This window comes from Thermobia domestica, chromosome 1, assembly GCF_964235325.1.
Source record: "Thermobia domestica chromosome 1, izTheDome1.hap1.1, whole genome shotgun sequence".
Classification (NCBI taxonomy): domain Eukaryota; kingdom Metazoa; phylum Arthropoda; class Insecta; order Zygentoma; family Lepismatidae; genus Thermobia; species Thermobia domestica.
The window spans coordinates 64,233,594-64,521,951 of NC_137454.1; the positions used below are offsets into that span (position 1 = coordinate 64,233,594).

General features: G+C 35.7%; 4 protein-coding genes and 1 long non-coding RNA gene across 6 annotated transcripts in view; 2 read left to right on the forward strand and 3 right to left on the reverse strand.

The window, feature by feature from the left end:
• The first annotated feature begins 287 nt into the window (after positions 1 to 287).
• Positions 288 to 161,092, forward strand: LOC145685563 (uncharacterized). Its single transcript, XM_081757958.1, has 8 exons — positions 288 to 520; positions 109,259 to 109,328; positions 136,004 to 136,146; positions 141,571 to 141,754; positions 144,700 to 145,009; positions 148,635 to 148,810; positions 155,766 to 155,879; positions 158,554 to 161,092. The coding sequence occupies exons 2-8, from the start codon at positions 109,259 to 109,261 to the stop codon at positions 158,796 to 158,798; spliced, it is 1,242 nt and encodes a 413-aa protein (XP_081614084.1). The 5' UTR covers positions 288 to 520; the 3' UTR covers positions 158,799 to 161,092.
• On the reverse strand, positions 55,202 to 76,671 carry LOC145666084 (uncharacterized). The gene is made up of 3 exons (XR_014127687.1): positions 76,601 to 76,671; positions 69,918 to 70,023; positions 55,202 to 55,608 (listed from the first exon to the last, which is right to left on the reverse strand). It is a non-coding gene; the product is annotated as an uncharacterized LOC145666084 (long non-coding RNA).
• Positions 161,093 to 163,427: 2,335 nt separating the features above from the next.
• On the reverse strand, positions 163,428 to 200,995 carry Tango6 (transport and golgi organization 6). The gene is made up of 10 exons (XM_081757965.1): positions 200,826 to 200,995; positions 192,412 to 192,547; positions 189,703 to 189,988; positions 187,136 to 187,495; positions 185,853 to 186,074; positions 181,508 to 182,995; positions 176,682 to 176,889; positions 171,670 to 171,821; positions 166,592 to 166,705; positions 163,428 to 165,181 (listed from the first exon to the last, which is right to left on the reverse strand). Exons 1-10 carry the CDS (start codon positions 200,887 to 200,889, stop codon positions 164,993 to 164,995), a joined length of 3,219 nt encoding a protein of 1,072 aa, XP_081614091.1. The 5' UTR covers positions 200,890 to 200,995; the 3' UTR covers positions 163,428 to 164,992.
• A 242-nt stretch (positions 200,996 to 201,237) lies between these two features.
• PIG-T (phosphatidylinositol glycan anchor biosynthesis class T) lies at positions 201,238 to 238,329 on the forward strand. Its single transcript, XM_081757968.1, has 10 exons — positions 201,238 to 201,480; positions 207,464 to 207,641; positions 211,985 to 212,225; positions 215,232 to 215,318; positions 220,085 to 220,282; positions 223,006 to 223,204; positions 224,617 to 224,769; positions 229,312 to 229,558; positions 233,470 to 233,631; positions 236,624 to 238,329. Exons 1-10 carry the CDS (start codon positions 201,303 to 201,305, stop codon positions 236,739 to 236,741), a joined length of 1,761 nt encoding a protein of 586 aa, XP_081614094.1. The 5' UTR covers positions 201,238 to 201,302; the 3' UTR covers positions 236,742 to 238,329.
• A 6,211-nt stretch (positions 238,330 to 244,540) lies between these two features.
• Positions 244,541 to 288,358, reverse strand: part of LOC145685586 (CD109 antigen-like) — a 203,408-nt gene continuing 159,590 nt past the window's right edge. For both annotated transcript variants that reach the window (XM_081757975.1, XM_081757979.1), the window contains exons 19-28: positions 265,910 to 266,028; positions 264,325 to 264,464; positions 262,962 to 263,181; positions 260,634 to 260,811; positions 257,138 to 257,340; positions 253,952 to 254,107; positions 252,065 to 252,240; positions 249,576 to 249,738; positions 247,185 to 247,287; positions 244,541 to 245,582 (exon numbers count right to left, since the gene is read on the reverse strand). In XM_081757975.1, coding sequence (XP_081614101.1) covers positions 245,374 to 245,582; positions 247,185 to 247,287; positions 249,576 to 249,738; positions 252,065 to 252,240; positions 253,952 to 254,107; positions 257,138 to 257,340; positions 260,634 to 260,811; positions 262,962 to 263,181; positions 264,325 to 264,464; positions 265,910 to 266,028 — 1,667 coding nt within the window. In that variant the 3' untranslated portion in view covers positions 244,541 to 245,373. The remainder of the gene's footprint in view (positions 245,583 to 247,184; positions 247,288 to 249,575; positions 249,739 to 252,064; positions 252,241 to 253,951; positions 254,108 to 257,137; positions 257,341 to 260,633; positions 260,812 to 262,961; positions 263,182 to 264,324; positions 264,465 to 265,909; positions 266,029 to 288,358) is intronic.

The window sequence follows — 288,358 nt, forward strand, 5'->3', positions numbered from 1 at the left end:
GGCAGATTTGGTAATTGGCAGATTTGTCAATTGGCAGATTTGTCCATTGGCAGATTTGTCCATTGGCTGATTTGTCCATTTTCACAATTGGCACATTTGGTCATTTTCGCGTTTGGCGCATTTGGTAATTGGCAGATTTGTCCGGGTCCCATCTGGGTGTACAATTTATTTTAAACACGACTGTACGAACAACTGCTGCTGAAGACGATTGTAATATCACAAAGCACTGGCAACCTTTATTTGTCACTCTGGTGTTCTACCTGTTGTGTGTATGTGAGAGCCGCTCATTTGTACAGTTGCCGCACAGCATTGGTCGGTGACGGACTGTAGCGCTCAAATTGTTTTTTTGTGTTTTTGTACAAAGAGGTTGGTGACTGGCGGGACGGCTGCTAATCCCGTTTAGAACAAGCGAGCGAAAGACTGAGGCAGTGAGTGAGTGTTCTTTGGATAGACTAAATGGTTCACGCAAGTTGCTTGCGACCTTTGAATTGACGTGGGAAGCGCGAGGTACGAGCACCTGGTAAGTAAACAAATGTTAGATATTATTACAGATAACAATATTTACAACTTTATAAATACCTCAATAAATATATAAAACTGTATAATTATTACGTTTAAAAAATAGTGGCAATGATTGATGGAGATAAACATTATAGTAAAGGAATAATTAAAACAAGTAGGTATATTAATTTTTAAATAAGTTTTCTGAAAAGAAAATTAAAAAAGTGATAGTGTCTGATGAAGCCAAGTGGGTAGTTGGCGAAACTTTTACACGTTAATAAGTATTGCGTATTGTTATGCTCAGCGAATAGTGTAAATCAAATTATATATTTAAAAAAGTATCGAATTCTTATTTTCCAACTATCCTCTATTCTAATCAAGTTTCAAAGCAAACTTAATCCATACAAGGAAATAAAATATCTGTGGAAGATATTACTTTTTTTTTTTTTTTTTTAGCGGGAGCAGAGATATTATTATTTAGGTATTTTCATCAAATAAAATTCTATTAAAAAACTTTGATCCCATGAACCTGAAGTTGTTTGACAGTAGACAGAGGTTTCGGAACAAAAATAATTTTATACTTAAATTAAACACTTAATTTTTAGCTCATAAGTAATCGAAAGTTAACATGTTCACTTTTGGGGTTTGTGATCCTGAATTCGATTCCTGGTAGAATCAATGGTGTTATTCAGACTGTTCGCACGAACCGATTGTTAAAATTGCTCCCTCACTCTAGATCCAGAACTTAAGAAAGAAATGAATTCACTAGTATTATTTAAAGAAAAAAAATAAATATTCAGAACGTTAGCGTATGCTATATGACTTAATCATAGTTAACATTAATAGAATTATTGGAATAAATAACAATAATACCAAAATCATATAGTAATAATATTAACACTAATCATCTTACTATATTGCTCATAGAACCGGTTGTTCAGTGATTTGAATGACAGCATTGGGTAGAATCCAGTCTTTGGTCGTTATTCTGTACATGTTGTTGCATGTAGAAGGAAAGAAACGAACAAAAGAAAATAATTTATTATTATTCAAGATAGACCCTGTATTTTTAAATAATCATTAACACATTTGTCTTGCTATGCGTAGTCCTGAGTTCAATATTCGTCATGTCTCTAGTTATATCGTACTTGAGGAATCCGTTTCATAAAGGACTTGTTTTAGATCATTTATAGACGTAGTCAACGTTATCACTTAGTTCAGAATTTACTAGATCCTTCACTTCGTATGTGGTTTGAGGGCAGCAGGTAATTACCCTCCTGAGTTTGGTATCAAAAGATTACGGTCTTGGTCAAAAATTTTAGGAATGATCCAAAAATGCATCAAAAGTTGGGGCCAATAATTAGTTTTTGGATCAGGGGCCCCCAAATTTTTTAATGGCCCCTAAATCGAGTTTTTTTTTTTTTTTTTTTGAACAGAATAAGCACGTCATACTGAGTTAAGTGATAGTGTGGGTTTGACTTCTCCAGATATAAGGCGTGCAAGAAAATTTTTGATCGAAATATATTGGATCTTTCGATGCATTTTTGGATCAAAAACCACAAAATTTTTAAACAGCTCTTAAATCGAGTTTTCGTATTTTTTTTACAGAATAAGCCCATCACACTGTGTTAAGTGGTAGTTTGAGTTTGGCTATACTATATGTAGTTTTCCAGATAAAGGTCTACAAGAATATTTTGCCTGAAATATATTGAATCTTTTGAACGAAAAACGTGGAACTCTTATGTCGGTGGAGCGTCTTACCCTCTTCCCCGGAAAATCTGAAATTATACCACTGTCAGAGAGCTATCATATACATCTCGAAACGTTCTTGATAGATGTCTCGAACAGTTATGCCCATAGGCGCCGACTACGTGGGTGCTCCAGGGTTCATGCACAAATTGGAGATATTTAATGGATGATGAGCGAGCACCCGTTGAATTTCTGCGTTGGAATTAACTTCCAAATTACACTTTCATGCAGTGAATAATAAAAAGAATCTATAGTGCATGTAATTTCAAGTTAATTTTAGATAGGAATGCATATGTATTGAATAATTATTTATCAATATCTATTTTAGACACTTCAGGTTTACGGCATATCGAGAATCGAGCGATGTAACATTACAATGATGATAAAATAATCCATGTGTGTAATTTTATATAATTATTTCTTTAAAGAACTTGGCATTTGATGTTGATAATTTATGTTTTAAAACATGTAAAATGTTTTACACAAAAGTTACAAGCCAGTTGAATCATTTTCTGTTTTCACTCAGATTATCTTAAAACGTTGTAAAAGTTTGACTGTAATCATTATTATTTTAATAAGTTGCCATTTTCTTATTTTGGCCAATATTGCTAAACGCGTTTAAAATTCACAAACAAAATCTTAATATTTAGGAATTTTGTTCAATATAAAGCTTAGGAAATCGTGATATATATATATATATATATATATATATATATATATTCTTTTCAAGATAAAATATTTTCACAGTTCATTTTATTTCAGCAGCTCTTGATCATCTTTCTCGCCCCTTAGGAAGAATTTTAGAACAATTGGTCTATTGAATCTAGTAATAATAATAATAATAATAATAATAATAATAATAATAATAATAATAATAATAATAATAATAATAATAATAATAATAATAATAATAATATTTGGCATTAGTGCAGACGCCTGAGCACCGATTGAGAAACTTAAAAGTCAGCGCCTATGGTTATACCAATGTGTGATCGTCAATTAAGTCACTTAAATAAGTTGTCAAGAGATTGAGAAGAGTCAAACTTAGCACATCAGCGTTTGGACCACCTGGATGCTAAGTGGTATACCTCCAAAACTGAAATGTTAAAGGAATGAACTTTGAACTTTAAAATATCATGTAAATCGCATGAACTTAACGTTATTTATTATTAACATTAGAAAAGAAGCTTCATATTCTAACTGTGTTTTTGGTTGCAATCATAAAACAAATATGAAATTTTCAAGACAGATTAAACTTCAGAGTTCTCTCTTGAAAAACTTCCATTTTAAGTAAATAATCCAAGTGGTTAATGCCAATGTTGGGGCATCATAATTAGAATCTAATTCAAAATTAACTAGAAACTAGTTAGTGCAAAATACTGATTAAATATTGAATGAAAAACGTGATTAAAAATGAGAATAATTGCTTCAACAGGTCGTACGTATCTTATTTGATTTTTTTTCTTTTAATATTTAAAACTAAAAGCATTAAAACTTCCAACTTCCGAAACGAATATAATTCTGCAAGCACTGACTCAATATTTACCTTATAAAATATTACTAAATTCATTGAAAATTATTTAAAATTAAGCGGACAATAATGAAAAATAATATTCAAAAGTGTACATTAGCAAAATATTTTTTTAAAATTTTATTTGAATACTGTTTTTTTTTTTTTTTTATCATTAAGAGAAGAAACTACACTAATATGGTTAAATTTTGTTTCATATTGCCTTGGATATGCTATGCAAATAGTTAAGTTACTTTAGATCTGCATCATAATTTACATATCCTAACTGTATATATATTGATGCATAAAATTCAAACAATAAGAAACATACTGACATCTTAGGTTCCATTTTGCAGGAAATATAATTTTAACCTAATCCAAAACGCAGAAAAATGATGATAGGCTTACATTGTTGAATCTTTTTATACAAAGAATTATGTTCCCATATTGTGTTATTTTTACAATAATAAATCGGGGCCCCGGATTCGATTGCAGATGGGAAAGCATTGAACGCATTACGATGGTTTGGATTCCACCTTAAACTGTAGAATCACGCCTTAAATAGCCTCGACGCTGAAAGAGACACTAAACCTAATACAACCAACCAATCTATTAATAATATGAGCTGTTAGAACCGTTTCATCCTAGACGGAAATAGTGGCATCGAAGGATCCTATCTTTCCATTTCTAAAAGATAATACATGGTCTTTAAGAAAAAATGATGGGGATTCGTAGGCCTCCTGTACAGGAGTGATTGCACTTGGGTGGGGTGGTTGAATGATGCATTGCTTTGTTTAACAACTCAATAGTTTATTTCATTTCAAAAAGAAATGCAGTTCTACTAGAATCCAATATTGTATTACGAAAAACATGTTAAAGTGCGTTTGCATGTCAATATGTCTCTGTGTTCCATTCACACATTCTGCATCACTCCTCTCGAGCAGCCCCACGAAACCACACCATTTTTTCTCTAAGATTCTGTATTGTGCAATTGATACTAGCGAAATTAATTTTGATGTAACAAATATAAAGGAAGTTCTCTTGTCACAGTGTCTTCCAAAATAAGTTTTGGTTACACCACTGGCTCTTACCACTGAAGACTGGGAAGTATATTTGTGAAGAGACCAGCCAAGGCGTGTAGCTATATTCGGTGTTCTAAAAAAAATGGCGCCCACGGACCACAGAGCACTATTCTACAGGCCAAAATAAAGCAAAAATGTTATATGTTGGTATGCCCTCCGGGGCCTCCTTCCGTCACTATGAGGAATCAAAATTTTACAATGTGGTAACGTCGCAGATTAACTTGGAACAATTAGCATTGCTCTTCGAATACATCAAGCAGTTAAATCGATTGTTACACTAATAAATAATGCTAGTGTCAATCTATATCGACTTTAGCTGTCTTTTGAAACGAACTGAAATGAATTGATGTAACTATTTGGTAGATTGATAAATCTGCTCTATGGTTCTTTATTTGCGATGTTCCTACATAGAGCAAATCATGTCTCCAAACGAAGACCCGAAAGGTATACAAATATATATATATATATATATATATATATATATATATATATATATATATATATATATATCGCTTTATTTTGACTTGTAGAATAGTGCTCTGTGGGCGCCATTTTTAGAGCACCCGGTATGTAAACAAACCATCCCAACATTTGTTTTTTGAGACAGGAAGACTAAACTACGACTAAGAATGATCAGCCACGAGATTCAAATACAGAAACTAATCATGCTAACTTTCCACGTGTGCCAGGTTTATAATTTTATATATGTTTCTTTTGGGGAGAAATAAGTTTGCTTCAAGTTCTGTATAAACTACAGACAGTGCATGATGTAGAGATAAACCAAGATTAAATTTCGGTGGTAACTAGGAAAACTCTAGCTTACCTATTTAGATAAGAATCTTGAAATCTATAGAGAACAGTGCACGAAATTTCAGGTCTTAATCCAGTAGCCAGACAAGAGACTTGGGCTGCCATTTCTTTTAAGGCAAACGAACTAAAATTCAAATGCTGATCACCAAACTAAACAATTTGTTAAATTCACTCCCAGGCATAAGAATATATTCCAATATAATAGCTTTCAATCCGGCACGGAACAATTGTTCGATATACAGTGGAGTCTCGTTAATTCGAACTTGGATAATTCGAAATATTGGATAATTCGAACAGAAGCCAATTCCCCTTGAAAACTGTATTGAAAACAATAGTAAAAAATCGTGGATAATTCGAACTTTTGAACCTATGTTTTGGATAATTCGAAGTAAATATAGTTGAAAAATTTTAATGTTGGACAGATGTAAACAGAGAAATACAGTTTTAACGTGTTTTCAGTTATCCAGATGCAGCCATAGGGAAGAGTAATACAAAAGATAAATAGAAAATCTATGTAATGATAAAGATGAAGGTGAGTTGGGGAAGAAGTAAAGATAGAGAACGTGTGCCAATCTCATCTTGTTTCAGAATTGGTTGAAAATTTAAGATGAATTATTGATAAAGTCAACCAAATGTTATTAATATTGTATTACACACAATACGTGAAATTCAAGGTTGATTGACCGTACAAAAACAATCAAATTTAAGCAAATGAGGTTTACGACTTCTTAAAAGTGAGAACAGAATATTCAAATTGTTACTGGTATTTAATTGTTCGGGCTATTCAATGTATGTTGTAGTGTTGTACGTAAATATATTTTCCATTGTACACGTAGTTTGAATTATGTGTAGTCAATGTGGTTTGTTAGTTTGCGGTATTCGATCACACAAATAATAAGCTGCTTTAAAGGTAAAGTCTATATCATATGAATATGTTTTTGATGCACAGTGCTTTGGTTTGTTTGTTGTTATGTATGTGAAAATGAATGTTGTTGGATAATTCGAAGTTTTTTCGTGTCCCCTTGGACTTCGAATTAAAAAGAGTCCACTGTACTTCCTTATATTCGAGACGGGGACATATAGCCTCGTTGCTGACGTCCCCATTAATCCCCCTATTCATACTCATGCACTTCCTTATAAAGCTTGAAAAAAAAGCTAAATATTTTGACAATACAAGGAAACATCAGCACAGAGTGGCGTCAACATTTTAAACATACAATTATGATTTTTATGTATTTGATGTTATAGTGCTATACGAAATTAAACAAAGACAGAACTGATTTGATTCTTTTACGACCTGTATTGGATCTTTGTAGCGTTGAATGTAGTTTGAACTGTTTTGTGAACTTGGAGTAACGTAGCAAACTCACTTGTGTCAAAAAGGCATAGCAGGAAGAAAGTAAAAATTACATTTTTCAGGTTCATTCTTTTAAAATTCTTCGATTTACATATGTTTATAGCCTTTTATATTTCAATATATTTCTTCAGTGTTATATATATGAGACATGAAATTCAGTTTAACATTAAATTCAAACCTCACAGGCTCCCGAAGTCGGGAATCGAGTATCGACCACTCGAATCAAAAGCGAGAACGGTAACCATATACCCACGAAGGAGCCACAATTTTAATTTTTATGTTTGTATCATAGTCACAGTTTTCTTTTCTCAATATTTTTCGCTTACCTCTTTCTTCTTCGTATGTTTCATTACATTCTTCCGTTTCTTCTTTCAAATACTGGTTCCATTAAAATATGGCAGTGCCAAAAAGAAAAATAATGTCTTCCGTTTTTAACAGTAAGATTGCTGTGTCTTCGAACGGCAGAGGTTGTGAATAACGTTGAAGATAGTCTGGAGCGAATACCTTGACCTCCCTCATAAGAGCTAAACAAAACACCCATCTCATCAGTGGAATCTAACAGTGCTCACTGCAATTACAGCTCGAATAACTGCTCTATAATGACACGTAAGTGTTCCCCGCATCCTGATCTTTCTTCTGGAAAATTATATACACCCTGCTGTTAATAATATGGAAAACATAATCAACACGCGGATAAATAAATGACTCGGATTTAACAACATATAGTTTCAACAGTAGCAATTTCCAAACTGTGTGTCGCGACACACTGTTATTGTCACGCAGCATCATGGATTAGTTACGAAATTTTAGAATTAAAAAAAAAAAGTTTTATACCTCTCAGAAGGCCTATATGTCTACACCTTGAACGACACACTTAATTTTTACCGTAATTTTTTAAAAGTTAAAATCAATTTTCAAAGTGACTGCGCCAGTGTACATCTGCAATTTCAGCAACAATACTCACTTCTATATACAGGGTGTTTCAAAACAACACCGACAACGTTTGGGAGGTGATTCCTGACACCAAGATAAGAGACAAAAAGTATAGACCAACCTGGGTGCACAAATGCTTCCTTTCGGAGTTATAGGCTGCCGAAAACATGAAAAAAATGAACTTTAAAGGTCCATAACTTCCAAACTATGGGACCTACCGTAGTCAGGTCAAGACCACTTAGAAACTAGTATGTGTCCTATCCAAATATCACTACAATTCACTGTTTTAAGTCCCAAATTCATTATTATCAATCACAAAGTGTCCTTTTCAGCACCGAGGCTACGTGGAGCAAGTTGAGATCCGAACCACATAAGTTTCACCGAGAATTTAACTCAGATTTCCCGTAACTAAGGTTCGAGTGAGCTCATCGAACAAGAAGATTCATCACACATCCAGAAGGAAAGGGTGGGAAGGATAACTCGGAAGTCCATCAAGACTTTAGGAGGATTTGAGGGACAATGTTAAACCACACAACAGTGAAAATCTTGTAGAAAAGTTTATATCGTACAATTGATTTATACTTGCATTCTTTGTCAGCTACGAGGTTATAGAGGCCGAAACCTAGGCTACAGTTTAAATTGAAATTTCAACCACTGTATAGGATATATATAGGACGAGACCTACAGTTTAAATTGTTATCTGAACCATTGTATAGTGATAATCTGTAGAATAAAAGCTACAGATTAAACTGGGATCTGAACCACTGTATAACGTGGATATACAGGACGAGACCTACAATTTAAAGTGAAAACTAGCTCTGCCTCTGTACAGCGAGATATGTAGAATAAGATCTACAGTTTAAAGTGGAATATGAACCCGAAAATAAATAGGACGAGACTACAGTTTAAATTGGAATCTGAACCATTGTATAGCAGTGATATGTAGAATAATACAATTTAAAGTAGAATCTGAACCACAGTTTAACGTGGATATACAGGACGAGACACGGTTTAAAGTGCAATTTGACCCACTATAGTGAGTTCGATGCTTTCCCACCCAGGCTTGAACACGGAATCTTGTGCATCATAGGCACATGCACTAGGCATTAGACCAATGTGGACGATCATAAAAACAAGAAGTGTGAAAAAAATGAAACGAAATCTTCGAAATTAACGCCCACGATTATGCCTCATAGGCTAAGGAAGACGATGATTAAAGCAAGTGAATGATGATGGAAGATTTGGTGGAATGATAAACTGGGAGGAAACGGGAGTACCCCGAGAAAACCCACGAGCACGATGTTGTAACAAGAAGTTTGAATTAAGACTATATCTTAGACAGTGTGTGCGTGGGGAAGGGAATGGGGAGAATATTGGGGATCAGAACCACTATCTAAATTTTAAAAGTTGCTTTTTGGGAGAGGCGTCCTTTGGGAGCTATTCCCCCTTAATTTAAGATATACATATAGTATATTTTAAACATTTGTGTACTAGTATCCGAGTAAAAACGTAAAACTTATTTCAAGGAAGAACTTTCCCTCTCCCCACAAGGAAAATCTGAAATGACACTGTTGAGGGGGAAATGAACCACCCACTGATTTTTCAGATGTTTTCTACGTAAGATACAGGTCCGACGCCGTTGCAAGAAAAAAAATGTTACCATCACTAAAATTCGCCTGCATGTTTGTAAAATGTGGTAAATGGAAGGAGGAGAAAGAAAGAAGTATATCTTCATTTTTGCGCCTACCTCGCACTTCCATGAATTCAGTCCTGAAGAAAAGTTATAGTTTTAAAAAGTGGCTTTCTAAATGCTCTAAGAATATTCAAAAATTTCTAACTTTAAATGTTGCTCACTGATCAAGTATTTTCGTTACAATTCGTGCATAAAGTTATTCTAATCCTTTCAGTATTTTAAATAATAAAAAAAAGAAACAAAAATAAAGTATGCATTTCGTTTTTTGACTTGTGTCATGTCCAATGACAAGATTAGATTCGTTCCATCCTTGAGCCAAGCTCATCAAGTCTGATTAATCTTAATGAAAGATTATTTACATAGCGGAAATTTTAAGAACTTTTTTTTTTCCTTCTTAAAAAGTAAAACGCGACAAATAATATGCCACCCATATGCATGCATACATTCGTTTCGCTCTTTTGGCAAAGTTATTGCAATGAATACATTTTTCCCTCTTGGCACTAGTGAATGTATGTATATCTTGACATTTCCTACCAGAATAAGGACGTCAATTGTTTATACCGTTAACAATTACAAAAGTGAGAAGTTCGTGTGCTCTACGAGAGTGGATGGACGAAGAAAACACAGCATTAGCCTAATGCGATGAGTCTTTGTAATTATCAACCTTGGCTAGCAGTTGATGGAATCTCCTTGTTTGTTGAAGTTTTTTCTTCATTTTTTTTCAAAAGCTCTATCTTTTTCAAAAGATCTGGCCTTATTTACTGTTGTTTCCAAAACCAAAGGAAAAAATAAACATGGGCGTAACTGAAATACAAATTAGTGTAGATACCGTATTTTTCCTCATTGTTTTAGAACATAGGAGAAAAACTATCTTGAATATGGAGCCTAGTTTGTTTTGTTTTTTTAAAGTGGAAAATATAAATTTCTGTTAATATTTATTATTTTGGGAGTCCAGTTTTTTTTTTTTTACAGTAGTGTGTAATTTTATTTTACTTTTTCTTTGTTAAATAATCCAATAATCGTAAAAATGCATTGTTATCTCAATGAAAAACAGTTCAGCTCTGGTGCAAGGACTCCTAGCTATAATTGTGGTGCGATCCAGATTTCTCGTTTTTTTAAAAAGAAAAAAAAAACTACCCAAATATGGAAAACAGAAAAATTGATAAAACGAAAAATATAGAATATTATCGAAATATTGCAATATCGAAAAATATTTATATATTGATCTGTAATATTTTTAATGTCGCTATTTCGATATTTGAAACTATCGATCGTTCAATATATCGCAAAACCCTGGCCACTATACCATACCAAGTGAGTTTATGGTGGACGCAATATCAGCGGTGAACTTTTGTCCAGCAACATATGCCAAAAAGTGTGAAGCAATTAGAATGAAGTTGTATTTGATAAAATGAAAATAGAAAGATTTTGTCAAGATTACCAATCATCCGGTTTGCAATACCAATATTTCTGATTCCTTGAAGTGTTCATTCTGATATATTTTTGTGTCTTGTGTTTTTCATATGTTTCGTAGGACTGTGAAAAGAAGTATTAGAAAATTCAAAATCTTCCAGTTGTGTCTGTCATTTTCTGTTGAACTTAATTCTATGTACGTTGTCAAAAACCGTTTTCAAATTCACAAATTTTATTCCAAAGTTATTGGTAAAATGAAATTTAATCCTGTATTCAAACTGATAAATTCATTCGAAAGTTATTGGTAAAAGAAACTGTAGCACAAAACCTGTGTTCAAATTGATCAATTTATTTAAAAACTAGCTTCGATTACCCGCTTTGTTGGGTTAAAATGAAAATTTAAATGCACAACTCCGTTCTCGTGTGTTTGGTACCCGTGAAATATGCTGTTTTCGTTTTTAGTGGCATCAATTTAAACGGAATCGGAAGTGTCACTGCCCATCTCAGCAACCCCTAACACTATTGATTCGAAACTAATGTCGGTTATTTTTTACCAGTTTTATTTATTTCCTTTCCCCCCAATTCACGGGGCTGAATTTGGTTGTAAACGGGATCTGAAGTGTCATTGTCTATCTCAGCGATCCCGAAAACCATAGATTCGACACCGATATATTTTTATTTTCGATCATTTTTATATTATTTATTTTTTCTATATACCCCTCCGCTAAGTTCTACAGGCTAGAACCGCATCTACGTCAAATATTTGGTCGAGATTGGTCGGACGGTTCAAGAGATTAAGAGTCACTTTCAAACATAGCCACTTTCAGTTTTATAATAGAGATTATTGGAAGACGAGTACTGTCGACTGTATAATACATAGAGAAAATAATAGAGACTGTAAGTTTGCGCCATTATAATATTGAGTTTGTTACTATCATAATATTACTACTACTACAACTAATACTGCGTAACATTAACATTGATAATAATAGTACTAAATTCCACGAAGGGCTGTGACCGTTGATGCTGTATATTCAATTGGATAAATCTTGGTCAACAATTTACTGAGAACTCCATTGTCTCATGGTGATGGATCGAGTACAAATTATTTTTTCTACATCTCCATCGTGAATCGAATCCGGGATAATTGCACCAAAGGCACCAACGCTAACAAATCAGCTAGATGCGGCATTTTTATTAGTAATTTACTGATCCACTTCGGATAAATTTTAGGGGGCGCGGTGGCTCAGTGGTAGAGCGTTCACCTCCGGTGCTTGGGGTCCCTGGTTTCGATCCCAGCTCGCGCCGTGTGGACTTTGTGGTGGACAAACACCGTGCTCGTGGATTTTCTCCCGTTTACTCCCACTTTCTTCATTCCACCACTTCACTCATTTCTCATAATCACCGTCTCGTTTAACCTAACCGGCATAACCCTGGGACGTAAAATTCAAAGATTTCATTTCATTTCATTTCGGATAATTTTTTTAAAAAAATTGCTTATTTTCATGAGGTAAATGTTGGGATGGTATATTCAGGACTTAGACCCTGACCAACTTCCTTCTAAAACATATCCTTCCCTTTTTCTGTTATTTCCCAGTGTAAATTGGAATTAAGACTGTATAAAGAATACTGTGTGAATAGTAGCTACACTAGATTGTTTTGGCTTCTATTTATAACAGGGTGTCTATCGGTCACGAAAGTCATGAAAAAGTCACGAAATCAGAAAACGGTCATGAAAGTCAAGAAAAAGTCACGAAATTTAGCTTTTGGGTTATGATTTTTTTTATCTGTATAGACTGGAAAATTTTGTTCTATAAAACGTCAAAATTTAACACCAAAAATGTCCATGGTCTGCTTTAGACGGTACCAAATCACAAGCAAAGCACGCTTCTATCGCATGCATGAAACTTTGGCCCAAATCGCTCCTGAGAATGTTACTAAATTTTGTGGTTTGGGAAAGAAAAGGTCACGAAATTTCATTTTGGAATTTTAGTATAAGAAATATTTGTTATATAGAAATCAGTTTGAATTAAGACTTTAAAGATGCTTAAGTACATTAGTAAAAATCAAATTGGTATATAGACTGCTTGGAGTAGATTTAGATTTGATATAGATATACATTTATGATGCATGGCGCGTTTCCTGTAAATTCTTGTGACATACTTCTCCGGACATACCTCCCAATACGTACAACCTGCTTTTACACTTACATATTCATTGATTCTGACCTCTCCTCTTCTTCACAACTTATGAGCATGCCCTTGATGAAAACATACACTTTTAGTGCAAATGTTTTAGTCATTAACTAGCTGAAACTGTGCTGTCTGGTGTACAACGCATGATTCTAATATGAGTATGAATCTCTTTCCCACTTCCTTACCTCTTTCCCACATGTCTTTTTCCGACACAAGTGAAGAACGAACGGAAGGACTCAAAAAAAGGAGTGAATTGCTATAAACCAACTTTTCCCAATAGGTAATCAACGGCGTTATGTACAGTCAGCAACACAAGTTCTTTCCGTTTGATGAAATTAGTTTCGTAAAATGGAAGGACAATTTGATTACAGTTTTCAGTAAATTAAAAAGAATGTAATTTTCTGTACGTTCCAGCCTTAAAACTCACTGAAACTGTGTGCGTTCCACCGTTATTCCCAAAATAAATGTTATCAAACAAAAAGAACTTTTGTCGCTGACTGTACATCTCATAATTTTTAAAAGATATAAATAATGCTGTGGACTATCTGTATATACAGTATTTAGTATATGTTGTATACTTACAACATAAATGAAGGATTGTAATTTAATAGTTGTTAACATTGTTGCCTACTTCTGAACTACTGCTAACACTATACTACATAGACATCAAAATTAAAAGTTGTGGGGTCTGCACTTTCCCTTAAAAATATAAATGGTATCGTTTACAGTTTTGAAGTAATTGGGAACCATTGCTATAAACAAATATACACGTGCATAAACATAACATTTTAATACATACGAGGCCTGTCTAAAAAGTATCCGACCTTAATTTTTTCCACGCAAAGTAGTGATTCTCAGGCGGCTCCACCGTGCACGGTGGAAGGAGAAACCTTAATGCGCATGCTTGAATTTTTTCACCGCGTTCGCATGTGCCAGTCGTGAGCTGGTGGTCGCGAAGTGAGGTGCTGTTGGTAGTGTTCGTCGGATTTAGTGTTTCTCGCAAGATGACTGAACGAATTGAGCAAAGATACTGCATCAAATTCTGTCAAAGGCTGGGTGATTCTCAAAGCCAAATAATTCGTAAGATTCAGCAGGTGTTTGGAGAAGATGCGATGGGTGTAACACAAATTAAACAATGGTTCATCCGATTCAAAGATGGCCGCACATCAGTCGAGAGTGAGCAGCGTAGCGGCAGGCCTCAAACTGCTCGGAATGCAGCTGTTGTAGAGCGGGTGCGAAATTTGGTGATGGCAGATCGCCGTTTGACAGTGCGGGAGATTGCAGAAGATGTTGGAATGAGTAAAGATTCTGCACATGCAATTTTGCGTGACGATTTGAACATGAAACGAGTGGCTGCTAAATTTGTACCCAAGTTGTTGTCTCAGGAACAAAAAGACACCCGTTTTGACGTTGCACAGGACCTTCTGGACACCACCAACACTGATCCTGGGTATCTGAATTCCGTGATAACTGGAGATGAGTCATGGGTGTACGGGTACGACCCAGAAACAAAACAACAATCGTCTCAATGGAAGCATCCCGATTCTCCAAGGCCGAAGAAAGCGCGGCAGGTGCGAAGCAAAATCAAGGTGTTGCTGACTGTTTTCTTCGATGCCCGTGGAATTGTGCATCACGAGTACGCACCGGAAGGACAAACAGTGACAAAGGAGTACTATCAAGATGTTCTCAGGCGACTCCGTGACGCAGTCCGGCGCAAAAGACCAGACATGTGGACAGCGAAGAACTGGCACGTCCATCATGACAACACCCCAGCACATTCATCCCAATTGATCCACACGTTCTTAGCCAAACATGGAATTACAGCCTTTCGCCAACCTCCCTACTCTCCAGACCTGGCTCCTTGTGACTTCTGGTTGTTTCCAAAATTGAAGACGCCTCTGAAGGGATCCCGTTTTGAGAGTAGAGAAGACATAATGCGGAACACGACGACGGAGCTGAACAACATTCCAAAAGAAGACTTCCAGCGGTGTTTCCAGCAGTGGAAGGATCGGTGGGCTAAGTGTGTGGAAGCACAAGGGGCCTACTTTGAAGAGGATTAGGGTCCCAAATCTGTCAGGTATTCGCAACTATTTTTCTGGCCAAAGGTCGGATACTTTTTAGACAGCCCTCGTAGATGTTGCGATGAGTTTCTGGTAAACTTGGGGAAGTTATAAATGATGTCAAATGGAAATATTTTATTCTTATAAATCCATATCTGAGTATGCCTCATTGCGGCTCTACAGGCCTTTGAAGGTGCCAGTATGCAATAGATTCTGCCATCCACATTAAAGCACAGCGCCTGCAATGTCTATCAACCCGCAGTATGAAGCTCTTCTACTGGTTGCCTAACACAAGGATATCAACCCTCATAACGTCCTAGCGACCGTTTAAATCTGGTGCAATATGTTATTGAATTGTGTTAAAATTGCCTCAGATTAGAGTTAAGTAAAGTGAATTAGTCATACTAATTCTTTTATCATTTTTGCCTAATTTGAAAGTAAAATAAACCTGCGTTTCGTAAATAATAGTCAACAATCCTAGGAGATTTAGTTTCTGTAAATTGAAATAAGACAATTGTTATATATTGCGTTAGTTGATTGAAAAACCAACTGATTTTAATCGGCTTAGATATGTTGGATTTAGATATGTTGCAGCCTTAGGCAATTCTTAGCCTGCCCCCCCCCACTTCCTGTTTTCTCTTTCTCACTCCAAATGATACATATTTCAAATTTATGCAGCTAACATTGCTTACCTTTAAATACAGTAGGAAGTCGAAAATCCGAACTAATTGGGAACACAAGTAGTTCGGATTTTGAAATTGTTCGGATATTCGAAAATGACAAAGAAAATGCCATTTAGGCTTAAATATGATGTAGGCCTACGGTATGTTATTTTATCGATCCAGTGGTTATACAGTACATACAGTAATTACAATACCGTACTTAAGGCTACTTAAATTTAAAGTTTCTGAAGAACTTGCTCGTACACTAAATTGCACTGTTCTTGTAACTCACTAATTGTAGAGTTTTTCTGTAATATCTCCAAAACAAATAAAAATATTCGAAAAGCAGAAACGTAGTGAACTAGACAATACGATTTTGCATGTGATACCGTTATCACATTTCACCTATCTGCTTTTGGTATGCCGCTATTTACAGAACCCGTAAAAAATGCTAAATCTATCTACAGTTACAAATCGAAAGCAGATAGATGAGTTGTGATAACGGTATCACATGTAAAATCGTATTGTCTAGTCCACTACGTTTCTGCTTTTCGAATATTTGTATTTGTTTTGGAGATATTACAGAAAAACTCTAAAATTAGCAGCGGCGTAGCATAAGGGAACACCGGTATGCCCGGCATCCCCTGTTAATAAGAAAAAGTACATATTTCATTATATATAAATTGTTTACTTTTTATTATCACAAGTATTTGCACTGCAATGTTCTGAATGCCCTCTCTCGCCTTACTTTGATAAGCGGAACCTACGCATGCGCGTCATTCAGCTGCACATTTTCTGTCTTTCCTCCTGTCGTATGCTATGTTCCTTGGGCTTCCAGGCCTACTGCAAGCATCGGGGTTTTCGTCTGCTTTCTGTCGAATGCGCATGCCCAACTACTTACTTTCTCACTCCTCCTCACCCCTTGCAACTCTACATTTTGCTTTAGATATAAGCTGGCATATTCTCAAGTATTTCCAACTCCATATGTTTTGAACTAAGCTATAGTTTCCGTACGAGCGCTAACGTCAAGGAAATAGAACAAAACAGAAATGGCTACTTCAATGCCTCTTTGAAGCATGTCGGTTATGTAAATAATAATATAAAAATAGTTATGCTTTAATCGTAATTAAATGCATCGTAATTAAAGGCAAACTATTAATCTTCATCATAAATAAATAGTATGCCCAGCGGCGTAGCCAAAAACTCTTTGAGGGAGCTCACACCAGCATAAATATAAAGCATTCTGCAGAATCACTGTCACCGATCTGGTAGGTCATGAGAACCAGCACTCCCCACTTCTCGCAAAGATTGCTTGGGCCCTTCAATCTCTGGATATCTGGCAATGAAATAGACACACAGGAACAGACTCCCTGAGTTGTTTTAAGTGTTTTCTATTTGCATCTTCAAATGATATGCGTATACACTTAGGCCATATTCACGGACGGGCGTCTGAGTTCCGGACCCAAGATGACAAATTTCTAGGGCCGATATATCTTTAAAAAAATAAATAAAAAAGAACGAGATTGAAGTATGGTATGCGGAGAAAGAAGCTGCCCACGAGAAAGAAAGAGAATTATACTGGAAACAATGTTCATAAAACAGTGGGGCGGAATTTTCTCGTCACAACGGTAGTGGTAAGAAGGGGCTGAGAAAATTGCATATTGGCTTCTAACGTAATCCTCGCAATTAGTTCTGTATGCTCCACTAGGCCACCAAAGAGGGTGGCCTGCCCTCCCTAAATATTTTATAATCCTATATTTCCCCTTGTAATAGCTATACATTACTGATTTCAGTACTATTGTATCACACAAGTGACTAACTTTGGCATTCCCATTTCGGAATACTACGCTACGCTACTGAAAATTAGCGGTAGTTTAATTTCGCTGTAGCGAAGACCCTTAACTTGTATAGGCCTAAGGGAAAATAAAAATAAAAATATGTATGACAAACAATTACATATGAATGCGCTTTTGTGAAAACACTGATTTCACACAAAGAAAATTAAATTAGTGTACTGTCACTAGCTTCTAGGGACCGCGTTCGGATTTTTGACGTTCGGATTATCGACGTCCTACTTTAACTAAAACAAAACAATTCATTAAAATTCTCAATCTTCTTACTGAGAATTGAAACAGCAAGAAATTATCACAATAATATTGTTCTTCTGTAATATTCTTCTATTTATAATGAAAACGCTGTAACAGCAAGAAATCTTGAACGTAGTATTTTAAAACAAGAAACAAGCAAATCGTTATAACTTAGATATTGATAAATCGACATTAAAAAAAAAATCTTACCAGTAAACAGTTGAAGCTAGGAGCATTAAAACAAATAAATAAATAAAATAAAATTTGTCTTCGTATTAATAAATAAATTTTGAAGCAAGGAGAATAGCTGTTTGGGGACACTTATGCTATTTAAATAACCTGCAGTCATATTTTTCTGTCCCAAAAACGAAAATGCATTTGAGTAGTTTTTTTTCTTAATTTAGTCAATAATAATAATAATAATAATAATAATAATAATAATAATAATAATAATAATAATAATAATAATAATAATAATAGTAATAATAATAATAATAATAATAATAATAATAATAACACGAAAATGATTGAAACATTGGGAGGTTCAGTGCCCTAATCGAGATTATTGCGTTGGCTCAAAAAGTTCCGGCATCTATGTGTGTTGTTGTTTGCGTGATTTTGTCAAAAATAAGTTGGAATTCTTGAAACCTAGCAACCAACAAAAGCAAATAACCTGATAGCACCTTAATTATTTTAAGAGGAATAAGAATACTCATGAACAAGCGCCATCAATAATCTCTTGTGCTGTAAAATTTGCAAAATGACTCTTATGAGAGATGCTTCCCATGAAATCTTCGTGTATATCTATCAGCAGAAAAACTCCTGTTCCTAATACAAAATACGAGTCGTTAAAAATTCATCTCACTCAAGAAACAAACTCACGATAATTTGAAGAATGGTAATGTGAGAACCATCCAAACATCCACAAATGTCACTTTATATGAAGCGAAGCATTGCAAACGAGTAGTTTTATGTTTCCAGTGGTCTTCTTGGAAAGTGAAAAGACCTATTGTCCTTGAAAAATGGAAGGATTTGTGTGTACGTATTTCTTTCTTCATGCTTGACAAAATATTCATGAACTGCTGTGTGTGTGTGTGTGTGTAGTATTATGTTTTCCTCTGTCTAGTACCAAATCCGCATGCGTCTGGCAACCCTGCACTACTTGTTTTCACACGGTGTTTCCCGACAGGTGAAACAAGACTTGACTGGGAGCGAGTGAAGTTCTAGGCGGGGGCGGAAGTTGGTCTGGTCACGCTGTTTTCTTTTAACATCCGGTAGGTAGAGCGACAACTTTGTATATATGTATATGTGTTTAAAAAAAGCCAAATAATCTCGGAAAATCATCGAAACGAGTAAGTGTTTTGCAATACACGCTCTTATTAACATATTCCTGATTGGTTGACTTCAGGCTTTTTAAAAAAAGCACACGTTTCCATTTAATGTTCTGATATAATAATAATAATAATAATAATAATAATAATAATAATAATAATAATAATAATAATAATAATAATAATAATAATAATAATAATAATATGTTTATTTAATGATTGTTGGAGGCATTAGCTGAATGGGAGAGCGCTCACCTCTTGTGCGGAAGGTTTCTGGTTCGATCCCATGATAGGCTATGATAGCTTTTTATGGAAACATCATGTGTTTCTTCGATGATCTAGTTTTCATAAATACTTGTATTCTTTTAATCATTCACTTTCAAGTCTACAAAGCATAACCATGAGCGCTAAATTGATGGTCCCATATTATTATATTATTATTATTGTAACTTTGTTGTTATATGTCAACTTAGATTTACTTCTAGGTGTATTTTGAAATAATTATGCGTACTGCACAGGCGCTGTTGCTGGCGGAGCCGAGGGAGCCCATATCCCTCCGAAGTTTGTGTTAAAACCTGTGTTGATATTTTGTTAGACTATATATGATAATGAGAAATCCTCCCTATCTATAACTTATACAGAAATCGGGGTCGCTCGTATATAGTCGTTTGGAAAAGTTGAATTTCCTATCATAATTCTTTTGTGAATCATTTCTGAACGAATTTATCAATGGAAGTAAACTGTTTGGGTCTTAAATAACCTCTTTCTTTAACTTTCAGGACATTATATGTATAAATTCTATAATACATTAGCAACTGGCCCAACGTGTTACTATCAGTGTTTATTAAAAAAAAAATGTTCCCGGGGCACACTTAGTATTCGGAAGGGCCATGCTGGAACTACTCTATTTATTCTTATATTATAGACGTATTATTTTGGTCTTCTCCGGGGCACTCTCAGTGCTCCGGGAGGCAGTGCCCCCCCCCCAAAAAAAAAACATGTCTGGAATAAACACTGGCTACTGTGGGCATTATTTTGCGTTTTTCATTTTATACTATTAATATACTAGTAGTCGTCTGAACTCAGGATCTCGCAAGAACTTCAAACGTCTCGTATGGATATATTAAGGAAACACCCCCAGATCTTCTTCGATTATAGGCGAAACATGTCAAGACGCTGAAACATGGGCTTAATTATTTTGGATTCAAACTTAAAAACACTAAATTTTAGATAGATAGAATAAAACTACAACCCCCATCCCTTTTCTGTTCTAGGACAAATATATATATATATATATATATATATATATATATATATATATATATATATATATATATATATATATATATATATATATATAAACATTAAACACATATTTAATTATTTTAAATGAAGGGTCCAAACAGAGAATTTCATGTATCTAACCTTTAAGGATATAAGGCCGTGAAAAAAAATGGCAACACACACATTATTTCGAACACAAGGGTTCATGTAGTGGTGGTATGATACATATAGCCAGTGGCGTATTTACGATTTTGTTTCGGTGGAGCTTTGCTAACTTTCGGGGGGGGGGGGGGCTTTGCCTGAAAATGTGAAAATTCAGCAAGATATTTCATATACTTCACTATAGTAAGTAAGATTTCGGGGGGGGGCTTAAGCCCGGAAGCCCTCCCTAAATACGCCACTGCATATAGCCATAAAGAAAGCCACACATACGCCATTCAAAAGTGCATATTTCAGCAATTTCAATTGTGCTCAAAAGATTGCTCACGGGGTATAGTTTCTAGACATCCACCCACCAAAATACCCAGAAAGTTGAGATCAAAGTAGCCAAAAGTAAGTCTTGACAGTTGTGAACACGGAATGCATCGGTATAAAGTCAGAAGTATTATTTGCAGCCAGCTTCTAGGTTCCTCGTGTGCGGAATAACGCATGCTGTGGGACAGCCCTAGCTCCGAAACTATGCCTCCACATGTCTTCCTGAACTTGTTTCTTTCTTATTTTGATGTTGAGAAATCAACTCTTAAAGTCTGTCGATGTAGTTCGTTAACATCCTATCATGTATATTTCAAGTGTGCAGGGAACAATTTTTGACATACTATGCGATATTACTGGTTAACAGCGTTGCCAACCCAACATAAAATAAATTACATATTTTTAAAATGGAACGTCATTAAGTTACCATAAATTTCAAATAAACATATCAAACGGAAACTCACGACATCAGATATGTTATTCGGCGTTACAAATTAAGGACGCTATAGTATGACAAACATGAAAATTTTGGAAGCTTCTACAGCGCAGTAATAACTCAAGACAGCGCAGTAATAACTCAAGAGAGGCGGACGGTTCAATGCATATCCAAAGCATTTTACTATCCAATAGTATGGTCGTGATATGAAGGATTTCGAATGAATACGAACAGACTTACAAGGAATTAAAACTTTGACTTATTTTTTTCAAATGCCTTTACTAATTACACAGAAGCTAGTATGCACTTTGTCTAAATATCCATGTTTCATAACCTTTGAAATCTTGTGAAACTTTGATATTTATCTAGATTCGATTTTATTTTTAGTTGAGTCCATTTCAGCAGCGACAGTATATGAGATGTGGACCCACAGCTTAACGTGGAATCCGACCGGGAATCGAACCGGGATCTTCCACGCCAAAGGCGCGTAACGCTAACCGCTTATCCACGAGGGAGCTCTATATTTATACATAGTGAATACTAGCTCCTGTGTAATTCCTTAAACTGCTTACGAGCGGTCTCATAATTTTCAAGCCAGAACGTTTTATAACCTGATGTTTTACAGTTTTGGCGGTTCATAACTGAAAGCATGCGTTTTCTGACCAATGTTTATTAAAGTTTGTCTTTTTTTATTTGGTATAAAGAATTACCTCTTAAATTTGTAACATGGAAAAAATGGAATATTTTATTTTAAGGTTCCACGATTCTGCCCTTTGGGCTAAGAGAGACGATGATTAAAGCAAGTGAATGGTGATGGAAGAATTGGTGGAATGAGAAAGTGGGAGAAAAAGGGAACGCCCCTGGAAACCCACCGACACGATGTTGTACACCACAGACCTACTTGACTGGGATCGAAGCAGGAACTCCACGCACCGGATGTAAGCGCTTTACCACTGAGCCACCGTCCCTCCCCTTGTATGTATATATAAATTGAAGAGCTCAAGTCCAAATGAGCCTAAGTCAAAAAAAGTAAGTTTTTCAGGAGACGAATATTTTGTGTGTGTTTCTATCATTCTATTTCTGTGAAAGAAAAGTAATCTACATAAAACAAACTTGTAATTGCCTACTTTTCGAACAATAACTGTGAAATAATCATCTATAGCAAAAGTTTTATAAGTGTTTTTAGGCATGAGTCAGAAAATAACTTCAGAGAATACCGCTGACTAAGGACATTTTGGAAAACAACGTTGTTTTCTTTTGCCTACAATTAATTTGACTTATGGAGTTTTTGCATGAAACCCTGTTCAATATACGGAGATGCTGAAATAGAACTTAATAGAAGCAATATTTCAAAATTGACAAAAATTGACTTAGGCTCTTTTGTAATCCGCCTCTATTGTTAAAATGCAGTTTATTTGAAAGAAAAGTCAAGAATAGGTTAAAACAAATAAATCATATAAATGCCATACAAATCCATAGGCTCAAACAACAAAATATAACGCAAGCGTTGAACACCCTTTAGGAAGGAACTGCAGAGAACTTTTGTTGTAGACTTTACCCCTTAAGTAGAACACGCTACCGTTGGATCTCCTCTCTAAAGTCTCTTATGATGCTTGGCGCACGTCTCGTAGAAACCAAGACTGCCATTTCATTTCATTAAGTAACAACCGAAAATTATCGTGTGCTCTTTCTGACTCATTCTATCGTTCGGCTTTATTCACAGATACATTACTGTCTCGTGCAAGGAGTGTACGGTAAATGTTGGTAGGAGTTAACGGTGCGCTTTTGTTGCAGTGACATGACTCTTCACATGATACAAGGGGAATGGAGAAAAAAAAAAAAAAAAGTATCAGAAAAATGATGCTGAACAAATAAGATGAATTGCTCTTTGAAAAATTTTTCAACGGCTTATCTTGTCTCAGACGCAAATTGCACTTTATTGGTCCATAACGTTTAAATTGAATGGCCTGATTTGTGTTCTTCTTCTTTCTTTTTTCTCAAACATTACTAGGCAAAAGTTAGAATTGAAGGCAGCTAAAAAACTGTTTATAATGGTAATTCTGTGACTTAAAAATTAACAAAGATCTTTACTATTACAATAACAGTTGGTACTTGATTCGATTATTATTATTATTATTATTATTATTATTATTATTATTATTATTATTATTATTACTATTATTATTATTATTATTATTATTATTATTATTATTATTATTATCTCTGCTTAGCTGACAAATAAACTGCAAGGAATTATTTCTGCTTAGCTGACTTTTAGCTACATTGTGTTTTATATTAGTACCCTTCTTTTTATTGTTTTCTTTCTTATTATTTATTTTTTAGTAGTATTATTATTCCATCGCATACTCTGATACCAAGTGCTGTATTTTTGCCAAAAGCTGTTCGCGGCACTAAAATAAAGATTATTATTATTATTATTATTATTATTATTATTATTATTATTATTATTATTATTATTATTATTATTATTATTATTATTATTATTATTATTATCTCTTCACATTTTTAGTAAAGTGTAACAGTTTCTTCGTGAATGAAAACGGTGAGAATAAATTTATCTTTCTGAAATTAAAAATTAAAAATGATTTTTAGTTTCCATGGTATTTCTAGATATGAAAATCGCCTCTATAATAATCAGCGACATATTTTATCAGCTGAAAATGTGTAACTTCTCTGAAATTTTCTTACATATACTTCATTAGCTTGAAATTCTGAATTTAACTTAAATTTATTGAGTAAATTCATCTTTTGCCAACGATAAATTAACGCTGTGAATATTTAATATTGTCACTCAATATTCTTGTATAGAAAAAGAATATGAAAGTATTTCAGTATTTATCGAGTGGCTCATGAGTAGGTGTCTTGTTTCAAAATTTTATCATTGTTCTTACCTCATATAGGTAAGATTTCCTGAAGCAAGTTAGAAGTAGAGAAAAATATGTGAAAATTACCTCATAAAAATAGTTCAAAATTTTCCCCATTTTTCAAAAAAAAAAAAAAAAAAAAATGGTATGGTACCTGTAAATTCGAGCCGCCGTTAGGCGTCATAGTCTCGCCCCTTTGTGCATATAATTACTCATGCTAGCCACCTAATTCTGTGATAATTTCGGGGTCGTCGTCGTCAAGGGACTTACGTATCATCATAATCATATGTATCCTGCCACTATTGGCATATTACTTGCTGCAACTGAGAAGCTTCCATGCTCCACGATTTTCTGCTAACCTCTTCGTCTTCACATACTATTTCTCTGTTTTGATATCGTCCATCAATTGTAGCCTTCTTTGCCCCCGCCCCCTCCCTTTTTTCCTGCCACCATACTGTCTAACGCGTTCCTCATGATACAGTTCCTTCTCAGCCATGTCCCAACCAGTTTCTTTTTCTCATTTCAATTAAATCTAAAATTGTTCTTTCCTCCCCGACTATTTCTAACACTCATTCGTTTTCTGTTCGACAAAGCTAATCTCCATTCTTTTTCACACCTACATTTCTAAAGCTTCCAGTCTTTTTTCATCACTTTTGCGTAATATTCATGTTTCTGCCCCATACAGTGGTGCAGCATAAATTTAATTATATTATGGTAGTTGAAAATTGCCTTAAGATACACAAATTGGTATTTAATAAAAATTAAAAATCGAATCATACTAACCATCACTATAGTAATGACTGAATGTATTCTGCCTATTAAAAATATTTATTAGAACTATTTAAAATATTTTATTTTATTAGAACTAGTGTTTCAAAGGCATCTGAATGCCTTTATCGTCAATGTTGTACTAATTTAGAGAACATTTTAGAATTTTGTTAGATTGATGCAGTTTTACTTTTCAATGTGTAATAATCAAATACCTGTATTGTAAGAAAAAAACTTGCAATTTAATTGTAATGTACAATTTTAACCGCTTTTAGATTATTATTATTTCTTTTTTTTATCCTTCTTTATTGCTGGATCAAAAGATCTAATGTATTTCAATAAAAAATTTTCTTATAAGCCTTGTATCTGGAAAACTACATATAGAGTAGCCAAATCCAAATTATCATTTAACTCCGTATGATGTGCTTATTCCGTAGAAAATATGAAAACTCGATTTAGGGGCCATTCAAAAATTTTGTGGCCCCTAATCCAATTGACCCAAAAGATCCAATATATTTCAATCAAACATTTTCATGTAGGCCTTATATCTGGAGAACTACAAACCCAAACTATCACTTAACTCAATATGATGTGCTTATTCCGTAGAAAAAAAACTAAAACTTGATTTAGAGGCCGTTCTAAAATTTTGTGGTCCCTGGTTCAAAAACTAATTATTGGTCAAGATCGCAATCTTTTGATCCATTTTCTGGGGATCAATCCTAAAATTCTTGTAATTCTAATGTAACAAAATTATGTCAAAAACAATTATACAAATGACCTTTGAATTAGAACAATTCTGATAATAAAGGCAATCAAATTCCTTTGAAAGTGTCTAATAAAACAAAATAAAATAAAACATGGATGAAATATCAAGTCTTATTTATTAGAGTTTTCTTTTTAAATAGAGAGCCACGTATCCTTCAATCGTACCTGGTATGGAATACAATGATTCATTTGTTACAAATGAGCAGTAAGTTTCTTTTGAGGGGGGATTTTAGTTTAGTACCCCGTTCAGCAGCGACGCTATATGAGACGTAAACCTACAGCCTAACGTGGGATTCAAACCACATGAGCTGACACCGGGAAACGAACCCGAGTCCCCCATGACAAAGTGGCGTACCTATCCACATAGCCACGAAGGAACTCAAGTTTCTTTACCAATACATTCAATTAATATAAATAATGATATTATTATTATTATTATTATTATTATTATTATTATTATTATTATTATTATTATTATTATTATTATTATTAATTACGAAACAAGAGTATAAAAAAACTAGGAGAATCTGTGAATCTAACCGGTCTGACGTGTCATTTCTTATTGAGATGTTATGAAAGAACGGAAACAACATAATACAACTCCCCAGGAGACTCCAGGCGCCATTGTGTCGTAATGAAAACAGGATACTAATGTAAAGACAGATAGATAGGTCCATAGGAAAGAAGAAATATAAACGTATGTATGGAACAGCATCATATGCACAAGAACGTAAAAGAAGAAAGAGAGAGAGAAAAAAAGCATATGCTTCCTCTGTTTTTGTTTTCCCCCCTCCCTATCCTCCATCGGAAAGCGTGGCAATGCCACTGACCCTTTCATTTGTTGCTTTATGGCCGACGACGGATGACTACAACCACACAAAGTAGTCAGGGAAAGTACGAAAAAAAAAGTCCCCAGGTAATGATTAAAGTCAGTCATTAAGACTGATACAAAAAATATTCTTGTGGTTAAGACAGTAACAGCGTTAAGAAAAACTGGTTGCGAGCAGGTTTCCAAACATATTGGTAAGTTAACAAGATAAATTAAAAAAAAAAAAAAAGTTCACAAAATAACATAATTAGAATGACTGTAAAACAAAGATGCCTAATCTGTTGTTTGTTCCACTTAAAATAAAGATGAGGCCGGTTCACGCTTCTGTCTGTGAAATCAAAACTTAATTCTAGTTCCCTTCAGATATGCGGGCCTGGCTCAACCCGGCTCAAACAATGATTAAGCGCTCTCTTCTGTGAGCGTGAATTCTATAAATGGGTACCGAGCCAGATCTCGAACCCGAACAAGCTGGAACTCCAATGAGAAAGTGCGAGCTCCTTTAAGAATAGCGAGCCAGAGCTCTTAGCGAGTACGAGCTTAATCAAGTTAGTGACCACGAAATCGATGTAGTGCGAGCTCTATTGAGAATATCGATCGCTAGCGTGTTTGAGCCTGAGATATTTAGAACCTCATTGAGATTAGTAAGTGGATTGTCGTTGAGGATAGTGAGCCTGAGCCCGAGGGAACCCTGTTTACAAAATGGTCATTTTTATATAGTTTCTTTGTGTGGTCTTTTTCGTGCTGTTCTGATAGTATGAGTGATTCTTTTGGTGTTTCCCTTACAGTTGGCTGATATTTTTGGTGCTTTCCTGAATGTATGACTGATATTTTTGGTGCTTCCCTGACAGTATAACTGATACTTTTGGTGCTTCCCTGACAGTATAACTGATACTTTTGGTGCTTCCTTGATAGTATGGATGATATTTTTAATGTTTCCCTGACAGTATGACAGATGTTTTTTGTATTTTTCTTACAGTTGACTGATATTTTCGTACTTTTCTGATAGTATGGCTGATACTTTTGGTGTTTCCCTGCCAATATGTTTGATAGTTTTTATGTTCCCTTATAGTTGGCTGATATTTTTGGTGCTTCACTGACGATATGGCTGATATTTTTGGTGCTTCCCTGATAGTATGGCTAATACTTTTGGTGCTTCCTTGATAGTATGGATGATATTTTTAATGTTTCCCTGACAGTATGACAGATATTTTTGGTATTTTTCTTATAGTTGACTGATATTTTCGTACTTTCCTGATAGTATGGCTGATATTTTTGGTGTTTCTCTGCCAATATGTTTGATACTTTTTATGTTCCCTTATAGTTGGCTGATATTTTTGGTGCTTCACTGACGATATGGCTGATTTGGTGCTTCCCTGATAGTATGGGTAATACTTTTGGTGTTCCCTTACAGTTGGCTGCTTTTTTCTTTTTTCTTTCTTTTTTGTGCTTCCCTGATAGCATGGGCGTTACTTTGATGTTTTCCTTACAATTGACAGATATTTATGGTGCTTTCATGACTGTATGGCTGACATTTTTGGTGCTTCTCTCACAGTAAGACTGATAGATACATTTGGTGCTGCCTTGATAGTATGGATGACTGATATTTTTAGTATTTCTATTATAGTTGGCTGATATTTTTGGTGCTTTCTTGACAGTGTGACTGATACTTTTGGTTTTTCCCATATAGTTAGATGTTTTTTTTTTTTGTGCATCCTTGAAATATTGTTGATATTTTTGGTGTTTCCCTTACAATTGGCTGATATTTTTTTGTGATTCCCTTACAGTATGACTGGTATTTATTTTTGCTTCCCCATGGCTATGGCTGATACTTTGGTAGTCTATGACTGATACTTTGGTGTTTCCCTGACAGTATGACTGGTATTCTTTGTGCTTCCCTGTAGATATGACTGATACTTTTTGTATTCCCGTACAAGTGGATGATATTTTTAATGCTTCTTGATGGTATGAAGTGGTTTTCTTGGTAATTTCGCACTACATTTTTTTTTTCTATCAACTTGACCGTGAACTTCCGTCTCCAAGTAATATCGATCAATTTCTATCGAAATTGGCATGAAACATTTTTTTTTAAAATCATCTGCTTAGGTAGTGTGATGAACTTAGTTGTAATTGGCCAAGGCCAGTGGCTAATTTGGCTGGAGGAAAATCGGAGGAAAATTCTTCTCATAGTCACAGATGATCTACTTAGGTAACCTTACAAATTTGGTTGATTCCTTTTGAAGTCATATACCAAATTTTGTACTGGCTAAAAATAATAAATGACGTGATTTTTTTATTATCATAAAAGGCTTGGCCCAAATTATCAAGGCTTGGCCAAGTCATTAATTTTCTTAGGTGGACTCCAATAAAGTTCTGTAGAACATTACGACCATCCGTCAAAACCCCAACAAGGAATAGTATATACAAAAGTTAATCCATTAATGTGATCCTAACTCTACTATCACATTAATATAAGATGTACTATCTTGTGATGTATTTTAATACGTGTAGGACTGGACTCCTTCAAAAATAATAGACGAAGAATAGGAACGTAGTTATCCAATTTTTCTTACTCAAAAAGAAAATAATTTTATTGCTTTAACACACATTAACAGTCGTATTAGTCGAATTTAACCCACGCTAGCCTGGGGCCTCGTAAACCAAATATGACTCACAAATATCTTTACCATAAGAGTCGTGTAAGAAGCGGCTGGTCCCCAGAAATAGCTCTTTTTTCTTTCTTTTTTTTTCTAGTGTGGCATAATTCAGTCATTCGTTTGTTTTATTTGAGATTAATAACTTTTCAGTAGCGAAGGCTATATTAGGTATTACTCTAGAACTTAATGAGGGGTCCGAATCGCATAGACACCCTGCGAGAATTGAAACAGGATCTCCCGCGCCAAACGGTAGAACGAAACATTTGACCAGAGGGGAGTTTGATTTCACCCATGTCTGAAATAAAATTGTGGATATGTCACTGAAGATAGGTGACCTAATTATGTATCTAGTTCTTATTTTGCTTTTCAAAATCGCAAAACACTAAGGCATAAACTTTTGTAGGAAGTAAAAATATAACAAGATCTGTTAGAAAAGAAAATATTTTTGTACGTTACTATTAAGGTATAAAAACAAATCCAGGAAAACACAAGCTTTATCATCCATTTTATGATATTAAGTATTGCAACAGCCCACACTACAATCCATTTGTTGTTGCTGCGTGGGTGAAAACAAAATGGTGTCGTTTTTTTATTGAAAGGTCACGTTGCTTTTGTGATGAGGTACGAATGGAAGGGAATAGGATGTAATCGGATCAAAAGATGAAAGAGTGAAGAGGGTGGGGGAGTGTAGAATATCGAAACACGTGACTTACAGTTTCCGGAGAAAGTAAATCACAAACGCATATTCTCCACCTATCCACGTTTTATTTGTTTAGAGACAAAAAAAAAAAAAAGTCTTTCTTTTTCATATGTGGTTATTGAATGATAAAGCTACGTAGAATAGTGCTTGCATCCACAAGTTTTGTGTTTTTATCTATATTTTTACATATAAAACACATGGAATTGTTTTTAAGTGGGCAGAAGCACAGCTTATATCTAATACAAAGAGTTTTTGATCTAGAATCGAACCAGGAACATTTACACCAGAGGCAGCGTTTTAACACTGATGCACGTGGCCCTTATATATATGGTTTACGTCGAAGAGGGTACCTGTAATAATTATCCTATGGATGATGAGCACTCTTGGGCAGTTCGTAGATTTTGTAAGTCAATTTTTTTAAACGACACAAAATTTCCCATCCTTTAGAAGATAAGTTTTCCATACAGGGTGGCCCAAAAGTAGGTATACACCCCTGCATTGATCAAGTATAACAGTCTAGTTTATGGGTTTATTTGCTACGGCTATTCCGAGCTTAAGACGTAAGTAAAAACACATTAAGAACAAATAATAAAAAAACAAAGTCTAGCTGGTGGTTAACAATAAGAAATGATATAAAATGCAATGAGCTGATCAGTATGGTACTGTATACCTACTTTTGGGCCACCCTGTAGTTTGTAAATGGTTCTACACTTATGATAATAATTTTCTTTTTCTTTATCTCCGTTTTTTTTTCGTGTTTATATGGAGTCGGCGTTTGCGTCTTTAGTTCTTTTCTTCCATTTTCTTCTACCCTGAGTATTCTCTATTTCCCCATCCCTTTCCCTCAAACAGGGCCGCCCACAGGGGGGATGTATGGCGCAAGCTGCGCCATTGAGAAAAATTTTTTTTGGGGGGGGGGATTTTACTCTAATGTCGAATAAGTAATTTTGCTGTCGTCAGAATAACATTGGAACACGGTGCGATTTTTTTTTTTAAATCTCGAGAATGAATCCCCCTACCCCCTGCTTAGAAACTCTATGAATGAAGTACCGCGCAAGTAGCTATATGAAAGGATGGCGCCAAGTTCTGGTGAACAACAGTTACAAACACTCAAGGAATCACTTTCAAATTTAGATTTGAAACTTGCCTATGTTGTCTGTTGAAAATTATAAATTAGTTTGACATAATTGTGAGCTAATGGTAACCATACAGACAACAGCCAAGTTTCAAATCTAAATTTGAAAGTGATTCCTTGAGTGTTTGTAACTGTTGTCCACCAGAACTCGGCGCCTATTTTTGTGATTTCAATTCTTTTTAAGGCCACTCGTACTTGGCTCTTTTACAGGAATGCTTTTGTTGGATATCACTTCTTTTTGTAGGCTAATTTCGAGGACAACATTTTCTTTTGGTATCAAACTCAAGAACTTGTAACCTGCGTCTTACTTTTCATGTACAAGGGAATTATATCAATATTTTGTAAAGAAAAAAATAATATTACCAATTGTAAAAAAAAGAATATCTGTGCCATACACAGTGTGTAAAAGTTTTTATACCCTTCAATATCCTTATAGAACATATTTAGTATTGTACACTACCAAGACTACTAATAAAAGTAATGCCATTTTTATAATTACTACTGCCCCTACTACTACTACAAGCATTCTATAATACTATTACAGGAAATAAAAACAACAACAAAAATAACATTACTAGTACTATAAAAACTACTGCTACACTGGACAATTGTTTTTAGAGGACTTGAGTTTTGAGGAGGGAAGAGATTATTAGTTTTGGGGGGGAGTGCGCTATCAGCTTTGGGGGGATGGGCACCCCTGCCCTCAAATATTCTTGTATCTTGTCCTTCAATCTCATCTTGGGTTTTCCCCTCTTCCTTCTTCCTGGTACTTCCAACATTTTAATTCTTTTTTCAACATAGTCGTGATTTCTTCGTTCTATATGTCCTAGCCAACTCAGCCTCGGCTCTTACATTTTCTTTCTTTATTATATACTTCCTCGAAATTCCACATATTCATCTAAACCTTCTTATCTCCGCCAATTCCATCTTCTTTTCGCGGCCGTTGTGATTGTCCAGGTTTAACTGCTACGCCCTTTTAACCTGCAACTTACTTTCTTGTCACACAACACCCGACTTATCCTTCTACAGTTTAACCAACCACACTGTATTCTGTGTTAAGTTTCTGTATATAATCTTCCATCATTATCGAGGTACAATCCAAGATACTTAAATTTGAGGTGAGTATTAGCTTCTCTCTGTGTAGCCGTAAGAAGCTCTTGAATTTTTTGTTGAGTACTATGTATTGTTTTTGTTCTATTCATCCTTATGTCTCTCTCTTTCAACACCTTTCTCCATTATTCCAATTTCTTCTCTGTCCTATCTTTCAATGTTTTGCAAATAGCGACATCCTCCGCGAAACAGCCTACTCCATGGTGTCCTACTTTCCACTTCCCTCACTGGCATATCCATTACCAAATTGAACTATTATAGCAGTAGTTTACATTAGCTCAGCGTTTCCTAATCTTTCTGATGCCGCGGACCCCTTGTAGCAACTGTTAGTTTTACTCTCATGAAATAAAAAATGACAATATATATGTGGTTCGGGTCTATGCCCGGCAGGAGCCCACGTGGATCGGGTCCCACGTTAAACTGTAGGTACACGTCTCATATAGCCACGCTGCTGAAAAGGGGCGCTAAACTAAACAATCAAATTAAATCAATCTTATCTATGATATAAATAATCGATTTAACATAAAGGACACAATGGTTGAGTGGTGCTGGTTGAAAGGTTTTAGGGAGGGAAATCCTGATATTTCGTTGAGGTGGCTAGAACCAACATCGTTGGAACAAGCCAAAGGATTCCCCAGAGACGCCATTCAACTTTTTTTTTTGTGTGTGTATACTCCAAACCTTTTGTAGATAATAATATGCCATCTACAAGTTTGTGGAACATTGATAAATCTGCTGACAACAGTTTATAAACCACCGAAAATTTTCGCCGCCAAGGGGAAAACAGGGTGTCTATCGGTCACGAATGTCACAAAAATAAGTCACGAAATCAGAAAACGGTCATGGAAGTCATGAAAAAGTCACGAAATTTAGTTTTTGGGTCACGATTTTTTTTAACTGTACAAATGTAAGTACAGATTGAAAAAAAAATTGTTCTATAAAACGTCGAGGTTCAATACCAAAAATATCTATCGTAGGCTTTAGACGCTACCAAATCGCAAGCAAAGTACGTTTCTATCGCATGGATGAAAATTCGGCCTAATTCGCACTCAAATTCGCTCTTGAAAATATTAGGAAATTTTATGATTTGGTAAAGAAAAGGTCACGGAAAAGTCACGAAATTTCACTTTGGAATTTTAGTAGACACCCTGGAAAAGCAAGTAGGATCGCTAACACGCAGAACGGGGACAAAGTATAACTATTCCTTCCGTTCTTAGTTTTCCACGTAAAACTGGAATAATAAGTTGATTAATAGTGTTTCTCCAAGGACTTTGAGATTTATAGAACAAAATGAAATGAAATGAAATCTTTCAGTTTAACGTTCCATTATTATGTCCATTAGGTTAAGGGAAACGGATAATGTAGGCAAATGAATGATAATGGAAGAATTTGTGAAATATGAATGTGGGAGGAAACGGAAGTACCTGGGAAAATCTACGAATACGATGTTGTCCACAACAAACTTACTTGTTAAGAGAATCAAACCAGTGAACCTACGCACCAGAGATAAGCGCTCTACCACGGAGGTGGCCCCGCGTAGCGTAATCGCCAACGCTCTCGTCTTTGGTGCGAGCGGTCTCGGGTTCGTTCCAGATGGATGAGGACATTCATATAGTCTTTGAAAATAAACGTAAATTCGTATACGTAAATAAACAGTACGGACGCACTTAACTCGCTCATTCTCGGTTTTTTTTATTTATGAAATACGAACAAAATCAGCAGAGCCGCTTTTGAGAAAATTGTTCAAAATGAATTTAAAGCCATCAAAAAAACTTTCCCTTCTGGATTTTTTCAGAAAAAATAGTTGCGTTTAGGGCAGATTTAGGGGGGGGGTGCACCGGAGCACATGCACTTCACTGTAAATATACACTATCTAAAATGAGACCCTAGCAGTGAAAAAGCAACATTTTCCGAAACTTTCTGCTGTCACGTGTCCGTTTGAGGCTTAAAAGAAAGCTTAGTTTTGCAAAAGCAATAATTTAAGTCGATTTTCTGAAGGTTGAAGGAAAAGGATTCACTGAACAAAGTAATATTCCTCATTCACACCACAGATGCCTAAAGGCATTTGAAAACTTAACAATTTAAATCAAATGTAGTGGTAGTTATTAGTGCACCCACCTTCAAGAAATCCTGAATCCGGCCATGGTTATGCTATATTATAAGGTTGTTAAAGAAATACTGATTTATGAAATGTAAACAAAATCGTTAGCGCCGTTTTCGAGAAATTCGAACTTTTTCTGGTTTTCATATTCCAGTAAAGTGCCTTTTCATTTTTTTTTTTTTTTTTTTTTTAATATTGAAAGAAAATTCGACACTCACCCTTCTTGGAGAATCTTATAAACATCTTAATGGCCTATCCGGTATGCCATAAGCACCAGACTGTGACCAAAAGTCACATTGCGTGCTAAATCGAGTCTGGAGATTCCAAACCAAGATGTGAGTTATTTCAAGCACGTAATCTCCACGTGGAGCACCCTGGGTAATTCGAAGAAGATACATATACTTTATCATTAATATTGATTTTACTCAAACAACTTGACTTTTGACAATGTTCTATCCATATTTACTCTAGGTGCTATACATCATTTCTAAGCTCTTCACTATGTCTTCGCAATAAGCTTTCTATTAGCCACCTCCTTATTACAGTTTTTGAGACACGTGGACGACTTCATTTTTTCACTGATTTTCCATCGACCTCAAGGTTTCGTGATTTTTTTTTTTTTTTTTTTTTACTATGTTCCATCCATTTTAGGACAATATCTTATTTGAATGTAAAATCTGCATAGTCTCTTCCACATTTGAGCCGAATTTCAGCCATCTCCCTGTTTTGGTTTTTGAGATAAGTAGAGGAATGATTTACTTTTCGTTGATTTTACATTAATTGACATTAATGTTAATGTTTAGTGTTGTTTTTGAGTATGTTCCATCCATTTTGGGACGATTTGCTTTTCGAATATAGAATCTGCATTGTCTCTTCGACATTTAAGCTGAATTTCAGCCATCTCCTCGAAAGTTTGTTTACATCATTGAAACCGCATAGGCCTTTTAAAACTTCATTCGAGTACTTTGAACAGTATGGTATCTAGAAATAACTTTTTTTTTTTTTTTTTGGCATGTAGGAATAATGAAAGAATAAATCCGTTTAAATCTCGGTTTTGTTTTTCTAAATAAGTTTACAAGCTGTGTGATATTTAGGTTTAACAATGGGTACAAAAGGGTGTAAACTGCTGCCATAGCCCTCTAGATTTAACGAGCATTCATAGTAATGTGTTTATAAAACAAAGACCTTAAACACATAAAGTCCATCCTTACCTCTCCATTTTAAATGGTTTCATTCCAAAAATAACATAGCAACTCAATAAAAAAATATACTATAATAAACAATGACAATCCATTCATTCTAAGGATTGGGAATACACAAAAGATATCGATAAACATGAATTTTGGTGAGTGTGATATGGGTGTAGGTAATAAGGTTTGTGATATACACTTAAACGTCTTAACCTAGCCAACTAACAATATATGGACTTTTTCAAATGTTTAACAAGAATTTTAGGAATGATCCAAAAAAATGGATCAAAAAATTGCGATCTTAGCCCAAAGCAAAAGAACCAAAAGTTTGAAATCTTGGCCAAGAATTAATTTTTAGATCAGAGGCCACAACATTTTTGAACGGTCCCTAAATTGAGTTTTCGTATTTTCTACGAAATAAGCACATCATACTGAGTTAAGTAATAGTTTGCGTTTGGCTACATTATATGTAGGTCTCCAGATATAAGGCGTACAAGAAAATCTTTGATTGAAATGTATTGGATATTTTGATCCAAAATCTTTAATAGACATATTTGTACTCAGCATATATTTGGTTTCGAAGCCCACTGGCGTAGCCAGGATATTTTTCTAAGGGGTTATGGTACCTTACTTCTGACAATTGAAAGAACTTTGAAGTTTCATTCAGCCTATATCCGACGATATTCTGGGGGGAACCAATAGTGCTCTAGGAATGCCTAGCCACCCCTAGTCTCTTCTAGTTACATCTACGATTAATAAGGCATCTACCTTCTGTCAGCCGGACAGCTCGGGTTCGGTAACGTTTCTTGGCGCTGGAAAGAGATGTTGAACCAACCAATGAAAAGGCTCTAACTCTTTAATACTTTTAAGTCAGAAGCATTCATTTCACTGAACAGGATATATATTTCTGCAGATTTACGCTGGTGCTACTAGATGACAATATAAACTATGTCCTCTGAGCTGCGCAAATATTTTTACGCTTGTCATGAGGACACAGTTTATACTGTCATCTAGTAGTACCAACTTAAATCTGCAGAGATATGGGGGTGGGCCATATTAGGAACCCGGGTCATAATCGGTACAAGTACTATGTATATGTATATAATATACCCTGTTCAGTGAAATGAATGCTTCTGACTTAAGAGTATATATAAATGAAATAAACGACGCTAGTGGTCGTATTTGCTTCTCCTCACACCTGTCTTCAATAGTTAATGATGATGGTAGTGATGTAACCAGAAAATGAGGTAAGAGATAAATCTTTAAACCAGGAAAGAAGATATAAATGTTAATTTGTGTTAAGATGCAAAGTAATGATCAACACCAACCATCACTGTCCATATTAACACAAACAATGAAACAGAAAAATAAAAGAATGAAAAGTGCAATTCATTGCAAATAGCCCTAACTTTCACTTCCATCTCCCTTCAAGCGATAGATAGTTTTGGTAGCTCCACTGTATAGTTGGAGGATTTCGTGACTCCTCGACCTGGATCGCTTTCCATGGCTGGGGAGACACGAGAGTGATTCCGTGATTATGGTGACGGCAGACTGCACACATATATACAAACATTTATATGTACACCCACCTAAACACACACACACCCATGCCTTTCTTACACACAGTATACAAGTAGATACATACACCTTTTCTTTTGTAGCGGCAGTTGCTTCCCTCATCCCTCCCTTTGTTTGACTTCGTGCACATCCTTACATCACAGACGTGCAAAAAAAAAAAAAAAAAAAAAAAAAAACTGAGGTAGTTAGTTCCTTCTTGTCTGTGGTTTTGAGAGTAATCACAGGGAGTTTTTGAGGTCGAAGGGAAAGGGAAGACCTCTTCACCTTTTGCAACAAGTTTACGATGCCTTCTTTTTTCTTGTGGGAAGGAAATCGCAGAATGAATTCAAAAGAGAATGCATCTAACGATACATCCTCAATTATTGGATTCAGGCCTCTCAAGAAAGAAAGAAAGACAAATGTCAACGCTTTAAACTACATTCTAATAATATCTTCTGGAATTATAAAGACCTTATTTTATAGTGTTTCAATTCCAGGTTCTGTCTTCCTTTTTCTATGTGTGTAGGTGGATTTTCACTACATTTTCCAAATTTCCATTTCCTTATATATTCTGTTGAAACAAATCATTAATCGTATCTTTCATAATCTTTCAGTCATTAACAAAGCTTAGTATTACAAAAAAAAAAAAAAAAAGTAAAATGTACGAGGTTTAGTCAAAAATCCATAATGTAGCTATAACTATTCTTTCATATTGACCTCTGTCCTCGTTTATTTTATTGTTATGTCGTTGTGGTGATGCTATGGAAGTTTGATCTTAATTCCTCCATTTGTCTTCCTTTTGTTGCAGATTGATCATGGGCACTCCATTAGAAGTTTGCACCATAAAGGAACAACGAGCAGTGATCTAGTTTTTGTGGTCGAAAGGTGTATCAGGGGCCGCTATCCATCAAAGACTTTCAGCACAACACGGAAACAGTGTCTTGTCGCAACGGAGTGTCTACGAATGGATTGAAAAAATCAAAAATTGTCGTACAAGTCTTATGCCCATCTATGGCTCCTTCCTCGCGCGTAACACTTGTGCGACAATTTTTGATTTTTTCAATCCATTCGTAGACACTCCGTTGCGACAAGACACTGTTTCCGTGTTGTGCTGAAAGTCTTTGATGGATAGCGGCCCCTGATACACCTTTCGACCACAAAAACTAGATCACTGCTCGTTGTTCCTTTATACTGCAAACTTCTAATGGAGTGCCCATGATCAATCTGCATCAAAAGGAAGACAAATGGAAGAATTAGGATCAAACTTTCCTAGCATGACCACAACAGCATAACAATACAATAAATTAGGATAAAACTAAGTATGAACAATGTAATAAAAGTTGCGGATTTTTTTATTTACTCTCTTATCAATACTGTTTTAATAAATTGTATTAGTCCGCTTAAAGTTTTTTCCCTTTTTTTTCTTTGGTCCGCTCCTTCCGAGAAAAATTGCCCATCATTGTTAGAACCATTGATGTGAATCTACGAGTAAAAATCGATAGTCTACGTTTGCACGTAGATAACATGTAGACGATATAAACAACGTAAACTGCGTAATCTATGTAGACAACACGTAGTAATTTTGATATGACCCTTAATAATACATAATACATACAGTGTCTTAATAATACATCGTTTTAATGGTAGAAACTGAGATAGGAAATTCTTTCTATCTAAAAGTGAAGTGAAAGAGATTCCTTGTAATGTTAAGTGTCAGGTCGACCAGATGTCTGCACCATACAATATGGTACTGTAGAGTGTTACTTTTTATTATCCAACAAAAGTATTAGAAATAACAAATCCTCTGTAGCAAACTGTCATGTGATTGCTAATACTTGTAGAAAGTGTTAATAATGCGTGATAATACTTGATTTTTTAGTTATAATAGAAAATCTTTCGTTACTTTTGAAAATATCAATTCAAAATACATCTCTTTTGAATAATAAAATTGCTGTAATTACATTTTCTTTGCACATGTCCGAGTAGGAAAATATTTGTCCACGAGCTTTCACGTCGAGAATGATCTGAAACAAAGAGATGCGTGTCTCCATTATTATTCAGTTATGTCATAAAATGTTATATGGAAAATCAAAGCTAAGCTGAATAATAGCTTGTGCTGAGTAAATGTGATAGGGGTTGATATGAGGACAATAGAAAAAAATGCAGAGGTTAGAGTAAACGCCTGTATGGACATGGGTTTAGAAGTGAATGCAGAGAGAACTAAATACATGGAAATTCGCCAAGACCAAAATGCTGTAAATTATGGGTATGTTATATCAAATAATATTTTTGACAAAGTGGCTACTTTCAAATATCTAGGATTAACATTAACAAACCAAAACCATATCCACAAAGAAATTAAATGTAGACGGAAAGCAGGCAATTCCTGTTATTATTCAATCCATTTTTTTTTTTTTTTTCGCGAATCGTATCGACGAGTTTGAAGCTTAAAAGTATATAAAACGACAATTATGCCTATTGTACTGTACGGTTACGAAGCATGGTCGCTTACTTTGAGGGAAAGACACAGGCTGAAAATATTTGAGAACAAAACCCTAAGGGGAATATTCGGATCCAAGAGGGACGGGAACGGGGAATAGTGAAACTTCATAAAGAGGAACTGCATAGTTTATGTCGTTTACCAAACCAAACATTGTTAGGATCATAAAGTCTAAGAGGCTCAGGTGGGCAGGGCACGTAGCCAGAATGAAAGAAAGTACAAACACTTTCAAAATTTTAACTGGAAACCCAATCAGAAAAAGAGACAACATTGAGATTTATCCTCCAGAAGTAGAAATACAAAGTAGAAACTGAATCGAGTTGACTAAGCTCTTCTGAATGTGACATTCAACTTCCAGGTTCCATACAGGGGCGTCATTTCAGACTTCGCTTGAGGGGGGCAAGAGCACCACCGACATAGACTTTCACGTTTTGTACTAGTGTATTAGTAGACAATCTATTAAAGTATATGTAATCCGCAAACTCTTAAGGGGGGGCAATTGCCCCCTCCTGCCCTCCCTAAATGACGCCCCTGGTTCCATAGCACATAGAGCTAGTTAGCTAGTTAGTTTTCCACTCACTTTCTAATGTTCTATAATTTTTACAAGAGTTCCTGTCACTTTCTTACGACTTAAAAAATTTTCAGAAACATTACTGATTTTCTAACTTAAAAACAAGTTAAGAAAGAACCCCTACTCACTCTCTAACTTTTTAAAAAGGAACATTCTGGTTCAGATTTGAAAGTTTACTGTAGTTTTAAGCTGTGAAAATAAATTTTAATTGTACTTCTTGTATTAAGATCTAATTGGGGGTTCACTCGAGCAGATGGTTCTACCAAATAGAAAATTTACAGGTAAAATACGATGTGAAACATTTTTCGTGACGGAATGAGAGTGTGAATATAAGTTACTATTATCAGTGCACAGCATATTGAAATGATTTTTAAGTGATACTGAAAGTATTGCACGCTGACACATCTGCTTCCTACGGACACAATTCCTTGCTGAGCTCGGGTCCCCACTGCTGCACTCCTGTCCTGACTCGGTTAGATAGCATCCGTACTTTTTAGTGGCCACCTAGTACAAGTTGGTTCGTGTCCACACTGTATTTCTACCGAACCCTTCTGAAGTCAATTTGCAAATAGTAATGGAGCTCCTCATTTAGTGCATGCTCTCCTGAAAGAAATACAAAGCTCTAATCTATCCTGAAAAGTAAGAAATGTGTCAAAATTTGGGAGAACCATCTGCTTGAGTAATGCCTCTAATTGTATGAAAAGTGTTACCGTACCAGACGCTTGAAACTTAATTACTGAATCTATGTGGTTGGTCAGAGTCAATGGTCACATTGTACAGGAAATACATTTACGAGCGAAAGTAAACAATCAACGGAAGCTTCTTTGATTAAGTTCAACGATTAATATTTATTGATTTGTTAAAAGATCTAAATTGGATAATTCCATTCAAAACGTTCCATTTCATTATATACTTTCTCCAGTATTGATGATGAAAGAGAAGCTATTAGATTTGTACACTTGAATGAATTCGTTGATTGAATGATGACATTGAATTGTTGAAGGTTATTCTAATACAATTTCTCTGTTGCCGTTTATACATTTTATAGACAGGTGTAGTGAAATTAACCAATTATCTAGCAGAATGCAATTTTAATTCTAAGAAATTGAATCAACGTGAGTGGTATATTTTTAACTTTTTTCTCTGATAATCAGTGTTTTACAGATTTTATATTAATAATTAGGAAATGCCATATATCAGAATGCTTGAAATATTAACAAATACGTTTTTTATCTCTTCGTCTGCGTTCGAACAACTCTCAATTTATTCGAGATATAGTGAATAAGTTAACCTCTTCATGGATATGGCATCAAATGATGCCACATATTATCGGGAAAATAATCCGATTTTTTTTTTTTCAAGAAGAAGAGTGCGAACTGAAGGTAAGTAAAAACAAGTGCTTCAGAATATTATTTTTACTTATCTTCAGTTCACACTCTTCTTCGTGAAAAATATTCGGATTATTTTCCCGATAAATATGTGGCATCATTTGATACCCTATCTATGAAGAGGTTAAATAAGGTCTGTACGGAATGTAATGTCTGTAAGTCTATAAGTATGAAAAAAAAACATTTATTTACATAATAATAATAATAATAATAATAATAATAATAATACCTATACAACCATTAACATTCTTCAAAATACTGTTCTCTGCATCGATACGTCTTTGTCAGTGGGATATCCAATCTGTGAAGACATCATGAAAGGCCTGTTCAGAAAGTGCATTTCACAAGCTGCTTTCACATCGTCAATTGATCTGTAAAGATGTCCTTTCAGAGGATCCGTTCAAACGAGGAAAAAAAGAAGTCTTCGGGACCCACATTAAAACTGAAGGGTAGCTGGGGCAGCGTTGCCACGTTAGGTTTGGCCACGTAGTTGCATCGCAACTTGTACAAGAAACGGAACAAGTTTACGAAATCGAGCGTCCTTCGCTTCCGAGAACTCGGAGCAACTGAGCAAGTTGACTTACACCACCATCGATCTTGCCGGATAGAGCGCACTGCAACATTCAATCGCTTCACAATAAAATGTGCGACAATACTTTTCGGACAGACCTTGTATGTACTCTTCGTCCATATGTTTTTTAAGGCTTTAAATTGGTTGGTCAGAATGGGGTCCAGCGTCCCTTTCAGCAGCGGGGCTATATGGAATGTGGACCTACAATTTAAGATGAAATCTGAACTATTGTAATGCTCACCCAAGGCTGATCCACTAAAAAGTTAACCTGGGACTAGTAAGGTATGTCGATATATACCCAATGTGGATAAATTTAAGAAAAGGGTATTTACGCTTTCTCTTTTATCCATCCAAAAATTGGATATATTACGAACATTTAATATTTATGAACTTTTAGGATTGTTAGTCATATCTATGGTTTCTTCTAGATTGTTTTTTTTTAATGAAATAATCTATTTATCTCTATATGTAAAAGAAGTTTTGACTGACTGATCAACGCCTAAGCCAAACCACTTAAGCTAGAAACTGGAAGTGTGGGAGGGCGTAAATTTATAACACAAAGTAGCACTAAGTAAGGATTTTTGGAAATTCGACGGGGGGAAGGGGGACAAAATGGATGTAGCAATTAATATAGTAAAATGTCAACATCTCTGAATCTCTGGAGGGTAGAGACATAAAATTTGATATATGGAGTACTCATTTAAAATAATTAAGCATGTTTAAGAGTTTTTAAATAGTTCTCCTAGAAGGGAAGAGAAAGGCGGGAAGAAGAAGGATGAGGTTTGCAGCCATAGCTCAAAATCCTTTAAGATTAGAGACAAATATATGAAACTTGGTATGTACCATACGTTCACACCAAAATACTTTCATAAACTAAAGACAGGCCAGTTTCTATAAATAAAAGAAGAAATCTTGAGAGTGTGTGCTTGACTGACTGGTCAACGGTCAGGCCATACTCTATAATCAACTGGACTGTAGGATAAGCAAACTGATCTGAAAGAACTCCAATATTACATACCATCAGCAAACTATTTTCTAGTAATAAAGTAGGCCTGCTCATCAGAACACAGTTTATTCATATTAACTCCTTATTGTAAATTGTTAATTATGGCACCCTAGTTGTTGATAAATATTTTCCGGCTAGGCAGTTCAGACACATTACTTTTAAATTTTCCGGCTAGGCAGTACAGACACATTACAGACACTACTACCATCATCCTCAGCTCTTAAGAAAAAAGTATTCTTTCAAATCTTCGAACGGTAAAATATTTTCGTTCTCCATCTTTATAAAAACAATACCAATCAAAGTAAAGTAGACTACCGGCATCATTGCACTCATAGTTCACTCACTGAATGTCTTGATTTGGAGCTGTCAAAATCTACGACAAAATCTTCCAGGTGCTTGCAATCAGTACACGTGATTTCCCTAAGGCTGTCCTAATCTTCAAAAAACAGCAAGTTGCACTACGAACTTATCTGTTTCTCTGTGTGTCTGTGACTGTCGGTCACTGACATACGTAGTTCATGCTCGATTGTTTCATTCCGAGAAATTCACTTAAACATTTGATTCCGAAAAAAAAAATACATATATTGTAGTTACTCATCCGAAATGTAACGCGCAAAAAGTAACGCAAACCAGGTACGTTACTTAAAAATATGTAACGCGTTACCGTTACAGTTACTTTGGAAAAAATGTAACGCGTTACTAGGAAACGTTACTTAAAAAGTAACGCGTTACAAGTAACGCGTTACTTGCGTTACGTTACTTCCCAACATTGAAAATAGGTATTTAGATTTTTCATTTAAAATAATTAAAGACGTGTTTCAAAATTTTTAAAAAATATTTATCCTACAAGGAAAAAAGGACGGAAGAATAAGAGGTGAAGATTGCAGTTGTTAAAAATAAGATGGTCATATTTCCAATCCATTAAGATAGAGATGTGAGGCATATGAAACTTGGTGCGTAAACTCCTTATTCAAAACAAATGGACATATGTCATAGTGTTTCCCGAAATACCACTTTTTTCTTTTCTTTTTTACGAGGAAGAGGGGTAATTTCTATGTTTCGTTCTCAAATATATAAAAATGACTTCGAGATTGTCAGTATCATACTCGGAAAAAAAAAGAAGGGATGAACCATTTGAAATAAGTTTTTGAACACAGTCAGCACTTGAGTCAACATGTGTTTTTATCATTTCACTTTGATTCAAATGCGTATTCTAAGGGGAAAAAAAGGGTTCAAGTTTTTCGCAAGGAATAATGCCATAGATGAATTCTTGCGTGCGAAGAACGGGAGCAGAGACTGAAATATGAGGTCCGAGACCGTAGGCCGAGCAATAACTCCACTGACACACTCAGTGATTTACTCAATAACGCATAACTCCACTGACTCATTCACTGATTCACTGAATAAAGCAATAACTCCACTGACTCGCTGATTCACTCAATAAAGCAATAACTCCACTGACTCACTCACTGTTTCAATGAATTAAGCAATAACTCCACCGACTCACTCAACAGATTTCTAACACTGTTAACGTCGAGCCTTGAATTATTTTTATATAAATTTAATCCATGCGTTCTATACTGTAGATAAGACAGAATTTTGCGACTCAAAAGGGAGAAAGGAAGACTTGATTTTTCAAATCTTTTTTCATTCACTAGATCTGCGAAACTATTAGGCGCAAAATCTTGAAATTTTGTATAAATATTCTTCTTGGGTCGTAGGCTGTAGATAAGATGAGATTATGCGAAATGCGCCCATTAAGGAAATGGGAAGACGAATGTTTTCTTTTCTTTTAAAATATTCACCAGATCTTCGAAACTGTTACGTTTAGAACCCTGAATATTCTCCTTGTGTCCTATGCTGAAGATAAGATTGGATTTTGACAAAATGTAATCTCTGAAGAGGGAGGGAGTAACTATATTCATTTATGTATTTTTGCATTCACCAAATCTCCGAAGAATTAGTCCCAGAAGCGACAGTCCTATTAGCGACAGGAACTGTTATCTGTCCTACGAGCGACCGATTCATTTACATTGAGACGATGGAAAATGATATTATTCCATCTCGTAAAATATGTTTGCCTCTGGCGTTATTAGCGCCCGAACAATCTTGGTATGAAATATGTACGTGCCAGTGATACTGTTCGTCAAATATATTTTTCCTCTACTGTGAGTGCAAATAAAACTTATTTTAATTTTGAGTTAGATTTGGCATAAAACGTATCAAACAACTTAACGAGACAACAGGGATATTTCCATGAAAAGTACCGGTATATTCCTATGTAATTTTTGAAAATCCAGTTGTAATATCCCCTTTCTTCAAAAGCTCTGTTTTCTGTACTTAATTTGATTCAAATCTAATTACTTACTAAGCACAGTAATATATTTTATTTTGAAAAATTTAAACGTGTAACAGTTTCGCCAACTATCTACTTTTTAGACTTCATAAGACTATGAATAAAATGAAAAAAATGCCAATGATAAAAGACAGCTTTTGAGATCCCTTACGTCTGATTGGCTATTCTCAACCAATTCCACCCATTACAATGCAGTTCACTCTAAACAATCTAAAAGGTAGGCCTAAACAAACTCTTTAAACTACCTTCACCCCCTATTGTAAGCTACTAAAACGTAAACTATTTGCTTAATTTGCCTTCCTCCCTGTTTGGACTTATGCATACAAGCTTGTCGTGTAGCAATCTGAAATAATCCCTTATAACTAGATGAACTGTTAAGTACTGCGAGAGATTTGTAACTTGTGTAATAATTTCTTCGAATATACCATGTTTTTAGATTTATTTGATATACTCAAATGGTGAACACCTTTTTTCTATGGGCACCCGATGGGAAGGCAGTGGTCACCCCCCTGGCTCACAAAAAAATGTATACGTAATAAAGCAAACCACGTATATTAAATACCAGATATACCAGACGTGATACAGCAACCATGGAGATGCCCCTCCCTAGAAAATTTTCTTCCGGCGCTCCTACCTCCTGATTTCTTTCTTATGCCATAAACATATTCAATCTAAACTTATGCTCCGTATCATTTTAACATGAATTTTTAAATTATATTAGAATCATAGACAAAGGCTCTAAATATTTAGTTAGTTTTCCCTTGATAGAGTCAATGTATTCATAGAAATTAATTCAAAAATATAATATTAGGAAAAACTTATAAAAGATTGTTAATGTAATGAAAGCATTCTTACGTATTAAATTCAGGTAGAGCGAAATTTTTCATAGCACATTTTGTTAGGTTCTAAATCACATTAGCATAAAACAAGTTAAAGAAGAGAGAACCTTTTCTTCCATTATGAACGAATCGGTGACTCATAGGTAGTTAACGGATCGAATCGGTCGCTCATAGGACAGTTAACAGTTCCTGTCGCTAATAGGACTATCGCAAGTGGGAAGACACCGTTCCATCTCCGAAAGTGTTAGTCGTAGGATCTTGAAATTTTGTGTAAATATTCCCCTGGGGTCCTAAGCCGAAGATTAAGAGTTGATTTTGCGAATGCGAACCCTAACGGGGTGAGATTTGGGTGTTTTTAATACTCAGCGGATCTCCGAAACATTAGGCGTAGAAAGTTAAAATTTTGTTTAATATTCTCCTTGTGTCCTAGGTTGTGGGTACAGCGAAATGCGAAATTCGACCTTTAAGGGGGAAAATTTTTAGTATTCAATAGATCTCCAAAACTACTAGGTGTTGAATCTTGAAATACAGTTTATTTTATAAATATTCATATGTTTGCATATTTCGTGCAATGCTTTTAATAATTTTAGTGCATCTGACAACAACGCTTTTATAAAATGCACGAAAAAGTAGAAAATATTTTTTGAAGGAGTAATATAAAAAATGAAATTAACACTAAAAGGATTGAACTCTTTTCCTAAGGTCGAGAGCTAAGAAACGCCCCTTAAACATTATATCGCGCCCAATGCTTTTAGTTTTAACCTTATTTCTTCATTTACTCCAACAAAAACATTTTCTCCTTTCTAGTGTATTTTATAGAAGCATTGTTTTTAATAATTTTAGTGCATCTAAAAACAACGCTTTTATAAAATGCACGAAGAAGCAGAATATATATATATATATATATATATATATATATATATATATATATATATATATATATAGGAGTAATATAAAGAAATGAAATTAAGACTAATAGGATTGGACACTCTTCCTAAGGTTGAGGGCTAAGAAACACCACCTAAACACTATATCGCGCCCAGTGCTTTTAGTTTTAATCTCATTTCTTAATTTACTCCACCAAAAACATTTGTAAAAGCATTATTTTTAAAAGTTTTTCTTAAGATAAAAGCTTTTTTATAGTTATTTATTTATTACATCTATTATTACAGTCTTCGTCTAAACTCTTTTCTTGTAATTTGTTACACATTTAAAAACTTGCATCAACCACTTTGACTTCGAACGTTTTGTTTTGAATCCACTTTAAAATGGATAATGAAGTAATTAAGGTTGTTAATATTCTTTTGAAAATAATTCTCTTTTATACTCTTCGTTAAAGACTATTTCCTCTTTCCCTCCAGACTCGTTCCCACTCTATTTCTTCATTGATTCTTTTTGTGTGTTGACTAAAATTTTGTTGTTCTTTTATTTTTAACGATTCTTTTTTTCTTTTTTAAAAATAAATGTTCTTGAGTAATTAATTGTAAATGCTTCATTAAGCAAGCAAGTTCTTTACACACACACACACACACACACACACACAAGACTTCTCTCTTTTTTTCATTTTTTGGTGAAACATAATTACTGTAAGTTCTTTATGAAGTAACTTTCGTAGCTTAGGTTTTCATCTGCTCTTGCAAAAATTGCCAGCAATACCACAAAGGAATCCTTGTAGAAGCAAATGAAAACGCAAACAGTAGTTTCAATGTAGCTTTAGTATTAGAGATAATATAAATTATGGATGCGTTAAAATATTAAATAATACTTTCGACAAAGTGAATACTTTCACATCTTATCTAGGATCAATATTAACAGACCAAAATAATATTCACGAAGAAATTAAATGTCGACTGAAAGCAGGGAATTCGTGTTATTATTTAGTTCAAAATCTTTTGTCGTCGCGAATTCTGTCGAGGAATTTGAAGATTAGTCATCCCTATTGTGCGGTGTGGTTGCGAAACATGATCGCTTACTCTGAGGGAAGAACATAGTCTGAAAGTGAAAGTATTTGAGAACAGGATCCTGAGACGAATATTCGAACTCAAATTAACGCGAATAGGGAATGGCGGAAAATTCATAATAAGGAATTGTATAATTTATAGCTACTGTTTACCGAACATTGTTAGGGTCATCAAATGCAGGAGGCTCAGGTGGGCAGGTCATGTAGCTAGAATGGAAGGGAGTAGGAACGCTTTCGCAGTTTTAACTGGAAGTCCAGTCGGAAAATAACCATTAGGAAGGCCTTCCAATATTAAGATGGATCTCGCAGAAATAGGAATACAATAGAAACTGGATCCAGTTGGTTAAGGACAGAAGGCAATGGAGAACTTTTGTAAACGCGCCATTGAAACTCCGGGTTCCATAGGCCATATAGTTAGTTATTAGAGGCAATATAGTCTTTGAGTTGGCAATATTTTAGTCCCTGTTTGTTAGTTTGTTTGTTTGCTTATTTCAGTCATTGTTGAAACACAGTCTACGTACTTTAGGCATGACTAAGATTTAATCCTAATGGAAGCAAAATCAAATCTTCCTTAAGGGCTTCAACTGAATTATACTTACATGGTAACCGCACAAGATGTCAATGAGGTCTTAAAGATCCAATTAGCTCGTTAGATAGCCCTTTGATTGTTATATTCCCAAAACTACACTTTCCATCGGCGCGTTTTCGAGAAAATCGATTTTAAAGTTTGACGAAGAATTGATATACGGAACACAGAAAAATGTCGGATCAAAGGATTATGCAGAAAACTATACCTGGTAAATGCAATGATGTACATATAGAAGCGGAGCGGTCCCACACAACAGGAATCCCGCCAAAATGTGGGGGGAACCTCAAATGAGAAATGGGTTCCAGAAAAACGAAAGAAAAACAGATTATAAAAAATCACTGAGGAAAAAAATTGTTTGTGGCGCACCCTGTAGTTTTTGGACTTAACGTACAGCAGACGCATAACTGAAAAAGCATGTTTTATAATACTTTCTGTATAAGTGTTCCATCTATACGTACTTTCCGTACGAAACAATATAGGCGGTAAGGATCTCACATACAAATGGACGTATATAACGTATAGCTGACGAAGGTAACATATATATATATATATATATATATATATATATATATATATATATATATATATATATATATAGATATATATATATATAGATATAGATATAGATATAGATATAGATATAGATATAGATATAGATATATAGATATATATGTTACCTTCGTCAGCTATACGTTATATACGTCCATTTGTATGTGAGATCCTTACCGCCTATATTGTTTCGTACGGAAAGTACGTATAGATGGAACACTTATACAGAAAGTATTATATATATATATATATATATATATATATATATATATATATATATATATATATATATATATATGTAATATAAGGAAAACTGTTAGATATCATACATCCTGCAACGGCATGATGCAGCTAATATATAAAGGCAGTGCCTATGTATAGCATACGGATAACGTATGCTTCGTACTGATTTCTGTAACAAGCAAGAGAACTCCGTATATTTGTACAATATACCGCTGTCCGAAGAACGGATTTTTCTTAGTGTAGTGGTCCTGAAATAGCGACAATGTATGAAAAATAGCCCCAATAGACGAACAAAAACGATTCCCGAAGGCAGCGCAAAATCATTCTTGAGGCAGAAAGAGGGATCGATCATGTTACCGAGACATGAGGTTTATGCTGCAACATTACTACATATACAGTGTGCAACAAAAGAAATATGCCACTTTGTTCTTGATAACTGTACTGCAAAACCTAATATGATGAGCAGTATTTACTCACGTTGAATTCACAGAACATATCTTGGTAATCCTGAGATAAGAATTAACATTTTTTGCACTCAATATTTAATATTAACACCTATCAAAATATTTCTACTGAAATACATTTTTTTTATTGACGTGTTTCATTCACTGTCTTCTTGAATTCATTTCGTTTCTAGTTAATTCATTCCTAGTGTGAAGTATCTGTGTAGTAATAGTGACGTGACTGTGAAATAACTGTGAACTATTAATTTAATTTGTTAAATTCTATTTTATTATTTTTACGATTATCTTCAACAGTATCATGAACTCTTTAAAATTCTACGGAATAAAAACTTTTTATTAATGTTGTACATTTCCAGACAGTTTGTACAGTATAATCATGTATTTGTTAATTCTCGCTTTTGAAATTATTAATAAACGCGACGGGACTAGTTTCCTTCTTGCCTTTCCGCGTTCTTTTCCGCCTAACTTGACATTTCCTTGTTTAGTGAACAAAATCACGGAGGACACATCGACAGGGGGTATTTGCCACAAGGTCTAGGAAAGTGCAGGATCGTCGTAAAAGGCACAACACTCCATTGGAAATCATCCAACTCCATGTCTTAGGAGTACCATTCTGTCGGTTCATCACCACCGCAAATTCAATAGAGTCCAATATCTGACTAGTAGAATAAAGGTGTAGGAAAACATCATTGGAAACTCATCAAGACGAGAGAACTCGGTAGTCCAGCAAAATTAAAATCCAGTTGTTGGCTGACTCCAGTACATCCAGGCTCCAGAAAAAAAAGAAAAACATTCATCATCCAGATGACCAAAACAACACCAGTCTCGTTAAAATATCAGGCTAGTGCTCATCCTTTCTTTCTTGGTCATAACCTATCTCTCTCTCTCACCTTTTCCCCAACTAGTCATTTTCAATATTAAAGCATTCGAATTTTATTTAAGTTCAACCATAATTTTGCAGTTAAGTACCGTGTTGTACATCAGTTTCATCCCCAAATGTTACGTTTATTCAATGAATATTTTAGAAATTATTCTGAGCTATAACTGATGGTACAGCACCGGCACACTAGGGATACCTCCATTTCGTTTTTTAGACTTCCAAACTATGTTATGCATAAGTCTTATAGGTGGTTATGTCCGTCTGCCTGTCTGTTGAGAAGTGTCGGAGCAAAAACGGAAAAAAAATCAAGATTTTTTAAAAATCGATTCATCGTTCCAATCTTGTAGGTTAACCCTCCATTCAGACTGAAAGTGATTGAAAGTAACAATTTCCGGTTTCAACAAATAGCGACAATTTAAAAAAAAAAAAAAAAAATTAGTCGATTCAGCATCTTAAGAAAAACCTATTTGAGCTGGATATCCTATCCTAACTATATATAAAACTACTTGAACTGACATAAAATAAAGGGGTACTTTCGGTTGATGTGGAAAGTTGAAATTTTGCATGATTGTAGCTTCTCGGGATTAACCGACAGGAAAATTGCCATAAGTGAATATTTTTAATTTTTAGGTCTGAGAGGGGAGGGGGGATGAAACTCCCCATGTTATTTAAATGGGCTTTTTTGACCTATAATCTCATGTTTCAAGTAGGAATACTTGTTATTGTAATAAAATGTTGAAATTCGGTATGCTTGTACGTTTGCTACAGGATTATTTAACAAAATCACTAAAAAATAAAAATTTCCAACTTTAGAGTGGTTTTATGGAGAACTGAAAAATCTTCCTCATGTTATTTATATGGGACACCTTCTACATAAAAAAATTATTGGACACTTCCTGTAGGGCTGCAATGATAAAATTTGACATGATTGTAGCTTCTCGGGACAGGAAAATTTCCAAAAGTGAATAATTTTAGTTTTTAAGGGGTCTAAAGGGGGATAAAGGAATTCCGATGGTATTTAGAAAAAAGGGAATTTTCTTGTGACACAAAATTTTATCTTTTAGATAGTTGAAATAGGAAAAGAAACTTGAAATTCCGTAGAATTGTGGGTTTAAGAGGTATGAGGGCGTAGGCGGAGCCCCCAGCTAGCCATAAGCTAGTCTGTAATAAAACCAAAAGTGGTAAAATTTACTACTATTTCTCGTTTCAATGTTGATCTCCAGGGAGGAAAAATGCCATGAGATAGCAAGAAAGGGTTTTTTGGAATCAATTCAGCGTTCCAAGAATGGATTCCATCTTCACCATTCACCCTCTACTCAAACCAAAAGTAGTAGAAATTAACCCAATTCCAGTTTTAACGTCGATGGACATATTCCAGAAAGGTCATATGGATAGCGAGAAGCAATTTTCTGCAATCGATTAAGTGTCCCAAGCAGGGGCGGATCCAGGACCGACTTCTAGGGGGGGGGGTGTCATACTGCTACTTTTAAGGGCTCCAAACTTTAGGATGAGTTTTATTTATATATATAAAATAAGAACGTTTCCTCTTCGGGGAGGGGGGGCGATCGCCCCTTCCTGGATCCGCCCCTGGTACCAAGAGTATAATTCATCTTCACCCTATTCTCTCTACTAAAACTGGAAGCGGTAAAAATTTACTGCTACTTCCGATTTCAAACATTAATTTTTGACAGAACAAAAACGGAACGAGAAGCAATTTCTTTTGAAAATGATTCATCGTCCCTAAGATAGGTCATCATGCCATCTTTCTTTAATCCTCTATTCAAACTGAAAGTGATAGAAAACAACTATTTCCGGTTATAACGTTGATCGTCATAAAGCGAAAACAGTAATAGATAGCGAGAAGTATTTTCTCGATATGGGTTCAGTATTCAGTACCGCAAGAATATGTTCTGTCACCAACTTCATTGCTCTAGGAGAGACGGAATTCTAGAAACCTACTACCACCACCGGTTTGAATATCAACCCTTGCACTACCCTACTTTGTGTCCACCACAATATATTTTTTTTATAATTATTCTTCTAATAGTTTTTTTTTAATTGTAAAAAAAAGTTATTCCTCAACATGTCTGGCTAAAGCGTATATCTTACGGTGGTGCAAATTGAATGTTACTCCGTCTCATAAATTTGCTATTTTAAGTTGGTGGGGACAAAGTACTCCCCTCCCCGTTGGTAGGAGATGACATTTAGAAGTGTCACTCCTAGATGGCAGTATAATAAATATCTAACGGTATACCGTCTTTTCTGAATTTGGCGGTTAGTCTTTTCCCTTGTACTATTCAGGGCCGGATTTAGCATTTTGGCGCCCCTAGGCCCAATATTTTTTTCCGCCCCCCTAATCTGGTTACTTTCCTAAAAACCTTTATTAAAAAATTATATCAGGCCTATATGTTAATTGCTTAAACATCACTCCACGATGCAATTTTATCATTGCAATTTTTTTGAGGAATTTACTTGGTTCTGGTCCTAACAAAATACCGTTAATGTATTAACAAAAGATTGGTGAATAACTTTGGTTTTGTTCAATTTAGACATTTGGGCAAATAAATATCAATGTTGTAACGAAGTTGATGCATAATGTTGAAAAATAGTTTAACTTTACCAACAATTATTTGTTCCAATGAACTGCAAAATCTGAATGCTTTATTAGCCTGATTTTTTAAAAATCAATTAAAAAATATATGTTATGGCTATTTATTTTTATTTCTAGGTATTTTTTAAAGATTTTTTCTCTCGACCGTGCGCCCCCTGGGAGCTCGCGCCCATAGGCCCGGGCCTATTGGGAAATCCGTCCCTGGTACTATTCACTTCAGTCACTGTAGATTTTTGTGAGAGTTTCTGATTTGTTTCTTTTGCGAGATATATTTAATTTTAACAGGTGAGTATAAAATGACCTTCCCGTGGTAGTCTATATTACAATATATATATATAGTTCGAGGGTTGATCTTCAAATATCAAAACTGGTAAAAGAGTTAACAAGAAGTAGCTTTATGATATAGCTAAAGCGTTTCAAGAATAAATTCCATCTCTTGCAACTAGAAGTTACGTCGTGTTTCAGTATTGAGTTTGCATAATTTGGAAGTTTACTGTGGTAGCACAATAGACCATATGTGAAACACAACTCTTTATATATATATATATATATATATATATATATATATATATATATATATATATATATATATATATAAAAGAGAACGCACAAATCCTTTGTTCCCTCATCACGCTAATACGGCTGAACCAATTTCTTTCATTTTTGGGGGGTTATTAGGATTTGGACCCTAGATGGTTTTTATCATATCACTTTAATTTTCAATTACCAGTGTCTTGAGATAATTGACCATTCAAGTGTCCATAACGTACAAATCCTTTGTTAGTTCATCATAGGTAAAAATAAACGTATTTATATGCAACCCGCATGACCGTGTCACTCGGCGGGTTAACATAAATGACAGGCGATATAATGTTAACATTTACTGCAATCTACTATGGTTTTTATCATATCACTTGAAAGCGAAAAAGTAAAAATTATCTAATTAACAAGGTTTATTGCGTTCCGGGGTGACCCCAGCGAAGCGGGGTGAACGCTGCTAGTCTTATATATAAAAGAGAACGTACAAATCCTTTGTTCCCTCATCACGCTAATACGGCTGAACCAATTTCTTTCATTTTTGGGGGGTTATTAGGATTTGGACCCTAGATGGTTTTTATCATATCACTTTAATTTTTAATTACCAGTGTCTTGAGATAATTGACCATTCAAGTGTCCATAACGTACAAATCCTTTGTTAGTTCATCATAGGTAAAAATAAACGTATTTATATGCAACCCGCATGACCGTGTCACTCGGCGGGTTAACATAAATGACAGGCGATATAATGTTAACATTAGTGCAATCTATTATGGTTTTTATCATATCACTTGAAAGCGAAAAAGTAAAAATTATCTAAGTAACAAAGTTTATTGCGTTCCGGGGTGACCGCAGCGAAGCGGGGCGGGTTAACATAAATGACAGGCGATATAATGTTAACATTTACTGCAATCTTCTATGGTTTTTATCATATCACTTGAAAGCGAAAAAGTAAAAATTATCTAAGTAACAAAGTTTATTGCGTTCCGGGGTGACCGCAGCGAAGCGGGGTGAACGCTGCTAGTATATATATATATATATAATACATTTTGATAATAAAATTACATTCTTATTTGTAAATTTACACCATCTCATCAGTAAATTTGCTTTAATTTTCGTAACTTAATTTACGTTAGGTCAGTTTTCACTAGAAAGTAGTTGACAAAACCATGTTAGTAGTCGGTTACGTAATTATATATGTTGATGTATACCAAAAGATGTGGGTACAAAGTAATTAAATTATGTTTCTGTGGGCTTTATCTGTTTGTTCTTCTTCCTGTAAACAAAAGAAAAAAGTGAGAGATTACGTAAATGTAATTGACAGAAAATAAGTAAATTATTACTTTAAAAGTATTGATTAAAATGTTAAGTATTAAATCCTTTAGATTTAAGTGAAAAGCAGTTATGTACGTTTCTAAGCCATATATCATCTCTATCTACTTTGTTCATAAAATGATTGTCCATTAAAAAAAAAAAAAAAAACTGTACGAATACTTTTTCGAGTCACTATAGGTTTTTCCAATATCGGACCGAATTACGTAGTTGTCAATTTTTCTGGCGTTTTTTTCCTCTTCGAATCGCAACACTCACTTCAACAATCATACACAACAATAAAACAAAACCACAAATGGACAATATTTACTGACTTTTACCCCTCATACTCTGGCAATTCTATAACGTAATGCTGAAAACCAGTCAAATCTCCTTCTCAATTATCCCTTCACCCAATAACACAATTTAAACAACAGTGGTGACTCTATCAATACAAATACAGTAACTCCCCCATATGCAAGACGTAGTCGGACCGACCGCGAACCGCGGCAGCCTGCCGTCGAATATTTGGCGGGCCGATGGCGGCTTAATGCGGCGGTACCGTTACAAAATTACACAAATAAAGCAATTTTTTCACCATGACGGTACTAAGGCGGCATCCGCCGTTACTCCTCGTCTGAACCGCTAGTACTGGCTTGGAACCACAAATACCACCATTAACCCGCCATATGGACTCTTTTCTGCCGTCTTTAATCCTCTACTCTCAATTTTGCCAACAATGTATTGCATTGGTATTTATAGCCTGAAAGTTCTATACCAATACATGGCTAAAACAAAAATATAATTACCGCTTTAGCGTACTTGTATGTTAGTTTAACACCAAAAATATGGCCCTCCGAGCATATCAGAAATAGCTAGTCAATGTCAGAATTTTTAATTGAATTTTATTGTTTGCAACGAGCAAAGCTTTACGCAGTATATTTGACCTTTCTGCCAAGTAACGAATAACGTAACATATTCTGCTGTAATCGGTCACGAGTTCTTACCATCATTCGGGCGGTCATTCGTTGAAAAGTCTCTATAACACCGCCTGGCGGAAAAACGACAACTGCTGTCTAACTTTACAATGACGGCAGCCGCTTCGGTGGCTTTCCGCTTTGAACCGAAAGCGGACCGATACTGGCAGTCATTTTTCCTTTACTTCGGCGGCTATCCGCCAAAAGGCAACGGCGGATCGATGATAGTTGGCGGCACTTTGCACACGGGGCATCAAATATGGAGAATAGTAGATCTACTCCTTCCTAGAAAATGGTGCAAAGTAGTTATAATTATTCGATTTATGTAAAACCAAAACAAATAACATTGTCACGTGTACATCACACAAAGGAGTTTGGTTATATTAAAAGTAACTGAATGATATTCAATTGCATAATGTTTAGGTTCAGTTGGGTTGCATATAATACAAGGGGACCGTTTTATATAAAATACGAGGGTGGATCGAAAAATAAGGCTCCTATGGCATAAAAAATGAATTAATGAAGGTATAACAGCAAAAGGTATTACACATCATAGTCTAAACTGCCCGCTACAGAAAACTACCGTTCATCTTGGTCTCCATGATTTTGAACACATTTGCATCGTCGTCGAACCCAAGCATCAAAACCCTTTTGGAAACCCTCAGGGGTTTGCTTCTTGACTCTGATTTTAAAGTTGTTTTAACTTCATCCAAGTCATTGAATCTGAAAACACGTAGGTTTTCTTTCATGGGTCCAAACAGGTAAAAGTCAGAAGAGCTGTACAGTAGCTCAGACATTACTAACCAACACATTTTTGCAATCGCCTGAACTGTGAAAAATGACGTGTGTGGATGTGCATTCTCGTGATGGAGCTTGATGGAAAGAACTGGTCTTTTCTTTCTTACTGTCTCCTTAAATTTCCTAAGTGTGGTTACATAGCTTTCAGTGTCAATTATTGCACGATGGTTCAGAAAATCAACAAGAATAACACCCTAAGTGTCCCAAAACACTGTTGCCACAAACTTCTAAGTTGATCCGAAAGCCTTGAATTTTTTGGGACGTGGAGAACCATTGTGGCGCCATTCCTTGGATTGCACTTTACTCTTTGATTCATACAGGTACATCTAGGTCTCATTTCCAGTGACCAATTATTGAAGAAGTCTTTATTGTCATGTTCAGACGCATCCAGTTCTTGACAAATTTCCACTCGCCTCCTCCGGTTCTCAACAATCAATTGCCACTTAGTACAATCTTCGTGATATCCCAAGTCAGCAGCTCTTCTTTGAACAGACCCATACAAAACGTTTAATGCATCAGCAATATTCTGAACTGAATGCGCCGGTTGTGCCCTCAAATGAATTCATCAGCACGTTCTCGATTTGCATCTGTGAGTGATGTTGTCGGCCGGCCGCTTCTCGGTATATCCGCAATTTTTGTTTCTCCGTTTCGGAACTTCTTCACCTAACGTCACACATTGCTGCTATTCATTACAGCTTTCACACAGCTGCTATTCATTACAGCTTTTGAGCTCCTTCGTGGCTAAGCGGTTAGCGTACGCACCTTTGGTGTGGGAGACCCAGGTTCGATTCCCAACAGTAGCTCATGTGGTTCGGATTCCACGTTAATCAGTAGGTCCTGTCTCATATAGCCTAGCTGTTAAAAGGGACGTTAAACTCAAAATCAACTCAACTCAACGAAAAGAGATTTTTATCGATAAAGCAGTTCTTGAGATTTTTTTGTCTCCCTGACGAAGGGAGAAGGTAAATATACGAGGGCGAGTCAAAAATTATCTACACTTTTCATTCTACAGTTTATTTACATGAAGCTAGGGTTATACTATGCACATCATTTTTCTACCTAATCTCTCTCCTTATCAATGCACTTGGCCCAACGGTCAACGAGCTTACGTATTCCTTCCAAATAAAAGGTTTTCGGTTGGTCGTGAAGCCACTTTTGCACCGCGTTTTGCACGTCTGAATCTGAGGCAATTCGGCGACCACGCAAAGCATCCTTGAGTGGACCAAACAAGTGAAAGTCAGATGGAGATAGGTCGATAGTAATTCGCCTATTCGTCAGAACCATCTCTCGAGCTTGCTGAATGTTGTCATCTGTAGTGGAAGTTGATGGCCGTCCTCAGGGGTGTAGCCAGCAGGTTTCTGTAGGAGGGGCCCATCGTTTTTGAGGGGGGCCCAGCTACAATGTACAAAGCCAAAAAAATGTGTTGCTGCTAGTGCTTTTGAGGCCTGAAAGAAAGGAAAATTTTGGTTTCCTTTTGGAAAACTAAAAGCACTATTTTAGCTTATTATTATTATTATTATTATTATTATTATTATTATTATTATTATTATTATTATTATTATTATTATTATTATCCATAAATTATATTCAAGATAGTTTTTATTATGCTTAATCAAGAACTACTGCCCGGGACCAAACGCTATACTTTTGTGCATAACTATAAAGGTAACCAAGAAAGTTCTGTCCCTTTTCGTGGAGGTCTGTGTTCAATTGGACCTCACACTGTGAGTTGAATGCGAGTGGAGATAAGGCGAACGTCAGTTGTTGGTGTGGGTATATCCAACAAACTACTTGGTTGTGGCAATTCAGATACACCGTGAACTTGCGTAAAGACAGAGGGAATATGTGACATCCACAGAGCGTCATAAGAGCATGTATGCTGAATGAGTTCAATTGGAGGTCAAACGCTTCTGTAGCGGGACAGAAGATATGCCAGGCCTTTGGTGAGGGTGTCATGACGACGCGGACAGTGCAGCGATGGTTTAACAATTTTAAGGACGACGACGAAACACCCGAAAACACCACGTGCCAGAAGACTAACAAATGTACAAAGAGGAACTGGGACTACAATTCAGTGTGTGGAGAAACCATTCGGCAGCACCTCCATCAACTTGGGAAGCACTGCAAGTTGGATCGATGGGTCTCACATGTTTTGACTCCGGGCCAGAAGGCAACGCGGCAGTCGGCTGTGTTTATTTACTGTTTCGGAGCCATTTCTGGACAGGGCATTGACATGTGATAAAACGTGGTCCTATATGAAGCTCCACGGCGCCGTCATCATTGGTTAGCATCCCATGAACCGATTTCAAAACAGCCGAAACCAGCACTGTACCAGAAGAAGGTCCTTCTGTGTGTTTGGTGCATCGTGCATCGGGAATTGCTACCAGCTGGTGAGAGTATCAATGCAACTGTGTAGTGTCAGCAGTTGAGCTGTGTTCAAGAAAAACTCAAAACTCTGAAGCCATCACTTCTGAATTGCAAATGGGTCCTCGTTTACGGGACAACGATAAGTCCCACGTGACTAGGGTGACTCAGGACACCATTCTCCGCCTTGGATGGAAAACAATATTGCAGCCACTATATTCCCCAGGTATTGCACCGTCCGATTATCACCTGTTCCATTCTTTGGACAATCACCTTAGAGGACGCCAGTTCAAATACCTAGTAAAAGTCCAAAATGCACCTGATACCTTCTTCGTTTCACGGCCCACCAAGTTCTACCGCGATGGATTCCATGGCCTTCCAGAACGTTTTCAGAAGGTCGTCGATGCTGATGGGGACTATTTTTGATCTTCCAGGTTAGGTGACATATCGATGTTCGAAGGTGGTGGGTGAAAAAGCAACAAAACTTTTCTTGGTTACCTTTATATTATAAATTTAAGACCTTGTATACAGAACCTATCTACACAAGATTGACTTTCTTTGGAATTTCACTTAATTTCTTTACGGTTTCCTGACAAAAATATTTATTTATTATTCGTGACTAAAAAAAAAAAAAAAAAAAAAAAAATATTTTATTACACTGAGTAGAAATAAAAGAGAGAGCGAATGAAATCCAAATTGAATAAAAACATTGTTTCTCACCAAATTTTCCATCCTCTATGTCTTTTAAAACACTTGTTAAAGCATATAAAAATATACTGTACTTACAAATCAGTTTTACAAAACCTTTGTTTTATGACTGTATTTGTAGTACCCGGTAAAAAATTTGTCTTCAAACTGTCAAATATAAATCGCATTAAATTGTGTAACCTGCTGTCACAAAAAAGTATCCTATTTTTCTATCGGTATAAGGAAGAGAGACTATGCTATTTTTGATCGGTATAGAAAAACAATATTTCCCCATACTATTTTACCGTAAATTATTAATTGTCAATAAACTTTGTTACTTTTAAATGAATGAAGCGAGATAATTTTACTATGTTTTAAAAGTTGGTTATTTGGGGGGGGGCAGGAAACCATTTGGGGGGGTCTGGCCCCGATGCCCCCCCCCCTTGGCTACACCCCTGGCCGTCCTGCTCCCTCTTCAGGCATTACACTTGTTCGACCACTTTTAAACTTCTCGAGCCACAAAAACTGTTTTACGTTTTAGTGCACTTCTCCCATATTGCAATGATAGTCTGCGTTGAATGTCTGACCCTTTGACATCCTTCGACTAGAGGAATCAGATCACTGCTCGTTGTTCCTCTTTGGTGCAAACTTCTAATGGAGCAGCCATGATATACCTGAAACAGAAGGAATAAAAATGGAGGAATTAAGATCACACTTTCACAAAATTACCACAACAGTATAACAATAAAATATGCGAGGACACAAGACAAAGTGCGTAATTTAAGAAAAGTTATGACAAAAGTATAGATAATTTTTGACTCGCCCTCGTATAAAGGAGTTTTGATAAATTATATTCCTATAAAAATTAAATAAAAAAAGAAGGCTCTTTAAAGCACCTTTAACTTGAATACATATTTAAAAAATAATTACTATCTCCTAACAAATATGTTGTCGATATTTTTAACACTCTATGTCTTAATTAAATGACAAAGAAATAATCAACTGGAAAATGTTTTAAACATATTTCTGTATTCCAATTTTAAAAAAAGAAAAGCATTAAATCTCAATTACAATGTAACACAGGAAGTACAAATTAAGATCTCGCATGAATAACCATTCATGGTTTTCTTCTTCTGTTTTTGTTTTTAAAGTACAAGCATATACACTTTTTTTAAAATTTATAATTAACACTTCTTTTGTGTTAAAAATAAGCAGTTACAAAAATTGTTCTCACTTTTGCTGTCTTACAATTAAGTAGTCGTTGCAGTTAATTACTTTTACTTTTTTTTAGAAAAAAAAAGAATTCTTTTATCTTTGTAGTTTTTTTTTCATAAAACACAGGATATAACCAATTAGAAGAAAAAGGCACAAAATGCATTAGAGAACTATTGCAGAAAGAAATAAGGAAAGTGAATTGTATAATGATACTAATATTGGGAACTGGTTAGTGTCCAATCAATGAAATGAGCTGGAAAATATCTACATGTTTAGTAACATTATTAAAGAGAGTTTTACAATGTAATTGAATAAATGGATATTCAGAAGTAAAAGTAAAAGATAAGTAGATATTTACTCTATTTTCAGAATTTGAGAGGAGAAAATACTATTTTTATTATTTTCAGTGATCATAAGAATAAAAAACTATATTGCGATCGTAAGAATATCAAAATTGATATTTCGTAGCGAAAGAAATATTAATTGGATGTCCGTTCGTCTGCCCATATTTACATAAGTCTTCAGACCACATCAATACCAAAATCTCAACGTAACGTTTTTAAATGAGATTTCTAATGTGTTTCTTTTTCTTTCTTTAGTATTTTCCATCTATGCAAAAACAAAATAAATTTACAGGCGACCAAAAATTGAAAAAAAATTTATTCGCTCGTGAATGGCTCTATAGATTTTTCTCACATTTCATAAAGTAGTACCAGGTATTCAGAAAGTCTAGTTTTTTTTTTCTTTCTTCAAAATGAGTATATTTTTATACAGAACTCATACGTAAGTGGTAACAACACCTCTCAATACAACTGTGCAGTCTGGATGGGTACCCAGTAACTCACGGAAGACTAAAAAACTTAAGCCCTCCAAGGCTACTAAACGTAAGGTTGCCAAACGTTCCGTTTAGACGGGACATTCCAGTTTATTGGGACTCGTGTCCCGCCAGCTTGCATTTTGTTCCGGTTTTTAGTCGTGGCAATCTTTTGAGCCTCTTTTGTGTGTGTCTTACCCTCATTGCAATGCATTAAATATTATTTTTGGTATTATATACCTTTACATTAATAGCTACACATATGATCTTAATTTGTCGTATGTTGGAATGTTGGTAGAACGCGATACGTTACGATGTTTATAATCTTTGGATCTAAGATGTGTTACTTTCTGGACTATCATTCCTGATTCACTCAACAGGAATGAAACAATAATGGCTCTTGCTGGTTAGGTACTTTCTACCGATGCTACCAAAGTGTCCCGTTTTTTGAAGATATCTCACAGTGTACCGGTATAACATGTTACAATGGCAGAAATGTGATAAATCATAATCTAAAGGAACACAAATAACGAAAAATACAAATGATAATGATATAGTATAGTGATACAGCGGCGTACGCAAGTGGAATTCGGGATTTTAAACCATATAAAGATAAGTATTAATATATAAACACCTGAAAGTATATGAACTCAGGAGATTAAACCCCACGAAGAACTTCTGCGTACGCTCTGATTGGAACGAGCATCAAATACGTATATGCTACATAACTACACTTGACAAGCCTATATACTATGCTTGATTGCACATAAAATTCAATTAACTTTTGTAGAAGATAATTAACAGAGCACGTAGAAGAAAAAATAAAGTTAAAATCAGAGAGTAGGAAATTAATAATATATAAAACAAAGCTTATAGTCTGAACAGACTGTTTGGCGTGTTGGATTGTATTCCGTTAGTCGGTGGGATTTTGTTGAGATGCGAAGAAGTGCAAAAGATAGCGGAGTTTTGCGCAAGCACACCAGACCAAACCAATACGGCAAACAGTAACAACGGTACATGCTGTTAAATGTCGCTGAAATGCTATCTCTATACAATCTCAGGAAACCAAGAATCTTATCGTTTCCCTGAAGCATAATAATCATAACAATAAACATTAATAATGTTGTTGTTGTTGTTTTGTTGTTAAAGTAAATCAAATGTGAAAAAGATGAAGAGATTATATCAGGCTTATCTATCTTTAAAAAAAAGTACAAAAATCTTTTGAATAGAAATGGAGAATTATTATTTTTCTTTAAAAAGACAGAATTATTTCTCTAGAGATCTTTTGTAAATAATATAGATTATGAGATGAAATTGGTCGTGTCAGTTCAATATTTTTGTGATGTAATGGTCCTTGCATCATTTGAGACCAATGATGCGCTTCACTATGAGATACCAAAATTGCCAAAAGAAAGAATAAAAAAGAAAACAATGTTTTTATACTTTGACTGAAAGGCAGTAAATCTTCTGGACGCAAGGAGGCGATATAATTCATGTTCTTTATATCACGGTGGTAAAATTATTGACAATTACGTGTCAAAATTAAGGAGGCAACGAGTTCCATTATAATAGGTGGAGGTGATTGTAGTTAATTAGCTCATTTTATGACCACACAAGAATTCTAACGAAATTACGAGGGTGATTCAGGAAGTAATGCCTCCAAGGTGATACCTTTATTTTTGTTTGACAGCATCGATACAGGTATCAGTGGAAAGCTTGCAATGTCAGCTACAAATGGTGGCATCATTTTTTTAACATAGTCCCCGTTATGGCTAACACATTTACATCAACGAGAAACAAGGGTTTTCATGCCGTCGGTGGAGAACAGTGTTGTCAGATTCAGAATAACAAATTTTCCGCCAAAGTCCTGAAATTACCCGATCCTATGCAAAATTTCCCGTCAAGAAAGAATATTAATCATTAATTATTATTTATTTAATTATTATTATATCAATAATTTCAAATTAAAGTCAAATAACTATGAACAATCAATCAGAAGCACTTCTTTTCCTGCGATAAGAGAAATCTATTATAGGGCCATTCTGCAATTTTCTATGTGTAATTTATTTGGTGTTAAGAGAAATATAATTTGTGTGTGTGTGTGTGTGGTACTTCCAAGCATTATATCCTCCCTTTCTTCCTCTTACTCCACCCTAACATTCCATGAATGGCTGGCCATAACAAACATAGTAAGCAAATTGCCACAAACCTCCCTTCTTTCTTGTCGCAGAAAATAGATATTGGTGCGATTAACAGTCAGATCTATATGATACTGTTTATAAACTTCTCTTACTATTCTGGTTCCTTTGACCTTCAAAGACGCTTTCAATCCATGTATTATTCCATGTACAAAGAGATGAAGATAAGGAGTGAGAAAGAGACGACATGAAAAGGAAAAAAAAATCTAACAAAATTTTCCCATTTCAACTAGAATTTTCCGCATTCCCGTCAATTCTAAGAATTTCCCGTTTTCCGGGAAATTTCCCGCCATCTGACAACACTGATGAAGAATTGTGGTGGCTGCTGGCGACACCATTGCCAAACTGTTGCTTCCACCTCTGCGTCACAGCTGTAGCGTTGGTCCTTAAGAGTCTTCATCCCGGCGAAATTAAAATACCGCTAATTTTACAGTAATTATGTGATATCTTCAAATAGATAAAAGATAATTGAAATGTGGAACAAGAGCGCCCTAGACAATATTATTTTGCGTGAGATACCGTTATCACGACTCACTTATCTGCTTTCGATTTCCAGCCATTTCGAAAATCGGCATTTATTTTCGCGTTTCTAAACAGCTGAAAACGGAAAGCTACTAGGTGATTTGTGATAACGGTACCTCACGCAAAATAATGTTATCTAGGGCGCTCTTGTTCCATATTTCAATTATCTTTTATCTATTTGAAGATATCACATAATTACTGTAAAATTAGCGGTATTTTAATTTCGCCGGGATGAAGACTCTTAAGATGATCCTTAAGTTTGGGGAGAAGCCAAAAGTTGCAGGGCGCAAGATCTGGACTATAGGCAGGATGAGGCAGAATGATGCAGAATGTCAACAACACTTTGCCAGCAGATGGGACAACTTTGAATCTTTTTAGCGGAGGAGAGAAAGTGTGGTGGTACTTCATCAACTGACGCTTCGTTTCCAGATCGTAGTGGTGTATCCAAGACTCGTTACCGGCGATGAATATTCCTTTGCGCACAACCTTCCGCACTCAAAAAATTCAATGACAGTTCCCTGTTTCAACCGGACGTCGCCACTGGATGATATAGATTGCTCAATTACTCTGGAACGAGAAGAGATAGGAAGGTGAAACAAGTGACATTTTATAGCTTAAACATCAGTGCATTAATTATGTACAGTTCAGAATGTTTGAAGCACAATTGGCCAAGTAGTGGGCTTAGAGGCATTACTTTCAGAATCACCCTCGTATTGTTACGTAAATTATTGTGTTTATATACTGTGAAATTAAATGGAATAAGTCTATGAAATTTCTTTACGCTTTGCGTTAAAATGCGTTAGTACGATGATTGCAAATGATACTGAACTTTTCGAATGTTCCTCCTGTACTAAAATATAAAGGTAATTTACTGAATAATGAAAATCAAATACATAAAAAAAAGTAGTTCAAACTATTGCATTTATACTTTATAAATAAATATTTCATTGACAACCCTAAAATGTTGCATTATTCGTTTTCTCACATTTCAGAGCAGGTAATTCACCGATGTTTTTTTTCTCATAAATTTCTCGAAAAAATTGGTGTAAAGATTTTTTTTAAATATATATTTTATGAATAAATGTTTCATTATTTACCCTAGGATATGGCATTATCCTTCTTTCGGAAGAAAACAGAAAAAATTTTCCTACTGATACGGTGAATTTTCCTCGGATAAAGTTTTTCCGGAAAAACTATGCTCATATTTCATACATAAATATTTTAGTTAATAACTGCTGCTTGACCTGATTTCAACTCAAAAAATGGGCTCGAGCAAGTTTAACCCGTACGTTGGCTCATACTTTATTATTATTATTATTATTTTAGCAGTATAAACAGATATAAAAGGAATATACATACATAAGGTTGCCTACAAGATAAGACTTGACAGTGTGTCATTTCGAGAAAGTATATGGGGAGACGGTGGCTCAGTGGTAGAGTGCTTACCTCTGGTTCTATCCCCAGCTAGGTAAATTTATGGTAGACAACATTCTGTCCGTGGGTTTTCTCGCGGTACTCTCGTTTCCTCCTACTTTCTCATCCTACCAATTCTTCCATCATCATTCACTTGCCTTAATCTTCCGTCTCCCTTAGACTAAAGGGCATAATCGTGGGACGTTAAACCGAAAGATTTAATTTAATTTTTCAAGAAGGTATCGTGAATGTTAATCTGATTTTGGGAAGCATACGAGTATCCGTTTCTATTGGAGGATCCCTGTCTCTTCTTGTCTCGTCTCGTAGGGAACCCAGTATTAAGGTTAGTGTAAAGGGACAAGTTTTGCCGATAGATGTCACTACAGTCTTCCTATCTCTCCCATGTATTTTTTACCTTTCACGAAAATTTACAATTTCTTTTATAAATTTCAACCTAGAGACTTCAAATTTTTAGAGAAGGAACTTCACAACCTATTAAAGGAAACAATCCGTGCCGATTTTTTATTTAGAATTTTCTTCATTGTTGAAACAGTTTCATTGTTAAAGATTTGGATATCCATTTAAACAATCAAGCCATTCCAACAATGAGGAAAATTCTAAATAAAAAATCGGCACGGGTTATTGCCTTCGATAGATTATGAAGTTCCTTTACTAAAAATTTGAAGTCTGCAAGTTGAAATTTGTAAGAGAAATCGTGAATTTTCGTGAAAGACAAAAAATACATGGGAGAGATACGAAGACTGTAGTGCCATCTATCGGCAAAATTTGTCTCTTTAAACCAACCTTAAGTCCAAAAACTGTTGGTACCGTATTTCTTTTTCTTTTTTTTAAATGAATTACAATTCTGAAAGCAAAGTTTAGGATGCTAACATAATTTGAAAGCAGTGTACTTCTGTACGTCTGCATTCTGAGATATAAAACAAGTAGCGGTGTCACGTATACGCCACATGAGGTGTTTGGGTTATATAGCGTGCTATTTTCTCAATTAACATTGAAACCGGAAGCGATAGATTTCGACGACTTCCTGTTTTTAGTAGAGACATTAAAGTGGACATGGAATAGGTTATTAGGGTGTTACATTGATTGCAGAAAACCACCTCCCATTGTCTCTCTCTCCGTTTCTGCTCTCTGTAGATCAATGTTGAAACCGGAAATTGTAGTGGATTTCTGTTACTTCCGGTTTAAATAGAGAAGGATGAAAATAAAATGTATTCTTGAGACTTTTAATCGATTGCTGGAAATTGCTTCTCGCTATCTATTACCGTTTTTGTTCTATACTGATCAACGTTAAAGCCGGAAATGGTTGATTTCTACCACTTCCGTTTTGAATATCACCTCCATCAACAAACTCGATTTCCAACTTTTTGAGGCTATACACTGTAAATCAAAAAGGTGTAACTTTACACCAAAAAGGTGGCAGCATTTAGGTTCCACCTCAAGGTGTAAGTGAAGGGTGTAAAGTTTCCACCGGCTGATTTGTTACACCCCAAAGGTGTACAGTATCGAGTTCGCACAACTACACCCACGAGGTGTAAGGTTGCACCCAAAAGTGTTAACTAACACTTGTAAGGTGCTACCTAACACTTTATAAGTGTAACGAACCTGCAAATTTTGCCGCCAAACTATCACCCCTTGGGTGTAAACAAACACCTTTGAGGAGTAACTTCACTGCCTTCACTTACACCCTTAGGTGGAACCTAAATGCTGCCACCTTTGAGGTGTAATTGACAAGTTGGAAGGTGTAACTGAAAAGAAAGGTGTAACATTACACCTTAGGGTGAAACAATTTTTCTTGTTTCACTCTAGTTACACCTTAGGGTGGAAAATTAGGGTTAGGGTGTAACCTTTGAGTTACACCTTAGGGTGTAAATGCTTCCACGCGAAAGGTGTAATGGAATATGCTCCCACCGAAGGTGTAAGAAATCACCTTTCAGGTGCACCCCTTCGTACAGGTGAATGCTGGTTGCATAACGTTATCTGCAATGTATTGTGTTGATCTGTATATTGCTTTACATGCAGTGCACATGATAAGGCGTGGAGGCCTGTAGTCTCTAAAAATTGGGTTCAATTGGCAGATTTAATCAAGAGTAGCATACATGAAAGGTTATGCAACTTTTCAGGTGTACCTACTGACTACATCATTTCTCATGATGGGCTGTTCTCACTTTGTCTTTATTAGTTGGTGTGTTTTTCCTCAAACACGAAGAATAAAACAAAATTTGAAGCATTAGTCCATCATGCGAAATCATGTAGTCATCTGGTACACATGAGAAGTTGCATGACCTTTCACGTATACTACTCTTGATTAAAGCTGCCAGTTGCACCCAATTTTTAGAGACTACGGGCCTCCACGTTTTATAATGTGCACTGCATGTAAAGCAATATACAAATCAACACAATACACTGCAGGTAACGTTATGCAAATAGCACATACCTGCGGGAAGGGGAAGCACCTGAAAGGTGATATCTTACACCTTCGGTGGGAGCATATTCCATTACACTTTGACAAAGTCTTCATTAGAAGTGAAAATACATACAATGAACGTACATCATTTACTATTCTACAAGTTGTACACTTTTAACTAAATCAAGAAAAAATTTTGTTATACATAAAGTTATTTCGTTTATTTCACTTAACTAAACATTACATTTACATACATGGAATACAAACTATAGAAGAAATATATTAGTAACCTACAAGGAAATATGACAGGATTCCCACTTTTGTGGCGACCGAAAATTTTCTGCCTTTTCCTTGTCACAATTTACAAGTTTTCAGGTGTATACAGGGTGTTAGATTAATACGTATACAAAAAATGAATGTTAGATACTGGATGTGAAAACAAGCAAAAATAAATAAATAAATAAATAAATAAATAAATAAATAAATAAATAAATAAATAAAAATAAATAATAATAATAATAATAATAAAAAACTGTTCTTGAACTTTGAACAAAATCTACGTTTCAGAGATATATGCTTATAAAAGGGTGGGAAATGAATTTCAGAGGCCTATATTTCAAATATTATCCAACGTAGAAGGAAGTGCAGCTTAACAAATCACTTACGAAATCATAAATGTTTTATTTTAAAAATGCGTTTGGAAACTGTGCGATGCGTGCGCAAGGGATTCCCCAGAGCTATGATGAACCAATGAAATTTACTGTTGGTTCGTCAAACTCTTTCCTTGGGCACGTACTGCACAATTTCGAAACATCCTTTCTTAAACAGAACAGGTTCAAATTCAGGTAAAATAGTACTTACATTGCAAACAAATTGCCGAAGCTATCGAGAAATTCTTTGAACTTTATAAATATAGACGGTGCAAACAAAACGGAAAACAAAATGGCGGTCATGGCGAGGCCCCTTCCTAAAAAAAAGAACAGATATATATGCCTTCTTAAGTAATTTAATAAGCCATACTTTCTACGTTGGATAAATAGTACTTCAAATAAATAGTACTACTTTTCCGTGACCTTCCTGACATTTGGTAGAAAAGTCCCTGACTTTCATGACAAGTGTTGGATGACGATACATAAATAAGGAATAAATAACGGTGAATATTTATATATGAGAACATTTAGAGACAAACAGTAATCAATTGCTCATACTTACATTCCACTTACCACCCATATAAATCTGACAAGTAAACCTTACGTTTGGGTGAATCGAGTTGCTGACTGAGACATATTCGAGCAAGTAGTACTAAATGTGGGCAGTATTTCAGTGAAGTTGTAGGTGCGAAGCTCCAGGGGTTTAGGAGATACAGTTGCCAGAACATCATATGGAAGTACAGAATAGTCTTCATACAGTTGGAGGTAAAAGCCCTGTAAGACCCCTTGTAACGACAAAAGGTGAATAACTAATATATGGGTACATATTAGGACTAGAGGGAAGTCATATAGTAAGGGTATACCTGACGGCGGCCATCTTGAAATCCGCCATTTTGAATTAAGGTTAAGTTTTTAAAATAGGAATAGGATCATGCGATACATGATTTAACGCGCAAATTTAATCAGAAGAACAATGGTGACGTTAATTTTGATTTACGCGCAATTGGTAAAAAGTTACAGGGAAATTAAATATTGTTGAAGCATATGTATTAGTCCTTTACCCCACCTTGTAAATTTTGTGTTAATGATAATAATTAAATAAAAAGCAGGTGGATACATATTAGGTCTATGGTAAGAGTTGCCTTGATGGCGGCCATGTTCAAATCCGCCATTTTGAATCAGACAAAAGTTTTTAAAAAACGTATAACAGTGACACCTTATAATAGCAAATTTTACCATAAATCCACCGGTATAACCATTTCTGCTTTATCATTAACCAGCACAAAATTAAATGTGAATAGGGTAATGCAATAGATGACTTCGGGCTAGAAGTTAATCAGAAATACAATTGTGGTGTAACAAATGCTGGTTAACGATAAAGCAAAAATGGTTATACCGTTGGATTTATGGTAAAATTTGCTATTAACAAGATGTCACTGTTATGCGTTTTGTTAAAAACTTTTGTCTGATTCAAAATGGCGGATTTGAACATGGCCACCATCAAGGCAACTCTTACCATAGGTCTAATATTTATCCACCTGCTTTTTATTTAATTATCATCATTAACACTAAATTTACAAAGTGGGGTAAAGGACTAATACATATGCTGCAACAATATTTAATTCCCCTGTAACTTTTTACCAATTGCGCGTAAATCAAAATTAACGTCACCATTGTTCTTCTGATTAAATTTGCGCGTTAAATCATGTATCACATGACCCTATTCCTATTTTAAAAACTTAACCTTAATTCAAAATGGTGGATTTCAAGATGGCCGCCGTCAGGTATACCCTTACTATATGACTTCCCTCTAGTCCTAATATGTACCCATATATTAGTTATTCACCTTTTGTCGTTACAAGGGGTCTTACAGGGCTTTTACCTCCAACTGTATGAAGACTATTCTGTACTTCCATATGATGTTCTGGTAGCTGTATCTCCTAAACCCCTGGAGCTTCGCACCTACAACTTCACTGAAATACTGCCCACATTTAGTACTACTTGCTCATATGTGTCTCAGTAAGCAACTCGATTCACCCAAACGTAAGGTTTACTTGTGAGTAACGTTCCATACTGTGATCATTAATGGTTGTTAAGCTGAAATTGGCGTAGCTACAATTAGTTAGGAAAAATATGTTTTATAAAATTTCCCTGACTTTCCCTGATTTCAAGTCATGTTTCCTGACTTCCCTGGCCACTAGAAACCCTGCATAAATATTAACTTATGGAGGTTTTTAACATTTTTATTATCTCTGACAATTTTAGAGATTTAGCATTTGTCGTTTAATTTACTATACAGGTTTAAATATATGCTGGAAAATGTTTGCTGAACCAGCTTAATACAGTAAAATTTTCCAGCATGTCTGTCGGCTTTGAAACCTGTTGCTGCATCGAGCACATTCAGCAAAACCCAGCAAGCTTCCATAATAATTCCAGCTTGAATTCTTGACGAAACCAGCAAGGTATTTTAACCTGGTATAGCTTCTATTTTTCCCCGAGGTTACGGAAAGCCGACACGGCTTCTTTTATTTCCAAAGAAAGCCTTACACCGCTGCAAATAGTTTGTTCAACCACCGCAATCAAAAGTGATTCCCTTATTTATTTGATGAACTAAATAAAAAAGATACTAAAAACTGAAACAGAGCTGCGGCCTTCGAGATTCGAAATATGCACCCCGTGGCCCCGTAGTCCTGAGAAGTTAGCCATCACAGGTTTAAACTCTTTTTAAGTAGTTTATATCAAAAACTAGGGCAACAAATAGTTAAACTTCAGGCTCACATTTCTCTATATCTGAAAGTCAATCCATCTACGTTGATTGTATCTAATTTTCGAATTTTAGTCAGAATATTCCGGATTCGAAACCCGGTGGGCTACAAAATTTCTAAGGTGAAAACCGGGATCAGATGGTATTTAAGCAGTAAGTTCCCTTTCCCCAACCCGCGGTCAAATAAGGGTGTTAAGCCTAAACGAACCAATCGATATCAAACTATATATATCTGCTTGCCTAAATTCTTATTATTTCAGAGAGAAGCCAAAGCTAAATGTGCTTAAATATACAGGGTGGGCATGAAGTCCGCTGGCATCCCGTAAAAGAGTTGTCAAAACGAGAATATACGCATTTCTTCATTTCTATACCGTAAAACGTATCGAGGTAACAAACTTTGCTCCAGAGTTTCGCGGATTGTCCCAGGCAAGGTTCAACTATAGAATTTTCAAATGACAAGAGGAGCCATCGTTTACAAGGTATTGTTAAAAGAAAGAAGATGGAACAATTCCCGGAATCTAAAATCAAAATTAATGCAATGTTAGAGAATTTGAGGAAAAGCTGCGAAGACTACAGGATGAAAGAAAAAGCTACGGCGAAGGTAACTGCGGCTATTTTAAAATCAGAGGGAAAATCTCAGAAAAACTAACTTGTTTCCAGTATCTAAATACCGCCTCGAGTCTCTACACTAATCCCGTAGCCAACTGGTGGAAGATCAAAATCTCAACACAGTTTTCGGTAAAGTCTATGGCCAATCCTCTAAATGCGAAACAGTGAAACGGATAGAAAAACAGAAACAAAGTGTATCATCATTAAAAAGGAAAATACAACATATGGAGGTAAGAAGTTTTGCCCCAGCGTCCCCCGTAGGTTTCGAAGCCATTTCAGATTTCTTGGAGTAGCCATATATTTTTTGAATTAAAACAGTGGTGATAGTTCTACCTAACTCCATTTTGCATAGAAATGAAATCTTTCAGTTTTACGTACCACGCTTATACCGGTTAGGCTAAAGGAGACGGTGATTATGAGAAATGAATGAAGTGGTGGAGTGAAGAAAGTGGGAGGAAACGGCACAACTCCGAGAAAACCCACGAGCACGGTTTTTGTCCACCACAAAGTATACAAGGCGCGACCTGGGATCGAACCAGGGACTCCAAGTACCGGAAGTGAACGCATTACCACTGAGCCACCGCGAACTCATCTATTTTGCATAAAGGATAACGTTGAGACTCGATTCTAATTTCTTCATTCTATTAGAGTATTTCAATAATAAAACCGCTTGCATAAGTTTTTTAAAGTATCAAGCTTGAGAAGAACTAAGTTTGTCTTCCACTCTTACCTCAGTGCTCAAAGATACCGGTGATGAAACAATTTGCCAAAAATCACGCGGACTCTTCTTACATCAATTCATGAAGAAGATGAGTGCCAATATTAGGTACCTAAATTTAAGATTAACAAAAAAAAAAAAAAAAAGCCGCCCAACCTTTTACAACCATACGAAGCACAGTTTAATACTTAGACTTGAAAAAAAAATACATCTGGTTGATGACGATTGCCTTTGTCTTTGAATTTCATATGTGGATAACAATACAGGGCTTTTCAGGTAGAGAAGGGAGAGGGTCAGATTTTATTAAAGACGATCGTACGTCTGATGTTTGAACTATAGCCAAATTGTGCTTATGGGTTACACTCAGTCCTCTGAAGTCAATCGACAAATTAATACGTATTACAGACACAAAGATAACATTAGGTTCCCAAGTTTAAAAATTATATTGTATGTTAAAACAATAAAATTAATTTTTTCCATTTGAGACACAGAATCTGAAAGAAATTGTAAATTTATTATGTGTTCAAGCAACTACACTTACCCTTACATTATCCACACTCTGATGTTTTATCAATACTTTTATTCCATATTTACCAAAATGCTGGATTTCAATAATAATCCTAAAAAAGAAGTACTATAATCAAGTTTCACTAGTCAATCCCGAAAGACAAGCTATCCAATCCCATAGCCTTTTTTAAAAAATAAAGGAAAATTTCTTCTTCACTTCCTTTTCCCCCAAAGAATTCACATTCATAGAAAAAATGAAATGAAATGAAAATTCGTTAGTTTAACTTCCCATGCTTATGCTCTTTATGATGGAGAAGGCAGATGTTTAGCAGGTAAAGGATTCTAAGATTAAGTTTTGGTTCTCACTTGGAATTCAACCCAGAACCACGTACAGCAAAGGTACATGCGCTAGCCGATAGACCAACGGCGAGGACTTCCACAGTTCTCGAGTGGAAACGTATCTGAATTCTTCCCTGGCTAAAACAAGAGAAAACAGTTTGTTAACCGATAAATGTATACTTAAAACAAACTCAAGCATAGTGAGCCTTAAATTGATTTAAACTTACAGTTACAAGATATTGTGTAAGTCTCTAAGTTATGCAACACTAAAGCAATCTTTTAGTCATTGATATCGTCACTGCTGTGCTTTACGGGTTGCTCCTGTTTTATAATAAACTCGAATAAAACCAATTTTTTTTTTTTTTTTTTACCCAATCTGCTTTAGATAGTGGTGTAGTTTTGGCGCACCACATTTTGAAAGATTTACAGGTAAAATTTAATACTTTGTATGAAAAGATATATTTATAAGGAACATATTTCTGCAGGCGACAAAATTTTATGCAAGGTAATACAGCTGTATTTTAGGTTTACAAATGTAGGGGTACTAGTGTACGATCATTACAAGGGTCTTAAGGTGGATAAAATAAGTGAGTGCATATGAGAGATTACTCCATTAAATGTTATTTTCCACTGGCGGTGTATTCTGCACAATGTACAGAAGCAGTATTTTATGTTTGCAAGTGGATCGTTACTAGTATGAAACCATAATAATTGCTATTGAAATTCATGTATTTGCCAAAATCCATTTCTTTCTCACTATCTTCGCTTATGCGTATACACACCAGCACTGACGCGCCTGCTCCCTTCGTACACACCCGCGCAGGCACACCAGCTTTGCCCTACTCTGACTCGGTTACATAGCATTCGTGCTTTTTAGTGACCACCTATCACAGGTTGGTTTATGCTTTTGCACTGTAGTTCTTGTGCCATAGATCCGGAAACTGTATTTATGAGCAAATCGAAAAAGAATTGTAATCTTTCAACAATTATTTCTGGTGGCCTCCTTGAACTTTATCTGCGCAAATTGAGATATTTTCATGTCGCCCAGCACAAATCTTTTAGGAAACAATATGAAGGAAATTGGTGAAAGAATTATAATTTTTCAACAATTATTTCGATTGGTGCGTAAACCCGCAAGGTGCTTAATACATGGTAGTATCTCACTTACGTAAGTTTTACGTTGTTCTTAAATTGGTAATTTCCATGCATATGTCATCATACACAATAGTTCTGCATTACTACAGGAATGATGAACCATTCCTCCATTTAATAACAACTATATAATTTATGGCGATCTTTATTAAACGCAAACAGATACATGTAGGCCTAAACTGCAACCTTTAAAAATAGTTAGATACACTGCAGAGTGAAACTCTTCCCTCCCGGTATTTGGTTTCGTCACCACTGTTTTTATCGACGCAAAAATTCACAGAAAATAATAGAAAAAATACGCATTTCTTGCTATACACTAACATACAAGTAGGTTGCCGAGCGAGCATTAGCGAGTGAAGGCGGGTTAGAGCCCCGCAGGATACGTTGTTTTCTGTCTTTATTACAACTCAGTGGGAAGGGGGACCTGTGTTCTAGAACCTTGCCTACTAAACTTGCTACCTGAAATAATAAGCCTACCTGTGGCAATGTTCTACCCAGTGTTACGGATATGTTATTTGGCAGTAATGCCAAGCGAAGTCATGTATGAAAGATGTTGGTTTAACAGCAATATAGAACCATCCCATTGTAGTCGATGTGCTCGAGGTTCAAAGTTGTAGCAGAGAAAAGTGCATCTCGTGTTCCAAGCTTTGCAAATTAAATATAACAACGTCTATTCCAGCTTTGAATGCACCATGCAAGAGTTGTTTCAATATAACGTTCTTAAACATTTTTTAATTGGTTACAATCTTAAATAATAAAAATATTAATTACAATGGTACTAACATTATGAAATGCTATACTTCACCTGTAATGTTTTTCTTTCCAAAAGCGCGTATGATACACGCAAAAAAATATGTAATTCAAGTCAGTTTCCGGCACTACGTGAATCAACCTGTCATACTATTTTTTTTTACACCGCACTGTATTATTTACACTTGTCGTATATTTCGTTTGAAGACCAACGTTAAAAATATTTATATTTGAAAAGAATACTATATTTGCATACCTGACTATAATATATACTTACCAGAGTAATAAAACGACTAATGTGAACTTCCTGATTGAGCAGTTTACACCTCTGCGTAATCGTTTACACCCTAGCCTACTAAATTTACACCCTTTTCAAAGGGTGTAAAGTAAAACCTTCCGCTTGCCTTACACCTGTATGTGGAACTTTAACACCGAAAGGGTGTATACGTGACACCTAAGGGAGTTTTATTCACAAAAACACCTCATAGGTGCTACATCACACCTAAAAAGGGTACTTTGGGGTGTTTCATTACACCATAGGATTTACAGTGTACGAGGTTCATTCGATTTATAACAACTCCATTTTTTCTCAGAACTGATAAAACATGTTGTTTATTTTAAAATACGCGACCACTCGTTATCAATACGTGACAGAGACGGCAACACCGTCCCGTACACCACACAGAATTTTAGCGTCAGCAGTGAGAGTGATGACTGTTTTTGATACGATACTCGTCGTTTTCTCAATTTGTGTGATGTGAAACCGCTTGAAATTCATTTCCAGTTGAATGAGGCATGAGGTGATGGTGTTATGAATGTGTGTAATATGCGTTCGTGGGTGCAACAGTTCAAAGAAGGCAGAACGTCGTGTGACAACAAACTAATCTCCTCACACAAACAGGTCTGACGACATGATCGAACAAGTGTAAAAAGTTGTTTTGGATGATCGCCGAATGAGTGTGGAATACATCACCTCCAAAGTTGGCATTTTCGTGGGATCTGTGGACACTGTCGTCAGACCGGCTTGTGCGAGGACGACATTGTCTTGGTTTGTTATCACACGACGTTCTGCCTTCTTTGAACTGTCGCACCAACGAACGCATATTAGACACATTCATAACACGATCACCTCATGTCTCACTCAACTGGAGATGTATTTAAAGCGGTGTCACTCCACTCAAGTGGAGAAAAGGAATGATTACCCGCTGTTCTTGTAATGAAAACGTTGCCATTTTACGAGTATGGTAAGTATGAAAAACTCTCATTACTTTTATCGCTGCTGCTAGAGTACTGTGTGCCGTACGGTGTTGCCGTCTCTGTTACGCATTGACAACGAGTACTCGCGTATTTTAAAGTAAACTGCACGTTTCTATTTATTACCAGTCCTGAGAAAAAATGCTGGTGTTGTAACCGTCCGAGTTCGTGTCGCTGACTTGACTGCCATTTATTTGTAACCGATTGGAGTTCGAGTCACTATTCGGGCAGACATTTATTTGTAACCACTCCGTGTAATCTGGTCGCTGTCCGTGGCTCGTGGTACTACCAATAAGTATCTTCCTGATACTTTAACTTACCTGGACAGGACGATGAAGGACCTCTCCAAGAAAAGGTTACAAACTGTTTCCAAATCGCTCGTCGGTCTCAATAATGAGATGAGCATTAGGCGCCGAGAGGTTCTGGTGTCTCGTCTCGAAAACCTCACGGACGATCAGACGGTCATCCAGACCATAACGCACACAAACATCACTCATACAAACAACGAAAACACACTGGATTAAATAACACTATACTTATTTATTAGAACACTATTGTATAAAAAAAATAGCGAAGAGGAATGGACACAACACTGAACACTAAATATATATATAATAATTTTCGTCGCTGAAATCACACTTTGCCCTTTTCAGGCAATATAGCCCTTTATATATATATGATTATATTTCAGATATCACTACAAATGCTTCTCTCACACCATTGACACACTTGGGGGATTAGCACTGGGGAAAAGTTGTCTGGATCGTCCCACGATGAATCCAATTGCTGTGCCGACGATCCCGCGGCGTAAAGATGAATCTTCAGCAATTAAACAAGAAATTCTCCAAAGTAGAATGCTGATGTTGGAGGGCGCGTGTATAACTTACATGTACGCACAAGGTCTGCGGACCTGGGACTTCACTAGTTGGGGCTATCCGTAATAAAATGTCCTTCACCGGCTAAATAGCTTGTGCCCCTTAACAAAAATCAAACTTGAAGCTCGACGCGAGATGCGTGCTTACGGCTTCCAGACCTGGAGTCAAACTCCCTGAGCACCAAAGCTCAAGGTACGGGTTGCAATGATCAACTGAAAGTGTTGGCAGTTCATTTCAAAAATCACTCAGTTAACTCACCTGTACGCACATACAAACAGAATACGGAAAAGAATTTATGTTAATTTTAGTCAACTGCCTATAATGCACTAGACACGGCGATAACACCGGCGTGAGAAAGTACAGATAACGAACTGCAAAAACTGTGAGGCTGGTGCCACTTTGGCCACTGGGACATCTGTTCTGGTCTGGTCTGCTCTAATCTATTGCAATGTTTCATAAGCGATTAAAGAAAACACTTAATTCAGTTCCAAATAACTGCAGAATATATACTGTGCATATAATAAGTCAGGGAGAAACACTGAAATGGTTAGTCATTCGCTGAAATGTTCTCACCAAAAGCAACGTTTTAAATATATATATGAAAAAACGATGAAAGACTTCTTTGTCCAATTGTATGGGAAAGAAGCAATTCCCACCGAAGAAAGAACTTATATGCGTTGCAGAATAAAGTATAAATCGAAAATAATGATCACTGTCTTTACGAAATATACAGAGTGTCCACAAAAATACTTCTATAACCTGGTAGCGGGTTATAGTGTTATAAATTGAATGCACCTCGTACATCCTGCGGAAAATTTATGATGATCCATTAAGTAGTACGGACATACAGGGTAAATAAACGAGTCTATAAAGAAGTTTTGATAAACCATATTCCTTAAAAAGTGGTACTCTAAAGGAGTCAGGTCCATGTTAATATTTTCCATGTATTGGTGCTTTTTTTAAAAAAGTGCTCGGAGAAGGCTGCAGAGCCTTAACTTCTCCACGTAAAATAAGTCATAAATAAATAAAAAATATATTTCAATCAAATATTTTCTTGTGGGCCTTATATCTACAGAAATACATACAGTGTAGCAAAACCCCTTAACTCAGTATGATGTGCTTATTACAGTAGTAAGAAAATACGAAAACTCGATTTAGGGGTCGTTCAAAAATTTTGTGAGTCAAAAACTAATTATTGGCCAAGATCGCAGTCTTTTGATTATTTTTGGCTTTCCTAAGATTCTTGTTTATGTAGTGTATATAAGATCACTGCTTTCAAAACATTAAGAAAAATAATTGTAATTTTTCCTTCACAGCTAAATAACCTGTGTTACTCTCTAAAATAATATAGAACTCTTCTTGCTTCTTGAAACACCAGACATGTTCTGAGGAGAAAAAAATAAAAGCAACTTTGCTAGTAACTAAAGAGAATAAAAAGAAAAATCAAAAGTTAAAATACAGTAACACACAATACAATGGTCTGTTATTTTTGCCGATAGTGGTGTGGTGAGACGTGCTGAGGAAACGCAATTGTGGTCTAATCGGTCAGTTACGATGAATGTGTAGGATGAAGTTGAAATAAAATTCGCCCACCTCGGAAACCAGTGGTGTCATTTACTGTTCGACAAGTTTCTTTCTACCAATTGCGACAGGAGTATTTTACGAAAAAAAAGAAAGAAAAGAAAAAGAAGAATCTCAGACGGGAGTACACCGTTAACTTGTCGTCATTCGAAGAGAAGATATTTTTTCTCTCATTACTTTTTAATTTATATATTAAAAAAAAAGATTCTTCCCGCGGAAATTCTCACGACGGAACTAGACTGAATAGACAAAAACGTTCCTTTGCGGCTAAACTTTCTTTGACTTTAACAGTTATCATCATCGTATCACAATATCATTTCTTGAAAGCTGAATGTTTCAATCTTCTAATTATACAGGTTTTTTTCCGCAAAGTAGTAGGACTGATTAAAAAAGAAGTTATTCACAATTTTGACAAATCTAACTTAATAGATTTCAAAATATGCCCCTTCTGCATCAACACAGTGTTTCCAGTGATTCTACCAATCACTGAAAGCTCCCGGGAACACAGAAACTGGAATGCTCTTCAGCTCCGTCGTCACGGCCTCTTGAAAGGCCTGGATCGAGCTCTGGTGCTGTCTTTTTATGACTCTTTTCAGTCGGGGGAAGAGGAGGAAGTCTGCAGGAGAGACATCTGGGCTGTAGGGTGGCTGGGGAAGCTGTGTAATGCTATGTTTGGTCAGGAAGTCCATGACAGCAAAGGCTCAGTGCATTGTCGTGATGAAACTTCTATGTTCAGTTATTGTTGGACGGACATGGGCGTCTCGTTTTCTGAGTCTTTCAAGTACTTCCACGTAGAATACTGCATTCACAGTCTGACCAGGCGGTATAAACTCCCTGTGAACCATTCGTTTGTAGTAAACAAAAAAAATATATATATCAACATCAATTTCATTTTTGACTTGCCCAATTTGTGCCACTCAAAAACATTTGATCGACCCATGGCATCACTCCTATAAACAATCTTGATCATGTCATGGGTCTCACTCGCAGTTTTACCCAGTTTGACGCAAAACTGCACCGCGTAACGCTGCTCTAACAAGTGATTCATTGTGAAGATGACAAGGCACTTTCGTGAACGCATGAAGACGACTGGCCAGTGGCCATTGGTGCGCTGGTAACTAAGACCCACCACCACCCAACCAGCACAGTAACATCCCCCTCCTTCACCACATTTTGGCGGGGGAAAATAAGTCCTACTACTTCCCGTACAAACCCTGTATCTTATTACTTACATTTTGTTGATTTAAAATACTGTAGTTTGGAATAATTTAACATCTTATGTAAACTACAGAAAATGAAAGCAAATTAATGGACAAAGTGGTGAAAATGATATTTAAGTAGTACGCGCCTTTGGCGTGGGAGACCCGGATTCGATTCCCGGCGGGAGCTCATGTGGTTCGGATTCCACGTTAATCAGTAGGTCCACGTCTCATATAGCCTCGCTTCTGAACGGGACGTAAAAAACTCAAAATCAATCAATCAATCAATATTTAAGTACTAAACTTTTATTAATTTATCTGACATGTTTACAGAGAATAATATAATTTAAATTCTGATTAAAAAAATAATTTTTAATGATGGAATCTTTATACTGTTAAAAACTTGTTTTTGGGCTTTCAAAACAATGCTAAGCAGAAATGTGGAATATCTTATGGAACAGCTATGGTCGTCTGTCAGTCGACAGGTATCAGAGCAGAAACGGTAACATATAGAAAAAAAATGTTTTATTTTTATATGGATTCAATCAGGTGTGCACCCAGAAATTTTTGTTGGGAGTGGTCTAAGCTTTGGAAGATGGGGTCCAATACTACAATCCGCTATGTCTATGTAGGATTGAATGGGCATTATTCTGCACCCGAAAAGACGATAAGTGATTGTAAAATACTTCCACCAATATTTTCAGGGAAAAAACGATAGAACTAGATTGTTTCTCTAAGAGAAAGAGTACAGATGAAGTGTAAGAGCAAATTTTCATGCTACATCAATTATTTCCCCGTTAAATGAGCATAGGTTTATTGAGAAAGTGTACAAATGTATATTGAGTTACAAAGTTTTGGGTGAAGTGTCCGGTACTAAAATGAACAGGTGTGACCTGAGGGCTAATCCCTACCGAAGATCAACCTCTACAAAAAATTATGAGATGGATTATAAGACGAATGATGAACAGACGAGTTATAAGAATGAAAGTAACACGAAGCAGAATTTCATACGCATTGAGAAATAAAATGATTGATGGTATATATAAACTACATTTACTGAATCGCTGATCTGTACATAACTGAAATGCTCTTACACACCACAGGAAGACACTAAACAGAACTGAATCGGAGAAAAACTCATTGAAACCGAAACAGCTATATATATATATATATATATATATATATATATATATATATATATATATATATATATATATATATATATATATATATATATATATATATATATATATATATATATATATATAAAAAAGTCTGTACAAATGTATGTGTTTTTTGAACTTACTCTTAGAGAGAGAGAGGAAATGATAGTACATCCTTAACATACACGCCTGAAAATACACTATTTCTCCCTTTCTCTCCCTTGATTGCAAATAATATGATGAGTACGCAGTGCTCCCAAGTAAGGACGTATACATAACCTCTCAGGAAAATATCCTACTTAGCAGGGATGTAAGGGTGGAAATGAAATGAAATCTTTACGTCCCACGGTTATGCCAACTAGTATAAAGGACACGGTGATGATGAGAAATGAATGAAATGGTGTATCGAAGAGGAACGGGGGAACCTCGAGAAAACCCAAGTACATGATGTTCACGGTGTTTGCCACCACAAAGCTCACTTGGCAAGAGCTGGGATCGAACCAAGGACTCCATGCAGTAGAGGTGAACGCTCTGCCACTGTGGTACCGCGGCCCCATACGTAGGGGTGGGTTCTAGGGTTTCGGACCCCCTGAAATCCTAACTTTTCTGTAAATTTAGTCTAATTTTAGGGGTAATTTTACAAATTTTAATACTCTATAATTTATCATATTGAATTTGGCTCCCCCACGAAATAAATTTTTACTTATATTTCTGCTACAATAACATCAATATAGTCTACTATGACGGATCTTAATTGAATGTATTTGATGAATGTAAGTTCTTTCAACACCTTATACATGGACCACATGGGTTTTAATCACGCAGCAAGTCTTAGATAATTGAAACCAGTGTTGAAAATCGTACCTTGACTACCTAATTTATTATCTAACTGGAATTACTCCATTGAACGTTGCTGAATAAAGTGTCACAATTATGATCGTAATCTCTCATATATTTTTACAGCAATGTAAGATTAAATTTTCCGCACATTTATTATTCTGTGTTGCGTAATAAATTTTATTTCTCACAAATAAGGAAAGACAATGCAGTACTCTTCCGTACCTGACTTCAAACAAAAAAGCCACTTTTCTTCTGTCAACGATCATTTTAGACTATCTTTCTTCCTTTCTTGAATGCGTTGTTTTTTATGTATCGGTGAATTACTTCACACGATTTTTACGCGCAGCTCCAAGCATTTGTTTTTGTAAAGCGTTATTATATTTCTGTTACGGTAAAGGAAAGGAAAATGCTGAGGTAGTGAAAACATGGGAACTCTTTTAAGGTTATGTCACATTATTTCAAATCTGTTTACTCTCCCTTTTTCTTCTTTCTTGTGACGCCACTTTTATTTATTTATTTTTTTAATTCTTTCCGTCCGGTTTTTATCCAAGATGGAACCTTTCTAAGAAAACATATTCAGTCCTTTCACCTTCATTACCTGGAATTTTGGGACACTGGATAATGACCAGGTTGCATTGCAAAATCGTAAGTGTTAAAAATTTTCTTTTTAAGCTAGTATATATATATATATATATATATACGTGTGTGTGTCTGTGTGTGTGTTGGTGTGTATGTTCTTCCGTCCTCTTCCTGAACATGTAGCTCTGGCGGGGGTAGTACGGTGGATTAGTGGTAGTGCATGGGGTCCCTGATTCGATCCCCGTCTGAATAAGTTTGTGGTGGACATCATGCCCGTGGTTTTCTCGAGGTACCCCGTCTCCTACTACAATCTCATTCTTCCATCATCATTCACTCGCTGTAATCATCCGTCTCCCTTAGCCTAAAGGGCATAATCGTGAGGCGTTAAGTCTTCACTACCGCGAAATTAAACTACCGCAAATTTTAGTTTTTTTTTTTCTGTAATATCTTCAAAACAAATAAAAATATTCGAAAAGCAGAAACGTAGTGAACTAGAGAATACGATTTTGCAAGTGATACCGTTGTCACAACTCATCTATCTGCTTTTGATTTGCAACTGTAGATAGATTTAGCATGTTTTGTGGGTTCTGTAAATAGCGGTATACCAAAAGCAGATAGATGAATTGTGGTAAAAATATCACATGCAAAATCGTACTGTCTAGTTCACTACGTTTCTGCTTTTCGAATATTTTTTATTTGTTTTGAATAATATTACAGAAAAACTCTAAAATTAGCGGCAGTTTAATTTCGCTGTAGTGGTGAAGGCCCTTAAATGGAAAAATTTCATTTCCACTTGCAGCTCTGAACAGAAGACATGTCGGTACGATTTTAAATTAAGAAGCTAAGGAAACAAATCATTATACCATTTCAGAGAGCTGCATATAAAACATTAATATGCTATCATCAGCGTTTTCTTCAGTTTTATGTCCATATTTGCGATCATATATTTTATACCGTTTACCAAATATTCTTAGGGTGATCAAGTCTAGGAGACTAATATGCGCAAGTCATGTAGCAAGAATGGCAGAAAGTAGAAACACTTTTAAAGTTTTGACTGGAAATTCAATCGGAAAACGACCATTAGGAAGACCTAGGCGCAAATGGGAGGACAATATTAAGATGGATCTCGCAGATATAGGAATACAAAGTACAAAATGGATCCTGTTGACTAAAGACAGAAGTCAATAGGAAGCTTTTGTAAACACGGCATTGAACCTCCAAATTCCATAGGTCATAAAGTTAGTTAGTTAGTTAGTTAGTTATTTCCGATCCAAGGCTGTTGTTTTTCTGCTAACACCTTCTTCATCTGAGTTATTCCGTATTTTACGTCTTTTGTGCACTTATTATCGTTTGTTGTGTTAGATAATAGAACTTCTGCATATCTTCCAACATATAGTCTCGTATTTTATTGTTTGTTTCCTTACGCATCTCATAAATTTTGTTTCGCTCTTGTGTATTCTTTGTATACACATTTCTCATTTTGCATGTACTGTATACCAAGCACGTAGCATTTTTATGTAACAAACTTTAAATAAAAATGGTAAAAAAGAAAAAAACCGCTCCGTACTTGACCGTATGGAAAATCCACGTTCCAAACGATAAATGCTAGAAGTATTTCATACCAAGCACTTCGACAATGGTTAGGAGATGGTTGCGAAGACTTAACACTTTTGTGTAAGATTATGTTTAGCCTTCCTTTTAGCGTAAACATGTATATTCATAGATACTGTTTAGTTACTTGTGCAGTACAGCACAGTTGATATTACTTGTTGTAAATGAATATTAAGAAACCAGATTTCGTGCTAATAGTTTAAGTTCACTGAAAGTTCTGTAACTGAAAGGATAACTAGATAATGAAAAAAAAACTTGGCGTGAGTGCAGTGTAAAAATATAATTGAAGCGAGTTTCTTCCTTCGACACTATAACTTCCGTAAAAAGTAGTTCATATTCATTAAACATAGACATACCTATATGCATTAAAGTTTCAAATTACATCTGATACTTGTGGTTGAAACAAATCAAGTACAAAAATGTAAAAAGATGGTGATTGTGTATATGCGATAACAAAATAATTTTTCATGGTAATTTTTGTATTAAATTTCTGATTTGCATGAAAATAGTGTGTTTTCCTTGAAGCTAAAAAATCGTTCCTTCCCTGCTTAGGGTTAAAATTGGTCAAGGATAACTTAAAAGGAGAAATTTGCCCTTGTTTCTACTTAATTTAATTATTTTTCACACTTATAAACGGTTGAATACCTCCGCCATGTTTCTTTTTAATCCCATTGATTTATAAGGTGAACAGTTTTTCTGTTTGTCTTCATTTTTTTTTAAATGAGTGGCCCCGCGTCACGTAGTCGTTAACGTTCTCGCCTTCGGTGTGAGCTGTCCCGAGTTCGATTCCCGGTGGGGTCACTCAGTCGAAAAGTGTAAAACGCTTTTTCAGGCCAACCACCCTGAATGGGGTTTTCCTGGGTTTTCCTCATTCACACCAGGCAAATGCCGGGGTGGTACTTAATTTATAGGTCCCAGGCCGCTTCCTTCCTTCCCTAATCCTTTCTTCTTTTCCTTTCCCCGAATTGTGTGCTCACCGAGGAACGTCATCCCTCAAAACGTGAAGGACTAAATGGCCTTAGATGCTGAAAGTCTAAAAATCTAAATCCCAAATCATTTTTTAAATGATTTTTTTTTTAATGATTTCATGTTACTGTTGTCTTTTTTAAATTATTTAAACATACCGTCCTTTCTGAAAATAAAATTTTGTCATGAATTTTAACACCTGATAATCAAATACAGTAAATATATATACATTATAATGCAAATGCATTTTGAACAAGCAAGGAACATTTTAACTGGACTTGGAGAGATCAGCATTTAAATGGTACGTTTATAAAGTTTTTTTTTTTTTTTTAAATTCTTTGAGCAAGGTTCGTTGTGTCTTTTCGTGCTATTTGGTAGAATTTGTTTAGTTTCTGTGTGAGTTTCCTCAGGTTCCTTTTCAGGACCTTTAGATTTGTTTCGTATGTTGTATGTTGTTTGGCCAATTCCTTTCAACTGTGAAATCTCGGAAATCACAGGCTCTAAGAAAAGTGCTGTTTTCGTGTAGATTTGCGAGTTCTCGTTACTTTTTTTTAAAGAAACATGACGTCATTTTTTAATTCAACGTTTTACAAGTAGTTTTGAGCCCATAAGATTAACTTGGTCGCTAGGTAGAGGTCTGCACGGGCCGGAATTTTTAGCCCGGGCCCGGCCCGTGAATTTATAATGTGAGGCCCGACTCGAGTCCGAAATATGTTTTAGCATTTAGGCCCGAGCTCGTGTGATAATCAAATGAGCCCGAAATAAGCCCGAATTACAGAAACGTTATAATTAACGCAAAATTGTTTTTTTTTTTATTTACAGCAATTAGAAATTTAATTTTGCAGTTCTGCTTTAAAAGTTCTCCAGAAAGAACGATCCAATAAATATCGTTGTACAAAATATTTACGAAGTTAGGCCCGAGAAATATGGTTGTATATTTAAAAGTTTACGGTCCGAGCCCGGCCCGCGCCCGAAGTGATGTATGCTTTGTAGGCCCGAGTCCGTGCAGACCTCTATCGCTAGGGCGTTGCCAAGATTGATATCCTTGTGTTAGGCAACCCGTAGAAGAGCTCCGTACGGCGTGTTGATGGGCATTGCAGGCGCTGTGTTTTAATGTGGATAGCAAAAGTATTGCATAGTGGCAACTTGAAAGCCCTGTAGGCCACAATGAGACGTAAATCTTTCAGTTTAATGTCCCATGATTATGACTGTGAGGCCAAGGGAAACGGCTGATAAAGCTAAGTGAATGATGATGGAAGAATTGGTGGAATAAAAATGTGGGAAGAAGCGAGACTAGCCCGAGAAAACCCATGGGGACGATGTTGTGCAGCACAGACTTATTTGCGCGGGGATCGAACCAGGCGCCGTCGCACCAGATGTGATCTGCTCTGCGAGTGATCCACCGTGCCCCCGCAATGAGACGTATTCGGATATGCATTTATAAGAACAAAATAATAACAAACTGTCTTTGGAGGGTGGCCATAGACTCTACAATGACGTTTTTGCTGACAGTTTGACCGGCCGCCATTTTGCACAGGGTAATTTTAGAGAGTTGGAACTTGTTCGTCTTCTTTCATTTCCCAAGAAGTTTCGAACGATATACTACTTGACCCCCTTACCTTTTGTAATTTTTGAGTTGAATACCGCCTGGGACTCTGCGGGTGGCCCTGGGACAACAATGTTTGCTTTAATACATTGTACTTTTATAATGATCAAAAACGTGTTTTCCAGTTTTGGCATCTGTCTCATCGTTTGCGATTTCAAGGGGTGGAAATGGATTTTCTGGACACCCTGTATATTCATATAACTCGCACAGTATATGCACTCGGAAAATTTTTATTACAGTTTTGTAATAGGCGTCATTAGTACTTTCGATTGGTATATAAACCATCTTCCACTTCGATATATAATCTCCCTCTCTTCCCTTGTTAGTTGTATCTTGATTAGCATGGCGAAGCCTGCTACATTTTACTTTCGTTCCCATGGTATGCTGCTATATTTTTACGTGACAAGACGAGACAAAACGAGACAAACGAGACGAGACGAGACGGGACAGAACCTCTCGAGACGAGACACGAGACGGGACGAGCACATTTTTTCGAGACGAGACACGAGACGGGACGAGCACATTTTTTCGAGACGAGACACGGGATGAGACATGCTTTGCATGAGACGAGACGAGACAGCCTGAAGTCTCGTCTCGTCTCGTCTCGTGGCAACACTAGTTGTCTGTTTTCTTCAAACACCTAAGAAGGATGTATTCAAGATTTCCTTATTACAGAGAAGAGTGCTGGCTATCATGGTTCACGGTTTTGAGAACTCTCTGGAACCTGAATGAACAAAATTCGTCATTTCTGGAAATCAAAGAACAAAACACCACCTTACTGTCGAAATCTCTGTGGTTACACGATCTTTCTTTTATGGTTAATATTACGAAAAATTTGTCAAATTTGAATTTGAAACTTCAAGCCAAAATATGTATGTATTACAAACATGAATGATGAGGTAAAAACGTTTGAAATCAAATTGCTGTTCTAAGAGAAACAGCAAAAAAAAAAAAAAGCCAATTTTTGCTGATTACAAAACAAGTACAAAGGAGCCTGTATTGTTCAGCACGTACGCCGAGAAGTTTCAGCATTTGAAGACTGATTTCGAAGGAGGTTTTGCGATCTATTGAAGATGAGTTCTCCCTCTTTTCTGACTCCTTTTTAACCGACATTGAAAAACTATCAAGCCAATTACAGATGATTTGTATATAAAATCAGTGCAACTCAACTCTAAAACAAAAATCAAGTAAAATGTGTACCCCAAATTTTACAAATATTTGCCTCGCGGTTTCTAGAAACACAAATTTGCATCGTACGGGATTCTCATATTCGGTAGTATATGTATCAGTGTGAACATTTTTTTTTTTAACTTATGAAAAGAAAGCAGTCTTCAGCGAGATTCAGGTTTGACATTCATCTGATCTCTGTTCTGAAAGTTGCTAATGTAAACAGTATGTTTTTAGACATCCAAAGAGTGGTTACAGGAAAAAGATGTCAGATGTTAGGAAAGATACAATAGGCATATATCTACTACACAAGTTTCCTGATGTTCCTTCTATGTTTAAAGAACTACATTATAGGTAATATTTTGTTGTTTTCTTACTTTTTAAAAGCATCATTAAGTATTATTTTTTGTGGCCCTCATGTACATTGATTGATTATTTGACTTACTTGAAATTATACTGAATTTGACATGCCTGACCTAGATAATGATTCTAAGAATCGTAATCATTCTATCTAGGAATTATCAGCCTCGCGTCAAAACCAGAATCAAATATTAGCTCATCCAAAATGTTTGCTATTTATTCTTCATTCATTTTTATTAATTCGTATATTATTACAGAAAAAAGAAGTAAAACTATTTTAACACGAAAATATTCAGCGGAACATTTATGTTCACCACCAAAGTTCCACAAAACAATACAACTGACAACACCTTTCAGCTTATAAGATGCTCACAAATTCGTTCTTTTATCAAACATTTTTTTTAAGAAGTTTATTTACTAGGTGCGATCCTGAATAAATTTTCCACAGAGGTGACAACTGACAACCATCCGCGGAAGATTTCTGTGAAATGCATCCGTACCACTCCGAGCTAGACTCAGACTTCGTCCAGTTGCATTAAAAAGGATCCTGAGTCCTCTCGGGCTTGAATTGAATTGAATTGAATTGAATTGAATTTCTCTTTATTTCAGCGGGCGAGGTTCAGCCGGAGGCTGCTCTGCCACCTAACCATTGTCATAATTACAAAGAAAAGAAAGGAAAAAAAATAAAGACACAAATAAGATACAAGATACAAATAACAACATAAAATGATACATTCAATAATACTAATGATAAATAAAACACTCAGTAAATGTAAATGAAAAAAAAACTAAAAAAAAAAAACTATCGATCGAAAGTATTAAAAACATGTTCTAGCTTGTAAAATAGCATTTAAAGAAAGAAATACATCTCAAAGTTTCAGAGACAGACTGAAGTGAAATTTTCACTGGAACTATTAAAAATACTAATAGTAATATTAATAATAATCCTTATTATAATGTAAGAACGTCTCAGTCTGTGTTTAACGCTAATACCAAGTACTTCACAATCGCCCTAATATGTTTCTACCTGCGCTCTCTGCATACATAATATGAATAGATGGCGCTAGTGTGCAGACAATTTGTAGATTTTATTGCAAATGAGAAACTATGTTATTTCAATTTAATTATTTCAAAATAGAGCAAAGCAGTATTTGAACTTACAGTGTTCTGTGACACGAACGCTTGTGGGAAACAGCAACTATTACTACTACTATTAGTACTACTACTACTACTACTACTACTACTACTAATAATAATAATAATAATAATAATAATAATAATAATAATAATAATAATAATAATAGGATGAAGAATAAGGAGAAGAAGAAGAACAAGAAGAAGGAGAAGAAGAAGAAAAAAAGGAATTAACTCAGTTTATATATAAATGCACAATTTTGACATTTTCCTCGTGCAACTTAGGAAAGCCACTGTTAATTTTTATATTGCATCTTTTTAATTGTTATTTTGAATCCATAAAGGAAAATTACGCATATGTAACCTCGAGCGATTCTTAACAGTGTGTTCATTTTTGTCGAACATCCTTATGTCGAACATCTTTAAAAACAAACATACAAAGAAATAAACAATCATACGTTATGAAATTATATTTATATTTCGCATTCAAGATCAAGAACTTTGGTACACGTAACATCATCAGTAGATATTACATGAAACATTGTTTTCTCGGGTGACAATATATTGGTGAGAATTTTTGTTAAGTCGTTTAGGTTCATCATCCTTGCAAGACAATTTACAATAACCATTACCTCCTAAGCGTGAACCATTAACTTTCTTCTCATTTTACCTAGAAGATGAATGTAACTTTATAAAAGAAGTTGTAGAAGAAAATTGAGGAACTAAAGTTTTAAGAAAAAAGCACTTCCTATTTCTATAGCAGAGTTTGTCGGCATTACTCGTACAAATAACCAAGATGTGGGAAACCTCGGCTCCAGACAGTTATTTTGTAGCGTTATAATAGTTGTATAATCTACCTTCTACCTCTCTATCCGGAAATATAATATTACCTAACATAGTGTACACACGTGGTGAATGTATAACGACTTATCAAAAAGATAGTCGTAAACCTGGTTCGTTTGCTGAGATAAAAATCCGAAGTGGTAGTAATTCTTTGACATTAAAAATATTAACTTCGATCTTTAAATACCATTAATCTCACCTTTTTAATAAAACTGACAACGTCTATAAACGATGTTAAACTGGTTTATTATTTGATATAATTTATAGTATCCTTTTCTTAAAACTGTTAAGTACACAAATTCACTGACTAGGTAACCATAAAACATGTCCATATCAACAACTATCCCATAATAATCACTTACATATATTAAAAACATTCTTCTTTTGTTAATAAGAAATGAACATTCTACTAAGTATAGTGCATATGTATGAGTACTTTTTGCCCAAGGTACAGGTAAATATTACACAAACCAAAGTATTTTGTTATATAAAAATGTCGCTCGACAAAGGGACTGAATATAAAAGTCATGAGTAGGCTTGGCTTTTATCTTCAAGAACCACTGGTCCGTTAACATTAGTGTTTTTACATTGTATATGTCCATCATATTTTGATCGCACCTTGTATATCTATTCATTACATTTCACATATACATATATATAAATACATTCATAACAAATCTTTCATTTCATCAATATTTATCTTTAATTACATTAATTATATTTATTTCATTATTATCCATTATATTATTAATATATCTTCTTATTAAAATATCGTCGCTTATTTAATTAGTCGTCGCAAGGTGCGATTTCAAAAAATGTAAAGGACAAACGTGGGTTACAAATAATGTTAATCTTTGCGGGCGCATTAAATAACAAACAAGTTAGATGTTGCATTTAAAGGTATACATCGTAGCACTAAGATGTTATAATAAAGAAGAATATCATTCAAGGTAGTCGTTGAATAATTGATTTTATAGAATGGATCTTCTTTTTAACATAATCTTGGACAATTAAATTTTCAACACAAATCAATCTAATATAAATAATCTTTGCTTTTAATTAATTATAAATCGAATTATAATTCCTCATATTAACAAGAAAGAATAAAAATCATTTGAAAATTAATTTTCCAGTCTACCTAAAACTCTATTTAAGCATTTCAAGTATTTTTAAGAATCGTTTTCATTATTGATATTAACACATAAACTTTAAAATGAAAATTTACAAGAATCTACAACTAACATGAATTTAACCTAATTTCATTGACGGTAATCATGTTACATTCGTACTTGCATATGAATCTAATAAAGTGCATTGTACCGCACAATCATGATTAGGTTCTACATTATGTTGTACATATCTTTCATCATGATTCTGATTTTGGTATGAAGTCCCATCTCTTGATCTCCAATTACGTCTATCCACGTAGTTCGCTGTATTTCTGGAATTTCGCTCAGTACTTCGATTATTTTTATATCTATTGCGGTTGCGTGATCTGACATCATAATTACCATGATTAGTTAGGTTAGGCGGATTCCCTATATAACCTTGTCTATTCTGATCATTTTGATTGCTAGAGTATACTCGGCTTAGGTTAGGTTCCGTAGTATTCACACTTCGGATATTTAAATTCCGAACAGGCACCAAATGATCTGAATTATTCTTATTTTTACCTATTCCTGATTGTGGATTCATGGCATGGTATTGAGTTTCGTAGCATTGGACAAGCATCAATAAATGGCTGAAACTCATACACTGTGTGGAAAATAAGATCTGTTGCAATTTAAATGGAAGCAAATTTCGAATCGATGCTATTATTCTCGATTCCGATTGCAAAGGATTAACGACCTTTAATTCGTTGTAGACATTTACAACAAATTCTACAAGAGATTTGTGCAATCGAGGATTGAAGTGTTGATTTCTAAGGGTGGCATCTCTATTTGCCAGCAAAAAGTCATTTTCATAATTTGCGATCAATGCCGCTTTGAATTCCTCATATGTACTAATGTGATCACGTATTGCTTTAAACCATAAGGAACAAGGTGGGAGTAATACATGGGGTATTAATTTCATATATTGTGATCGTTCGATACACATTATATTGCATTCGTCTTGGAATTTCTCTAAGAAAGAAGTAGCATTCTCATTACACTTACCACTGAATTTGCTCATAGCTCGGATTTCACTCATCTTAACACTTAATTTTACCTTCTTTTTCTCATTCCTTGTTCTTGTTGAGTGATAGTTCCTATCCGTGACGTGCTGTGTCGTGACACCATCTATGTTTCGCTCATCAGTGCTTTTCGGACAACTTTCTTCTAGTATAATATCTTCATCAGACCCCGGCGAAGGCGAGTTCATCTCTGGTGAGTGGGGCAACTCAAAGCGATCACTACCCAAGTTATTACGGTAAATGTTGTCTTTAGCTTGTAACGTTCTAATCTCTTCCTGAATAGTAGCTAACAACTGTGTATTTACACGTATGTTATTAGAGTTGTTGCTGACCTGGATCTTTTGCTGTTTAATGGAAGATTCTATTACTTCTAAATCTTTTTTTACAGCACAGATTTCTTGATTTTGGTGATCATGCTTTTCCTGACAATCATCGGATATCTTTTTTAACTTTTCCTCGAACTGTGAGGATATGTCGTTCACCACCTGGACAATTGTTTGTTTCGTTTCATCTGATTTCTGTTCTATCCGTTCTATCCGTCTACTTAATTCTTCATATTGCTTGTTAGCTTCGTCAAACTTCAGTTCTATCTTCTGTTCCATGGTCTTGTTAGATTCGTTGAACTTCTGTTCCATGGTCTGCTTTAATTCTTCATTTTGTTTGTTAGCTTCGTTGAACTTCTGTTCCATGGTCTGCTTTAATTCTTCATTTTGTTTGTTTATCTCGGTAGACATCTGCATTAATTGTCGCTGTAAAGCTAACAAGATATCTTCCGATGTCAATCCTGGTGTTACACTAGTCTCATCGCTGTCACTAGTATTGATTCCTGCTGCATTGTTTCGTTGACCATTTTTCTTATGATTACTTTACCACTTCGCAATATGGTTAAGTTCGTATTCATTAAATGTAGTATAAAAGTAAATTCAATCTTACTCTTCTTCGGGAACTGAATTTACAAAGTCCCGGGTTTCGGCAAACCAAATTTTTTATAACGACTTATCAAAAAGATAGTCGTAAACCTGGTTCGTTTGCTGAGATAAAAATCCGAAGTGGTAGTAATTCTTTGACATTAAAAATATTAACTTCGATCTTTAAATACCATTAATCTCACCTTTTTAATAAAACTGACAACGTCTATAAACGATGTTAAACTGGTTTATTATTTGATATAATTTATAGTATCCTTTTCTTAAAACTGTTAAGTACACAAATTCACTGACTAGGTAACCATAAAACATGTCCATATCAACAACTATCCCATAATAATCACTTACATATATTAAAAACATTCTTCTTTTGTTAATAAGAAATGAACATTCTACTAAGTATAGTGCATATGTATGAGTACTTTTTGCCCAAGGTACAGGTAAATATTACACAAACCAAAGTATTTTGTTATAAATGCTTATAAACAACGTAAACAGACACACACATTTATCTAACATAAGGAATATTGTGTTATATACTCCTTTGTTTGTTTTTAATTGATAGCAACTTTAGAAATATACCAATATTTCACTATGAAAAATTTAACTGTCTTAGTGGTATGAAGTTTGATGATTTTCAGTCATGTCGTTAAATATATCACTGTATTATATTTACGAGGGCTAGTCAAAAAGTATTATTATTTACGAGGACTAGTCAAAAAGTATTATTATTTACGAGGGCTAGTCAAAAAGTATTATTATTTACGAGGGCTAGTCAAAAAGTTCCCGGAATGCTGTTGTAATTTTGGCATTAGTGATGCGATCACAATGAATCTTGTAGAGTACAGTCCTTAAGGTTGCTTAATTATGAAATTGACAAGTGTAAACAGGTCATAACAGGCAGTGTACGAGTAGTGTAGCTGGACGGAGAAGTGTGTAGTGAGTGATCAGTCGGTGCAATTTCACAGATCGAGCAACGCGCAAACAGCAAGTTCATGTGCAAATTGGTGAAAATCTGATTCAGAGAGTTTGATAGCCTTAAAAACAGATAGATGTTTGGCTTTTTCCAAAGCTAAAAATAGGTCTTTTCCGTTTCGCCAACGTAGAAGAGATTAAAATTACCGCGACAACTGAACTTCGGAAGATACCAAAAGAGGCTTTTCGTCGGTTGTTTCCACCAATAACAGGAGCGGTAGAATAAGTGTGTGTGTGTTCCGAAGTGCCTATTTTGAAGGCAATTAGGTAAATATGTACTTACGTATATTATGGGAATAAAGAGCTGCAACAGAATTCAGGGAACTTTCTGACTGCTCCTCGTATTTCTATTATAAGTTTTAGTTGTTTTTTCTTTATAGATATAGGCTGTCGAGTAGCCGGATAATGTTTGTGGTCGTGGGTTTGATTCTCGATGGTTTAGGTCCCATGCTAAACTATAGACTAAGCGTTTCTTAAAATTTCACCGTCCTTTTTCAGTATCGATGCTAGATCTGCAGTTTAAAGCGGAATCCGAACCTCCGCAATGCGTTTAGTCCTCTCCCAATTGGAATCGAACCCGGAAATCTGTACACTAAAAGAGCGCACTTGTGACTAGACCAGGCACCAAGGCTAGGTCTGCCTTTTATTAATATATACCGTCAATGTTGAAAAGGAGTCTTAAATAAATCCACATTCAATCAATAAACATGCTTCAAAATTAAAACGACAAGCCTCACTTGACTCCTACAGATAATTAATAGGAAATATTAAATTAGATTAATAATGAAGTATGGTAATGTTGAAAATGGTCCAAAGGCTAGAAGAGTTTTGGTGTAAAAACATCGCACATGAAGTTCCAACCCTTACAAACTATGTGTATTTTGTGCTTTAGCAGTGTAGATATTAATTAAAGAAAGAAATTAAATGTCGACTAAAAGCAGGGATTTCATGTTATTAGTCAGTTCAAAATATCTTGTCGTCGCGAATACTGTCGAGGAATTTAAAGCTTAAAATATATAAAACGATAATCATGCCTGTTTATCTGTATGATTGCGAAACATGATCGTTTACTCTGAGGGAAGAACATAGATTGAAAGTATTTGAGAACAAGATCCTGAGACGAATATTCGGACCCAAGAGGAACGGGAATGGGGAATGGCAGAAACTTCATAACGAGGAACTACATAATTTATATGGTTTACCCAACATTGTTAGGGTCGTCAAGTCTAGGAGGCTCAGGTGGGCGGGTCATGTAGCTAGAATGGAAGAGAGTAGAAACGCTTTCAAAGTCTTGACTGGAAGACCAATCGGAAAATGACCATTAGGAAGACCTAGGCGCAGATGGGAGTACAATATTAAGATGGATCTCGCAGAGATAGAAATACAAAGTAAAAGCTGGATCCAATTGGATAAGGATAGAAGTCAGTGGAGAGCTTTTGTGAACGCGGCATTGAACCTCTGGGTTCCATAAGCCATATAGTTAGTTAGTTAGTTAGTTAGCAGTGTAAATATTTAAATCGCTCTTTTGACAAGTTTATTATTTTGAGTTGTGGCACTTTTCTATTAACGGAGCGGTGAATGAGATTTTCGTGAGTACAAGAAGCCTTTATTGATGAAGGAGGAGACTTTTATCTGGGTTTTAATTTTTGATACTAACGTTAACGAGGTTTTAACTGCTTCTAGTGAAAGATTATAGGACTGGTATGATATTGTGGTTAAACGTGAAAACAAAACCCGTAAGAAATCATTCCCTTATATGCAATATGAAGTCCTGGTGGACAGACAATTTCTACTTTCGAACGAAATTAAAATGATAGTGGCTTCCAATTGATTTCTGATATCTAGGTCACCTTTAACAGTCTTTCATCTCAAGAACGTTTTTGTGTGTTAAGATTGGAAAATTTAAAGTAGAGAAGGTTCACTCTAACTCATTAATTAATTATGAATTTAATGAAGTTTTAAAAATCCTTAGAGTTTTGAAATATTTTAATTCTAGTGTCACTAACTATTATATAATAAAAAGCTAATGCAGCATTTCTTAAGTGTGTTATTTGTTCGTTACCTCCTCTTTATACACAACCTATGGATGTGTTTTTCTTTATCATGAACATCGTGAGATTCCCCCTTTTTTTATGTTTCGGTGTGGAATCCGAGATATTCTGGGATTTCTTTTAGTCTCAAAAAGAACAAAAGAATACAGAAAATGTTAACCTTTCCTGAGTATGTGTATTTTAGAGTAGTCCATGAAGTCATGAGATGAAATACATACGTATTAATTGACAGATTACACGTTTCAAATGACATTTTTTCTCAAGCTCTAATTCGTGCCGCAGATGTTAGCATTCTTCAGTGTACTACAAAAGAAAAGCCAACAGCGATTGTTACCCATTCCGTTTTAAGAAAATAGAATCACTCACGTATTTTCTTAAAAGTCTTCCTCCCGGCGAAATTAAAATACTGCTAATTTTACAGTAATTATGTGATATCTTCAAATAGATAAAATATAATCGAAATGTGGAACAAGAGCGTCCTAGACAATATTATTTTACATGAGAAACCGTTATCACGACTCACTTATATGCTTTCGATTTCGAGCCATTTTGAAAATCGGCATTTATTTTCGCGTTTCTAAACAGCTGAAAACGAAAAGCCACTAGGTGAGTTGTGATAACGGTAGCTCACGCAAAATAATATTGTCTAGGGCACTCTTGTTCCATATTTCAATTATCTTTTATCTATTTGAAGATATCACATAATTACTGTAAAATTAGCGGTATTTTAATTTCGTTGGGATGAAGACTCTTGATATAGTTTGCTCATACTATATGAGTGCAGAGGAAAATCAAAATGAAATCTTTCAGTTTAACACCTCACGATTATGTCCTTTAGGCTAAGGGAGACGATGATTAAGGTAAGTGAATGAATGAAAGAATTGGTGGAATGAGAAAATGGGAGCACCCCCGAGAAAACCCACGGACACGGTGTTGTCCACCATAAACTTACTTGGCCAGCAATCGAACCAGGAACCCCATGCACCAGAGGTAAGTGCTCTACCACTGAGCCACCATGTCCCTCCATGAGTACACAAGAATTTACAACGTCAGTTGAATGGTGAAATAAGAAAAAGAATGTAAAATATTCTGAATTTTTATTTAAGATCATCCTACCTATAATAATAATTGAAATATTTCATAATAGTTCTTCTGTGATGTAGCATCACAATTTTTAAATTAAAGATTGAGTTGATTCTGCTTTTTTACTAGTCCCCGTATACCAATGGCCCGCAAAATATGGTGGTTCCAATACATCTTACACGTATCTAAGAGAACCCATGTAACAAAATATACGTATGTAGGATGTTTTCGTGTCTATATATTGACAACTTGTAGAGGTGAACTACCTGGTTTATCTTAACTTTGCTTTAATAATTCCAAATAGAAATAACACACAGCCTCTGAGCAAAGGACAATGTTTTTATTGAAATATCGATGTCTAACAGGTCGCCTACTAACTAAAACGTTTGCTTTATCGGACACATTATAATCTGAGATACAGATTATAATGAGTCTAAAGAATCCAAAGATTTAGTTGGTTGGCAAAACTGTTACCCACCGATAGTTTAATAAAAACATTGTGCTGTGCTCACACGGTGTGTATTATTTCTATTCTAGAAATAACACAGGTTATTATTATTTTAAATATTACCTGTGTTCAGAAACGTACAGCCTTGTCCAAAAAATCTCGGCCACCCACCCTCTAAAAGGTTATATTTTGGTAACCATACGCAGGTTTTGGCTCTAAATACAGATCTCAATTGGCCAAAGAAGATCTATATTTGTTTAATTTCAACTCGGAGAAAGAGTACTTGGCTTTTAAAATGGAGGTGAGTGGCCATTAAAAAAAAAAAAAAAAAAAAAAAAAAAACAAGACTATATATTTAACCTAGCAGCATATTTGGTAGGTTCTACATAGACTAATGGTCGGCATCGTTGGGAATTTGTATTACAAAAATCAGATTGAAAAATATGTTGGCCCAACATAGTCTAAATCGTATATTGACCAACCAACAATTCGCCACAATTTATCCAACAGTTCCGACTTCACACATGCAGTCGCAATGTTACTTCTCTCGTAGGAGTTACGTTGCCAATTGACTTGGTTGGCAAGTGGTCGGTAAAGCAATCAATTACAACGTAGGGCCAACGTTGATGGTGGCTAGCCTGCCATCTTCGACTGTTGGGCTTGCTGTCTGTTCTGATTTGTTTGTTTCCCAGACGAAAGAGCATTTATGGTCTACCAGACAGACGGACATACATTTTATCTCTCTCGTGCGGACACATACACACAGACAGACAGGGCTGATTTGTTTGTTTCCCAGACTAACAGACACTTTTTTGTCTCCCAGAGGGACACACACACAGACACACCCCCACACACACATACACACACACACACACGGATAAACAGGATAGAATTGTTTGTTCCCCACACCAACGGACACTGTTTTGTTTCCCAGACAGACGGACACACATTTTGTCTACCGGACGGAGACACACAGACAGACAGGCAGATTCCTTTGTTTCCCAGATGAACGGACACTTGTCTCCTAGACGAACGGACAAATACACACACGAACAGACAGGGTAAATATATAAAGGAGTTTGGTAAACCAAATACCTTTAAAATGAGAAGTAGTGTGCTGAGTACATGGAAAGCACGCAAAAGCTGGCAGATTGGCCATTGCATTTGATAAAGTGCAAAATCAGATTTGTTTTTCTTAAGTATGGTTTACCAAGAAGATAATAATAAAACCGTCCTCAAGTTTACTCACTTGATACCAAGTTTGTTATTATATAGTGTGATTAAATTACCTTCCACAATTCGTATTCCCATAGGAATTTAAAAAGTAAAAGAAAAAGAAAGAAAAAAATCCAGAAGCATCTAACTTTCAACCAAGAAATATCATGCGAGTTTACGGAAGCTGGAAGGCTATGTAACTGAACCTGTAATCATTTTCTCACCCTATATCTGTGCAGCTATTGTTAATGAGAATGGGCATTATTGCACTGCATGGATAGACTGCAACTTGACTCGTTCACAGCATACTAGCCAGTTATTCACTCCAAACACAACTCGTGCCGTAATATTTTCTTCTTTAATTTTAAATTCGTGGAAATCAACTAGGAAAAGCAAGCATGGTTTTCTTTTTTAACAATTTTATTTATTTGCTTCCGTACTAAATGAGTTTATAATGTAAAGTGCAACACCCGCATGACGTTAATCTTTGTGTACCGTATATATATATCGGTTTTTACTGTGGGATGTACGCAGTTCTTTAGTGTTTGTGTGGGTGTGGGTACATACTGCAGTGTAGTTTCTTTCTGCATGTCAATAAAGAGAGAAATTATTCCGTTTACAGTTCATACGGGTATCGTTTAAAGATAAAAATAAAACTGGTTTTCTGTGCCATTATTTTAATATTTAGTGAATAATAATAATAATAATAATAATAATAATAATAATAATAATAATAATAATAATAATAATAATAATAATAATAATAATAATAATAATAATAATAATAATAAACTCTTATTTGATTACAGTAGACAGAGCGAAAGTATTTGGAATGAGGCAAATGCTACTCTAATGCTGCGTTTCTCAAACTGTGGTCGTTCTAGATTTAACAGTAGTCCAAAAAGAAAAAGAAAAAGAAAAAAAAATATAAAATTCAAGTGAATTGCTTCTTACATACTTTAGTTAAAAATCTCAAACGTATTATGTAAGTTATACAATTAAGTAAGGTAAAAAATTATACAAATTCCAATTAGTTGCCCAAGAAAAGAGAAGCACTTCAAATCTGAGACGAGACGAAAAGCATAAGACTTGTCGTCCTGTTGGCAGCACTAGTTTGCCCAAGTCTTAGTTCTCAAACTGTTTTATGGTTAAATGGTCCATAGTCTAGAAACTATAAATAGATAAAGTGATTTTAAAGTGGACGTTTTAACGTGGGACGATACGTAAATCATTACACAATTTACTGCAAAAATGAATATGGTTTGAATATTCTTATGTCACACCCTTAGTGGACTTCTTGTAACGCGGATGGATTCTGATAAACTTCTAGATGAGATTACGGGGGAGGGGGAATGGCGTAAATTTTGTACAAAATGAAACGAGACGGTAAACCTTTCCGAGAATCGAGGCAGAAATGTATTCTTCGAGAAGCGACACAAGACGATACTTGACAAAATTTAGAACGCTTCATTGGAAACACTAATTCCAATATGTTACGTAGATGTATTACTATAGAATGTTCTTAAATAGTCTTCAGCTATTAAAATACAAACTGTTATGTAGTGTATTATCTTGTATGATTGCAAATATAAAATTAAGATAATTTTATTTAATACTAATTTTTTTAAGCGGTGGCTCAGTGGTAGAGCGTTCACCTCTGGTGTGTGGAATCCTTGGTTAGATCCCAGCTCGCGTCAAGTGGGGGTTCTCTGAGGATTCTCCCTTTTCCTCCCACTTTCTTCATTTCACCATTCCCTTCATTTCTTATCGTCACCATCTCATTTAGCCTACACGACATAACCCTGGGACGAAAACTGAAATATTTCATTTCATTTTGACCAAACGTACCATGAAGATAGAGTTTGTCGTAGAACATTCTTATTAATAAATGTGGCCGGTGCTTCAAGAAAGTTCCAGAAACGCTGCTCTAATGTTTTGGGGTAATGCAAAAATCCTAAAAGCAAAATACGAGCTTAACAAGAAACGAAGTTATAGTTTTCACACGAACAAAATTAACTTATTCCATAACGATGCAGACCAGTGGATAGTATTGTTCAAGGGAAAAACAGGTCGGTCTTCCTTGTGAGCCCTGGTTACAATTTGTGATTATGACAAAGATTTGATTCATTGACAGTTTGCGCATGGCCGCTAATGACCTTTTAAAAGTATTACTGTTGATGAAAACGGTCGGTTTAATTTGTAATTCTACTATAGTTTGAAACCAATATTCAGCTTATATGATTTTGTAATATATTGATTCATTATCTTAATATTTACATATATCTTTAACGAACTTGAAGATTGATTATATTGCAGAAGTAGCTTCGGCAGCGAAACGTATCTTCCACCAATTACTCTCTTCTTTAAGACCAACTTGATACTCATATAAGTTCTTTATGTGTGACTCACATATTCTTTATGGTTCATTAGGGGGCACAGGGGCTCAGTGGTAGCGCATTTACTTCTGTGCGTGCGGTCCCTGGCTCGGTCCCCGGCCAAGTAAGTATGTGAACAACATCATATTTGTGTGTTTTCTTAAGAGTGCTCATGTTTCCTCCCAAATTCTCATCCCACCAATTTTTCCATCATCATTCACTTGACATCGTCTCCTTTAGCCAAGGATGTTATAAAATAGAGGATCTGCCCATATGTATCTTCATCCTATGAACTCAATGAAGCCAAAAAAACAGCCGAGCATCGTCTGAACCGACACGTCTGATTGGCCACTCTCGTTTCCGCCATGATTGTTGGCTCCAAACATTACGATCTTAGTGGCGCGGAGTGGGCAGAGTAGGTGTGGCGAAGCTGTGACGTATGGCTTCACGATTTTGTTTTATGGGCAGATCCTCTATTTTATAACATCCTTGCCTTTAGCCTAGCGGGTATAAACGTGAGACGTTAAAGTGAAAGATTTGATTTAAGTTTTCGTTTATGGTTCATCTTTCTTTTTCAAGGAGCTACCTAACATTATATTCTTCCTGTGCACATTTTCTACTTTAAAAATGAGGTCCATTTATTATTATTATTATTATTATTATTATTATTATTATTATTATTATTATTATTATTATTATTATTATTATTATTATTATTATTATTATTATTATTATTATTACTAGGAATGCAATGTATATACCCGATTGCAATGAAATGAGCTGAGCGAGCTTAAACTACGTAATCAGGAAGCGTTTTTCGGTGATTATTCCTCGATGGTACATCGGATTTTTGATTTCGACCTATGTTGTCACTCAGCACGACATACTCTATCAGCGTGCTAAGTTTGGTTGAGATCGGCCAAACGGTCTAGGAGGAAGCGTTTTTCGGTGATTATTCCTCGATGGTACATCGGATTTTTTATTTCGACCTATGTTGTCACTCAGCACGACATACTCTATCAGCGTGCTAAGTTTGGTTGAGATCGGCCAAACGGTCTAGGAGGAAGCGTTTTTCGGTGATTATTCCTCGATGGTACATCGGATTTTTGATTTCGACCTATGTTGTCACTCAGCACGACATACTCTATCAGCGTGCTAAGTTTGGTTGAGATCGGCCAAACGGTCTAGGAGGAAGCGTTTTTCGGTGATTATTCCTCGATGGTACATCGGATTTTTTATTTCGACCTATGTTGTCACTCAGCACGACATACTCTATCAGCGTGCTAAGTTTGGTTGAGATCGGCCAAACGGTCTAGGAGGAAGCGTTTTTCGGTGATTATTCCTCGATGGTACATCGGATTTTTGATTTCGACCTATGTTGTCACTCAGCACGACATACTCTATCAGCGTGCTAAGTTTGGTTGAGATCGGCCAAACGGTCTAGGAGGAGTTCGCGGACAACCAAACGGCTAACCCGAGTATAAGAGCTTCGCTTCGCTCAGCTCAATTATTATTATTATTATTATTATTATTATTATTATTATTATTATTATTATTATTATTATTATTATTATTATTATTATTATTATTATTATTAGACGACTCAATTATACCCTCTATATTCAGTCAAAACATTTTGAAATTTATATACGTACAATTACTGTCACATTTAGTTTATTTAGAAAATGAAATGAAATCTTTGATTATGCCTGTTAGGCAAAGGAAGATGATGATTAAAGCAAGTGAATGATGATGGATGAATTGGTGAAATGAGGAAGTGGGAGGAAACGGGAGTACCTCGATAAAACCCACGAGCACGATGTCATAAATTTACTTGGTCGAGAATCGGACCAAGCACCCTACGTACCAGAGGTAAGCACTCTACCACTGAGCCATCTGATTTGTTTAGAGGATTGTCTGAATATAACTAATTAGTAGCAACTATCCATCATTAGACCCAACTAACTGGTTAGTGCATCTCTTAACCTTGAGTAAAGTAAATATTTAGTTGCTAACTAGTGTGAATCAAATTAGTTAGTTCTATTTGCAGAATTTCAATTGTTTAACTAGGAAAGGAGAAGTAATTTTACTCCTCAAGAGTACATCGTATGTTTATTGTGTTTATTGTTAGTTTATAGATTTAGGTCTTTATTTTATAATTTTACAAGTAATATGTACGTCACTGTTAGGGAAAAATCTGGTAGTTAATAGTGTATATATTTTTCATTTATAACATATAAATAAATAAATAATCTATTTTAGCAGAATAAAATCTATCAATTGAATCAATCTATACCAGTAGAATAAAAACTATCAACTAAACCAAATAATCTATTCCAATAGAATAGAAATTATCAACTGAATCAATTATTCTATTCCAGTGGAATACCTAGCAAAAACTATCAACTGAAACAAATTCTATTCCTGCAGAATAAAATTATCAATTGGACCAAATAATTTATTCCAGTAAAATAAAAACTATCAACTGAATCAAATATTCTATTCAAGTAGAATAAAAACTGTCAACTGAATCAAATAATTTATTCCAGCAGAATAACAGCTATCAACTGAATCAAGTAATCTAGTCCAGTAGAATAAAAATTATCAACTGAATCAAATAATCTTTCCAACAGATTAAAAATTATCGATATAATTTTAGCACCATATATATATATATATATATATATATATATATATATATATATATATATATATATATATATATATATATATATATATATATATATATATATATATATATATATATTCTTTTCTCGAAAGCCATGCATACCATATGTTCGAGATTAATTTGTTTCAACAGAAATTAAAAGTTAAAGAGTTAATGATAATAATTTTGCTTTTATCTCGTTAACCATCCGTAAATTGTCATCTTACTAGCGTCATAATGAAGATGTTAATGAGAATATGCGTCAGTATCAGTTTCACTTTAATAGGTGAACATGTTTTTTTTTTTACAGAATCAATTTTCTGGTTTACAAAAATATAATTTGTTTTCCTCGAAAACCACATATGAGATTTTGGGATAGACATGGCCTCCAGTTTATATTATATTCACCTAATTCGTAACAAATGACTAAACAGCCCTAATCTTTGTTTGTAGTGAGATATCAAAATGCATAATGCCTGTACAATATTCTTATTTCTTGTAGGATCTGTTGATTGTAAATTGTCTGTTCGTTCTGTTCTCTGTGTCCCTTCTATCATTGTCCACCCATCATTGTTGATCTCTGGTGTCATGACCTCGGCTCTTCCTCATCTCGTCATGTGCCGTTACTCCTCACCCCCTTCCTGTGTGTTCTCAATACTGATAAAGAGTTTGCCTTTTTTTAAAAAAAAAAAAAGTTTAAATTACAGGATTTGCTGAAAAATCATTCTTCTCGAAGGTTTCAAGGTTTTTGATTATATTCTGCATCTTTTTTTTTTTCTATTCTTTACCCTTAGTCTGTGACCTCTGGATTCGCAGTTGTAGCCATTCAGCTTTTCTTTTCTTTTTTCTTTTTCAACTCACGACGAAAATTGCAGTTCCATAAACCGAAAATTATGATAGAATCTGGGTTACATGGATTTTTAACTGTTGTCAGTACTGACATTTAATTTCTATTTATTTTTAATTTTAAAAAAATCTGATAAAAAATCTTTTGATAACCTTTATGCCGTAGAAATATTTGAAATCTAATTAATCATATTATCGTTCTCTACTTTAAAATGTTTTAAATTTGATTTTGCTGCTGGCAGCGGCGCACCTATACAAAGGTTCCACCGGGTGCGCGAAGGGACCCTTTCCTAAAAGACTTCGTTACTTGATATACATTTGTACGCATTCTAAATAAAACTATAGCCCTTAGCAGACATATGATAACTTACCGACAGAAATACTGGACAGCTGATGAAATACCAATCAGTTGGCAACCATTCACATTTGTATTATTTATTTTCTTATAAAAAGAATGTGGTTCTATCATTTTAGTAAGAATGTAGGTGTCTATTATTATTTTTGGATCAAAAGATCCAATATATCTCAATCAAAATTTTTCTTGTACGCCTTATATCTATAGAACTACATACAGTGTAGCCAAACCCAAACTATCACTTAAATCAGTATGATATTCTTATTCCGTAAAAAGATACGAAAACTCGATTTAGGGGCCTTTCAAAAATTTTGTGGCTCCTGGTCCAAAAATTAGTTATTGGCCAAGATCGCAATCTTTTGATCCATTTTTTATCATTCCTAAAATTATTGTTTATTCATCTTAATTATTTATTTAGTCTTATTTTAAGTCTTAATAATTATTACCTGACTAGGATAGCAGTGTTGAATTTGGATACTTGCGCTGGGCTTGCGTTTACCTCAGTTACTGGCCGAAAGCACTGAGACAAAGGAGCAGAGAGTGTCACAGCTGTAATATATCCAACGATTCTTCAAAGTTGTAGTTTAGATGTTATAAGTAGCCTAATAAAGAATACCGTAAATGATAATATACCGTATATTATTATTATTGAATGTAGTAATGGTTCAGCATTCCTACAGTAATGGAGACTATTGTGGATAGTAATATATGCATGAAAATTACCAATGCAAAAACAACATAGCATAACAGAATTCAGTGAGCTTATACGTTAATTAAGTAGATTGTACTAAAGATATTTGATTTCATTATAAAGCAAGAGCAACCTGTAAAAGACACAAATAACAATTCAAGATTAATTTGGGGTTGGTAGTTTAGAACAGAGATTTTCAACTTGTGTGTCTCGAGAGTTTTTTTTTTTTTTTTTTTTTAATAAATTTTAAATGAATAAATAACTTGTAATAAAACGATACTAAACATTCTTATTAATTTTCGTTCAGTGCATTAGCTGAGTGATCGACATGTTGAGTTCTCCAATTTTGTGCGAGTAATATTCAATAATATCTCTAGATGTCTCTGTTCTTAACGTTGTAAGAATACTAAATTCAGACCGTATGAGGAGGAATATTCAAAAATATTTTTCGCGTGCTGTATCGATAAAGGATATCTGTCCTACACTGGGTGTCGTACAGGAGCACACCTACCTGGGTTCCACGGGTTCGAACCATCTCAAAAATTCGTAAATTTTTAAACTATATACGGTGTATATATATTCAAGCCTCCTCCAATCTTTTGACCTTGGATCCCCCTAACAATTTTTCTTTATTGGGGCGCCTGGGTCTTGTAAACAGTAAACTTATGAACAGTAAACAATAGACGTAGTGTCTTACAGAATTGTATCCCCTTCCCAAACTTCGGACCCCTTTCAACAAAAATTTATGGGTGCTCACCTGGCTGCAGATAGACCTGGTAAGAATTAGCCCGTTCGTAATCTGTCTTCGTTGACGTCAATCGTGGCAGAGATTCGTGAGCTAAGCTATACTTGTGCCCACAATGGATGAGAAACACGACGCAAATTGCATCGTTGAAATATTAGGAATAGATAGTTGATTAATTGATTGACGTTTAATGAGAATATTAGCGGCGTGACCATTGGTTCTCCGATGACATTAGCAGCCTAATGGCCGACACGTGCTCGTCATAATTAAAATAAAGTAAAAATAAGACTTCTGCACAAGTGTAAATCGGAAATGAGTTCGGCAGAATAATATAATTTAAGAAACGTAATTATAACTGAGGTAAAAATAAAGAATAAGTAACAAAATTGAAAACAAAACAAGGAATCAAAAATAACAATAAAAGTAAAACATAGCAGGTATTTTTTTTAAAAAAAACTCAGAAGGTGTTAACTATTTCAATCGCACAAATACGGTTCCTGAAAATAGGTTTGGTTAGTCCTAAACGTTCTCTAAAGTCTGATAACTGTGGATATTCTATGCGTTGAACGATATAGTCTCAGTTGGTGATAGTCTTCAGAATAAGGAAGTTTCAGGACGTCAAAAATTAGTTAAAGTGTGTGCATCAGGAAACAGTTATAAATTAAATGTAAAAATTTGTAGCAATAACAAAATGTTTTAATATTAACTTCGTATGCGGAGTCTTTCTGCTGGGGTCAGAATCATTGAGTATATGTGAATGTAGATTTTTACGGAATTGGAAGTTGGGGATGTTGTGCACTATGCAAAGATTGGCACTCCTGGACTTAGGTTGGTTTTATGAGCCCTTTCATTTCATTCATTTGCTTAAAACAGAGCATATATTAAACGTAGTGAAACGATGTACGCAGTATATTCTTTATGTTATCTGCAATCAATATTATGATATATCAACTAAAGTATATGCAATTATACTTTTATTTTCAGATGCTCACTATGCAAGGAGTGGTCCTATGGATCGCGGCCTGTCACTTGGTAGTAGTTGTGGCGCTCTCTGGTAAGAATCTATTTATCTATTAATTAGCTTCTATTTGCAAGATTTACAGTATGGAACTGTTGTAGAACAGACCACCCTTTTTTTAATAATAATTATTATTATAAGCAATGATAACTTCATAGTGTAGATCGGGAGGAAATCCCTCTACCCTAGATGACGAAATCCCTCCCTGATTTCCTCTTCAATTCGCCTAATTCCCACATCGCGTAACAATTCATCAGCTATCAAGTGGTAGAGACTTGTCTTTGCATTCGGGAGATCGTGGGTTCGATTCTCGCTGCCGACCATCCTGACGGGTTTGCCTTAGTCCCAGACAAATGCCGGTATGGTACCTACTAAATAGACCCTGGCCGATACCTTCCCAAATCCTTCCCATTGTTATTGTTGTTAAATATCCAGTGTGAAATGGCCTCTGAGCTGTATCTGGTGATTGTTAAATAAAGTCACAGCCGCCATTTTAGGTTAAATGCGAATTCGCACTTGACCTGATCAAAAAGCAAATACCCTTCATGTACAAAATCTGACAACGTTTCTATACTTATGCATAAGTGATAAGTGATATAAGCCTACATAAAGAAGGCCTTGTTGGCAAAAACAATGCTTAACTATTACACATTAAATTCAAATAACTATAATTTGTACTGTTTCAAATACACAAGAAATCATATACATTAAAAACATCACTACAAACATATTAACAACTTGCCACATTGAACAACTAAGTCGTATCTCAACATGAATGCACGTGTAATTAAATACTATAAGCATCTATCAAACACTAATAGTCCTTCAGCAGCACCCTTTGTCAAGAACATATTAGAGGCATTACAATCTTATGAAAGAAGAAAGGGACTTGTTTTTCGTGTTAAAAAAAAAAAAAAAAAATCTTTGTAATGCATTTACTTCTACGCACTGAACACCTCTTAATCAGATATGTGCACATATTATGACGCAGTATCTGTACACGAAAACAAGTAAATTTCTTCGTTTCACGACCGCTTTTAATACGTTAATCCTGTCATTCAGCCTTTCCTACTTCCGTTTCTGCTGTACATCACGATTTCCAACCTCCAATATCTTTATCGTCTTGTCATTTTCTGCCTGCTCCGTCTGCATTTGCTGAGTAAACGTGAATATGTTGAATTTATGTCTGGAGAAACTCTTGTTCCATTTGGAATACCAGCCTTCTACTTTTCTTTGGTGTCCTCTCTTCGTTACTATCAATGTGAATGTGTTTGGCAAGGGTGAGACGCCCAGCCAGAGTGATACCCAAGTATTTGGCAATTTTTAAAAATATTTTACGTCCCACGATTATGCTCTGAGGTTAAGGAAGGCGATGATGATGATCGATAATGAACAAAATAGTAAGGAGAAGAAAGTGGTAGGGAACGGGACAACACGGAGGAAACCATGGACACGGTGTTTGTCTGCCATAAGTCTCACTTGGGCGAGCTGGAATAAAATCAGGGACCCCAAGTTAGTGCTCTATCACTGAGACACTGTGTCATCGCTGATATTGTTCGTATAAGCTTCATATGTATAGATAAGAGAGTGGAAAATTCACAAGATTGGTCAGCGTATTGATATTGGCTAATGACAGCCTACCGTAATTTACATTTTAGAAGGTAAACAGATGGTTGCTGATGATTGGCTAGTGATCGTTACTGACCAATCCTCGTGACTGATAACTAATTGCGAACACAGCTGATTCCTTATTCATTTATTTCAGCGACTATACACACGATGTAGTCTTCTCCACTTATTTCCTTCTTCATTCTTTCGCACTGGCGTCGCATCGTCTGCAAGCTAGTAAACTGATCACTCAGTAGGCTAATAGCAAAAAAAGTCTGCCCTATCACAGGAAGGCAGCTGATTTTATCGTTGAAGTACTCATATTAGTTTGTTCAATTAACCCTTTAACTGGCACTTTTTTTTTTTTTAAATGAAAATGCGTATCCTCAGGTGGCAGACGTAGTACTACGTTGTAGCCACAAGACTTGGAAGTCAAGTCATACTGTCCGAATTGTCATTACCATCATCACTATGTTCACCTTCTGAACAATTTTCTGACGTCTCTGGCTCACTTTCATAATATGTATTGAACCAATCATGCATATAGTCATCTGAACCGTCATCTTCAAGCGGTCTACGCATTGTCTCTTCGTCATACGCCTTTTCTTTCTTCTTTCTGCTTGTGGACACCATTCTTACTTTGTAGAGCTATAAAACAATGATGTGTGTTTCACACAAACAACAACAGCAAACAAGGATAAACAAAATGAATTACGAAGACGTCCCCGCCTCATTAAGACTTTTTCTACCGTTTTGAAACGCAGTTTCTGCTTCTTACATTACAGCAGAAGCTATGTTCTTACGAGCAGTAATGTGCCATCTGTTATTCCAAGAGCCAATGTCGTTTGCACATTATGGGCATTCAGAACCATCTATTGATTTGTTTCTGATTTAAATGTAAGAAGAAAACTTTCTAAGAGAGACATTCGTCATTGCCACTGAACATTATTGACTTTTTAGTCAAAAATAGTACTACGTCGTAGCCATTTCCACCGCACATATGTCATGACGTAGTGCCAGGGGCTTATCCAGGGAGGGGGCAATCGCCCCCCCCCCAGAAGAGGAAACTTTCTTATTTTATATATATTGTAAAACTTTGTGTAATTTCGTCTCATATAAGGAAGAGGTAGAGCAGTTAATAAAAAGAGTGTCCGGAATCGACTCCCACTACCAGTTTTTATTATAAAAATCCACTATAAGAGTATTTGTACAAAAATACTATACAATTTGTTCTCTACTTTAAAGGGTAAGTAAAAGGTAGTCTTTGACCGTAAGGTCGCAGACAGGATCTCCAACAGAGCCCCGAAGCAGGCAAAGTGGAGTGGAATTAGGTTCCCAAAGCTCCGAAGCAAGCAGAGGGTAGGTTAGATGGCCAACAGAGCCCCGAAGCAGGCAAAGTGGCTGAGGTTTGGATTCCCAGACAGAGCCCCGAAGCAGGCAAAGCCAGGAGAAAGGATAGGCGTAGTCCCGTAGCAGACTAGAGGCCCTGGGATAGGTTACTCCTAAAGTCCCGAAGCAGACAGTAGGAGGGTCACCAGAAAAACTGGTACTGAGCTGGATTCTTCTGCCCAATTTATAGCGTCCCTTGGGTGGCGGTGGCGCTTCTGCTTCGATTTCGTCTTCTGCTCCGTAGGAGGGGCTAAACGTCGTCTGCAGGTGATAGCAGGTCCCTCTGGTGGAAGATCCTCTTGCCGAACCATGCGGTGTTGTTTGTAAGCATTGAAGCGTGGAACTGCTTGTTTACGACATCACATAGGATATTATACCCCCCTGGCTTGTTTAAAAATAAGCCGAAGGGTTATTTTTGTTTATGTGATAGTTGGCAACACTGAGGAATCACACACACAAAAGAAATCACTGAACACTAAACACTTGTGGCACTGAAATAAATGAAAATCACTTTTCGGAGCAGTAATGTGGTAGCGGAATATAGAGCACTAAACAGGTGGTCCCTATATACAGGCAGGATCCGTACATGGTACATGATACTTCATTTCCCTCGAGATAGGGCTGTTTTTGGCTTGGCGTCAATAAATATAAACTAATTCACTTATAGTAAGTGGGGTTGGAGTCTGTGTTAGCTGTTGCTCCTTAGTTGTATTATTGGTATTAAATGTTTCCAATGGAATAGGAGATGAAATTTCTATGTGGTTCGTTCTAGATTTGTTTGGTAACGAGCGAAGACGACGATATAATATGTATAAAATAATAAGTTAGAATTATTAAAAAAGCTGCTATTGACACTGAGATATAAAGATAATTTATATTGGAAAGTTCTGATTCGAACGGCGTGATTTCTTGGTCACCCTGTATAATGTGTAAAAGTTTCTAAAATATTTGCACTAAAGATATGTATTTCAATAAAATAATCCAATTTTAAATGACAATAGTAATAATGGCAATGACAATAGTAATAATGGTCCTGAATTCCTGATCATCCTGTATAATTAGAAGTGGTCATAACTTTTGGAACATCCTGTACAATATTTATGTTGCATAATGTCGGTGACAATATGTAGTTCACAGAAGAAAAGAAAAAATATCGATGAAAATGTAGAATTATGTTGGCTGTCCTTGTAAAAGATCAATTGCCTTTTAAATGCGGAAATGCAGATTTCAGCACTTTTTTTTTCTTTTTTCATTCAGTTGCAGAATAATGATTCAGCTTTTTATAAAACAAAGAGGAAATGAATGTTTGTGTCGTTATGAAAAGTCTTTTTATCTGTTGAAGTCGTCTTTGTATTTCTTTCTTCCTAGTGTGAGTACTGCACTTTTTTTTTCTTCGTGTAGAGAATAAAAAGAACTTATTTATCCTGTTCTATGTCTTGTAATTCTTGATAAAATGGCTTGATTCGGTCTATTGAGATTTCTTGTATTTTCTTCCGAAAAGAATTTGGAAATTCTATCTTATAAAGGTTAGGATTCAGTCTATCCAGGATTTGAACGGGTCCAACATAGGAAGCTGAAAAACTTTCCGGCACTCCTATTTGCCGATTAGGAAAGTAGACTAGTACTTTTTGTCCCTTTTCAAATTGAGTTTGTCGGTGTCTGCTATCGAAATACTTTTCCTGCTTATTATAGCTAGCGATCAAGTTATTCTGTACACTCTCACGTATTTTATTCAAATGTTCTTTGTTGACACATAATGTTGGAGTTGACGCTAACGCAATATCAGAGATGGTCTTAGGTTCATATCCATACATGAGGAAAAAAGCAGAATATTTAGTTCCGGCTTGCACAAATGTATTAATAGCGAATGTAATATATGGTATCAGCTTCGGCCAAAGATTTTGGTTTTCTTGCACGAAAAATTTAAGTGCATTCTGTATTGTCTTGTGGAATGTTTCCACTACGCCTAGGTTTTTATGGTCGTATGCGGGGCAAAATTTAAATTCAAAGTTATAGCATTTTGCCAAATTTTGCAGCCTCTTAGCGTTATGTACTGAATGTCTATCCAGGTATAAATATGAAAAAGGTCCAAATTTGAGTATGATGTCATATATGAGAAATTGTTCAATTTCTTCCGCTGTTATGTTGTCCACAACCTTGGTCACACAATATCTTGTGGACATTTCTATGGCCACTAATATGTGTTTAAACTGTCCATTTCCCACTGTTATTTTTCCAATAGAATCATATTGCCAAGCTGTTGCGATCGCCTTAGGTGGGTGATGGAGTAATTGACCCGCTGGTTTAACTGGTAATTTCTTGAGTTTCTGACAGGAAATGCATGTTTTAATTCTGTTGGCAATGTACGCTTTCATATTAGGAAAGTAGTATTTCCTAAGCGCCGAATGATATGTTTTGGTATATCCAAAGTGTGGTGCCATGGGGTTATTATGTAAGGCATCAAACCACTTACTTAATAAAGATTTCGGCACACAAAGTAGATATAACAATCCTAATTAGGGATGCTTCTGTGTTCTGTATAATATCCCGTCCTTTAGAGAAAAATATTTTGCGGCTCGAAAAGTAGACAACTTATTAGGTTCCTTATTTTCCAAAACAGTGATGATGTCAGAGAATGAAGGATCTTTCCTTTGTTCTTCTCCTAAATTTGGTAGGATTATAGGTTGTTCAATTTGGAGAGTAGTGTCTAAAGAATGGGATGCAAATACTTTAGCATCTTCCGTGTCCGAGAAATTGTCAATTTCTTGTTTTTCTCCCTGTTTAATCTCCTGTTTATCTTCTAAACGACTAAAGATGTCCGCTGGGTGTAATTGACTTTTAATGTGTTGTATTTCGAAATTATAGTCTGCTAAGAATATTCGGTAGCGACTAAATTTCCCAACTTTGTCCGCTTGTGTTGTGAGAGATGTCAAGCATTTGGCGTCTATAAATAATTTAAATCTTCTATTTAGTAGGAAGTATCTAAATTTTCTCAAAACATAAATTAAGGCGTACAGCTCTTTTTGCCAAGTGGATGCTTTCCTTTCACTTGGTGTAAAACGTCTACTAGCATAGGCAACAACACGTTCTTGTTTCGTTTTTTGGTTATAACATGCTAATAAGCCTCCTGCGGAGATAGAGGAAGCGTCGGTATACACACGTATTTCCAATGAGGGATCGAAGTGAAACAAAGATGGCGCGTGTATGATGTCAGTCTTAAGTTTCTCAAATAATTCGTCATGCTGAGAGGTCCATTTAAATTTTGAATTTTTGTCTAAAAGGCACTGAAATGGTTCTATTTTTTCTGAGAAATTTTTGATATGTGCTCTTAAATAAGAACATAATCCTAAAAAGCTTTTCAAAGTTCTTTTAGTAGTTGGTTTCTTAAAATTTCGAATCTTGTTAGCGATTTTAGGTGAAATCTTGATTTCTTTCCCACTAACTGTGAAGCCTAAAACGTCCAATTCTGTGTATAGTAAGTGGGTCTTCTTTGGACTGGCACGAAAATCATGCTTTCTTAATCTTTTAAAAAGTAATTCTAAATCCGATAACTGTTGTTTCCAATTTTTACTTCCTATGACCAAATCATCAGCAAAGGCAGTTATACGGGGTGGTAGGCCCTCTAAAAGCATGCGTACAGCTATACTGAGTCCGGCGGCGGAACTGGAGTGACCCATGGTACACCTCTGGAATTTATATGCCTTTCTAGTATGGTTGACCTCAAAAGTCATGTATTTTTGGCTTTTGGGATGCAACAATAGCTGGAAATAGGAGGATTTTATGTCGATTGTGGATATAGAGTTTTTTCCTCTTAAAACGTGTAGAATATCCTCCGTATTTTGAAATGGTATACTTAGGTAATGTGAGAACCTATTACAAGCCTGGAGGTTCAAGACTAACCTGAATTCCGAAGTCCCTGGCTTCTTCACAATGAGCAATGGCGATGAAAACGAACTATCGCTAGTTTCCTTGATAATATTAGCGTCTAAGAGTTGCTTAATTTGTAAGTCAATTTGAGGTCTGACTGCTAATGGAACCGGAGGAGATCTTTGATGGAAGGATGCTCCTTTGTCTATCCGTATTTTATGTATATAACCTCGGAAATATCCTATGTCTGTTGGTGTGTAGGAAAAAACATCTCTATATTTAAAGAGTAAATCTTGTACGGCTTTCTTTTTTTCTTCTGATAAATCCGGGTTTATGTCAAACAAATTAATATCAAAAAATGATTTTGTTTCTTCTAATCGATCCTGAATTTCTTTGTCTGATCTGTAAAAAGTTTCGTCATCATGGCCATTATCTTGACAATTACCCTGTAAATCTACTTCTTGAAGATTCTCTTCTACGTAAGCAATTGGGGTGCTCTTTACTAACGTTACCGGTCTACTAGTAGGATTTGATATCAATAAAGTCAAATTATTCTTAGGTACCTTAGTAGGTAACGTTTGTAGTCCGTATTTGTCCAGCAAATTTTCTAATGAAGAGATGAAAAAATATTTATTATTCTTTTGCCGATTCTTGAGACTAATTGGTAAAAAGAAATGTGTCCTGGCTGGTATGGTAACCTTTCGAGTTGTAAAAACATCAGCCGACTTGTGCTGTTTTATTGTATGCATAGCGTTAGCAGATAATTTTTCCTGGGTATCAATTTCAATTGGATACTGCGGAGGCCGTGGTTTCTTGTATACTGACAACATGTTATTCTTTAAGTCAATTTTGGTCTGTAATCGATTTAGAATGTCTTCACCGAATAAAGGCAAAAAATCTCCATGCTCTAAAATTCTGAAATAATGAGAAAATGTTGTTGAGCCAATTCTAAATGTAATCAAAGCTATATAGCGTAAATTTACGACAGAATTCTCAATTCCTCGTAGATTAGTGCTAAAACGAATCAATTTTGTATTTGGTGGAAGCCAATTTTTAGGCCAAAGACTCAATGAACTGCCAGTGTCTATGATTACAGGATACTTTTCTTTATTAATTGTTACATTAATTAATAATTTATGTTCCTGATTTAACATTTTAATGTTCTCCCTTCTATCTGATAACGGAGCTACTGCATAAAGTGATGTATTTGCCAATTTTTGTTGTTCACTTATTTCCTGTTTCTCGGCCCTCAGAACATGTTCTTGAGAGGGTTTGTCCTGGGGCCCTCTTAGGCGTTTCCCTGCTGATTATTCTTATAACATGTACTGGAAGAATGACCTTTTTTATAGCACGTACCGCATACTGTAACTGTTTCCGGCCTAGGATTACTATTATTATTTTTAGAATTGTTCTTATTTCCATTTCTCTACCGATTTTGATTTCCATTATTTGTATTTTTCGACCTATAATTGTTACGTCCACCTCTCCTAAATTGTGAGTTCTTAATGGCATTTTGAGCTACAAGAAGAGATAGTTCAGCCATTTGATTTGCTAATTTAGTGAAATCTAATGAATTACTTGCACTGGAATTACTAGATGTGCTAGGCGCGGGGGGTTCGGGAGGGGGATTCGGATTAGCAACTTGGGGGGAAGGATTTGGAATTATCTGATTTTGTGATGCACCCTGTAGCTGTGGTGCTGAAGGTGTAGGAAAAACTGAAGCTGGTTGCTGGTATTGATTCCAACTAGGTGTTGGGTTACATATTGGATAGGTCAGTTGTTGTTGATGCACAGGGAAGGAAGCGCCAGCGACTGCTGATGAATGTAAACTGCTGACTGGTGAACTCTGATCGCAGAGTGAATAGAATGCCTGTTGTAATTCCACGTAATCTCGTTTCTTCATTAGGTCATTTGCTTTCTCGAGGTTGTGTAAATGCGTTTGTAAGGCGTGAACAGTTGTAAATGTTTCTAACGCTATCTTTTGCAAAAAAGTTTTCTTTAAACCTAAGGATAAATAATTTATTTTCTGCTCCTCGGTGGCCTGAGGCAGAACTTGTCTAATGACCCTTAATTTTCTGAGAAAATAAGCATCTACTGGCTCGTTTTCACCTTGTTGGACTTGAAAAATTTCAAATTCCGCTCGATATGCCGGTAATCTTGGTCTACTCAGTGCAACTAATTTGTCTTTTAATTGTTCATAATTAAGCGCGTCTAACTGATTCTGGGCCTTTAACTGTAGGACTAAGTCAAGTGCTACGTCTTGTAAGTACATAGGTAATAGTTCTTTCTTTTTCTGATCATTCCATGAATGCAACAATGCAAGATGGTCAAAAAGCATAAAAAATCTATCGGGGTCCTCCGTAACGTGTCCCGAATACTTAGTGAGGTGTGGTATATTAAAAGAAGGGCACGAATTCTGCTCCATGTTAAAATTGTTTTCTGGGAGTGTTTTTACCAGTTCTAGTTTGAGGCATAAACAAAATTCACTTCACTAAAAGCACTAACACTTAAAAATTCACATACCTTCCAAAGAAAAAAAAATGTCCACTTCCGATTAATAAAAATACTGTCCGGTAGGGGAGTATTCAGAGTTTATTCTGAGTCGGTCAAGCCTCTACCATGTAAAACTTTGTGTAATTTCGTCTCATATAAGGAAGAGGTAGAGCAGTTAATAAAAAGAGTGTCCGGAATCGACTCCCACTACCAGTTTTTATTATAAAAATCCACTATAAGAGTATTTGTACAAAAATACTATACAATTTGTTCTCTACTTTAAAGGGTAAGTAAAAGGTAGTCTTTGATCGTAAGGTCGCAGACAGGATCTCCAACAGAGCCCCGAAGCAGGCAAAGTGGAGTGGAATTAGGTTCCCAAAGCTCCGAAGCAAGCAGAGGGTAGGTTAGATGGCCAACAGAGCCCCGAAGCAGGCAAAGTGGCTGAGGTTTGGATTCCCAGACAGAGCCCCGAAGCAGGCAAAGCCAGGAGAAAGGATAGGCGTAGTCCCGTAGCAGACTAGAGGCCCTGGGATAGGTTACTCCTAAAGTCCCGAAGCAGACAGTAGGAGGGTCACCAGAAAAACTGGTACTGAGCTGGATTCTTCTGCCCAATTTATAGCGTCCCTTGGGTGGCGGTGGCGCTTCTGCTTCGATTTCGTCTTCTGCTCCGTAGGAGGGGCTAAACGTCGTCTGCAGGTGATAGCAGGTCCCTCTGGTGGAAGATCCTCTTGCCGAACCATGCGGTGTTGTTTGTAAGCATTGAAGCGTGGAACTGCTTGTTTACGACATCACATAGGATATTACAATATAAATAAAGCCCATCCCAAAGTTTTGTGCCCTTAAAAGTAGCAGTATGACAACCCACCGCCCCCCCCAGAAGTCTGTCCTGAATCCGCCCCTGCGTAGTACTACGTCATAACCAGTTAAAGGGTTAATAACATAAACTGTTAACAATTGTAGATGTGAATGAAGTCTTGTAATGCTAAAGAAGAAAATCGAAGACGTAAATTTCATGATCTTTTCAACTTCGGTCTTGGGCGATTCTTCTGCCTCATATTCAGAAAAGTGTAATTTACAGGTAATAATGCAGTTAATCAATAAATGTAACAAAATATAATGTTAAAATTTGGAGAACATTTAACATCGCAGAACGTAAAAAAGTACTTTCAAATAAAAAGTGCTAGAAATTTTGAACATACGTACTATTTTTAGCTCAGAAATGTCTCTACTATGTTATAACGTCTTAAGATAGAGCTGCAATTTGAAATTTTACTGCTGGTTTCAAACACTGCTAGATCCTCTATAGGCTATGTAAGGGGTATTTCCTTCTTGATAAGATCTTTAGGTGAACTGGGAATTAGGTCAAATGAGAAATCAGATTACACTAAAAATAGCGGATATGATTTTTATGTGCGAATGGCAGCTGATAAAATGTTAGGCGAAATGGAGATTATAGGCAAAGTGGGAAGACATGCCTCTGGGTCATACCTCCAATCGTTCGCAACGTTTGTTACCAGTATTTTCGTAGTATTTGTTACTTTCATCCCCCGTGTGTTGAAGGTCCGTCCTGGGCGGATCTGAAATCATCACTGATTCTAAGGGTGTAAAAATGTGTAAATTATGAAAGATAGGGGTCGCTTAATTTGCAGTCGTACTTTCCTATCAAATATTATGTACTGCTTAATGAATGCTTATTCCTGCCTAGAGAGGGATGAACAAAGGTAGAAAATATCAATTGTTTTCGTAATAACCAGTGGCGACGATAACGACCCCACAGATCCCGCGATGTGGGGAAATTTTCGAACTGTAGAGGAGCTCCTCCGTGGCTAAGTGCCTTTGACGTTGGAGACCCGGGTTCGATTCCCGGCGAGAGCTCATGTGGTTCGGATTCCACGTTAATCAGTAGGTTCTGTCTCATATAGCCTCGCTGCCGAAAGGGAAGGTAAACTCAAAAATAAATCAATCGAACTGTAAAGGCTTCCTCAAGTTATAAAGTCGGTTTGCATCGGGTCTAATTTTAATTCTGTTGAAAGGAAAAGGTGTTTTGTTGATCGTGCGATTGATTAGCAGTTTAGCAGCCGTTTTCAGTACGCACCATTGCTATATGAGACGTGAAACTATAATTTAACATGGAATCTCAACCACATGAGCTCTTACTGGGAATTGTACTCGGGTCTCCGACGCCCAATGGCACATATATATTAACCATTTAGCCACAAGGAAGTTGAGATTACTTGTATTAATATTGCGTTCAGCAGGGATTGTTGATTATATATTTTTCTTGTGGAGATTAACCCTTGTACGTCCCTCGATTTTTGCATACATCTAAGTTCCTCTGGGTCAAAATGGACCCATTCATTTTTTTATATTTCAATTTGTAGTTTACACTACATTTGTACATGCAATAGCGTTGTGACTGGTTTGTGTCAAATATAACAAAAGATGGGTCAAATCTAGACAAGCGTCACTGGTGGGGGGATGTCCTCGACTCCCTATATATATTTTTTAATACATGATATATTTTCCTGTCGTCCTCAAATATTTAGAAATAATTATGCAATTGTTTTATTATTCGCCAAAATTGAACATGCCAGAGATGCCCTTGCATCTATAACACTAAAACATCACACACACACACACACACACACACACACACACATATATATATATATATATATATATATATATATATATATATATATATATATATATATATATACAGTATGTCACATTCTTATTCGTACACATCTTAATTTTCAAGAAAACCACTATGTATGAAACATAGTGGTAGTACAATTGACAGCAGATTGCTGGAGGGGTGAGGTAGGACCATGATACACATACCCAGTGCAGAAAGGGGTCAAAACAAAGACACCATAGAAAGGCAGAAAAGAAAAACATGTGAGAACTCCCGAATTTACGCCACATTGTTATTCGTACACTTGGACACAGGTTTACATTTTGTAGGCTAAAAAGGAAAGAAAACAGCAATAGAACACGAGCATTGCTAGTGTGACGTACACAAGAAGGACATATCAACTGCTGGTGTTAAGCATGGTGTTCAGAGTAAGATAAACCTTTCAAAAATGGGGAAGAATAAAGAGCTCGGAGAGAAAGTCAAAGAGACAATCATAAAGCTAACATTAAGGGGGGTGGTCCTTAAGAAAAATAAGACAATTAGTAGGTAAAAGGCACAAAACAGTTCAATATGTAGTAAATAATTTTAAGTATAGTGGTTCAACGAGAAATAAACCAAGAAATTCGAAAAAGAAAAAGTTAAGTGAGAAGGACGAAAGAATGATTGTGAGACAAGTGAAAGCAAATCCCCGACTAAGTGCTCCAAAAGTCCAAAATATAATAAAATGTGCTACAGGTAAGAAAGTAAGCACTGAGACGATTCGTCGAGTGCTACACAAATACGGCTAGCACGGTCGAATACCCCGAAAGGGGCCATTCATAAGTCGTAAGAATCGTAAGTTACGACTTCAGTTTGCTAAAGAACATGTTAACAAGAGCCAGGAATTTTGGAACAATGTCTTATGGTCAGATGAGACAAATTAATCTCTTTGGGTCTGATGGGGTCCACAGGATGTGGCGAAAACCCAATTCGGACAACAATGTTGTAAATACCATACCCACCGTAAAACATGGAGGTGGTTCTATTATGCTTTGGGGGTGCATGTCGGCAAAAGGGGTTGGTAAAATTCAATTTATTGATGGTATAATGGACAAGGTTATGTACCTCGATGTTCTTCGGAATAATGTTAAGCAAATTGCAGAAAAATTGGGCATGCTACCAACTTATATGTTCCAACATGATCACGATCCCAAACATACAGCAAGTATAAATAGGGACTGGTTAATTTGGAATGTACCCAAACAATTGCACGCTCCTCCCCAATCCGCTGACCGTAACCCTATAGAATATGTATGAGCTTATCTGAAACCTAGGGTTCACAGTAAAAACGTTTCGTCGAAAGAAGATTTAAAACGGGTGGTGACAGAAGAATGGGGCAAAATTAGTCCTGCCACATGTACTACTCTTGTCAATTCTACGCAGCGGCGATGTAATGGAGTTACTAAAGCCAAAGGCTACGCTACAAATTATTAGTTATTTTGTTTTTTCATAAAATTATTTCCTACATTCAGTGTTTATATCTAACTGTACGAATAACAATGTGGCGAAATATTGCACATCTTAATTTAGTTACGCACGTATTTTACATTATATTGATTTGTACATTGTTTCTTTGTATCTGTAATAACAAACAATGTTTCAGAAGTATTTATGTTCAAGCAGAAATACATTTCCTTCATTTGTTTATGCGTATCGCTCTATTTATTTACGATCACCATGTGTACGAATACGAATGTGACATACTGTATATATATATATATATATATATATATATATACGTTTTGACTTACAATGTTCTGCTGCAAGGAGGTTTTATTTAGGTTACTTTTGGTTAGGTTAGGTCGTGCATTCCTGTTAACTTTTATTGAAAACCTCTGAGAACAAAGTCCACGTAAGTCATTGTTTTCTTTTATGCTACTTGAAACATGTGAACACCCATTTTACTGCATTTGACATTGCTCACAAATCTGATTGGAATGTCTTTTACAGATAAATTTGTTTCACAAACTGTATTTGATCGTACTTTTGTTGTATGTTCCCTTTCACTTCTTTTCCTCGGAACATCAGGGCTACTTGTCGTTTGATGAACACGCTCCTCTTGTGTCTCTCCACGGAGCGATCTACGATTTCTTGGGTTGCACTTGTTCTTATGCACATTTTTGTTTTTTGATGTAGTTTTCAGTTGAGTTGATTTTAGTTTAGCGTCCCTTTCAGCAGCGAGGCTATACGAGACATGGACCTACTGATTAACGTGGAATTCGAACCACATGAGCTCCCGCCAGGAATCGAACCCGGGTGTCCCACGAGGGACGTAAGAAGGTTAATGGAAGTTAGAGGAAACCTTAGTTTTAGAAATTATTATAACTGTCATACTAATAACTTAAATATATTCTATTTTAACTAAAAATGACAACACTATTTATAGTACTAAAACCTGTCAGTCTATGCATAAAGCTAATTCCTAAATAGTGCACAATGAAGCTAGTAGGTGTCGCTAACTGCACTACTTGTCAACCTGATATTAATAGATGTTCCTAACGTTCAGGCAATTCTCATAATTGAAATTATTGTGACGCTTTAATCGCAACTTCTGTATTGTTTTAAATCAATTATAATTAAATTGATTATAATTATATTTTTAAATAATCATTTGTAAATGAATAATGCTGACACGGAACATGAACGTGCTTTATTGTTTATTTATTAGATGACTCAAACATATTTTTACACGATTTGTTATTCTTTTCTCAATATGTTTGGCCAATTGACATGATCAGCGGGAATTATAGAGACTTTGAACGTCACACTCACAATCAAATGATTCATTTAGCAATCACTAACATTGTAGTAAAGAAAAATATTCGTGTGAAATTGTCAAGAATCATGATTACGTTTCAACACGAATTGAAAAATAAAGTTGTATCATTGTCTACTTCTGAATTGGAAGCATCATTTGTTTTATTATCTATAGGCTACTTTCATTTGTTGTTTGGGCAGTGGGAGCTTTTTCAGAAAGACAGGTTCATGGTCGTGTGACTCTTACAATCCTTGATCCCTCCTCTTCCCTGAAAGTGTTGTCATCATCTTATTCCATCTACAACAGTAAAGGAATAAAAGAAACCAAATGGCCAAGGTTAGTTCGTGATTTGCAGTGAGGAAAAAGATCGTAAATTAACAATACTTTGTGTTAATTTGAACATGGCCTCAATGACAAGTGTTAATTTTTTCAACTTTATTCCAAAGTTGGAATTATTCCCCAAGCACTGTAAAACATGTTTTTAGATGACACGTAATATATTTAAGATAAATTTTATTTATACTTTTTTTTTATTACAATAGGCTGTCTATGCACTTCTTATGTGATCAAGTGAGAAAGTTGATTTGAGTTGATTTTGAGTTTAACGTCCCTTTCAGCAGTGAGGCTATATGGGGCGGGATCTACTGATTAACTTGGAACCCGAACGACATGAGGTCCCGTCAGGAATCGAACCCGGGTCGCCAAAGGCGCGTACACTAACAGCTTAACCACGAAGGAGCTTTATCAAATGTGAAAGAAATGTATAAATCCTTTAAGTAGACGAATTGTATAGACATTAAAAAGAATGAATATCCATGTGCGTGGGTTTTCTAGGGTTTCTTCCGTTTCTTCTCTCTTTTTTCGTTCATTATCATTACTAACATCCCCCTTAGCCTCGGAGCATAAGTGTTGGACATTAAACTAAACAATAGATACAGCCCATATTATTAAAGTATAGGCTGTTGAAAGAACCAGCTTTTCTATAATTTATTCACAGGCTTGTCTCGTCAATTTGCAGGGGCTGGAGCGAAAGTGAATTATATAGCCTTTGATGTAGACTAGAATTCCATTTCCATATGTCTACCAAAATAGTTTATTTTCCGTCAATTTCGACTTTTTCACATATACCATTAAATATTCAAAACAAGAGGAAAGTAATAATAATAATGTAACCATCGATTTCATGATACCCAGGCTATACTATACGATACAATACTTGCTAATTATTATCCCCGCATTCACATGCGTAAACCCATTGACGCCCATCGATTTATTGAACATATAATACCCACATTTTAGGATCTAAACGTGTACAAATTCATGTCTGCTACACAATAATTTTACAACAAAGTTCCGCCGAGCTAGAGGTTAATTCGGTTATCCGTCACAGAGTTATGGAATAGAATAGAATAAAATTTATTACAGTTAGTGAGCAATCTTTATAAACAATTTAGGGAGAGGACGAGCTTCTGCTGTTTGTGGTTCTCCCTTTCAGATTTTTTTTTACGTATTATAAAATGGCGGGTAAATGCTTAATACGTGTAACTAACACAAAATTACATGAAGCTATAAATACTTAATAAGTTAATAATAATAATAATAATAATAATAATAATAATAATAATAATAATAATAATAATAATAATAATAATAATATACTAACATGCTAGTGTATCTAATTTCAAATAATGTTTCAGCTTGTTTTTCCTAATTTGTTAAGTTTGTAGTGCTTTAATACTTAGTGGTAGGACGTTCCAGGCCTTATTTTATTGGTACATGATTCTTTTGATATAATTTAATCGTGATCTTCGTTTTTCAAGTTCTTCGTTTGTCTTCGCGCGCGTGCTGAGTATTTTATTTCAACAAATTGTGGTGAAAATATAACTGCATCTTTCTTGAGGATTCTATACGTTAGTCAGTTTATTCTATAAAGTTTATCCAATTTTAGTATGTTCAGTTCGTTATCTTTATTGTAGCCATTTTTGCCTTTCACAATGATGGTACAGCACATCATTTCTAAATATTTTGAATCTCAAGAATAAATTAGAGATAGTAAACTTGTTACTTTTCCTGAAGAGCCTAAATATTTTCTGTTGTGGCGAGGTGCCTGGATCTACCGTGCCAGTCAAGGATGTTATAAAATAGAGGATCTACCCTTACAACAAAATCTTGAAACCATACGTCACAGTTTCGCCACCGCTACTCTGCCCACTCCGCCGAATAAGATCGCAATGTTTTGAACCAACAATCATGGTGGAAACGAAAGTAGCCACTCAGATGATGGCAGAAACGAGAGTAGCCAATCAGACGTGCCGATGTTCGTATGTTTTTTGGCTTCATTGATTTGATAGGATGAAGATACATATGGGCAGATCCTCTATTTTATAACATCCTTAGTCCGACTTGCCTCAAACAGAGGATGGTCCTATTTGTTCAACCTGAAAGAGTTATTTGTTTGAGCTAAACACATTACAATACCAATAATAAGCTTTTCAACGTGATAAACACAATTTGTATCTCAATCAAAATATATCACATGGGTTATGCCATGTAGGGGAGGCCTGTCTATAACGTCCACCCTGTATAAAAAAGACCATCCCCATTTCTACGGCAAGCCTAAGCTGCTATTTAGTGGAAAACGCCTGGATCACGTATATAACATCAGTCAAGAGTAACTGTTGATCGTGAGACTTTCTGTTTGCTGTCTTCGCACAACAGTGAAATATTTTGTTTCATCGCACATTTCTGTTAAGTAATTGTTACTTTGATTTATTTAAGCACTAAGCACAGGAAACAAACAATTAATTTCTCTTGCATGCACACTATGACAATTTATGAGTAAGAAGGAAAACCTTCCACATCGCTCAATGAGTGTAGTCAAATCTAAATCACAGCGTTTGTAGACTATATGCAAATATTTCAGAACGGCCTTGTGTGGACGTTTTGTCCATGCAAATAATCGATGTTCTTGTTTCATGAATTGAAGTATCATTTATTACAAGATAACGAAATAATCGGTTTACAAAATGCATGACTCCACGGAATTTTTTCTACTTGCGAGGGGTGTTCCCCTGGGACACTCTGTGGAATCTCACCGTCGGGGACACTAATTTGATATTAAAAGTGTCGAATTCCTGGTTATACGGGTCAAAGCCTACAAGTTCCTGTTTGGAACTAAAAATCTACTGTATGTGCTAATTTAAGCCGTATTTGGCATACAGTGGGTATCCTAATGAAAAGAAACGAAATATTTTAAGTTTTAGGTCTCGTGATATGAAATGTAGAGAAAAGAAGACGACTGATCAATGAACTTGAGTGATTGTGAAAGATTTGGTGAAATGAGAATTTGAAAGAAAGTGAGAGAACCTTGAGGAAACTCATACAGACGATGTTATCCATCTCTAACAATTACAGTCAGTTCAAAAGCTCTTTGCACCAAAGCTAAAAGAAAGAAATCCTAAACGGAAGAAGCAAGAATTTGAAGAACAAACAACTCTTAGAAAACTTCAAGGATAGAAATCTATCAAAAAAGGAGCTCTTTACTAAAGAGGAAGTGAATAAGAAGAAATATTTTGGAACGAAGAAACGTACAGAAAGATGCAAGTCAAGTGAAGAAAGTGAGATATGTGATTGCAATCATGCCAAATGCATATATATATATATATATATATATATATATATATATATATATATATATATATATATATATATATATATATATATATTGCGAAACATGTCTTCGATCAGCTGAAGGAGAAGATTGGGTTCAATGTGACACATACCAGTAATGGGCTTACGAAGCTTGCGCTTAGTTGGATCCAAATGCTGCCGATGATTTATATTTGTGATTTGTGTTTTGAGTGAGAGCTATAAAGGAATCCTTATTCTTTAGACGATTTAGATATTTTTATAATTAAAATGGTTTCTTTGCTTTACTTTTTTTTATATTTTTCTCGTTCAATGTACTTCTGTTCATCATTCTTGTTATTTTTAATTTCGGGAACGATATAAAGAGTTTTTTTTTTTGTTTGTTTGTTTTAGTGCATCATGACAGGCATGGCTTAGATTTTTATTTTATTTTTGTAGTCAGAAAAAGTAGGCTAGATAAGTTTTTTTTCTTGTTTAGTTTAATTCGTGTGATATTAAAAAATGTTTTCCAAAAATGTAATGATATAGTTTAGAAGTAATTATCCAAATATGCTACGTTTTGCTTGTAATAAATATTACTGAACATGTGTTCCGAATATTTTACAAATGTAGAAAAAATCTCTGAAAATGTGCCCGTTTTATCTATGTTACCTGTCTAAAACGGTCATTTGAACTATTTTCGTTAAATCTTTTATTTCTACATGCGTAATATTACCCTCTTCGCTGCGTAAAAATAAGAAAAATTAGTAATATGTTCCGTTAGTCACGTCACTTTTTAGTATTACTGAAGTGCTTTCTGATATCGATCATTTTTATATATCTTTCCCCTTCCTCAAAGTGCGGGACTGAATTTGGATTTAAACGGCCTTGAAAGCGTCACTGTTCATCTCAGCGACCCCGAAAACTATGGATTCGGTACTGATATAGGTCATTTTCAGTATTTTTTGTATCTTCTTCTCCCCCTCCACAAAGTTGCATCGCCAAAGTGAACCTTATTTATGTGACTTTGATCAAGATCGGGCTGATGGTTTAAGAGTTATTACGTCACAAACGTAGTCATTTTCATTTTTATATATAGAACTAGATAGATTACCACAGCAAGCAGAAGGTTTTAGTGTTTGAACTTACCATGTTATTGGCGAAATACTTTAAAGTGGCCGTTATACAAAGGTCTCTTCTATAAATATAGTGTTATAGGTATAATATTGGTATTAAATTATTAAATTTCTTTGTTCCGGGGAATATCGGAAGGCATAATTAACATCTATAGAAGTAATTGTATCCACTAACAACCATTTAACGAAGCATAAAATAACACGTCTTTCCGAGAAATACTGTTTATTACAAAGCGTTAATTCTGGTGAGGCACTGAGTGCGTAAAATGGTGCAGCGGTTGTTTTCAGCCGGTTTCCCACCTTCTTCACGAAGTTGAGCCTTCTTGTTTATTTTTTTGAGTTTGTAGTAAACGACGCAGAACAAATTCTTAGCTGTATTTTCAAGGTCTAAACATCAAAATATGTTGTTATCCGGTGATCCAGTGAATGAACACGGTTTTTGTGTTTTGATATAGCCTAAGTTGAAATAAATCTCTTATGCAGAAGGAAAGTATCTTAAGCATTTAATAAGCTTGAAATTCAAGGTAAATTATTTGTTTATTTATTTAATTGAACATCACAGGTCCCCTTTCTCAGGTCATTACAGCTCTCCTTAATTGCAGTGTCCAGTATCTTTTTATCTGCTATAACTGTTTATCATCGCTTGTAAAAGCCATTCCTACACTTACATCAGTATAAAAAGTGTAAAAGCATGTCTATGACATTATATATATAATTAATTTTACCTGTTATAAACAGTGTTCCTTAATTGAGGTAACTTTCCCTAATCTAGAGGAATTTCGTAACAATATTTAGCAAATAGGGGAAAAGGAAATTTTGGGGGCAAAATGCTACAATCCAGGGAAATAGACGCATTGAGTTACATATTGAATTTTATACTCCTCATTTTCTTTCTACCAGGCCTTTGACTCAGTTTTCTGTGGCTCTCAATTTACCTCGAGAGACTTGGAGGACATTACAGAAGTTAGAGAAGAAATATTTACAGAGCTTCGAAATGTAGTGTTGGAGAAAGATGGAGAAGATAACATGGACAGAGAGAGCAACAAACGAAAAACGGATAGGAGAGAAGTGGACACTTCTAGCCACCATCCTTCGTAGAGAGGCCAATTGGATTAGACACATCTTGCGAAGAAATTGTCTTCTTCACACCGCTATAGAAGGAAAGATAGAAGGGAAGCGAGGAATAGGAAGAAGAAGAACACAACCGATTGAAAGATAGGAGAAAATATTGGAAGTTAAAAGAGGAAGCTGAAGATCGACAAAAGTGGAAGAAACATTTCCAGGCCCAAATCTTAAAAAAAAAAAAAAAAAAAAAATCCTAATTAGTCCCAGGACCTGGAGAAAGGCAGAATACTTAATAATAATAATAATAATAATAATATGAGTACCTGACGCCCGGGAGTTTTCGAGCCTGAACAAGAAGAATATTAACAGAAATTCATTATGTTTTGTTACTTTGAAACTTCTACTGTTTCTTTCCAATAACCTCAAACGAAATGGTGTTCTAAGCATATGAACATAAGTTTATTTATATTCTTTCTCTCGTCAGCTCTGAGATGAGTGTTTAGTATATTGTAGTACACTTGCAAAAGATTATATCACGGAAGTATTGCGTTTTGTATGTTCAGAAGTCCAAAAGGGGGAAGAAAATAATTCAAACGTTTCAAGAGTTCAGCTCTTTGTTAAGTTTCGTCCGTGTAGATTGATTTTCCTTATATTACTTCACTTACTGGAACAGAAGATTGTGTTTATTACTCGTCATGACATATTACAAACATTCATTATGAGAAAACACGGTGGATCAATAGTGAAGCGGTGGATCACGTCTAGTGCGAGGAGTCCCTTGTTCGAACCCAGGCCAGATAAGTTTGTGGTGAACAACATTGTGTCGGTGGGTTTTCTCAGGCTTCTGACATTTCTCTACATGACCATTCCATCGATTCTTTTGTGATCATTTGAATTCCCTCGTGGCTAAGCGATTAGCGTACGCGCCTTTGGCGTGAAGATCCGGGTTTGATTACCGGCGGAGCTCATGTATTTCGTATCCCACGTTAAGCTGTAGGTTCACGTCTCATATAGCCTCGCTGCTGAAAGGGACACTAAACTTTAAAAAAAATCAAATCTTCTATAATCATTCACTGTTATTAATCGTCCGTCTTCCTTTGCTTATATTGCATATTCGTGGAACATAAAAGTAGAAATTTCATTTTATTTTATTCAGTAATTAGCCAATTGTAACTAGTTTGTTATCATTACTGTGTTACCATATTTGTTTATTTGTTGGTTTAAATGTTAAAATTTCAGACATTTCCATAACATTGGGTCGGACATTTGCATAACATAACATACACATACACAAGGTGAAAAGTGAATTTTCACTCTTTTTCTCACCATAACACGTATCAAAATTCACTGTAAAGTGACTTTTTTGAACGCACTGTATTAATGCTCAGATCTACATGTGGTAACGAGCTTTGTCCTATTTTGAAGTAGCCTTATTGAACTAAAACAATGCAGTTTCTAAGTTACTATTAAATCTTCACAAAACCGTATAGTTTTAAATATGCACATTGCCAGCACGCTTGCACCAGCTATTTTGGTGCTATATAGGTAACTCAGGTTTTTTGATATTAGATAGGTAGCTCAGGTAGCGACACCTACTAGTACTACTGTTAACCATTAGCAATACTCACAGACTGAGATGTTTCCTTATTATAATAAGGATTATCGTTTCTACTATATGCTATAAAAATAAGCATGATGTACTTGTATCATTCAGACAAATCAACTCTTAAAGCTAAGAATTTTCAAAGAACTTCATTTTGACAGCAGTTAATGGAAACAAAGAAAACTTCTTACATAAAGAGGACAACAAAACACTCATTTTTTAAAAACGAATTTGAAAAGTCATTGAATAACAAGAAATTCCTTTTTGTAATAAGTTGTTTCCTCAGAGGAAATAATTCTTTTTTTTTTTTTTTTTTTTTTTTTTTTTTTTTTTTTTTTTTTGGGCTTTGTTCCGATGTTTAAAATACTTCCGTAAAACTTCCAGAAGCGTGTTTTTGAAGCTTCCATTATACGACACGCAACTTACAAAAGTTAACATGCCAATTGCACAGTTCTGTGAGTACTTGATGACGACATTTTTGGTCAGTCCATCATAACTATCTTCTGTACTTGCATGAAGAACGTGGATCTTTAAATTACATATTCCACCTGCATTTGCCTACGGAGAGACATTCAGCTTTTAAGTGAACAAAAATAGAGTAATGAAGGAAAGAGGAACATTAAAGGAAGCATTGACCGTCTTCAGGAAGAAGATCAGTTTTTATATTTTACGGGAAAAGACAAAAGAAAAATTGAAAGCAAGAGCACATCTGGAAAACAATGTTATTCTTTCTTGCTCTTCACTCCCAGACTGACAGTTTTTTAAAAATAATAATAACAATAATAAAAATAAAAAATAAATAAATCAGGAGCGTTATTTCAGATTTTGCTTGGGGGGGCAAGACCCCTTGATATAAGTAAAATTTCGCATTTTTCACTGACTTACTACTATTCTATTGATAAAATTTATATAAATCTCAAACTCAAGGGGGGGAGCACTTGCCCTTCCCTGCCCCCCTAAATGACGCCCCTGAGCTAAATTACCATAAACTTATCAATCCTTTCCTTTCTTTAGGATGTAGACTATTATATGCTATATGCATAAGTGAATACATACTCTTGGAAACTGTGATTCCTTTAAAAAAAATATTTGTGGGTTCGTAATAATGTTGTCTTACACAACAAACTTTGTGTACATATTGAAAACTCTTTTATTAGTATTTTCAGAACAATTGGATTTTAACGTAACTTCATAGCAGTAGTCATTATTAATTATGTATATACAAGGGGATCTCATTCAGATTTTTTGGATATAAGCTAGAGTTGTCGAATTACGTCATACATCTTTCGTGGTACCAAACGTTAGTCTTTTATTTATTTATTTATGTATTCAAAATCCAACATAGAATGTAAAAGTAAAGAAACTCATACTTCCGTCATTTTGTTCTTTGCTTTCAATCTAGGTTTGAGTGATACCAAAGGCACAATTAGCATATTGAATGCCAATGAAAATTTTAGAGAACCCATATTTCAAAAAGGGTTTGCTTGCTTTAAATAGGTCCATTTTGACGCTCTTAACTTGCTTAGATCAGAAAGGTAATCTGAAATCGATGAAATATGTTTGGCCATTTTAAAAACACGAGGTTTAAAAAGGATATTTGTAAATTTTCATTAGAAAGCTGCTACTCGTACTGTATTTATTTCAGATTCAAGGTTCGTACGTCATTGTTTTTAGAATAAATCAGGCTTCAGGAGAAACTTTTAAAAATATACCATCATTGTCCAATTTGTTTTTCTTTAAATGGGCATCCATATTAAGGTCCGAGGCGTCTGAAAGAAAGCCAGAAAATGCTGAAGTCCCAGATATTATATTCCTCGCAAGTGCATCAAAGCAATATAGATACTGTTGGTAGGTATGAAGATTAAAAAAAAAAAAAAAAAAAAAAAAAAAGGAGTTTCCAAACTAAATAGAACAAGTTTTGCAGGTAACATAAATTGCAAAAAGAAAGAATATGTGCCTATTTTTATTATGTAAACGGTAGCATTTTAGACTCTCCTCGCTGCTCTAGTAGCTAGCGCGCGCGACTGTGGTTAACATGATTCCAGGTTCGATTCCCAGTCGGAGAACATTGAAATTTGAATGCATTCCAGTGGTTCGGGTTCTATCTTAAACTGTAGGTTCATGTCTCATAATAGTTTGGGTGCTGAAAAAGTACGTTAACTTCGATAAAGAACAACAACCTTATATTTTAGATCAATAGAAAACGGAAAAGCATTTACAATAAAATATCAGTTAAATGACAACACCTGGTGATGTATCACCCACTGATACAAGGATTTTAAAAATGTTAAGACTCCGACGTCCTAAAATAACTCGTGAACTTGTAATGGAGGCAGACAAGCGCAATTTTGCGTGGAGTGAAGAAAGAAAGAAAAGTAATGGGTGCATGGATGTCGCAAACTTAATGTGACAAAAAGAATATGCAGTTGGTCATTAGTTTTGCGTTTCTTCCCTCCAGACATCACCGTAACAGTAATAAATCACATTATCGTCACATCATCACAGAGAATAAGTAATCGTATCTACGTTAATATTCAGGAAAGAAAAGAATCTTTGAGCCATAAAAAGTGAGCATAAACGCAACACAAATTTCCAAAGCGCGGAAATAGGTTTTGTGCCGTCGCCGCGGATCATCTAATGCAGTCGTTCCCGTGGACGTTGCGAATGGTTGGCGTCGCTTTGACATCATTCATTTCTAAGCAAGGAACACTTGCCGAAAGTGCCCAGACTTGTCCGCTTATAACATCCAATTTTCGTCTTCTGGATAAATAAATGAATAAATAAAGCTCCCTTATGGCATCTTGGTTTTCGTATAGGTCTTTGGTGCAGGAGACCTGAGTTCGATTCTCGATGGCTCACGTGGTTCGGATTCCACATTAAGCTGTAGGTCCACGTCTCATATAGCCCCGATGGTGAAACTGACGCTAAAATTTCAAACAAACCAACTTGTAAATAAGGTAAAAGACTAGTATTATATTTAATTCTACAATCAGAAACCTTTATCCAAAAGATCTGTATGTGCATACAATACAGTTCACATAACCACACAGAAAATATTTAGGATAAACTTGTGGAGAGCGCAGAGGCCAAGATTTAAAGCACCATTCTTCCAATAATGCGCTGTCGGAAGAGAGTCCGAGATACAGGCGATTTTACTTAAGATTTTCGCAATCTCCCTTACTTCCACCAGACAAATTCCGGAATGGTATATACTAAGTGATTGGTCGTTATCTTATCTTTTTTTTCCCATGAGTCCATGGCTGCCAGTTACCCTCTCACTGCATGAAGTAATCGCTATTTTCAAAACATGAATCATATTACAAAGACAGAGTCCGAAACATCAGTTATACCTTGTCAACAATGATTGGTAGAGCGCTGACTCTTCACACCTGAGGGATAGGGATTCGAATTCCATTTCTGGCCTTGCCGCTCAGCGTTTTCCAAATAGCAATGCCAAATGTCATAGCGGCCGAATCGTAGGTATCAAGGTGTTGAGCTTCATTGAGTACAACACGAGATCTCGGGTGCTATGCATTGCAGTCAACATCACCAGTGGCCGTTATATCGGAGAAGTTCTGGAAGCCGAGGTCATACTCTTCTGGAGACAACTCCGGATGCCATATTCCAGCAGGGCAATACCCAATCACATGAAATCCGAGATATGCAAGTCTTCATTCAGAAACGACGGATACTCTGCTTTCCTAACCTGCACGATCACATGATGTTGCTAATCAAACATGTATAGAATATGGTTTTTCGACTACTTGTTCGTCCTGCATTTTCAGCATACAGTGGTGATATCTTGTGGGCTTGCATACAGAGAACGTGGCAGGTAATTGCTTAGGAACACATCCAACATCCGTTTGATTGAATACGACAGTGTATGAGGCTGCGATTACATCACTTGGAAGCTTCAATGAGTGCTATACAACGCTTTATCAAGATTAGAGATGTGCAGTTCTAAAATTGTGGTAATTTCTATATAGGTCTAGTCATATCACAAACTTATGATACAAATTTCATTCTACTCACAAGTTTTGTGTGTATGTGTGTGTGTGTGTGTGTTGCAGTTTTCACAAACAGCAATGTGTTTTCTTTGATAATTTACTTGAAGTAATCTGTCACGAAAGACTTAATTTAATTTGGATTTCCCCTGTAGCTTAGTGGCTAGAACGCTTGCTTTCAGTGGGTGCTTGCATGTTCGGTCAGCGCCTCAAATATATACCGATCAGATATTCCGTTCCCTGTTTAAGTCCAGCTTCATGATTTCAGGGTTGCGTACAATAAAATAACACTATCAATAAGTTTCCCATTTTCATATAATAATATTAGTTTGCTATGTCCTTAAACAATAAATTAATTTAGGCAATTTCACAATTACTTTCGTAACAGTGCTTTTACTGTCTATTGTTGCGCGTTATTCTCTCTTTTCTTTTCCACTAAATTATTTAGATAGCTAATGATTCAATAAATTGTGTTTTTCCACAGAGGTACGTAATCTCACAGGAACAACAGACTTCCGTTTCATCACTTTGAGGTGGGAGTATGATCTGCTAGCTCCTGATCTCTATGGGTTTGAAGTAACGTATTGTGAACTCCAAGCATGGGGCCCTCATCGTTGTAGAATAAAGGTAAGATTACGTCTACTTGATACTAAAGTAAGTTTCTTAAAAATTAAAAAAAAAAAAAAAATCTTAGAGGCGTACTTCACGCCAAAATAATTTTGTCTTATGTAGACTCTTTCCAGCCTTAGAACAAAGTAGACGTAAACAAAGCGAAATGTATTACTCCGTGGCTCACACGTGCTTCGGCAGCGAGAGACGTGAACAACAAGATCGTCTGCTTACTTACTGTCGTCGCATAATTTCCACAGTGTTAAGGCTACGGTTGGTTGGTAAATAATTAACGCACTGACACTATATTGGAAATATGTATTTTCTTAAATCCTTACATAAACGAGTTTACCGCTGTTCCTGTGTCCTCTTTTGTGTTTTATAACACAAGACGAAAATGGATTATTGTCACATATCGTCGCTATGAAACTCTGCATTCTGCTATAATTTAAATGAGTGGGGTAGGAGCGCGAACGCATACGCATGCGCAGTAAATACTATATGTCCAAATACGCGTGAGATTGAAATAAAGCTATGTCTGTTGTTAAATATTATATGCGTTTAGTATCACAAAATGCAGGATAAATTCAGTTATATTTATTTGAAATTATTATTTTAGTAAGGATTATGTTATGGTAGGATACTAGTACAGTGAGTCCAATAACCAATCACTGGTCATCAACTCACTAGTAGTCAGGTGGGTTTGTTTACATCTACTTTTTTCTAAGGCTGGAAAGAGAATAGTCATATTGCAGAAGAAGGCTTTTTGGAAGAAGTAAAGAGTATTGGGAAAAGGGAGCAATAAAGAATTACGCAAAAAGATATAAAATATTTCATGTTGAGTATTGTAATCAGTGTATGAGGCACAAACATGGTCGTTATGAAAGCGCGATAAAAGCAGCTAGAATCATTCAAAATGTTGGTATGCAGATTGAGTGAAGAAAACTACTTGTATGATCTGTATGGAAGGAAGCACTAATGGTAGCAAGGGTTCACGAGAGAAGTACAATATCAGGAATAGATTTAAAAAAAAAAAAAAGAAGAAGAAAAGAAATTGTCGTTTGAAATGTGGGGAAAAAATTAGAGATGTCGTAAAGAATGTAGCGGAAGGTAAAACAGGAAGGGTAGAAAATTTCAATTGATTGACGAAATTAAAAAGAGTAGTCTTTACTTCAAATCAGAAGGATTAGCTGACAACTGTAGCACGTGGAAGCTTTTGAATTTGCGGCAAGTGTCCTGCAATGTTAAGTACCGTCGATGAAATGTACTTGGATGTTTTGGTGTAGATGATTTTACGTGACACTGTCGAAAACCTACTGCGAAGCTATGTCGCCCTTGAAACGATATGAACCATTTTTTACCGCACGACTACGATGTATTTCCTCCTACACCCATTTTAATCGTGTTGAGCGCACAATACCAACACAGAGCTGAATAGCACCACCTTTCTGCCCACTTCCTGTCTTCTCTTGCCCGCCAGCCTCAAGGAGGTAGGTAGAAAGCACTAATTTCCGTAACGTCATAGTATGATTGTCTTGTACGTAAGGGTACGCGTTAAAAAAAAAAAAAAAAAAAAACTATTCTCTGAGGCAGTCTAAAGCGAGAAAGAGTCAAGCGAGAACAAGTGAACAGAAGGTAACATCAACCATCGTAACTTATGCTATGTTGCTAAATCTTTATGGATACCAATGAGTGTTGCATTACAATAGCTAAAAAAATTGTTCGATCGCTCCTCATTCCTGTACAGGAATAAGTATCCATATTTTTTTTTATTAATTATTGTTTTTTTTTGTGCTAATTGGAAGGGCATGTGACTTTGTGACTATATTACAGAGCCCCTCGTGTAGCATTGTTATTCCGACACGTATTATAGCTATATAGTTGTTCCGGCCCATCCTTTAGCCTGCTTATACTATAGGTTAAAATGGAACTTATAAACTATATCTATATATATATAGTATATATATAGATACTATATATATATAGTATATATATATAGTATATATATAGTATATAACTTTTTATAACTCATAAAAAGGCTTTTTTCTTAGTTTGCTCAACCACCACCTCACTCTCCATATCATGTTTATGCAACTAATCATGGATTACATAAGACAAGTTATAGTGCAGGTAGCGACATCTATCAGCGTGACTATGTTTGTTATTAATATTAGCCTGATCCTTAGATTGAGACATTTATCATTTATTATTAGAATAAATCAGGGCGCGAAAGCTTCAGTTGCCATTGATGACCAAATATTTTAGTTTGGGGATAGGCACTTAGCTTTCACTTCATTTCCAAAGTGCCAAATAGCGACTAAACTCTGATTTGAATAGTAGATTCAGAGCTATACTTTCATTTTAGCTTTACTATTCATACTATAGCTATCGAAATAACTCACAAAGTCAATATTGAGAAAAATTGGACATATGACATTTGTGCTCTCAAGATTCGGTCCGCCTTATGCAGAGTCGTTTTGACGTAAGATTGGCGTCACACTAAAAATCTGACTACTGCAGGAAACTTATGCTAGTCAAACTCTTTAGTATGGCACTAATCACGCGTCAAAACGACTCTGCATAAGGCCCGGTATGTTAATTTTAAATCATTGTGACTCATTTCTATCCCTATGCATTTGGGGGTAAGGTTTAGTAGGTATAAATATGAATCGCAACTGTATACGACCTAAAGGCATGGCAAGAATTATTAGCATAACTTCCGAGTAAACCGTAATTCCAAAACTTAATAAAGGCATGGAGAGCTTTTTTTTTTATTATTATTTTTCGGGAGGGATAGACGTTTTACAGATGATCAATAGACTGAAATAGTGTGACATCACATCGTTTCGGTGCCATGGTGATAGCCATTTTATTTTCTAAACAACAAATTGCCTAAAGAACAAAACACATAAATGCAAAGCGAAACCAGAGATGAACTATTTTTGAATTGCAAACATTAGAGTGAATGAAGTATTTATGTTTCTTTTTAAACATTTCTAATCAATGAAACTAAAACACAAAGAGAAAACAAATGTACTCATCTTGTTCATAATCAGATATTAACCTTAAATAATTCTGGGAAATTTTTGATTCATTAATATAGGTATCACAACATTGCGTACGAGAACATAATTAATGTTTAACAGTTGTTTAGAATATATGGGTGAATCTTTTATAATTGGATATTTTCTTATTGTACTGTTTCTAAATGCTTAAAAAAGAAAAGTTGATAGGGAATAAAAGAAAATATTTGACCAATATCCACTGATAGTCCGGATTGAAAATTTCCAAAGGCTTGTTTTTCCCATTTATTTTGTAATATTGCAGATACTAATATTGTGTACAAGTGGACATAAGAAAAGTAAATGTGCCAGTAGAATTAATATTGCTCTGAAAGATTTTTTCCTTTTAAAAATCGTATATTTTTACAGTTTTCCTTGTGCCGACAGTTTGTCAATTTGCACGTTAGAGAGTTTATATTGTGTATAATTGCTTCTTAAGGTGGATTACATGATAATAACTTTTACATTAATTATTTGATTTCTACCTTATCACTTAGAGATGTGGCGCTTTTAGAAATAAGTTCCTTAGTTATTAGTCTTTCTTTATGAATTTTCTTGATTTTATTCGTAGTTTCCATAAACGCATTTACATATTCTAAATCTATACTCTTTCCCACCAACTTTATTAGTCGTTAAAACATTTTATAATTGTAACTAAATTTACAACCGTTGTCCTTGTTTGTACTAAACTTTAAAGTACACCATTCCCTTCACGCGTTTGCATAGAAAAAAAACATGGCGATCACCATGGTAACGGAAAGGAGCTGACGTCATCACTATTTAAGTCTATTCTCAGTACTGCATGTCAGATAACAATCTATACCGAACTCCATCGTGACTGTATGATTAGCGCACACACCTTCGACACAAGACACCTGGTTTCGATTCCCGTTGGGAGATCATGTGGTTCGAATCCCACGTTAAGCTGCAGGTCCACGTCTCATATAGCTTAACTGCTGAAAGAGACGCTAAACGCAAAAAAATCGAACAACATTAACCCTTTCACAGAGGAAGTCGACTTTTGTCGACAGAACCAAATTTCCTCAACATGCGAATGTCGACTACAGTCGACGTGTTAAAATTTGTTTGTCCGTATCTTGGCTTTGTCGAGAGTAGTCGCCAAAGTTGTACCGTTCATTTTTGTTTGTGTTCTATTATTTTCGATAAACAATAGAAATCACACAGAAAACCTTTGGCGACTACAATCGACAAAACCAAGATACAGACAAATTTTAACACGTCGACTATAATCGACATTCGCAGGTTAGGGAAATTTTTTTCCGTCGCCTTCCACAGTGAAAGGGTTAAACGCAGAAAAATGTTGATCAATAATAATATCTATATGGAAGCCTATATGTAAAGACTATGAACATAATTTTATATTCGTGATACTGTCCTCGTATTTAATTTATCAGTATATACAAATACGTAATGAGCCCAAAGATAACAAATTGTTATTTTTGAAAATTTTGTTGGTATATGCTAGTTTAATTCTTTTTAATTAATTTTAATAATTATTTTTTAAGGTAGTTTAAAGTATTAAAAAACCCTTCCCTAAGCTAAACTCTCACTTTAAAAATGTGAATAACTTAAAGACAATGATTTTTTAATTTATTTGATTTTCAGTTTAGCTTTCCTTTCAGCAGCGAGGCTATATGAGACGTGAACTACAGCTTAAAGTGGAATCCGAACCATATGAGTCCCGCCGGTTAAAGACAATAAATGATTTTAAAAATTGTAGAAATGAGTCAGATAATAGCTATAAAACGCTATTACATGGACTAACAATTGTTTTCAAGACTCTACGTGTTGTGTATAAACTGGCTTCCCAATAATTAACGCGTCATAAACAAAGCATCCAAATTTCTGGCCCAAAATGAAAAGTTTGAAAAAGGTTATTATTAGTTTATTATATAACATTTTGTAGATATTACCTGGCTCCATTTCTACATTTTCGATGTTCATTAGTGTCTTCAAATTATTCACTAAATTTCAAAAAAGTATTGCTGAGCTTAGCTGGAGAGCCTTAACCAATTATTGTTTTTTTTTAACCTTAATTTTAATTTTAATTCTTTAACTACTTTAACTAATTTTCTGAAGCCAAAGTTCATGAATCATATTGCTCCCAAGATTGGCATACATGTTTACTATTTTTCAATATGATTGTAAATGCCAGTTCATTTTTTAAAGTGTTATTATTTTTGTAATTAAAAAGGAGTATTCATTGTTTGGATGTATAATATTTCTGAGCTAGACAAGCACAATTTAAATTTCCATATTACGAATATTGTCAGTGTCAGGTCAGAATTCCTTGCTGAGTATGTTCAAAGTGTCTTATCAGTATTTAAATGTTTTTTTTTTTTTTTCATTTCCTCCTCAGTCTATAGATGATTCTTCCGGAAATGAATTGGTATCGCCAACGTCCAGAGAGCGAGTCTATTCAGTCATTATTAGTGGACTGCGGATGTCCTCCAATTACACAATAGAAGTGCAACCAATAGCGGCAAAGAAACATCAAACTCATGTTGGACTTGGTCAAAAAATAATTCTCCAAACGAGAGGCTGTGAGTATATTGTTTTAATTTAATTATTTTCACATACTGTATAATTAAATGGAAAATCTATACAATATATATTATTTTGATGGAACTAAAAGGAAAAACTTTTCGAGCGATTTGTATTTCCAATAAATTAATGCAGCGATTCTCAATCTCATGAGGTGTGTCGCGAAATTTTTAGAATTTTTAAAATAAAATGTGCTGTACTCGAGGTCTATACAGGCCCGTACCCAGGAAGGTCTAGGGGAGCCGGGACCCCCTAAATTTTTACTGACCCCCTCTAAAATTTTCACAGTAGGCTTGCAAATGAACTATAATATGGGATGAACTATAATATTTTTGGATCGGGCCCCCCTAACTTTCACTGGACCCTCCCTACATTTTCGAGCTGGCTACGGGCCTGGGTCTATATAGACTGTATACAACATTTTATTTTTACCGTTCAAGCCTTCAATATTAAGTTAATTTTGAAATCTGTCAAAACCAAGAACTGTAGGCTCTACACTGCCTAAGCTAAATGTGTGTGCAGATGTAGCCGTTGAGTAAAGTGTATCTCAGTCACATATTATATGGGGTTTAATATCTACAAAAACGTATTTAACAAAACTAAAGCCTTCAGAAAAGTTATAAGGTAAATAAAATTTTAGTCTTACTAGAGAAGGTCGCGAGGTGTTATTCTGACTTCATATTGATACTATGCTTAATCGACTCGTTTTTACATATGAAACAATTTCGCAAACGGAGAAATCCTCGATCGGAAACGTGTTCGAATTACGAGCGTCCAAAGTTCAAAACTGAACAGATTTTGCAAAAGTTTGAAGTATCTTTATATATATATATATATATAGATAGATAGATAGATAGATAGATAGATACACGCTTCATTTTTGGTATCTGGGGGTTTTCTTGAGTGCCCATCACAGTAATGAGATCAAAACGTACGCATTTTGCAAGATAAGGACACTTATTATTGAGGAGGCGAAGGGTAATGGTGTTTTACAACTTGCAAATTGCCTTCTGTTTGGCACACAAGGTCGATAGGTTGACAAAATGTATTTGCCACCCCTATTCGACTGTATTGTCATTCAAATGGCAAATTCCTGTGTGGCCACCTTCAAATTGAACAATCACATTTGTCTCCGAAATGCTTGGCCGCGGAACTAACGTAAACGAGACTCCAAACCCAGTCGGCCTCTGTGAAAGACTGTGTTTTAATATCTCATCGCTAGCAATTTTTTTAAAAGATAATTTGTCAACGGATTTTAAAGTTGATTGTTGGAAAATAGTGACCGAAGTTCAGGGAATATTTTACGATAATCGGCGATAAATGTGGCCAAACAACAAACAATTGGCTAACGACAATGTATGCAAATATCGGTTTTCTCCAGATAAAAGCTACCTTTTTTCACAGCTTTGAGCACACATTCCCACTAATCATTTTCTTTTTTAATTTTTCGGCCTATTTTGTCGCTGAATATCTTCAAATATTTCCTGGAATTTGACCAATATTTTTCCATAATCGAACATGGCAAGCGACGATGTATTGCAACACCATCTTTCGCAATGCATAAGCCTAACCCGATAGGGTTCGCAGTACCGCTCAGGATAATTCCGCGGCCGACTGCTCTGGCGTTGCGATCAGTTTGAAGCGCCAATCCCGCGCGATTGACCACAAATGAAATGCCGGTGGTGTAAACTGATATTCGTATTCATTGTCAATGCCAGCCTGTGGTGGATAATTTATTTGGATTAATTTCATTTTAACAATAAACTGATTTTTGTTTTCCACATATGATATTATGTTGTGCGTCCTAGTGCATAATTTTTGTTGGACAGCTGATCTGGCCAAAACAACACATTGATGACAAAGACTTTTAAGAAAAGATTGGTCTCACTTCTATCTATAGAAGGGAAAGAACATCACAATATAGATTATCACAGGATTAATTCTGAATACCATGTCGTTCTTCATTGTATTTCGCAGGCTTGGCAAAGGATTTCGGAGACAATATATATCACTGTTCTATTTGAAGGTGGTCACACAGGAAAGTGATATTTGAATGATTATACAGTCGAATAAGGGTAGCAAATAAATTTTATTAGCTTATTGATGCTGTGTGCCAAACAGGAGGCAATTTGCAAGTTGTAAGACGCCATTACCCTTCACTCCCTCTCCAATAAGTGCCCTTATCTTGCAAATTGCGCGTGTTTTTACTTCACCATTATGTTGGGTACCCAAGAAAACCCCTCGATACTAAAAGCGACACGTCTATCTCAAAAAGTGGTAACTTCAAACTATTCTCAAAATCTGTTCAATTTTGAACTTTGAACACCCGCAATTCAAACACTTCCGATCGAGAATTTCTCCGTTTGCGTAATAGTTTCATAACTAAAAACGAGTCGATTGAGCATAGTATCGATATGAAGTCAGAGTAACACCTCGCGACCTTCCCTAGTTAGTCTTTTTTTTTAACATTATAAACTAAATACCATTTACAACTGATTTTATAAAAAGAACGAAGTTCTCAATCTAATCCGGTTATGTTCTGGGTATGATCAAGCATAACTTTGACATGGGTCCAAAGATTTTTATTTTATTTATTTATTTATTTGCTTGATAGAGTATACTCTTGGTGGTCCCATATAAATTTCTTTAGGATCTGAGAGTAATCTCTGGAACTAGACTATGAAACACCTCAATGGATGCTGGATTAACTATGACAAGGTAACATGCTAATAGGCAATCATATATTCTTTAGCGTGACTAGGGTTGCATAAGAACACGAGATTTGTAGTATAAAGTTTCGGAACACTTTCATATAACATTATACTTGCTCTGTTTCATGTAACATTTTAAACGAGTGGGTTACGTGTATGAAACCTTAAGATTTTTTAAAATAAAAGTTTTATAATTATTGTTCATTTCAATTAATTTAAAATCTCTTTTGTAGTTTCTGCGAAAGCAACCCTATGCTTACCACACGCAAGCGAAATTGAAGTGGAGACGGGCCCTAATTTTGGAGGACGGATAGCTGTTGAATATGGCGAGGAAGAGAGATGTGCTGTTGATGGCGATCCAAACAGTCCTCGATCTATTTACACACTTCGGATCAATCATCGTCTGTGTGGCAGTCATGTCAACGAGACAACAGTAGCCACTTTTGTATTGGTTCAAGAAAATCTTCCAATTCTCACTCACAGTACTCGACGGTTCCTGGTTCTTTGTTCATACCACCCAGAAACGTTAACAGTTAGAGCAGGGTACGTACTAAATATGCATTTTTGGCTTGTAAGATGTAAGAATTAGCAACTTCAATAATGTATAACTTTATTATTATCATAAAAAAATTACCAAAGGGTATTCTTTATGTTTCTTTGTATTTTTTAAAAAATCGTTTGGTTTATTACTTTCCCTCATTTCTACTTGTAAATGTTTCATTGTGTATGCATTTCATTTATGTCATCAGATTTATTTTAGATTATACAAAGAGATCCTTATTCTTAGCGCAGTTTTGATTTTTAAACGTCAGTGATAGTTCGGGTAGAACTGAACCAGAAAACGGTATTTTTAAAAATGTAGCTGAACTGTAGTTTCTTTACAAAAATAACTAGAGATTTGTCAGTTACGGAAGAAGTGTGTCCATCATGGATTTTAGAAAACCGTTGTTAGTAAGTATTTGTACACTGTAATACTAATTAGAATATTGTGTTTGTGTGTGCGTCTATGAAAATTTTTACTTAGTCTGAACCCAGACTTTAATGGTTTATAACTTAGGAAACCAAAGATCTGCACAGGAAAATACTTCGCATGCCTTCTACACAAAGCAAAGTCAATCTCCAAGATAAGTTTTTTTCAAAATGAAATGAAATATTTCAATTTTGATCTCATGGTTATGCCGTGTAGGAGGCGATGATGGTGGAAAATGAATGAAATGGCGGAATGATGTAAATGAAAGGAAACGGGAAAATTCCGAGAAAACCCATTAACACTTGATTCCTCACCACAAGGCGCGAACTGGGATCGAGCCAGGGACCCTACGCACCAAAGGTGAGCACTCTACCACTGAGCCACCGCTCTCCCCTCCTACGTTTTGGTCAAGATTGATGAGTTGTGTAGAGGACATATGATATACTATCCTAATGATTAACTTTTTAAAGAGAAAAAAATCAAACGAAGGCCGAAAACAAAGAACGTATTGTACAAAACGTTGCAATACAAACTTATACATACTCAACATGCCTTTTAAATTATCTATTAAGTTAATTTACGTCAAATTTGACATTTTAGGGGTAATTTCTTATACAATTTTATCAAAATTTCTAGCAACATTTTAAGAAATCAGTTAACTATAAGGAAGTTTTTCCATTGCGGAAAAACTTTCTTTCATTTATTTTTTAAGCAAATCTTTACATTGCATTTATGACATTGTTAATTAGCCGTTTTATTATTTATTTTCTTGCTAGCTGCAAGCACACGTCGTTATCAGGTCTTAATTCAAAACATCACTTAAAAGAGAGGAAAATAATATTTTTACTCCATTCCCCTGTATTTATCATGGGGTGTTATGTAATCCCTTACAACAATGGTGTAATGGGGTTGTATATACACAAGGAGTTCATAGACACTGTGAGAAACGTGCATAGTTTTTGTATCCATTTTCATCCCCAAATCCGATTCCCCGAGCCGAAAATCGAAAATGGGCTTTGTACAGAATTAGATCTATTTCTGTATATATATATAATATATGTGTATGTGTGTGTGTGTGTGTGTGTAAGTATGTATCCCTTAAATTAAGGTTTAATAACAGGTTTATTATTATTTTCGAAAGTTCGACTAACATAAGTCCAACTTCTAGCTTTGATGATACATTCGTAAATCAAAGGCCTCAATGGCATAATATTTTATATGCTTATTATACTCGTCAAGACTTACCAACATGCCAAATCTGGATGAAAATAAAATTAATAGAATCATCATCTGATATATATATTGATTTCTACCGTTTTGCAGAAAATTTGGATTGTTTTATTGTATCAATTTAAAATAAGCTTCGGTTTATTTTAAAAATTTACTGTTAACCATTACAATTCTAAACGAATCAATTATTGTTTCAAAAGTATTATAACAGACTGTAATAAATATTATTTGAAACTTAAAATTTTTGATGCATGAAATTTCACTACTTTTTATTATTTATTTATTTAAACTAATGTATTCTAAATGAAGGTTACAGATGGTCGTGAAACTTTTAGTTTAAAGTCACATAGTTATATCATTTAGGCTAACGAAGACGGATAAGTAATAAAAGTGATAAGTGCAGTTTTTTTTTTGTTTTCCCACTGGGAATCGAACCCAGGGCCACATGCATCCAAGGCACACACGCTAGCCACTAGACCAGCGGTAAGAACATAAAAATGTTTAGGAAGGAAAATTAGTAGTGTTCTATAGTTGAACTCAAATCCATAATAGCAATAAGAAGAAAATTTCTCTGGCATTATTATTAGACCAAGAAATCTCTCTACACAAATTTTTGAATGAAAAACTTCAAAACGGGACTTGGCCTTAATCAGGTGAAATTGTTTTTCTCTTCAACATGTACCATCTTTGAATCACAACAATATAAAATATGGAAAAATGTCATCAAATTAATGATGTTTGTTACAATTGAAGCGCTTAGATGATGAAGGTGTTATGTTACATTTTTTTTTTTTGAAACGTTGCTTTCTGGCGGTTCATGCACATATTATATGTTAGTCATGCTACGTAACACATCATTTAGTGAATCCTCGTCTCAGTGCAGGGATTTAGAAACAATCAAGGTGGGTATGTTAGCAGACAAAGTTGTGAAAGTCAATTTTACAGAAATGTACAATTTGTTACATACCACCTTTATTCTCTAATCACTTCAATTCTTAAGTGTCCTAGTTTCCAAACAGTTTAAGATCAAAGCTGCACTAAGATATATGGGACACTGTGTTGGGCCAACCAGTTGAATAAAAAAAAAAAATAATTGAGTTCTCTTATCATTCAATGTATGGAACAAATATGAAAAATTTATGTATGGGTCTGTATATCTCTCTGTTTCACGAAAACTTTCGTGTATAATGTATATATCGGCCAAGAATAAGAGCGTAAATTGAACCCCACATGGAAGTTGGTCCATAGTGAAATGTTGATCAAATTCATTTATTGCCTTGAAACGTGGCATATGTGTTCTATGGGGCTGAAATGTGGAACATTTATACATAAGAAAATAATAATAGTAATAATAAAATATTAAATGAGTTTAGAGTTTTGCAAAATGAAATAGAGTGGCTCCGCGTAGCGTAGTCGCTAATGCTCTCGCCTTCTGTGCGAGCGGTCCCGGGTTCTTTCCCCGGATAGTGTGCTTTCCCCGGATAGTGTGCTCACCGAGGGACGTCATCCCTCATACGTGACGGACTAAATGATCATAGATGCCAGAAATCTCAAATCCTATATCCTAAAATAAAGTAAAATATGTAGGAAAGAAAATATTTAATTCAGAATGCTGCTGAACGTCTAAAGAAAAAATTCCTTTACTCACGTCTGCTGTGTATAATACCATAGTACAGGTCTTACTATGTAGTACAGGGCAATGAAATACAAACACACAGACATCTATGGATCCTCTCCGAAGTGAAAAAGAATCAAGAAAATAATAAGCCCATACTTTGTTGATCATGGTTTTTCTGAATAATTTCTACGTTTTGTAGACGATTTTTCAGCTTTCGCAGTGGATATATTTCAAACACTCATATTTAATGAATCAACTCCATGATAAGAAACATACAATCAATTTTCAGACAACTATTATTTCATCATTTAAAATATGTAGTTTTATTTAAAAGTTCTTCGTTTTTTCAGGATAAATCTTCCATCTGATCCAAAAGATTTACCTGACAACCATGTGGACAGGTTACGACCGGAAGTTATATCTTATGACACAGATCAAGAGAGTACGGCAAACGATGTTCAAGTGTCCAGACTTCTTCAGAATCAGCCTCAGTTAATTGATTCACGATTAACTGAACACTTCAAAGGTAAATTTAAAAATACAAAGTATATATTTTATTCTGTAAAACATGTAGTATCTCTTTTGCACTGTAAATAGCAGAAGAAATACCATCTAGCGCAATGCAACAAAACTCAAATCTAAATTACGATTTTTGCCCTAAAATTAGATAACATAACAAAATAATTTTGAACGTAACTATAGTTAATTGATAAAATATTTAAGTTACTAGTTATTCTATTATTCCGTTAATTAATTTGTCAAACAAATAAGGTTCTAACACACTTTTTGACCTTGCAGTTGTAAGGTTGGTTTAGTTCATTTCGGGACAAGTTTCGCCTATTCAAGATTCGCCTAATATCTTCCAGCTATGCAGATGTCAATCAAAGCGATGATACAGGGTTAATTTTCTTATTAGGCGAAAGTTGAACTTTTTTTAAAAAACTTGGTTTAGCTCGCATACGTTGGTAGTCCTGCACCTCATTACTAGTTAACATTTTCTCGTGAAACTATTTTCGCGCTCTTATTAAATAGTCCAGTATGTAGGGGAAAATTTTGACAAACCCAGCTTAATAAAACTTGCAGAATAGTTTCTTTTCATCATCAAGTATAGTAATATTCTAAAAGGAAGTTCCGAACACCCCTCTTCAGATTCATCCAATATGGCTGCAATATCCAGTTTAGCCGCCACCGTCTATAGAACAATCATGTTTCACTTAATTACGTACCTTAGGTTCAGCTCTACGGTCTTGGAACTTATAACAAAATATTTTGTAAATAAAATTTCCTTTGTTTGATATATAATTCATCTCTGTAGGTCAGGTAGATATAAAGTTACAACTGATAGAGTAAGCTTGTGTCGCTTAATCTTATACCTAAGTTTCTTTCAAGCGTATTTTTCTGATTTCCTTATTTTTTATTACGTATAATATTTATATAAGTAAAAATAAAGAAACTATGCCAACATGCCATAATTACAATTGATATATACAAAATATGGTAAATTTCAAAATAATGGGGTATTATATGGAAATTTATGTAAACTTATTTAGGAAAATAGTCCGTAGAAAAACGTTATTTAACCCATCCCTGACACGGTGCACTGCTGGAACATAAACGATACATTTGGATTTAAACAGGTCTACTGCTGCTTCAGATGAAAAAAGTCGTTGAAATAATGAGTTTTAAGGAAAGCGTTTATATTTTAGTAATTTAAGTTTCATATAATAAATTCTGCTTCTTTCAGAACAGGAAAGGTACCCATTACACTGAGAAACTATAAAGAAAAAGAAAGAAATAGGTGCGAAAGATTCATAAAAAATAACATAATTCGAGGGTAGTTCAACACAAAGATAACGCTCACATGTCACTTTCATTCTGTTGCTTTATGATTCCCAAAATGTGATTTCCCTACAATTAATGCACATGTCTAAGTAAAAGAATCTCGAACATGAACACTTGGACTTAGTAAGTGAGAGTTTTACATTTGCAATACAACACTTCAGAAAATAATTTGGTGCTGGCATGTCAAAACAAGTAATTGGGTAGCATTCTTCATTTTCTCCTCCGATTCCCAATTAATTGCTGGAATATCTTGCTCCAGCCAAGTTTGCTCCTGATGGTACACCTACAATACTTGTCGCCTGTTCGTACTTGTTCTTTCGGGTAAAACTGAGAGATGAATAACTGGTGTGAAGTATGTTTTCTGCATGTGAAATATCGACAGAAAGCCAGTGCGTTACCATCATGCAATGTATAAAAGTGTAATTGGAAATGTTATACCACTTTTACTGGTTCTTCAGGATTTATTGTATATTTGTTGAATATACTGACAACCTGTTGCAATTGAGTGTCTATTTCTAACAAGTTTTCTTTTTCTCGAACAGAGACAAAGTCGTGTCATTTCCTGAAAATTCATGTAAAAATAATAGCACATCATCCATGTTTCATGTATTCCATGTATTTAAACATTTTGTCTGGTTGATGAAATCTGAATTCTTTACGAAACAGTTTGAAAAAATTCAGAAAAATACGCTTGAAAGAAACAGATACAAGATTAACTGACACAAACCTACTCTATGAATGGACACAAGCGTACAATAACAGTAGAAACAGGGCGGCTAATCGAGCGGAAGGATGCCATTCCAAAATAAAAGCGGGGAATCCACATTTGAAAATCTACAGATTTATAGATCTTTTGAAACAGGAGCAAGCAGAAAATGAAATAACAATGTATCAACTCCAGATGGGACACGTCAAGGTAAGCAAAATTGTGCCGCCTTAATCGACGTATTGGGGAACCAAAAAGAAGGCTTGAATCACGAGAAATAGACATAATGCAATACGTTGATGCAGTGTCTTACTGCGTTTCATTTACTTGTGACTAGTGATTCTTGGTGCTTTGTTTATTTTATGATTTATGCACTCTCATAGGATTTCTTTCACTTCATTTTATGTTTTCTGTAAAACATTTTGTAACTTCATGTAACATTATCACAGCTCGATGTCAAGCGTATACTATCTATTTATATACCGTAATTGTGCTTATACTGTTTTAATATGTATTTTATATATATATATATATATATATATATATATATATATATATATATATATATATATATATATATATATATATATATATATATATATATATATATAAGGCTATTCAAAAAGAAAGAACAGATTTCAAACATCTATTTCTTCCAAACTACAAAAGATAGAAACATGATTCGAACGTTACTTGATTAAGAAAAGTTTACAATTTATTGTTAGTAATTATGGTGTGCATTCAATATGAGCACCATGTGTTACACGGCAAATGTCAAAACGGTGGCTCATTTCTTGCCATACACGAATCAGCTGGTCTCTAGTTATCGAATTCACAGCTTCAACAATTCGATGTCGTAGACCTTCAAGAGAGTCAGGCATAGAAGGGACAAAAACACGGTCTTTTACGTAACCCCATAGATAAAAATCACACGGAGTGAGATCTGGAGATCTGGGAGGCCACCGGCGCTAAAATTGATCTTCTGCTCCTTCTCTTCCGTTCCAACGTCCTGGAATGGTGTCATTCAAGTAACGTTGAACGTGGTTAGAGAAATGAGGCGGGTCACCATCTTGCATGAAGATGAAGTCATCTGAATCATCTTCAAGTTGGGGAAATAACCAGTTTTGAAGCATGTCAAGATAGGTTAATCCTGTCACAGTTTTCTCCATGAAGAAGAAAGGCCCATAAACTTCGGTTACAGATATCGCACAGAAGACGTTCATCTTTGGTGAATCTCTTTCATGTTGAATACCTGCTGCAGGATTTTTACTTGCCCAAATTCTAACGTTATGGCGATTAACTTTACCAGAAAGATGAAAAGTGGATTCATCGGAAAAAATTAATCGTTGAGCAAAATTGTCTTCTTCCATATCACCTAACATGCTAATGCAAAATTCGTGTCTTTTGTTGTGGTCGTCAGGATGCAATGCTTGCAATAACTGCAGTTTATATGGCTTCATATGCAGACGATGTTTTAGAACTCGTCATACCGTTGGTTGAGGAATGTTAAATTCTTTGCTTGCTCGTGATGTGGATTTCTTTGGGCTCCTTTCGTAAAGTGTACCAATACGCTCGACATTCTCGTTCGATGTGCGTGGACGTTCCGTGCTTTTTCCTTTGCAGATGCAAACATCTTCTACGAATTTCCGATGCCACTCGTAAATTTGCTTATGATTCGGCGATTGTTTATTAAATTGACGGCGAAATGCTCGCTGAAATGTAACAATGGACTCAAGTTTTGCCAATTGTAGCACACAAAAAGACTTCTCCTGTGGTGACGCCGCTATTTCACTACAGACAACAACAAACAACAGCGCCAATGCGGCCGTGATTGGAACTTCTATCCGGGCTGTTTAAATTGTAAACTTTTCTTAATCAAGTAACGTTCGAATCATGTTTCTATCTTTTGAAGTTTGGAAGAAATAAATGTTTAAAATCTGTTCTTATATATAAACGAAACATATATCTGTTCTTATATATATATATATAAGCGATATATATATATAAACTACAAATTTTTGTGTCATTTTTTGCCAGCACTACCAACTTAATATCGCATTAGGCAAATCTTGAAAGGCGAATCTTGATTTTAAGATTCGCCTACCTTTCTCTTGAATTAATATCTAGGTTGTTAGGCGAATCTTGAATAGGCAAAAATTGAAGTCACCTGTTGAAACGCAAAGAACACTCAATGTTTTACAATTTTTTCTTACCTCTCTGTCGTTGATCCCATTCAGTGGAAGCTTTCGACGTTGATATGTGTCTTCTTCAGGTGCGACGTGAAAGTGAGGGAAAACAGTATTTTATTAAATGGAATTTTAAATGTACTGCCCGCTCCCGAATCCACTCTATCAGTTTTGAATATTCTTTTACTATTGAAAAGTATGTTTTATACTGGATGATAAAAGACTATATATTACTTGTATAACGCTTGAATTCCTGAGAACTGAGTTTTCACATACAGTACCTTGCTGCACATATAATTGTTGTTTAGACAGCCGGGAGAAATCGGTGGATTAATCGAGAAGCAGAATGGTACTACGTGAATGCTTATGAAATATGTTAGGTCTCGTTCCAATTTATGTAATTATATTACTGTTGTTCTCAATATTGCAACTTTTGTATGTAGAGCTCCCTCGTGGCTAAGCGGTTAGCGTACTTGCCTTTGGCGTGGGAGACCCGGGTTCGATTCCCGGCGGGAGCTCATGTGGTTCGGATTCCACGTTAATCAGTAGGTCCACGTCTCATATAGCCTCGCTGCTGAAAGGGACGCTAAACTAAAAATCAACTTAACTCAACTTTTGTATGTCGAAATGTTGATTGAATCATCTTAATTAAAAAGTCATTTTTTTTTTCTTATTAATATTTCTTAAAAATGCGTTTGTTGAAGTGAAGTTGTTTAATTGGTGTAACATTCAAACACTTATGTCTCTTGACTAATTTTATTAGCAAAATAAAATAATACGGACAGGTAAAAATATTTCTGACGAGAGAACATTACAGGTACCATGGATTGCTTTGAAATAATAATATACCAAGCTTACTTATATTTATACTATATTTTCCGAAATTCTTTAGATTTATTCATGTTTATTAATATTCATTCTAATATACAAGTAACTACAGTGAAGCACAATCAATAAAGACAAAATAATGGGTGGTACAGGATTGCTAATTTACTTTAAAATGCATGAGAAAGCGATTCAAGTTTCGGAAAAGGATTTACCAAATTCTTTCAAATTTAAATATCCGTTTTTGAGATTCATAGTTCTGCAGAGCAATTGCGCATGTTCTAAACAAGGAACATTATTGTTAGAAAGATAAAAGGAAGTAAAGTAATTTCTTAAAATTTTCTGTTTACCTCTCTGGGATTTATTTCCGTTTACATAAAGCTTTCAACAACTATCGTCTTGAGTAGGATGTGAAAATGACAGAAAAGAACATCTTATTTAAGAACTATTTAGACTACGTAATTAAATATAATTAACATTAATCTGTACGGATCTTCCCATTCTACCTGAAGATAAGATTAAATTAAAAAAAAAAAAATACACCACAAAGTGCTGAGAGTTAGTAGGTTGAACAGAAAGACACCATACAGATTACTGCAAATATACTCAACTAACGTAGTTAAAAAATGTTCTTTCAATAAAATGCCCTTTTCTGTTACCTTCACATTTTACCGAAGATGACAGTTGTGAACGTTGAAACCTTTCAGCGAATGAAGAAGAAAAAAAAAGTAAGCAGAAAATTTCAAGAAAGTACTTTACTTTCTTTTATCTTTCTAACAATAATGTTCGTTGTTCAGAACACGTTGAGAATTCCAGTTGAAAAAAGATATAAAGTTTTTATTTTTCTGGTAATGAAAGAACAAGAGCATTTAAGTAACTATCTTAGTGTATTAATTCCAATGTAAATTTTAATCAAATCTGTCATTGTTCTTTTAAATGCTTTGAATTACCCTTTACTTTATGTTATAGCAACATATAAATATGAATATTTATGTGGATTGAGTTAAAAATAAAGTTAAAAATACCGTAATACTACGAGTATGTACATAGTTAGATATTTCTTCAAGCAGGTAGTTAACTGAAGGATAGTTGAGTGAACAGATATAATTAATTGCAAGTGTTTGTGTACTAAAACCCATTTAATTGAAATGTAGTACTAATTCTGCAAGGCACTCTTTAACATATGATCAAGAGACAAGAGTAAAGTTCTGGAATCAAAACCGAATTATAACTGAAATGAAATCTTTAAGTTGTACGTCCCACGATTATGCCGGCTAACCTAAAGGAAACGGTGATGATGAGAAATAAATGAAATGGTGGAATAAAGAAAGTGGAAGGAAACTGGAGAACCTCAAGAAAACCAAGTACACGGTGTTTGTCTACAACAAAGTTAACTTGGCGCGAACTAGGATCGAACCAAGGACCACATGTATCAGAGGTGAACGCTCTACCACTGAGCCACCGTGGTTTCTACTACGAGATGATATGAGAGTCCAGCTCTAGGCGAAAGAAGCCACAAATGTTAGCATCATACTTAAACAATTATAATTGATGCCATGTCACTGCTCTTGTAATTTTTTTTTTTTTTTTTGGAGCAAATTGCAGTGAGAGACTCATTGTATTCTCCCGACGTGGGTCCCTATGATTTTGACTTGTTCACAGAAATGAAACGAGGAGAAGATGTTAGGTACCAAGCAACAGAAACACTCCAAAGATGGACAAAGATGATAAACATGCCTTTAAATTAGTTTACGGGAATGTAAGATTCCTGGGTTTGTAAAAGAATGATTAGCTATTGGAAAAGCTGTTGCCAGTACTTTCAATATAATCCATGTATATTATACTCGATACATTTATTTATGTATTTGCAGTGATAAATGCTGAAGTTATTACTTTTATTTTCTTTTCATTTGTTTTCCTAGACCATTCCATAGCTCAGTTAGTTCTAATGATAATTCTAGTGATGGCTGGAGTAGTTGGATGTGCAGCAGCTGCTTGGTGGTTTGCTACAAGCTCAAAACATCAACGGATACCACGTAAGACAAGATTTCAGTTCTCTTCATTTTTATTTTCTTTTATTTCGAGAAATTCACTGTAAACAAATAATAAATAAAAAAATAGAAGTAATTTATTTTACTTTCGTAAAGAAAATATATACTTGTATCGTTAAGTATGGCAATGAGCGTTTTGTTCTCAAATTACTAATAAATAATAGAACATTATGTACTTAATTTGCTACAGAAAGGTTTATATACTAATACAGGAAACGCAATCAATACTATATTTTTTCTTGTACACTTGCGAAAGCATTCTAGAAAATTCTCAAATAATTTCATTAAGTAGATTGCAAGAATTATTCGTCGTGCAATTTCTAATTATTTTAACGCTGGCGTACGCAAAGAAGAAGAAAGTTGGTTACTTTTTTTAATATTGACTGAGAACTAACAAGTTTCTTTAGATAATGGAAATTTGGTCTGAAAACCACACCTCACCGGCCGAAATTTTGTCTGGCTAAAACTTCGCTGTGCAAAATATCGTCATAACGATTTCAAAGTAGAAAGTTCAGTACGGTGGTGCTATTCAGCTGGTTCGCACCGGTTCGCTAGAAGCGGTTGTTAAAATATTTCAAGTTCGCAGAACCGTTTGTTATACCCAGACATAACAGTAAATTTTACCCAGTTGTATCCAGGAACAGTGAAGTTTAGTTTGCTTTTAGAAATTCTTACAGCTACAGGGTTAAACATATGATTTCTCAGAACAAGGTATAAGCGTTTATTTCTTAATCTCAAATGCTCAGATATCAAGAATGAGAACTGGGATCACATGAGTGTAGTGGTGAGGGTTATTTATATTTGAAACACATACATACCATTATCAACAATTGTCGATCCAATGCTGAATTGAGGTTTTCCGATACTTTTTGACACCATCTATCTTGGATAATTCGTTTCCAATATTTTCGCAGTGCTCCCTAATATTGTCACACCACCTTGAATTAGGATGCTATATAGGTTCTACTTGTCACTTCTGGCATCCAGTAAAAAAAAATGCTTTTTGTCTACCTTGTATCGTTTGTTTCTAAGTTTCCTAAGATAGTTATATCCATCTCTCCATCTCTCTCTCTCTCTCTCTCACACACACACACACACACACACACACATATATATATATATATATATATATATATATATATATATATATATATATATACAGAGATGTTAAAAATATTATCTCCGGAAAAAAAATCGCAATTTACGTTCACGAAATAATTTAAGTAACGGGGTCGTCCATAAGGAAGGGGTTAGGATTCCAATTCAACCCAGTTTAATTTATTACTTCTTTATAGTCATACATATTGCATCAATTCGTGCACATGAATAAGATTCATTCAATGATAAAGAAAAAGATAAATATAGTTGCTACATATACATAAAGACTTACGTAATTGTTTTGAGTCTACTAAAGTAGTTTTAGATTATTAATACACCATTTGAATACTATAAAATATATTAATTACATTCCTAGAAGTTCGAGCTCCCTTGTAGCTGTATGATTAGTATACGCGCCTTTAGTACAGAAGACCCTAGCTCGACTCCTGCTGGAAGCTCCTGTTGTACGCATCCCACGTTAAGCTGTAGGTCTATATCGCATATAGTTTCGGTGTTGAACGGGACACTAAACTCCAAATTAACCAACCATTTCTACAAGTTCATTATACATCAATACCCATTATATATCTAGAAATTCACAGAATAAAAATAGTGTTCTAATAGATAGATAGCCTTTTGTTATCTTCTTTAAAAAACTATTTGTTCCGCCATTCGGATGTTTTGAGGGAGTTTATTGTGTATGGTAATAGTACACGTATACCTTCGATTCCTTTGGTACAACGTTGTACAGTATAGTGCTGTTTACTGGGAATTTATCCTTAAGTCTAGTTTCATATTATTTGTGTGTTGCTGATGTGTAAAATAAGTTAATGTTGACTTTAATAAAGAGCAACAACGAAATATATAAAGTGAGGGTAAATGTATTTGGGTAAAGGTCTGCTTCTTGAAAACTGGCCTATACGAATAACTTAAGTCTGCTTCTTGAAAACTGGCCTATACGAATAACTTAAGTCCGCTTGAAAACTGGCCTGTACGGATAACTTAAGTTGGTGATTCTTATAGTCTTCAAGATCCTTTTTTGAATAACAAACAACGCGTTACTTTCCGGAGAATTTCTCCATTTATAAATAGAGACTGGAAAAGTCCGAAATATAAATTGCGAGTCGTATTTAATTTTAAGATATGTTCGATTTTAAACCATACAAAATTTTATTGAGCTTTCGCGAAAGATAGGGAAGATTGTGATTAACCTAAAGACGCAGAAATTTCGCTGAATGTGAGTAAATTATTTTTTTCATTAAATGCTAATAATGCTTAAACAGTGCTTTTTAAGCAGCTTTTCTTGATTTTCTTTTTTTTAAATTGCGACTTATCTAGCCATTATTTATATTGTACGTATTCTACATTCTGCAAATGTATTAACATTGTGTGCACTAGAAATATTACAAATGAAATTAAAAATGAGTATGTCCGGGATATGTTAAAGTGTGGGTATGGAAGTTACTGTAATAACATATTCATAATGAATACCTTTTATCTCAGAAAAAAAGGCACTATTTGCAAATATTCTTTATTTATATTTACTTTTGGTTTGTTTCAGCTCGACCTTTTACACCAACAGATGATACTTCCACTCTTTCTGCGTACGAGAACTTTGAAAATGCACTCCGAGATTCTGGTTCGATTGGAGAGGCATCAGGGGGTAACTCCACGACTCCTTCCAACTCCGATAGTTGTTCGAGTGTATTCTCCATCAGTGTGTCAGACACAGTATCCAGTAATCACCGAAACACAGAAGAACAACCGTGTATAACCATTGAACCTTTATCTCACTCAGAAGCTTAATAATAACCACAGGAACATAAAGACTTTTAAAAGAGAACAGAAGTTAACAATAATTCGCATTTAATGTCTGCTAAAAATGTACTTTTCTGGGTGACCAGATCTGGAATAACATAACATGTGACAAATGTATATGATTTGGGATAAAATTCACAAAGAAAGGGTTATTTTCTTATCGTGCATTCTTTTATTATAACTGTCTCTTGATGTCATCATCATCATCATCATAGGCATTCTGCTATTATTCGCAGGTCACTTGTTGCAACTGAGAAGCTTCCGTGCTCCACAGTCTTCCGCTAACCTCTTCGTCTTCACGTACGATTTTTCTGTTTTGATATCGTCCATTAATTGTAGTCTTCTTTGCCCCCTCCCTCTCTTTCCTGCCACCATACCCTTTAACACGTCCTTCATGAACATGATACATTTTTTTCTTAGTCAATGTCCCAACCAGTTTCTCTTCCTGTTCTTAACAATGTCTAAAATTGTTCTTGTTCCCCTACCATTTCTAACACCCTTTCATTTATTTTCCGCTCGACCGAGATAATTCTCTCCATTCTTCTCCACACCCACATTTTGAAAGCTTCCAGTCGCTTTTCATCATTTTTGCGTAGTGTCCATATTTCTCACCCGTACAGTACAATACTCCACACGAAACATTTTATGAGTCTTTTTCTCAACTCTTTATTCAAGCTGCCACAAAATAATACTTTCTTCCTCCTAAAGGCTTCTATCGCCATTCCTATCCTTGCTTTTATTTCACGTTCACATTTCATATACTCGTAAAAATAGTGAAAATGAAACACTCTCACAAACATTTTCAAAAATGAACTAACACTGATTCTTATTGTAATTTTGTAATGGCTATGGATTTATATCTAAAACGTTTACAAACATAGTTTGTGTGTCCAATCTAACAGCTAAAGTGTGCTCATTTAAGTCAAGAAGGCTTATCACATCTCGTTTATTTATGATTTCTTCAAAAGCTGAAGCGGTACTTGTATTTTTTGAAAGAGAGACATTCTTTTTAGCTCCAAAAACAAAAAAGTTAGGAAACACATTTTCTTAGAATTTACGCTGAATAAAAGTAGCGGAATTAAGTTGTTAATAATGATTCAGATAGTATTTAAAAATACTAATTTGCTGCATATTTTCACAAGAAATATTACAACATATGGGGCGTTTCTTTCTTTTTTTAAAATCTAATTTTTGAGTTTCTAATTAACGCATTTCCAGCTTGTAATTTATCAAATGCACAAATTCAGGTTCAAGTTATCGAACGGTTCAGGAAATAGTAATAAATAATGAAGAAAAAAAAAGTGTTCAATATTGTTAAAAACAAAAGCTTCTTTTACAACTCAGAGTTTAATTTTCTTTGGGACAGGAAAGGGGTTTTGGTTTTAGGAAACATTTGTATTACGAGGCTATATCTGGTCACCCTCAACAAGAGTATTATTTACATAAATGCAGACAATATAGAGAATGAAAAAATGAATAGGAAGATATTTTTTAATAATTCCTCTGTTCCAAAATATGGTATAGAAACGATAACTCTGAGTTGAATCAGCGGCGGCTCGACAAGGAAGTCACTAATATTTTTTTCGCTTGGATCTAAAAGAAAAAACTTTCTTAGTGTACTGATTGTTGTGTACAACAATTAATATATTAGATAACCTTATTTCTCTTTGTTTCAAGTCCTAAAACTCTAATTTTCAGCAGTCTGACTTCCCTCACAAGCCGTCTCTGAGTTGAATTATCGTGGATGCATGACTGATTCGATGTGGTTCGTACACAGTATTGAATCTGCCATTCATTAGTCATTACATATACCATATTCTGAAACAATAAGTAGCATATCTATACCATATGAGCGGTTTGCAACATCCATCACTTGCTCTATCACTATATATAAACAAATAACTATTTATTGGTTTCTAATATATTTTCTATTACTGATGATTATTGAAGATAAAAGCACGTATATTCACAGATATGAGGCTGTGATTTTATATTTAACTGATCATTCCTTTTCAATATTACTAAGTCATTTTTCATTCTCTAATAAAAGCAATATTATGGCACTTTTGATGAGCCAAGTTCTGCCAGTAGCTTATGAAAACATTTATATATACAGTATATATATTATGTGCAAACAAGTTTTAAGAATTTTTTTAATGTATTCTGTTTGTAAATAATTCTTACCAATACAATTTATGTAATTCGTAAAATAAAAAGCTTTATTCCAAAATAATGACAATATTTCAGCTGTAATTGAATAAAGCTCACGTGTTATGTTCAAACTTCTTTTCATTTATTTCATTATGTGGAATCTCAAACTGATTGTTTAATAAAATAGTGTATTTTTCTTTGTACAAACTTACGCCTACGATCCAATACCCTTCATATTTTCGCAATTGACATGCTGTATTTGCAAGATTCTGATTTATTTTCGCCTAATCAGCAGCGAAGTAACTAGGTTAGTTGTCGCCCGGAGCAAGAACTCACCTTAGCGCCCCCCTGACCAACCAAACCAAAACATTTCCTCAAATATTTGCCCAATTTTGCGCCCTCCCAATCCAGCGCCCCGTTTACCCCACCCTAGTTACGTCACTGCTAATCAGTGTACGAAAGCGTGTTGTTCTTATTAATTATCAAGTCCATTTAATACTTTTCAAAGAACAAACTCGATTCATAATCTTCTATTGTAAAGTTGTCCTTTTTAAAGATTCTAAGTTTTGATTTAGGAATTATTTATCGTTTCGGACACAATGTTACATTATCACTTGTACAAAGTTATGTAGAGCTTCTAAAAGCATAATTAAAAAAACAAATACAATACTTATGTTCGAAAAAATCATGAATTCTGAGATGAGTTTTATATCCTTAATGCGATACAGAGGTTATGGACGGGGCTTACTATGAACGTGAACTCCTAAACATAGGGCTTAAAGCCAGTGCAAATAGCGGATGCATTGCAGACCATCATACAAAATCAAGCCTTCCAGTATAGATCGTTCTTCATCACACTCTCTCTTCAAGAAATCCTCAGATGTATGATGTCCTGAACTGAGAAACTGGATATGAGATTATACAGGCTGAGCCACGAAACCTACGTAAGATCGATATTAACAACTAACATATGTTAACTAACCTTCAGAATAAATGTTGAAAATGGTTTCTGCCAAATTCTAAATAAATCAGAGCCGGTAATGCACTTCCAGATGTTCTCCTTTGATTGTGTATGGATTGTTCTGATACACTTCTCCTTTCAGCGCTTCCCATAAATAAAAGTCACATGTCGACAAGTCCCGTGATAAGTCTCTACTCCCTTCCGCTTAGCAGTAATAACTGTGATGCGGTATGGTTCTAATTGCAAATTATTCAATACACGTCTCCAGGTTGTTATACTTATTTTGACCTATTACCCTAATTTCTGGTAGATTTCAGAGATCTACGACACATCACTTCAAAAACACGTCCAGAAAATTCAGAAGAGCATACAAATAGTGTCCTGTTCTTTGGATATTTGCAACAAATCCTGTTCTGCGGGGTCTTCACAAATTTCTGAGTGATGGTTTTGACTGGGACGGGATGGTTAGGAAACGCATTACGATACAACACATTTCCTTAAAAGGAAACGCAAAATATTATTATTTCCAGTTTGAGAGAAATTTCGTATGATTTGGCCACACAATTGTTGAAAAAAGGATATATTGTTGTGCCTGATATCAAATAGGAAAAAGTTGTTGAAATACTCGACATTCATAACGCAAGTGACTCCACTCCTTCAGATAATACTGGTGGTAGTCAACACTGCCATAGAAATTCTCATGGAGACGATTGGTGAAAGTCTAATTAGGTTGGGTATCTCACCAATTAATCTTCCTAGCATTTCACAACATTGTATAGTACCTGTGCCCACGCGTAAAATAAAGCGTGTACTAATTCTCAAGACAAAAGTAGCTAAAGTGTATAAAACGTGAGGACGACTTGGCTTTTACTTCACAATCAGAAGACGAAATACTCAAGGCTGATTTGAAGCAAAGGGCAGGAGATTTTGACATTTGTGGAGTTGATAAAACAAAAAACTGCACATGGAGACACCACAGAATGTTTACTAATATGATCCGAAATTCTTTGTATGTTTAGTACTACGTATCGCTATGTAAATTATCCAATACAATAGAGAAAATAGAAGTTGTTATTGCATATAAATCCTGTTAACAGTTACATTTAAAATCTATATTGATAGTGAAAAGCATCTTCCTAAGGCATTCATACTTTGTACCCGAACATCTTAAAATTTGATACCTACAATTAGAAGTAAATTCTGTAACAGGGAGAATTCAGTATCCCAGGACTTATTAAACATCCTGTTTTCACTTTATTTCAAATCCATTTTTTATAGTGAACAATTGATGATGATGTAAATACCTATATGGTAAATCTGTGAAATATAACAACCATTTTGCTAATTTGTGAGAGTGCATTTCTTTAAACCTAAGAAAGAGCAAATATCCTTTTTTTTCTTGCATAACTGCTGCTCTGTAAAATATAAACGTTCTTCGTTCGATCTCCATGTGCTGACAACTGTTTTAAATACAACTCGGAAGATTATTATTAAGAAAATAATAATAAATACAGAAATAGACAAAAATGACTTTATTCAATAGATTTCAACCATTACATTGAGTTCTTTACTAAGATATTTATTTTTAGTTTTATCTTGCCCAACTATTGTACATTTCTTCTGCTGCAATGAAACTACAAGGTGTACTTTCATCTACCCGAATTCAAAATTGCGCTTGCCCAATTCAAAAAATGAAATAAAATGAAATCTTAAAGATTTATGTCCCACGGTTATGCCGCCCAGGCTAAAGAAGACGGTGACGATGAAAAATGAATGAAATGGTGGAATGAAGAAAGTGGGAGGAAACGAGGGAACTCCGAGAAAACCAAAGCACACGGTGTCTGTCCACCACAAAGTTCATTTGGCGCGAGCTGGGGTCGAACCAGAGACCCCATACACCAGAGGTGGACGCTCTACCACTGAGCCACCGCGGCCCCTTGCCCAATTCAAAGCAAGGGACTTCAGCCTGCAAGACGAGATTCGTGCTGACTGACCATCAACAGTGAATGGTAACAACTGCTGGTCCATATATCATATATCCTCAGTACTGAAAAGGGACGCTAAACTCCAACAAACGAGATCCCAGCTCGCACCAAATGAACTTTGTGGTGAACAAACACCATATGCGTAGGTTTTCTCGGGGTTCTCCCGTTTCCTTCCACTTTATTCATTCCACCATTGCATTCATTTCTCATCATCAAAGTCTCCCTTAGCCTAGCCAGCATACTGTGGGACGTAAAACTGAAATACTGCATTTCATTTCATTTCATTTTTTTCCCCAACAAATGGATTTCTTCCACTAGTTGCAGTCTTTAAAGAAATCTTTGAGCGGAAAATCATACAGTGACTCTAACGCTGTCAAGCACAACATCGCTTCGCCTTTATAGCAGGAGATCAAATTACACTGAATGTACTTTGACATTGCCAGAACGATGGACTTAAGTAAATTAAAAAAGAAAAAAAAAATGAAAAATATAACATACTTCTCTTCTACGACATAAAGCAGAACTTTCCAGACAGCCTGAACTTCCGCATAATATTACTGTGACGATATTTAATTATATTTTACTTAGTTGTGCTATTTCTTGTGTTAATCCTGCTATGTTTATTTAAGATATGAAAAACAAACCTGTCCAGTAGCCAGAACTAATCTTTTCATTGGTGCTAGTGTGTTGTAATATCAAAAACTGATAGAAAATGTTTGTACTGGGGGAATATAGCTATATTTATTAATTTTCACGTTATCACATAAAACCCATGTATATTTACAATATAAAGCTGGTAATTATTTATAAAATGTTCCTTCTATTTACATATATACAACACACTTATATATACAACACATAGATATATCTTATGTATTTTTCAAAGATAATTTTTTTTAAATATGCTGTACATTTCTTGAAGTGGCGGCCTAGGCCCAGTGCGGCAATGCCGAAACTTATTTTACTTTTTTTTATTTTTGGACCCTGAATATAAACATATATTAAAATTAGACATGTCCGACCTATCACAACACAAGGGTTCTTTCTTCGTCCCCGGCTATTGGATTACTGGGAATTTAAAATTTTTAATCAAGATATGGGAATACGACATTAATTCTCTTCTCCAGAAGAAGCTTGGGAAAGATGAAATCGACAGTAATTTTCTTCAATTCATCCAGAGCTAATTCAATATGAAGTTTCACTATATCATCAATTTCCCGATCATAAATACGTTTCAATGTCCGATATAAGTCAAGAACCACATCTTCCAGAACCTTCAAGAAAAAAAGGGGAAAAAAGTTTACTACAATAATAATAAATCATATATATTTATCTATTTATAATATTAAGTTTAGGGCCTATATATATATATATATATATCAGTACTTACAAATAAATGAACACAATATAAATAGTGCACACCAAAATTAAGTACCGTTTAGCCGTAGTTCAAACACTATTAAGGATAGACTGATATAACTACACATGAATTAAATTTAGATTTTAAGGCAAAACCGTGCAAAATTTCAAGCTTATATCTATGTTTTAATAAATTAATCTGTGAAGGAAAGCGTTTTTTTTTTTTTTTTTTTTTTTTTTAAAGTACTGAGCTGAAATGATGAATTTCTAATTAAGTTTTTGCCACTTGAAGGTTGTAAGGACATTGCCCTTGCTGACTGTACTGTGCGAAAGTGACTGCGTGAAGGGAGGGAGGTGGGAAGAGGGGAGGACAAGGGTCAACTAAAGATCCACCAAGATCAGAGAGCCCAATTTGTGTAACCACTTCAGAAAACATTGTTCCTGTTGAAGCTTTGGTCATGGAGAACAACGGCTAACTGATAAGGATATCTATAACCTAACAGGATTCTCTCTCGGTGCACTGTGCAAAGGATTTTGACAGACCGCTTGAAATTATCCAAGGTCGGTTTACGTTGGGTCCTTCAACAGGTGAATGAAGAGAAGAAGGTCTCCCGGATAAAAAGTTTTTTACAGAACAAAAGCATCGAGGTGGTCCCTCATCCATTATGATCTTCTGAACTATCCCCCAGTGATCTCTGGCTGATTCCAAAACTGAAAGATTCATTGCAAGGCACACATTTTAAGAGCAGTGCCCTACAAAGTGATATTTTTTAATGGCTAATAAAACATAACCCCCGAAAAAGCATCTCAGGTACTTTTGATATTCGGATACAAAGATTGGAATGGTGAGTAGAGTGGACCGAAATTGTGTTGAAAAGTGAAAGAATTATGTAACTTGAAAGCTGACAACTGAGGGAGTTATGGGAAAACGATACGTAATGTTTGTATGCACCTCGTAGAAAAAGTTAACTATATAAACTAAAAATAGTAGATTTAACAGCATTTATTCATGATGTTTAGAACAATGAAGTGATTATTTTTGTACCCGTACATCGAGTTGTGATAGGTTGTTTGTTCTGGGATAGGTAAATAGAATACTATATTACTTAGTTTGAAGTTTTATAAATATAACAAGAGACAATTTTAAAATTTCAAATCTACTTAAAGTACACTGATCAAGTTTAACAAACGGATCAACATCTTTATTAGCCGTGGAATTTTTAAAACATTTTCAAACAGGTATTAAAAAAAAAATCACAATAAAATTTACCAGTAATAAACAGTAGGGAAATCACCAATAATGCAAAAGCAAAGTTTCTATTTACCTTCAAACCATCAACTCCAAGTCCTTGCAACAATAAAGTGATAACCAATATAGCAGCTCTCCTAACTTCTACTGCTGGGTCAGTCATTACAATGGACTTCACACAAAGAAAGATCTTCAAAGAAAGAAAGAAAAAAAGAAACCTTCTAAATATCAAATATGTAACTTACATACAAAGAGATAACAAGAGTTAAGACCAGAAAGTTAGAATTTTAGCTAAAACTACTGTAAAATATCTAAATATTAGAGCTTTTACACCTAATGCTCTTATGTAACAAGTTTTCTGTGCAACGTAGACGAGCAGCGGGAAAAATCAATCAATATGGCTCCTGCAGAAAGGCAAAACCTCGAGTATTTATGATTTATGCATTTACTAGTGAAATCAGTCAAGGAAAATCTATGACGAAACTATGAAAATTAATACAAGTAAACTAGTAAGTATAAGAGATTGGAAGAAAGTGGAACACCTCGTTCCAGTGAGCCTAACCAGGTTCAGCCAATGCATTATTAAGTGGAGGAAAATATGACTGTTTGTTTATTTAAGTTTTCCTTTCCCATGCCCTATTTTCGATGTGGATTTACGGTTTAAGGTGGAATCCGAACCACCGAAATGCGTTTAAATTTCAGTACTTTCCCATCGGGAATCGAACCCGGGACTAGTGCACCAAACGCGCGCAGTAACCACTACCATAGCAGGGAGGCCTGACAGAAAATACATGGAAATAAACGTCTAGCATCACTATTACAAATTATTTTGCACAAAATTGCTAATAAAACTGAACAAACAAAAAAGCGAAGATAAAAATATCGAAAAATGTTCGCATTCTTTACGGTAACACATCGTCAACTCCACTCATGGTTTGGGGGATCTTTGCTGCGACCTTGGCTTTATATCCAAACATGACTCTTAGTGGCTTAAGAAACTGTACGTGAACGCTCCGATATACCGACTTTTGATTAGTTGGTTGATTCACAGCTTAGCGCCCCATTCAGCATCGAGGCTGTATGATACGTGGATCTACAGATTAACGTGGGGTCCGAATCACATAAGCTTCCACCAGGAATCGAATCTGTTTCCGCTGATGAAGGTACGTATGCTTACCATATAGCTATGAGGAAGATCTATCGACTTTTACAATACATTACGGACAATTCGTCGTTACGAAAAATATATGCCGTAACTTTCCAATGTTCAGATGTTGAGGATGTGTAAAATTTCAATTCATCATCTGTTAGCTTTCCCTAAAAAAACACGAGTTTTATGAACGCTCTCTTATACATTAGAGATAATTAAAAAGTACACTCTTTTAATACTAAATATTGATATACACTTGATACTGTTAACCCCCAATACTTTTCCTACAATTTTCTTTGCTGCTGAAAGACTTTAAAATAAAACAGAACAATAAATATCATTAACAAAATTTATAACAGTTTCCCTACCATGTAGTTATTTTATACACTTTACAACTTTTACTCTAAGTATCATTTTGTACAATACCTATTGATTTTCAGTGTATATTATTTACTACTTCCATGTAAGAGTAAAAGCCACATTTTTAAAAATCTGATGTAATGGTTCTGGAACTCTATTTTTCAAACAACCAAAAGAAAACGAACTAATAATATTACCATATCCACTTCCATTAATCAAATACAACGCTAGAAATCAAAGGAATATTTTAGTTTTCTGTTGAGAAACACAACTGAATGAAGTCGGCTCTTATTCTGTTATTGCAATTGAGTTTGCTATGTCACACAATCTCTCACAGATGTATACAAATATTCAATTTGTACTTTTAGCTATGCTTTTATCAATACTAGGTATTTCCTAATGGCTTGAGCTCGCTATATACTACAGGTGAAAACCGTGTTTAATTCCAAGTCCTTATTGCTTACATTTAACTTTTTATTTTATTTTGCTTTGCCCATCAAATAACTTGCGGTCACACAAATATTAATGCTCAAATTTAAATATGGTTACGGCCCTTGTTCTCATAATAAATAGCAAAGTATGTTCATATTCAGCATCATCACTACCATTTTCAAATAATTAAACAAACAATACAGGTTAAGCTGCAATTGAATCGCTGCAATATATTACTGTAGAAAGACACAAATATTATTATTATTATTTTCATTATTTTCGTTGTTGTAATCTCTCAACATATTTCAATATTTCTTTCTGAATTGAAGATCACCACCCTAAAACCACGCTTTTATGCGATTTTATGCACTCCGCAGGAAAGTCCCGTTCAAAAAAGGAAGAATACCCATTTTTCTGTTTTTTAAAAAAGATATTCTTATTTTGGATCTTTTGTCCTTTCTTGTAAATGTTTAGACAATTTTCTGTCTCCATTTGTGTAGCGTACCTTTATTATGTAACTATTTTGGAGACTAATTTTATATACCTAGGTAAGATATCTCTAGTTGTTAATATCCTGATTTTGTGATATACGATTTCGTAACTCTCAGAAAGAACTTTACGCACAATATTGTTAGGTAAATAGAAACGAAAAGCTTTGAACACTGGAAATTCTAAAATATTAATACAAATATGAAACAGGAAAGAAAACTACATCATCTTCCCGTTTTGGACACGATTTTCCTACACAATGGAAAAACTACACAAACGCATGGCCTTCAAACCACTAAAAAATATTCAAAAATCTTTAACGGGGTACAAAATTTACCAGGCAAAAGTAAACTATGGTATTTACGAGGTGGTATGTATTTGTGACCAAATCTACATAATATGACGAAAAGATACATTGAAACTAGAGTAACAGAACATACTAAGGACAAGAATCAAACTGTTTTAAGACTATCAAATCACTAACGTGAATCTAAGCATTCCATAAAGCAAACTAACATTTTGCACGAAACTTCTCTTACAGAAAATACGAATTCTTCTTCATCAGGAGCAAGGCTAAGTTAACGATGGACAAACGGAGCCAAGCAATGTGAATATATGATAAATTACAGCAAACAATAAAATGTAATCTGCACAGCAATTGAGTCAGGATAATTCACAAAATATTCATTTATTTCTTTTTCAGTTTTAGGTCCTACAGTTATGCCAACTAGGCTAAGGGAGACGGTGATGATGAGAAATAAATGACATGGTGGAATGAAGAAAGTGGGAGGAGACGGAAGAACCTCGAGAAAACCCACGCACACGGTGTTTATCCACCACAAAGCTAAAGTGGCGCGAGCTGGGATCGAACTAAGGATCTCATGCACCAGAGGTGAACACTACCACTGAGCCACCGCGGCCCCGAAACATCCATTTAGTTCGATGTTAATGGATATACAAACACAATTTGTTTTAAAAATGAAAAATAACAGACTTCATATTGTTAACATTAATTGTTCTGTGTAAGTTTTGAAATAATTAGAAAGAGACAAAGGCATATTAATCTACTTGATTTCGATCTTAGGTGTGAAAGTTATTATTATTATTATTATTTTACCAAATACAAGAAAAAAACTAAATTAAGAGACAATTCAATAAATAATCCGGAGAAAGACTGCACGAATAAGCAAACAGAGAGGTTTGCAAAATAGCACAAAATCCTTGAGACGTACTACGCAGATAACAATATTTGTTCTTTTAGATAACTTAGACTACGTTGTAATATATTCTGCCTATCAACGACGCTCCACATGCTGAACAACAACAATAACCACCCAGCAGACCAATCAATATGTGATCCGAAAAAAGGACGAACATCACCATCACCACGACGATTTACGAGAACTCGTGAGGATATGGTATACAAGACGACACATCATCTTCGATGGCATCAGTCTGCATTGGGACTGGTCATCTTACTTATCTTCTCTTGGCTGCGTCTGGGCCTTGAGAGAAACCTAATCCTTTTCTTTTGGCTACTTCTGAGCCCTGAGAATTTCTACCACTCTCTTGACTGCGTCTGGGCCCTGAGAATTCCTACCATTCTCTTGACTGCGTCTGAGCTCTTAAAGATACCATACACCCACCTCTTGGCTGCGACTGGGCCCTGAGGTTCTCCCGAACCTGTCTCTTGGCTACGACTGGGTCCTGGGACATTTCTAAGCACTATAAAATTAAAGGACTCTTAATTGGTCTTCGGACCACCTTTCAGAATCGTATCATACTGTATCATAGTGAAGTTTTATAATAAAACAGTTGTGGGAGAAAGACTAATCCTGTGTACCATCATTTGTCTCTACAGCCTGCTTTCCGCAGTTTACAATATTGTCATCATTACTAATCACTAATAAATAATAACATCAATTGTCGCACAATTATAGTTGAATTACCTCATTCAGAACAGTTTCCTTCATTCATCACGTTCACAATTTGCATGTGCTGCGTGTCAGAAGAAAATAATGAGCATCAAGTCTGATGAGCTGGGTGGTGGGTACCGCTCTGATAGATCGTTATGTAGTGAGCAAAATTTTTCTGTGAAAATTACGGCTATTACGAACAGCAACTCAAACGTTAGTCAAACGAACGGCGACATTTCAGTTTGCGTCGACCAAAAAATTTTGGAAACTTTTCAGCTACGTCAGTCTTGCTAATTAATATATGCTGTTCCGCAGGAGACAACAGTTAAATCCTCAGTACTATAAGAATTTTGGGGGGAAGAACATCTGTAACCTGCACATTTTGTTATTCAACAATTCTCTCGATATTGGCTGATATGATAACATGATGTAGAAATGAATCTGGAAGATCCTCGACCATCTGCCGTATCAATTTTGCTTGCGGTTTTGACTTGTTTCGGAAATTAAAGTACTATTACGCACTCAAAGACTCCCAACGACAGATCCTATTTTAGGTGTAATAAGAGCCGTCCACGAGTCCTACTCATTAAAAATACGACCTCCTGACGGTATCGATGCCCGTCAAACTTAGGTCAACTGTCATCGAATATGGCTGGAAATTGTGAAGTTTTCTTTTACAGATCTAATATTCTAGATTCCGCTTGATACTTGGTTACAAATTAACGATAACTGATAAATAAATAGTAGTTTATGAAATGCTGTAATTATTGGCTAAAGTATACAATAAACAAGTAAAGATATGCTCACCTCGTGAATAATTGGTCCTATTCCGAACCTCAGAACTTTGCATACTTCTCCTAAATTTGAAAGACTAGACGCTCTTACGAGATGATCAGGATCCCTTGTCCCAACTAAAAATGTATTCAGCAACGAAGTCTTATATTTAGGAGCCATTTCACCTGCAAGTTAAACAATATTCGGTTTAAAATTGCATTAATTTACACATTCAAATCAAGACAACGTATACCTGAGTTCTACCTGGCGGCCCAAAAGTCAGGTAGGAGTTCTAACACAGGACAGCCTGTTGGGTTGGGATCCACCTTGTCCATAGATTATTTTTGTGGGTGAGGCAACCTCAAGAACACAAGTAACAACCACAACCGCTATCTTGAATATTTTTTTATTTTTTTTAAATAGGAAGGTCAGCATGAGCAGATGTTTTATGTTTTTTTTTTTTTTCTGCAGGAGTATACTATCACTGACCATTTTGTTTTATCACTGACCGTTCACTAATTATGGCCTGTTTTATCTTTGCAGCTGTCACCGACTAAAGAATGTTGCTGGTGATCGACGAACGTGTGAATATAATCCTGATGTGTCGAAATCTCAGCTCGGGTGTGGTTACTGCAGAGTTTAATGTGCTACATCCCGAAAGGGAGCCCATTTCCCGCAACAGTGTGAACAAACTCATCAGCAGATTACGAGAGATGGGATATGTGGTTCATCACCTCTCAGTGGTCGACCGAAAACACGTACATCGAAAACTGTCGGTGCCCAGCAAAGGACCTCCTATTTCTCCTGCCTATCCCCAAACGTAGCACACTGTATTTATCCCAGGAATGTGAAGTGAGTCGTACGTCCATACGGAAAATACTTTTCATTAGAAAGTGGCATTCATACCTAATCCAGCACCAGCATCTGACAGACGACGATCCAGATCGTCTTTTGCAGTCTGCACAATGGGAGACGGAGGACTGGAAACAAACCCGGATCTCCCCCTGAACGTGTTGTTCCCCGACGAGATATATTTTTGCGTGAACGATGAAATAAAAATAAACAAAACCGCCGTAACTGGAATGAAGAAGACTTGCGTGGATTGGTACATCACGGTACTGGCGAAAAGGCTGTTTGGTGTAATATTTTTGGCATTGGCCCATTCTTCATCTATGATTCGCTGAACGCCAATACATGTGGATGTTAGATGAGGAGATCCTGCTGTCAATTTTGTCGGAGGACAGCTCATATCTAACGTTCTTCCAGCAGGATGAGCTCTTCTCAATTACGGTCTTGGTACGGAACTACCCGGATCAGAAGTTTTCTGGGAGGTAGATCGGATATCGGTCACCACGCTCTCCGAATCTCATGTCTCTGGACTTCTACCTGTGGAGACACGTTAAAACCATGGTGCACTTCGTTAAGATCCGGAATTTATAGTGTTTTGTACAATGAATTGAAGACGCCTGTGCTGCCGTGCGTCCAGAGGAATTGGTGGCTGTACACGAGGAGCAGAAGAAGCGTGTGACGTACACCATTGTTACACAGAATGGTCATTTTGAGCATGTGTTCTGAGGGGATCAACATGGGAAAAACACGTCATAATTAGTGATAGAACAAAACTATGCGCAACATTGCATTCCCGAAAAAAAGATGTAAAACATGTACCATATACCGTTCTTTCTATTTAAAAATTAAAGTAATATTCTAGATGGTGGTTGTGGCAATTCTTGTGTTTTTGAGGTTGCCCCAACCCCAAACATCATCTATAGGCAATGTGGACCCCCAACCCAACAGCTTTTCCTGTATCAGGACTGTCATGTGATTTTTGGCCCACCCTGTACTTATGTCGCAAAGAATATTTATATCAGAATTACAGGTATAGCTTCAAATACACATATTATTTACCATCAAACATTAAGTATTACTGAGATATTCCCACGTGCAATTAACCACATCCATTAAGTGTTATTATATCAAAAACGAATCTCAATTATACTTAATAAAGAAGTATAAAACTGGATGTGTTTAAAAAAGATTAAATTTAAAAAACGGGACATATTGCGAAAGTATATCGTATCAGAATATACAAAGGTGATTCTGAAAGTAATGCCTCCAAAATTGACAGATAGCACTAATACAGGTATCAGTGGAAAGCTTGCAATGTCGGCTACAACAAACAGTGGCATCATTTTTCAACATAGTCCCCATTATGAGCAACACACTTGCGTCAAAGCAAAACGAGATTTTTTATTCCGTTGGCGAAGAATTATGGTGGCTGCTGCGACACCGTTCCCGCACTGCTGCTTCCACCTCCGCGTCATAACTGTAACGTTAGCCTTGCGACTTGGGGAAGAGCCCAAAATCGCAGGGCGCAAGATTCAGACTATAGGCAGGATGAAGCAGAATGCCTATCACTTTGCCAGTAGATGGAACAACTTTTAATTTTTTGGCGGAGGAGAAGACGTGTGCAGGTCGTAATGGTGTATTCACGACTCGTCGCCGGCGATGAATGTTCTTGGGCGCACAACCTTCCGCAGTCACAAATTCAATGACAGCCCGTTGTTTCAACTGGACGTCGCCGCTCCATTACTCTAGAACGAGAAGAGATAGGAAGGCGAAACAAGTGACATTATATAGCTTAAGCATCAGTGCATTAATGATAAACAGTTCAGAATGTTTGTAGTACTATTGACCAAGTAGTGGCTTGGAGGCAGTACTTTCTTAATCACCCTCGTATATAGCTGTAAAAACTTAAGTAAACTGAAATCTTTCATTTAAATCCCGCGATTACGCTCTTTAGACTATTTTAAAAAAACAGAATCATGGCGGAACAGTTGATGAAATGAGGATGATATAAAGAAACGAGAGACCTTTGAGAAAATCCACGGACATAATCTTGATCGTGCTCAATGAAAAGCTCTAATTGTTTACATTTAACTTGTTTTCAGTAACCCACCAACTAATTTGCCGTTACACAAATAATAATGCTCGAATCTAAATATGGTTACAGCCTGCATTATTATTATTATTATTATTATTATTATTATTATTATTATTATTATTATTATTATTATTATTATTATTATTAGTCCAGTATCTGCCAGATATGGTGCGTATCATATCTTTTCAAACGGCTTCTTTTATTTTAACATTTTTTATCCTAAATCTTCTTCTTCCTGGATCTTTTCCACATTATTTTTATACTGTCATCTGTTATTTTGGCTTTCCTTGTACCCGCTTTCCCGGAATTTTCATAGGTAAGAACTTTATAAGTAAGTGTTCTTTCATTCTTTGAGCATGTCCGCCCCAGGGTAGCCAGCATTTTCCTGCTCTTTCTCGGACAATGTCTTAGTTGAGTATTTTCACGATAATTTAATTTCTTATTCGACCTTTTCTCATTTTTCCGAGAATACTTCTTACGAATCACATCTCTGTCCTTTGGACTCTTTTTGTTCATCATTTGATTACTCCTGAAAATTCACGAAGAATACATATCGCACGAGTTCAACCGAACTCATCCGATCGGGATTAAACTTGGTATAGTAGTAGAAATTGACCAGCTATATAAGCGTGTGAAATATTATGGTAAGTGCAGGCTTTTAGTTCGCGATTTGTGGTCGGTGAAATTTTACATACATATTCGATCGAGATCAAACTTGGCATGGTGATAGAACTGGCCTGCTAACGGAGCTGCCCATAATTATGCATATGATGTTTCAAAGACTGCGGTACAGAAATTAGCAACATAACTTGGAACATAAACACATAACTCTCATACTTTTCCTTGCACGAATTTTAATCTCTTGTTCTCCACGGCATGGTGCAGCAATGCACGTATGCACCATCCAAATCGATACATGCCTGGAGACGAAAAGTGACGTTATCACAAGAGCTTGACAGACCTGTACTGGTATCCTGTGGAACTCTTCTATGATAGCTTCCCGTAGTTCGAACAAATTGCATATATGATGTTGATACACTTTGTGCTTTAAAACATTCCATAAGAAATACTCAGATGGTGTTAAAACGAGAGATCGAACTAGTCACTCTAGAAACCCACGTCGACCGATCCAGCGGTTCGGGAATGTTTCGTTCAGCCACTTTTGCATTGTTATGGCATAGTGTGGTAGCATACTCCAGTGACCGTTATCCACGCTACACGTTCACAACTTTTTGTCCACAATTACAAATACTAGTCAGTCAAACATCTTACATGTAATTATGTATAAGCATGTGAAATTTTGTGTATACAGGTTTCTGGTTCATAAGTTATCTATAATCAAAGTTCTGAATCAAATCATTGGGCATAATAAAAATGCAATAAATGCTGCTTAAATAGGAATTAAAAATCAGTCTTGGACAATAAATAAATAAAATGGAGGACGATTTTTCTTTACGACTATACATATTTCAACTGTCCATTCTCTCCTCGACATTAACTGTTTTCGCAGCAAATATTATTATGGGCATGAAACACCCGTTGTATGGAAGTATTTTGTACATGAAAAAGTATAAATCTTATCCAGAGATATGTTAAAGATACAGGAAAGGAATACTGAAAATTAATTAATTCTAGTTGAAAAAAAAAAAAAAAAAAACACTCGCTTGAAAAATAAACAATAAATATGATAGATAGAGAAGAGACGAAATGGTGAGACTTATCAAATACTATTTAGTCGTCATATGTTTTAAAGAAAATTCATAAATAGTTGAACATGAATATCAATTTTATACATAATCCCATTGTAATTAGGAAATTTTCCGATCATTGTAGACTCTGTTATTCTTATTTTTAAAAGAAGCTTTTTTCTTGTGTCTAAGTCATTTCAGAATTTGAAATATAATTAGGTTCATATTTTTAAAGTTAAATTACCAAAGGAAAAAGTATTTTCAATTTAGGAGGATGAAACACAATTTTTGCACAATATAAAACTCTGATTCACTCAAATATGTGCCCTATGTCATGACACAAATTATAGTTTCGATTAAACTTTCAAAACCATGCTAAATAATTAAGAAATAACACACGTATTAATACTAACCTAAAGATTTTGTTACTTGTAGCAAAACCTCGCCGACTTTAAGTCTCAAATCTGCCATTTCTTCTGGACTGCTCTGTCTTTTGTCTCTGATTTCCATGTACTCTTCACACAGTACTCCAATTACATTATCTGGGAAGACATCAGCCAATGTAGCAAGCCCTTTCACGGCCATTAAATAAATGTAAGAATCCGAATGGTCGAGATTTTCCTACACAACAGCAGAAAAGAGCATCACAAAAAGTAACTATGACATCATGGATAAGATTCTACGCGTCTTATAACTTATATACTAGTTTTACTTCTGACTTTAGGTAGTCTATTTAATAAATGACTAATTAATGTGTAGAAAATATTAAAAGTATTCTATTCTTACAAGCCACCATTTACCGCAAGTTCCGAACCTCTACGCACTACGCTCCTCTACTAATCTCAATGTAAGAATCCATCTACTCTTATCTATTTTCCCTTCCTCTCTCTGATTTTCTATCAAAGTCCTTCTCAAATAATGTCCTAACTTAGTGATTCTCAATCTTTTCAAGTGTAGCGCGCTCTTGGATGAATTTGATTATCCTGAAAGTTCTCCGTCATCTTAATCCAATCCACCCACTTGGATGGCTATTACTAAGTCACTGGTCCGATGAGGAGTGGGAAACAATAATAATTATTACGAGGACTATCCAGAAAGTACTAGACGTGTTGGCAGTGGGCGGGGCTAGAGTCGCCATCTTGGTGTCAGAACGTTGCCACATTCAGTACGCATCCAGCTGTCGTAGCGTGAGGACTATGACACACTTATTGTGCTTTCTGTGACGCGTTACAATGTGCGCTGCAACAGAAAATCCCACCTCTTGAGAGGTGCATTCTGTGAATAGGTGTTTGTTTGTTGTCACAAACAAACAAACAAACAAACAAACAAAAAAACCATCGCCAACTGTGTGAAGTGTATGGACATGGAATAATGAGAGAAGGCCGAGTGAGGCAATGGCGCATTGATTTTAAAAATGATCGTTTCAAAGTTCACGATGAGAACCGCAGTGGTAGGCCTAGCCTTGTTTGAAATTTGAAGTTTGGGGTGGGTTAATGGAGATGTCAACACTGAGGCTGTATGTCCCCTTCTCGAAGGCCTAGTCTTGTGTCTGATGAACTGGTGGGGCAAATCAACGATAAAATTTGTGCAAATCGTCGTTTCACGATTACGGAACTTGCTGAACATTTTCCCCAAATTCCACGGAGTTTGGTGCATGAAAGTCTGGTGGAAAGGCTTGGTTACCACAAATCGCAGGCGGCCGATTTCTACCGCAACGGTATTGAAAAACTTGTGCCACAGTATGATAAGTGCCTTAATTTAAACAGCTTAAGAGTGTACCTTTCAAATGTATATAATACAATTTGGTTTGTTCATTCTGTTAATTACCCTACTCCCGCCAAGTGAACTTTGTGGTGGACAAACACCGTGTGCGTGGGTTTTCTTGGGGTTCTCCCGTTTCCTCCCACTTTCTTCATTCCACCATTTCATTCATTACTCATTATCGCCGTCTCCTTTAGCCTAACCGGCATAACCGTGGGACGTAAAACTCAAAATTTCATTTCATTTCATTTCATTCTGTTAATTTTTTTTAACATATAAAACGTCTGTTCCTTTCTGGACAGCCTTCATATTAAAAAAAAAAAAACGGGCAAAATTTTCATAATTTGTAAAATCCATAATGGTTTTCCGTCCAATAATAAGAAAAAAGTAACGCCCTTAAATAACCTATAGACTCTCAATCGTCCCTTTTTGTTCACCTCTCTCTTTAGAAATGAGAATGCTCACGTTGAGAACCACTGTCTTAAGTACTTATTTTCTTATTTTTAATTATTTCTACTATTATCACTCAAAAGAACAGAACTGACCCATATATAACACATACAGTAAAACTCCGAATGAATCTTACTTTGCAATTTTCCCAACACTTCTCAAGATTATTGAGAACTTAATTATAAATACTCGTTGCTCTCATCTCTCACATAGAAACACTACTAGCCATTTCTACTAAATTTACTTTTAGTGACGTTTTCAAATTGTTGAAAGTGGTATAATTTTATCACAACATATCTTAAAAGATATATCGCACGAGGTACGACTTACAGCGAGTGTTTGTAGTGAACGTTCAGATTTTAAGGACGAGTATATTCCATTTTAAATTACTTACAAACATACAAATATAAACAAGAAATTATGAAGGATTAATTTTTTTGCTCAACTAGTGGTGCAAGAACGTTCTTCATCTGAAAGTACTGGTAAATAATACAAGATAGTATTGGTCTATCATAGGATGGGATGTAAGTCTGCAATATGAGTTTCAAAGCCGCCGAAGAAAGCAAGGGGGCTTGTAGAAACTGTTCGAACATTTCAAAACTATGACACACACAGTTTCACACGGTTTTTGATAATTTGCTCATCCAATCTTCACGTAAATAATCTAACAATCAATATTAACACAATTAATTGAAACATCGTCACCAATTATCTAATATACCAAAAAACAAGAAACTTATTGTTAAGAATGAAGAGGCTCCTTGCAGGAAACTAAGGACAAATTTCAAATTCTAGAGGACTATGAAGAGCTTATTAACTTTAAATATTGTTTGTTTAGAACAATTATAACATGAAAACAAATAATGAACTTTTAAGATATAAATAATAATACTTTAAGTCTGAACAATAAGTATGAAAAAAAAAACATAGCTTATTTAAAAATGAGGGTTGGAAACACTAATTTATTTTATGTATTTTGTGATACTTTATGAATTGAACATCTGCAACCTATGAAACACTACGTTAATTTTTGAAGGATAACATCTCAAGGATCTTATCTCCTGCCACAAAATCAAGTTATGATTTAATACAATAACACTAACGAAGGCGAACTGGAATTGCTTCCGCGTCTAAAAAAGTGGGACGTAAGAACTCTGGAGAATTTCGTGTTCTATCTGACGCAGTAATGGTTTAATTGCTTAGTTGATAAATAAATATTATTTTCAATTCAAATGTATATTGTTTTATTATGTACATCAACTTCTCTTAGATAAATTAAGTACATATACGAAAATGTTGTCCAGAAAATTAGTCTTTTATTTTTTTAATTTTAACGTCCTTTGATTAAGTACTTAGTCAAGAAAGACGGTAATGATAACATAAATGGTAATGGTGAAATGATAAAACTGGGAAGAAACGGGAGAAGTCCGAGGAAACCCACGCGCACAATGTCTGTCTACCACAAAGTCCACATGGCAGAAGCTGGGACAGAACAAAATTGTTCTTTCAATTTCCAATGAAATTACTTGTTTAAGTCGCATGAAATATATGTGTGACCAGAGAACATGTGCTATTGTTTACAGCCATCAAGTCAATCAGACAACAGGAAGACACGAAACCTGCAACGAAACCCGATGAGGAACGAGCTAGCCAGAAATCACCTTTAAAAAAACAGAAGAGGGCCAAAATCATCAATGATGCACTGATCAAATAACCTAGAACACCTGCTTCCGAGGTCACTTTGGACAAGGGAAATACTACCTCACCTAATCGCTGGTAGCTGCATTGGGCGAAGGAGATTCCTAGCTACAATCTGCTCCTGGAAGCTGCATGAAGCAGAAGGGAGCGTCCTCGTGAGTCCAGCTCCTTTAGTGAGGAGAATCCTTAAAACACTTTGGCGGCCGCATTGGGCAAAGGGGTGTCCGTACAAAACCTAATCTCTACCTTCATCAAAACCGAGGCCACTTTACGTGTTCTGAGGCTCTATATTGGAACATTTATATTACAAGAACTTTGTTATTATTTTTAAAGAATCATTTTATAATGAAATTGGTGAAGGGAAAAATCCCAGACTGTTACTGACTCTACCAAATAAATATTACTATATCTATGATTACTAGACACTGGTAACTGAAGTCTAAAACTGGCAATTGCAAATTATCATGGTTGATGACAACAGTGCATATGCTTGTTATCACTGAGTAGGGAACATGCGGCTAACCATGTATTTTGGTACTACCCCCCCCCCCCCCGCAAAAAACTTATGCTCTTGATTATGAAAGAATTGGTGAAATGAGAACGTGGAAGGAAACGGGAGAAAAACCACGAACACGCCACTGTTGTCCATCGCAAACTCATATGGTTTTATATCGAAAAAGAGAGCCCTCGCAACAAACATGAACGCTGTACCACTGATCTACAGTGCCTCCTACTACATAGCAGGAAAGAGTATCGACAAATTAGACTACAAAACGCTATGTTACTACTGCAGTTTTGAAACGCATTAAAAAATGACGTACAAATAGAGACCTGCACGGGCCGACACTGATTTCTCTTCAGGTCGGGCCGGGCTGGGGCCGATTAATTGCAATTCTTTAATAATTATTGACTTTCGTTAAACGATAATTAGAATAAAGGCAAACGTTGAAGAAGTGTGCCCGTGAAAAATGTTACAAAATGAAACTTTAAAAATTTATCGGGCCCCGGCCGGGCTTGGGCCAAGAATTTTTAAAAACTTATCGGGCCGGGCCGGGCCGGGCTCGGGCCGAAAATCTCAAAAAAATTTCGGGCCCGGGCTGGGCCGGGTATAGATACATTTGGGCTGGATAGGGCTCGGGCCGAAAAATTCGGCCCGTGCAGGTCTCTACGTACAAAAGGTGTAATTAGAATTTCGCAATACACTGAAAAACGTCGAGAAAGTGGGAAAGAAACTAGTGAAAACTACTAGAAAAAACAAGAATAAAATGGATGAAAGGAAAAAGGAGAGAGAAAAACAATAACAAACTATTTTATACATCTAATGTCATACCTGGAAAACGCGTAGAACAGTTTCTCTTGCTTTGAGAGTTTCTTCATCTTTCTGGGCAACCAACCGCGACAATTCTAACAATGCGTGTCCACGAACAGGTACCATTGGATCAAACAAATCAATCAACACTTGCTGAAACTTGCTTTTTCCATCATTCTCCTTGTCATGTTCGCTACTTGCACTTGAGCTTTTCACTTCAGATGTACTTCTTTCTTGATCACTCTCTTTGGTTAACCCTTCAGTACTACCCATAGCACAATTTCTATCCTCCATCGCCCCTTGCTGTTTCATGTTTGAGCTTGCCACTGAAACACTACTGTCATTATTACCGTTATTGATATCGTCACCTTTAGGAACTTTACTTCTTGTCGCAGCAGATGCTGCGGAAGAGTTACATTTCGGCCTCGACGATTGTGTTTTTTTACACACTCCACGAGTTAAAATTATTTCATATAGTTCTTCAGCAAACAGCTTCATTTTGCTATCTGTTACTTTGCCTCTTAATATTTTAAGTGGATGAGTAATATTTTGAAGTTTGTCCCAGACATCGGACGTCAAATTTGTTTCGTAAATTAATAAGCTACACAAAATCAAGATCAGCAGCAAATTTTCATGTTCATTATATTCATCACCCTGAATGTTAAGACCTACTGCCGCATTTTGAAGAAGAATTTCTAATAGTTGTACCATAACCGTTGGATCCTTTTCAACATTAGCGCGAACCCTTGGATCATCAACCAAAGACATTAAAATACTTGCGGATACGAATTTTTTCATTGACAAATCAAAAAGGTCATTTACAAAACCATCATTTCTCGCTAAAGCAGCTCCTTTCTGAAAAGATTCACTGAAAACTTTTAACAAATACACGAACAGGTCATACAACATATCACCATTTTTTCTGAATTCCACCAGCTGAAGAATATCCTGCCTCATGAAATCTTCTTTCGTATATTTCTCATTTCCTTCCTTGATTACCACTTCGACTCCACCGGACGGTCCCAACGCAAACTCCAATTTCGAATTAAGTTTCAAAACATCTTCGAACGTTTCATCAAATGTCCATAAAGAAAATAGTTTTTCACGATATTCATTTCCATTATCGGAAAGAATTTTTAGAAGAATATGTGCGACGTTACTTTTCAAATACGAAACAGTATTACGTATAGTTTTAAACAACTGATACAGGATATGAGACAATGGCAAAAGCCATTTTGCATGCACAACTGTCACATCACTTTTTGACACAAAACTTCGGTATAGACAACGAATACACATCTCCATTTTTCGTTCGGATACTACTACTCTTGTTCCTTGAGTTGACAGTGAAGAATCCGAGCATTTTAACAATGGCAACGTTATACGATTAAGAAGAATTTCTCGGAAAATTCTGGAATTTTTCTCAGATATTGTCTTCATACACATTTTGGCCACTTCAATGTATTGTTGATTTGACACTGCCTCCTCTAGATTTAGCAATTCAAGAATCTGAAATTACAGAGAGAAAATATATATATATATATATATATATATAATTGTATTCCTCAAGTTCGAGTAACTTTGTCTATCCATGGGAATTTAAGGTGCTGAAGAGAGTTTTGGACAAACGTCTGGTGGCAAAAAGTTATCCACTTAATATACCTTTATTACCCATACCTTTCTAGGATGTCTGCTGGAGCTGGCTTGGATATTTCCAGTGTTCTACTAGAAAAAAATTCTGTATACTACGGTGAACTGAAAAAAAGAAGTGAGTGCCACATACAATTGTAAGTTGTCATATTTAACAGCCTCTAAAGTATGATGAAAAAGCAATCTTCTTTAACATTTTAACAGAAAGAATGCAAAAACTTGTAGATTAAAATAATAAACGTAAACGTTTTCTGGATGGTATTTCTTCAGAATATCTGTCGTAATTCACATTTTCCTTTTGTGTTTGTGTTGGTTTCCACTTGTAAATAATATATATATATATATATATATAATATAGCGCTAAATTTGTTGTACAAATGCACAGGAGTGATTCCTGAGAGTAAAACAAACAAAAATGTTCCAATAAACATAGGGCGAAAACCACGTCATTTACGTGTTATAGAGTGCCGAAAGCGTGGGAAAACAAACTTTAGAGTTAAATATTGCGCAACCTACTAAGCGTAGACGTGATGCTGCAAAGGATCCTAACCTGCTTTATCCAAATTTGCAGTTTTCAAATTTGTACAATGGCAGCGCAAGGGATTCCCCAAGGGACGTTAGTGATTCCCGAACATTTTATGACATAAATTGAGTAGACAAGAGCATATAAAGGACGTCTCACTGTCTGGAAATAACACTATGTGGCAAATCAGTACTCATACACGCAGATTAAAAGATGGCGGATGAGGTAATTATCAATGTGTGTGGTTACATGTGCTTTCTGATTACTTACATTTAATTCTGTCTGACAAGGAAAACGTACTGCAAACCAAGAAACAAATACAAAATCATTTTTGTTTTGTTGTAAAAATCTTGCTTACATCTTGTTCTTCGTATGGGAAACATTTAATCCTGGGCTTGAGAGAGTTCAATCAATTAACAAAATTAAAGCAATACACAGCTATTTTTGGCATGATGTTAGTTTAACATCATTATTTGCAAAATTTCTCTTTTCTTTATAATTATATCTTGTCATGATTTTTGAAATAAGAAACTTGTGAATAGTGTTAAACATATTCCCCTCGAATTTTAGCAGCCTCAATAAATGTTATATATACGAGGGAGGATCAGAAACTAAGGCTACAAGGCCGATATTTCTGGAGTTTCGTCTGTTATAGAAAAACGAGCAGTGTGCGGTAATTTTAATACATGGAGTTGGCAACTGTGCAAGTTTCAGCCAACCGCCACCTACGGCACTAGTCGTAGGTAAACACAAATGGCAACTCGTTTGGAAAACTGGTCTCGCGAAGACGTACGCTTACGTATTAGACTTCTGTGAGCAAAACATGTAACCGCGTCTCAAATTCACCGTAAGCTGGTAGAGATTTATGGAGAAACTGTAATGTCTCGTCAGCATGTCTCTGAATAGTGTCGAAAGTTTGCGGCTAGTAGAGAAAATATCACCGACGACAAGTGCAGTGGCCGATCTAGGACGGATACAACAGATTTGAACACAACTCCAGTGGAGGAGATGATTCAAGACAACGGGCGGATCACGATATGGCATCTAATGGCAGAATTGGGAATGTTGTTCGGAAGCATTTGGCACACGTTGCAAGATATTCTGCAGTACCGGAAAGTTCGTGAGACAACGTGACTGAACACGCAAGGTCAGGATTTTTACAAGGACGGAACCTTCAAACTCATCCCACGATGCAACAAATGCGTCAACCGATATTGAGACTATATCGAAAAATAACCTGATATATGTACTATCTGTTGGTATGTACTATCTGTGTACAGGGTCTGTCCTGAATGAAACCAGGCTAAGGCTGTGGAACTGGATGTATTGAAAGTAACATAAACTACAGCTAATAATCTTCAAAAATAACACCCACCGGCATCTACACAGAGCTTCCAGCGATTCTGCCACTGTAGATAAGGCTCCCTAGAACTCCTCTTGTGAAATGCTGTTCAGGGTCTTTGTAACGGCAGCTTGAACAGCTTCGATAGACTCGAATCGATGTCCTTTGAGGTCTCGTTTTAGCCGGGGGAAGAGGAAAAAGTCACACGGGGACAGATCAGGGCTGTAGGGAGGTTGTGGAAGCGTAGAAATATTTTTCTTGTCCAAAAACTCCTGCACAATCCTTGCCGTGTGACTGGGCGCGTTGACGTGGTGTAGGGTCCAGTTGTTGGCGATATATCTTCGAACGCGGGCGACGCGTCGGCGGAGTCTTTCGAGGACTTGCGTTCACCGTCGCTCCTTGTGGGACGAATTCCTTATGGACGACGCCTTGAGCGTCGTGGAAAACGATGAGCACTCGCACAAAGTCTCACTCAACACTCGATTCACACCAAACCACTGTTCGCAGCAGACCGAAAACTTGGGCGTGATGTTGCTACGGCGCCCCAATACCTCTTCCGGCAGTTAGTTTCACTACGCGACGCGAGAGGGCGCCACATCAGAGCTAGTCTGGTTTCATGCAGGACAGACCCTGTATATTGGTTAGTGATATAATATATGCAGCTTCACTGCAGCTTTTTAACCTTATTTTCTGATCAGTCCTCGTCGATACAATCAAGTTTTAGCTTATTCATAAATTTTAAAGGATAATTTTGTTCGAAGAAATCTACTACAGTTCCGTTACAGGAACATCACAGTAACTACCCAGTAATATTTATCTTTTTCATTCGATCTAAAATTACATTTACTCACCTGCGGACAAATGAATTGAGCACATTTGTCAGGAACAACATCACACATATTTGCTATCAACCTCGCTATGACATCTTGTTTGCTCCAGTCTGTTCCAGAATCAACGGAGAGATCGCAAATGACACGAATCAGAGCACTCAGTCCATTAGGCTTCATTACACACGTTGTCAAAACTTGACTACATGCTTTTCGTATCCACATTGGCGGCAGGGTGCTCTTCTTCTACGAAAAAATGAATACAATAAACACATAAGTAACTTTATTATATATAAATATAAAACGAAGCTCAAGCACATTAGAACCAAGTCTCATAGTCGCGAAAATAGCTAATTAAGTAGACAGTGTGTAGTTATGAAAGATTTAGCTTTGCGAGCAATCCTTCCTACAATATTCACTAAAATATCTGTGTCCTCGCCACTTAAAAAGTTCTCGGAATGATTCACAGATAGCAGCGCTAATTCCAAATTGTTATAGTTTATCTTCCGTCATGGCAACTTGGCATTATTATCTGGATCAAAAACAACAGCTGAAGTTATATCGTAACTGATACTGTACAATTGCAGTGCACCTGTGTATGTTTAAAAATGACAAATTTTAAACACAAGCTGTCATTACATATACTATTTAATGAAGGAGTGTATAAAGCCAACAGAAATGTTTGAAGCCAGAATGTAATGGTATGAAAGTATTCCGGGGAATCAGCTCCGTCATTTTGAAGTGTTGACAAATGGGCATTAGTTTAAACCTGGAAGATGAAACGCGAATTGCACGATCAAAATACGCATGATACTGCACCAGGTATTATTGAAAACAAGCATGAAATGATACTCCAAGAAATTACCGATCGAAGACGATACTGCAGAGGCTCTACTTTTTGATTACTGTTCAGTGGAAAGTTCACTCATCTTCCCGCGCAATCCATCACATCGAATAATAAGAATTCAAACACTTTTTGCATATTCACTAGCTTCAACTATTAGTTGTCAAATGACGTTACACCTGACCTGCTGCGACTAATGTATCTTGGGATATGGAACACTAATGCCATCTCGTACGCAAAGGGTTCAATAGCTTCTAGAGTACCCGATAATTTTTAAATTCACTCAATTAAAAATAATATCACGAAAAACAATACTTAGTTGCGGGCAATATAGTAATTAATACGACATCACAATTCCCATCAAAAATAATCAGAATTCATTTAGTTCAAAGACAGAAAAAAAGATCTAAGTCTGAGAATGTGTATACATATTACCACTTCTGATTTCCAACATGATACTTACGTCAATTTGTGGAGGCCGCGATGAGCATTGAAGCATTAGCAGTTCCTTCATAATCATTGGTTGATGCGTCTCTTCAACAAGAGTCTTTAACAGCTGAGTAAAGCGCTTGCGATCCTGCTGCAATTCTTCCCATAGCTTCTGTGTCATCACAAACGTATCTTCACTGGGCTTGGGATTTTGACAAGTGGTGTTATTGTCAATATTAGTACCACCAGTAGGTTTCTTTAAGGGCGCCGATGTTAACTGCAGCAGAGCAGCAAGGACGTCTCCTAAGTGATTTGCTATTACCAATCCTCGAAGATCTGAATCCTCCATTAACGTTAGAAGAGCCGTCGTAACTCCAACTAATCTTCTATAACCCTAAAATACATTTGATTCATGTTTAATATTTGTAAAATTAGACAATAACAAGTTATTATCATCATTACTGACACTTATTAGTATCTTGCATGACGTATAAAAAGTTGTTGTTTTCATTTGGAAATCTATGAAAATAGCTAGGTATAATCGGAAAGTATTTGATTTTTAACCTATATACAGGGTCTGTCCAAAAGCATTGGAACTTATATTTTTTTCAGCCAATGGAAAGGAACAGAAAGTGATCTCCATGGACAGAGACGTTGGTAGAGCATATCAGGTATACGATGCGACTCGGTTCAGATACTTTTAAGGCTCTGCAGAATGTGTATCGCGCCCAGAGTGAGCAGTTGTTCTGTGGTGTCGAAAGGAAGCAAGATGTCAGACGATTTGCAAATGATGTAGTCTGGATGTTCCAAATGTTTCATCCAGACAACAGAAGGAAACAAGGCGTGTAGATTTGTCTCTAATTGTTGGAATGTATATGGCATGAGCCTTAGTTTTTAGACAATGTGATAACTAGTGATGAGTTCTGGCGAAGCACAGCACAGCAACGCTGCCTCAGTCTTCTTACCATTCCAGGCCTGGCCCCACCTGACTTCTTTATTCTTTCCTGGATGAAACGGAGCCTGAAAGGACATCATTATGAGAGGACGAAAAGAGTGCATTCAGCTTCGACACACCATGTCTGAATCGGGATTCTGGTGCAGACTTTCAGGGGGGCGTACAAGACATGGCAGAAGCGCAATGGCAACTGTATATTGACGCAAATGGCAGCCATGTATTGACCCAAAAGGAACTTATTTTAAGAATTTTAACCCATTGTACCTATATCTGCAGCATTTTCGTTTCGTGAATGTAGTTCTGATACTTTTTGGAAAGATCCTGTACATTCATTGAATGCTACTAAAAGTGTCAGTCTTAATTTCCTAGATATACCAGTAAACAAGAAAATGTATATACACAACAGGGTGTCTACTAAAATTCCAAAATGAAATTTCGTGACCTTTTCTTTATCAGACTATAAAATTTCTTAACATTCTCAAGAGCAAATTTGGGTGCGAATTACGCCGAATTTTCATGCATGCGATAGAAGCATGATTTGCTTGCAATTTGGTAGCGTCTAAAGCCAACCATAGACATTTTTTATGGTGAATTTTGAAGTTTTATAGATCAAAATTTTCCAGTCTGTACTTATATTTGTACAGATAAAAAAATCGTGACCCAAAAGCTAAATTTCTTGACTTTCATGACCATTTTCTGATTTCGTGACATTCGTGAATTTCGTGACCGATAGACACCCTGTACACGTGTTCCGGGAATAAAAACCAACAAATTTTGCTCATGTGATCAGGACCTCAACACAAGAACCAACTTTACCTTCGACTCTTGTTGGAAATGTCTAATTATGGAGATCGGCTAATTTAAAGTAAGTTATGGAATTCGTCGTAGGGTAGCTACACTGAATGAAACAACAGACAACTTCGTATGTGTGTTTAGAATATCAATATAAGAAAAAAGTTATCTGTGATGCGACTTTGATCGGAAACACCTAATTACGTAGATACAATCAATTCCAAACTAACAATTTCTACTGATTATCTTAAATTGGCCCCATCTCTGTAAATAGTTATTTCCAAGCAAAGTCGCAGATAAACTTCTTGCTTATATTGAAATCCTAAAGATGTTTACAAAGTTTGTCGATTTATTCTCGGAACATCCAGTATCTATTGAAACCTGCATAACTATTGATTTTTGCTTTTGAAACGGGAAATGTGTCAAAATTTCGTTGTACGCTGAGAGATTTTTTAAATTATTATTATTAATATTTCTGTCTTTGTATGGCAGCCAACGACTTCACGTTTTCACTGTGCATTGTCGACACACCAAAGAACTTTAATTCATTTGGCAACAGTGGTGACAGTTCAAAAAGAAAAAAGGTCTTAAAATTCGGTTAGAGAATTTTTTGTGAATTTTCACCCCTATATTTTCCTGCCGTTGGTAATACTGCAATCAAACTTACGCCATAAAATTGCCACATCCTTCAAACAAGATCTTAACCATATCAATCGAGTAAATAGTTTTTAAGTTATACTTCAATAAATGAAAGTCTACGAAAACGCCAAAAATGACCCTGTCTCGAAAGGGCTAAAGCAAGAAAAGAATTCAATATTTTTATCGAATTTAATGATACCAACAAATATATTTACCTCCACTACCGAAATCTTCTCATTCAGCTGTTCCTCTACATCTTTCACGGTGGAAGACCTTGTCTCTATTGGAATGCCTACTCCTGGCAACAAGTTAGGCAACAAACCGAAACGAACAACAAACTGCAGACTTTTTTGAATATTCTTTCGTTGGTTAATACTCAGAAGTCCCCTCGTCACTGCCGAGTAATCAACTGCCTCTTCATGAGCATGCTGCTGCTTAAATGCTTCTAACCGCTTCCTTAGTGACAGAAGAATATGTAGAACTGTACACGTAAACTTCCACCTATTGAAATAAGAAAACGATTAAATGTTAAAAGTTCGCATATTAATTTAATAATATAATTATTGTTACGTGATTGCTGTATATATATTTAACATTTAAAACTATTAGAAACAGCGATTGTAAAAGCGAAATAACATTTAAGAAACGTTCACTTATCTTCTGAACATTAACAATAAAATGAATTAACGTATCTTAAAAACAGCGTCATCATAATCAATGGGTTACTAGGTAAATTCTACGCCTGCTTGATAGAGTACAGAATCCGCCATTAAATATGAAATAGATTTGAATGACTGGAAAACAATCTTTAATTATATTTCGCCCAAACGCAAGGACGAGATGGAGGGATAAGACTGAGTGATGGGAGGTAATAATGGGAACGTCAGCAATGTGACCATTTGTCCCCGTCATGATAAACAATACCGACCAAAAGAACAGAACATAGACTCCAAACGTGTGAGAAAAGACTAAGGGTAAAACAAAGTAAAAGAAAACGTTGCGAGGTAGAAAATAAAAACTAAAAGCAAGAGTTGATACATATTGAAAAAAAAAAAAAAAAACATGTAACAATAACAATAAATCGGGAAAAACAATAAAATGGTATAAGATAAAATAATAAAAAGCAACAAAAACAAAAGAAAAATGAACTAAAAGGCTCAGAGAACATGAGTGAGTTCAGCAGCACGAACAAAAACAAGAACTTGCGAAACATTTGTTATCCCCCAATTCACGGTGAAGTGGCGTAGGCAGTCCATGACTTTCACTGAGGTCTGAGTATTCAAGCCATTCAATAAGAATGTGTCGACTACTCAGTAGTACAATATGGACGATCCACACAACGCAATAAATAAGAATGAGTCAAATGGGAATGACCGATCCGCAAACGAGTGAATAGTATTTAATTTCGGTGGCCAGCACATGAAGATGTCTCCCAATGTCCTAACAGGGTTTTGGATCATGCTCACTGAGAACATTCTGAAAGCTCACATCAATGCTCTGAGAATCTGTGCAAACCAAGATACGATATAACGAAAGCCGTGTTCGAGACCAAATCGGATTCTGTTAATTCAGCAGTGAATACGGAACACAGGCGTTACAGACTGAATTTTGAACTGTTCTAGTCTGTGACAATGACACAGCCAATAGAATTCACATCCGTAGAACCGTTCATATAGAACACATTAAAATCGCGGTACTGTTCTAGCTCTGAACTCTTGTTGGTATGCTGTTAGGGGTGTGACACCAACCGAAGGTCTGTGATGCAGTCAACAGCCAGGGTGGAACAGCAAACAAAGAGACCGCCAGAGGGAGGATAAGCAAACAAATCTGTGTTAAATGAATAAGAATAAAAAGGGACACAGTATTTGAGCAAATGCCGACTAAATAACAACTAGTAGCACTTAGGCGCTTTCTCAATACCAAACGCGAAAGGTGAAAGAGAGAAAGCGAAGGAAGGATACAAGTAAAAAAAAAAAAAAAAAAAAAAAAAAAAAAAAAAAAAAAAAAAAAACCTACACTCGAAAGTTGTTGAATCGTACTTTCAAGATTGCACATGAAATATGCAAAGTAGTGAACAGTTTGTCACTCCTAGATATAAATGGGGCACGGCATTGAAAATAAACAAGAAGGGAAATAGGTTTTTTCATGGATTACGGAAAATGTTGCTATAGCTTGTCCACAATGAGATCATGTCTGTGACACTAAAATATTTACATTAAAAAATCCGGTCATCGATAATTCAATCCCTTCATATTTCCAGCATGGATTTCGGAGTGCATTTTAATATTACTCACTGCCGAGTTATTTAATATATATAATTCATGCACTCTTTTGAAAATGTTGAGAGAGGAGCCATCATAAAAATTTTTAATGGGATCTACCTTGTATTTTCCCACTCCAGGGCCCCCAATGGTCTTAATCCGGCTCTGTAAATTTTCTATACGGAAAACAACGGTGCTGTAAAATACACATTATTATTCAATTTCAAGGTATGACATGAGTTGAGATTTCAATTTAGCTGAATACTTCAATATTAGCAAAATTACAAGACAGATTGGAAAATGAGGAACCTTTCAAGACCTACTAAAAAATTCATCATCCAGGGCCTACCGGAAAATTCCCTGGTTTCCCGCCTGGCCAGTAAGGTCCTGCAAAAAGGCTCGGTGCTGAAAGGGATACTAACTCCAATTCAACCCATCGAAATTTCGTTTTTGTAGTCACTGAACTTCACTCTATGCGAAGAACAGACACGTCAGCTAATAAATTAATAAATGAATTGAGGATATAAATATAGTTTATATACAGATTTAAAAGCTTCAACGAAAATTTTTAATGATGAGTAAGTAATACAAGCAAACACAATACATTTGTATCTTTTTTTATTTTAATATGAAACATGATCACAGTACATAAAAGCTCCTTACCTAACACTGTCTTCTGGACAAATAACAATATCAACTTCTTGAAGAGTTGACAATTGATATAGTATTGGAGACTGAAGTTCCGTTAGTGCTTCCTCAATTTTCTTTTCCAAGACAACGTCCAGTCCGCCTCCTTTATCTGGGTCGAAAATGCATAAATAATAATAAAATACTTAATAACAATGTTAGTTTATACTGCTATGAACAGCAACCAGACAAATATGGCATTATTTCATTATAAATACAGTATGCAAGGTTATTCGTAATTTCCTCCGGATTTTCGAACACTGAAATAATCATGACAGACAATGCAAATTTATTCATCTAGAAAGTTGCAGAATGTCTCTGTTTTGCATCAAGGAGAAGCGACATGGAGTGATTGCAGATTTAGCTACTAGAAAGCATGCAACACAGCGGCATTTAAATATAGGCAAAAAAAAAAAAAAAAAAAAAAGACTTACTGCATCTGAAAATTCACTAAATTTGAGTCAATTGTGATGGTACGACGGCAATTTCGTGCCAAATATACCGCGTGATTTACCAGACTGTGGCACAGAATCACTGAAGCGATTGCTGATATCGACTGTCTGATGTGAGAATGTGTGTAATACGAACTCCAATACAGGATTGACGTCTGCCGAGTTACTGGGGGTGCTCAAATTAAACACTTATAAAATATGTAACGATCTTGGAGATGTTCTGCAACGCTTTATATGAATACATTTGCTGTGTCTGAAATGCGTTTCAATATTGATATTCGAAACCCCGGAGGGAATTAAAAATAAAAATAGAAATGTACATTTAATGGGAATATACCGATAAAATTCAAAACTCGTTTGTAATATAATTAGTACTTGATACTATTTATCTGCTAATGCAATAATAATAATAATATTAATAATAAAATACGAAAGGAAGTCGGAAAATAAAATTTCCTTTCTTTTATCCCGAAAAATCTTAAAGCAATGGGGCAAACAATCCATCAGTTTATCCATACGTCATTTGGTGGCGTACGACCAGGGTCCTGCAAATGGTGATACCGCAGCCCTAGCAGGTATGTCGAAGGGCGGCTACTCTGTACCAGGCAAGTATGGAGGTTGGAATAATCAATCCTCATGGACATATTTTTAGTTTAACGTCCCGTAGTTATGCCCTTTGGGCTGAACGAGACTGATGATTAGGGCCCGGAAGTTGAGGAAAAATCCTCTTTTTAACGAGTGGCCGAAGACGAGGCTTAACACGAATATACGTTCGTTTTGGGTCAATGTAGGCCAGAAAATGGTTGATTATATTTGTCCTTTTTTTTTGCCTTCTTCAGTGTTTTTTCGTTTATTGGTCATTTTTTAAACTTTTAATAGGTCTTAACGTCTATTTTTTGCCCTTCATCTTTCGACAATAAATTTACTAGTCATTAACACGAATCACCACCATCTCTTAAACAACTTTTCTTTAATAAAGAAAATTCAAAAGATAACACATTCTTCAACGACAGGACTAAGAAGACCAGATCTGCAACAATCACAAGTCAGATAAGGAGGCGTAACAATGTCCTCCAGCAAGGGCGGGGGGATGAGGGGGATAAGTTTTCTTATTTTAGTTAGTATTTCAGTTTGTGGAAGAAGGACAGACCGTTAACCTACCAGAAGCTTGTACTTCTTAAGCATTATATCCATTAAATTTGTAATTCTAATTAAATTAGGTCTTATTTTTACTTCTTTTTTTCCAGTTTTTAGGTCCTTTTTTAAAGATATTTTTAGGTCTTTTTATAGATACATTTTAGGCAATTTTTAGGTCTTCAACTTCCGAGCCCTACTGATGATTAATAAAGTGAAATTAAATTTTTGTGCTCTCCTATCGTGAATAGAAGCCGTGACCAGGTGCACGTCAACGATATTGTCAGAAATTAAGAAACTGAAGTGTGTAGTTCACTGGAGGCGGCTTGACCTCCTCTCGGACGACAATGTGAGATCACTCGGTCGCGGCAACGCAAAACCATCTTGCAACATTCAACTGAGAGCGTCATACCCATCCGCATCGTTTAGTCTCGACTTTGCGCCAATCAACAAGCATCTCTTTCCAATATTGGAGAAGATCCTTAGAGTAAGGCGCTTTGGAAGTAATAACAAGAAGACAACCATGCAGGAGTTTCTTCGTATGCAGGACATGCATTTTTTACCAAAAGAGGTCTCTATCTTTAAATCTTGTAAAGCATTATGACAAATCAATCAACGTAGTTGGGTAAATATTATTTTTTTAAATTATTTTCGTATTTTCGCAGTAGCCCTCCCAGCTGGACCAGTGGCTAGTGCGTGATTCTTTGATGCCCTGATCTCGAATTCGACTCCCGGTGGGAGAGCATAAAAAATCGTATCACAATCATTCACTTAGCCTAAACGGCATAACCATGGTACGTTTAACTTAAAAGAAAAATTGCAGTATACCACTTGTCTTGCATAAACATGTCTGTTCAAAACAGGCAGAGAAATTTATTTTCCAACTTATTCTCGCAATAATAATAATAATAATAATAATAATAATAATAATAATAATAATAATAATAATAATAATAATACTACTACTACTACTACTAATTATTATTATTATTATTATTATTATTATTATTATTATTATTATTATTATTATTATTATTATTATTAAAGATGTTAAACTATTTTACACTAACTTGAACAATGAAACAAACACGAAACAAATATTTACATTTATCCTTTTATGTTTAACAACTGTTCGTTCAATTTCAAACTATGTTAACTTTTCTTCATTTTTAAAAACACTTTATCTATATTTGAACCAGAAAAAAAAATAACCTTAAGTGATATATAGAATATCGATAACTACTCCCACAGCCTTATATATTGCAGGAAATTGATCTAGAGTGAATAGAGAAGGTACTGGTAGTGAATGATATTGAGGAAATATCAGAGAGATTGATAAGGGGAAAAAATAAATTGTTCATACTTGAAAATAAAATAAAATGAAATCTTACAACTTTACGTCCCATAGTTATGCCATGTAGGCAAATAGAGAAGGTGATGATGATTATGAATGAAATGGTAGAATGAAGAAAAGCGGGAGGAAACTGAAGAATTAAGAGAAAACCTACGAACGCGATGCTTGTCCACTACCAAGCCAACTTGACGCGACCTAGGATCGAACCAGGACCTCATCACGTTACTGTTCATACTTGATCTTACGAGGCGGAGATGTTCATTTAAGCAAACAGTATAATTTAATATATATATGTTTCCTAACTGTACTTATAGGTTTTTTATTTATTTATTTCAACATTTAAAATTCGCAGGAAGTCGTAAAAGAGAAACTCGCATGTTTCATCATCATTCTGATGGAAAGATTTGAAAAAAAAAAAAGCGACTTTCCGATAAAATCTACCTACAGCAAAAACGACACTTCCAAAAAATGAAAAAGGGCGAAAGTAATAAGTAATATACAAGTAATTTGGTTTTTCAGAAATGTATTTATTCTTTAAGAGCTCTCTATGAATGAATAAAAAATTCTTAAGAAAAAACTACGAAAACTAAGAGAAGCCACCCGCGCGGGCTAGCAGCTTCGTCTACCCCGATGCAGAAAAAATTCAGTTCTTACTGTGCTATCCCAGTGTATTTTATTTTATCTTATTTATTTTTTGAGTTTAACGTCCCACAATACGCAGCAAGGCTGAGGGAGACGGTGATACTGTGGAATGAAAGAAGTGGGAGAACCCAGACTAAACCTATGTACACAGTGTTTATCTACCACAAAGCTTACTTGGTGGGGATTCGATTGAACCAGGGATCTCACACACCAAAGGTGAACGATGTAAGACTGAGCCATCGTGGCTACCCTATCTCAGTTTAGGAATCCAAACTTGAATGCATGAATTATAACACCTTTCAGCAGGAAATAAACTACTAGTACAGTACCTTATTAAATTACTGTTTAATTAATAAAGGAGAATTGCCACTAATAGGTGCGTATTCATTTTAGGAGGACTTAACCGTTATATGACATATATTGTATGGACTTATGCCATAAGAATGATAGTGCATAAAACAGTAACCAACCTGAGTTAGGTGGCGAACTGAAGCGCACGAATGATACATAACCGAGTCTGAACAGGGTGAAGCCTGTAGACCTGAGTGGTTCCAAGGGGTACTCTCGAAGAGAGCAGACGCGTCAGTGGCAATGAGTATCCGTAAGCGTGGATAGCAGAAACACACTGTGTTCCTCATGTTCCTACATGCTTCCGTGACAAAACAGCTTTAGAGTTATGCCCATTACAACACACTGCACATACGGATCCAGTCCATCATGGCTTGCTTATAGGTCATTACGTTCTCAAAAGCATATGGTTTGCATTACGATTGTTAACACTATTGCGACGTCAGAGATAAGATACTCATATATTTCGATTACTTATTCATTCCTCTTTTGAAATAACATTTATTATTTCTTCCGTATTTACAAATCTATGGATACCTAAACCGAGATAGCACCACTCTTAACTGTAGTGGCCACTTACCACAGGTTGGTGTGTGTATTATGTATGAATAATCTCTTTTGGTATACTCACCGTCGCTCCGTGGCTGCTTCCTACGGAAGTATTTTCATGCGCGTTCATTAGCTTCGCCCTCCTCTGACGTGGAATAAATACAAATATTGCTTATAATAGCCACCTAACATGAGTTTGAGCTAGGTTAATGTAGATGGATCTATGAAAATAATAGGTAATATATATGCACTTGAACTCAGTTTGACGTCCTGATTATATTGCTACATGATCCCGCGCATGAGCAGTGTTCTTAGAAGAATAGAAAATGTGTCGTCCTACTTTAGAGCAATAGATGCAATGCAATCTTGGAGTTTTACGTCCCACGTTTATGCCGGTTAGGCTAAAGGAGACGGTGAAGATGAGAAATGAATGAAATGATGGAATGAAGAAAGTGGGAGGAAACGGGAGAACACCGAGGAAACCCACGCACACGGTGTTTGTCCAGCACAAAGTTCATTTGGTGGGGGCTGGGATCGAACCCGGAACCCCAAGCACCAGAGGTGAACGCTCTACCACTGAGCCACCGCGGCCCCATTTAGAGCAATAGAATATGAGTTAAGGAGCTATACCTGAACTCATTTTACACCCACTTCTTTCATCAGGAAATTCACTCTTAGTATCGTAAAAAATGTTTCTTAAGGGAGGAGTTACATTACTGGGTGCAGATTAACCTTATAAGGGCTTACTTTTTATGGGTATAAATACGCATTCAGAGGTACGCCCTCAAAATGACTGTGAATAAGAAACAAACCAAATTAGTGCTAAGTGGACATTCAAAGCAAGAATTGTATTTAACCGAGTCAGCCCAGGAGAATAGTAAGAAGCCAATGCGGGAGCGTGTTCGCAGGGAACAGACGCGACAGTAATGGTGAATATGTGGGTGAACAAAGACAGTGGAATAACAATTGGTTAGATCAGGTAAGGTTAATGTAAGTATATTCTTTGGTCCGTCGTGAGTATAATGATTTTAAATGTGTCTCTATGCAGGAGTTTATTTACCCTTAACTTTTGAAACAGAAGTTGGAACAGGATCGGAACTTAGTCTGCAAGGCACTTCTCGCCGAACTGAACATTCACCATACTGGAATCAAAATGGCGGCGAGACGTTAAATTCCAGTACACACTCCTAGGCTGTCTATGATTTTCGCATGAATAAAGCACGTGTTATAAATTTGCACGCAATTATTTCCGCATGCGTCAAGAAAATAATATTGAATGTGTTAGGGAATCATGCAAAGCAAAAAAAGTGGTGTACATTGAACACTTAAATGGTGTTCAATATACGTAAATTTGTAAAATGTACGGAAAAAATTCCGTGTAGTTTTACTGTCGACGCAACACTCGAAATAATTGTTCAAAAATTACTATTCTTTCACTAATCTTCTTCTTATCGTTTTCTAAATGATTTGTGCTGGGCGGCATGAAAATATTTCACAGAGTACAGTTAAATTTCAAGGTGGTTACCATGAGTAGTTGTTGAAAATTTTAAATCCTTTTATGATTTGTGTATAAATACGGCGTCCGGATGTATGCATAAAAACTAGTGCAAAAAACACAAAACCTGTGCTACGTGGCCACTATAAAGCACGAATGCTATCTAACAGAGTCAGAGCAGGGCGAAGCTGGTAAGCCCGAACATGAACAAGAGGGCGCGTCTGAAGAGAACGGGTGCGTCAGCGAAGGTGGGCATAAGCGAGGGTAGTGAAAACGATTGGCAATGATACGAGTTTCAATAGCACTTGTCACGGTTTCATACTAGTAGTATTCCACTTGTAAACATAAAATACAACTTCTGTACACTGTGCACAAATACATCACCGGTGTAAAATAGTTTCGAATACAGTCATCTTTCATATGCACTCATTTATTTTATCCGTAGTAAAGCTTTTGTAAGCATTTTACACTAGTAACTCTACACTTGTAAAAATAAAATACAGATGTACTATTTTGCATTTAATTCTACTGCTTGCAGACACTATTCTTTATAAATTTGTCTTTTCATGCAAAATATTGAATTTTACCTGTAAATCTTCTAGAATGTAGTGTGCTAAAAGTAATCCAGCACCGAATGAGAGATGGAATACATAGATCTCATCTGTCATGTAAGTATTAATGTTGTAGGACAAACGAATAACAAGTAGGCCCTATTTCGAAACCAAGTTAGGAAATAACAATGATATCATCCTAAGAGAATGAAACGAAATGGTGGCCATCTCTGACGTATTCTTAAAAGCGATATTTTTCTTTCTATGTTTTGACCTCATCTTTTACGTGCACACCCCCCATCGGTGATGCGTTTGCTGCCCAGAGATGCAATTCCGCGCAGGCCTACCTCCTGCGCTAATTCGGTTGCGCTTTTTAACGGCAACCTTACACAGGATGGTTTGTACTTTCTGTAGTGTAGTTTTAGGGGCATGTCCGGCAGCTGCATTTATATCCATAACGGTTAAGCCTCCTAAAGTGAATCTGCACACCCAGAAACTGCGTGGGGGCTCTCGTAAAATGAATGTGCACAAATCTAACTACTTCATTAGGGAACAGTTCACATTATACGAGACGATTTCGGTAATGACAGAAATACATCGTGTCTCCATGACACAACTGCTCTACAGGAAGACATAAATTACCTTGCAGGCTGGTGTGAAATGTGGCACTTGAAACTCAACAGTAAGAAATGTGACAGTATTACTATTACTTTGAAAAAGTCTCCTGTTCCCTCCACATACCATATCAACGATTCCCCTATCACACATTCTGCTAGTCATAACGATCTTGGTGTCATCTTTGATTCAAAACTCACCTTCTCTGACCACATCTCCTCAATACTAAAGAATTCAATGCGCATGTTGGGACTTCTTTATCGATTCACCGAACTACGCACTGTTTCTTCATTAGCAACTTTTTATAAGACTTTAATAGCGCCCAAGATCGAATACTGCTCTCCCATATGGGCCATGGCAGCACCTACACATCTCTCCAGACTTGATACTGTTCTCAATTTCTTCATCGCTATAGTCCGTTTTCGTGTTCCTGCACTTCGAATATTAGGGCTATCTAAGAAGGAACTCTTGCGACATCTTAATATTCAGACTCCTGAAGTACGCAGAACTATCTCTGACCTGAAATATCTACATAAAATAGTTAATGGAAACTTAAGATCGGAAATATTACTTCAGGAACTATCCTTACGTGTCCCTTCCCGCATCACCTGGAATACCCACCTATTCCATCTTGCCCGTCCTAGGTTGGCTGTTATACACAGGTCTCTTTTTTATAGAATACCAAACTGTTATAATCAAGTAACAACTGATGTGGACATATTTTCGAGCTACCCAGTGTTTGAAAGAGCAATTAAGCGAGCTTTGACGGAATAGTTTTACTCTTACACTCTTTTTTCTATGTTGTTGTTATTGTTATCTTGTTTTTTTTTCTTTTGTTAGCATGTCCCTGTGTAAAATGGCAAAGTTATGCTGTATCTGGGAATTTGTTCAATAAATAAATAAATAAATTCATATTTCAAATATGCCACAATATTACACTGAATAGAACAGAACTTCACAAACTTATATTATAAGCATATACGGCGCACGCTTTACTCTCCCTTCCACTAGATGGTTTAGAATTATATACAGTAAACGGTGCAGTTTTACTATACGGATGCATTGTAAAATGCACGGAAAAATGTGGGGGTCTTTAATTTGCCCATTTTATGTCGAGATCAGAACTCAACGAACTCCTGCGGGGCTTCTAACCCGTTCCTACTCCTAATTCTACTACTACTACTTATACGTTGTAACCGTATAGTAAAACTGCACGCAGTAAACAACCAAAGATACAAAATTGCAATTACCTTCATCTACAGGAGTTATTAGAGCATTTAAAGTGTCATGAAATCTGTTCAATTCGTCTTCCATCTTGCAATTCACATTAAAATTAATAGTATTTAACAGTATAAAACGCGGAACGTCAGATCAAAACATTTACCGTGACAAGTGACAAAATAAATTCGACACATAAACAGTTGACAAATGATATGCACAGATCGATTGCAGCTTCCATATTCCTTTCTGTACAAATTGGAATTAGTGACCAAATTTGTTTCAACCTGAAAATCTATAATATAAAGTTAAAATTAATATTTCGTTAAAAATTATAGATAAATATATATACATATTTTTTTTTACATTAAAGAATCATCCTTATACTGTGAGTTTTTATAATTTGCTAATTTTATATTCATAAGTTTACAAGTTGGCAACTGTGGAAAACAAGTGAAGACAATTAAGCGAATATGCGGTATTGGTGATATTGTGTAAATATATGGACAATGGGTATATATAATATTAATGTGTTGTTTCTTGTGTTGTTCTTAAGTAGGTGTTGTTCCAGTGAATACAATGACACATTTGATGAAGAACTACTAATCAAACCATTAGCTAGTGGTCATATTTACACATACTTCCAGTTTACCACTCTATGGCATTCCGAACTTAGTACAAAAACATGTAAGTTCTATGCTTTCGTTACTTTCAAATAAAGAACATCATATTTACCGGTAAGAATTTCGAACATATCTTTGAATCATTGTTTATACAAAAGAAATATAATATTATTGGTATATAATTGCTATTTATTTCTGGAAGGGAACCGCCTTCAATGCATTTTTAAGTACAAGGACCAGGGTTGGCTGGTTTAAACCTGTACTTTATATCTGCATGTGCAGTGCCCTTGTACTTTTTTTCTATGACTATGTGTGTGGGGGGGGGAGGGATTTAACGCATATAACATGTCTTGTGCATATGGATACTTCTTACTATTGCACTACGTAGAAAATTCATGGTATTTCATGTAGAAGTGGTAATAGAATACAGAAGAAACGAGGGGGTTCTCATGTATACTATTACCCTTGGTTTAAACCGGTTGGTTTTTTCAAAAAAACAACTGGTTTAACCCCCCCCCCCAAAAAAAAACGAAAAGTGCTTTAAATCGTGTGAACTTCATGGTGACGTTTCCACATATCAAACCATCCACATTACGTTTATCTACGTTTCACCTTTTAATCAGGGGGTCCCGTGTTCAATTCTCGATCGAACCACAGAACATCTTTCAAGTGTAAACCAAGGAGCGATTCGAGGTGTCCCTTTAACCCTTAAGAGATCCGGGGTTTTTGGGCTATTTTTTAGACTTTCAGTCAAGCAGTTACTGCATCGTCACTATTTATCCTAAGATCATGGTTCATACCTCATTCTCTTCATAATGGAGCTGGCTTTCAAATGATACCACTTGTATGCTCATACCATATACCAGGAGCGGAAAAAATGATGTCAAAGGGAATTTTTTTTCTCGCACTTTGCCCCCCCCCCCCTGGAGCGACGCTGTCTGAACGTAGCCATCTAAAAAAAAATCTGATAAATAGTAGGCCTACTTGGTATACTGAATGTGTGTGCCAAATTTCAAGTTTCTATCTTGAATACCAAGGGCGGGAGAAATTTTATCAGGAATTCCCTCCATGCCCCAAATTACCGTAAAACACCATGATCTCAGGTAAAAAATTTCCTGAGACATCCCTAATTACCCTAAGGTCACGTTTCGCCCATCATTCTCTTCAGAATAGAACTGCCTTTCAGGCGGTGCCATTCACTTGTCCCCATTATGTATCTAAGGCGGGAAAGTCCCGTGAAAGGGATTTTTTGGTAAAAATTTCCCTTTTTCACTGTTTAGCCCCTCTGTTGTACCCCCCCTGTTTTAACGCAGAAATTTGAAAAAAAATATCTGGTAAATAGTACTCGGTGGATTGAATGTTTGTGCCCAATTTCAATCTTCTAGGTGCAAAAATAAGCCAGCACAAAAATAGTACCGAAAATGTCCAAAATTCCCCTATACAGAAGTATATTTTGATAAAAATTCCGTGACACTTCCCTAATTACCCTAGGGCCATGTGTCGCACATCATTCTCTTCAGAATAAAACTGCCTTTCAGGCAGTACCATTCACTTGTCTCCATCATATATCTAAGGCGGGAGAATGAGGAAAAACGGGATTTTTGGGTAAAAATATCCCTTTTTTCAACTTTTTGATCCTCTGGGTCCCCCCCCCCCTCCCTGTTTTAACGCAGAAATCTGAAGAAAAATCTTGTAAATACTACTCGGTGGACTGCATGTTTCTGCAAAATTTCAATCTTCTAGTGCAAAAATAAACCCGCCAAAAATACTTTACATAAACCCCCCCAAAAAGTATTACACGAAAATATAAATTTTAGACTTATGACGTCATCACCTCCTATGTCTCGACACAGGAAGGTGTGAAACCATCCGTAATGTCTTCTGCAATGCCTCTGGACTTGCAATAAAAACAAAATAAAACAAAACAAAACAAGAAAAAAAAAAAAAAAAAACCGGACGAAAAAGCTCAAATAGGAGAGTTATAACGCAATGTACCATGAAACACCCCGTATGGTACAAATTGTACCATGAGATCCCCAAAGGGTTAAGCGAAAGTCTTCTCCGTGGTAACCTTGGAATTCCATAAAGATGTTACACCTAAACATATGAAATGAAACCAAATTATATATTTCTATTGAAGCAATGCCTGTTGTTTTATAAAGAAGTAAGGTTGTTTAAATATGTTGATAGAAATTGGCAAAATTTATGAATTGCCTACGTAGCTTCCAACATCAACTTGGATTTGACTTTAATTTTATTGAATAATATCTACATGCCAAATTTGTAATTTAATACCTCAGTTCTGGCGTAGTGATACGTTGACCTTAAAATTTTACATACAAATACATTTAAAGTAATAGCAGGATTTTTCCAAGGCTAAGGCGGGAGTTTCCCGATTTATATCCCTGGTATTATAATTCTGGTATAATGTTTTTACTTGTGTAACTGTTTATCTTTTTGTCCTTCTGAAATGATTCGACAATTATATTAACAAGTAGGCCTACGTAAAGATCAGTACAACGTATTTTTATCAGGAGTCCTTCGTGAGTGAGTCGGCAATCGCATTTGTGACCAATTAGTCCCGGTTCCGTGTCCAAATGTACAATTTCTGTTGGATGTAAGTCGAGAAGCGGTTTGGATTCCGCTTTAAGCTTATGTAGCCCCTTCCAGCATAACCTTGTTGTTGCATAATAACACCAAGGCGAAACAAACTCATTTCTGTTCATATCTAATATAAATACATGGAGTAAATTATTTAAACAAAAAAAAAAAAAAAAAAAAAAGGTTTTAAACCAAGAAAACCTGGTTTTTTGGTTTTTTCAATAAAAAACATGGTTTTTGCCAACCTTGACAAGGACATTTTCGAGGAGGTTTTATTGTACACAGTTCATTCAGTTATTTGATTTCCTAGAAAGTCATTCAGTGATGATTTCATTATTTAGGTTAACACTACACATTTCAGTTGTTATCCTTACACAGACACGAAAATTATGTTTGGTACAAAGCGTTATAGTGTCTATACATAAAACATGTTTGATGGAATGTCTACCCATGTCTGCTAGTTATTGGAAGGTAGTATTGCATATAATCAACGTTACCCGTGCATAAAGGAAGATTTCCTTGTTTCTACATTTGCTAATACGACTGTTTATTCTCATGGTCATATTAGCAAATGCTGAAACAAGGAAATTCATGTTTGGTAGTAGTACTAATATTCATGTTTGGGTAAGGATACTGACTAGAGCGGGAGTTCCATTATTTTAGCACAACTAAGCCTAACGTAAGCCAAAATCGTGGAGAGCCCCTTCTGTTCTCGTATGAATGAAATGCATGTAACACTATGTATTCACAATGTAAATCGTTTCCCACTACCTTTCTGCTGAGTAAATCTCATACATGGTGATAACTCAACCCGGGGAGTTTGGAGAGCGGAACCCCTCACATCGCTAACGTTTTTATATTATTGCTACGTTCAGTGAATATCCAAAATTGCTCAGAAAGTGGGTTTCCAAAACAGCTTCAAAGATTTTTTCCGTTACAAACGGTCATACAGGTTAGGTTAGGTTCCGTATGCTTATAAACGATGCACACTTACCTTAATATTCCGGTTTGAAAAGCTTTTCTATTTTCAGTAAAAAAAAAAAAACATGTACATCTGCTTCATCCAGTTTTTTCGTCTTAAACAAATATTCTGATAAATAGGAGCAAATTATTCTTTACTGCCTGGTATATTTTCAATTTTTTTATAAAAGCGGAGGGCCTGTCCAGGAGTAGCTCTCTAACGTAATCTAAACTGAATTACATTTTTTTTCTTTAATATGAATACAAAGTTATTGAAAAGTCATTGTAAGAAATAAATTACGGCACCTGAAGTAAATTCTTAACGAACTTCTGTTAATAATTTTATTATTTGTATAATGATAAATTTAGACATCCCTCCGAAACCATTAATTCTGTTCTTCCCCAGAGGTTGCCTCTTAAAGAAAGTGCTTGTTCTATTCCGTACATTTTGAGGTAGAGAGATAACAGGATAAGGTTCTAAAGTATAATTGTTACGAAGAATTTTCCAGCAGTAACATATTTTTCTGACCTTTTTCAATTTGTTTAAATGTATTGGAGCATTATTAATTCCTGAAACAACACACTCAGTTTAAATTTTCCGTTCTAACAGACTGGATTAAACTGTTAGTAAACTTCAAATAAGTGTAGCTTTATATTATGCTCAGAACGTTACTAAATTAAAATATATGTGAAGGAACCTTCTTAAAAGAAAACTAAACAATCTCACTGCTCAAAACTCTAAGGGAGCTCTCTCGTAGCTATATAATAAGCGTACGAACTTAAGGCCAGGTGAACTGGGATCTGTTCGCGATTGGAGCTCATGAAGTTTAATCCCACGTTTAACTGTAGATCTACGTCTCATATACCCTCACTGCTGAAAGAAACGGTAAGCTTCAGTCTAACCACCCGAAACTGTAATAAGAACTTGTCTTTTTGGAAAAGGTACGATTCAAAGTTTATTACAGAGCGTAAAATTTCAGTCAAACGCACTCACCAATCCAAAGTGATGGTCGCCAGTATCTTTCACGTACAAATTATGAGAGTCCCCTCCCCCCCTCCTGGACTTTAGTTTGACAAAGAACAAGATTACATTAGGGCATAAAATTTCAAAACCAGACAATTAGAGTCAGGATAATCAATTTTGGATTGGGCAATTTATATACATGTTAGAAAATATCTTACCTTTGAAGACTTCACATTTGTGTAACGCTCTCTCTCTGCATTGGAGTTCCAGTTGTCGATTGCAGTTTTCGGATCAAAGTCCTTAAGTGGAACGCCGTTGATGGAAATTGTCAGCCAACCATACAGTTTCAGTCTTCAGTGAATTCTTGTAGGCAGTCTTTAACTCAGTTGAGACTACTAAAGCTTCTTTCACATGAAACAGTACTCACAGGTAAAAGTGCATAAAATATGACAATTGGAAGCAAATTTGGGAATCTCGTAATGAAGTTTTTACTGTAAATCGTTTTCAGTGTTTGATTCAAGGTCAATGAAGAAAACGAAAATTTATATTCTGCCCACTTTGCTAAGATAAGATCGACTTTTTCGTTGTGAAGACTTCACTTTACATGACCATTGTGAAGACTTCACATTCCGTGTTTTCTCTCACCAGTGACAATTATTTTCGTGCGAAACAGAAACTGCGCAACCCTGTGAGTTTAGGCAGAAACTAATACTGGCGAACACTGGTCACTACACTTTATTCAAGGAACGTTCAGTACCTCATGTAAACAAATACACGTGGTGATTGTTTCATTTTATTGGTTAAAGTGCCTTGGAACATCCATGCGACAGGAGAAAATAGTTTATCGGCTAGTAAGCTGTGTTTCAATGTTTCTTGTAAGGCTCATTACCAGAAATACAATTTCCTTACAACTAAGTAACATAAACAACACTGTACCTGAGAATTAAATTGAATAAATGCAATACAAGAATATTTATTGTCATTAAACAACATTTGACAATACGCATGCGTAGAAAGTGGCTTTGACTCACCTTACACACGAATCACAGTTTACCCTAACAGGGTACAAGTAACCTATGTGATCTGAAGCGCTGAACGATAGCCAATCATCCGATAACTGGCGGAGTAATACCATTCTGCAATGTTTACATTAGGATCAGAAGATTCGTTGAATGAACTTTAGCTCTAAATTTCTACTCGCCAATGGCGACCTGGCGACCGGAAATTTTGCGGCCTGATTTAGTAGATTATCACTGATTTCATTTGTTGTCTTTCCTGTAAGTAAAAATTGGAATGAATTTCTTGATAACTATAATCCACTTTTTAATCAATTCAAAACTTGGGCTTCGTTGAAAAAAGTGCGAACCACAGATTACAACTGCAATTAACTTTTCTGCCGGTTGTAGGATCTAAACACACAGATCTCTGAATAGTAAACAGCTGACATATTCTTAATTTGAGTTATTCATCATGTATCCTGTAGCATCTTATCGGTGATTAACAGATATATCTTATTTTTCAGTTCATCACTGCCATTTCTTCCCGAGAGCTTTGGGTGAAGTTGTGGGTCGATATAATGTAAAAGAACTTCATTTGAGCTTAACTGATGGTCTATGGCGTCACGAGAAATGGGGATATCCTGTTCTGGACGCTCCGCCAGGAGCAGAGTTATGGGTGTGGTTTGAAGAATCTACAGAAAAGTAAGTTAATGCTGGAGCTTTGTAGGAATTCATTGAACATTTCTTGATTGAAACGTAGTTTTCTTCTTGACGATTGAATAGTTAATAGTAAGCCGTCTAAGATATGATTTTTTTTTGTTCATATGTAGTTATTTGCGAATATTGTGCAATGCAATAGGAAATAGTATGATGGAGTTGATTCTTCTTTTCTATCTTATAAAAAATGTTGAAGGTAATACTTATATTGCTGTATGAAGTACATATAGAAAACAGTATAGTTAAAGTTGTGGGAGTAATGACTATACAAAATTTACCAGTAATTTTGTCTTTTAACAACAATAGTCAGTAATGAGTTTTGTAAGTATTTGGAAGTTTGCGTTAATTAATTTCGTTACATCAGTTTTCTAGAAGTATTGTTCGAGTATTAGTTTCTCATCTTTTATTATTTTTTTATTATTTTTTATTTATTTATTTTTATTTCTTTGTTTGTTTGTGTATTTCAACTGAAAGAGAAAGTATATGCACCTGAGAAAATTTTAATCTTACGTTGAAACTTCGCGTATGAGATTTAGTATCCTGCTATTTGTATGCGGCTCTAGGTAACTGTATATAAGGCTAATGTTTTAAATGAAATTAAAAGAAGATTGTCCTTTTCACTTCAGTCGAGTGTGCATGAACTATGATTTGAGTGTGTAAGATATCTTATGTATTCTTTCTTATCTGCACACATTATCCCTTAGGGCTCATGTTCTCTGCAACCAAGGTTCTACCATATCACAAGAAATAAAAACAGGTCTTTTCCTGAAGAGAGCAAAAAAAAAAAAAAAATAAATAAATAAATAAAATAAAATAAATAAATAAAATAAAATAAAATACAATGTATATTTTGATACTCGGCTTAGGTAATATGAAAATTAAAAAATACTTTATCTTAGGAGTATTGGAGTTAATTATATACCAATAATTTCGATGTTTTACTTGCCTCCGGACGTCTTCTTCCGGCCAACAAAACCTTGAAGTATCTAACCGAGTTGCCGAATTTTACAATTTTTTTAATATTCTTCTTTCTTCCAAAATTATAAACTTAAAGCATTTAAAGTTTCTCATCTTGTCCTATAACTGAAAAAGGTTTTTGTCGAATTTCTGAAATTCGATGTGGAAGGACTGAAATAAGAATTCTAAAACTATTATTATAAAATGCTTATATCTCGAAATCCCTTAAGGTTAGAGGCATAAAATTTGGTATATGGATCTCTTATTCGAAATAATTCAAAACATGTTTCTGCGTTTTTTTTTTTTTTTATTTTTTTTATGTATGTTAGTCTTTAGTGGAAAGAAAAAGAAGTTGGAATTGTGTTTATTGTAGAATGTTCATATTTCGGAAGTTCAGAGACAAGAAATTTCGGATGTAGATTTTTCATTTGATATAATTAAACATATGTTTCAGCATATATATGCATGCCCTAGAAGGGAAGAAAAAGGGAGTGGGAAAGAAAATTTAAGTGTAATTACGTTAAATAAAGTGATTTAGCAGATATTGATTTAAGTGGTCCATTGTATAACAACTAACTAAAAATATATATGCATAACAACCTAATTTTCATTAAAAATGGTTACCCGTTGATTATTATCTCCTAAATAGGATTACTTCTCTTACTTCCGGTAGTCCTCCTTAGAATTTCCCTTGTACGTAAATACTCTTCTTCTTGTGTTCTAACCAGTATCGTATGTAGCTGATTACTAATAAAATTAGAAAAACTTTGCTTTCCAGTCCCACTTGTTTCACATGTTTAATTTCTCTCCACTAATAACGTAATTAGTCGAAGAAAAAGTGTTAACAGTGCACTAATTTGAATCTCTTTAACATTCCTCAAAAATCAAACTGAGATATGGAAATAATATTTACAACAGGAAAAAAAAAAAATTGAGGGACAACTATATAGAGCATAATTTAAAGACATGTTGTGGAATTCCGCATAAATTATTAATGTGAGTAGTATTCTTGTAAAAATAGTGAATTGACTGGAAATACAGGAACAATTATTAAGGGTAATCAAAAATCGAAATTAAGTCACTGAATACTTTGCGCTAATTGTTCTTTAAAGAAAACAAAATTTACAATAGGAGATGTGAAAGTAAAGATCCGGTGATACAGTAATAAAAATTGTGCTGATGATGTTCCTAGAAAGAATGGAAGTATTAAATTAAAGCAAGAAACCCGGAGACACAAGGGTGAGCCACTATTCTTGAGATATACTTTCTTTTTAGTTACATTATTCGTTTAAACTAGGAAACTAAGGAGTTTTGAAGATAAAGTACTAAAGTTGAAGATTGAAATTTCTTACTTTACTCAATCCACAATATTTCTTCCCACTTATAACTTTGGCAAATTATGTTGATGACCCTGTAGAACTTCCACGTTAGTGCCAACTATTGATGTGATGAGTGAAGCTTTGCTAAAGCTGTTTCCTGAAAGTCTACCGTAACGTGTGTTAAATTTTAAAAAAGTAATCGGATTCAGAATTACTGAATTTTATTTTACTTACCAGATGTTAACAAAGATATACTTTCTTAATATTTTTCGTTCTTTCTGTATTTTAAATAATTTATTTTTATACTCTTTGGTCGAAAACTCTGTTAATAATGTTATCCCAACTTTTATCGATATTTCTTTTACGGAAATTGAATGTTGGACTTTTTATCTTCATCTTGATTTTGTTTACTGTGTCAGTAACTGCGGATTGAATGAATCAGATGGCTTTAGTTTCTGTTGGTTAGAAGTTGCTTCATCGGAACTTTGATCTGCTGTACATTATAAGCTAAAATCGAGATTAAATGCTCTAATTGTTTATTTATTTTTTAGTTTGCTCATGAATCATTCCAAGCTCCATACATATTTTGGAATTACTCGACTTCGTTATACAGGCAAGCGATAGCGCAGGCTACGACATCTATTAACAGACGCACATACAGATATTGGTCGTTGGCCGTCTATTATTGGCTAGAAGAAGAGTCCCCAAGAGAATCTGAATTCTTTTCATGCTGTAGTTCAACGATCATCAAGCCTTCGGTGCGAGCGGTCCCGGATTCGATTCCCGGTGGCAGCACTCGGTCGAAAAGATGTAAAAAGCTTTTTCAGGCCAGCTATCCTATATGAGGTTTTTTTCATTCATACCAGGAAAAGGGTGGTACCTAACTTGTAGGTCCCAGGCCGCTTCCTTCCTTCCCTTTCCCCGGATAGGGTGCTCGCAGAGGGACGTCATGCCTCACGCGTGACGGGCTAAATGGCCTTAGATGCCGAATACCTAAATCCTAAATCTCATTATCAGTTCCTGTTGCAATGTGTCCCGTCACTCCTATTATCTTTCTAATTCATGTGATTCTTTTCCAATTTTTGTGTGATACTAGCTTACATCTCTCTTGCTTCGGCTATTAAAGTGGGACATAATTTCTTTTTTTCTTGTTTTTAAGTTTTGTGTTTCACATCTTTGTACGACACCATGTCCTTACTAAGAAGGACAGGGTCTACTATTAACATAGTTAACGTAGCTCCGAATCACGACTAGGGCTTGAATCCGGTGCTCAGAAATCATGCAAGATCAGCCTTACAGTAAAGGCCGGTCCCCACCACGCTGTTACAGTACCACGCCCCGGCTCCGCTCTACATCTCGTTACCATCATGTTGTGTAAAGTTGAATGATAAGATTTTCTTTTAATTCTTAACATTTTGGTGCCAAATATCTGTAACATTAATATCCTATAGTTAATCGTTGACATACATATATATACCGTCAACGTTTGGGAAGTGATACCTGACACCAAGATGACAAAAAGTATAGATCTACCTGGATGCACTAATGCTTCCTTTCGGAATTATAGACTGCCGAAAACATTAAAAACTGAACTTTAAACGTCCATAGCTCCAATACAATGGGACCTACTGTAGTCGGGTCAAGACTTCACTTAGCAACTAGTAAGTGTCCTATCCAAATATCCATGTTTCAGAATCCTGCGGTACTTCCGGTAATTTTTATAGAGGTAGTTGATGAGTACTTCAAATTATATTCCCGTAGCCAAACTCCCTCTATAAATATTTTGCTGCATTCTGAAACATGGATAATTGGATAGGACAAACAATAGTTCCTAAGTGAAGTCTTGACCCGACTATGGTAGGTCCCATAGTATTGGAGCTATAACTCAGAAAGGAAGCATTGTGCATCCAAGTTGTTCTATACTTTTTCTTATCTTGGTGTCAGAAATCACCTCCTAAACATTGTCGCTGTTGTTTTGAAACACCCTGTATATATTTTTGATGTAGGAAAAAAATCATTTACCGTGTCACTAATTCTTTGTTATTCTTTTAGTGTGGATAGAACTTGGAAGGAGCTCACAGGAGCGTTGTCTGGACTTTTTTGTGCTTCCTTGAATTTCATAGATACAACCAATAGTCTTAGTCCGGACTGGAGCTTTCGGCCAGCAGGCACCATCGCCAAAGAAGGCCAACAACCGAATTCTACATATCTACGTTATGCTACGCTTCCTCGGGAGATCGTGTGCACAGAAAATCTTACTCCTTGGAAGAAGTTGCTACCATGTGACTCCAAGGTGAGTTGTAATTTATCTATTATTATTATTATTATTATTATTATTATTATTATTATTATTATTATTATTATTATTATTATTATTATTTAGTATGTCCTTAGCCTCTACGGCGGTAAGCCAAAACTCTCGCCTCCCTGTCGACAGACCAGACTGACTTACAGACGCCCTACTCAGTTTTTCCCAGTTTTTTTTTTCTGACATAAAAGACCTACCGAAGAAGCAGGAACTTGTTCGTGATATGGCATAGCATTAAAAAGAATTCATAAAGAAAAGTTCTTTCTTTCACAGTTAGATAAAGTTATATTGACAATTATGTAGGCGCGTGAGAGGATAATTCAAATTAAGGAAAAATTGACTACTTACCAATGAATCCTCCCTTGGAAAACCCAAATATTTTTCAAACGTTTCGGAACTCAAAGCTGGTTCCGTCCTCAGTGGCAAGCTGAAAAGGATTAAAACGGATAGGAGATAAAAGCTGTAAAACAAGGAATACATACCACCAAATAAATAAATGTAGTGTAAATAGTAGATCGCGAAATGTGACGAGCAGAGCGAAATGCGAAAGGAGCGAACTGAATCGAAGATAGCGCAGTGCCTATGTCATGTCGCTATTGCCAGACTCAAAATATGCATCAAAGGTAGGTAGCGAAATTCTATCAATATTGCCAGTATCCAGATTCAGAGCAGGTTTGTATTTATGGATGAAGAATGTTTTGAATCCGGATACTGGCAACATTGATAGAATTTGGTTTCCTACCTTTGATGCATATTTTGAGTCTGGCGATAGTGACGTAACATAGACACCGTGCTATCTTCGATTCAGTTCACTTCTTTTACACTTCGCTCTGCACGTTACATTTCGGGATCTACTCTTTACGTTACATTTATTTATTTGGACAACTTTTATCTCCTATCCGTTTTCACCTTGCTACTGAGGATGGAACCAGCTTTGAGTTCCGAAACGTTTGAAAAATATTTAGGTTTTCTAAGGGAGGATTCATTGGTAGGTAGCCATTTTTTTGTTAAAATTATACTGAGTTCATGCTATCAATAAGTTTTATCACAATAAAGATGTTATGTACAGTTACTTAAATGTTAGTTTCAACTAAGTCTTAACATTTATTTATTACATTAAAAGCAAATATCAGTTTGAATAATATAGTCTTCCATTAAACAACAACGAAGGTAAAAGAATATTAAGAAGAACTGATGTTTGGTATTTCTTGCTTTGGTCTATCGAGCCTATAGCGGATACTATTCATTTTGAGTGAAGAGGAAAAGAAAAAACGTTGAGAGCAGTATTGATTTTTCTAAGTTTAGCAAAAAAAAAAAAAAAATCTGATCTTGGTTATAAGTTTCCATAATATTAAGTGATAAGAAAGTAGGCTTCGAAATTTTATCACATGACAGAATTTAATCGCCAATGCTTCATTCATTATTAGTTACGAATATCATATATATCAGTTGCTGAACTATTGGTCTATATACATAATTATCTTGCTTACACAATGTTTCACCGACCTCACAATATTCAGAAACAGGAAACTATTCGGTTACAACTTTAATATCAGACAAGGTTTAGGATTAAACGAATAACACCACATTAAGATCGCAGACGATAGCCGATTTACAATGCCCAAATTATAGCAGCATTTAAATTTTCTAATTAACCTTCTTTCGAGTAAGCACAGTCCTCGAACTGAACACAGCTGCGAAAAACAAAAGTAGTGACGACCAGCCTTAACCTTTTACGTACGGTTCCCATTTTCTTGTCTTACCCATTACGTCATAAGAATCCTCTCACATGCCAATAAAATATTAATAACATTGTATCCCCCCTCGAGGTAACTTCTGCCTCACTTGTGGCAAAATGCATACAAACTACATTAAATTTTATGGTTAATTTCCGTATTAAATGATTGTTAACTGAAAGTAAAGTAAGGAAACTCTTGCTTCACCTGATTTTATAACTAACCGTTCAACATGAACAAACTCCAGTTTATCGTTCTGGAATTAGCTGATAGCAGCGAGTATTTAACTATTTACGGTGTTAATTAGGCATTACTAGAGCATTCTTAATTTTCTACTTCGAATCAAGAACTTTTCTTTCCCAAGTCCAGGAACTGCAAATGCAGGTGTTCCTTATTCTGAATAAAGAAATCATTTTCAGCATATTCCGTTCTATGGGAAACAGGATATTGCCAAAATGTCATAAGTATTACTGATGCTTATTGCAGCGCTTTGGTCATGTAACTTTGCATACCCAATCAACAATTTATTTTTGCATCCTTTGTCTATCTACAATAGCTCATTGTTCGAATGGCGCGATGCTTTTACCCTGTAGTTTACTTAAACAGTGAAATCGGTCGATGTGTAAAATCTTCAGTTTTTCTTGAAACGCAGTTGGCATGCATTTGATAGTTAAAAGTGATAATTTGGTTTTGATTTCTTAAACAGTTTTAGTTCTGTGCTGAATGACTAAAGAGAATGAAATGTGTTGTCTGAAGTAAGTGAGTGATTATCATTGAATTTTCTTACAAAAAGCGCGATGAAGAAATACTGCAGACTTTCTGGAGCTCTTTGCAACAATTTAAATTCAGCAAACCACAGAACTGCGCCTTCTTCTGAACCATCGCTATTTTGTAATCAACTGACTGCTTGTCGTTCGTAAGACGCTGGCGTTGCTATGTTGTCAGTTCCAAAATTTTAAATTATCACGTCCACTTTACTAGCTATTTTACCTTGATGTAACTCTGCCCGGAATTCACGACACTTACAAATCCGGCAAGATTTTTAAAACCCCAGGTATATAGTGCTTAATCTGACACACTGAGAAACTTTACAACACTTCTCTCGACGTCATTAGACTGCATCAGGTATTTGAAAAACTAAGTTAAAATAGACTTAACGGAGAATGTAGCATTGTCACAGAGGTTAAAAGAAAGACTGACATACTGTTTATAAGATTTGAAAATTATTTAATTGTTATATTTTTTAATATTTCAGAAAGGGTTGTCAACTATATTGAATGCTGGTTCCATTTATAAGACAAATTATCATTCGCTTGGGATTCATATGAGATCTAAGTGTAGGGTAAGTCCTATTACTTTATATAGTGTATTAAATACTAGGGCTATCCAGACTATAACTCACATTATGGAATAAAAAGAAGACAAATGAAAGTAGATATTTTTTATTATATACATTTTGAAGCGACATTCGTACATTGCAACTTCTGTAATGTTTCACAATATGTTTCAGCGGTAATTGTTGCACCATGTTCCAAAAGATAGACTAGAAATACACCTTTTCTATCCCAAAATACAGTAGCAACAAATGTTTCTGCAGATATGGTTTGAAAATAAAAATCAACTCTTGTGTCTCCACGCAGTGAACTGTTTTTTGTTTCACGGTTAACGTGCTTAACCCAGTTCTCATTCCTAGTAAAGATACGATCAATAAGAGAAACACCATCTTTGTTACAGGCGTGAAGGAACTTGAAAGCGTTTGGTATCCATTGAGTTTGTATTTCTCTATCAGAAATTCGGTACCCTTCTTACACAAAGCTTATGATACCTAACTTTTGGGTAAGAACTTCATGCAATAAGCTCCGTAAAATTTGCAGAAACTTAAACAAGAGCTCTATTATCGTAAAATGTCAATTTTCACAAATCTTGCCATTGATTTTTGCGACCAGTTTATCTGTCCTAGTGGTCGTTCGCGCACTTCGGTCTTCATCCTGAACGTTTGTGCGACCAGTTTTAAACATTAGGAACGAACACTTCACTCTATTTTCATTCACCGCATCTTTATCGTAAACGTCACACAGTTGTCGATAAATATCAATCCGTTTAGTGCTTTTTGCCAACAAAAGTCGTATGATTGATTTCACCTCACAACTGCCGTAATTTTCAATCGGAGCACTCATATTAACAATGTACTGTGAACAGAGCAGAAGTAACACGAACTTCACCCGTCCACAACTGAATGCATACTAAACGGGGAGAAGTCCCCTGCACGAGATAGCAGCACTCGCCCCGTCTCTAGAGACACCTCCCCGAAACGTGAGGACTTTCTGGATAATCCTCGTATATTAAGGAAATTATTCCATCTTTTAGGACTTCATTTTATTTTCAGATTTATATTGAACAGAATGTACAAGTAAGTTGTAAAAACAACTTCAAGAGATTATCATACGCCGCCGCTGCTGCTGCACCACCACCACCACCATCATCATCATCATCATCGTCATTATTATTATTATTATTATTATTATTATTATTATTATTATTATTATTATTATTATTATTATTATTATTATTATTATTATTATTACTTAAAGAACGAACTAGTAAGATAGAATTCTCGTCGTTCGCAGTATTTGAGAATAAAATCCTAAGACGAATATTCGGAGCCAAGAGGAACGTAAATGGGGAATGACAGAATCTTCATTGTGAGTAACTACATAGTTTACACCCTTTACCAAACATTGTTAGGATCATCAAGTCTAGGTGGCTCAGGTGGGCAGGTCATGTAGCCAAAATGGAAGAAAGTAGGAACACTTTCAACGTTTTAACTATAGGTCCAATTGGAAAACGATCATAGGAAGACCTAGGCACAGATGGGAGGACAATATTAAGATGGATCTCGCAGAAATAGGAATAAAAAGTAAAAACTGGATCCAGTTTTCTAGGAACAGAACTCAATAGAGTTAGTTATTTAGTTATCGTAATTTAATGAGTGAAAGACATAGATGCGATAGACCTGGATGCGATGCTAACCTAGATACGATAGACTCAAACCTGTATTGTTGACTTTTAGTGCTAGTTCACCCAGCAATTCAAAAGATACGGTAGGAACTGGTCAACAGAAAAAGTGTCGTATACCACACTGACAACGCCACACCTCATACTTCTTTAACGGCCCGTCAGAAATTGAGAGAATTTGGCTGAGAGGTTTTAATGCATCCACCATATAGCCCGGAACCGGCACCGTCAACCTATCATTTGTTTCAGCCTGTGCATAACTCCTGGGATGGTGTGAAGTTAGTTTCAAGACAGTCATGTGAAAACCACGTGTCACAAGTTTTTGACCGAAAACCACAGAAATTCAACAGCTATGGGATAAAAATGACAGATCATCGAGCAAAATAATTCATATTTTGTTTCATAATATTAGTTTCAAATAACAATAATAAGTGCAATCTCAATTTTGGCCTCCAAAGCCTCAATACTTTTTAGATAACCCGATGTAACATATTGTCTTTATTCAATTTATGAGTCTTTTTTAAACTGTCAATGTGCATATAAATGATACCAAATATGCAGAACTTACTTCAAAGGACGCTTAAGTGTCAAAAGGGGGGTGCGGTGGCTCAGTGATAGAGCGTTCACCTCCGGTGCTTGGGGTCCCTGGTTCGATCCCAAATCGCGCCGTGTGGACTTTGTGGTGGACAAACACCGTGCTCATGGGTTTTCTCGGGATCCTTCCGTTTCCTCCCACTTTTTTCATTCCACCATTTCACTCATTTCTCATCATCAGCGTCTCCTTTAGCCTAACCGGCATAACCTTGGGATGTAAAACTTAAAGATTTCATTTCATTTTTTAAGTGTCAAAGTACAAAGGTAGTAGGTAATTTTTCATTAGCTCAACGTTTTGTGTTAAAGCATAAAACTTTTTTGTCTTGCGTCTTATTCGTTCAGTGTCACATAAAAAGTATACTTACTTTATTTTTTACAAACTTTATTTTTTATAAAGGAAAAATTAGTTAACATTTATTTAATGGTAGCACTAAGGTTGATTTTTTTTTTTTTTAATTTTAAGTTTCAATGTTAATAAATATTATCGAAACCCTTTTAAAAAATTCTTTATAAAAATAATATATATATATATTCATTAAACTAATTTCTTTGCGGAGAGATATCGCTGTCGGGTCAAAAGATTACACAGAAAGTCTCACCCGACAAACGTAATGACGGCAGATAGAAACGGAGCGTTCGCCACACAACGAAGATCACCACAAACAGAAGGGGAATCTCCAACGAAAAATAAGAACCAGGCACAAAAAGGCAACACACAACGCACGGTGAGCCCGCATAATGTACGAACAGGAGGCCCCTACAGACACGCAAAGAGGAATTCCTAGGGACAGCGCAGAATCAAACGAAGGCAGAAAGAGAGATCAATCATGTTACCATTCCTGAGAACCAGTACACGGCATAGGAACAATCCAACGCTGACATGCCACACTGAATTAATAGTCAGCACTGCCTGCCACACATAGAAAAAGTAGCTCCGAATCGAGGTAGGATAGCACATGCGAGCATCACGGCTACGGAATCCACTGACAGAAGCAGGATGGAGAATGGGATGCGGTGTGTCGAAGCGAGTGCACTGACACACTACGGTACTGTAAGGTTGGGAACAGACTTATAAAGATAACACAACAGAAACTGCAATTATGCATTGAAAAATGAAAAGAACATACTGACCTGCAGGTATCATAGCAAATATATGAAGTGTCTCCATGCAATGTCGCATCGGCGACTGGCGTACACGTTCGAAGATTCTAGCCTCTTCCCAAATTGTTTAACACGCGTCGAACAAGTGTAGGTGCTGCTAATTAAGCACAGGTTGGCCGTTCACGAGTGTCTTCAGGTAAACATAATAATCAAGTTGAGGCAAGCATCTGACAGTTGTTTAGGCCATGAACGACGACATCCCTGACCTATCCCTTGCCAAGGTAGTCCTCTTCAAATGTCGGCTCGGTGAAGTGGCAAGAGCTCCATGAAGCATTAATCACTAGTCGTATATCTTTAGGCTTTTTTCTTGTTAATTTCATGTCTACTAGTATCAACTCCAGTTATTCCGTGTATTATCTTGTTACCGTGTATATCCATAGGGAGGTGGAGCCGGTGTATGGGTAAGTGTTTAGCAATGCGAAGTATGCAGGGGTTGTGTAAGGAGTTTGAAAATTAACGAGAAAATGTCCAAGACAATGAGCGATCTGGCCGACCTTGATCCTCACTGACATCGGATATGAAATGATAAAAGAGGATCTAACTGTTTATCTGAAAGACATTGACAGGAAGCTTAACGTTTCTTATAGTAGTATTTATAACATCGTCCACGATTCGTTGGGATACCGCAAAGTGTCATATCGGTGGGTTCGTAAGCTTCTTAATGATGTCAACAAGAGTAAGCGAATGGTCGTGTCACTGAGATATTTGCTGCGTTACGTAGAGGAAGGCCACATTTTCCTGGACCTCATTGTCACTAGCAACGAAACGTGGATACTGCATTTCACTCCTAAGTCAAAACAACGGAGAATGGTGTGGAAACATTTCGGATTGCCACTAACGAAGAAATTTCGAACAACTCCATCGACAGGTAAATTAATACTCAGAGTTGTAGGACAGTCGAATATCACTCCTGCTGGATTTCCTGCCAAGAAATGAAACCACCAACGCAGAACACTACTGTCACACCCTCTCCAATCTGCGAGTAGCCATTAGGAAAAAAAAATAAATAAATAAATAAAACGTGAGGTTATTTGGAATGGTAACAATTTGATACGGTGAGACAAATGGCTCAACAGATGTAAAAATAGGCAAAAGTGCGTAGAATATTGTGTATATCTTGCTTTTTGTGTATGTTTTGTAGTGGTTTGTAATCTGTCAATATATTAGTAGACTCAAAAACCGATTTTGTCTCATATATATATATATATTGAGTAAGTTTTTGGTGTTCAAGAGATTACTGTTCCTTTTGCTTTTTAATTGTTTTATTTGATGACTATTGAGTGCAAAATAAAATATATTTGTATTTGTTTTCGTAATAGTCTGTCATTTTATTACTAGGATGCAGGCTGTTCTAGAACTTCTATTGAATTAAAGCAGACTGTATCATTGGTTTATGATCCAATTATAGTGTGGGGAGATTCCCAGCGGATAAATATTCAAGATTGGTCTACTAGGAAGCTATTTGGAGCTGGTTTACATTTTGCATGCCCACTTGCAAACAACAGCAAAATATATGTTGATGTTACAAATGGAGAGGTTAGTGTGTATTTGCTTTTGAGCATAAAAATTTTGATCAATACACTAGTATATCAAACCTACGAAAGTTAAGATATCTGATTATGCACATTTTTGTTATATATGTGTGCTGTTGTGTATATTAGTTCACCTCTAATCACCAATGTGAAAGTAATAAAAGTTATAGGCCACCACACTTAACTTTGTGGCTCCCATTTCTTAAACTGGAAACTTCTTAACATTGGAAACAACTAACAATTACCTCGGGAGGAAATCTGGAAGGAAGTTGTGCAGAGTTCATATTTAAAGATATCATACCAGCATCTGTTTGTGGAACTAATGAAAAACTGTAAAAATGTGCTACTGTGTGATTCGAACCCGGGACTTCTCAGTTGCTGAATATGAATGGTAATCGTTCACCTAAGCCGGCTCCGAGGTAGTCGTAAGTTGGGATATTATATGAGCATGTATCCGGAAATTATTCATTGTATGCCTAGATAGCTCTGAAGGAAATGAATGGTAAAACAATAGACCCAAATACAGATGCATGTAAGTTTCGACCCCCAATACAGAAGATGATAACGCAGTTACCGAGTAATTTCGCTACATTTTTATGTTCAAATTATTTTATCTTTTAGCTCAGATTCTAATCTTCAGTTTTTGAAGCATTAATATGGTTGAGAGTTTAATATTTCTTGTACGTCCATGAATTACGGAACTCAATAATATATCTCTGTTATCTACAAATAGTTGTCAGGAAATTTATAAATGATTATCTGTTAATTTTTTTGAATAATATAGTATTATAAACTATTAAATATGAAGTGACAGTTTGAAAAAACGTTGCAAAAGCCATACATTAAATTAATAAAATGTAACATTGTTCTTTCAGACTATTTATAATACTTTCGTTGCCAAGTTCAATATTGTTACCTTCGATACAGTTTATTATAATTGGTTCTTACGTGTTAGAGTGTTTTAAATCAATCTGAAAATAGATGTATACATATTTTTGTGGACTTCTTGGGCCCCTTTAGATTCTGGTATGACATAAGTTTCATAGTAGATCTGACATTATTATGTTCACACGACAAACTTAATACTGTTACAGAGACGTTTAACAGCGCCGGAGACCCAAATTCGGCGGAAGTTTATGTGGTTTGAATCCCAAGTTGAGTTGTAGGACAATGTCTCATATAGACTCGCTGCTGAAAGGGACGCTAAATCAGTGGGATACTTAAGTTATCCATCTGGTATATTTCTATTTATTCATAAAATAATTCGATAAACATAATTAAAAACTTCAAACAATTGTATTAATTTCTGCAAAATACATCTCGGAAAACCAGTCATTATAACGTTGAGGGACTTCAATATTTTAAATTATATTCAGAAGCTAAGTGAAATTTTTGAGTTACAATAGGGAAGTCCAGATTCCCCACTGCGTATAGGCATTAAACAAAGAACAGAATTAGAAGTAACCAGTTTATTAAAGCTCTTCGCTAAGCTGACTCTCACTAATTTAAATTTAGTGAATATCTTAAGAATGGTGAAGTATATATATATATATATATATATATATATATATATATATATATATATATATATATATATATATATATATATATATATATAGATATATAGCACTAGTGCATAAATGAATAACTGTTTCCAACCTTATAGACCAGAAGTTTGGGTGCGTAGTTTATGACGTCATAAATGTTGGGAGGGCGACCAAATTTATACACTGTACGAAAGGTCTTGAAAACTATTAGTTCATATAGTAGCATTTTGTAGATACTACCTGGCTTACTTTCTACATTTTTTGTATTCATTGTTTTTGTGTTATTCACTTATTAGAGAGGTTAGAGATTAGAGAGGTTAAGCTTAGTGAAGAACCTTAAACCAAAAAGCATATACAGTAAAGCTCCAATTATGTGCGGAATTGGGTGACAAAGAAAACGCGGATTTTTTTTTTTTTTTTTTCGTAAATAACCCTTCAGTGGTCGCCCACGAACTTGCACTCCGCACTGAATAATGAATCCAATTTACTACTACGCAAATCAATCTTCCCAATTCCCGTTTTTCATATCTTACAACAATCGGTTTCTGCTTATCAGAGTAGAGTTGCACTTAACGTGCACTATTGTTGGAAATATTGATTTCTGCAATGCAATTTATTTTTGTTTTAGAGCATACAGTACTTATTTACATACAGTACTCAGTCCACAGTGACTACTTGGGAAAAATAATTTAGCGCAACTGCAGCAGGGTTACTTTTTTTCGCGGCATTCGCGGATAATCGTGGCTTTACTGTATATATATATATATATATATATATATATATATATATATATGGATGGATGGATAGATGTAAAAAAAAAATTAAAAATTATTATAAAATAGTGAAAGGTAGGAGCAAAATCGCACCTATGCTGTACGCTACTTGATCGGACAAGATTAATGTGGAAAGTCCATAACGAAATCTTCTCATTCTGTATTTGAGAAAACGTAATTTTCTCCATCATTTACTATTACGTTGCTTTCTTCATAATAGCAAACCTAACCATAGTAGTTTTTATTATGTATTTATTATTCAAAATATCCTTTTATTACTACAAATAGTCCTGGTGCATGAAGTATGTTGATAGATTTTTCTTTTTTCAGATTCACACCATATACAAGCGTTGTTTATATGTTTGTGCATTTTACGTTCTAATACAATTTGTTTCACACATCAACAGGAATCAGGAATGAAACTTACTCCGCCTCCACAAGAGATGACGACGAGTGTGCGAGGAGGCCAGATCACAAAGATAGCAATTTATGATGTTCGAGCATTAACAGCAGACGGGATTGTGAATATTGCTGCTACGTATAACAAAGAAAGGGTATTCAAATTAAATAAACCCCCGATTGTTTATGCCAATAGATATGTAACAGGTAAATAATTATTTTATAATTCTTTATTCGCGCTCCATTCTTCTTTTTCTTCTTCTTCTTCTTATTATTATTATTATTATTTTGTTTTTCGTCTTCATGCAACACGTAGGTTATATGAAAGAAATGACCTACTATAGCATGGACTCTGAGTCACGACTAGACCTTGAATCTGTTGGAGTTGGAGAGTGAACACACAATCATGCAAGATTAATCCTTACAGTATACACCGTTCCCCACCATTCCATATTGCCTCCAAAAGAGTTGGATTACAATGCATTATTATAATAATAATTATTATTATTACTGTTATGTATAATACTAATAAATAATATTTCTGTATTTATTAGCCTATTCTTTTTTCCCTTTCTTATTTTTGTCAGATCCTTTCGGTGGTTTGGAACTTTTTAAACGTAATAGTACGCAGATATCTTTAAACTAAATCATTTCACCTTAAATACTGTGTTAGTTTGTTGCGTAAATTACTTTTAACAATAATCTATGATGTAAGCAGTGCATTACATTAATGACATCATAAGTGAACGCAATTAATTTGTTGTGGTCGCACGTAGCATAGTCACTATCGCTCTCGCCTTTGTTTCGAACAGTCTTGGGTTCGATTCTCGGTGGGGACATTAGATCGAAAATGTATATGAGCTTTTTCAGGCGAGCCATCCTGAGCAACTTTTCTTTGGAAGAAGGCTCCTCATTTACACCAGACAAATAACGTGCCTAACTTTCAGGTCCCAAACCACTTCCTTACGCCCCATTTTCCTCGGATAGCGTGCTCACCGAGGAGCGCCATCCCCCATACGTAACGGACTTAAGGCCATAGATCCGATAATGCCCAGAAACATGTATAAATACATAAATAAATAAACGATTAATTTGGTGTACGTAGTCTTAAGCTTTATTTTCAGTGATGATCCTGAGACCATCAACTTTCAAATTATATTCGTTGACTATAAATTAAATTAAAGTAAAATGTATTCGTAAAGAAGTTAAATCACTCTAGATAGGACAAGTTCTGACTCGTATGGTTAGATTTCTTCCCTACATCATTGAACCATACGTATGACGTCTTGAAAACGTTCGGAAGATTGAATAAACGACCAACATTTGAATGTTGAGTGTAACAGCATCTCCATCATTGTGAAGCTCTGAGCACAAATTGAATTCATAATGGTGGAGTGAAAAGTGGACAATTGGTAGAAGGAAGAGTGGTAGGTGACACAACATACTCCTATACGCATATACTGTTTGAAATTCAATATATAATTTCAGTAATTTCATTTCATAATTTCAACTTCTGGATATAATTTAATTTGTTTTGTAATTCGTAAATTTGCGTGCCAGATAATCAACTTGTTTTCCAGTTGCCATTGTTTACATGTTTTTTGCTTTATTCTATTTAGGATATGGACAGGAAAGAGGAGGTGTAGTGACAAAGATTCATAATGGCCACCACCAAGCACTGCCTGTTCTTTTTATGGAAAATATACCTTGGTTTCTTCCAGTCTACTTCCATACTTTGAAAGTTGTCACAAATGGCAAGCTTATTAAACCACGTAAGTACGTTTTCATTTGTTGCAAGTGCTTGCTGTAATAGCAGTAGTTGTCGTCGTTATCATCGTCAAGAATAATAATGGTTGAATAGGTTTATCTAATATTCTGTCACCCTGTCTTTAAGCTAGCTGTAAAATCTCTTGCGACGGATTTTCTGAAATTTAGGCGAGAAAGTCCTACTCGCATATTGGGTAATTCTATCAATTGACTTAAGAGCCAAAAATATCTTAGAAAGATCTGTCACAGAGAGGATCATTTTTTAAAATGGAGGTGAACTTTTTGTTTTGTCAATTAGCAGAAATGTCCGTTCTTCTCACGTGAAGACATTTAATGGAAAATATGAAAGATATCTGCAATATTGTGGTTCTTGAAATCCATTCACGCCAAGTTCAAATTTAATGGAATTCCATAACCCTGCTGACAAAATCTTTTCAAATGACTTTCTCAAAATCGAGATTTGTTAAATTGCTTTTTCGTATCCGAAAATGAAAGACTCGCCCCTTTCATGCATATCGTTTACTGAATTCGTTAGATCGCTCTCTTTCCTAAAGTCGTTTTCCAAAATTGATTAATTTTTTTTTTCTTAATATATTTGGTCTAGGAATTAATTCGTGCGGTTTGTACGCACACATTGAAGCTGTAGTACAAACACAAAATACATAACTACCTTAAGAAAAATATTGTCCATCGCTAGCCACCACTTTCGCCCATCTGTCAGGCAATGTACGGATTCCGTGGCGAAAGAAGTCCTCATCCTTGGAAGCGATCCAGTCAGAGACCCATGTTTCGATATCTTCTGAAGAAGTAAACCGCTGTCCAATCAAATCGTTGTTCATGCAATCGAACAAGTAGTAGTCCGAAGGAGCAACGTCTGGTGAATACGGCGGGTGGGGTAAAACTTCCCATCCGACATTTTCTAAATAGGTTTTGACCGGTTTTGCGACATGTGGGCGAGCGTTATCATGTTGAACAATAAGTTTATCATGTCTGTTCTCCCATTCTGGTCGTGTTCTGGCCAGAGCTTGCTTCAAACGCATTAATTGTCGTCGATAACGTTCTCCATTCATAGTTTCACCCGGTTGCAGCAGCTCATAGTACACCACACCTTTCATATCCCACCATATGCGCAGCATAACCTTTGCACAGTGAATATCTCGTTTTGGTTGTGATGGACCTGGTTCACCTGGTTTCACCCAGGCCTTTTTTCGTTTAGGGTTCTCGTAATGGATCCACTTCTCATCACCCGTAATAATTCGATGCAGAAACCCCTTTCTGCTCTGTCGTTGAAGCAGCAATTCGCAAATGGTTTTTCGTCTTTCAACGTCTCAGTCTTTCAATTCATGTGGAACCCAATGTGACATCTTTTGAATCATTCCCATGGCTTTCAAGCGTTTGGAGACTGTTGTTTGATCAACGCCTAATGCTGCTGCAAGTTGTTCCTGCGTTTGACACGAATCCTGCTCGAGCAATGCTGTCAATTCTTCGTCTTGAATTTTTTTTGGCTGTCCAGCTCGCTCTTGGTCTGCCAAGCCGAAATCACCACTTCTAAACCGTGCAAACCACTTCTGACACGTTCGCTCAGCTAGAGCATGGTCACCATACACTTCCACCAAAATACGATGACTTTCAGTCGCACTTTTCTGCATGTTAAAGTAATGCAGCAGGACACCCCGCAAAAACACTTTATCAGGCACAAATTGCGCCATGTTCACTTAACTACAAACTGGTGTTGTTGACGCTTTAATCCACTGCCCTATACTACGAACGATACGCGATGACAGGGGTTTGCAACACATGTGTGGATACACGGAACTGTGGGACGCTCCGTTCGTTGCGCCATCTCTTGTCCACCCGCACGAATTAATTTCTAGACCAAATATATGTTGGGTGTTGTCTATTTAGTATTGGCAAATAGTTACGGAACTTATGTTGCCAATATTAAATATAGACAAATTGTTGATTACATTTACTTTTTATGAAAATGTACTATGATAGAAACGGATAAAATATTTTATTAGCTCTGATAATATGTATCGTAATTGTGATTAAGTAGGATGTAATTAAGTGTAGACAGAATTTACACAGTTATAATCTAAATAATAAATACAGGGTGTCCAATATACAATGCAACTCGGAGTTTGGGATAGTAGAACTTTTGAACCTGTAGTGATACACGAATAATGGTTATACCAAAATGAAGCCTTGTTCATGCATATATTTTTGAACTAGGAAGCAACGATTGAGGTACACTAGGAACCACAGTGTTGCCAGATGTAACCGAAGGTGTAAATCAATTTTTTTGCAAAACATGTAAATTGACTCATAACTCATACGTATGGATGTTCTGTCATTAATTTTCAGTTTTAGTTGGAGTAGCTTGGAAACTATGGAGCAGAAAAAAGAATTTTTCATTTCCACCGATAACTAATCGGATGAGGCCTCTGTAAGGGGGAACAAGGGAAATCGTAGTTTTCATAAATTAACACTGAATTGGCAACTTTGCTGATGTTTCAATGCATCAAAAGATGTGTTAAGGATCTGTCTACATTATGCAATTCCTGAAAACAATGAAAAACAAACTTTGATATTATCATGATTACTTACATGCACCCTGCAACACTGCTACTATCAGAAATGAGTTACCAGCTCTACAGCGGAGCTGGGAGTGTCCCCTGTTTTGATTCAAACACTGGTTCACACGTTTTATCAGGTTGGCAGCAACTTTACGAAGATCAGAAGTGTTAATGTTCTCAGTGGCACTGCGAATGTTCGTTTCCAGGTCTTGAATAGTTCGAGAATTGTTCTTGTATACCTCTTGCTTTAAATAGCTCCATAGAAATGAATAACAGTGTTGCCGGGTGCATGTAAGTAAAAATTTTATCATGATAATTTCAAATATTGTTTTTCACTGTTTTCAAGAATTGCATAATGTAGACAGATCCTTAACACACCTTTTGGTACACTGAAACATCAGCAGGGTTGCCAAGTCAAAGTGTTAATTTATGAAAACTACGATTTCCCTAGTTCCCCCTTACAGAGGCTTCATCCGATTAGTTATCGCTGGAAATGAAAAATTCTTTTTTCTGCTCCATAGTTTCCAAGCTACTCCAACTAAACAAACTGAAAATTAATGATAGAACATCCATACGTATGAGTTATGAGTCAATTTACATGTTTTGAAAAAAAAAACCTTCGGTTACATCTGGCAACAATGTGTGGTTCCTAGTATACTTCAATCGCTGCTTCCTAGTTTAAAAATATATATGCATGAACAAGGCTTCATTTTGGTATGACCATTATTTGTGTATCACTTCAGGTTCAAAAGTTCTACTATCCCAAACTCCGGGTTGCAATGTATATTGGACACCCTGTATAAATAATGGAATTTATTACATAAGTTTATGTTTGGTGAGGCAAAGCTATAATTTATGCAATACGATCAAGGTAAATGTTTAATTTGGAGTTTAGCGTCCCTTTCAGCAGCAAAGCTTTTTAAGACATGAACCTACTGCGTAACGTGGGATTCGAATCACATCACCTTCTACCAGGAGTCGAACTCTGGTCTCCCGCTAACCATGTAGTTACGGGGGAATTCAGGATTGACGTTACAATCGCGAACGTGACGGAAACCAAGAAGAAGCAGTTCTCATTTCATCAATTTAACCTAATCTAGATCATTCTTTTCCTCCACCCGAAAACAACGGAAAATTCACCTAATTCCCTGAAAACCGTTAGTTTCCCTGAAAGATATTTCTCGAGTTCGCTCTTGAATATTTTTTTCCCAAGATCTAGATGTAATGAAAAGTGTGTTTTTTGCAACAAACAGAATTTAATTTAATGAAAATTGTTAGGTAACCCAAACTAATAACGGAACATTCGTCCCAGCCAGGGGCGGATCCAGGACCGACTTTGGTATAGGGGGAGGGGGCGGTGGGCTGTCATACTGCTACTTTTAAGGGCTCCAAACTTTGGGATAAGTTTTATTTATATATATAAAATAAAAAAAATTTCCTCTTCCGGGGGGGGGACGATTGCCCCGATCCCCCCTTCCTGGATCCGCCCCTGGTCCCAGCTAATTATATCTATTCTCCACACCCACATTTCGAAAGCTTCTAGTCTTTTTTGGTCGCTTTTGCATATGTTTCTGCCTCGTATAATACAATACTTCACACGAAGAAATTTATGAGTCTTCTTCCAAACTCTTTATTCAAAGATCCACAAAATAAGACTTTTCTTTTTCCTCATTACTTCTGTCGCTATTCTTGTTCTTGTTTTTATTACACTTTCGCTGTATAAGATATCTTAATTATATTAAGTGTTTTTTCTTCATATATTAGTAATTCTAAAGCTTTAGTGGTAGGTGTAAAAGATCAAATAGTGATTATTTAAAAACCACAGTCTAATATAATAGTAATCGTTGTTTTAATATAATCGTATATACCTACAAATAAATAAATCGTTTTACTCTTGTTTCAGTATGTAAGAAATACAGACAAAATATATGCTTTTATTGAATTGATTTAGACTTATATTTTTGTATGTAGTATTCAAGAAATATATCCCAGGCATTCAGCGGACAAGACCATATCACCTAGAGCTGGGTCTGATGCTTCCTCCACGATCTGTAACTGAGATTTCCATAGAGTTTGATTACATCTTCCTGAAGTGGCAGGAGTACCCTCCTGACGCTAACCATGGATTTTATGTTGGGTCAGCTGTTATCAGTGCCCAGTTGCCTATTGCTAGGAACTACACCGGTGTACCTCAAAGTGGGAGTACGATATTTTCTAGGTAGGTAATTAGTTCATATTGTTTGTATAAAGGTAACCAAGAAAGTTCTGTCGCTTTTTGTGGAGGTCTGTGTTCAATTAGCCCTCACACCGTGAATTGAATGCGAATGGAGATAAGGCGAAGATCAGTTGTTGATGTGGATATATCCAACATACTTTTTGATTGTGGCAGTTCAGTTACACCGTGAACTTGCGTAAGGACAGAGTGAACACAGGACCTCCACAGAGCGTCATAAGGTCGTGTATGTTGTACGAGTTCAAACTGTGGTCAAACGCCACTGCAGCGGGGCGGAAGATATGCAAGTTCTTTGGTGAGGGTGTCGTGACTACGCGGACAGTGCAGCAGTGGTTTAACAAATTTAAGGACGGTGATGAAACACTCGAAGACGCAGGACGTGCCGGAAGACCAACACAGGTACAAAATAAAGATCTTAAGGCAGCAATTGAGACGAACAGTGGCCAGATATGTGAGGAACTGGGACTACAATTCGGTGTGAGTGGAGAAACCACTCGGCAGCAGCTCCATCAACTTGGGAAGCACTACAAGTTGGGTCCCACATTATTTGACTTGGGCCAGAAGGAAACGCGAGCAGACGCCTGTTTCTTTGCTGTCTCGTCTGAGGAAGGAGCCATTTCTGGCCCAAGTCAAATTTTAAATAACAGTTGTATTTAGTTTGTAATAAAAAAAATCGTTTTTACATACAGTTATTAAAATTTAATAATAATGTTATTTAAAAAATAGTTCACAGGATATCAAGACAACATGATACGTAATCAAATGCAGTTAAGTTCATTCCTCTAGTCACACTGCCTTAACTTAGATTATTATTCTGGGAACACTGTAATTTGTATGAATGACAACACTGAAAACTTTAGGCAACAGTGCAATTCGAAAGTTCATATTTTCTGTTGTAGAATAACATTATCTATGATTGTGGTAAGTTGTATTTCATTATCTCCTTTGATTTATGAATAAACAAGCCAAAGAAAAATAGAAAATTTGTATTATTTTTAGTAAGGCAGGCTCTTAAGACTTATGAATTGGGGAAACTAGACTGGGGATATATTGTGTATGATCAAGCCAATGAAACAGGTCATACAATTTCAGTTACGTGTACTGTTCTTTAGACAAGAGCATTGTCCTGGGAAACAAGAATCTCTTGAGCTTTCTTTCGCGTTGTTGCTTCACTGTCTTCTTTACTCAGTGAATAACGATGTAATAATCAGAAAAATGATGTCAAGACCTCACCAGCAAACTTTCAGGCTTTAAAGTTTTTAGGAACGGGGACAACATTACTGCCGCCATTCCTTCGACAGTTGTCTTGTCTCTGAATCAGCGTAATATAACAAGGTTTCATTTATGATTATTAATGTGACATAAATGTTTCGCCTTCACGTTGAAAATGGGGAAATGATTTCCCTGAATGTTTCGATGTTTCACGATTTTGCCCTGATTACAGATATTGTTTGCATCAACGCGTTCTCGAATTATGACCAGAGTTTTTTGCGACATGTTTCCCTGACGATGCAAAATGGCATCCCTTAAGACTTATAAATTGGGGAAACATAGTGATCTGATGGAATTAGACCGGGGATATATTGGATATGATCAAGACATTAAATCGGTGGTCTGTGAGAACAAAATCACCAGATTATACAATTGAAGTGTCATTGTTTTTGATCTCCCTCGCGTGGGATGATGTCGTCTTTGATGATGTCGCCGCGTTTGTTGCTAAATCTTACTTGCGCAGAAACACAAAGGAATTTGTTAAGTTCATTTCGATTAATTTCATATAAGAATATACAATTTCAAGACAAATTATGACTTCCCTGAAAATAGTTCGGAATCAAGTTCGAGCCACGAACTTTTCAGCAACTTCTACATGACTTTACAGGTGTGTGGCCAATTTAAGGTGAGTGTAAATGAGCATCAGTGGTCAATATATGGCATTTTATGAAAGGTCTGACAATATGCAGTCAATTTCGGAAAAATGAATGTTGATCCTTCACTCAAAAACTAACTGAATAAATAATGAGAAAACAGTCTATGCACTTTTTTAAAATTTTGTTTTGCTAATTATTGTTATTATTATTTGGTCTAGGAATTAATTCGTGCGGTTCGTACGCACACATTGAAGCTGTAGTATAAACACAAAATACATAAATACCTTAAGAAAAATATTGTCCATCGCTAGCCACCACTTTCGCCCATCTGTCAGGCAATGTACGGATTCCGTGGCGAAAGAAGTCCTCATCCTTGGAAGCGATCCAGTCAGAGACCCATGTTTCGATATCTTCTGAAGAAGTAAACCGCTGTCCAATCAAATCGTTGTTCATGCAATCGAACAAGTAGTAGTCCGAAGGAGCAACGTCTGGTGAATACGGCGGGTGGGGTAAAACTTCCCATCCGACATTTTCTAAGTAGGTTTTGACCGGTTTTGCGACATGTGGGCGAGCGTTATCATGTTGAACAATAAGTTTATCATGTCTGTTCTCCCATTCTGGTCGTGTTCTGGCCAGAGCTTGCTTCAAACGCATTAATTGTCGTCGATAACGTTCTCCATTCATAGTTTCACCCGGTTGCAGCAGCTCATAGTACACCACACCTTTCATATCCCACCATATGCGCAGCATAACCTTTGCACAGTGAATATCTCGTTTTGGTTGTGATGGACCTGGTTCACCTGGTTTCACCCAGGCCTTTTCTCGTTTAGGGTTCTCGTAATGGATCCACTTCTCATCACCCGTAATAATTCGATGCAGAAACCCCTTTCTGCTCTGTCGTTGAAGCAGCAATTCGCAAATGGTTTTTCGTCTTTCAACGTCTCAGTCTTTCAATTCATGTGGAACCCAATGTGACATCTTTTGAATCATTCCCATGGCTTTCAAGCGTTTGGAGACTGTTGTTTGATCAACGCCTAATGCTGCTGCAAGTTGTTCCTGCGTTTGACACGAATCCTGCTCGAGCAATGCTGTCAATTCTTCGTCTTGAAATTTTTTTGGCTGTCCAGCTCGCTTTTGGTCTGCCAAGCCGAAATCACCACTTCTAAACCGTGCAAACCACTTCTGACACGTTCGCTCAGCTAGAGCATGGTCACCATATACTTCCACCAAAATACGATGACTTTCAGTCGCACTTTTCTGCATGTTAAAGTAATGCAGCAGGACACCCCGCAAAAACACTTTATCAGGCACAAATTGCGCCATGTTCACTTAACTACAAACTGGTGTTGTTGACGCTTTAATCCACTGCCCTATACTACGAACGATACGCGATGATAGGGGTTTGCAACACATGTGTGGATACACGGAACTGTGGGACGCTCCGTTCGTTGCGCCATCTCTTGTCCACCCGCACGAATTAATTCCTAGACCAAATATTTTTTTTCTTTTTTAAGCATGTCGCTTAAGTAATAATTTATTTTGTGTTTTTCTTTGAACAGTTTCAATATGTCTCTCCAAAATGTGACTTAATATTTGTGAATTTATCTCTCCGTTAAAAGGAAAGGAAAAAAAAGAAAAAAAAGGATAGTTCCACAGATTGATGATTGATACTTTTTTTATATATATATACTAGCGTGTAATAGGTTATAATGTAATTACGAAACCCTTTTTAGTGCAATCCATTTAACATCTTAACCCCAAAATCTGAGAAAAACCGTCACTGCCACGATCAAATGCACGTTTATTTCTGTATAATAAATTCGGAATCTATGTATGTCCTGGCAATAATTAACAGAGATGTATATGTCGTACTGTTGACTACTGCACACACGCAGAAACACTAATAAAGTACATAGTATGCTAACACACTCAGAAGTATGCTCGTATGTTATTCCCTCATGGATTTTTAATTATTGATTTGTGTATGTGTATAAAACAGTGATACTAACACCTGTTATTTTGTTACAGTTTTAATGCATCACGGAAAGGATATTTCATCCAACTTCGAACTGAAAGCTTACTAATAACACTACCTACGCCTGATTTTAGTATGCCGTATAACGTGATATGTTTGGCTTGCACTGTAGTTGCATTGGCTTTCGGTCCATTGCATAACATCACAACCAAACGGTAAGTAATCTTCAAAACATTTCAGGGAATAAGTGGAATATACCAAGGTCAGTGAAGAATTACAGTAAATAAAATGTTCTCTTCGGGCTTCTAGGTTTAAAAAGTAATTTTGAAGAAAAAAAAGAAAGAAAGAAAAAAGAAATTCAGGAAAGGTAACTTTATAAAGAAATCCATGTTATTCATAAAAAGAAAGACAAAAATTTTAACTATTAAATATGAGAAGGGTTATTCACCAACATGGGTACACAAATGCGTTATTTAGAAATTGTAACCCACCGAAAATTCCTCTAAACGATATAAAAAAAGATCATAACTCGGGTAAAAGAATACAGTAATTATTTTAAACCTAAATTCAATTAATGTACTACTGGATATGAGATATGCTCCAGTTTTCAGATCCTGATCTATTCTGTTTGAGTGATTTGTTCCTTGAATACTTCACGATTTTTTTTTTCTTTCTTTCTTCGAGGTTAACCTTGCCGCCGGCCCTGTTCCACACCTACCGGTACATTAATGAAATGTAGGCTCAAATTAATCTCTGTGCTTTTTACCTGACCTTGATCAGACATTTCGTTCTCTAGTTATGACTCTTCATTTTGCCGTTCTGACCAATTTTGGACTGGCTGTAGCGTATTTGTGGTTGTACCCCAAGATTAACCTATATATATTAATTTCCCAAAGATTTTTAGTGTTGTTTCCGAACACCTTGTATGTTGCCGACAGCCAGCAAGAGGAAAATTTGGGAGAGTTACAAGTATATAACAAGGGGCATAATGTATATAATTCAAATAAATAACCATTTCCAACAACCTTTTGACAGTACATTTTCACCGAAATAGTAGATATTAACTGATAGTAAAGCTTGCGAAGTTGTGTTTAGAAAACATAAGTTGTAAAATTTTTGCTTTAGTTGCAAGTTCAAACTTCAAATTTGTGTGTCAATTTGAGCGTTGAGAGAACATAAGGGCGAGGAAAACATATTTGAAGCAATACTATCTAAAGTAGATTTTTTTCTGTTTATTTTTAAATAATCGAGTTTTGTTTGCAGCAAACTAATCGGTTTGGTGAGAGATATAGTTTAGTTCAGCTAACTCCAATAACAGTGCTGCCAGGACGCAAAGAATTCTTAGAAATTTAGCTTATACTTTAATGGTCTTTTTCTTTTCTATATGGCATGTAATGACTGTATGTAACATATTGAATCTGAAGTACAAGTTTTCAGACAAATTAAAACTCGTAACACTGTAAGAAAGCCTTGCAGAAGAATCGAGCAATCGTAATGGTGATTGGTGTTCTTTGCATTGAAATCGAGAGGTTCCTGGTTCGATTCCTGAAGCTAAACGTCCTGGCTGAGGTTTTGTTTCTAGTTCCACTAGGTGAATGCTGGCCAAGTACCTATACATGTAGAATCTGGGCTTGTTGTATTGTTAATGATTCTAATGTAAATTGGCCTGCAAGCCGTATCAGTAATCAACGGGTTTTCTTTTTCTGATTAAGAAAGTTTCTAAGACTTGGATAAGTAATGCCAACTGCTACCTTAACACTTGAAGACAGTTGTTGGTCCATGTAATAATCCCTATAACCTGTGAATGTTTTCTCTCTCTCTCTCTTTCTTTCTTTCTTTCTACGTAAACATGCTAATTTTAAATTTTGGGAAACAAAGAATAAAGAGACATTCCTACTCATTTTTCTTTTTCTATTTATTTATTTATTTTCTTTTAATCAGTGTATTTGTTGGTATTTTCTTAATTATTCCATAGATATGTAAAGTATGGTATTACGCATGTAAGAATGTAATATACAAGTTCCGTTCAGTAAGTTGTCTACCTGAAAATGAAATAAGATTATGGAACTTATCTCATTATTTTTTGTATAGTGTTGTTCCACTTGACTATAAAATACTTGGTTCAGTTCGCCTCAAGTAATTGAATACCCTTGAAATAATATCGTGGTTACCAGAACACCTCATTTCAGCTTCCTTGACTGCATTATCGCCAGGAAATTGCCCCCCACACAGAAATATTTTCAGATGCCGAAACATAAAATGGTCGTCTGAAACTAGGTCTAGATTATAAGGTGAATGATTAAGCTCTATGAAGGCATATTCGTTGACAGCAGCCCGCGATTTGCATGACTTGTGTACAGGTCTGTTCTCATGGGGTAGCAGCACACCAGCTGTTTCTATTTGACAGCCTCGCCTAAAGACGACTGTAAAAGCATCAGTGTCTCCAGTTGTTTTCTGTGAAATAATTCCACAATCGAAGAACACTTTCTGGTTCTCAGTTGCCATATTTTTTTTAGCTGACTATTGCACACACAACTTCTGGGAGTTGGATGCCCCTTGATCACAATGATGTGTCCCGTAATAAATCGCTGAATTCTCTTGGCATTATTGCTGGCGAAGTAATTTCTCGTCAGGAATCGGAATTCGCGGTACCCACCTGAAATTGGCTTTCGACATAATTAAATCTATGGATTATACTGTGAACGGTGTCAGGCGAAATACCCAGTTCATGAGTTCTAACACTGGCCTTAACACGACAGTCTTGAAAATCATGTCTTTTTTTTTTTTTTTTTTTTTTTTTTCACAGTTCTGTTGAAGATGCCAAAATTGACCGCTTTGTACGTGAGCCATCTTTAATCGATTCTTTCCCTAATTTAAATCTCTTGACCCAAAACTTCATTTGGTAGTATGAAGGTACATCATCACCGTGTACAGCGCACATCCGCTTGTGAGTTTATTTAGACTTTTCCCCTCCTTTGTGAGGAATTTATTAGGAAGCGACACTGCAAATCACGCACTTTTGACTCGTATGACTTTGCACTTAACGTCCTAAAAACCAAGTAGTTTGTTTTTCTGTTGAGATAGCCTCTGTTGCACACTTAGCTCTCCAGCAGTGAAAAGAGATACCGAAGTAGATCACTTACTGAATGCTCTTCCTACTTTATCGTGTGAAATAATGTACCCTGTGATATTATTCTCTTTTTTTAGGTTATTGCTGAAAGACATTAGCAAAGATAAAGGATTGTTGTCTTCGATGAAGGACAAAGTGAAAAAAATATTTGTAGGACAAGGAAAAACAGAAGAGAAGAAAGAGAAGACGTCCTAGTGAAATGTCTTAGAGTTGATAATTCTAGTCAAACTGTAAGTATAAATGTGCGCGTGTACAAAAATCTGATATGAAATCAACACTTCTTGCCCACGAGATTGGAACTACAGTACGTACTACAAGGAACAAACAGTGATTCCTGCAGTTGGAGTGAATAAGAACTAATTTTGGTTTTCATTACAGATAAATGTCAGTTCTTATAAATGCCTTACGATTATAATTTTTTTTTTTTTTTTGTTATAGTGAGTTGTGTATTTTCGACCTGTTATGAACAAAGAAGAATTTTTGTATGCTGTACAAATAATTGTTATGTGTTAAATTAATAATAGAGGAAAAAAGACATACGTGAGTTTCAAGGGGAACAATGATTTAGGAAAGGCTTTAGTTCATTAGTTTAAAACATCTAACGTAATATTTGAGAAGGGACCAATGAGAGAATGATAGCTGTTTACAAAATTTGTTAGTAAACATAATAAGTGATTTTTCCTTTACAGATGGATTTATTTATAGTTTGTGTTTCCCGTATGTATGTGTGTTGATAAGCGAGTTTTTAGTTGCCGGCTTAACGTTGCAGGTATTAGTGTCATCGTTAGATTGAAAGAATTTCTTTCGTATTTACTTTATTCATGGCATAATATTTGAATTTCTATTGTACGATGTTATCAGTTACAGCAAATAGAGAAATCACTCTGTTCAGTTTGTGTGTAAGTTTTCTGGAATAATAGTGTGTATTTTGATCAAAATATAACAGATCCTGTACAAATTTCATGTATTCTTTCTACATATACTTTACTTTAATAGTCAAATTATAAGGTATCTGTTAAGAGGTAGTTTAAATTTTTTTTTAAAAAAATGCAGTAAAAATAAGTAATTTTAATTAGTTCGTAATACAAAATCTGTGCTATCCCAATGTCTTCAGTCTTGTAAAACGAAAATCCAGCTATTCTGATCAACTTTCTTCAGTATTTTCTCTAATCACACTCAGTGATGCTGGGATACTTTACATATAGGTCCTGACACTTCCTCATATTCAAAATTAAAATTGAAAAATGAAACCATAAAAAACGAGAGTATGAACTTCAGATATAATTTTCACGTGCTCCTCTTTGGTAGACGTTGTCTAGGATTGAGGCAAGATTTATTTTAGGCGCACCCTTGTGAATTCAAATGAAGAGATACTTAAAAGAAAGATAAGATAGAGAGGCACATATAGTGACACTAAGTGTCGATGCTATTTCCATGAAATATGATTAATCCATTATTTTCGGATCGAGAAAGATATTTGGATAGGCATTGACTTTGAAATCACTCATTAGGAGGCGGTTTTGTGGAAAACTCATTTGTGAGGTGTATGAAATAGAGTGATTGTACTTTTTTTGGGGGGGTACTAGTAAGCAGTTTAGGTAGGTCTCGATTTTTTATAAAAAGTATTTAGAACCGACTTTGGTAAAACTCAAACTTTAGGGTGAAACTATTATCATAAAAACAGAAAAAAATATAAATATTAGCTGAACCTGTGCTATTTACACAGCGCACAGTTCTAATATGAGCATGAATCTCCTTCCCACTTCTCACTATATCTGTGCAAGTCCCTTTACAGACACAAATAAAGAACAGGAAGACTCTCAAAGGGAGTGAATTGCTATAGACAAACATATAAATGTAGTAGTTTAATACATAGAATGTTGGAGTGAGTTTGTGGCAAACTTGGATAAGTAATAGATATTACCAAATGCAAATAATTTTTACTTATAATTCCATTTCCAAGTACGCCTCATTGTGTGTTCACAAACCTTCGTAGTTGTCAGCTAGCAATAGGTTTTATCATTCAAATTAAAGTAAAGCGCCTGAACCCGCTATGGGTAACTCCTCAACTAGAATATCAACCTTAACGTCGTAGTGGCAATATTAAACTAATAGGGTCAAAACGACGCCTAAAATGTGGAATAGAAAAATAAAGATAAGTATTTTGAAAATTTGAATGAAAACTGACAAAATTTGGAATCGACCAACGAAAGCGGCACGTTTCTAGCTCTTATGGTTTTCAAGATCTCATTATCGAAAGGATTAGCTACAAACATATAAGTCTAGCATTTTAATATATAGATAATTTCGTCAAACGAATCTTAGTCTTCCAAATAATTACTATTATTATTGATAAGCCCAACAGCATACAGCACAAACACTTAAATTTTATTGTGAGTAAAGAAAAATGTAATAATCTACGAATCCTTTTTCTGTCGTTTGATAAGTTATGCCTTACAATTACAATGAAATACAATCTAAACAAAGAATAAACTATGTATTTTTAGATATAGGTGGAAACAATACATGAAATTATGCATTACTTATTATTATTTATTGTCTCGATTAAAGGTGATGCCTAGTTTAAAACCTTCAGTATTAATGTTTTTAAAATTGACTTTCATTCCATATTTCTCTTTTTTTTTTTTCCACTGGATACTTCAACCCACACTTGTACAAACTTAAGTTTCATTATATTGTATTTCAATTAGTACTTTACTTCCTTTTAGTTACTACTAAAATTATCACTCCTTGGTAACTACGTTTACCATATTTTATTATTATTTTACTTCAGTAATATTTGTCTTATTCTATAGTTTGGTTGTATATAAATTGTTCTGTTACTTCTAGGGTCATAGCGTTTGAAACTTGAATTAAGTATTTTATACTGAACTCTTTCGGATGTTTTTATTTTTGACGATTACGTAAAATAAAACAACATACAGGGGGCTACGATGGCTCAGTGATAGAACGCTTGTATCTGGTGCGTGCGATTCCTGGTTCGATCCCACCTCGGGCCAAGTAGGTTTTGTGATAAATAAATACCGCGTGCATGGGTTTTCTCGGAGTTCTCCCATTTTTCTTCATTGCATCATTTCGTTCATTAACAACACTGTCTCCCTTATCTTCGTAGCACGATCGTGGACCGTTAAGAGAAGTGTATAATACTGACTGCATTCTTGGTGACACTATTGGTTTGTTGGTTTTATAGTTTTAGCACTGAGGTTTTATATGATGTGGATCTACAGCTTAATGTGGGATCCAAACTACAAAAGCTCCCGCTGGGAAACGAGCTAAGATCTACCGCACCAAACCATTTATCCACAAGAGATCCTATGTATCAAAATAAAAATAGTGATAGTGTAATTAAGTTGGAAAAATGGTTAAGTTTAATGGCAAAGGTCATAATAAAAGATAAAAATAGACGAGTTTAAAAGCTGAACCCAATTGTCACAACTAAGGGTACAATTATGCCGAAATTGTCTTATTTCATTCTTCCCTTTTCCTCCTCTAACGAGACGGAAAAGGCAAACCAAATGCATTGTTTTAAATGTAACCTAGTGATAATTCATGATGAATCAAGCTTTTTTATCTGTGGACGATCATGTGGACAGCGCTCTGATTGGCTACACACACACACACACACATACATATATATATATATATATATATATATATATATATATATATATATATATATATATATATATATATATATATCAGTTGTGCTTCCTCAGTGACGTTTAAAACAGGATTACATGTCTTCTTTTTACTGCAAATTCGCAGTTGCTGTCTGAACTACAGAGAACTCTTTGGACGTTTTTGCTGCCAACCTTGAATTGCCTCTGAATGAGGAAAATTGATTGCTAAACTCGGCATAAACATGGTGTTCTATGGAGGATGAAGGGTAATTCGAGATAGGAAAACTGAAAAGAGAAGGATGAGATAGGAAAATTTCGGTATAACCATAGAAAATTTCTGTATCTTTTAATTTCAGTATCAACCAATAACCTGAATTCAGGATTCCCTTGCTTTACCGGTTGTGCAGTGGGATAAATTAGTACTGGTTTCCGACGGGAGCTCATGTGGTTCGGATTCCACGTTAATCAGTAGGTCCACGTCTCATATAGCCTCGCTGCTGATTTGAACGTTAAACTCAAAATCAACATCAAATTAGTACTGGCTCACTTTTCATGTGGTAAAGCAGGGTAATACGGCAGCTTTGTTTTTTTTTCTTCCGTTCTTTTTTTTAGTGATGAAAAAAATTATAATTCCATCAACTCGTTCCCATTGTTATTAGCTGTCTATATTTAAAAAAATCTTTCGCAAAAGAAAAGAACTTCTTGCGAAATGATTACTTCATACAGTCATTTTTCTTGCTCATTCACTAAAGTATTACGTAGTTTATAAGTTGTACTTGTGCATTATTTTAATTCTAGATTGATATTTATATATAGATACGCATATAAAAGCATAATATAATTCACATAGTTTTAGGTATGAACATTATTTGTTTATTTTCTTGACGTACTACATGTTTCTTAAACAAAACAAATACTTTGTTTGGACAAATGAGGAAGAAAATTTTTCAAATTCAATTAGCTTACGTGCTTATGATGTTTCACAGACCATATTGAATATCTTGCTGCATGAAAATATAGAAAAAAAAGTTTTAAAAAATCAAAATTAACCCTTTCCATCGAAATTAACCCTAATGCGATAAAAAAAAAGCATTAAGCTGGAATGAGCGTGCTAGGTTTTATATGTAAAAAAAAAAATATTCTGCACTTCATAAAACGTCACGAGTTACACTGACTTAAGGTTATATTAGTACACACAAACATACGAGTTATGTTCAAAACATACCAAACCTTTGGTCGGCAAAAATACATGTATTCAGATAACACAGTGATTCCAATCCCTTTCAAAGTAGTCCCCTAGGGAATGCACACACGTCCCGGGAATCCTGCCATCATTGAACACACGTTGGAATGGTGTTGAGTTGCGCTATCGTATTTCGCATAATGTCTTTTCTCAATCGAATTGGGTTCCGTTAAGCAGCATTTTCAACTTTGGCAAGAGTCAAGAGTCACATGCCGTCATGTCGGAGAAGTAAAAAACCTAATGAATCACGGGAATGTTGTGTTTGGCCAAGGAAGTGTGAATCAGATCCGGCCTCTTTGATCCGTAGATGCTTATGGCATCGTTCCGAACGCCTGTTGGATCTTGCGATTTGTTTCTACTTGGATATCGCCAATCATTCGGAAAACTGTGATGCACACTCGCTGCTTAAGCCGTTCCGCCGTTTGACACAAACTGCAAATCCCACCGGCGCTCGCTAGACGTCCACTTTCAAAGGCTGACTGCTCGCTACTGACTGGTTCTTCGAGCGAGCAAAAATTCACGTATGCACATGAATATTCCTTATATCTCCACGACTGACGTATCTGTACTTCATTATTTGTTTACACGAAAAAAAAAAATATGATTCGATAATTTTGGACACACCTCGTATATATAATATAATCCTTCTAATACAACCAGTATAAAAAATCGGTAATAGTGTTTTCCTCACATTCATAGAGCCATCTTGAGTCAGTGCAATTCTGAGACACAATGGAAACAAGGATATAATGAATTATACTTTATGAAAGGTGCAATGAACATAAAATAATTTCAATGTGATATAACGGAAACGTTAAATTTGATTTTGCGAATCTATATTACAAAGGAAGACAATGGAAATATTGGGAATTGAATTTTGTGTATGGTGCTTCCTGTACGTGTAATGTGTGTACGTATACATCTATTTTTTAGAACGAACTGCATTATAAAATACGGAGAATGGAATGTTATTTGCAAATAATTGATTGGTTTGAAGACCTTGATTTTGGGGAATTACATACTTCAAAGTCACAGAATGAATTAAGTGTTAAGTTTAGTAAAGACGTATGTATGCATTTATTTCAAATGTTCAATGCAAATTGAAGACAAAATCTGGTTTATCATTCTTTTAAGAAAATGTTCCGTGTTGTGACATAGGTTAGTGAAATAATAGTTCGTTCTATTGTTTAATGGAAAAGAACAGTGTTATCTTGTGTTTGTAATTTTCATTTGAGTAATTTCTTTTTAAAATAAACAGAATTTTTGTTATATATATATATATATATATATATATATATATATATATATATATATATATATATATATATATATATATATATATAATTCCTTATAATTCTACAAGAATTGTAGAGAATATATGGTACAAAAACAGTACTAAAGATGTCTTTTAAAGAATACGTATGCCTGGAAAAACTGAAAATTAAGACAGTTGAAATTGTATGAGTTTTAAATAAATAACTCAATTCATATGGCTCAGATGTAACATTGTGATTTTATTATTTCTCTAGTTTCCAAATTCATGACACTGGTTTTGTACTCGTACATAGTACATACGTCTGATTTAAGTTTGTTCCGAAGCATTGTACGCTTACCCGAAACTGATAGTAGTACAAATACCATTGTTTTAAGAATCGCACACTAAGCCTAGAAATTATAGACGAAGAAATGTAAAACTGTTGTATTTTCTCCACTGATTCTTCCGTTGCATTGAGTTGAATAATTTAACTGTGATGCGACAGTGGAAAGATTACTGTGACCTACAATTCTAATGGTTAATAATAATAATAATAATAATAATAATAATAATAATAATAATAATAAAGCTCTCCAAACACACCTTCCAGTTCTTTTCGTGTTCATCTGAACTTGAATCCAGCTCTGTGTATTCTGTAGTTTAAAAGCTAGACATACTAAAAATAATACAAAATTTACCATATTTTTTTGCTTGTTTTTCATAAGTGAAAGGAGATAATGAAATGCAACTTACCGCAACCATAGATAATGTTATTCTATAACAGAAAATATGAATCTGAAGAATTTTCTGTGTTGCCATCCATAGAAACTACAGTGTTCCCAGAATAACATTTTCTCTAAAACATAACTTAAGGCAGCAACTAGAGGAATAAACTCAACTGCATTTGGTTACGTATCACGTTTTGGTATCCTGTGAACTACTTTTTAAATAACATAATTACTTAATTTTAATAACTGTATGTAAAACTATTTTGTTTATTACGAACTAAATACAACTATTATTTAAAAAGTAGTTCACAGGATCCCAAGACAACATGATACGTAATCAAATACAGTTGAGTTCATTTCTCTAGTTGCTGCCTTAACTTAGATTTTGGGGGAAAGTGTTATTCGGGCAACACTGTAATTTCTATGGATAGCAACATTGAAAGTTCTTGAGGTTCATATTTTCTGTTGTAGAATGACATTATCTATGATTGTGGTAACTTGCATTTCATTATCTTCTTTCACTTACGAAAACAAGCAAAAGAAAAAATGATAAATTTTGTTACTTTTAGATGTCAGGCTCTTAAAAGGAAGACTGGTTGTAGTAGTTAACTGATTATGCAAAAATCAGTCGACATCAAATGATAACAGTATACTAGATATGGATTGGAATGAAAATATTTTTTAACATACTTCTGCTGAATGTTGTGATGGTTCTTTATAACTATTTAAATTTAAATAGGGTTGTTTACTAGCAGCAAATGTCTTCAACATTGGGGGGGACGGGTAAGACCGTTCCTTTTCTTTCTTTCTTTCTTTCTTCTTAAACGATGTTAAAAATATTTATAAAGTTGAAAAACAATGCTTTGGAGGATCAGGGGAGCAGAGTTGTCTTCAACATTGGAAGGCGGGCAGATTTAAGGCTTAATCTGGGAGGACATCAATCTCATCTCACTTTCCTTTGTGGTAATCGAACACAAATCATCACATTTCTCCCGTAAAAACACATTTCAAATCGGATCATTGGGGGGGGGGACAGTCCCCCCAGTTCCAAGATTGGAGGGGACATGTCTCTCATCCCCCCGGGATTTGCGCCAATGTTTACTAGTATAAAAACAATAAGAAAAATATTCCAATTCATGTAAATTTTTATTTTTCTCTTTTGTTAACAAATATAAATGTACAATTTGTTTTTCCTTTTTTTGTGGATGCACTAGTATGATTAATTGATTAATGATTACACTTCATATCATTTGGATGCAGAAATTCATTAACAACAATGATTTTAAACTATTATACATAAGAGAAATTTGTATTAAGTTAAATTAATTGTGTTTTTTATAATTTGGAATTTGACCATCGTTTGGAAAAAAACTTTTTTTCTGATACTTTTTTTTTTTTATTATTGACAACGACATGGTTAAGTAGTTACAATATCAACGTTAATATAGGATTAGGTGAAACAGTCTTTGTGCAATATAAAAATATAATGCCTAAAATGCAGGACTCGACAAAAATGATCTCCAAAAAAATAGAATTTTGAATATACAACAGGAGAATAACGTAGAACAATCAGCGACAAACGTTTTCCTCTATCTATCGAATTTAATTAAGATACAAAAAAACTTTTGCCAACTAGTGTACTAGTGTACAAGAACAAGTGGATGGATTTGTCGTGACCTGCCTATGTGATGTAAACCCAGTTCTTTCCCGTTAAAAACAATTCCCCAAAGATATACGCAATACCTTGTCATTTTTTTAGTTTTGTCTTAATTCTTGGCACTAGTTTCTATTGGCTGTTTTGCCTCTAACGTCTTCCTATTCACACACACACTCACATTCTTCACACACTGGACTCATGATACAGATAATAAAAGTCACTCATAATCGTACAATATTTATTATTTACTCCATAGATTAAAAACGAAATGTCAACAAACCCCCCAGTTTTCCCCACTTATCCTCACAGTACATATTTCGCTATCAACACAGCCAATACTGAAAGCACACTAGAAACATACATTTCTCTTCCTGGTAATCCAGCGCCACCTGTACCACCTACGTCACTACGAGATCCTGGTGAATTGGTGCACACGTCAGTGCAGTCAGAACCTTCGCATATGTCACAAATGTGAGCTTCTTTTGGTTCATAAAACATACGAGCACGGCGAGCTGAAATGAATTAAGGATCACTAGTTAGTAAATATATGTAGCCAGAGGCTTCAATTAGTTTCATTCACTCAGAAGTAACAATACGTATATTAAATGGGACTAAGGATGTACACGATAAATGTATTTACTAAATAATAAAAGTCTGGCTTTATGGGCTAACAAACTGTCGATGACTTCGATAAAATTTTGATTTTGAAACACGTACGTTACATGTGAAGAGACCAAGGCTTGAATTGTCTGAAATTTGCAAACTAAAATGCTGAAAGTTATTTAAATTTCAGGTATTTCACTTTAGGCTGTTTTCTACTCTGGGTTTTGGCTCTCGCACATTTGACTTCAGTCCTAACGTCAGTCGATTGTTGGCAACTTCAGAATATTCTCTGTTTACGTGGTAAACAAGAGAACACTAGTAACAGATGAACCAGGTTGACTAGTAACTACTTAGATGACTTAAGAAACCGAAGTTTGTCCACTGCAAAAACAAAAGCCCATCTTGGATCTTACACTGTGCCAATTCGATCTATATCAGCATTGTTATTATTCATTTCTCTAAGACCCTGCGCTTTATATCACCTCCCCGTCTTGGTCTACCCAAAAGTGTTTCCAAGGGCTTTTCCAACAAATTTAATGCACAGTGACACGTCCTACTCACTTTAGAAGTCACGATTTAATTATCCGCAAATACACACACCGATACATTGTGGAATTCTTGGTTATAAACCTCCATTTATCAGTTTATTCATCCCTTTTGCTATGGACATGCTATGAAAAACTTTCATTCTATGTTTATCTATGCGCATTTATATACTAAACACCAGTGAGTCATACTTGCCTAACTCATCCTGAGTTCAGTCATGGGGTAGCGTGAGTCAAATACAACTTACCACATGAACTGGACTCTTACACTGTGAGCTAGATGCGCTTCACACATTAAATGAAAGAAAGAAAAAGGTCTTCTTTTGGGACACTTGTTGCATTTTGAAACCACACCCCAGGAAAATAAATATGTGGCACTAAGAATCGGTCCTTTGAATTTTAAGTTGGAAGTTAATGTGTGAACGGCCAACTTTCACATCCATTTAGCAGAGCGGGATATCAGTTAGCATGATGAGTTCTACACGAAGTAATAGCATGACTTTATATTTTATTTTAATACGATTTTCTTATCATCCATCTAATTATTATTACTGATCGTGTCTCATGAATATCCTATTTACTTGTCAATATTCAGTCTACTGATTCGATATACTTCTACACGAATACTAGTATCACTATCTCTTCGCTCTGTGTATAACGAAGTGAGGAAACCAACACCATGAAATAGTTTTATTAAATATTATCATATTAAAGGATTTTATCTTATAACATATGTGTGATCTACACTTACTTATCCTGCACCTCTTAACATGCTTACCAGAAATTCGCATTTAAACAATTTTGTACACTGACTCAACATGTTTCATGTTTCAACATGTCTAGCAAACTGAATATCACATTTGAAAATACGAACTCTCCTTCCTGTTTCTATTCATGTGGTATGTCAATAGACTATATTTTAGAAAGCAAGTAAGAAAAATTTTACCAACTAAATAACCTACTTACTTTGATCGTAGTAGTCATACAGTGTTACAGGAACTGGTTTCTGTTTCGCAACTTTATGAGTCCTAAAAGCGGAGACTGTTGGGCAGAATTCATCTCTTGTCATCTGTTCAAGGGAAGAAATAATCATTAATTATCACAAGGCTCAGAAATTCTTTCCACAACTATCACTGAGAGAACTACCATTCTTTGTGCAACAAAATTATTATTTCTTTAGCTTTAGTGCGTACAGTTATCGACAAAAGTTGTTTCTGACCACTCAATCAAAAATCAAAATAAATTATAATTTTACGACGATGATCAAGATTCAGTTTCTATATGATCTTTTACGTGTGAAACAGAACTTATTAATAATATAACAGATTAAGTGATTTTTTTTCTTTCTATTCATAGTAAGATATTGTATCAAAGCACAACAAAACATACAAGATAAAATATCGCGTAACATGTAGATATACACATACGGCACGGATCCATTATACAGTTTATCTTCCTAAGTCCTATTTGTGTTACATGTATACCTAATAATTCCGAATTCTAGTTTAAGGTCTTTAACTGAATAATTCGTGAATATTTACGTTCAAAAAAGAAGGTTATATGTATAGGGACAGCAAAGAGTTGGTCCAAAATTGTCGAAATGTAAATGCTTTTCAAGTAAATATTTTAGTGTTCTATTGAATAAAGAAAATGAATGTTTCAGCCCATCTCAATTACACTGGCATGACCTAACCGAAACATAACAAACCCGTATCAAAGAACGTACACGAGACATTGGAAACAGCACCCTCTTTTAAGATGTTGCCATATATTTAAATGAAAAACAAGTTAAAAGCTTAAATTTACTACATCAATCAAAATCAAATCTTGAAGTACTAGTGTTTAAAGGTTTCCTAATATTATTATTATAATACATTATATAATCTTAATGAGAAGTCCCAGAGAGATCAATACCGTTATCTTCGAATACCTGTATTCACGATAATTACAATCAGTTCATAACAATTGGTTCTTTCGCCAAATTTCATGCAGATTTCTAGTATTGAATAGTATGTCAATACATTTTGTAATTGTCATTTTCGATTCGATTCTTCCTATAATCTTTATTTTTTCTAAATTGATTTCCTTGTTCCTACACTTTTGATAATGAAGGCTGCATAATACCTTCGAAATGCTCGGAAGAAACATGTATTTGATTACTTGACTAACTGTAAGACAACATTTTGTCTTAAATATGCGTTTGTGTTATTTAAGACACCATTTTGTCTTAAGTATTCCTTCCTGTGGCATCTTCTCTTATAAATACTAAATACTGACGCCGAACATTTCTACTTTTTTCTTTCTACAAATATCGTACAGAAACTAGAACATATTTTACGCATATATCTTAAAATGAGCAACCAAATATATATTTCAACAAAGCCTATTTATTATATATACTTTTACTAATTTTACTGCATATTCAAATTCACTCTTCTCATGTAGCCTTCTCATTTATCGTATCTTGTGATACGTTTTCGTGTTCCCTTATCATCAATTTTGTGATCTCCGACGAGTTGGCATTTATGTAGTGCCAAGAGACGGCTTTTATTATCATCCTGGATAATTGCAATAAATTGTCTCAATGTAAGATCACATTATTAGAAGCTGCCTTTTTGTTGGTTTAGAAATGTCTTCAGCTCTGCTTCACTCGCATTTTTTTTTTTTTTTTTTTTTTTTTTTTTAAATCTTCTGCTTCGTAAGAAGGTGGAAGCCACATGTAACCAAGAGTCATTATAAGGTGAATGACGGTTAATCTTCATGCGGAATGAAGGAATTTTGTTCTATTATCTTAGCAGTGTTATGAACTGCCAAATAATTTTCTAGTAATTTTCCAAATTTCAGAAAATTGATGAATTGTTTGTGAGGAAAATGTTTTATGAGTGAAACACAGCTGAAGAACAGTTATTGTTTATAAATGGGCTCATGGCAAACACCCTTATAACATGGGAATACAAAAACTTGTCACATGGTTTGATAAACAGCCAAATGTTCAGGAAATCTACACGGAAAAAGATAATGAAACAGATAAAAAAAATGAAGTATGTTAATGTAAAAAAAATGGTTCGTTCATGTTTCACATTTACCACTGAAATTATCACTACTTCTAGATGACGTTCATATTATCTAGCTTTCTTTCCCTCCCTGAGCCTACAATGGTCGCAGTATTCACGAAGCTATTTATTTTCAAACTGATTATACAAAAGTATAGTATTTACAATTGTTTATAAGATAGAAACTTCGCGAATGTTCTCGATATAGTGTTTGTCCTAGAACAACGATAGGAAGGAATACAGGAGATGGAAATAAAATAGCAAATCTTTGTTGTTAGTATTGACACAATAGCTTTTAACTTACCTTATCAAAATAGAGAACAACAACAGTGTCTCCATCTTTAGTCTCAACTCTTGTAACGTTCTGACTGCCTTCTAGACTTGGTAACGAGTCGCGATCAACTGTAAAGCCAGATGGTAAGGTAACTTCCATAACTGCCATATTACTTTCGTTGCCACCAACAAAGCTTTAGGAAAGAAAGAAAAAAAAGATAAATATAAATACCAAGGAAAATGAAACTTTTATAGCTATGAATTTTTTTTCTTTCTTTTGAAAGTGATTTGTAAGCTATTTTTGAAGTCCATTGATAGGTAATAAAAGGACCGCTCAAATTTGACCTGAAATTCAATATTACTCCTAGTTTTTATCTATGTCTGCATATTCTTTTTAATTTGAATATATATAAAGTATTCCAACGATCAAACATTTCCCCTATTATTTTGGTTGCATTTAATAGCTGTTGGGGAAATATTCAAACACAATCATATCAGGATATTATATTTCCAGTATATACATTTTTGTATCATACACTAGAGCAACATGAAATATAGAACATGCGCCGGAGTATGTTGGAAATTATGAAAAAGAACGCAAGATAAAGGACAATATAAATTTTGGGTATAACTTAACATCGTGTTCTAAAGAATGCTTTTCCTTTTATAAATTGTATACCAAAACCTGTGGGAAGGATACTATGGATGGTGGGAGGACTACGAAGTATTTGTAATACACATTTCACTCCTCACAGAGAAAGAACTCTAACTTGAAAATATACAAAAAAAGAGTTACTACATAATACATAAAAACTACCATTCCTACCACACACACTACTTTTATTAGGACCTAGTAACGTTTTGTGGAGTACTTTGTTCAATAAAATCTGTTATCTAAAAAAATCAATTTTGCCGTCACAATTTTAAGTTGTTCGAAATATTCACGGAATCTATCTTTTTCCTAAACATCCCTCAGCCGATAGCGACGTGGTCGTCATGCAAACACTTATTCCCATTTCTTTGTAATCACACTTTCTGTTAAAGCTATAAGTCCTGCCTCAAGTACTTTGTATATTATACTGGTGGAAGGCATTTAAGAACATCCAATACGAATTCACGGATCAAATTTGATATACAAAAACAAGGTGATGATAGTGCCCCCAACACGTTACATAGAGGACATCCTGACATGTTATACAGGGCATTCAAAAATACAGTACTCATCTTAATAACACGTGTAACCACCCCGAGTTACCATATCAAAAGTTGTTCGGATGCGCAGCTAATTATACAGATACTGAATGTTTCTCTGTGATATGGTGTTCCAAGCTCAATGTGGATCTTGGCGTAACTGGGTAATGATCATTGCCGGAACCCGGTGGAGGTCAAGCACCGTCCCACCGTTTCCTACATGTGTTAAATAGGACTAGGCTTCAACAGAGAGACCTATCAGACTAGGGTAGAAGTCGTTAATGGCTAAAACAAGCTGAATTATCCTGGCGGTGTACAAAAGAACGTTATCAAGCTGAAATATAAGGTCCCACAAAGTGACATCATGAACGTAGGATAACTAATTATACTACCCTGAAGGAAAACCAGTATAAACGGGATATGGATGTGTATTTTATTGCTTCCCATACCAGAATGTCAGGTGTAAGTCTTGCATGGCTACTGTAAATGCACGTGAGATTTTTCCCGCTCATTTCCATGACTACGGGCGCGCACACAATCGTTAGTGTGTCTGAGGTAAAAACAACTTTGAAGGTGAATATAATCGCCTTCCATTCACCTTGCTACTGCAGTTTCCACCGATATCACAAAGATCCTCAGCAATGAGTAGGTGTCAGATTATATATATACGCAAGAAAATAGAACTGTCTCCAACAAATCGATTATTTAGTATTCATGCGCTCATATGGGAAGGAACAAGGGCTCTCATTGTATTCGTGGTAGCGTTCGAAAGATCCTACTATGTAGATGGTCCCAGTGCGTTGTGAAAGTACCGGAGAAGCACACTGCTGTAGGAACATTCTGCTTGCCATCGTGTACACTATCGATAAATCACTGAAGGTCACGACCCATGCGTGTGGAATGACTATTCACTTTCTCGCAACCATATTATACGGCCATGCCAGAACTCACTTAATTGCACAATAGGCGTTTGTTGGCTCGCTCTGACATTGTCGGCACAGACTATGATCCACAACTACACTCGTGTTGTCTAACGACCTTCAAACTGCCTTCTGCAAACACTACGATTAACCTGCTTTCTACGGTATCCGGTGTACTGGAATTTACAAACTAAGATCAGTATGTTCTCTACACGCACAGTTTTGTGAATTTCGTTCGAATCGGACAAGTGTGCAGAGTGTTCTCAAATGCATTTCCGTAGTGTGTATCACCCGGTAGTTAATCTGTATTTGTGTATCAAATCAGAAAAGTATAAGATTCTAATAAAAGCAAAATAAGTTAAGATTTGTAAGCATAATCTTCAATTTTTTTAAAGAACGCTATACTTACCTCGAGCATAAGGAAAGCAAGAGATGGTTGCTGTCTGAATTTTTGGTTACTTGTGGATCCAACGAAAATAGTGGCCATGCTCCAGTAACATTTAAGTTGTATTGATACGATACTTGAACAATTGCAAATCCTCGTCCTGTAGCTGTGATTTCTACATCTCGTACTTTCGGAGGTAGCTGTATTGAAAAGAATATACAAAGATTAACTGGAATAATTAAATTCCTAATACCTTTTAACATTAGGAGGCGGGATTTTCATTCATTATGCTTTTCACACTACTTTTGTGATTCCTACAGAATACAAAGAATAGACAGGCAATAAGAGCAAAATTCGGGGATAAGGAAGTTCAGCACCTCAACGTAAGGCACAGTGATTTCTAGAAAAACAATGATATGCACAGTTAAAACCAGTAAATCATGACTATACAAGGGTTCAAGCATAATAAAACTTTAATTATAAATGAGCATATTAATTGTTAACCATTCTTTGCTCAGGCAAAAACTGCATAGATGTAAGTCTTACATAAAATCTGGGACCCTTTCTGATCGAAAATCCTGAGGCCTTTTATACTTAGAAATATCATGTCTATAAGAAGATAGAATGAAGAATAAATTCGCCATATCTTTCTATGCCAATTTTGTAGCCCCGTTGCACTTTTTACAATCGAGTAGAAAAAAATATATACTGAGTTCTTACTCGGTTCGTCAGTTTCTAACTGTTCCATTCACATGGGTTCGATAAAACGTAGTGGCAACACTTCTCACGTCAAAGGATTGTGTCTCAGAACTACATGGTGGCGCAGGGAAATTTTGAATCTAGCATTAGGAACACTGTATGACCGACATTTGTTTAGGACTGATAAGACAACATTGAGAAGACTTTGCCATTTACTAATAATAAAGCCTTGAAGTTGTGCGGAACGTGTGTTCGCTGTATATTGTCGCGTTCGATAAGAACGGTGACATTCTATGGCCTCCGAGATCCCCTGAAATCAGTGTGTGTGATTTTTCTATATTGACATCGCAAAAGCACAGAGTATCACTCACTGGCATTCCTCAAGACATAATAAACTGAGCATTCCAGCGAATTTCCAAAACATACTCGCATCATAATGTGTATGGCGGGATGGTGCACATCTTTCCATCATAAGTACTATATCTAACGACATTGTTAAGGGCATACTCTCTACATGCATCTAAATCATTAAATGTATTCTTTCCTGTGTGGATTAGTGCATTTTACGTCAATTAAAATTTTCCTGTTTTCCTGCTTCACCCTACAAGAGTTCCGTAGGGAATGTACAGCCATGAAGTATGGCGAGTGGTAACGACGGTGTATTACTCAGTTAAAAGCACCAATGGCGTAAAGTAGAGGAGAAAAGTAGAAGTCATAACAATATATTTCGGAAAGACTAACAACGTGCGTGGATCAAGATTGAAATGGCAGGTGAGCAAAGCACAACAATGTTTTCAGAAACTTCCTGACGACCTTTACGTCAAAATGAAGGAATCACTTCGCGGGAAGCGCTACGACGTAAGAGAAACCATCATCCCTGTCATATGAAGGTCCCTGCGGAACATCGACAAAGATGTACGACGCCTTTCACATGTTTGGCAGAAGATGATGGAGATGGGAGGCGATTTCATTGAAGGATTATAACTGGTGTTGTTCTGTGCATAAAGCCAGGCACGAATTATAACAATATTGTCATTGCTTCTTATTCAGCCCTTCAATTTATGAAGAATCTCCAGAATTATCTCTATTACTAATTCCTCTTATTTCTATAGATATTTCTTTACTAAAATCAGTATATTAACTGCATACAGAAACATTTTTATTCAAATTAAATTTAAATTATTATTTCGGAAATAAAAATGCACAGCTCACCTCGTGTTTCTGCAGAATCATTTTATTCTGTTGATTGACGGATACTGTTTTGGGATCAGCTCCTCCAAAGAACGAATATTTCACTGACATATCTGTTATACCTGCTCCTAATTTTTCAGCCAGTTTAGCTAAAGCATATATTCCAATCACGGTATCCTATAATAAAGAGAGCAAATAAGTCACATATTAAATATGCATGTACACAATGGATCGTATTTAGAGTTGTTCATATTTGTGATTACCATCATGTTAAGATTTGATTAACACACGATTCATATGTTAGTTCAAGTCTTCAGTATGACGCTAATTAGACATATGAACGACTCTGAATACGATCCAATATATTTAGAATACATATACATTAAATAAATTACTATACTTTTGAGTGGTACACGGCTCGCCCTTGGAGTACAAGAAATAATTAAGAATACTACAGAACTACACAGTGATCGATCTAGATAACTCACCCAACATTTTGAACATTTTCACAAGAACATATATAACCAAATCAATGTCATCGCTTGACGAGAGACAGCGAAATACGGGACCCACTAGAAGTTACTATAGAAAAATCTCTAGAAAACTAAAGAGGGTTAATAAACGCAAAGATAATTGACAATAACTAACATAGTAACATCAAAGCAAGAAAACACAATTGGAATTGTGGAAGGAATTGGAATTGGAATTTGATGGAAGGAATTGGAATTGTGAATACACAAAGTAAAAGCCAATTAAGTACGATTATACCACAGTAAAATAAATACAATGAAGTTAGAGGTTAAGCCCAAGTAAGCAGTGAATACAAAAATAATAAAATAACTAAGGAATACAGCGAATCGAGAGAAAGAACACTCACAGGATTAGTTTTACTGCACATTAGCTTCAACATACATTGCAGTGTTAAATAAGAAAGTTGTTCATATTTCCACCATTAGATTTATATAATTTATGTATTCCTTCTGCTAGTAATAACTCATTTTTCAAACTAAACTCTAAGATTTCATTTTACGAGGTACGAGGTAATCGTCCTCACAACTTCGTATTCAGAATTATTTTTTTTTAAATCTTTTCTTTCTTCCTTTCTTTCCACATTCGTATCGTTAGATGGTCTAACTCAAATTTAGTATCTCTTATTTCTTATTTTATATCTTCTAACGCATTGACTTTTAATAGAGTTCTCTGGTAATAAATAATAATAATAATAATAATAATAATAATAATAATAATAATAATAATAATAATAATAATAATAATAATAATAATAATAATAATAATAATACAGTAGTAGAAAATGAAAAATGAACACCAAGGGATCATGGTTCCACGTGAATGAAATTTTAAACATGCACTTTATTGGTTGTATTTGTATATCATTATGCAAATATGATCCAATACCTATGGGCAGAATATAAAGTTTAGCGTCCCTTTTGAACACCATCGCTACATGAGATGTGAATCTACAATTTAAAATGGAATCTGAGTCACCGTAATGCGTTCAAATTTCAAGGCTTTCCCACTGGGAATTGAGCCCAGAACCACATGCACCAACAGAGCATGCGCTAGCCACTAGACCATCAGGGAGAGCTGATGTATAGCATATGTCAAAAGACCATATCGCTATGTCGTGTCTTCTTACAGCTTCTACAGGCCTTAATCCTTGTATGACGACAGTCGTAGAAGTGCTGAGTGTCATCATGGGTAAAGATGTTTCACGCTTCTGGTGAAGCAGTTGGTCAAAGTTCGTCGTCAATGTTGCAATCGAGACCTACAAATCAGATCCACGAGGGATAGACCTACAGTATAATGATCGTGCAGTAACACGAACGGCATGTAGACGGAAATTACTCAGAAAGTGCACGTTGTTCTATTGGATTGTGTTCTGGATTACGCTACACTGGTCAAGTTCACTATATGAGTCCCAGAAACAAATGATCATTGAAGTCTAAGCTTTCCACACAGTAATTTCTGGCATTGGTCATGTGTGTCGCTGCTGTATATACTGTGAAAAGTATCGCGCAACCGGTCGATGCCACGCCCTCGAAAGACTATCACTATCCCGGAAAAAAAAAGTGGCTCCAGAGGCCGCCCAAAGAAGAAGTGGGGAGACTGTTAAGAACGATATGGTGCAGTATGGTGTCACAGTGGATATGACACAACATAGAAACAGATAAAGGACAGCGATCCGAAAAGCTAACCACAGCTAACTGGAAAAAAAAAGTTTAGAAAAAGATCACTAAACACGACTTGCATTTCATCCCTCCAATTCTTTCTCTTGTAACATAATTGGAGCCAACATGCATGGTAATATGGCGTGAGGGGAAATCTGGCGAGCAACACCCGTCATTGTAGTCCTGCGCCCAGCAAATGGATGCAGATGGTCACAGCTGACACCGAGTGCGATACTGATCCTTATCTGTGATGCGGTCGTCATGTAATAAGCAATGTCAGCTTATGTGATGTAAATGTCCGCTATTTTATCAGTGTTCTACTGCCTTTCAAAATATAGTTGAGATGCTTGTACAGTCACGAACATTAATAAATGGAGGTTAGAGCCATAAGAAATAATGGCTTTAGCCTCCATTTATTAATGTTCGTGACTGTACACCTTCCTCTGACATATAGCGCCAACACCGATGACGCACAGCGAATACTTCCCGTGAAACATGTTGCGTGATTGCAGAAACAACCATCCATCCTCCCGCAGGATCACGATATAGTTTGTTTCGAACCCCGTTAACTGGACGAACTGAGTTCGCTTATGCCGTCGGGGCATATCTTCAATGTTCAGAACCGACTTGACTCACAGTACTGTGCGGGAAACATTCGACCATTCCTATGGTTTGTCACCTACTGTTGGTGTTTAGAGTCTACACGGCCAGTTCACTTCTCACTGTGTTGTCCATCGCATGTACGCGTAACCTATCTACCAGTAACCCACCAGAGAAAAGAGAAAAATGGAGCAATGTAACTTCTTCCAGGGCGTTCACTTTCCATGTTCTACCAGTGTGTTTTAAGATAGTATAAACAGCATTCTAATCAGGTAATTCTTTACAAGTTACTGATAAAAGAAATTATCACTGAAACATCAATTTGGAACCTGAATGTATTTCTGTACGAATGAAAAAAAAAAAAAAAAAATGATGATGGTTGTTTTGTTTCATATTTTTGTGAAAATCCTGATTTTACCTGTGTTGAAGCAAAACCACCATTATTATTCCTTTGAGTGATAAGCCATCTCATTATGGGAAGAGCGTCCTCTACAAGTCCTCGTTCTAAGTACGTAAGCATAGCGTACGCAGTCATTTCTACGTCCACAGAGTTCGGAAGCGTATACCATGGATTCTTACTATCTTCAGCTGGTATAGGTTTGCTCCACCATTTCATATCATCTATAACAAGAATACAGTTTTTAATTACTTTATATTTTGAATATGATAAAAGAATATTCGAAAGCAAACAAAAACAAATTGCTGGAAGACTGGTAAAAATTCACTTTCAAGATGCTTAGAAGAACCTTTCGATATCATGATTTTCATTTAAGAAAATAGTACAGTAAACATATATAGTACAATAGTACAGTAAAGTTTTGATTGCAGAGCCACGAGATCGTATTAGTTCATAGCAGGCAGTGGTAGTGGTAAGAGAGAAGAGTATGGTGTTTACGAACATATGTTCGTATATATATTCGGTTCAGTTATTTCGGTTATATATGTTCAGTTATTTCATATATATAGTATGAAAATCATTAACAGATTTCTAGTTAAACTTGTATATCGCTAGTATTTTACGAATGGAAGAAATAACCGAATTTTCTCATATCAGTTCCTCTATAGGTACGACTTCAATGACAATCAGAGTAAAAATGAAATTAAAAAAAAAAAAAAAAAAAAAAAAACCGACAGCATTAAGAATCGAACTTAGATCTTCTTGAATATACCGACGAATAACGATTACTTCAAGATACTTTCTCGTATATGTACCCCTTTCCAAGTTATTTACAGTTAAATCTCAAAAAAAGAAAAAAAAATCAAGAATGCACATTATTTTCCCTTTGAGGTCCTTCCTCTATTTGAAAGCAGCACCAATGTAAGACAAGTAGCCTTCTAAATAATAATTTCCAATGTGTTTTCTACAAAATGAAAGAAAAACGAAGTTCCTATCTTGAAATGCAGAGTAGATATAACGTTTTAAAGTTTAAGGGATGAATTCGGTCGGCGGCCATATTAATGACGTCATATCTCGGTTTCCCCAATCCGGATTTTTGGGACTGAATGAGTTGATTAGGGTAAATTTCTAATCACCAATTTTCACCTTTTTTTTTATCAAAATGTCCGGTTTTCTTTTTTTTTTCTAATTTTTCTGGACTAATCATAGTGAAACAATATTACAAATGCGAGGAAAACTGTCACAAAAGAAACAATGTGATGTGAGTTTTTGGCAGAGGGTATGAATTGTCTATATTTCTTTTGAGGATGGTACTACTGTCAATGGATCTCGATATCGAGCGATGATTTTTGTGGAATGCATTAGATGTCATCACCATGTACTTCCAACAAAACTGTACAACTTGTCATTCTGTGACCGTTTGCGTCAACTGGCCGTCTAGATCATGTGGCCTGACATTTTTAATTTTCTTCTATAAGGTTATTTAAAAAAAAAAAATTGCTAATAACCCACAAACAATTCAAATTCTGACGGACAACATTATCGTTACTTTAGCAATTGACGTGCGTTTAAGCACAGATGTCATTGAAAATTTTAACTAAAGACTAATTCCTTACCGAATTCCAGAGGGGAAGGGGGCACTTGTTTGACACCATCTTCCATTAGTAACCGGAAATTGTGTTCTTTTTATTTCAATATTAAAGTTTTCACTTTTCCATTCTTTTGTGTCTTTTTTTTAGCAAATTAAAAGTAACATTTAAATTTAAACACTGTTTATATTTAGTAATATCTGTTACTCATTCACCTCAGTACAAATGCGAAATATTAATTTAACTACCATGTAATCATAACTCACAAATAAAATAATAAATTGTTAATTCCTCTTCAAGAAACAAACTCTTCGATGTACTACGATATACTGTATATAATCTTCGATAAGCTCACTCTCCGTTTTTCTTTCTTTAAGTTTTAGTTAACAACTTAAAAACAAATGAATATATTTTTAAAAAAATAGAAAAAGTAAGACAGGCACTATCTAAAAAATATTAAATACAGTGTTAGCATAAATGATTCATTCGTTTTGAAAAGGATACACTTTCAAAAGTATTACACATACATACATGAAAGATATATGAAAAGAACCACAAACTCATCAAGTTTGTATTGTGTAGAGTTTTGGCACTCCCTCATTGGCACATCCCAGTTCGTGACTACCTAAACGATGAACTTCCGCAATGCTGGATTGGGCGTATTGGTGAGAATGACCTAGCTTTGTTCCCCTGGTCTCCCAGATCTGACTTAGCGCCCTGCAACTTCTTTCTGTGGGGGTACCTTCAGGATTTTGTTTACATACCCCCACTACCGCAATCCTTAGTCGAGCTCAAAGAACGCATCAGTGCTGCAGTGCAAACAATTGACAGGACTATGCTACAAAATGTATGGAATGAGCTCGAGTATCATCTGAACGTGTGTCGTGTCATCAAAAGGGTACATATTGAACATTTATAGAGGGTGTATCAACTTGGTGAGTGTGTGTTTCTTTTCATATATCTTCCATATGTGTACGTGTAATACTTTTAAAAATACTAGCTGAACCTGCGCTCTCTACACAGCGCATCATTCACATATGAGCATGAATCTTCTTGTCATCCCTCACAACATCTGTACATGTCCCTTCAGAGACACAAGTGAAAGACATCCTGATGATTAAAAAAAAAAAAAAAAAAATCGGTAATGGGTGCCATAAGGGGGAGATTCTCCCGATTATTTTTCAATATCTTGCACCGTATTTCCGATTGGAGTTTCTTATTCATGTATGATCAGTGTTTTCTTTCTTCTTGCAAGCAGTATGTAATAAGCAAATACACTACATACACAAGTAATTATAATGTCAGTAAAGTATGGTGTTCATTGGGCAAAACACTCCAAACAATAAAGACTCATCTCAGCCTGAAGAAATGGCTACCCTTCGGTTTTCATTATCATTTGGCCAGAAAACAAACGCCTGAGAGATATACAACCCCTGTATATAACTATGTTGTGTTGGAATGTATAACTCAGGATATGATGCTTTACTTTTTTAAAATTTCAACACTTTCAATGTACCTCTAAAAATGTATTAAAGAAATAATGGACACGTTTCTTAAATTTTCAATTAGAACTGGACAATCTACACAAATTTTGGAATCGACCAGCGAAAATGGCACGTTTCTAACACTTGTGGTTTTCGAGATCTGATTGTCGAAAGGATTGGAGACAAACATATAAACTTTTCTTTGGAGACAAACATATAAATCTAGCATTTTAATATATAGATAGACTTTTCAAAATGAAACAATCATTTATGCTAGCCCTAATACTAATAAACTAATAGCATTTTGCAGACACTATGTAACTCTAATTCACTGTGTATATATATATATATAAGTGAGCTTAGCAAAGAGTCTTAAGTACGTGTATTACAGCAACTACCTTTATAAATGTATTTCAATGAATACTAAAATTAATTCCTACTCACTCGTAGAATTGGCTCTAGCTTCTAATAAGTTAAAGGCGAGTTCCTTTGAAGGATGCTCAGCAAGATGCAGCGCATAACTGCATAACGCTATCGCATAAACATCTTTTAAGTCCTGAAGGTTTCTCACAATATAATCAACTGCTTTGTTTATTGTATTACGGTAAGTGGCGACCAATTGCTGGAAAGGATGAAACACAATTTTTCAGAAAATATTTATTAATAATAATTCATTCACTTGATTTTACAAGTAATTTTAAGAGAAAATTACACATAATTTACTAGTTTAAAACAAAATACCTACATGAAATAATATTCTATAATGGCGTGTATAAATGGCTTAAGAATAATGACGAATGGCATCATATTCATAATATATGCTATAATCATAGCTGATGAAACAGAACTTTGGGTGTTGTGGATTGTAAAAGACATAGTCATAAAAGGATTTTGCTCCAACAAATTCTTTTAAAATATGTAATATACGAGGTATGATTGGAAAGTTTTAAGATAAGTGGCGCCACTGCTGAAGAGGAGTTTATATAATTGCCCGTTATCGTGGAAGCAGTGGCTTGGTGTGACCTTGATACATGCTGCAACAATCACTGCGATATCTGTGTTCAATACAGCGAGGTAAGCTGTTGAGTGCGGGCGTATGTGTGTGCGTCGTGATGGATTGTTAATTGCGCAAAATGGGTGCAAAACTGGAACAACGCGTTTGTGTCAAATTTTGTTTTAAAACCGGAAAATCTGCTTTGGAGACTTATGAATTCTTTGGCCAAATCTCCTTAATTTAACAGATTCAAAGATGGCTGTGACTCAGTTGAAGATAACCCCCGGTCCGGCTGGCCTTCCACGTTAAAAACCAAGGAAAACATAGTGAAAGTTCCCGATTTAATGCACTCGGACTTACAATTAAAGAGATAGCTGACGACCTTAATTTAAGTTTTTACGCGGTTCAGTCAATCCTAACTGACGATTTGAACATGCATCGCGTGTCCGCAAAATTCATTCAGAAATTGTCAGAAGAGCAGAAACAACAGGGATTGGAGATGTCCCAAGATCTGCGTAATCGGGCCGAAACAGACACAGAATTATTAAATAGGGTAACAAAAGGTGATAAAACATGGGTTTATGGGTATGCTCCAAAAATAAAGGCCCGATCTTCTCAATGGAAGAGCCCAGGTTCTCCACGACCACGACCGAAGAAGGCGCGACAAAGTCGATCGAAGTCGACTTTTTTTTTATTATTATTATTATTTACATTTATCGTGTATAATGAATTTGCCTCTAGGGGGCAGACAGTCAACCAGGAATACTGCAAAAGTGTTCTTCAGCGTCTGCGCGAAAATTTGCGTAGGAAAAGACCTGCCCTCAGGAAAGACAATAATTGGGTCCTCCACCACGACAACGCACTGGCGCATTGTGCGTTATCGATCCAGGAATTTCTGGCCAAATTCAACATTCCTATGCTTCCGCAATCCCCTATTCCCCTGATTTGGCACCTGCCAACTTTTACCTGTTTCCTAAATTAAAATTTTCGCTGAAAGGGAAGAGATTTGACTCAATTGAAGATATCCAGGCAAATACAGAGTTTTTCATACCCTTATGAAAGATAATTTTCAGGAATGCTTCCAGAAGTGGAATGCTTCCAGAAGTTGGAATCAGTGTGTTCAGGCAGCAGGGGACTACTTTGAATGAGATCCAATGCAATAGCCTGTAAGTACTATCATTCTTAAATTACAAGCCCCGTATTAAAACTTTCCAATCATACCTCTATTGCTAACTATCAATAAGACCCTTGAAAAGGGGAAAACAAGAAAAATATAAAGTAATCTAACTGTTATTTCATAACCAAAAAAAAAAAAAAAAAATCAGAATATAATTAACGATAATTTAACATTTAAACTAATCGATTGGACTACAGTTAAAAAAAAAAAAGTCCATTATTGATCTGTGTCGCCTACTAGTACATACAAAGGATATTAAAAAAAGAAAAAAAAACTTGATTAATAACAGTTTCCTTACTTTCTATCGAGCTTCTTTGAGTCTGCGTACGTAAAAATAGTCAAAATTTGAACAAAGCAAAAGATCTTATATTAATAACGTTTGAGTTAAAATTTCGTCCGTCAATATATCGTAGTCTTCACCAGAAATATCATTGATAAGTGTCTGACTGCTGAACACTTCAGAGAAGTTAATATAAATTTTTAAGGGGCAGGGGTCAGATCCATTTCTTAGACATTGTAAGTGCTCAAACTGCAAACATCTGTGTGATGGAAATGATTAATTTTGTAAACTTATCAATTTGTTATATAAAGAAATTCTTACCCTGTTCTCCAAGAAGGAGACAAGTGTGTACGCTGTAAGAGCTAATCCATGAGCTGACCCTCCTTGCATATCTCTATGACTAACTTTGCCTACTTCTGGGAAGCTTCCATTCGAAGCTTGGTTCGAGGATAACCATTGCAATGCCTCAGGAATTACTCGTTCATCTATGCTGATGTAAGGCACAGCTTGATGGAAAGATTTCGCCACAAATGCCGTAAGCCTGGAATACACAATATCACTCTTTTTTAAGTTTTAGGATAATAAATCATACAAACTCACAGTTAAATTTAGAAATAAATTCAAAGGGAAGTTAATAAATAAAAAATAATTTGTACGAATTGTTGTATTACATTATGTTTTTCAGAAGAAAAAAAAAACAGTAAACTGATGATTCAAGAATACCATTCAATACCTCCAACAACTAACCAACTCTATGACCTATGGAACCTGGAGGTTGAATGCTGCGTTCACAAAAGCTCTCTTACTGACTCCTATCTTTTACCAACTGGATCCAGTTTCTACTTTGTATTCCTATTTCTGCAAGATCCATTTTAATATTGTCCTCCCATCTACGTCTAGATCTTCCTAAAGGTTGTTTTCCGATTGAACTTCGAGTAAAGACTTTGAAAAAGTTCCTACTTTCTTCCATTCTGGCTACATGACCTGCCTAACTGAGCCTCCTAGATTTGATGGCCCTAACAATGTTTGCTAAACGGTATAAATTATACAGTTCCCCGTTATGAAGGTTCCACCATTCCCGTTCTTATACGTCCAATAAACTAATGATAAAAACGCTACCTTATAAAGTGCCGACATGTTGGTTACCTATCCCAGTCGATATATGTTACAATTGTATTTCCGTGTAGCAATTGACTACGTCTTCTATGCGCATATTCTAGGATCGATTCCCAGTTGGGGCATATTTATAGTATTGACCCGTTTCAGATTGGTTAGTTGATTAATTTGGGGTTTAACGCTCCCTTCAGCAGCAAGGCTATAAGAAAAGAAGACCTACAACTTAATATGAAATCCGAACCACACGAGCTCCTACTGATAATACAACCTAGGTATTCAGCCTCAAAGGCTTGTGCGCAAGTAACTGAAGCCCTCCTTGAAGCGCTACTCCTGTCTTTAAAAAAAGAGAGAAAAAAGTAAAGGTGATGGGAGCAGATTGCTCACCACATATCATCCAACTAGAACCCATCTGGCCGGTCATATGCCTTTCACAGATTATAACATCTGAGAGGTTAGTATCCAACCATTAACTTACCTCGCATTAAATATGAATTTCGGAAATCAAGTGTACAATTACTAATTAGATATTATCAATAGCAATTCAAAGCTATGTTTGAGAGACACTTACCAAGTACTTCCACTTTCATCTCGTTCTCCAAATGCACTGTAGGAGCCATCTGCTCTCTTGTACGTCAATTCACGTTGATAGCCTGTCTCCATAAATTTCAACGCTTTTACTTCAATTGCTTTCGTGAATTGATTTGTATTCTACAGGATTCAAAATAAAAAAGAGGTGGGATGTTAGTTAAGAGCTTCCAAAATAGAAAATCACGATCACAGTTTCATAAATACAATTCCAATAGATAAATCATGTACGTCTAATTTTTAAAATCATTATGATTATTTCTACAGTAAAGTTTCCTTATTAAAAATATCTACTTACATTCGCGTGAAAAATTAAAGTAAAATAAATCATAAACTTCAATAAAACTGAAGTAAAGATCAGAAATAAATGAAATAGATTACTATCAGAAAATGTAATGAAAGAGTATTAGATGATACAGGCAATGACAAAAGAATAGCCCTATGTTATCGAATCACTTCGCTGAAGAACTTACATCATTATGTTAATGTATGTCACACATTTGATAAATTTTTAGTTATATTCTTTTTCACTTTATGGAAAACTAAGCATTAGATGAATGTGTTTTATAACAAAGAACATGTTATTAATTTAGTTGAACACAAGCGAAGCTCTACTGTCGTCAATTCGTCATTTATTTGGATGACTAATCCCAAAAATCAACCATTGCCAAATCTTGTATACTGATAATGGTCATTGAAAGGGGAGATTTTTAAGACTGAAAATCTCGACAGGGGGCAAATATGAGAAAATCCGTTTCGGAAAAAGAGAGTACTAATTATTTTTTAAAAAACTTATTATTTTATTTATTTATTTATTTTTACAGTATTTGGATATGTAAACGCGATTTAGCCTGGCTTCAACGTTAATAATATTCACAAATCTTCTATACTGATAGTGGTCATTGAAAGGAGAGATTTTTGATACTGAAAATCTGATCAGGGGGCGCATATGAGAAACCACGTTTCAGAAAAAGAGAGTACTAATGATTTTTAAAATTTATTTATTTATTTATTTTTTATTTTTACAGTATTTAGATACGTAAACGCGATTTAGCCCGGCATCATCTTTAATAAAACTCACAAATCTTCAAGTATACTGTTCTTAATTCAATTGCTTTTCAGTGAATTTCTAGCTATCCTATTCATCAAAGTAATTAGGAAGAATGAGTTTGTTTTCGGTTAACAGAAGATAAACATAAACACAAGAACTGATCTCTTATCTATTTCTTAAGAAAATTATTTTCATCAGTATGCTTTTACAAGCTTTCTTTGGATCATTGCATAAGGTACATACTTATAGCTGAGCTGAATTTTACATCTCACAGACAATTATCTACTTATAATCAATCTAAGACAGATATTTATAATTATCAAAATATTAACTATAGCATTAGGTGCGCCATATAGACACATGTTCAGTACTCTCAAGTTTGATGTATGTGGTTCTGATCTTGATCCTAAGAGGGAATTCAACTTCCATCAGCCTACCTGACTTATGTGTGGGGTAGTTAAAACTAACATACAATGTGTCAAAATAACAGTAATAAAATAACGTAACTTTCTTTTACCTTTAAGTAATTAACAACAACAATATTGGGTACAAAATTTAACATGTTTTGTTCTCCACATCCAAAAGGCATTTTCAAGAGATTATCTAAGTTTGGAATGCTAGGTCCAAGAATATCACCTGTAATGGAATAAAGTACACATTAATTAGAGTATACCTGAATTACAGTATAATACACTTAGGGACCCGGACAAATCCGCCAAATGACAAATCCGCCAATTACCAAATCTGCCAATTACCAAATGCGCCAAACGCGAAAATGACCAAATGCGCCAATTGTGAAAATGGACAAATCAGCCAATGGACAAATCTGCCAATTACCAAATCTGCCAATTACCAAATCTGCCAATACCAAATCTGCCAAACGCGAAAATGACTAAATGCGCCAATGACGAGAATGGACAAATCTGCCAATTGACAAATCCGCCAATTACCAAATCTGCCAATTACCAAATCTGCCAAACGCGAAAATGACCAAATGCGCCAATCGTGAAAATGGACAAATCAGCCAATTGACAAATCTGCCAATGACCAAATCTGCCAATTACCAAATCTGCCAATGACCAAATCTGCCAATTACCAAATCTGCCAATTGACAAATCTGCCAAACGGAAAACACCGAACTCTGTTTGTATTATCATCAAATAACTGGATAGTCTAGTAAAAAGCATAGAGAAAGAAAGTATATATGAATATTAAGCAGGGGCGGATCCAGAGGGGGGCGATCGGGGCGATCGCCCCCCCAGAAGAGGAAACTTTCTTATTTTATATATATAAATAAAACCCATTCCAAAGTTTGGAGCCCTTAAAAGTAGCAGTATGACAACCTACCGCCCCCCCCCCCAGAAGTCGATCCTGGATCCGCCCCTGATATCAAGCAAGAAACTAAAAGTAATTAATAGAAAATAATCAAATCATCGCCCAAATATTTGAGGATTTGAACGAGGTAACCATTTAAAATAACATTAACGTTTACTCAGTATATGTAAAAAAAAAAAAAAAAAAAAAAAAAAAAAAAGTTGGTTATTTTATGAAGACCGGAGAGACATGATGTAAAAGTTCAATAAATCGTACATGCTCTAACGCAATGAGATAATTTGTTTGTTCTTATATGTTAATTTGATGAATTTATAACAGTTAAAAATGAATATTCTTGTTATTTGCTGGAGTGATTGCCCCCTTTCTGCACTGAGGTTATGTTTTTGGTGTGCCCGACCTCTTGGACATTACACTATACTTGTTACAGTTGGCAATACTTCTTAAAATGACGTAGTTGCTAGAAATTTTTAAAACGATCGTTGTTTGTTTTCGTACCTTTGACACTTGACCAACAGTTTTTGGTAGTCGCGATTACTACAAATTCTCCTAATTTCACGACTTTTAGCAGTATTTCCAACATTAACATTCATTATCACATCTCGTAAACCATGTAAAATAACAAATTGCTATTACGTGTTGTTTGCCATGACTCGATTTTGGTGTTGTTTCCCACGGTATTGTTCTCTCTAGCTTATCTTATATCACAATCGTGAAGACATACAAAATCGACTTATAAGCTAAGGGTTGCCAGATGAGCATATTATAATGATCAAATCTATTATATTATAAACAGAATGAATACAATACGAATTGTCCCAAGCACGTTATTGGGTTACTACGCTATCGGCTGTTAACGCCACAGTTAAATTTATTCAAGGTGAGTTCAAGCACTCAATATAATAATTTGTTTGCTTAGAAACTCTCCAAGTGCATTTTCAAAATTGATATTGCCTACAATTTGTTTGTGTTCGACTGTGTAGCCAACGTTAAATCTAGGCATATCATCAGGACTAACAATATATATATATATATTTTATATATATATAAAATTAAAATTAGATTTAAAAATCTGGATTTAAGGATCTTTTAAACACCTTTGGTGAAAGTAGAAAAATTTAGTCTATTGGTAATACAAAAATTTAGTGACTTATGTATAGTTACTGGGGTATTTTCAAGTCCACACAAAGAGCTCCCTAGTGGATGAGCGGTTAGCGTAGGGACCCAGGTTCGATTCTTGGCGGGAGCTTATTTCGTTCGGATTCCACGTTAAATTGTAGGTCCACGTCTCATATAGCCTCGATGCTGAACGGGACGCTAAGACTGAAAATCAAATCTGTCCCACAGAGATTATTAAAATACAAGGGTCGCCAATCCCTCCATAGCCTTTCTGAAACAAGATGGAATTTACACGAATTGGAGTGGTTTTGAGTTAAGCATCCCATTTAGCAGAAGACTATGAGCCTTGGGCCTACAACTTAACATAGTTTCCAATACACATGAGTTTCCACCGGTAATCGAACCCGGGTCTTCCATACCAAAGGCGCGTACGCTATCCACATAGCCACAAGGGAGCCCTGTGTACGATTTAAGACTATAAAACCTATGGCAGAAGAAACGGGTAGGTTACATTTCTCTAAGTTACAACCATTAATTCTCTCGGACGTTTGAAGATAAAATCTAGATCATATCAATGTAAGACATTGAATCCCGCATTTGATACTGAACCACTCCGAGAAGAAATCAGAGAAGAACAATTTAAAGTATTGGCTTTTTGATGTAATCGTACACAAGATCGTATCTCAGGTGGATTCTCGGTGTACAGAAATGAGATATATTTACTTGACTTTTCAAGCAATTCTCAGAGTAAATACTTTAAATGACAGTGTCGCAATCAAGAAATTAATTACAATCTACTCAGATGACTTCAGTTGTAATTTTGTCAAAGAGAAAGAAGTATATAAGTCAGTCTCTGTGCAGCTACTTTCTCGGATCTTCACACTAAAACTTATAAATTGATGTTATATTTGTATTTCCTGAACTTTACAAGGCACTCAGAATTTCCTCGCGCGAAGTGGATTTTGTGGTGGACAAACACAGTGTGTCTGAGGTCTCTCGGGGTTCTTCTTCCTCCCATTTTCTTCATTACACTATTTTTCATTCATTCTTATCATTACCATATCCTTTAGCTTACACGGCATAAGGGTAGGACGTAATTGAAATTGAAAACAGAAAATTATACAACAGGAGATAATATTAAAACTCCGTTAGAAGAGAAAATGCAATTATATCAATTTATTAAGTTATTGTGATATTAATGATGTTCTATGTTCATTTGTTTTGAGTTTAATGTTCTCTTTCAACAGCGACTCTAATGAGACCTCTCTCGTCCCAAAGGCGAGAACATTTACCACTTGTTCCAGAGGATCAAAAACAGAGGTGCCTAGCAACCCTTCCTCTTACTCCAGATGTGAGTAAATTTTCACGATAATAAAATATGATAAGATCGGAATGCAAATACTTCGTGGCAAACAACACGAAAATCGAGTCGTGGCAAACAACACCGTTGCAAACAACACGCCACCCAAATTGCTGTAAACGGCATTAGCCTATGATCATTACATCTTTTGAAAATAATCTACGTAATTAGATGTGATACTTATCTCAGCTCTTTTTCGAAACAAAGCCCTTTGCAAGAAGTCAAGTTTTGAATTCCTTGTAGCTTTTTTCTTCTGTTTGATAGAAATACATCATATGCTGACCATAGTATTCGACACTAATTTGCTTTCGATGTGCGATGCACCATCCGTCTCACTTGCGTCCTTACTGTTGTAGAGGCCTCCAAAAGTGTGGAGGATGTGTGTATTCACCAGATAAAGATTCAAATTCAACACAAATTAGAATAACAGTAACCTTACACCCTTCACTACAATTGCAATATTATTTTCACTCACGACAATAGTTTATCCGATAAATATATTCTTCCTAACACAGTAACCTTCCCCTTCGTTTATATGCAATGAAAGATATAGCCATTTAACACACTTAAACACACTTGCACTTATATACTTTCGAGTGACGAACTCAGTACTAATCAGGGACTTTTACTCATCATACACAGTGTGAAACTACTTGAGCAACGTACAGATCTTTAAATGTGACATCTCATCTGAAACCTGTTACTTGATTGACTCGTAATAATCAATCATCTTACAGAAAACAAAGTTACACAAAAATTCTAAAATCCCTTCCCTTTCCTGCTCTACCTTCGCAAATACATAGAAATAATCTAATTACATGAATATAAACATTAATTCTTATGCCTTTTCAATAATTTATCCCACTGTTAAGAGCGGATTTGCCTACCTGGCTACCCGGCAATCATTTCTTTCAACTATTTTAATGTATTAGCATTGTTCATTTTTTTTAGAAAAGTACTTCATTTTATACTACATTCATCATTTGCTGTAGGCAGGGGGTGTGCCTGGGGATCCGAAAACCCCTCCCCAAAATCACGACTTTTCTTAAATTTTGTCTAATTTTAGGGGCGATATTACAAATTTTAATACAATTTGTCCTCATATTGAATTTGGACACCTTCCCTCCGAAATGAATTCCTGCTCATTCACGTCCCTGGCTGTATGTAAGTATGAAACAAGTTTAATTAACATATAACAAGCGAACTCTATTTGGCAGGATATGGTTTGAAGGTCCAGAATAAACGATTTATATTGAGGTAAAAGAAATAAAATACATGTAAGGTGGATAATGTTAAAAGAGATTCTACAGTTTTACGTACAAAAACAAACACTTACGCACTCCAGAACTTGTAGGACTATGTTTATGCCGTTTTTCTTTTCTTCTTTCTTTCTTTCTTTTTTCTTTTTTTGTAATTAGGTATAACTTTGTTCCCGTGAATTGCAGTAGGGTGTCGAAAATCCGGATTCGTGAGCCATAATGGTCGGATTCATGGGTCAAAATTTTGATGGTGGGCCAAAGTTTGCCAGTCCACTTCTGCTCTGTGATAATTAATTCTTAGTTCTGATTTCGAATCCATTACATTGTTACCTTCTTTTTCAATGCAACTTATTTCTTTCCAGTTTTTCAGTATCCTTCTGTTGAACATTTTAATTACATTTATATTTGCTAAAGCAGGGCTACCAAGATATGAAAATTATTGTAAGGCGAAAGGGGAATTCCCATTTTGCCTTATGATAACAAGTCATTAAGTACCAATTTTTGGTTGACGTTTCCTGTGATAAGAATCATAAGGCAAAACGGGAAAAGGCGAACACTGAAGACACGATTGGGATCATTTCCCCATCAACTACTTGTATCGCCAGGATTTCTTGTGTGTGTGTGTGTGTATGTGTGTGTGTGTGTGTGTGTGTGTGTGTGTGTATGTGTGTGTGTGTTTACGTATCTAGTTATGTGATATTTTGTATGTTTATTAATAATAAGTAACCTTAAATTCAAAATTTTCAGTCATTAAGAAATTAAGTAAGTAGATACTATAATTTTAAATGTATGTAGTAGCCAAACTATATTTTGGATTTCAAGTACAAACATTAAACTATTCTTCACCTCTATCGAACAATATTAAGAAAATCGCAAAGAAGGTCTATTTAGAGCTTCCGTTACATTTCACAAAATATTTTTACTGTAAAACAATCAAAATTAAAATCTTCTTTATGTGGTCACATACCGAATAAAATTACAAAAGTTTACAATTATTACTGGAAACTGATGCTGTTACCCATTTCGAACATTTCTTTTTAAGCACATAGTTTCAAACATATTAAAATTTCATTTCTTCTAGATAGTATGAAACGTATACATTGTGAATTTTCATAATTGTTCTCAAGGTGGATTTGTGTACAGCCAGAGGCAGTTTTGTAAGTACAACAAAAAGTCCAAAATAAGCCTCTTGAAAACAGCTTTTATTTGTAAAAGAATAGAGAATGATCACTTTTGGCTGTTGCAATAATCTGTGCAACCAGCTTGATAAAATTTCAACGTAGCATAACAACAGCTGTTTCTCTTATTTGCCAAAAAAAAAAAAAAAAAAAAAAAGGAAAGCTCGATAAGGTGAGTGTAGGGGCGCCGAAGTCTATAGCTACGGCTCTGTTTTTGATCCCCCTTCTAAACATTTGTCTAGTTTACTGACACTCACTGGCGTCTCTGGCATGTAAAATTTGGAGGGGAGGGACATCGAAGAAAGTGATTAAAATGGTGCTACCTGGCCCAACATATTTAATATTTTGTACTTCAAAATATTGGGGGGGACGCGACCCCTTCGTCCCCCCGCCAGAGACCCTATGCTGACATTTATCGATTCGACTGTGATATTCCTCATTGTTGTAAAAAAAAAAAATATAGAAAATTTTTCGAACATTTAACTTTCCCCTTCACCAGACGCAAATTCTTATTAATTAATACACTGAGAAAAGTCCGTTATCCGGACAGCGATACATTGTACAAATATACGGAATCATTATGTTTACTACAGGAATCTGCAAGGAGCACACGTTATCCATATGCTACAGACTTTCCTCACTTAGATGTTACATAATGCCGTTTCAGGATGTATGACATCTAACAGTCTTCCATATATCACATACGTATACGTATGTTACATACGCCAGCTGTATGTTACATGCGTATATCTGTATGCGACATCCTGATCACTTATATATAGTTCTTTCGTTCGTACAGAAATAAAAGTGCGTTTATTCGAAACATTTATACGGAAAGTATGTTTTAGTTATACTTTTTTAGATATACGTTTTTTTAGTTGTACCTTAAGTCCAAAAACTACAGAATTTACACATGTAACCTACGTTTTTACGTACGCCACATACATTTTTTCTGAATGTATAACTTCACAATACGCCCTATGTCCGCCTCTCATGTTAGTGTATAAGATATAAGAAATTTACAGCATTCAATGTAAGGTCTACTGAAAACATTTTGAAACAGCAAGCAGACACTTTTGATCGATGTAAACCAACTTTTAAATTGAAAAATGATTGATTCAAATGACTGGACCAAACCACATGTTCAAATTAAATATAACAAATCTGGTGTTTTTTTTTAATAATTTAGTTAACTGTAAACAAGTTGTTGGCCAATGCAATGATTGTTAGTGAATATTCTATGTTTGAACGCATCGTTAGATGACCAACAATTAATGAAAATATATGAAAAATTGTAGATCTGAATAGTTGAGGTGCTACATCGCAGAAATCAACGAAAAACTGCAAATTGTGATAAGAACATTCCCGTTGGTATAAATAATGTTTAAGGTTATACAATGAAATTAAGTCGGGGAGGCATCGTCTAAAGTTAAAGAAATCCAAGATGGCGGCCATATTTCAAAATAGCTACGCGGTTACAGTTTTTCTGTTACTCGTCGCAGGAATTGAGTGTTTCGTATCGATTTATAGGTCTTTGAGGTCAAGGATTCCAATTTTTATGTTAAAAACAAATTAGGAATTACTATAGGTGTTTTTCTATTCCATATAGTTTTTAAATTGAAACATAGGCGAAATCATTATACACTATTTTTATCTAAAAATATATGATATAATGCTATGCTGATTGCTGAAAAGATTCTGTTTGATTTGTTTTATCACAAACTGTCCAGAAGAAAATGAGCGATGTATGTCTGGCAGCTGAGACTCTGTATCAAAAAGGTCTTTCAGATGGACCGGTAGCCAACGGGCATAGTTATTATGATCCAGGACAAAAAACCAAGGAATCATGTCTCTTAAGCAGTCACGGTACAAAAAGTAGTTGTCTTCTCTAATTGAGCGAAGAGAAGCAATAGGATTTCCATATCAAGACAAGTCAGCCAATATTTGAACATGATACTGTCTGCAGCTCGCTCTTCACACCAAATGTCAAATTCCAGCTCGGAACCAGACTGGTCGTAAGCATCTTGCAATAAATCGTATAGTGCTACTGCAGTCACTTGGTGAATTCCTCTGGCTTCCTTTACGTGAGTTACTTTGAGATAGCTTTCTGCAGCAAACATCACCATGAACTTTTTCTCACCATACATGCCTGGATAGTTCCACTGAATCACTTTTGATAACGCAAACAGTGGTTGATCCACTACCATGACAGAAATTTGATTTCCCTTAATAAATTGTGTAACTCGTTTTATTACGTCCATCGCATGCTTGATCATAGCTATTGATGATGAATCTTTATAGAATAATGGTAAAAGTTATTATATTACTTGAACAAAATCAGTTGAAGCAAGTTTGTCTATGAGCATGGTAGGCAACTCACGATGTATCAAGTCCAATGTCGATATCCTCGCTAATGACACGTTTTAGCCATGCAATTTCTTCTTTCTTCTGATTCGTAGCAGTGGATGTCAGCATGAGTTTCAATGTAACATCAGAACAAGTTGGAATAGTGAGTTCTTTTGACTTAAGGATTGCTGGCTCCACCAAAGCAAACTCGTCCGGAAGACTAGGCACACTTCGCTTTTTGAAATTACTTATGAAATACTGTATATCTTGTGTAGGCCTTACTGTTCCTAAACATTCAAGTGTCGGATTTTGAAATATTGATATACTTGTCCCATGAAAGGAACTGTCCGAAGTTGAACTACTAAGATTATGGTCTATGTTATCGTACGCTCCAATTGTGAATATAGCTTTACGTAGTTTTAATGGACGCAATACCTTTTCTTCTTGCTACCTGACATTTACAAGTTCACACATCGCTGTTGAGAGTTCCAGCACACGAGTGTAGGAGATTGAAAGACCAAGTGAATGTAGCTTTTGTGTTTGTGTTTTCCAAATATTGAAAGACCCATGTAAACTGGCAGCGGGGGTTCTCTATCAGTTTCATGCCTCAATATGTTTCCAGTTGGTTTTCGGGTTGGTTGATTGTATATTAAAACAAAGCAATTGCGATTTTGTTAAAAATGGCTGTGTAACAACTTCATTGTCTTCAATGTTGGATCCATACCAGAGCATATTCACATTGGCAAGTAGGGAGCGAGGAACAGATTTACGCTGGGTTTTAGCATGTAAATCACCATTGAATGCGTTCTTTTGTTATAGCATTTCTTTCTTTACTATTTTAGCAACACGCAACAAAGCAAGGGCGTCTTCATCTTGGTCGTTTTTACAAGATTCCAACATGGTATCACCAACAGTTTTATCATATGCTAATATATACTCTCTGCCAGACATTTGTGCCGTCATATACGGGAAATGTGCAAGAATCCTCTGTCGTAATCTTAAGGTGTGGCATTTTCTCATCCGTTCCTAGTAGTTGCATTAGTCTCATCTTCTACATTTTTGTCAGGACACTCATCTTGAAAACTGGCTGCGTTTCATCTGAACCCTTCATACTTTCCTCCATGTAATTAACTAACTCTGCAAAAACTACCCCTTCAAATACATGAACATTGCAAGTTGATGTCAATTGACTACTCCGAGACTTGTTATACAATCCTGCTAGGCACTTTGCATGGTATTTTGCATCTAGAGCAATCTTATCACCACCATTAAGTTTTGCTAGTAGATCACTATTTCCTTGTTCAATGGCACACTTCCTCACCTTTTGATCTACTTGTAACGTGGTTACATTAAACAATTGATCCTTGCTGGTCGCAGAACCATTGCAAAAGAAGCACATCTCTTTAGAAGCAGATGATCGATGTTTACGATCATGTGATAATGATGTAGACTCTTTGTCAGCTTCATTAAGCTTCCGTTTCTTTGCTCTTTCGAACATTGTAGAGTTATAATTTAATGCACTTTTTTGTGCCATTTAGCTTATCGTTCTAAAAGTGCTTTTTCCACTCCACAGTTATCTTCGTCAAACAGTTTTATATACATATCACTGGGTAAGGCACAAATGTATTGAAAGTTTTTCTAAATTATTCGCAAGCGTTGCGTATCCAGTGTTAAGAAAAGATGCATTTAGGTTATTTGCAGAACATACCAAATGTTCATCAGATACCTTTTGACACAGTATACACTTTGTCCAATCAACACTTTTAGTTCTTTTTTTTTATCTTCCAGGTCACATGCAGGAACTAATCTGAGACGTTTTGCCATTTTCGATTGCCCCCTTCACGTACTCAAATCTGAAAAAAATAATTAAAAAAATAAAATAAAATAAAAACAGGGATTAGTTGGCTATTGCATTTCTTACAACGAGTTTACTGTTTTATAAAGGAATCAGAAATATAAAATCCTGTACTTGTGATCAGAACATTTCCTTAGCGCAAAGCAATATATATATAAAATTCCTAACGCGTTTTTAACACAAAATTTGCAATCCTTGACCTCAAAAACCTATAAATCGATACAAAACACTCAATTCCTGCGACGTATAACAGAAAAACTGTAACTGCGTATCTATTTTGAAATATGGCCGCCATCTTGAATTTCTTTGCGTTTAGACGATGCCTCCCCGACTTAATTTCATTGTATAACCTTAAACATTATTTGTACCAAAGGGGATGTTCTTATCACAATTTGCAGTTTTTATACACGTAGCACCTCAACTAGAAGTGAAGTGATTCAAATAAAAGCGTATAGATATAATTATATACTACTAAAATTATCCCTCAACAATATCTTAAAATTCAGTTAAATTGGGAATAATATTAACAAGTGTGCTGTCCATCGGCGATTAGGTGCGTGGAGGTAATTGCTGCTCTCACTTTTTTAGCTTTACACTATAACCTAATTACATGCCCCCTTTATATTAGTAGTGTTTTGTCCCCCTTTTTAGTGTTCATACCCAATTGGCGTACTTTCTATTACAAGTGAATGGATCTGTGTTTTTGCGCAACTACAATCGATCATGGAAAGTAAGATAAATTTAACGCTTTATTAAAATTGTTATAGTTATTTAGTATACTAAATATTGAATTTTTCTGAAAACAGAAGTTTGCACGTATATGTTATATGGGAACAACATATAATAAAATGTAGGGTTGTTACAAATGATTGGAGCTGCTTCATGAATTTGGCGTGATGTTTGGCATTTTATCACGAAGCTTTACCATAATATAGACCTTAATTTATTTAATTTCGAACTTATAGTAGTCAAATTCGGTCCAAACATTAGCAATTCACAACTCTCTATCCTACAATTCAACTCAGATTAGGTTATTTTCAAACAAAGGTAAACTATTCTGAACTACTATTTGTTTAAATTTTACTACATGTTAGTACAAACATCTAACTGCTTAATTAAATGAATTGAAAACTACCCAAACTTGGTTCAGATTTTTTCTTTCAAATGATTAAACTGTTAACTCATTAAAGACACTTTGAACCAAATCCATTCGTTCATTTAAATTTACTTTTTTACTACATTTGTTTCACAACTTATGAACCAATCAGTTTGAAGCAATCTAAGTCGAAAGAGTTTCCATACTGGCTCAGAAAAAAAAAAAACAGGTTTGTTTTATTTTAAATTTTCATTTCTCTCGGTGTAAAGATCCCGTCGAATTGTATGTCTTTAATACTCCTAGTTCTTATATTCATTACATAAGGCATATTTCACTGTAAGAAAGCGTGGTTATAAGGAATTAAGGAGAAAGTAAAAAGAAAAATTTAAACAAACTTGTATGTTATACGAAACTGAAAACAATTAAATATCAATTAATTTCGAAGCTCTAGTAGTTAAAATACCACTAAAATAACACACTATTAAGTAGGAAGTTGCGTCTATATCAATTCTCCTGACAGTGATGGACATGCTACTTACAAACATAGTAAAACGATATAACTTGAGTTGATTTTGACTTTAACGTCCCTTTCAACAGCGAGGCTATATGAGATGAGACCTACTGATTAACGTGGAATCCGAACCACATGACTCCCACCGGGAAGCGAACCCGGGTCTTCCAAGCCAAAGACACGTACGCTAACCGTTTAGCGACAGAGGAGCTCAGTAAAACTATTGAGTTGTTCATGAAAGAAATTATTTAAGTGTCAGGTATTCATTGTTATTTAATATTTTGTGGTAATATACCTTAAGTTAACGTTTATCTGGGAAAAATTGATAGTAACCATACCACAAAGGTTGAAAAATGCTTTAATGGAATACTACAAGTTAACATGAACTATTATGAGTGTATTCCTATTTCCTGCAAATGGGTGTCATTTCGATTTTGATGTTAGATATGTTCTGTTTTGAACCTACATAAGCTTTTCAAGTAAGTGTTGGTACAGTCCCCATCATGACGAGATATATTCTTTCTAATAAAATGTTGAAAAATCTTCAACATAGCTGACTGATACCCTGGATTGAACTAGAACTTTTATGACTGGAAAGCAAGCACATTAAAACGAGCGGTACAATGATTCTTCTATTTACACTGAGTATGTGAGCATTAATAGAGAAATAGGATCATTAGGTCTATTAAATTTAAATATGTGTACAATCTGAGGATTAAAATAATACACAAAGAAAGAAACATTAGGCCATGTATTGTGGTTTATCACATTTTCTTTTTCACGAGTAAAGTCACGTGAAAAAAAATAGTGACTTTCTGAACCCATTTTGCTACAACTTCTTGTAAGATTGAGAAGGTACTTAAAATAACAAGCAGCATGTGGTCGAAATAACAAAAAACTTTTCACCGAATTTCGATACTCAAACGCTTTTTTTTTTGCTCAGTTTTATCAGGCAGATATCGAGATAGTATCTTGTTGAAGGTCAGGATTACTACTTTTTATCTTAAATATATCTACTAGGTACCTCTAGCCTCTGTACTGGTGATGATTTCTTCTAAAAGTATTGTATAGGTAGCGTGGGACCAGGGGTGTAGCCAAGGGGGGGGGCATCGGTGCCAGGGCCCCCAAATGGTTTCCTGGCTCCCCCAAATGACCAGCTTTTAAAACATCATAGTAAAATTATCTCGCTTTATTCATTTAAAAGTAACAAAGTTTATTGACAATTAATAATTTATGGTAAAATAGTATGGAGAAATATTGTTTTTCCATACCGATCGAAAAATAGTATAGTATCTCTTCCTTATACCGATCGAAAAATAGGATGTTTTTTGTGACAGCAGATTACACAATTTACTGCGATTTATATTTGACAGTTTGAAGACAAACGTTTTAACAAGGTACTACAAATACAGCCATAAAACAAAGGTACTAAACTGATTTGTAAGTACAGTATATTCTTATATGTTTTAACAAATGTTTTAAAAGACATAGAGGATAGAAAATTTGGTGAGAAACAATGCTTTGATTCAATTTGGATTTCATTCGCTCTCTCTTTTATTTCTATTCAGTGTAATAAAAGAATTATTTTTTTTTAAGTCACGAATAATAAATAAATATTTTTGTCAGGAAACCGTAAAGAAATTAAGTGAAATTTCAAAGAAAATCAATCTTGTGTAGATAGGTTCTGTATACAAGGTCTTAAATTTAAATATAAAGGTAACCAAGAAAAGTTTTGTTGCTTTTTCACCCACCACCTTCGAACATCGATATGTCACCTAACCTGGAAGATCAAAAATAGTCCCCATCAACATCGACGACCTTCTGAAAACGTTCTGGAAGGCCATGGAATCCATCGCGGTAGAACTTGATGGGCCGTGAAACGAAGAAGGTATCAGGTGCATTTTGAACTTTTACTAGGGATTTGAACTGGCGTCTTCTAAGGTGATTGTCCAAAGAATGGAAATGGTGATAATCGGACGGTGCAATACCCGGGGAATATAGTGGTTGCAATATTGTTTCCCATTCAAGGCGGAGAATGGTGTCCTGAGTCATCATACCCACGTGGGACTTAGCGTTGTCTCGTAAACGAGAACCCATTTACAATTCAGAAGTGATGGCTCCAGAGTTTTGAGTTTTTCTTGAGCACAGTACAACGACTCACCAAAGGTAGTCGTCAACCCTGGTTCGGCTAATAATATAAGTATAACTTTAGTGGCAATAATCGTTTACACCTTAAAATATCTTCCGTAATTATATTCACTAGTATTATCACCTTTTATACTGAAATTACAAGTCCATGATAAGTATTAGATAATTTATTCGTTGATTCTCTTTTAACGTATATTCACACAAACTGTCTTGCAATCATACATGTTAATTATATATATCTATAAACAAACTACATAGCAACCAACTATACAATAATAATGTATATTTCTTATATCTTAAAAACATTATTCTTTTGTTATTTTTAGTTAACATTATATCAGGTATAGTGCTTGTGTAGAAGCACTTTCTGCCCAAGATACAAGTAATTATCAACCGATACAAAGTATCTCGTTGTAACAGCTCAACTGCTGATACTACACAGTTGCACTGATACTCTGACCAGCTGGTAGCAGTTCCCGATGCACGATGCACCAAACACACAGGACCTTCTTCTGGTACAGTGCTGGTTTCGGTTGTTTTGAAATCGGTTCATGGGGTGCTAACCAATGATGGCGGCGCCGTAGAGCTTCGTATAGGACCCTCTTTTTATCACATGTCAACGCCCTCTTCAGAAATGGCTCCGAAATAGTAAATAAACACAGGCGACTGCCGCATTGCCTTCTGGCCCGGAGTCAAAACATGTGAGACCCAACGACCCAACTTGTAGTGCTTCCCAAGTTGATGGATGTGCTGCCGAATGGTTTCTCCACACACTGAATTGTAGTCCCAGTTCCTCTTTGTACATGTGTTGGTCTTCTGGCATGTGGTGTTTTCGGGTGTTTCGTCATCGTCCTTAAACTTGTTAAGCCATTGCTGCACTGTCCGCGTCGTCACGACACCCTCAACAAAGGCCTGGCATATCTTCTGTCCCGCTACAGCGGCGTTTGTCCTCCATTTGAACTCGTTCAGCATACATGCTCTTATGACGCTCTATGGATGTCCCATGTTCCCTGTGTCTTTATGCAAGTTCACTGTGTATCTGAATTGCCACAACCAGGTAGTATGTTGGATATACCCACACCAACAACTGACGTTCGCCTTATCTCCACTCGCATTCAACTCATGGTGTGAGGTCCAATTGAACACAGACCTCCACGAAAAGGGACAGGACTTTCTTGGTTACCTTTATAGTTATGCACAAAAGTATAGCGTTTGGTCCCGGGCAGTATTTCTTGATTAAACATAATAAAAACTATCTTGAATATAATTTATGGATAATAATAATAATAATAATAATAATAATAATAATAATAATAATAATAATAATAATAATAATAAGAAGAAGAAGAAGAAGAAGAAGAAGAAGAAGAAAAAGAAGCTAAAATAGTGTTTTTAGTTTTCCAGAAGGACACCAAAATTTTCCTTTCTTTCAGGCCTCAAAAACACTAGCAGCAACACATTCTTTTAGGCTTTGTACATTGTAGCTGCCCCCCCTCAAAAACGACGGGCCCCTCCTACACAAACCTGCTGGTTACACCCCTGCGTGGGACAAAACAAACTATCAGAAAGCTGCACTTGGACATTATTTGGTGGAGTGTTCTTCACAAGAGTGAAATGTAATTTATCTTTGCTTCTGGGGACATTTTTATTCATATTCAACCGAAGAGAACAAAGTGCCCGAAAGTATATCTGGAAGTAACATTGCTGTTGGTTGCCCTAACCTTCATTCTTTCCCTTCTCTTGCTTTCTCTCTCTTTTATAAATAGCGTGACATTTTCAGTTTGGCGAGAATTGGTCACACCCTATTAAAAGTCATGTTATACTTCTCTCTTTAATATCAGAACATGAGCAATTCTAAAGGTGTGACTTCATCTTTATAACCATCTCGACCTCTGTTTGTGTGTGGGGGGGACTAATATGCAAATATTAAATTTAATGTTAAATTCGTAGTCGAAAGACATCATGTTCGATTGGATTGGGTTGGAATTTAGCGACCTCTTGAACAGCAAGACTATATGAGAAGTGGGATCCAAACTGCATGAGCTCCTGCCGAGAATCGAACAGGATGTCCCGCGCCAGAGAAGCGTACGCTGACCATATAGCCACGGAGGAACTCTCATCATTTGCGAATTCTGATTAGGAAGTATTGGATTTAAATAGCTTTTTCTCTATGTACTGAAAATTAATTAGGAAATAATATCTTGTTTAATGCAATAGAAAATATTAATTTAGCCAAAATCATGCATTGTATAGAAAGACTGAAACTAGATTGGAATGATGATTTCTGGTGAGTCTACCAGCAAACCTTAGCAACGATCTGCGAGGACAACACAAGAACAGGTTTTCTCTTCTGAAAACAATACAACCAGAACGGGGAGAAGGCCTGGAAGGGAAAGAGACCACCTGCCATAGATGTTCATTTTAGTTCGACCTCACTCACCCTCGCCCTCGCAGTAGCAGTTGGCCCTCGCCCTCGTTCACCCTCGCCCTCGCGAATGGAATTGTTCATCGCCCTCGCGCGCCCTCACCCTCGCTGTCGAAACTTGTCCTCGCCCTCGCGCACCCTCGCCCTCGCCGTCGAAGCTTGTCCTCGCCCTCGCGCACCCTCGCCCTCGCGGCCAAAACTTGTCCTCGCCCTCGCGCACCCTCACCCTCGCCATCGAAGCTTGTCCTCGCCCTCGCGCAACCTCACCCACGCCATCGAAGCTTGTCCTCGCCCTCGCGCACCCTCACCCTCGCTGTCGAAGCTTCTCCTCGCCCTCGCACACCCTCGCCCTTTTCGTCGAAGCTTTTCCTCGCCCTCGCGCACCCTCACCCTCGCCATCGAAGCTTGTCCTCGCCCTCGCGCACCCTCGCCCTCGCGATAGGTGTTGTCCATTATCCTCGCTCGCCCTCGCCTTCGTGCTCAAAACTCTTCCTCGCCCTCGCGCACCCTCGCCCTCATATCATTGAGGGCGAGGGTAATTGAGGGTGAGGAGGCCTCGAGAGGGCCTCCTTCGTGAGGATCAGAGCATCAATTATTCAACCTATTTGTTGAATTATTTCCTTATCGTCAGTGGCGGATCAAGGGGGGCGATCGCTCCCCCCCAGAAGAGGAAACTTCTTTATTTTATATATACAAATAAAACGCATCCCAGAGTTTGGAGCTCTTAAAAGTAGCTCTAAGTAGCAGTATTACAACCCACCACCCCCACCAGAAGTCCGTCCTGGATCCGCCCTTGCTTAACATACGTCCTAAAGAAAGAAATCTAAACATATCATCGTATAACTTACTGTGGAACACTTAAAATGGAACAACTGTTACAATGGAGATCTCGGTCGATAGTGACGTTTACATCATTTATCAACAGTCTGAAGAGTGTTTCTTCCAGACATGTTTTTTTTTGGGGGGTACTGCCCCCCGAAGCTCTGAGAGCCTCCCCCGAAGGACACCAAAATAATACGTCTATAATATAATAATGAATAGAATAGTACCTGCAGTGCCGCCCCGGGATACTAAGTGTGCCCTTCCCCCCAGAACATTGTTTCTGAAAGACACACTGCTTATGAAGGACTTCTTTTTCTGCTAAATGTTATCTTAATTAGTTCCAAAGCGGCTGACTAACATATCGAGTCCTTGTAAGAAGAAATGAATATGAAAGTACACTCGGATAGGTTAATTTTTGAGCCATTTTTCGTGGCAATTAAAACGCAACTCCTGTAGCTTTCTTAACTGCACGGGAAGACAACTAATACGTACTCACGGAACGGCAAATATTTTATGGCACCATTTTCATTCTATGAACCTTAATACATACAAAAACTTTATATTTCCAAATGAAACTATATAGCGACATTAATGGGTCATTTCAAAAGAGGGGGGTAACTGTCCCCCTTTGCCCCCCTAATCGCCGCCCATGCTATGATGTGTGGCACATTTGTGCGAAATTAATAATAATATGATTAAACTGTTTACCCACAACAAAATTCTGCTCGTTTTGCTGAAGTGGCTTTTCCTAAGTTTTATATGTTTCATATAGTCTATCCTACAGTTTTTTTCAGGCCTTTTTTTTTAATTTGTCCAAATTTATATTTCTCCTTTTACCACACAATCGTTCAATACTTGCTCTATAATATTTACAATCAGTATATCATCCTGTAACGTATTTTATTCCTAATAAAAATCATTGAACAACACAACATACAAACCCTATCTCACTGGCTTGCACGCGAACCTTTGGTGCATGGGGTCCTGGGGACAATTCCGAGTGGGAGAACATTGAACGACAGTGGATCGAATTCCGCGTTAAACCTATAGGTCCACTACTCATATAGCCTCGCCGACGAAAGAGGACGCTAAACGGCAATCAGTCAACAGTTGCAAATTTCGGCTGCATAAACAACTTATGTCTTGTGGAACTTATTAAATTTATTTTGTTAAAGCAGCTCTTTTAACAAAATTTCAGTATTAACGTGTCAGATATTTCTATTTAAGGACAAGAAAAAACATATTATTTATTTTGTAACTAAATGATAGCTCTACCCACGTAGATTATAAAAACAGAAACAATGAAAATCGATACAATAGTGACTGACATTATTTTAACAAATATCGATTCAGATAATAGTTTGGGCTGTCACAAAACTATGAAAATTCCGATTAATTGTAACAACTTCATCACTGGTGGACATTGGAGGAGGATGTATGCTATTAATCAGCCCATTTCATGGGCATCCAAACTCACGAGCCCAACGCTCGCTAGGTCGGCATTCGCGCTCAACCGTTCTTGGGTTCAATAATTAAGCGCTACCCCGAGCGCCAATGAAATAAGTCAGCGCGAGTCCAACTGATGGAAGTGAGCCCGAGTACGATTCCCAAAGGAATAAATGAGCGAGAGCCCAGTTGAAAAAAATGAGCCCGAGTCCGAGAGAGTCCAGAGCAAAATGGCCATCTATGAACCAAAGTCATTCCATCAAGTCTTTTCCATCTGATCTATTGCATTCTGATGGTTCTCTCATTGATTGTGTTTGTTCAGATATCAGCGCTCTTGTCATTTACAGCTGAATGACGTGAGTGACTGTCTGTCTGTCTACCAACACTCTTTAAACATGACAGTGTAGTAGACACTTCTTATCTAAAACGTCTCCAACACAGGGAGGGCAACAATGAGCCACACTTACTTCTTACTGTAGCGCTATTTCTACCCGGAAACTTTCATGGGAAAAATCAAATATTATTCTTATTTGCATTATTATTTTTAATAATTATGTACGTACACAAGAGAAATTTAATTGAAAGGAAAAATATGATTAATGTATAACCTTGCTATGACACTAACTTTTCATCTAGGGGACATGGCAGATGATATTTTCAATTTTGCCTCTCTCCAAAAGAGGTCAAAGAGCAAACTCCAAAACAGTTGCTTTTAAGGAAGCTTGTCCTCCTCCCTCGCGTGCCCTTGTTCTCCTGAAGGAAGTTGTCTCTAGCCATCGTGCACCCTCGCCTCCGCAGTAACACTTGGCCCTCATCCTCGTTCACCCTCGCCCTCTTCGTCGAAGCTTTTCCTCGCCCTCGCACACCCTCACTCCCGCCATCGAAGCTTGTCCTCGCCCTCGCGCATCCTCACCCTCGCTGCCGAAACTTGTCCTCGCCCTCGCGCACCCTCGCCCTCTTCGTCGAAGCTTTTCCTCGCCCTCGCGCACCCTCACCCTCGCCATCGAAGCTTGTCCTCGCCCTCGCTACCGAAACTTGTCCTCGCCCTCTTCGTCGAAGCTTTTCCTCGCCCTCGCGCACCCTCACCCTCGCCATCGAAGCTTTTCCTCGCCCTCGCGCACCCTCGCCCTCGCTGCCGAAACTTGTCCTCGCCCTCGCGCACCCTCACCCTCGCCATCGAAGCTTGTCCTCGCCCTCGCGCACCCTCGCCCTCGCGGCCAAACCTTGTCCTTGCCCTCGCGCTCCCTCGCCCTCGCGTCACTGTGGGCGAGGGAACTTGAGGGTGAGAATGCCCTCGAGAGGGCCACCCTCGCGAGGGTGAACATCTCTGCCACCTGCTGCTCGAAAACTCTTTCATCTGAGCTGTTTTTACGCGCCGTATTTACGCTCGAAGTTAAGAGCAGACAGACTTTTCCAGCGTATAAAAATTCGTTACGTAAACTTACGCCAGGTCCCATACACTAACGTATTGACAGCTGCTAACAAGACTATGGTTACGACCGAAATTTTATGGTTACGACCGAAAAATACGTCAATGTATGGCCGACTTAAATGTGCAATTCGCATTTCCTGAGCAGCTGTCAGTCTCTTAACTCGCCCCAACTGAGACAATATTCTCTGTAATTATCTTTTGATTCTAATTGTACTGAATGAAACATGACAGAGACACGGACACAGAAAGATCGAGGACAGTTAAAATCACAGAGAATCTCCACTGCGGATGAAACCTCGGACCCATACACCAAAAACCCACCCACCAGCCACTATACCAGCTTAATTTCCTTTAATTAGTTGCAACCGCGACACCCGACTGTGTAGTCATCTTTTTTGGTTGCAATTCAACTTAAGCATACACGTTAGTGACAAACAGAAATGTAACGGACAGTGTAAATCACAAAGTATCTCTTACCAGGAATCAAGGCCGGGACCCCTTATACAAAATGCTCACGTACTAGCGACTAGATTAACGCGAAGGCTGAAAGGGAGGGTTTATAGATATTTAGATAAATGTGCAAAAAGGACTTTCAGAAGATTACAATATTAGTTTAGGACCATTTTAACTCTTATACACTCCGAAGATTACAATATTTGCTTTAGACCATTTTAACTCTTATACCCTTTGATGTCTGCCCCCATTCAAGATAAGTACATAGAATAAGAATTCATTCATCTATACGAAAGCTTGCTCAAAAGAAGAAGGGACACTTGGTGTTCATGATTGCATCACTTGCTCGCATCAGACATATGTTATAAAGGCTGTAAAACAACGCATAGTACTCATGTTAATATCACCTTCCAGCACAAATACAAACTGCTATTTGAGCAGGTATGTAGTCTTAAAGTAGCTAGGTGGTGGTCGTAGGAAATGCTGTCATAATCATATGTCTGTCAGAATCGCTTGCTAGGGCTATGTTTGATGAACCAGGGTTAGGTTATAAAACGAGAGTAAAAGGTGTACAGTGACTAGAATACACCTGATTCATGTTATGAAAACGTGTTATCCTCCTCGAAGATGAAATCGCAAAAAGTTGTTCAAATATTTATAGAGATGACAATTGAGGATGAAAGCACCCATAGCGGAACAACAGATGAGTGAGATATGTAGCTTAATGCCCTATAGTAAAATTTTGGTATTCATCCTATATGCGAAATTCATACACACTCAATAGTCGTCATTGTGTTAAAGGGTAAAACGACAATATTATCGAAATATCAGCGTCCTCCATGTGCCTAGTCAATGACGAAGATCCTGTAAGCGATGAACAGGTGGAGAAAAAATCGTAGGAAAAGAACATAAACCTGCGATTCAATAGTAGATTGGTTACTGTTCGTGCGTTCACATGGGGCCACACATGTTCCAATGAAGTTGGTAGTGATCAATTATGGTTATCCGCACGTGTCTTTGGTCTATAAATAAATACGTAAAATAGTGGTAAAATTCAGAGCAATATTTTAGTTTACTTTTAATAATTCAAGTCAAGTGCTTTTAATAATTCTGTAGAAAGGAAATAAATATATCTGGAAGAATTATCTGTTTTTGTTTCAGAGATGAAAAGAGTTGAAAATTAAGTATATGTATACAGTTACTGGAAGCAATAATGAAAGTGATATTTAATTTTGTATAGGTGAAAATTCTTTGCATTTCCTTAACATGCACAACGATATGTTCAAGGAATATTTCTAACGTTAAATAAACCACCTGTAGACCTTGTAAACAAATTTTATATTTAACTCAATTGTCATGACAAGGTACAGCACTTTTTAGTAAAAACACTGTATAAAATGTAGAGTTTCAATACTATAACAGTATCTTCACCAGACTTAACACACTTATCTAGAATGTTGTTTCTACTCTTTCTACATCTCGTGGTGTAGCTCAAGGTTGTGGTTGCAATGAGGTACCTAAAAGAACACCAAAAGCGATTCTACTAATGTAATGTCGTATAATGCATTGCCCTTCTTCCTAAGATGCCTCTATTCATACATAATGGGTTGTAAAAGCTTTATCAAGAGCGTGGTATGTATAAGCTTTAATGTATGACATTTTAACGAACATTTCTAAGACATTATAATATTTATATATGCCATTAAATTGTATCATTGTGACTCTATATTACGTTTGCAATTGTAAAAAAGACACAGTACATTTTTTCTAAAAGAAAGTGACTGAATGAGAAATGGAAGAAGAATACATGTTGATTTCGAAGTTATGACTACTTACTTTATAAATTTATAGTTTACAACTATTCTCAGGTTTATCGAAATGAATAATGAAAAATATATAACTAGTTAGTAAATCAAAGAAATATGAGTTGAAATGTTAAGTTTTGTATAAATAAATTTATAAGTACAGAAAAGGGAACCTGTCATACACATCGTTATTTTAGAGAACCTAACCTATTCATTGAAAACCACAAAGTAAAAATTGTAAGAGAAAAACACTTACACAAATAATAAGAGAATATATATACTTTACTAGCAGCGTTCACCCCGCTTCGCTGCGGTCACCCCGGAACGCAATAAACGTTGTTACTTAGATAATTTTTACTTTTTCGCTTTCAAGTGATAT

Coding starts and splice junctions, on each gene's coding strand:
- LOC145685563 (XM_081757958.1), top strand. CDS start 109,259: ATGCTCACTATGCAAGGAGTGGTCCTATGGATCGCGGCCTGTCACTTG. Junction 145,010..148,634: donor ACGTTAACAGTTAGAGCAGG/GTACGTACTAAA, acceptor TCGTTTTTTCAG/GATAAATCTTCCATCTGATC. Junction 155,880..158,553: donor AAAACATCAACGGATACCAC/GTAAGACAAGAT, acceptor GGTTTGTTTCAG/CTCGACCTTTTACACCAACA.
- Tango6 (XM_081757965.1), bottom strand. CDS start 200,889: ATGGAAGACGAATTGAACAGATTTCATGACACTTTAAATGCTCTAATA. Junction 192,548..200,825: donor AATAACTCCTGTAGATGAAG/GTAATTGCAATT, acceptor TTTTCGACCCAG/ATAAAGGAGGCGGACTGGAC. Junction 176,890..181,507: donor CTGTTCTACGCGTTTTCCAG/GTATGACATTAG, acceptor GCTGTTGTGTAG/GAAAATCTCGACCATTCGGA.
- PIG-T (XM_081757968.1), top strand. CDS start 201,303: ATGGGTATATATAATATTAATGTGTTGTTTCTTGTGTTGTTCTTAAGT. Junction 212,226..215,231: donor TGCTACCATGTGACTCCAAG/GTGAGTTGTAAT, acceptor TTAATATTTCAG/AAAGGGTTGTCAACTATATT. Junction 233,632..236,623: donor CATAACATCACAACCAAACG/GTAAGTAATCTT, acceptor CTCTTTTTTTAG/GTTATTGCTGAAAGACATTA.